This window comes from Talpa occidentalis, unplaced genomic scaffold (assembly GCF_014898055.3).
Source record: "Talpa occidentalis isolate TD23 unplaced genomic scaffold, MPIMG_talOcc4v2.1 talOcc4.10, whole genome shotgun sequence".
Lineage (NCBI taxonomy): Eukaryota > Metazoa > Chordata > Mammalia > Eulipotyphla > Talpidae > Talpa > Talpa occidentalis.
The window spans coordinates 105,333,415-105,614,186 of record NW_023600993.1 but is presented as its reverse complement, the minus strand read 5'-3'; the positions used below and the strand labels follow the sequence as shown (position 1 = coordinate 105,614,186).

Here is a 280,772-nt window from a genome sequence, read left to right as displayed (position 1 = left end):
TGAGACCACATGAACAGTGAGAACGCCAGTCGGGACCCTGCATCTTCTCCCCTCCAGCGGAGTGAGAACAAACGCAGCCGAGACAAATCAGTGTCCCGGAGGAGAGGGGCCTCTCCAGAGCCCAGGCCCGGCTCCAGCACAGAGGCCCCGAGCGGCCGCCGGCACCCGCAGCCCAACGCAGGGAGAGAAGCTTCCGCCACTTCCGACGCAAATATCCACTCAGTGCCACCCGCCTTCCACATACGTGGTCTGGAATATACTTTAAAATTCTCAGACAGAGGAGAGATACAAAGAAGGAAAAAAAGAAGAAAAAACAGTCATTAGAAGCAAGCCCACAGATGGCCAATTACTGAATTAGCAGACACGAGCTATAATACAACGCTGACAAATATATTTAAAGATCTAGCATAAAATGGACAACAGGAAGGAACGTTCTCCAAAAATTGAAAACCTAAACTAACAGTTGGAAATGCAGTGACTGGAAGGCACAACGTGAAGTATGAATATTTTATTCAACAGTGTTAGGAAAAAAAAGGCTGAACACAGCTCCAGAAGAAGCGGCAGGCTTGAGAGAGGACACTATAAACTATTCAAACTGAAGTGCAGAGAGGGAAACACGCAACTTGAAATCCGGGAGAGCAGGAGAACTGTGAGCAGACTACCAAGGAGTCTCGTACAAGAGTTATTTGAGCCCCGAAGAGAGAGGAGATAAAGAACCGCAAAGAAAAATATTTGAAATCACAGTTGGAGATGACTAAAACATGACGTAAGGCAGCGACCCAGAGAGCCAAGAATCTCAGCAAATCCCAAGCAGCAACGATACAAGGAAAATAACTCAGACTATCACAATCAAATTGCTGAAGTCAGAATGGAGACGCTCAGACGGGCCCATCGGGAGGGACCTTCATGCCGTGAGGCACGAAAACCACATGCGTTGACATCTCAGCGAGCCCGAGGCCCATTCCGCAAAGCCCCGAGGCCCATCCTGCAACATCAAGCAGCAGAAAGACGCCTCTGCACAGACAAGGGCAGAGAGCTCCCGTCCGACAGACGTCCACTACCCAGACGTGCCGAGGGACACTGCAGGGTGACAGAGGCCATAGCAGACTCTTGATGGTCTGAAGCACAGATAACAAAGCATCGGAGGGCTTATTACACACAAAAGAAAAAATATATGGCAATAGAGCACAGAGGTTTGTAGGGAATCCATGGGATCATGTGGTTATAAGTTAGTCACATTATTCATGAAGCAGTAAAATGATTTTTGAAGATGCTGGTGATAATGTAAGCATGACTATAATAATATGTAGAGCAACCATTAAAATAAATACAAGAAGGAGACATAGCTTTACAAAGCTTTAAAGCAAAGAGTGGTGTGCTATAGAAGCGTTCCGTTCACCCAAAGGAAAACAGCAAAACAGCAAAGAAAACGAGAATGACAGAGAATACATGCAACAATTTTTTGAAATGATACAAAGGTAGGCTTCAATCCAATTCTATTGACAACTCCATCAAAGGCGAATAGATTAAACATTTCCTGTAAGAACAGGGAGTGTGAGGCCTCCCCTGGTGGCGCAGGTGGTTGAGCTGCACTGTGAAGCTGTCCGCAGCCTCTGCAGAGCCAGTTCGATCCCAGCCAGCCGATGAGGGTCCTACATGGCACGACAGACTCTCCTGCTGCGCCCACTGCTCCCCTCAGCAGTGTATTTCATCAGTCTGCCTGTTCTGCTCCCCACTCTGTCTTGGTGAATCCTTTCACCGTCCCGTGAATCTGGCCTGCACCCTGGTTCTTGTATGTATGGATAAATAAATAAATCTTTAAAAAAGAAAAAGAAAAAAGAAAGAGAGAGGGAGTCTCAAATTTCAGGGAGAAATAGATCAAGACCCAACGGTGTGCCATTTAGCAGGAACGCTCCCGCTCCGGGGTAAAACACAGGTAGGAAGTAAGTGTGTGGGGAAAGAGATATGAGGTGAAACGTGAGCATAAGAAATTTAATATATTCAAAAAATACATTAAGACAAGTAGGATTACTACAACAAGAGATTTTCCTAATTATTCAAGGGCCAATTCATGAAGAAGATACAACCTACAATGTTATGCAAATAAGAGGTTGTGAAAATTAAGTGAAAACTGGCAGAGAGATAAAAGAAGCAGGAAAATTCCATCTTAGTTGGAGACTTTACCACTTCATTCTCAGTAATTACGAGAAAACTAAAGAGCAAATCCTTAAGGACATAAAGCACTTGCTCGGCACCCCCAATCAACTTGACTCCTCAAGCACACACTGAGCGCTTGCGGGTAGCGAGCGCTGAAAGAAGTCTCCAGAAACCCCAAAGCACTGGGACACAGCGTGCGCTCTGACCGGGTAGCCTGGGAAACCGCACCTGGATAATCCTAGAGCGGTTGAAAATGGAGCAAAATACCTCTCAGTAATGCACGCGTCAATGAATAAATCGCAAGGGAAAACTGCATGGAGGCGTCCAAGTTCCAGGACTAGCGCCAGGCCGGAGGGGGCGGACCCGAGACGGAGCACCCGTGGGTTGTGAGAAAGGCGCCGAGTCAGCCCTGGCAGGAGAGTGTTGTCGGTGCCCAGGCAGGGGCGGGCCCACAGGGAGACAGCGGACACGGCCCGCCTCGCCCGGTCAAGGTGATACTCACAGACGGTGGCCCCAGTGAAGGTGCCAGAACAGCCTCCAGAAGAAAACTGAATATTTTCACAATCTTGAGGTAAACCAAGATTTTTTTAGACAAAACGAAGCGTGCAAAAAGTAAAAAAAGGAACAAAGTTTGAAAGAGATGCATCAAAGTGGGCGTGTGTGGATGGCCGCCGCACCGACCACCACCTGAGACCCCATCAAGGCAGAACCAGCCTTTTGGGGGGGTGGAGGTAGAGCAGTTGGCAAACCTGAAACCAGACGGGCTGCGCATGTGCAGGGGCCGGAGAGGCGGCCTGTGGGGGGTTCCGGGGTTGCTCAAGGCACAGTGCCCTCGTGGCTCTTCGGGGTGCCCGCCTGGGTCTCACTGGCCAACACAAGGAGGCTGGATGAATCCTCCCTGTGCGGCAGCCCAGGCCCTGCAGCGTCCCCAGCCCCAGGGCACCAGAACCCCTCTGTGTGCCCCAGCGGCACCAGAACCCCTCTGTGCACCCTAGCGGCACCAGAACCCTTCTGTGGGCCCCAGTGGCCCCGCGAGGCCACACCCGGAGGTGCCTCCCTGCTGCTGCAGCACCAGCTGCCCAGCCAGGGGCCCACACCGCCCCCGACCTCTCACAGCCCCCGCCCTCAGCACAGGTCCAGGGGAAAGGAGGGGCTCAGCAGGCCCCCCTCCCAGGCAGAAGGGCTCCCTTTTCTGCTGAGCCCTGAACTGTGCCTTTAGACCCTGAGGAAGGCCCTGAGAGGCTGCCTCAGATCCAGCCTAGGGGCAGAACACCCGACTTCGCTTGCTCTGTTCCTCTCCGCCAAGCAAAGCACGGCTCAGCCTTAGCTCTTGCCAGGGCCTGGGGCGCCACCCTAACGGCCCCAGTAATTTGCAGCACGAGCTCGGGCTGGGGTGCTGGGGTGCTGCTGTGGCCGAGGCGTCCTGGGAGGGGAGGGGGGCGTCTCTAGCACATTCCCCATCACACCCCTAAATCTGAGTGTCATGAAACGCCCTGCTGTGCAGCGTGGCGGCGGGTGTGTTCCGCGCCGGCCTCGCTGCGGCAAGGGCAGGTGACACCAGCGTTTACATGACAGAAAACTGGGGCAGGCGTCAGGACAGAGGCCCGGGGCGCCCCCTGCGCAGAGGAAGGCTGCAAACCCGCCCCGGGCGTCCATCGCCTCTGCAGGCAGCGCTGGGATGTATTTTGTGGAAAGGCTCCGTGCTGGCAACAGTGGGAGGGAACCGGCGATCTCCCGTCTCTGGAAGCGCCTGGCAACCCAACGAACGGGACCCCAGGCCTTTGAAAACCTCCGTCCCACCCACAACCACGCTGCGTCCCAGGCCAGGCCAGGCAGCGGGGCCTCCCACAGCCGGGGTGACACCCCAGCCCCCGGGCCCCCGGCAGAGGAGCCGCGTGGGTGCCGGGGTGCAGGCGCGTGAGCACCCACTGATCAGCAGCCGGGCCTTTCAGATACATTTCTGGAGAAATTCAGTCACCTGCAGGTAAAAATCCGAAGATATTTCCCCATCCGGAGAAAATCATGGCTCAACAATTTCAACGAGAGTGATTACAAATTGCTAATAAATAATAGCCACGGGGCGGGGGTGGGGAGAATCAGGAAGGATTATTAAAAAAACCACCAGCGGTGCCCTGCCAGGAGCGGGTGTGACTTCCCCCCTTTATTTGCGCTAAGACTTCACCCCAGACAACACAGAAGGAAGCAAGGGCGCAAGGTCGCCCCGTCTGGCGGAAGGGGGACAAACGCGCCTGCCTGGCCCGGCCCCTGCAGCCCCCCGCAGCCCCCCTGCCGCCCGGTTTCCCTTCCTCCTTCCTTTGCTGAAAGCGTCTCCTAGGGAACTGGTCAGGAGGGACAGCTTGACCAGGCGCTGCAGGGAAGCCCAGGGACAGCGTGAACTTCTCTTCTTTAAATTTAATTTAATTTTATATGTATTTATAAGGCGTCTTCCTTCCGCACAGCGCCCGCCACCTGCTCCGGGGGTCGTCCCGCAACATGCCCGCCCCGCGTTCACCCACCCGTCCTCAGGGTCCCCTCCCCTCTCCCGCCCCGGCAGTGTCTCCGGCTAACAGCCGCCTGTTCATTTTGTTTTTTAATTTATTACAATTATTTTCTTCCTGGTCCCTTATTTGGGCCTCCCACATCCCTCCTCTAAGTGGAACCATCTGATATTTTTCCTTTTCCTTCTGGCCGATTTCAAAAGCCGAGGCCACGACTTCTTCCTCAACCCGGGGGCAGTAGCGGCAGTTTAGGAAGTTAACTGGGTAAGTGGGTTGGGAGCCCCGAGTCTGGCGGGGCTGAGTCATGGAGGAGGAAGCCGCACCCCCGTCAGGCCAGCAGAGACGTCTGCAGGTGAGGCTAGATCTGAGCAGACCCTGGGCTGCCTGGCTGGCGGGAGACGCTCACCCTTGGTCAAGCTCTTCCAACGTGTCTACTGAAGCCCCGAAGTCTGGCCGGAAGGGTTCCCCTACGGTCCCCACTTCTATTCCAAAAAGAAAAGCCCCATTTTATCTCTGCATTCATGTTTTTGCTCCCTCTTGATTTTGCTTGCACAAGGCTAACCCTTTTAAAAAATATTTGAAAACCTCAACTGACTTTTCTAACTACATATATATTATTTTCACTTATTTAATAAATATTTTAACATTATTTTCCATTTATTTTAATAACTGGTATAATAAAAAATCATAGCTTTGAGTTATACACAACAGCTTTTCTCTCTGTCTGCCGTGCCTGTGCCATTCAGAGCCAGCTCTTCCTCATGAGAGGCTTCGAGGTCCTGGCACCTGCCACCCCCTGCACTTCTTGGCTCCACAGTGTGTGGGAGCACGCGCTGCTTGGTCCCTGAAAATCCCCAGAATACCTGGCACACGGTAGGTGTGGAACAAAGCGCAATTTTCAGAGTGCCTGCCGCCCCCTGGTGACAGCGTACTCGAGTTTCATGCTTCGCGTTTTGATTACTTAATGATATGCAGTGGACGTGGAATCTTGGCGCTGGTCACCTCATTTTCAACAGATTGGAGACACCTGCGTCTGCTTCGGCCCACGGCCATCTTGGCTCCAGCCCTGCAGCTCCCCCAGGGTAGAATCGCTCCTGTTGTCTTAGAACTTCTCCAGCAGCACCCCACATACAGTGGGTGCTGGTCTCACCCATCCCCAGGACCCTTGGAGGTTACACCGTGACCATCAACCCCTGGGCCAACACCCGGCCACCCTCCTGCCACCCACACCCTGCACCGGCAGGCATGTGGGGCACCGGCAGGCATGTGGGGCAGCCTCACTTGCTCGGCTTAATTGGGGACAGAAGCTGCTCTCTTAAGTACAAGAGACAGCTGTTTGCTCACGGAGAGGAGATTTTCAATTATTTAAGGCAAAGCAGGAAAGGATGTGGTGTCTCCCTCGGACACGCTGCCTAATTGGTAGATTCATACGCCACTGCCCAGGATTATGAAGCCAGATCACTGTGACTGGTGAGACTGCGCTCTCCCAAATAATTATTTAAGTTTAATTTTTCAGGACTGCTATTAAATATTAACAGCGTATTAGGGAGCGGACATAACTAATTGGCACACGTGTCCACACACACGAGGGCTCAGCGGCCAGTGCAGCGCCAGGCAGTCACCCAACGAACGAGGCCCGTGTCTGGCACACACCTGTGACCTGCCGGGGCGGGCTGCTCGGCCACAGCTGCTGCCAGCGCTCCTCGCAGGTGTGCCCGCTCCGCCAGGCTGGGAGGGAGCAAGGGCGAAGAAAGGTCGCTCCGTCCTGGAGAAGGCCCACGTCTAGCTGAAAGTGTTCCGGTCTCCTAGCCCTTTAACTCGCGGCTGCCCGACAGGAGGCAGGTGGGAGCCATTGACTGCGCCCACTCTGGCCAAGGCCAGGCACAGTGGGGAGGGGCCTGCCCACGTGAGCCCCAAAGCCCACTCCAGGCTACCTGCCATGGTTGCCAACATCGCCCCGCCAAACACTCAGCCCTCGGGCCAGCAGGCTGCGGCGGTTCCCCGGACACCTGCATCCTCCGTTCTACACCTGCAGATGGGACTGTCGCGTCTACACTGCTGTAGCAGCAAAACAGGTGACAGACACGTGCACTGGCACCTGGCCGGACGCCCTCTGCAGCCGGCCTGGCCGTTGCTGTGTTCCATTGCTAGGGAGAGCCAGGCCGGCTGCCGCTGCTGGACACAAACTCCACTCTCTGTGCTGAACTGGGGGTCGGTCGCAGAAAGCTCTCCACGGAGACCCGTGAGCCACCCGCCAGCGGGCACGGAGCAGCTGACTGGGGCCTGCACCAACCGTGTCTCCCCCCAGCTGGATAGTGACCACCGGCCCAGGCGCTGGTCCATCTGGCAAAAACAGAGCAGCGCCAGCCGCGACCAGCGCAGCCCAAGAGGAGGAGCCAGCGGCCACTCCAGGCCTCTTTTGGGGCGTCTCCCAGCGCGCTGAGGGTCAGCGACGGGGACAATGGCGCCGTGGGGCGCAGCCTCCAGGCCCTGCGCGAGGGGGACACTCCCATCCCGGACCGTCTGACTCAGGCCTGCAACCCAGACCTCCCCCGTGGGCACAGCAGCTCGGCCTTTCTGATCCTAGCGGCCCTGAGCGTTCCGGGGGGCCAGGGGCTGCAGGGGCCTGTCCCAGCGGGAGCCCCCGTGTGATGCGGGGCAGGAGGTACCCGTGGGGAGGCAGCGCTGGCGGCAGCCGCGCGAGAGCAGGTGGAGCGGGGAGGACGGGCCCTTCCTTTCGGAGACCTGAGGGCTGGACTCTTGGCGAGCGTGGGGGGGCCCCGGGTGTGACCGTGCCTGCAGGAGGCTCCGTCTGGGAGGCCAGCGACGTGATGATCTCCTTACTGAGCCGGGACTTCCGTCCAGCAACTCCGCCAGGCCCACGAGGGGCAGGAGGCCCCCCGGCCCCCCCACCGCGCTGTCACTGCGTACTGAGTGTAGACAGGACGTCCTCCGGCGGCCACGCCCGCTCCTTGGCTGCTGCCCCACCCCGACAAGGCCGCCAGCAACCGAGAAATGCAGGCCTGGGAGACAGCTGGCCTGTGGGTCCGAGGACCCCATGGCCACACCCCGGAGGGAGCTGGAGCCTCCCTGGTTTCCTGCAGCCTCGGGTCCTGCCTGAGGGACTCCAGAAGGCCAGGGCCAGAGGAGGGAAGGGCCGCGGAGCCCAGACACAGCTGACTTGCCCCCTTTGCCTCTGAATGGCCCCCACTCCCTCCCCAGGGGGCCGGGGGCTTCTCTTCCCCAGCGGCCCCTGCAGCACCCTCACCCCCACGTGCAGGCACCTGCGCCCTGCCCTCCCCCCCTTCCGTCCTGTCCTCTTGGCCCGAGGCCAGAGCGCCCCCCGTGCCCCCGCCGGCGAGGGCCCTGCTGCCCCACACTCGCTCACGGCGTCCACAGCTGTGCCTCGTGAGGCTCTGTCCTCAGCCGCCCGCCGCTCCTGGGCCCCGGCAACCCCGGCCCTTCCACCCAGCAAGCCCAGGTGTCGGCTTCGTGTTAGTTTTTGCTGGTTTTTGGTAAAGTCTGGTTGAAAACAGAACTCTGAGGCCAGCATTTCGAAATTCCAACTCCCCTGCCCCCACAAAACACCTGCCCGCTGTTCCTGGAAAGTGTCGGGCCCTAGAACAAAGCCCAAGACACCCCACAAAGTCTGGAGACAGGGCGCAGGAGCCCCCGGAGCCCGTGTGGGGGGATCCTCAACCCACCGGAACAGCAGCCTCGCGCGCAGGGGTGAGGCTGGCGAGGCCTGGGGTGGGGCTGGTCCAGGCTGCGGTGTCAGCTCCTGCCCCGTCCACGGAAGCTCACGGGCACGTCTGGGATGGGAGTGTGGAAAAACGCTCTTTCTATAAACCTAAAACTGCTCTAAAATGAAATTTGTCCTCCAATGCCCCCCTAGGCCTGGAACGAAGCCAGCGCCACACAGGGATCCGGACCCGCGGCCGGTCCTGCCCACGGCCTGCCCCACTGGGCCTCTGCTCCCACCGGGCCTCTGCTCCCACCGCCTGCGCCCTCCCTGCACCCGCAGCTCCCGCCACCCCCGCCTGCCCCCCACTCCTCCTGCCTGCCCCCATCTTCCCCGGGAGCCTGCAGACCTCGCCTCCCCCGCCCCCAAGAAGCCAGGGCTTGGCTCCAAGGCCCAGCTGCTCCCCAGTGCCGGAGCTGAATCCAGCCGAGGGCAGGTGGCCAAGGGCCCTCCTGCATCAGTTTGTTTTATTCGCTCAACAAACATGGTGGAGCCCAGGCCCGAGCAAGCCCAGGGCCCGCAGCGAGGGCGGCCGGGCGCTCCCAGCCAAGGCTTTGCCTGGGCCCCGCGCCCCCACCCTGCGCCCCAGCCCGCCCCTCACCCCCGGCCCCCCTTACCTCCGGCCCCCACCCCCGCCCCCGGCCCCCACCCCGAGGCAACGCAGTTTCCCTACATCCTTGCAAGTGCCCCCCAGCCCAAGGCTCCCGCGTGGACCCCTCAGCCGAGCCCAGCCCGGTGCCCCTAGTGAACCCCCGAGGCAGCGCCACCCCGTGAGGACCGGGCTGGGGAGCCGCGCGCCCAGAACGTTCCTCCCGCGCGCCAGGCGGGTGCTCCCGGCGGCCGTGCAGGCTGGCGGGCCCTGCCCCCGCGTCTCGCCCCAGCAGCACAGCGACAGCAAACCCCCGACACCCCCAGGAGCTGCGGCAGATGGTTTTCCAGCCGCTCTCGCCCTCGCCCTGGGCGCGCCTGTCCCGGCCCTTCCTCGTGCCCGCGGGGAGCCTGGCGCCTGAGGCCGGCGGGCCTGGGCTACCCTGGGCAGGACCGGCCTCCCCGGGGCCAGAGGCGCCCTCCCCCCGGCCAGGACCTCGCCTCCAGCCCCCACCGCGCTTTCTCCTTTTGCTGGAGGGGCGCGAAGAAGCAGGAACTCCTTAAGCTGCCGCTGCGCCGCTCATGCTTTTAATTTGACAAGAAAACTTGAGCAACTGCATGGAACATTTATCTTATTTCTGCAAAATTTTGCTTTCCTCTATGAATAACAAACAGGCTGGGAAGCAGAGCCGCTCCCACTCCCGGTCGGAGCTGCTTCCCTCCCTCGGGCTTCTTCGGCTCAAGGTCGCAGCGCCCTGCCCCAAGCCCCGCACCCCCATGGGCGCAGCCCAGGCCCAGGGCCAGCACCCCGGGGCAGCTCTCGTGTCCCTTCCGCAGGCTCCCCGCAGCAGGCCACCCATGAATGGGAACCTCCTCAGAACGCGGGGCGGTGGAGAGCGGGGTCAAGAACAGCATGAACTCAGGGAATCGGAGCCGCCTGCCCATCCCAGACACCCCGATGGAGCTCGCCGGCCGAGCCTGTCCCGGCCCGGGCCCTGTCCCCACCCCCGGCAGCCCGGCCCCGGCTCGGCTGCACGCCGTCCTTCCTCGGGGGCTCTGCAAACACAGAAGTCGCTATTCTGCCCCTGCGCGCGGATGGGAGTCCGCAGGCCGGCACCTGTCCCCTCCCCGACGCCAGTGGGCGCCCGGCGGGTGGTCATGGGCGGCAGGTCCATTCGGCCGCCAGGCACGCTGCAGGCCTCCCCGGAGGAGCGTGTCCGCCCGGGCAGCCAGGCGGTGGCGTGGCCCTGACCCCGGGCAGAGCGAGAGACGGAGGCAGGACGCTGAGGCTCCGAGTCAGCCAGCACCCAAGCAGGACTCCAGGGCCGCGCCCTCGCCCCGGCTGGAAAACGCACTGGAAGCCCCGCGGTGTGGACCACAGGTGAGTGGTCTGCGGCCCACGGTCAGGACATTGCGAGACACGGAATCGCTGCGGGGGCGGGGCAGCCCCACGGCCCGGCCACGCCTCCCGATGACACGTGCCACGAAAGCGAAGCTCCGGTTTGATTCACATCGGGGTGAGCAAGGCCCAGAGCCAGCTTCAGGGGTCCTGCACGCCCCCCCGAAAGTTCTATTCCATCCTTTCTGCCCCACGAATATCAACGCGGGGTCTAAAGTTCGTCCGAAGGCCTCCTCTCGCTCCCGGCATCACCCGAGCAGCCACCTCCGGGCTGCGCCGCGGGCGGGACGGTGGACTCGGGCTCGTGGAAAACTTGACCTCACCGTCCAGCTGGCCGCGGCTGCAGGATGAATGTCCCCCTGCTGCGCCCCCCACGAGTGCTTATCCGAGAGCGAGCAGGCGGGTAGACCCGGGGGTGGAACCGTGTGTGGACTATTATTACTCCACAAAACGTGCCTCCTGCTCTGTGTGGCTCGACGGCACTCGGAAACAGGAGAGGCGGCTGCTTGCAGCCCCTGAACGCCGGGGCCTAGGGCTTCCCCCGCGGCCAGGAGGCCGGCCCGGCTCTGGGAAGGGCCGACAGCACACGTCACATCGTGTGAGACGCTGCACACACATGCCATGTTCGTGCACACACTCCCCTTTCACACGCATGAGCACTTACGCGTGAACACCCGCACTCTGGCAGACACCGGCTCACACATGCGTGGACGCTTGATCTCACACACAGTGGTGGACACGCCTGCGTGCATGCTCACACCCGCAGCTTGTGCAAGCGTGCACACATACACACTCACGCACAAGGGCACACACGGGCACGCACTGGCGCCAAGCACTGTGTTGCGCGGATCAGAGTGTGAAGCCCTGGTGGCGCAGGGCCCCGTCTGAGCACCTGACACGGGGATGCAGACCCCGGGGGCTCGCCGGGGGCTCTCCGGGCCGCCTGATCTCCCCGGCCCTCCCCACGCCGGGACTGAGGGCGCAGCAGCTGCCAAGCGATGTCCTAGTTGTTGACCAATGAAGAACAGCCTGGCTCGTCCTTTAAGACTCCCCACACCGGCTATACTTGGAGCATTTGGGGGGAGCGGGAGACCCCGAACAACATAACCCTCCTGGGGTTCTGCTTGGGCCAGTCGTGGGGTGCCTCTGAGCCCCAAAGTGCATCTGGAGCGGGTCCCCAGCTGGTTGGCTCCAGGTGGAAAAGCCTCTCTCCGCGGGAGACCAGCCCTCTCCGAGCCGCGCCCCTCCTTCCGGAGGCTGAGCCCCGCTGGCTCCCGGCGTGACTATGACGCATCCACCGCTCCGGAGCCCTGTCTGACCGGGACGCGGGAGCCGCCGTGGACGGGCTGGGCAGTGGGACTCGGGTGCTAATTACTTCTCCCTGTCACTTAGCAGCACCATCACATCGCGGAGGGGGCGCCCCGCCTGTCTCCCTCCTGGAGGAGAAGGTCGTCGACCGACTCCACGACGCATGCAGACAGCAGCCGGGCAAGCCCCTCATCTCCGGAGGGAGCGGCCAGGCCCAGAGCCTTCGAAGACGCCTGTGTGGACAAGTGCGTGCCGGGCAGGCGGGGCCTGGGGCCTCTGGCCTGTGGTGACCTCAGTGGCTGGGGGTGGGGCCGCGAGGGCGCGATGGGGAGAGAGGGCGTCCCTGCGCAGGCCGGACTTCCCCCGAGGCTGGGGCAGCGCGGAAGCTGTCGTGGCTGCTCAGGTGTGGTCTGGGCATGGCCCTGCCCCTCCCAGCTGCCAGGTGCTGCCGTCTCTGGGGGCGGCGCTGAGGCTCCCGGAGCTGCTGGTCGGCCCTTGCTAAGAACAGATGTCTGAGCTCACGGCCCCGGGGCGGCCCTCAGCAGGCTGGCCTCTGGGGCAAGTGTGAGCCCCCTCAGACACCTGCCTTGCTCCCCGGGAGGGTCCTGCCGCATCCCCTTTGTGGGACCCTGGCCTGGCCTCTGTCCCCTCCCCTGCCCTGGGGCCTCCCCAGAGCTCTCTGACACCTCGCCTGGCACAGAGCTGGGGGCGGGGCAGCGAGGAGGAGCCCCACCGCCTTCAGCAAACCTCTGTTGCTCGTTTGACCCCCACTTCTGGGGGGTGGCGAGGGCCCCACCAATCACCCCAGAGATCACACCGCCAGCTGTGTTCCCCAGTCCCCCGAAGCACACCCTAACCCGCAGCGATGTCGAGGCTGAGGCCCTCTGGGGCCGGCTTGGCCTGTTACTGCTGAGTCTCGGCGCCTCTTGCTGCTCCCGCCCGGCCCTGCTCCCCGACCTGGGGGACTCGACCTGTGGCCACAGTCTAAGGAGGGAGGAGGCTGGGCCGCTCGCTCTCGTTTTTCAGTGGCCTTCTGAGATTTTCCCAGAGGGCGCAGCAGCCACGCTGGAGGGGGCGCCGCCCCTGGTGCTGACCCAGGGCGTGTGAAGCGGGCGGGTCACACTTGCCACCTTCTCCCTCGGGTGGGGCCGTGAGCTGTCTGGCCTCTTGGCTGCTCTCCAGGGCCAGGACAGGAACCTGCTTCCGAGCCCGATGGCCACGTCCTGGGGGGCAGGAGACACCGAGGAGTCCAGCCCCAGACAAGCCCTCCCGGCCTCTGGTGGGTGCGTGGACCCGAGACCGTCTGCGTGGACCAGGAGACCGGGTCAGGGGAGGCTGGAGCACACGGTGCCCGGGAACCCCTGGGCCCCCGCCAGGCGTGGCAGCGATGCAGCTCAGCACCCCTCGAGCTTGACAGGCTGGGGCGGGGCCGACCTGACAGTCTGAGGGCACAGGAGCCCCTGCAGCGAGTTCCCCCGTCCAGCCAGGCCCGGAGAGCCTGCGTGTCCCACGCAGAGCAAAGGTTCCCGAGAGCCCACTTCAGACGCCCCCCAAACTTCCTCCTCGCACTCGGGGAGCACTGGCGGGGAAGCCGTGGTCACAGATGCGCGGGGACAAAACAGAAACAAGGCCGCAGAACTGGGCATTTCCCGGGAGACGCCGGGTTTCCCTTTCAGTGTCATTTCCAGATCTTTCTCAGAATCAGCGGCGCGGGCTCTGTCTACACAGGCGCGTGACCAAAGGCTCCCCCGAGCCCGGCGCGGCTCCCCGGCCGGCCCGGCTCTGTCTGCCCCGCTGCCGCCTCGCACCCCTCGGCCCGCGCTGCTCCCCCGGCGGCCGCGGCGCGTCCTGGGCTCCTTCCTGGCCTCCTTCCTGGCCTCCTTCCTGGCTTCGCTGCGCGCGGCGTTGCTGTCCGGGCCGCCCGCTCCGCGATGTGTTTCCCCGAAGGCCTTTGGGTGGATTTTGCTGGGATCAGAAGTGATTACTTTGCAAAGTTCATGTCCAGCGTCAGTGTCTTCTTCGCCCCTGAATAAACGTTTCCTCGGCCGACGCGGAGGCCGCGGGTTTCTGGGCCGGGCGCCTCGCTCTCCGCCGGCCCCAGCCCCGCGGCCGCTGCACGTCCTCCCGCGGACAAGAGACTCCTGCACAGACCCGAGGCATTTTCCGCAGACGCGAGGTGCCGGCCGGGCGGGAGCCTCCCCAGCCTCTACCCACGCGGCCGCCCTGGGGCCTGCCTGAGTCCTCCCCGGGTCGCGGCTGGGGCCCCCATCAGAGAGCCTGGGGACCCCCGACACCTGAGGCCGAGGAGGACCCCCATCTCCCGTCGCGGGGCAGGTGCCCCTGCCGCCTGCCTGAGACCCCGGTGCCGGCGTCGCTGCCCCGCGGGGAGGCGCCCGACCTCAGCGATGAACAAGCCGGGTGCTGTCAGGTGCTGAGGGTCCTTCTCCAGCTGGCAGGGGCAGCTGGTGGTAGAAGCCTGGGGAACGTCCGGGGCAGCAGCTGGCACAGGCGGGTACCGGGACCTCACTGCTGCCCCTAGCTCAGGGCGACTGCCCCCGTGAGACGCCCCCTCCCTTAGGGCTGGACGCCCAGACGGAGCCGCAGGGACTCGGGTCGGGGAAGAACAGACAGCAAAGGCCATGGGCAGATGCCAGTGGCGGGGTCACAAGGCAGCCCATCTGCGCCCCCAAGGGCCCCGGCTGCCTTCCTGCTCTGGAGTCTGATCTGCCAGCCTCCCTGTCCACCCCACGCGGCCAGCCAGAGAGCCAGATGGTCTGGGTTTGGGGAGACCCACCCGGCAGGTGGGGGACCGGCCAACCACCCAGGTAGCTGCTGGTTCTCGGCCCCTCCTGTGGTCACTTAGCGCCCCAAGGTCCAGACCCCAGCAGGGGCCCACGTGAGGGACCCTGGATGCCAGGACCTGACTCCCACAGTGCCCCTGGGGCCTGTCCCTCTGCCTGGGTGGGGTTAAGTTTGGGGATGGACACTTGGATCGTGACCAAGGCCCGTGTGGACAGCCCCACAGCCTCCTGCTCCCCCAAGTCTCGCCAACATGAAGTTAGTGCACAGACTTCAGAAATAGGTCGAGTCGACCTTTTATTAGCAGCCCCCGCCCCCGACCTCAGCGCAGAGTGTTTTGTTTCTGCTCCAAAGTCTTACCTGGAGTTTCGAGTTATGAAACAGCAGAAGGGGGTGGGGGAGGGCGGGGCAGGTCCCGACGCCCCCTCCCTGCAGAGCACCCCCCCCCCAGGACCCAGCGCGGACACGGACTCGCCGCAGAAACGGGCAGTTTGGCTTTTTTATTAATTCAAATAGGACACCCCACCCCCCCACGCCCCCGCTGCCTGACCTCAATCTGTTTCTAATCATGGGGACTCACGACTCCCTGGGGCCGCTCTCGGGATTTCTCTCCTGTGTCAGCTCGAATACTCACTCCCGAGGCCTGACTGACCCGCGCTCCTTAGCCGGGGGCCGTTCACCCTCTCCCTGTTGCAAAGTGCAGACTCAGGACAGATGTGCTGCCGCGGGGGGCCACCCCCTCAGGCATCTGGGGCAGAGACCCGGCAGAGAGGAGCGCCAGTTGGGAGGAGAGCTGTAAATAGACGGGACTCCTCGGGCTTGGGGTTTTGGGGTGTACCCACAGGCTGCACGCCCAGGCCCCACGCCAGGGCGGGCGGGAACGTGGTCTGGGGGTGGGGAGCTTGCACAGGAGCTGACCTCGTTTCTGGAATCTGTGCTTTTTGGTGGGAGGCATGGAATCCTCCAGGTTTCAGCCAGAGCTTCCTCCAGAGCCGCGTTAGCAGACTTGCAAAAGCTGAAGGCTTCTGGAAGCCTCTCTCCAAAGCACAGGGCGTGTCCGTCCTCCGAGGATGCGCTTCCTGATTGGAAAGAAGGCCCCTCCTTCCCAGGGGTGTCTGGGGGGCGAAGCAGGCCTCAAGTGCCTCCCCGCCCCGGTCCCAGCCACCTGCTGCCTGCCCCACCTGCGCTCCTGCTTCCACGCTCCCCGGCCAGGCAGGATGGAGGCGGCCCCCTCTGGGCGTTCCTTTCGAGTAGGGCTGTCACATTCCAGGACTGAGCAAGGTCTCAACTCAAAGACGAAGCCCCCAGACAGCCACTCTGAACGTCCAGCTTTGTTACTGAGACGGTGTGGTCAGACCCCAGCTTCACATCCTCGGAAACAACCCTTCTGGGTCACTGGGGCGTGAGCTGGCTGCCCTGTGCTCTGGGGGTGTTCAGTACACTCCTGGCCCCACCCGCTGGATCTCCCCAGCACACCCCCACCTCGGGGGCTCTCAGACTTGCCAGGTGGCCAGGAGAGCAGGGGACACCCCCTTGTTGAAAACCTCTGAGTTAAAGGAGCTTTGGGGCTGTAGTGACATGGCCTTTCCTGAGCCAAGTTTGGGGCCTGGTTTCCTGAGGCCCAGAAACAATGCCCTCTGAGACCCGTTTGGCTGTCCCACCCGCTGCCCAAACCCAGAGCTCATGGCCAGTGACTGCTCACCCCACTTCCATCCAGCAAACCCGCTGCTGGGGTTGATACAGAAGACCTGGAGCGGGATCCCAAGGAGACATTGCCCCCTGTTCTCTGCTGCACCACTGACAGCATCGCAGAGGCAGGACAAGCCGAGTGCAGATGAGTGGCCTGGACACACAGCAGAACACCATTCAGCCTTTGAGGGAAATTCTGCCACATGGGGCCCTGTGCAAGACTCAAATACTGGCTGAGTCCACTCATCTGAAGAATCTACTGTACCCTCAGCAGACAGCGAAGATGGGTGTGGCTGGACCAGGGAGGAGGCCACGGCTCTGTGGGTCAGCGGGGGCGGGGGAGGTTCCATTAGGTTAACTTGGGGTCCGGATCTGCGGGGTGACGGAGCCTCTCACCCACGGTGGACAGTGTGCCCTGGATGGTGCATGCTGACGATTCCACACTGACTGTTCTTAGCGCTGAAAAATCAAATAAATAACTACAAGGGGGAGTGGGGAATGACTTGGTAGTGGAGGTGAAGCCCTTGGCTCAGGAAGGAGCAGGATCCTGGGGCCTGGAGCTCTCCCGCACACACGGTGTCTCCTCAGTGAGCTGCCCAGCCTGAGTAGCGGCGCATGCTGGGTGGCTGCACGGACCCTCAGGGCATTTGCAGCCTTTGCCTGAGACATGAACTACAAGCTAAAACCTCGCCATATTTTATTAGACAACCTACACTTAATTGGAAATAAGTTGATGGACTCAAGGCTGTCATCTGAGTAGGCGCTGGGGACTGGTCAGCAGCGGAGGCGGCGACCTGTCTGCCAGGAGGCTCGACCGGGTCTCTGAGTGCAATGAGGGGAGCGTGACGGGGCAGGAGCGACATGAGTACTTAACAGCAATAACACAGGGAGCCAGAGGTTAAAAGATGTTGGGGAGAAACATGTTCCAAGACCATTTTCTCCAGAATAAAATTTTCATAAAGAGCTCTAAGTCTTTTTTATGGCCAGTGAAAACATCGTTGCGAAATTAATGATGGGTCTGAATGATAAATCGGCTTCCACACAGAAGCCCTGGCTTTATCGAAACATGCTTCTGTGTCCACGGCTGCAAATGAGATAAGACGAGAAGGTGCCGGCAGGCTGCCGGCCCTGCCGCCTGATTTCATCCATGTCTTGGAAATAAAAATATAGTCTCACAAAGATCTATTTTTCCTGCAAAAGTCGGTAGTTTTCTCTCTTTTTAAGCTAAAATATGCTTACTGTGGCTGTGAAGCCTCCTGGTTTGGGTCAGAATCCTGTGTTTTGACCTCATGGCTTTTCCACCCCGCAAAAGCGAGAGCTCAGGGCGTGGGTCTGCTCGCCCAGGCCCTACTGGCCACTGGCTTGGCCCCATTATCCGTCCTTGCCGGCACCTCCACACCTGCCTCTGCTGCAGCGGCTTGGATCCGCCCTTCCACGCGCAGACAGGCCCCTTGGCCGCCTCTTCTCCCTCCACACGCGGGCCCTCCAGGTGATTTGCGGACTCCGTGATCCGCAGCCTCTGACCAGGGCCACTTTCCGCCAGGAAACCTCCTGAGCACCCCCTCAGCCCATCCAGGCACCAGCTTGGCCCAGACACAGGTTCTGGAGCAGAGAAGGGGAACTGGGAGGCGCTCCCCACCCCACCCGACCCCAGCCTCCCAGCAGCCAATCAAACCTGGGTGCTCAGTGGCCCCGGGCCCTGCGCTGCACTTACAGGAAAGCTCTAGGAGCAGAGTGAGCCAGCACAACAGCTGGCGCAGGGTGGCGAGGAGCCGCTCGCTTCCTGCCTCCAGCTGCATAAACTCCTCCTTTCAAAAGATCTGAGTTTTCAGGCAGGAGAGGGGCGAGCCTGTGGTCACCCCAGGGTGCACCTCATGCGTCTCTGGTCAAAGGCCACAGATAGCCCCCTCACCCCCAGCCCCCAAAGGGCCTTGCCATGCTTCCCAACCCCCTCGGTCTCCGTCCAGACGTGCAGATGGACTCAAAGCAGGACAAGGGGTCGGAGCAGCAACAACCACAGACCCATCCCAGGTGCCCCCTGCAGCTGTGGTGAAGGGGGTGGTGTCCACAGCACAGGCCCCTCCCCGTGGTCGGGGCGAGGGCGGCTTTGGGGATACAGGAAAACTCACCAAGCTCTTGGGGTTAGCAAGTTAACAGAGGCACGCGCCATGGTGCCTTTTATGTCGGAATAGACAAAGCTGTCTTGGATATTTTCCTTGGCTCCCTCTCTAGGATGGACGGATGGACCGATGGATGGACATTCAAATCCACAGAACATTCCAGAAGGAGTCACAGCACCGATTATGTGGTTTCCTCCCAGGAGGGCAAAGGGAACAGGCAGGCAGGTGGGGGGGCTGGTCAGAAAGGACTTTAAGCTCATCTGAACTGTTTCCATTTTATTTTTCTATAAGTGAATATATTCACATATTGATACTAAATTAAATATTAATCCCTTTTTGGGAAGATGAGCCATAAAATGTTCATGGAAATGTGTGGCAAGGACCGCTGATGAGGATGAAAAGGAGAAAGCACATCAGAAATACTCAGACGCCACTTAAGCATCTGCTTCGCTCCTCAATTAGAGGAAAATAATTGGGTTACTCGCGGAAAGAAGGCGGACGAAGAAAATATGTCTAGTCCATCACGCCAAGCTGTTACCAGTTTACAGGCATCTTCACAAAGCGTTGCCCCGAGCCCGAGGATGTTCCTATTGGACACTTTGGGTAACGCTGCTGGTTGCTAAGAGCTGCATAAGGCGGAGGCCCAGCAATTCAGTTCTCGCATCCTTGCAGCCGGGTTTGCCCTTATAAATCACAGCCATTAAAAAAAAAAATACAACGGAGGCCGTTGAGAGCTAAGAACACCGCCATGCCCATACCTACGGAGCAAGGTACAGATTGTCACGGCCTGGGGGGCATAGACGTCATTACTCCGCATCTGCAGAGCTGAACTGGCCCCCAGACCACCGGCCAGGCAGAGGGCTGGAGGCGGAGGGGACAGAGCTCAGGACACCCCACCAGGAGAGGCCACGACCTGGACATTTGTTTTGCTGTCTCAGCTACACGCCTTCTTTTTTCCCCTTGGAAATAACCCTGCTTTTCACTGATGACTGGCTACGTGATTTATGGGGCCCAGTGCCAGGTATAAATGTGGGTCCCTCTTTCAAGCACTGTTAAGAATTCCAAGACATGCCAGCCTAGCAGTCCCATAAGCACGGGCCCTCAGGAGCGCAGAGGGCAAGCAGAGGGCCTGTCCTTTCTCCCCCTGTCCTTCCACAGGGTGGAAGCAGAAGCCCTGAGCTACCCCGCATCCCTGAACCCCAGGATCAGCTCAGGCATCGGCGTGAGATGCAAGTCGGAGTGGGCGGTCAGTCCCGTGGGATCCTGGTCTGTGTCCCCAGTGTGGGCCCCAGGACCTGTGCCCAGCAGTCACTGGCAGCCTTTGTGTGACCAGGAGGAGAGAAACTCAAGCAGTACCAAGCCCCAGGCAGGGCCAGAGACGGCTCTCACCACCTCTGTGAAGCCCTTCGGGCTTCCTTCCCCATCACAGCAGCCAATCCGGCCCTACTTGTTGAAGCAATTTTGAGTTGGGTTTTCTGCCATTTCCACCAGAAGCAGCCTGCCTGATGTCAACGCTCACAGATGCTTCAGATGTGCATGTTTCACAACCTGCTTGTGGATGGCACATTAAAATGTGCATGCCATTTGCCCCATTTCTGTTCCAGGAATTTCTCCTACAGAAACCCGCACCCAATTACGCAAGAATGTGCTGTATCAGTGGTCTTCGTGGCCTGGTTTGTAACAGTGAAAAATTGAGACCAGTCACATCTCCATCAGCACAGAACTCACTGAGCAAACTACAGGCATCTCAGTGCTTGGAAGAAGGGAGGGAGCTGGAAGAATAGGGTGAGTCGCGCTTCCCCAGAAAAGGTGTTCAGGATTTGTGAAGTGGAAAGAAAAAAAAATAAAAGCAAGTTGTCCACGAATGTTTTCGTGCAACCTCACTTTTGTAAAATACGTCAACAATAAAATGCTGGCAAATATCTGTGGAGGAAGGAATTGCTGGAGAATCGGGGGATTAGGTGGAGGGGCTTTTCACTGCTACGGAAGACATCAAAATTCAAATGCTGCAGAAATCTAATGAGGACGGATCGCTCTGCTCAGAAAAAAGGAGAAGGCATTTGAAATTCCAAAGCGTGCACGCAGCGCTGGGGTTCCAGTGTTAGATAAGCCCCATCTGCGGCGCCTGCCAGCGATCCCTCGCTCCGTGTCCACAGCGAGGACCCCCCGCGTGTCCCCTGGCGGGTCACCTCCCTGCACACGGAGCCACACCCCTGCTGACGGTAACAGGCCCGAGAGGCTGCTTTGGGGCAGGAGCCTCTGGTGAGTTTCGCTTCTATCTGGGTGCCCGGCCTGAGCTCCGGGGCCTCCCTCCTCAGGGTAGGATGCCGTGACTGCACAGCTGCTCCTGGGCGGGGGACGGGTCTCTCCCCGGGGCCCAGCTGTGCCCATGTGTGCAGAGCTGCTGCAGTGTGGTTTTAGGGCGCGAGTGAGATGGTGGAAGAGTCAAGGGCACAGGTGCCTCCCGCACAGGGACTGAGCACAAGACCGCAGAGCAAAAAGATGGGGACTTGGAGAAACAGAGGGAACCCGCCGTCTGAGCGCTGAGCGCTGGGGGACAGGCCGGGCGGGGGATGGCGGCTGGTTGGGCCATCCCGGGGGTGTTCCAAGTCCTGTTGCTCATCTTAAGGAAACTGTACAGTGCTGGGCACTTCTGACCAAGAGCTGGTGCTGTGATCGCCCCATTGGGGCCCTCTGCTGCTCTGCAGAGGGGTGGGTGGGGCAGAGGGAGGGAGCGGTGGAGGCCCGGGGGCTGCCTGGGCAAAGGTCAGGTTGGTGAGCTTTGAGTTGATTGTCTGAGTTGAGTTGGGGCTCAGACCTGGAGCAAGGCCAGCAGCTCCACTCTCACAGGGTCAGGCAGCAGTACCCCCTCGGCTTAGGAGGCGCTGGTGGGGGCTGGTGGGGGCTGGTGGGGGCTGGTCGGGGCTGGTGCAGGCTGGCGGGGGGGGGGCACTGGCAGGGGCTGGCGCGGGCTGGCAGGGGCTGGCGGGGACTGGTGCAGGATGGTGGGGGGTCGCTGGTGGGAGCTGGTGGGGGCTGGCGGGGGCTGGTGCAGGCTGGTGGGGGGGTACTGGCAGGGGCTGGCGCAGGCTGGCGGGGGCTGGCGGGGGCTGGAGGGCTGGGTCTCAGCCCAGCTCTCTTTCACTGCCACCCTCAAGGACAGACTCTCTTGGTGATGTCCACCACTCCCACACAGTCAGCCCCTGCCCAGCCCTTCAGGTCACCCCACAGTCCAGATGACCCCCTGGATGTGCCTCTGAATGGGGAGCCCTGAGGCCTGCTTGGACTCCTGCCGAGACCCAGGACTGTCAAGGCGCCCCCCGGCTTTCGGAGTTGAAGGTAACAAAGCGGGTGAACAGCCGCCATGGTCTGAACCGTCCCCCACAGTGACCGTGTCATGGCCACGCTGGCCTTCCTGGCTCGGGCCCTCCTGTCCATGCCCTTTGCTGACCACGGCTCCGCTGGCCGCAACGGGCGAGAGATTAAATCGAACCTGGATCCTTCATCAGCTGCCACATCCAAGGAAATCGGCCCTATCAGGGCCCGGGCAGTGTCTGGAGCCTCCTGGGGGCTCGAGGGAGCCCCTGGGCCCTGGACATTATAATCCCAAAGCCACCGTCTGGCTGTGAGGCCAAGTGCGGCCCCAGGGCCCTGACGCGAGAGGCCTGGTCCCCGGAGTCCCGGCTCACATGTTAATGCCCTTTTGATTATTTGCCGTCGTTAATTCAAGAAGATGCACAGCAGGCAGGTAGGAATATCGCAAAGTCAACCAGCCTTAATCCCCAGCTAATCCCCGGTCAACTAACTACATCCTTCCTTTATTAAAAAAAAAAAAAAGCAGGAAAGGAGAAGGCGCTCAGAATCCTTTGTTGAGAGCAACGTGTGAGGCGAGGAGAGGCCCCTCCCGCGAGAGCAGGCGCTCCCTCCCACACGCGGGCAGTCACGGCTCACGCCGCTTCCCCACGCGCGTGTTTCCGGATCCAACCCAGTTCTCATGTTCTTTTTTTTTTTTTTTTTTTGATTTATTTATTTATACGTAGAACTGGGGTGCAGTCCAGAGATGTGGGGGGGTGAGAGGACTCCCCAGAGACAGAGTGGGGAGCAGAACAGGTGGATCCACTGCTGAGGGGAGCAGCAGGGAAACGGGGGGGTCTGCTGCGCCCTATGAGTCACTGCCTGGCCAGGGATGGACTCAGGCCGCAGCAATGATAGCTTGAGACTAACCCCCAGACCACCAGGGAGGTCCCCCAGTTCTCATTATTCTCAACATAAATGTGTTGTGATTTTTGAATGAAAAATCCCTTCCCAGTCCGCTGTCTACGGGGAGGGACTCTGGATGCTGGCGTCAGGAGCGCACCATGGAAGCAGACCAGAAGGTGGACACTTGGCCAACTTGGCTTTTTTCCGAAAAGGTCATAGAGACAAACTTCAGATTGGTCACGTTTACCAGGTCGCCAGAGGCCGGGACGCCGCAGGGATGTCTCACATCGCCCACTGGGGTGGCTGCCCCCGGGCAGAGGTGGCCAGCGCCTCGGGCTGGCTTGATTTCAAAGGAAAGGCGGCCCCTCGCCCTGCCCCGAACGGAGTCCCTCTGAGGGCTGCGTGGGAGCAGAAAACGGAAACGGCATGTCTCCAGCCGGGCCGGGGACAGCAGCCCCTGGAAACTTGGTCACCCCACTCAGGCGCCGGAGCCCCAAGCCAGCCCGGGGCCCCCTGAGCGGAGCAGGACCAGACAGTCCCTGGGCCCCCCGGGCCTGGGGAGAGGCGCGCGCAGCCCCGGACATGGCGCCGAGCTGGGTGAGGCCTGGGCCTGCCGGCAGCCCGTTGGGGGCGGCCACCTCCCCGTGTCCCCCCCAGGGGATGGCGCCCGCGCCGGCGACGATGTGTGACGTGTCCAGAGCAGAGTCGGGCAATCGCTTTTATTTCATTTCTTTTTTTTTTTTTTTTTTTTTAGTAGCCACATCTGGCTAATTGATTTTTTTTTTTAATTTATTTATTTATACAAGCACTGGGTACAGTCAAAAGCACAGGAGGGTGAGAGAATTCACCAGAGCCAGAGTGGGGAACAGAACAGGCAGAGTGACGAAATACACTGCTGAGGGGAGCAGTGGGCGCGGCAGGAGAGGTCTGTCGCGCCATGTGGGACCCTCGCCCGCGGCCAGGGATCGAACCGGCGCCGCAGAGGCTGCAGGCAGCTTCGCAGCCCAGTGCTCAACCGCTGCGCCACCAGGGGAGGCCCTTATTTCATTTCTTCGTGGAAGTTAACAGTTCATGGACTCAGAGGCGTCCGTCAGCTTTGCCCAGGGCAGCCTTGGCCTGAGGCCCGGTCCTGGGTGGAGAGCAGGCGCGAGACCGCGGAGGCCAGTGCCGGGCCTGCAGCCGGGCGGTGGTTTCATTCTGGGTCTCAGAGCAGGGCGCCCGGGCAGCTGGCACGGGGTGCAGGAGGGGACTCACCCCAGTGCTCTCTTGCTTGTGCTTGTTCACCCCAAGTTCCTCCCAACAGGCAGCGGCGCGTGTCCGGAGCTGCCCGTCCTGCAGTGGGAGGTTGCACAGATGTGCTACGGGAGGCTGCCCGGCCCGGACCTGGAGATAGTTGACAGGATCTCAGGAATTCTGACCCGCTGAGATGGGAGCAGCAGAGGGGAGGCCTGGGCGTGGTGGGGCGGGGCCCTGGCTCTCTCTGGCGGTCCTGGCCTCTGGCCTGAGTGCCCCCTTTCGCCAGCAGCTGGGCTAGCCGCCGGGAGGGACAAGTTGCAGGATGGGATGCAGGGGACACAGCAGCCGCGGGACAGAGCTTCTGCCTCCCAATCCTGCTGCTGCCCCTCGCAGTGCAAAGGGAGGAAGCAGGACCCCCGAGGGAGCCTCCAGAGCCGGAGGCCAGCCCAGGCGCCCCTGGGGGGCCAGTGAGCTCAGCATGTTTCTGAGTGTGGTAAACCCTCCCCCGGACCCCTCGCCCAGAACCTCGTCCAGGGGCTGGGTCACATCCCCGCCAGCTCCCCCGCCCCCTTCTCGCACTGCCATTGTGCTGGAACCCTCTGAAGCTTCAAGAAAGCCTTTTATTTCCCAATCAAAAGGGGAGAACCCTAACATCTCACGGCACGAGGAGGCCTGGGAGGTCGCCCGTGTCCACCCTCCACTCGCGGGGCTACTTTTAATGGAGCCAGACAAACGGGAGCTTTTCCACACATTTGCTTAACAAGGGCCGTCCTTTCTCTCTCCGTGGTGTAGGAAGAGGCTAATTTTAACACATCAGAGGAGATATTTAAAGGACCGAGCAATGTACAGTCAGGTGCGCCAGCCACGCCGCGAGCACCGCAGGTGACCGTGAGGGCCCCGGCCTTCCAGCGGCCTGCGGGACCCTCGCCCCTCCAAGGGCCGGCCGCGCCGGCCGCGATCCCGGAGATGGGACACGCGTGTGCCGGGCCCGCGGCAGGCGAGATCGGGGCACTTGGCTAAACTGCTCCATAAATGACGCCTCGAGGAAAACGCCTGATCGTGACCGCTGCCTCATCAAAGCCCACCCCAGGCCCCTGCTGCGTGCTGCGCTTGGCCACCGCAGGCGACACCCTCGCCTTTTGCATATTTTTTATCTCATTTTCTGAATACCCCCAAAATTACACCAACAAAAGGAGAGCGATGATCTGGCCCTTCCGGTCCCCAGAAGAAAGAAGCGTTTGTGGGCGCCTAACACCTGTTCAGGGGAGCCCTTCGGCCCTGAGCCTGGGGTTTTGGGAAAGCAGTAGCAAGTTGGGGGGCAAGGATGAAAGAGGGGGGCACTGCCTCACAGTCGGGGCCTCGCGGGAGCTTGGGGAGGAGCAGCTAAGGCCTCCTGAGGCCAGGGCTGCAGAGGCCTCAGCGGCTGGGGCCGCGCCTGCAAGCACATGCCTTTGCTGGGGAGCAAGGCCTGAGGCCCCTCCTTCACCTAAGCTCTCCAGGCCTCTCCGGGCTTGGCCCTCAGTGTGGACAGGCCTGCTCTGTCTCCCAGGGGTTCGCAGCCGGGGTCAGTTTTGACTTGCAGAGCATGGCTAGACTGGAGGCATCTGGGGTCTGTCACTTCTAGGGAAGGAGCATTCCTGCAGCCAGCAGGTGGAGTCCAGGGCTGCTGCTCAGCACCCCAATGCCATTGGGCAGGGGAGGTCCCCTGGAGCCTGTGGCTGATATTCTGAAACCACCCTAGAGGCTGGGTGGACTGGGGAGTCACCCTTCCCGCCCCTGCCGGCCACCCCGCGTCAGAGGTGGCTGGAGGTGAAGCCGGCTGTGGGTGGGCAGAGCAGTGAGGACAGAGAAGGGGAGGCACCGCCCGCCTGCCCACAGGGCTGCGTCCTCAGGTTCTGCTGGACGGAGCTGGCCAGGCCTCTCCAGAGGCGCTGCTCCCCCAGGCGGGAGGCGGCGCTCCCGGGCTGGTCTCGTGCCATCCCCCTGGAATGACATGATGTTGGGTGGCTGTCTCAGGAGCGTGCAAGGGGCGCAGGGGTGACGCATATGTAACTGCGCCGGCAGGGAGCCCCCCCCAGACTTGCCATTGCTTGGGGAGACCGAGTCAGCCCAGCAAGAGCCGACAGAACAGGCTGGTCCACTCCAGAGCAAAAGGCCAGGGGCGCGGAGGCCGGGGCGCTGGTCCCAAACAGACTGAGCTGCTGGCAATGGTGCCAGCCCTGCCCGGGGCCGCCGTCTGACGGTCGCACAGCCTCGGGCGCAGGAGTCGCAAGGGCCCCTGTGCAGGGGAGGAGGGGCCGAGGGCGCAGGTGCTCCGAGCCGCATGGTGCCGGCGCGTGGCACGGGAGGGCAGGGCGGGGGAGCCCTGCTGCGGGGACCCCTGCAAGTGCTCCCTCAAAGCCAACAGTGTCTTCCCTCTGCAATGTGGCTGCAGCCGTCTTCTTCTTCTCCCCGTCATCTTATTATGAAAAACTTCACACATGCAAGAACGTCACAACAATTATGCCGCCGCCTGGCTGCTGCCATTCACATCTGACTCGGCTTCCCTTTCCCGACGTCCACCTGCTCATCCCGCTGTCCCATGCATTACGGAGAAGCAGGCCGAAGTGCCCCCCAACACATGCGGCAAGCACAGAGTTAAGTGGAGCTTAATTTTCCTTAGGTTTCTCCCTTCTCTTTTGAGAGGAACTTCATATGCAATGAAATGCACAGCCCTGAAGTGTCTGATGCAATGAATTTTGACAAATCATACATCTGTGAAATCCAAGCCCTCATCAAGATTACATTTTCATCACCCCAGAAAATTCCCTCCTGCCCCCCTCTCCCCAGGCAATCCCGATAAACAAAAGCTAATAGAGTTTGCAGCCGCAGGCCCGCCCACCAGGCGTGGAGGCAGCTCGCCTGCAGCAGCCCAACAACAAAGCCGGGCAGGCCGGGCAGGTGCTACCAGGGTGGACCCAGACACCCCAGCCAGGACGGGGCGAGAGGCACAGTCACAGGAGGGGAGGGGCTGGGGTGCGGCTGCTCCCTCCCCAAGGTTTCAGAGCGGAAATTCCTCCTGCGGAGGGAACCGGAGCCCAGGTCTGCACCCGGGCTTCGCGGGACGGTGCCCACCTCCGACTCTCCCCTGCTGGCACCGCCCCTGCTGAGCATCAGCGGGTCAGGGGGGTCAGGGCCCTCGGCCCCTCTCACCGGCCATGCCCTCCAGGCCAAGAGTGTCCCGGCTGCTGGTGCTGCCCCCAAGCCCAGGCCCCCAGGGCTGATCACGCGGGCAAAGGACTCCCCAGATGCGGGAGAGGGCGGGCGGGAGTCGGGTGTTTATTAATCAGCAAGAAAGAAAAGACAGCTCTGGGGAGCCCTCTCTGGGCGTGAGAGACGCCCCGAGGTGCCAGAGCTGGGGTCGGCAGGCTTCAGAGCTGGGGTTTTGAGGACAAAGGCCTGGAGCGGTGTTGGTGAGTCAGCAAGCGGTGGGCTTGGCTGAAGCCGACCAGCCCGGCTGTGCCCACTTCTCGCTCTGATGGTGAGCTCGGGCAGGGGCTCGGGGCGTCAGGCCCATGACTGGGGCGGGGATGGGCGCTGCCCTTGGGGGCTGGGTGCCCGCAGCTCCAGTTTGAACTGGTCTGGCTTTCCAGGCGCCTGAAACAACACCCCCACAACAGGGAGGCGTGAGGCGCTGCCTGCAGGGTCCAGCTCCCTCAGATCTGCAAGGACCTGCTTGTTCCTCCGTGGCTCCGGCTGTGCTGGGCTGTCGAGGAGGGTGGGGCTGGGCGTGGCCCCGCAGCCAACCTGCCGAGGGGTCAGGGCCGGTGCAGGCCCCACGGAGGAGACAGGGAAAGAAGTCGCACGCCAGGGGTCGCATACGTGACAGCAGATGTCGGACGGTCACTGCGAGCAGCCGAGCCTCGCGACCAGGGGCCACAGGCCGAGGGAAGAAACCGATGGTCACGTGTTTACTCACAGGACAAAGACATTAATATTCGCTTTGACATTTGAAATGGAAATGGCGATACCTCCTTAAAAAGACTTTTTAAAATATGCATTACGTCCCCAAAGTCACCATCCTAGCAATTACAAACACACCAGAAACATTCCATTACCGTCAGGAAGAGCGTCGGGACCTGCCTTTTACCAATACTAATGTGTCGCCCTGTTCTGGGAGCTCTGAACGAAGCAATTAGACAAGAGCATCAGAGCAGGTGTGGCCGCTGGAAGGTGCTGAGCTGTCACCCTTTCCAGATAATAAGGTTGTGGGTGCTCCCGGATAAAACCCAAATAATAGAAAAACCACTAAAATGGCAACTTACAGTCATGTGATCAGTTCTAAATAATTTACAGGGATCCATATCATTTACAATCTCATCTGCCCAACAAGTTAGAAAATACAAAATTTAGAAAATCACGTGGGGTAGAACCCAAGCCCAAAAACACCTGGAAGGTAACAAATCAATAAATGTCCAGGATGTGAATGAGGAAATAATCAGCACCCACGATCCCTGAGAAGATTCCCAGTTGTTTCCCGGATTAGTGTTTAAATTCAGCATAATCCCGGCGCCGGATACGTCTCACCTGGGGTAAAACGTGATTCTAAAGCGTGTCTGGAAGTGGAAACATCTCCTAGTGATCAAGAGAATTCTTGAAAAGAGGAGCTCGAGGAACTAGTCTTGGCAGGTATCAACAATGCATCGCGCGGTGACAGGTGGGCCCGGCAGGGAGGCGTGGCAGGAACCAAGCGGCAGCGCCGGGAGACAGAGCTCTCGGGCCGGCCGGGACGGGCGCTCGGCGCAGCACAGCGGCCCTCGCCATGCGCGGGAAGGTGGAGACGCGGCAGCTGAACAGCCGCTCGGAACATGTTCAACTGGACCCCAAATGCACGCCTGCCTCCAGGGAAGCAAGGAGAGGTCTCGGTGAAAAGAAAAAGCTAGAAGAAAACGCAGAGCAGTGTGTCCTCGGTCATTACGGGGGTGACGTTCTACACACACTGTCAGCATCAGAAGTGCAAAATAACACATTTATAAAACTAGCGCGAGACGGTGAAGCCACCCGAATGGCGCAGCAGACCCTCAGCAAGGCCACAGGCAGCGACAACCCCACAACGCGCATCGCCAAGGGGTAACACCCCATGCGCAGCACTCCGACCAATCAAGAAGAAAACAAATGGAGAGGTGGGTTAAAACCCTGGCAAAGGATCCAAATGGGCCTTTTACAAATGGAGAAATTCAAAAGGTGAGTGGAGCTTTTGGAGCCCATTAGGAGCAAAGAAATAAAAACACAAAGTCATTTTTCATTCATTCAGGTCAGCCAGGAAAGAAGACATGGGCACGAACCACCCAAACCAGCCCGCGGGGCCCTTCTCTGCCCTGCCGAGGTGCCTGCAGCGTGGGCGCAGCTGTGCAAAAATAGGGGGTGCTCACACCCTGCACCCTAGTCACCCCATTTCCAGGAATTTCTTCCAAGGATCCTGTTTCAGAAGTGGAGGAAACACACACACCAGAAAGCACCCCAAGTGCCCTCAGACTGAGCACTGCTTTCCCCGTCCCCCAAATCCATGCGCTGAGACTCTCCCACTTGACGGTTCCGGAGGGGCGCCCTCCAGGGTGACAAGGCCACGAAGGTGGAAGCCGCCTTCACCCCGCACCCCCAGAGCCCGGGCTCGCCAGGCAGGCGTGGCCCGGGACCCCACAGAGTGGGTTGGCCCAAGGCACACAGGGTTGTCACACAGAGCCTCGGGGTGTCCCCAGCATCAGCCGGTAACCCCCTTGTTCTGGGAGCACGCAGGGCCTGGACCCTGGCCAGCGCGAGCAAGTCCAGAAGGGACGCGGCGGTGTATCAAAGTGGGGGCGGGACCAGGTGGCCCCTGCTCACGCCTGCCTCCTCTCACGGCCCGCGCGCTGGCAGGACGGGTGCGTCAGCGTGGAGGAGGCCGCGCAGCCCCGGGGTGCTCTGGGAGACGAATGGGCGCCTCGAGCCCGACAGAAAAAGCAAACGCACAGAGCCCGGGTTTTGGTCCTCGATGCCCCCTCTGTTGTCCTCTCACAGAGGGACTTTGGGGACCTCCCTTCACCCCTCGGAGCCCCCATGAAAGAGGGGCTTCCTCCTCGAGAGGTGGAATCCCGCTGCCGAGATGAGTCGCTCCTTCCACGACTGGCAGCACCGACGGGCCGCGAACACATCGGAGCGGCTCAGTGTGCCCGAGGGCCTGGCCTCAGTTTCCCCGGCCCCCGCGCCTGGCCTCAGTGTCCCCGGCCTCCGCGCCTGGCCTCAGTCTCCCCGGCCTCCACGTCTGGCCTCAGTGTCCCCGGCCTCCGCGCCTGGCCTCAGTGTCCCCGGCCTCCGCGCCTGGCCTCAGTGTCCCCGGCCTCCGCGCCTGGCCTCAGTGGCCCCGGCCTCCGCGCCTGGCCTCTGTCTCCCCGGCCTCTGGGCCGCAAACTGCCCCACCCGGTGCAAGAGGGCTGCTAAGCCATCAGGCTTCAGCTGGGTCCCGGGGGCAATCGCACCGTCCCTCAGCGAGGGCCATGCTTGCCCCCACCTTTGGGCAGCTGCGCTTGGGGGGCCCCGAGCTGCAACCCAGGCAGAGCCGGGGCCCAGGAGTGCTGAGGCCAGTCCCTGCCTGAACACGCTGTTTGCTCACGGGGAGGTCCTCACAGCAACATCGGAGTCCTCCGACGGGAAAGCAGTTTATGTTTCCCTGCCTGGGGTATTTTCGGGGTGTCGCTGCTGCTCTGCATGGCTGAAGACTGATGACGGCTCAGGCTTGGTGCCTCCGTGTGGGCTGGGGGAGGAGGGACCCTTTACTCAGGTCCTCACCGTCTCCCCAGGTCCTCAGGGTCAGCGCCAGCGGCCCTGCTGCCCTTCCAGAGAGTAATGATCACTTGAGCTGTTTTCGCATGGGGCTCCCCGAGTCTCAGGAGAGGGGACGGATCCCAACTGGGGCGTGCCCAGCGGCCTGTCTTTGTAAGTGATGCTCAGCCGGGCCCAGCCCCTGTCCGCCCACCAGGACGGGGCACAACTGGGTGTTTTTTAAACAGCGGAAGCAGGAAGAGGAGTTCAACAGGAGGCCCAGCCTGGGACCGGGGGTGTCGGCTGGAAATCGGGTGAGTTTGGCTCCACCCCGGGCCGGCTCCCGCCGTGCTGCCGCCATCGCCACCGGGCACAGAGCAGGCGCCGCCCTTACAGCTCCGGGTTCTCCACGAGGCAGCCACCGTGTCAGCCCCTCAGGATGGGAAGAGGCTCAGCGGGGAGCACCTCTGGTGGGGCGTGGCCGGGGTGCCTGCACCCCGTGGAGGCTCGCCCAGTGCTCTGGCGGCTTCTGCCCGTCCCTCGTCTCCACGAGAGTCCACACGTGCCTTTCTCTCCGGGCCAGAGGGCCCGAGTGTGTAGAGCTTAAAAACGTTTATAGAGCAGAGCTCGGCAGGAGTGACCCGCCCCGGGCCACGGGGGGCCGGCGGTCAGTGAGCTTGGGCCGTTTCCCCCGCATTCCTCTGCCAGCAGCCACCAGCCGAGGCTCCTCCTGGCTGGGATTCTCACCCCACACACTTCATTTTCTTTCCCACTGCACGTGCGTGCAGAGACGTGCATACACACTTGCACGCACGCCATGTGCACTTGTGGACACATAGGAAATGTGTACGCATGTGCACACGTGCACAAGTATCCGTGCACATGTGTGGGAGAAGTAGGAGTGTGTACAGGTGTGTGTGTGTGTGCATGCAGCCACAGACATGTCATTGTGTGCACGTGCGTGAATGCTTGTGCAGACCTATGTGTGTGTTTGGGCATACGGGAACATGTGCACGTGTCCACATGATGCACAGACACATGTGTGCATAGACAGGAACTTGTGGGTACACGTAGGAATGTACGCGTGTATATACCCAAACACATGTGCGCACAAATGTGTGCATGGCGGGGAGGTTTGGGTGGGTGTGCATGTAGGACACGTGTGCATGTGTGGACAATCATAAGAATGTAGACACTTGTGTGCATGCACACGCGCGCACACACACACACACACACACACACACATCCAAATGCTCAGCACCCACTCAGAAGGGACCAAGGGGCGTGGATCTCTGGCTGGCGCGACCACACCCCACGCGTGCAGGACTGTCCATGGGATGCAGACCAAGGGGCCGGCTCTGGCTCCATCCCCCAACTTAGCCAGCCTCGGCGGTGACACGGGGACTGGGAGACCCCAGGGTGGCTGTGAGCAGGGCAGGGCAGAGCGCCCCAGGGGCCCCAGCAGGGCCCACACAGGGGGCATGCGCAGCAACGGCTGACTTTGCTGCTGCTGCTGCTGCTGCTGCTCCTGTCGGCCTGGCTCACGCTCACTCACAAACCAAAAGGCGCCAGCTTTCCCCACCCCCCTTGGAGCGTGAGTGTTTGCTTTCAGCCAAACAAAAACCTTGCCAAGAAACACTGTGCTCTGTGCAGTCAGAAAACCCAGCCGTCACCGATTCTTAGCCCTGCACCAACTGCAAAGCTGGGCCTGCCCGAGGCGGCGACCCCCTGGCTCCGCCCCAGAGCCGCAGCACCCCCGACCCCGCAACGCTGCTGGGAAGCCCCAGGTCCAGAAAGGGCGCCTCCCAATCTTCTCCATGCAGAAAGGTTGTTAATGTTTTAACTGAAGCTCATTAGCTTGAACTCCTCCGTGTGATTCTGCCTGTTTCCCTGGCATTATTTTTGAGATCAGGAAAAACATCATCTTCCCTCTTGAAGCAAGTCAAGTTACGTGTGCACTGACTTTCTCTAGGCACCGCGGCCTCAGCCCTGTAATTAGTATCCCCGCCACCCGCAGCCTCATAATTAAACATGAGACGCGCAGGATTGGGGAGCAACAGGGAGGCAGGAGGTAAATCACGGGGCTGGTGCCTGCGAGAAGGGGGGAGGCTTCAGGGGTGGAGAGGGGTGGAGGACTCGGCCTCGGGCCCGGCCTGCTATCGGCCGGAGCTTCGGGCGCTGGAAGTGCGCAGGCTGCAGCGTCCGGCGGCCCCCAGGCCCTCTGCAGCGCGTGGGGCCTCAGACCCCCGCAGGTGACGCACGGGAGCCTCCAGACTTGTGAGGAGTCTGCGGCCCCGCCTCTCTCGTGACTCCCCCCCTTCGCAGAGCCTCGAGGGCCACCTGCGGCAGAGGGGGCGCACCGAGGAGCAGAGCCTCAGCTGGAGATCGGGAGTAGAGGTCCCGCCCTCCCAGCGGCTGAATCATGAGAGCAGGGCCCGTCCGGCCGAGCCCCTGAGGCTGCAGCTTCCCCAACAAAGCAAGCACCTGCTGTGTGGCTGGCATCGGTCCACGGAACACCCCACAGGAGTCCACGGAACACCCCACAGGAGCTGCGAAGAGGGGCAGGCAGCCAGTCAGCACCATCGATCTGCGGAGGGCACGCTGGCACGCCCGTGTGAACGGGTCAGTGAGTGGGTTTCCACGCGTCCTGCCTGAAGAGCAACGTGAGGGGAGAGGCTCAGCCACGCAGTGAGGGAGAAGGCTGCGGAGGTGCAGTTGTGCAAAGGCCCTGCGGCAGGAGGGAGCCTGGGTCCTGGGAGAACCAGAAAGTCAGCCCGGGCGTGGCTGCAACTGGGTGACCGAGTGGCCGCAGGGGACAGCCAGGCGTGGGCAGCTGGCCAGCACACTTGTGTGTTTCCCACAGCACACGGGCCGCCCTGGAGGGCGTTCTGCCGGGGTTGCCTCAGGAAGGGCTCCCCTGACGGCTGTGTGAGGAAAAGCTGCAGAGACGAGGGAAGCGGCAGAGGCCAGGGAGGAGTCACCTGGCGCGAGATGACCGCGGGGCAGGGAGAGGGGAGGCCCAGCTCGGGAAGCGGTGCCCACCCGAGCGAGGAGTCCTCTGACGATCGCTACCCCGGCACGTCCACGCCGTGGCAGCTCAAGCCCCCTCCACGCCGAGGCTCCAGGCCCGCCAGCAGCTCCTGGCTGCCAGCCTGGCTGCTGCAGCTCCCGCGGGCACCGCTGTGCTGACCCAGGCTGGGGCCGGGCCACGGGCGCAGAGGAGCAGCCCCCCGCAGCGCGAGCCGGGACCACGCGATGCCCGGCGACCCTTTGGAGGCCCAGCTTAGTGAGCCTGCCCCCAAACCACCTGCCTCCCCCCCCATTCTCTCTCTCTCTCTCTCTCTCTCTCTCTCTCTCTCGTAAATGTTGGCAAATGGCCATGGCCTCCTGCATTTTCTCCTCTTTTGAGCAGACTCCCCCTCCCAAAACATGTGCTTGGCAGCACGAGAAAGCGGCTCACTCCACAGCTGCCCAGGATGGAGCCCCGAGGCCGGTGGGTCAGCTGGCTCTCAGCCCCTTGGGCGACCCGGGGGGCGGCGGTCAGTTAGAGACGGGGGTGGGGTGGGGGGCGTGTGCACATGTGGAGAGGCAGCTGCTCCTGCCCCAGACTTGCTGGGAGGGTCCCCACGAGACGGGTGCACCCCCAGAGTAACTCAGACACCACAGTCAGGGGCAGCAGCCCTGCCCCCCATATCCCCCCCAGACCTCGGCCTTGCCTGAGCTCCAGGGCCCCTGGCTCCTGCACTTCTCACCAAGTTGCTACAGATGCTGGGGCCCCACAGCCCCCTTGGTTCAGTGATTCGCTGGGAGACTCAGCACCCAGACCCCTGCTGTGCGGGAGCTGCTGCCTCCAAGAGGCAGCGGGGACAGCCAGGCAGGAACGGGCCTGGGGTGGGGCCCTGACCACCCACAGGGATGGGCCTGGGCGCTCTGGCCTCCAGCTCCCCTCCCTTCCTGGTTCCTACACGTGGGCAGCCACCCAGCCCACCCCCAGCTTTCACCCTGGCTGCCCCCCCAGACCCTGCCCAGCTGGTGGGACAGCTCCCGCTGTCACCCATAAGGCCACCCCTCAAATCCAGCCATCACCCCGAACCCTCACTGGTCTCCCTCCAGAATCACCCCCTTTATGTTCAACTCCTTACCGGTGGTTTCCTCTCTCTCAGCTGGAACTAGAGTCCCCGGGGCGTGGACCTACTGTGTGCAGGCATGCTTGGCGCCGGAAACCCTGTCCCACGTGCGCAGGCCTGAATGCGTGAGCAGCCCCGGCCTGTGAGGTTGTTTAAGCACGGGGAGCTGCCACTGCCCACCCCAGGACCTCGGAGCTGGGGTCAGAGAGGTTCCCAGTCCACCAGGCTCTGGTCCACCCTGCCAGGGGCCCATGGCACTTGGGGGAGGGACACAGCCTGCTTGTCAGACTCCCACTCAGAGGGAGGCCGCCCGGCGCTGGACGTCCCTCAGAGCACCCACCAAGCAAGCCGGATCTGCTTGCAGAGGGCGCTGGGCCTCCGCCCCTCGGCCACAGGCGGCTCCGCCGTTCCCGGCCTGCTGCTGCCACCTGCCGGCCGCTCCCCGGAGTGCGGGCTCCTGGCCGGCTCCTTCCACCTGCACCGCACCTTCCTCTGGCTGACCCAGCCCGGGGTAGGGAGACCCTGGATCCGGGGCGGGTGGAGGGAAGACTCTGCCTCTTGGGACTTTTCTACACTCTCCGTGTTAACTAGCTCGCCCTGCAGCCGCAGCCCTGGTGGAGGGCGAGCGCCACCATCTGCGGGGAGGATGTCAGGGCACCGGGAGGCGAAGTTCGCTGCCGGCACAGGCGGTGGAGCCGAGACTTGAACCCAAGCAGTAAGGGCCCAGGGGGCCTCTCTGCCCAGGACCACGGCGTGGCCTGGGGCTGCCCTCTGCCCCCAGCAGCCCTGCAGGAACACAGGAGGGGGTGAGGGGCAAGAGGGAGGGGCCCTGCAGCTCACCCCTCGGAGGCCAAGAGCCACTCAGACTTCCGTGCCTGCTCCCCACCTCCCCGACCGAAGCTCCTCGGGGGCACGCGCCCTGCCCGGGCTGCACGCGCGAAACTCTTGAATGGATGAATGAATGAGCAACGGAAGGACCGACGGATGAATGAATGAGTTAATAGAACCAACGAGTCAATAAAAGAAGGAACAAGTGGAGAAACAAATGCATGAACAAATGAAGGACAATAAATGGAGGGGTGAGCCGAGGGGCCGCCTACCAGAGCAGGAGCGACGCCCCGGCCCCCGGACTGGGCCAGCCCCGCGCGGCCGCCTGCCCGCCCGTTACCCGGCCCTTCGCAGGCGGAGGCCGCAGGAGACCAGGCCGGCTGGCGCTGGGCCGTGTGTTGGCCTTCGGGATCACGGAGCTCCCGCAGGGAAGAAACAGCGTTGCCTGGCAGACCAAGCCGGGGGGCGGGAGGGGGCATCCAGGCCGCGGGTTCCCGCCCTCACTCGTAAGGAAATAACCCGCCACCCGGGCCAGAGTTTTCGTGTTCAGTCTCGCCCGGCTGTGGACACAGGCCTGCCGTCCCACCGGGCGGTCCTGGGCTCCCTGCCCCGTCCCCACTGCTGCGGGACGGCCCGGGAGCCCGGGGCGTGTGGCCCGCTGGCCGTGCCCAGCTCGACGTGAGGTTCCGGCAGCCTCCCCTCTGCCTGGGGGCCCGGTCAGGTCTGTGGGAAGCTGATGCCCAGGGCATGTCCCCGGCCAGTGCTGAGCCCGACGGCAGCGCCCACACCCTCGGCCCAGGGCAGGCGTCGACAGCCGTCCCTGCGCCTCCGCCTGCTCCTCCCAGGAAGCCGAGCGCCTTGGGCTGGCCTCACAAAAGCCGTCGTGGGAAGATTCTCCGAGGTGATCCCTCGCCCACGGGCAGAGGCTGCCAGGGCCCGGGAGGTCCCAGCCCCCTTCCTGCTCACAGCAGCCTGACCGCCACGCCACCCCCTGGAGCCTGCAGCAGAGAGGGGTCCAACATGTGCCAAGACCCCACGTGGAGGCCGGGACTCCACCGATCCGAGGGACGGCAGGCAGCCCACCCGGCCAGCGCGGCTCCTATAGGTAGGGCAGGGCCCGGCTCTCAGCCTGGGGGCTGGTTGCGGCCTCCCCGCCTTCGTCGGTGATGGCACCCTGACCCCGTCTGGGAAATCGCTTCTTCTCTGTCGTGTGAGGCCCGGTGGGGACCCCTGCAGCTCAGAGCTCTCTCCGCCCAGAGCGGGGCACCTGACCTGGGCAGGCCTGGTCTTGCTCAAGGTCCTGCCCTCAAGCAGACAGACCCGGGGGCCCGGTGCCCACTCCCCGTGCCTGGTGCTGAACTGCCTGCTTCCCCCAAAGGCCGCAGACAGCCCCCTGCCGATGGGCCGAAGCAAACCTCAGCTCCTGCCTCCCCTCCGGCCACAAACACACCCCCGGCTCTGTCAGACGATCCCTGGGTTTGAGACCAGGGGAAGATCAACGGGCTAATCCATCCTGCTCCCCGCAGGACAATATTTCAGTCCTGTCAGTCGTCACACACTCCCCCCGGCAGATGAGACCACCCACCACGCCAGAGCCACGGGAGGCAAGTGGCATCCTTCGCCTGTGATGGTTCACTGGAGCCCTGGGGTGCCAGAGCCAGAGGCCAGCCAGCAGGCCACCTTCTCTGTCCACCCATCTCCGGCTGGCGCGGCTCACCTGGCACACTCGGCCCGGCTGGTTCCAGGCCGCAGGCCTTGGCCACGACAGCCACAGCTTTCAAGACACACCTGGCCGGGGCAGACCCTGGTTCTCGGAGTCGTGATGCATGAAAACAAAATGGTTTCATTGACATGAAACCAAAAATGTGTGACGGCAGAAGCCAGCAGCGTGAAGCGCGGCCTGGGCAGGGGTGAAGGACACAGGCCGCCTGCGCCCGAGAGGCAGGGAGGGCCGCTCCGCCATGGCTGCTCCTGTCCAGGGTCCTTACCAGGGTCACACCAGGACAATGAACCGATACGGGCGCCATGAATGGACAAAAGATAGAGATGAAACCGGGCTGCAGGGTGGGGGCGGGGAAATGAGGCAGGCGGGCGGGAAGGAGCACGGCGGGGGGTGAGGGAGGGAGCACAGCCGGGGTGAGGGAGGGAGCACGGCCGGGGTGAGGGAGGGAGCACGGCCGGGGGTGAAGGAGGGAGCATGGCCGGGGTGAAGGCGGGAGCACAGCCGGGGTGAGGGAGGGAGCACGGCCGGGGTGAGGGAGGGAGCACAGCTGGGGTGAGGGAGGGAGCACGGCCGGGGTGAAGGCGGGAGCACGGCCGGGGTGAGGGAGGGAGCACGGCCGGGGTGAAGGAGGAACAGGAAAGAAGGTGACGTCCACAGTGGCAAAGCCTGAGCCTCGCGGGATTCCGGAGCCACGACGGACGCTGGCGCACGCCGACGAACGGAACCGGTGCTGGGCTGGGAAACCCCAGAACTGTGGCTGACCCAGGGAGGCCATCACTCCGGGTGTCGCTGCTTATCTGAGAGCAGGATGGGAGGAAAGGGTTGTTTTCTTGGCGGTAACTTGCGCCTCCGGGATGGAATTACTTCACCCGCGGCTCAGCGGAGCCTTCCTTGATGACTCGGGGCTGTCGCGGTCCAGGTGAGTGACCGCCCAGCAAGGGCCCTCGCGGTGGACCTGGCAACTTGGGAGCGAGCACTGGCGGTAGTGGAGGTTATCCCGGTATGGGGAGGTCATACAGGTGCCTCAGCCGGCACCGCTCCCCGGCCTGGCGTGCCGCCTGCGCTCCCGCCCACACCCACACGCGGTCCCCTGCTCCTGCACCCCGCGGCTGCCCGGGTGTCCCGGTCTGTGCTGCTCCCTGGGGCCTGCCCAAGACAATCGTGTCCGGAAGCCGCTGCTCAGAGATGGGCGGGGGCGCCTCGAGGGGTCGTGTCCATCCCGGGGCGGGGGCCGTGCGCACATGTTGGAGGAATTGGAGGGAACTGGGCGTCCAGTGACGCGCCTTTGCCCGCTCGTCAGCTCGTAACGAGTCCCAACCGGGCTCTCTTAGACAGCAGCGGGTCTGCCAGGCTGAGGCCATCTGTCCGCTCCCTCTGAGGGGCTCCCTCTGCGGCTCTCGGCGGGCCTCCCCGGCCGGTCACGCCGCCTTGCAGCAGATGCCACACTTCCCACCTCACGTCAGAGCTTCCGATGACCTCGGATCGGCCTTTCTCTGGGAAGCTGCTCCAGAAGCTGCTAATCCCCTTGCTCTTGGCCTCAAGTCCAATCTGTCATCCACGAGATTGTCTTCCTTGGGAGATGTTCAAGCGCCTCCCCCGGGTCCTCCAGCCATGTGTGGGCTCGGCGGTGCCTCTTCGGACACAGGCAGGGGGGCCTGTTTGCTTTTTCTTCTGTTACTCAAATACGACCTGGAAGACTGTCCCTACAGTGGGGATGAAACCCTGAGGGCAGCTCACGCTTCCAGCCCGGATGACAGGGTGGCTCCCGGCACAGCCCACGTCACAGCCTCCGACTGAGAAGATCAAAGACAGCAACTCCCCGGGTGAGCCCTGGACAGGAACCCCAGGGTGAAGGTCATGTCCTCCTCCCTGCAAGGTCAGTCCCGGACCCCCCAGGCCTGCGCCTTCAGGGCAGGAAGTCAGGCGTCTGCTACTCCCGCCTCTGCCCGTCTCCTCAGAGTCTTCACTCATCTGCTACGAAAACACAAAACTGAAAAGCTGGCGTGTGCTCCTGCTGGCTGGCTCCAGGTGCTCCCCTGGCTGGCTCCAGGTGCTCCCCTGGCTGTTAATAACCAGGCTGCCTAGGCTCCTGCTGTACCTGTGGTGGTTTTCTTGGCTTCCAGTTCCTTCCAGCAATTTCAGAACTTCCCTGTGTTTCTGAAGACCTGTCCTGTGTCTTCCAAGGTCTTGCTTTCCTAAAGAATCAAAGCCCACCCGGGCCTTCCTGGGGCTCTGTGCCAGGGCCTCTGGTCTCAGAGGTCATCTTCCCAGAATTGCTGCTCTTTCCCTACCCTCCCCCCCCTCCACCCCTGCCTGGGGCAAGGCTACCCCCAAGGCAGGGTCACAGCCCCCCATTGTGTGAACAGAGGTGCCCCTCAGAATGACCTGGAGGCCAGCCCACGCCCTGATCCTGGCCCAGTGGGTCTGGGGTGGCCTGAGAATTTGCGTTCCGAGCAGTTTCCCAGGGGGGGTAGATGCTGCTGGCCCAGGAACCAGCCAGCAGCTGTGCGGATTGTGCAGAGGTGCTCGGTGGATTTTAGGATTTTGAACACGGGAGAATCGCCAAGAAGGGCGTCTTGCTGGTGGGGATTCCAGAGCAGCGCGCTCCAGGAGCCCAGCAACCGCCTCACATGTCCCTCAGCTGTGCCGGCCCCTGCAATTTTTTAAAAATTATTAAAAAAAATAATTTTAATTATAATAGCCACATTAAAAAAGTAAGAGGAAAGCATGAAATTAATTTTTGGAATATACTTTTTTAAACCCAATACATCCAGGGGTATGTCCCAAATGTGTCATTTCCCCATGTGACCAGAAGCGGCTGCCCTGCTGGAGGGCGGGGAGCCGAGGAGAAGCCTCACCCGAGCGCCCCCAGAAGGGGTCTGACCACCTGGACACGTCCCGGCCACCCTGCGGGCGGGGAGGGCGGTGAACCTTGGCGAGGCTTCGGGTGGAATCCCCGCCGTGCGCAGGGGGCACCGGCTGGAAAGGCCCAGCCCTGCCCGGCCGCTGAGGGCCACGGGCAGGACTTCACGGCGCCGAGCCCGGGGTGGCGGGGCAGCCCTCGCGCCGTGGCCGGGCACCCGGGGCAGCAGGCCCCCTGCTCCCTCGGACCCGGCAGGCCTCCGCCCGCATGAGGACAGCTTCGGTCAGGCCGGCCCCGACCCGCCACCCGTCCGCAGTTCCCGGGAAGGGCGGCGGCGGGAGCGGGGGTGGGAGGCGCCGAGCCGCGGAATGCGTGGGGACACTGCCCCGCCGCCCCCCGGAGCTCTGTGACCACGGCTGGCCGGGCGGCAGCGGGCCAGGATGGGGCTTACAGGCGAAGCGACGCGGGTCGGGGACCGCAGGCTGCGCGGTGGGTGGAGCTGACGCGGGGATGCGCGTCTGCCCAGGGGGAGCAGCTTCCCAGCGAGACACTGGGAGGACAGAAGCCAAGGGGTCCCCACATCACTCCCAGCGGGATCAGGAGGGGTTGAGCGTACGTGTGTGCACATGTGTGCGCCTGCGTGTGGCTGACGGTTGGGTTCATCGCCCTCTCCCCGTCCACAAGGACCGAGAATGAGGTTTCCACCCCAGGTCGCCACCCGGGGCCGGGGCTGAGCAGGCCCCTGAGACCTGCTAGCCGAGCGAGGGGGAGCGGCCGCAGCGCTGTGACTGCAGGCGCCCCCAGCCTCCCCTCTGCCGGCCTCATACTCTTGCGTCTGGGCCCGGCAAGGTCCTGGGGACCCCCGAGCTCTGGTTGTGCCTGCGGACTCCCTGCAGGGGCGGCTGAGGCTCCGAGGCCCTCCCTGGCCTCTCTCACCGGCGCTGACCAGCCGCGGTCACTCAACACAGACGTGGTCACTCGACACAGACGCGCTGGCGGGAGGTGAAGCAGAGAGGGCGCAGCTGGGGCGGTGAAACCCTCCCAGGCCAAGAGTGAGCAGCGTGTCCTTTGCGCTCCAGCACTGGGAAGCCCCGGAGGAAGCTCGGCCTGGAGCAGCCCAGGGGCTGGCTGGCCTCTGCCTCGGCCGCCTGCCCAGTGCCCACCCATCCCTGGTCCCCCCAGCTGCCTCGGTTTGCTGAACATAAGCCCTCGGCCCACAACCAAGGTATTTTTAGCCTTCTCTGCTCAGAGGCTCTGACACAGGGGCTGGGGGCTGGACACAGGCTCAGGCTGTGGCGCCTGCCTGCTCTGGGCCAGCTCCAGCGGCTGACTTGGAGTTCTCAAGTCTTCCATCGTGACCTTTTGCCCCGTAACCTCTCCCCTAGAGCCACAGCTGTCCCTGGCCTGCCGGACGGCGCCCGGCCCTGACATGTGCAGGTTCCCTCTTGGGGTCTGCAGCAGCAGTGGCTGCTGTCCCCGCTGGGTGGCCGCACAGACTAAGGGCGCTGTGGGCGCTCGGACGGCTGGAGAGCAGAGCTCCTGAGCTGGGACGGGCAGACAGATGGCCAGGGGGCTCCTGAGCAGGGACCCCCACCCCTGCAGAAGCGCCCCCATGTGCCTCTTGGAGGCCGTCCTGTCAGTTACACCGACTCACCCTCTCAACTTCGCTGCAGCCCAAGAAATACCACTCATGTGTGTGTGGGTTTGCCGCCTGCCCTGCCTGCCTTCGCTGACGTACTTCAAAGGAAACGCAATTACAACCTGTCGAGAAAGAAAGAGCAAAGAGACTCTTCTGTAAACGAGCCTTTGAAAGCCAGAGTGAAGCCAGCGGAGTCACACTTGGGAATCGTCTGGAGCTGCAGAGCCCACACCTGCGCCACTGGTGCCTGGCGTTTGCAGGAATTGCTTCTTCTGCGTCCCCCCTCACACACCCACCAGCACACACGCCAGCACACACAACCAGCAGTCTGGTCCCCTGGATAACTGACACCCCCTGGAGGCGCCATCTCTGAGGCCGACCTCCGGGATCAGGTGTCCGCCCGCTGCATCTCCTCTGCCCTGGGATGACCTGCTACGTGGACTCACCCCTCTGGGCTCTCGGCAAGGCCAGGCCTTTTGAAGGGGGTTACTCTGGACCTGGTCCCACGCTGCCCGAATCCTAGCTCTGTGACCCTGCGCGAGTTACTCGTTTGTTTTCCCCACGATCTACTCTCCTCACTGACAAAATGGGGTGACAACAGGGTGAGATAATGTGGACACAGTGTCTGAGATAGGCGTGCACAGTAAGTGTGCAACAGATGTTTGTTGAATCCGCGAGTGATCGTCTGCAGGGGCTGTGGTTTACAGGGTCGTGATTACACGATGACCCGCAGCTGATGCGTAAGCTGCTAGAAATATTCTTTAAAAAAAAAAAAAAAAGCCAGGCCCCCCCAGGCTTCCAAAGTCAGGTCCCGAACCTTTGTTGGTTTCAGGATATCTGGGCAAAACCCATTTCTTTCACAAGGTCAGTGTTCAGCAGCTGAATGACCACTGAGAACTGATAGATGGGTCCACAGGCTCCTCCCGGCACAGGCCACACCTCAGGGACCACAGCTTACACAGCTGGAGGGGTCCTCGCTGAACCCCGTTGCCCTACCAGGGCAACGGAGGAGCATGCAGAGGCCCCCCATGGGGATGTGGTGTCCCAGTAATGATCAACCTGTTCGTGGTGACGAAAAGCCAAGTTTGTGGCTGATGATGGTGCTGGTGGAGGTGCTGGTGGAGGTGATGGATGATGATGGTGGTGGTGATGGATGATGGTGGTGGTGGTGATATCAATGATATCTTAAAAAACTATAAAGAGCGATTGCTGATTTCCACATTGCATAGTTTGTCCCAATTGTGCTGGACTTGACCCGCAGAATAAATAAGCTTTTATTGAGTCAGAGAATTGTGGCTGTGTCTGGTACAGCCACCCACATTAACTCCCCTGACTTATATACAGATTGATTTCAGGGTTCATTTCTCTCTTCAGCTTCTCCTATTCATTGCAACGCTCAGGCCTTATGTTGGCGATTTAATTATTATCGTTACTGAATTATAATACTGCCACATTATTATTTTTCTTATTATCCTCAGCCTGTTTGGCTTTTTTTTTTTTTTTTTTTTATAGAGGCATGTTTTTATTTATTTATTTATTATATTTGTTTGTTTTGTTTATACATGCACTGGGTACAGTCAGAAGCGCGGGAGGGTGAGAGAATTCACCAGAGCCAGAGTGGGGAGCAGAGCAGGCAGAAGGGCTGAAGTACACTGCTGAGGGGAGCAGCGGGTGGCAGGAGAGGTCTGCGCACCATGTGGGATCCTCCTCCAGTGGCCGGGGAGCAGCCGGGGATCGAACCGGCGCCGCAGAGGCCGCGGGCAGCTTCGCAACCCAGCGCTCAACCGCTGCGCCACCGGGGAGGCCCAGCCTGTTTGGCTTTTAAGGGACAACTGTATGTGTTTCCATTTTAAAAACTGACTTAGAGAAAAGGCAGGTCTGACCCCGGCGTCACCACCTGCTGCTCATGCTGACAAAGGCAGGGCTGCCTGACGGCCTCGAGCCGGGCCACACCTAGAGCACCCGGGGGCTTCCGGGACAGCGGGAGAAGAGCCTCAAGAAGCAGAGGCAGAAAGCGATGCACAGGGACACGTGGCTGCACGAGGGGCCCAGCGCAGGGCGGTGGGGGGGAGGTCTGGGGCCCAGCCCTCACTGGCCCTTCCTGCTCCCCGCTTCCAGCCTCTGACACCGACGACCTGTTACGTCACAAAGAGCTGCCCCGCAGGACCCAGCAGAGTAATGCCAACGGCTGGAAGTGCCAGAGAGCGTGCACGTGCACGCCTTCCTTCCGAGAGCCTGAGGAAGTTTCCACAGACCATTCACTCATTCAGTTAATTCCAAGTGTTAGATGCGCGATGCCTGAATCCATAATTGAATCTTTCTTAAGGGGGGGAGGTATCTAGTCCACGTACAAAAATAGAGACCCTACCAACATGGTCACAAAGGGCTTTCTCGAGAGGAGGCGCGGGGCCACGCCGGCGCTGCTCAGGCGGCCCGTCTCGCGCCCAGCACTGCCTCCTCCCCCCACCCCCATGGCCGCGTCTGGCCGTGGCCCACCCGGCCACCGCCCGCCCGCCCCAGGCCAGCGCCCCCGCTGGAAGCCACGAAGGCCGGGAGAGTCGCCCTCCACCCTCGCACCTTCTGCTTGTGGGGCCTGGAGAAGGAGCGAAGACCATTAGGACGGAGATGCTCGTCCCTGGTCAGAAGGACCGTGGCCCGGCCAGAACTCACACCTGGGCGCTTTCCAGCAGCCAGGCCGCCTCGGCCCCGCGCTCACCCGGCAGAGGTGCACGGGCAACCTGGGGGTGGCCTGGAGGGGAGACAGAGCCACCGGCTGCGGCACCCCCAGTCCCTGCTGGGCTTCGCCTCCAGAGTCAGCATCAGAATGTGTCCCTGGCCCCGGCCTGGCCTGGCCGGCCACCCTCCAGGCCACCCCACGGGCTCTAAGCTGGACAGTGTGCGGGCGCCCCTGGGCCCAGGCTGAGCACCCGCGTGGGGCAACACGTGCTCGGACCGCACCACCGGCCAGGTCCAGGCACAAGACCCCCGCCAGAGCTCGGGGGACGTGTGGGGCTGAGGAGCGCGGCGAGCGAACGAGACACCAGGACCTCCTTTGCCTCCTGGGCCCTGGGGTGCCCCTGCCTGGGGGACCCCGGGGAGTGTTCTCGGGGTTCCTGCCGTGGCGGTGCTGCTGGGGCTGGCCACCAGGGGGCAGGCTTGTCCTCAGTGTTCAATGGAGCAAGTGGAAGCACCAGGGCTCCCTCCCCAGACCTGGCCTCCAGGCCTGGCAACCCCAGTGTCAGGCTGTGCCTGAGCCCGGGGAAGACCACCTCAGGTCAGGCGGGCCAGGAACGGTTGGGCACACCCCCATGGCATCCCTGGGGTTAGAACCAGGGCACACGGGAGGCGGGAGCCTGGCGGCACTCAGCGGCTCTGGGTGCTTCTCCCTGGGAGGGAGGGGCTGGACCTGAGCCCAGCTCCTGGGGCTCAGCCGGGGCCCTGGCCGCACCCCAGCCTTCCTGGGGCTGGGTGGGGAGGTGGTTGTGTTGGCGTCCCGGGTGTGGACACCACCTGGGGGTGGAGGGAGCCTCAGCAGCCTGAGGGCCCGGGAGGGCCACGGAGACATCTGTCTCGGAGGGTGGGCGAGCAGCCAGCAAGGGCTGTGCTGGCCTTTGGCAGGAGGGACCCGAGGTGACACAGGACAGTTGTTCTGTCCAGAGAGTTTCCAGCCCTGAGCACCGGGGCCTCTCCTCGCGGCCTCCTACCTCTGGCATGAGGCGCCGCCCAGCTGGGCCAGGACCTGTGCCCTCGGCGGCCACACCGCGCAGACTGGCGGATGGACACTCGTTTTGTTTTCTGCTAAGTTTCTGCTTTGCAGAAAACCATTCCAGTGACTGATGTGGTTTTGAGAGTCACAGCAGTTGATTTTTCAACCCTGCAAGGCTCCAAATTACCCAGCCCTCCGTCAACTCAACTGCAGGCCGCAGGCTGAGCGGGCTCCATCGGCACCGCTGTGTATCCTTTCATGCTGGCCCGGCAGCCAGCAGGAGCCTCGGCCCGCGACTCGGCAGGGCTGTGGGACAGCGGCGAGAAGCAGCTAATGCGTTCCTCCCGCCGCTGCGTGCCTTGATCCTTGTTCAGAACACGGGCTGCTTTTCACAGAATAGCAGGAGACAGTCATTACCAGCAGCTCCCTCTCTGCCCGAATAGGGCTCCGGCCCCCGGCCCACAATATTTGAGTCCCTGCCCCCTGACCGCATCCATTTAGCCAGGTCACCTGTCTTAGTTCTGGGCTGCCGCTTGGGCTGCTCACTCCTCTTGGGCCTATATTTTGTATCAGTTGAGCTTAGATTTGGCCACAAGTGACAGAAAAGCCAAAGCTTAAACAAGACATATTTCATTCTCCCTCGTTTACAACCCAAAGGAAGATGCTCTGGACAAGGATCCAGGGGGACCCCTGGAGCCATCACCTGTGCTCGTGTCCTGGTGCTGTGACCATGCATCTGCTCTCCTGCCCGTGCCCAGGATGGCTGCCACAGTGCCAGCCATCACCTTGTCATTCCAGCCGGCAGAAGAGGAGGGGAGGAGACAGACACATGCCAGCCTCGGGGCACTTCCTGGGAGTTACCTCCCATTGGGCAGACCTTAGTCATCTTCCACCCCTGACTGTGAGGGAGGAGGGGCAATGTCTCCCTGCTTCGGGGGCTGCAAGTTCAGGTTCTTTTATAGGGAAGATATAACTGATCTCAGAGCAGTTTCTGCAACCCTGTGATCACGTCAGATTTCACGATGAGGGTCCTCTTGGCGGGGAAGCCGAAGGGCCAGTTCTTTCCTGCTCCATAGTCCAAACTCCATGCTCCGCCTCCCATGGAGGAGGGTTGTTTTGCCTTTCACACAACATTTCAGAGGAGGAGGCAACCAGACAGGGTCGCAATCTCTGAAGCACGCTCTCCCAGGGCTTCCCTGAGTGCTCGGCAGCTGCCACGCCCAGTCTTTGAGGGGACCAAGGCCATCCGGCCGTGCAGGCACATACAATGGGGTGTCCTGAGTTAATATTTCACTGGAAAAGTTTGAACAACTGAGCTCTCATCTGTTTGGTAAGTCATAAAAAGGAGCCAAACAAACAGCTCCTAGGTAAGCTTCAAAACAGCAACGAACTTAGTCATGCAAATGGAAATCAAGGTTGATGAAAGGAAAATAAACATTTAACTTAGGAGGCTGCAGCTATCCTTAGACCACCCAGAAATTTGAGGCTAATGTTCTTAATAACAACATCACATTTTCCCCCCCCCCCAATATTTACTATTTCTGTTTTACCCTTTAAAAAAAAAAAAGATTTATTTATTTATTTACACAAGCACTGGGTACAGTCAGAAGCGTGGGAGGGTGAGAGAATTCACCAGAGCCAGAGAGGGGAACAGAACAGGCAGACTGACGAAGTACACTGCTGAGGGGAGCAGCGGGTGGCAGGAGAGGTCTGCGCGCCATGTGGGACCCTCACCGGTGGCCGGGGATCGAACCAGCGCTGCAGAGGCTGCGGGCAACTTCACAGCCCAGCGCTCAACTGCTGCGCCACCAGGGGAGGCCTTGTTTTACTCCTTCTTCATTGCCATTAGTCAAACTTGGTCCATGGGGAACTGTGAATCCCACTGGAGACGAATGGTCTCACCAGACGCCGCCATTTCTAATGAAAATGTCTTGAAGCAAGTACATAGACTTGAGGGTGAACTTGGGAGCGCAAGTTCTGTGCAAGTGTTGACAATCTGGGGGAGAAATATTGGCTTCAAAATGCACAAAGGAACCAGCTCGACATTAATAAACGCCTCATTAAATATCTACCAGATATCACATTTTGTTCTCTTGTTCATTGTTAAGCTGGCATTCATGAAATTTTCATGAGTTTTTTATTACTTTTGCAAACAACTAGCTGGGGAGAGTGTCATTGTGTGAGAGTCACTCAGGCGCACAGACATGGCCCAGGTTTCATACCAGCAGTGAGGGGACCACAGCCCAGGCCCAGAACAAGAGCCTCTCAGACCTTCCAAAATGCAAAATGCGGATGGTGCAGTTTGCTTTGGAGCTCAGCTGCCTATGCAGCTTTGTATGTTTGATGCCACGCGGTGTCCGCCGAGGGTGCCTCAGACGAGGGGTGGGCACTCTGCCCCATGTGAGTGGCCAGGAAGTAGACAGATGTCGGTTTTGTGGGCCACTTGGAGTCTTACTTCTCACAATGTCCGGGCATAGCTGTGTGCCAATAAAACTTTATTTGCGAGAACAGGGACCAGGGGCCAGATCTGCCCTCAGCCACGGTTTTCTGAACATTGCTCTAGATTCAGGAAGGTCTCATAACCACCTGCTGACCCTTCAGACTCAAAAAGTATGATTTGTTAAAAAGTCGCTTTAATCTTGAATTGCCCAGAAAACACCCTAGTCTCCCCCCAACTCATTCCAGCACCAGCCCAGATGTTCCACACATACATCTGGTGCCTGATCCAGACATGCCAGCACTTCGGAGAAGCTTTTTCTTCTTCAGTCGCCCGAAGCGCTGGATGTTTGCAGAGCTGCTGTACAGCAGCCGTGGTCTCTAAATATTCGCACAGCTTCCCGGAGAGAAGGGCCGGGCTCTCCCCCTGAGTCAGCAGAGACTCACATTCAGAGGGACACCTCACTCACCTCCCAGCAAGTGCGTGTTTCCTCGGGTTCACCCCGGGGCACGAGAGCGCACCCTCGAAAGATGGCGCTCGCTGGTCACCTGCATCGTTGGGAGCCTGCTGTCGAGGCTGAGCCCCCGTGTTCCTCAGAGGGCCTGAGGGCGCGTGCCCGTGACTCAGCGGAGAACACCGACGCTTCACAGGGCTTCACAGGGCATGTTTCCTGCCAGCTAATTGTCTCCAAGATTTTCAGAAGAAACTGTCCCTGCCGCATAACTCACATTTGCAATAAGCAGACAAGTGAAATCTGTTCAAGTCTTCGAGGTCTACTGAAGGAACGTGAAGATAAATTCTAAGCAGAACTTATTCATGCAAAGGCTCCTGGTTGTCTGGTTTCCTTGCTGTGCAGTCCTTTACTAACATGCCATAGTGTCAGGTGCACTGACTTCAAACTCGGCCTTCGCTAAGCTCTGTCACGCCCCTCGCCGAGGCCGCCTCCGGGTCACACGGCTGCCCTGAGGTGCCTGCCGCCCCTTCCCTTCTGGCACCTGCCATTTTCCCACGGTCTGAAGGTGAGCTCAGTTTCGCTGTGCTCCCGCCTGTTTTGTTTCACCTTCCCCACGTGAGATCACCTGGCGTTTGTCTTCTTTGTCTTGTCCACTCAGCATGACACCCTCAACGGTTGCCTCTGCATCGCCCTCAAAGGCAGGATTTTGCCTTTCATTTGACACAGCTGAGCAGGACTGGCTGTATCTGTAACTTTTCCTCCCGGTGCACTCGTCTGCCCGGCGCACTCGGCGGTTTCCGTCGCCGGGGGTGGCCAACGCCGCGCGCGGCTCTCTCCGGTGAGTGTTTTCGTGTTCTTTGGGGAAGTCCTTAGAGGAGCACTGGCTGGGTCACGCGGTATGTCTGGTCTTCATGTTTTGAGGCGTCTCCGTCCTGTGTCCCTAGGGGCCCACAGTTTACATCCCCACCAGAAAAGCGAGGGTTTCTTTTCCCCGCAGCCCTGCCGGCACCTGTGTCTTTAGCACGCCCGCGGAATCACACCCGCGGAATCACGCCTGTCCGTGGCTTCGTGTGTACGGCTTGTGAAGACGTGAGCATAACCACCGCTCATGATAGCATGTTTCCGCTGTTCATCTACTCACAGGTAGAAAGGGCTCACTGTGTATTTTTTTAAGACTATTGAGAACAAGCGTAATGGAGAACTTTTCGTATTTACCTATTTTTTCACTTAAACTGAAGCAGAACCTTCAGAGTTCAGCTGCAAATGGAATGACACACATTCTCTCGAAAACGTGTCTGACAGATCAAATTTTAAAGAGCACAGCCTGCTCTCCTCCGCTCCGGATCAAGAGGCGGCCTCGGAGTCCAGCCTCGGTGCAGGGCTCGGAGGTAATTAATAGAGAAAAGAAAAAAAATCCTTGCTCCCCGACTCCTCTTCATGAATTATTCCATTCTCTGCAGCACACACTCTTCAGGAAGGAGCTGCTGATGCAGAACATATTTCGTTAAGACGAGCAGACCTGGAGCCTGAGCCGCACCTCAGGTCAGTAGGCAGCTCCGGGGGGGCGGGGGGGCACAGGGAGGGAGGACGGGGTGGGGGGGCTGTGCCCGGCTCCCCCTCCTGGGCATGGACGGGCAGGTGAGCAGAGATGTCCTCCAGCTCACCAGAGCACGGAGCTTCTGGAGAGGCGGGGAGGAGAGAATGTTGGCTCTCCCCCACGGTCAGTGGCCCAGCCCCGTCTGAGAGGTGCCTCCTGCAGCGTTCGCGGAGGGCTGGGGGAGAGATGGCTCCTCGCTTGACAGCTAACTCGGGGCCCAGCAGGGTGAGGGCGCCCTCAAGAGGACTGAGCATTCATTGTGGCCACCCTGCTCCCTGTCCCTGAAGCCTCTGGGGTCCCCTTCTTTGTGCAACTTCACTGCCTCGCCTGGGCGCCTCCCTGGCCTGCTGAGCCAGCGCCAGAGGGACCCACACGATGGACCCACTCAGCTACCTCCTCCCTCCTCGCCCATTCCCCCCGCCCCCACCCCCAGTTCCCGGGCCTCAGCCATCTAACAGGTACACCCAGTTGCCCTCTGCATCTGGGACGCCCCCTGCAGAGCCAGGAACCCGGACCAGTGGACTCACAGGACATCCCGCAGCCACCCCAGGCCCAACGCCGGGCAGCTCTCTGTGCCCCACCCAGCCTGCTCCTCCCACGGCGCCAGAGCCCGTGAACCATAGTGCCCAGCCTGGGGCTCGCAGGAAGGCCCGGGAACTGGCCAAACTCTTTCTTTTCTGCTCAGGCACCCCGGGAGGCCACGCTGCCTGCCCCCCTGGGAGATGTGCCCACGTGACCGAGCGCAGCTGGTGCAGCGCCGGCAGGATGATGGCCCCAGAAGTGTCCTCCTGTCCCCTGCTCGCTCCTGGCTGCTGGCCCGTGCACAGAGGCAGAGGCGCCGCAGCTCCTGCTGAACCCCACAGCTGAGCTGCTCCCCCAGCAGGTGTCTACTTTGTGCGCAGCCTCCCTGCCTCAACCCCTGGGCCCTACACAACCACGGAGGGCTGACGCCAGTCCTGCCTCTCACCTGCCTGGAACCCCAAGTTGTGGCCTGCCAAACCCCAAAGATGTTCAAGCCCCAAAGCACACCCGCCTCTCACCAAACCCCGAGCAGCCTCTCCACCCGGCTCCCCCGCTGCCCTCACCCACTGGACCCCAGGGCCTCTTGCCACCGGCTCTTCCCTGCACCCACCCCTGCAGCCAGCTGGCCCCTGCCTCAGCTCAGACCCTGCCTCTGACGTCAGGAGGCCTGGTCTCCCTCCCTATGCCTCCTGGCAAGTGCCCCCGCATCCTGCACCTGCGCAGGCAGGCCGGGGAAGGGGCTCACCGGCTCACATGGACACGCAAGGGCCGCCAGGGCAGCCATGTCCTTGCTGAGCTGCAGAGACCGTGCAAGGGCCTCTGCTCCCCTCAGCGCTTCCAGAGGCCCCGCGGCCAGTCGGTCGTCACAAGCCCCCGGCCAGGCAGCCCTCCCGGACGAGGGCCCTGCGCCCTGTCCTCTCCTCGCAGCGCCCGTGGAACGCACCCAGCCAGGCCGGGCTGCCCAGCCAGGCCCCGGGCCCCGCGGGGTGTAGGTGCGGGGGCTGCGAGCCCCCCTCGCCCTCTCTGCACTGTCCCCTGACGGGAGGGAAGTGGGGGCGCGGAGGAAGGACTTGCACCCCTGAGCCAGCTCCGGGCCCAGGAGCGCAGATCCGGAGCAGAAGCCCCGCTGACCCAGAGGTCAGCGTTGGGGCACAGCGCAGCCTCACGGGGCCTGGGAGCGACGACCACCACCCTCGCCCCCACGCAGCCCCCCGCCCTGGCTTTAGCCTCTGCCCGCCGGGCCTGAGCTCCTCCCAGCTACCTCGGCAGAGTATCTGGCTTTCATTTTAGCTAGCTCTAAATAATTTTAATGCATTATTTTTAAAATAACCTTTATAATTATTATTTTAATAAAAATTATGTTAATAATTCTAATGGTTTTAATAGCAGTTATTCTTATAATGGAAAATGGTTTACACTGGTTTAACTGAGTCCCCCAAAAGTGTTCATAAAAGCAAATATTTCATAATTTGCTTTTATGAAACTTGAATTAAGCTTCCCGGGCCATGTGTTCTCAAAGGGAGTCTTGATGTCCTAGGGGAGCCCCTAAACCCACCCCGGGAGCTGCCTGTCAGCAGAACCTGCCCAGGCCTGCAGCAGGGACAGGCCGCAGCCAGGCAGGGGTCCTGGCGACTCCACCCCGCCCCCCGCATGGACTTCTGTTTTTTTGAATTGCTGTTTTCACCAGCTGTTTTGGTCGTGGGCGTCTGTGGTAAATGTCGATGCACACAAAATTGGTTTAATAAAAAGCCACTCGTCTGTTTAATTTACAAGGGTGTCCTTTGTAGGGTCTCACTCGAGAGGAAAGAGACTCTGATGCTAAGGGTGTTTGCGGAGGAATGGCCTGGAGGGCCGGGCTCCGGGCTCCACCCGCCGGCCTCGCCCTGGGCTGTGCCCCTCCGTGGCGCTCACAAGCCCCGCTCCTTTGCCCTGGCACCGATGGTCGGCTTCTTTCTCACCATTCTTCCAAGGTCCCCTTTTCTGGGATTTCCACCATCGGTCCTGACACTTTTTCCCGGCACCGCAGGGTCTGCCCGCACGGGAGGCGCGTCTAGGGCCCCCCAGAGCCCTCGGGGCGAGCCTACCTGGCCTCAGGCTCTTGTACCCACAGGGTCGGTGGCGGATCAGCCGGAAACTGGGGAGACGCTGGCTTCTCCAGAGCCAGTGCACTGCTCCCGGCGTGGACCTCAGCGGCGGGGCCCAGCCTGCCCGCCCCTACACCACCCGCACGCGGACATTACCACGGAGTGGGGGGCGCTGTGGGCTGGGCCCGTGTGACTCAGGACTTCGGCTCTCACGTGCTGAGCCCGAGCTGTAAAGGTGACACAGACAAATGGACGTGTTTGCACGAGGGGTGGGAATGTGGGTGGTTTTTGCCTTGGGTTCCTATTATTTTAATATAGGCCCTTCAACGATGAAATAAAATTTCAAAGAAAATAAAGCAGGCAATGGACCTTAGCACTGGTTTTATTTAACATGGTTCACGCTTGGCGGCAGATTTAAAAATACCAGGTTGCCAATAAATCATAAGTGACAACTCGCTACACGGCAGGTGTGTGGAGGGCAGGAGACGCGCCCCTCGCCACAGGAGCAGTTACTATTTGCAGGACGGGGGAGGGGAGCCCAGAAACACCCCAGGAATAGAAGTCAGCAGGTTTGGTATTCTTCCTTGCAAAACGGGGCAACGTGACACCCTCCCCCACAGAGTTCTGGGAAAAATCCCCCGGGATCGTGCCGGCAAAGCTGTGCCCCAGGGCTCGGTCAGGGAGTCAGCAGCCACGGGACCCCGGACCCTCACAAGCAGTCCAGGAGGAAGAAGGGGGTCCCGCAGCCCCCAGCACCCGTGTGCCCCGGAGAAAGGGCCGCCCTCCCCAGGAGCAGGATGGGCAGAAGCCAGCGGGCGGCCCCGCTCACCCCAGCCAGGCGCCTGCTGGGGACTTTATGGCCGCTCTGGACTCACTCCCTGTTCCTGGAAGTGAGATCATCTGCCACTTCGAGAAGGTTAAGGAGAGGGTCATAGATGACATCGCATGCATGGTGAGAAAGTCTTCCCTCCCGGCCCCACCCCCCCACTCCTAAGGGCCTCAGAGAGAAAGGGGGCTCCCCTCTGCGCAGAGACCCCGCCCGGCAGCCGCGGCTTCCTGCCCGCAGGGTTGTGGTTACTCCCACTCGGCCTCCCTCCCGCCACCTGCTCTTTACACAAGTAAAGCCAGCTTTTTGCTCACAGTTGAAATTAAGAAATTCCTATTTAAATAAATGTACTTAATTTGGCTGCAAGTTCAATTACAGAAAATAATCTTTTAAAAGGCGCACTAGGACAAGCAGCCCGGGCGTGTGGAAAGGCCGTGAGGGCATCACCAGACAGACTGAATGCTCAGGCGTCAGGAGCAGGGCTCCTGGGCCCGGCCTGTGGTGGGGGCGGGGGTGGGGGGCGCCGGGGGGCAGCTGCGGAGGGTGGCGCTGGGTGGGGGCGGGAGGAGCAGCCTGGTGCTCCCTGCCATGAAGCCAACCGCAAAGCCATTCTTGCTAGAAGCCAGGCAGCGAATACCCAGAGAGTACCTGGGCGCCCAGCTTGGTGCCTGCTGCAACCGTGTTGATGGGCAGGCCTGCACCTGACCCACCACGCCTGGCCACGCCTGCAACAGACACCAAAACACGCCTGGCATGGCAGGCGGCAAGGGATGGCATCTTCCCTAAGCACGCCGCCGAGCATCTGGGTGCGGGAAGATGCCGGTGCTGAGCGTCTGGACAGGCTCTCTGGGCTGGATGCTTTTGTAACCACTGGTCACGCCACGCCAAGGAGGGGGGCTCCTGAGTGTCACACCCCACGGCTTGGGGGAAGCACAAGAGCCGTCTCAGGAGGTGGAAAGCACACTGGGCTTGGCTCTGGCCCTCACCCCGTCTCCTGAGTGAACACCACCCCCTTTCCACGCGGCAGCCCCGAGTGTGCCATCTCAGGAATTATACAAGTAACAGGATGAATGCACAGTGATAAAAAGATTATTTTATATTATTCCCAGGCGAACAGAAAAGCTCTCACAGGCACTATCTTCCTGCAAGAAGCAAGACAACACTCCTCCGTCCCCCCGTCTGACCGGCGCTCACACCCCACAGCTCTCACAGAGCTCCGGGCCGCAACAGCAGGCGGACCCCGCAGAGCAGCGCCACGGGTGGCTGGGCTGGTGCTCCCGCTCTGCCATCTCGGGGAGCACAGCCATGTTTATTTTTATTTCAACCAAAACACTAGGCACCCCACGTGTCCACTGACGGATGACCGGACCAACAGCAGGGCCGTACACCTGCAGTGGCGTGTTATTCGGCCTTACAAAGGGAGGGAGACCTGCGTGCGCTACAAGCCGGGCGAACCCTGAGGGCAGGATGACGTCACACGATAGGCGTGTCACAGGAGAAGGTGCCTCTGTGACTGCACTGCACGGGCACTTCCCGGCCACTGAGCCAGGGTGGGGCTGGGGGAGGAAGGAGGCAGTCAGAGTCAGCTCCACAGACCGGAGGGTTTCCAGCCACCGAACCGCACTTCGAAATGGTGAAAATGGTGAGCTTTGTTGTGTGTATTTGATCACAATGGAAAAAAACAAAGCTTCAGCTGCCCAGAACCCAAAGGTGGCCAGCGCGCAACCTCTGGTGCAGCGGGAGTGAGAAACAGACATGATCTTACTGGAGGCGACGCCCTGGGAGACCCACACTGAGTGCCACGAGCAGAGAGCGGTGACCCTCATGGGTGGGCGCTGCGGGGCAGAGGGCTGAGGGCCAGGGACGCACTCCTGGCGCTGGATCCCAGGGTCCTACAGCGCGGCCCCTCCTGCTTGGAGGTCCCCGTCCAGCTGCTCCGCCCTGCTCCCCTTCTCTGCCCGCAGCTCAGCCTGCATCAGCGGGTCCACCACCCCAGCTGAGGTCCTGCCTGGCACCGGGACCTCACTGAGGATGAGGCTCCGGGGGAAGGCGGGGGGGTCATTGGCATCGGCCACCGACATGTTCTTGGGGGGCTGGCCACTGCCCAGGGGGTCCTGCCCTCCTCCCCTCTGCAGGAGAAGAGCAGCTCCCCGTTCACCAGGCCTCATGCTGGGAGGTCTCAGTCCTGAGGCTGCAGCCGACAGAGGCCCCTTGCCCCAGCCTCACGTCTGGCCGCAGAGGGCTCGGCGGGAGGGAGACTCGCTTGCCCACAGAGCGCGGCTTCATTTATTATTTACCTTGTCTTTGATAATGATCAAAAGACCGTCCTCGGCCTCATTTTCAAGTCATTTACAGCGTCTTTCCCGTCCCCTCTCCTGGCTGAAAGGACCCCCCATCCATCAGCGGGTAATGAAAAATGCAACAAAAGCCCGGATGAAACATTCATGTGACAACTCTGTGGCAAAGACGTGGGCGGGGCTGGGGGGCCCCCCCCGCTGTTGGCCATCAGGTACTCTGGGCACAAAGTGGCTGATGACTTCAAAGGACCGACAGGTTGGAAATGTGGGGAAATTCAGCCGGGCACCGGCTCCAGCCAGAGCCCCAGCCCTACTGTCCCCACACGGCGGCCTCTGCATGGCCCGCGGCCTGACCTCCAGGCCCCCGGTCCCCTGCCTCCGGCCTCCAGCCCTCGTCAGGCCACGGCGAACCCCTGCCCCCGGGGGCTGTGTGACTCTGTGACAACGACCCACCCGCTCTGGCTCTGGTTCCCCATCAGCAAAGCTGCTTCCCGACCTGCTGCATCTGCTGCTCCTGAACTGGATCTCAGGGGAGCTGAGAAAGGTGCGCGGCAGCGGAGCAAGCACCGGGCCTGGGGCAGGTGGACCTGGCCATGCCATGTCTGCAGCATGGAAGCGCCCGTCCCTCGGGCGACTGAGGACTGGGCACGCGGCAGCGGCTCTCAGCAGCTTCCGCACAAGCAGTCAAAGAGCCATGGACACGCACTGGGCATGCGAGGGGCCCCTCTGCCCCACGGCGCCCGCCCTACGCATCCTGGCAGGCGTCCGTTCCAGAGAACCGAGTGGCTGGGGCACGTGGCAGGTGGGCCCAGAGGCAGGGGCGGCCGGCAGGTGCAGGGGGCAGCCAAGCGAGGGTCCCCGCGCCAGGAGCAGGTGAGCGTGGAGCAGTCTGCGAGGGAGGGAAAGAAAGTCACACCCTCCGGCTCCCAGAAAGGGGGAGATTAACAAAGAAATACTCCCTATTAGAGACTTCTGCAGCAAATCTAGTCAGAGACGCTGCCCCACAGCCACCTAACACCCGAGTCTGGGGCTCAGAAGTTGAGAACACGTTTCAGTTATTTTGAACTATTGAAATTCACATAACCTCATCATCGAAGCATCCCGGGTGTCATATTTCTCCACCACTGCGGTCAGTGCAGAAGCCGCTTTCAGGAATGGTGTCTGAGGAGCGAGGAAATCGGGGCCTTGAGAATTGGGGGTATTTTCTTGATCCAAGTCAACTGTTAACATGGGAAAAATAAATTGACCTGGAAAGAATGTGTTTTAATTGTTACTCTTGGCAATGAAAGCCGTAGGACGCGCGTCGTTCTAGGTGGCTCTGGGGCAAGCACAGGAATGAATTGAATATTTAAATATAAAATCAAAGGACTACTCGCACGAGATGAAAGAAAGAAGAATACTTAAATCATGGCTGCAAATACAGAAGAAGGCTTAAAGGCAAGACTGACAGATCAGATACATTTTTAAATGTGCGGCGAGAAACTGTAGACAGAAGGGAAAATGTGTTTGAGGTGTGTGTGGCGGATGTAGGCATCCTTCAGAGAGTGTCAGGAGGTTAAATCAACAAGAAAAATGACAATCACACCGACAGAAATGAACAAAAGAAAGACACGGCAGCTAAGACAAGGAGAGATGTCCAAGAATTCCATAGGAATGTTCAAGATTTAATCAAAGTAAAAGATGAACACTTGGGGCCTCCCGTGTTGCTTGTGAACGAACAAATTGGAATCATTAAATTCTCTGGATTTATGCAAAGTAACGGATGCTTGATTGGGACGCAGATTTAGCTCAAATATGTTCACTGAAGCATATTTTATGGAAATAACAGAAACAGCAATAAAACATAAACATCCAAGAAGAAACATCCGTAAAATAAAATATACAAAAGGGCTGCAGGAGAAGACTGATAAGTTACAAACTGTAAAATTACATTCCTAAAAAGAAAATTCGTAAATAGACACATATTAAAAGCATGCCTATATCCTTGTAAAATATTTAATGTGCATACAAGCATGTTATACTATGCTAAAGATGATTCCATTTGCGTGACATTCTAAACAAGGTAAAAACTGGACAGAGAACAGATTTGGTATCCAGGGGTTAAGGGTTAGGGAGGGTTTGAGTGTAAAGGGAAGCATCAAAAAATTTGGGGGGCAGGGGAAGGGGTGGTGGAAACCTCTGTATCTTGATTGTGCTTGTAACAGCTCTGTGCTTGTCAAAACTGGACACTCTAGATGTGAATTGTACTCTATGTAAATTATAAAATAATTTTAAAAATATACACAATATGTGAAAAGCAGCAAATGCTGTAAAGTGTTCCAAAATCACTGCCTTATCCAAGACGTTGTCACAGCACTTTAGATGAAATCAATTCAGTGAGGATGAATGCTGTATCTTCTGGAGTAATCATGAAATGAATAGTAAAAGAATTTATAAGTAGCTAATAGAGAGGGAATAACTGAAGAGTAAAGAATAACTAATCCCAAACGATATAAGAAGAGAGAATGGGAAAGGCTTAGGGGGCTGAAGGACGAGAGGACGAACAGTAAGAGGACAGGCCTGACACAGATGCATCAGCTTTACAGTAAATGGAAAATATAAGACATTCCCAATTAGAAAATGGAATTAGACAAAACACAGCCATGTGTGGCGTACAAGAGATACACCTTCAATAAGGATGTGGAAAAAAAGACAGTTAAAAAGAAATAGATATATAATTCTGCAATATATATGAGCTTCTTCTGGCTACCCCTTGAAGATCATAGCCAGGTGATAGGTACGTGGGGAGGGAGGGAGGCGGGTATGCAGTAGGTAGGAAGGTAGGTAGATTTCAAGGGCAAGCCAAGGAAGCCCATCTGATTATCCAGCTGCAGAATCTAAACCTCAAGCGACCTCATCAGTGATAAATGGAGACATTTCACAACCACAAAGGCTCTCTCTGTGAAGACAGCAGATGGCGCTTCTCGCCTGGCCTGCATCTGAACACATCGCCTCAAAATACATAAAACTAAGATCAGCGGAACTAAAACAGGGCGCAGAGGCTGTAACACATCCCTGTCAGAGACTCCTGGAACAAGCGGATCTCCGGGGAGGCCGTCACAGCCTGAAGCGGCACTGTCACCTGGGCCACCTGGCCGCCTGTGCCGCCCGTGCACCTGCGCCGCCTGTGTGCTGGGCCTGTCGCTGCGGCGCACACGGCTTCCCCGGGCAGCTGACCTCTGCCGGAGGGATGGTCCCCAGCACGTTAAGTGAGTCTGCACGTTTCACAAGCGCACAGCCCGCGGACGAGGCTGGGAGTGCAAGGAGAGAGGGACCTGGAAGCCCGAACACTGGGAAGTGGAGCAACGTGGAGCAACGCACTTCTCACCACTCAGGGGCCGGAGGGAGCACAGGGCAGCTGAGAGAGTCCTTGGAAACGGATGCTGGTGGGCAGGACGTCAAGCAGAATGTTTGGCTGCTTCATTCAGGCACCGAACCCCGACTTTACTAGCATGTTTTAGTGCACCCCCCTCGTTTGATTCTATAGAAACTGAAGAGTAAACAAAAGCTTGTGGAATGAGAGTGGACAATAAGGAATATGGGGATTGGCCCGAGTTAGGAGCCTTCCAAATACGTGGTGGAAGCGCGTCGCTAAGCCCTCGCCCTCGCCTTCCCTGCTGGACGAGGACGGTGTGAGGACACTGAACAGGGCGCCGCGGGCCGCGGACTCTTCAAGTGTGACATCGGCGGTGGGGAGGTTTCTGCTTTGTTCGCCATCTGCCAGGTTTCTGAGTCCCACAAGGCCCAATGGAGCGAATCTATTGAAAAAAATATCTATGGCATGAAAAATCAGACAGGAAAGGCCAAGGACGAGGATGCAAAGGTGGGGCCGCTCTGGCCAGGGAGAAACCCGGCCCCCGAGGCCTGGCTTCACCCCTCGGTGCCAGGGCTAGAGTCACGGGCGGCCACGGGACTCACCCAGAGCTGGGAGACGGAGGGCCGCGCCGGGGCCTGCTTGGCCCAACACGCTCAGAAATTCGGGAGCTGCGCCGCCACGTGCTCGGGAGGAGGAGCCCACAGCCAGGGTGCAGGTGCCCCCACCTGGGCGGCAGGAGCATGGGGCCCGGCCCCCAAGCCCACTCCGGCCCCCTCACCACGAGACAATGGATGTGGAGCTGCTGCAGCTCCTGACCAGGGTGCCCAGGGCCCTCTAACATACATTTTTAAAATTTTGTGCAAGCAAATTGGTTTTCTCACGCGCTGTGTCCACGCCTCCTCCATAATTCATGGCTGGCTGGCAGCTCCCCGCTCCTTCATCACGCAACCTTCTGTGCCAGTGGTAATCCTCACTCTCCAACCCGGGACCACATATTTGTTTTATGTTTCTTATTTCCTATTCCGTTTATTACCTAAAAGCTGCTCTGAGACCTTCCGCCGCGCCGGCTGCCTGAGCGCTGTGCATTCCTGGCCAGATGCTCAGAGTTTCCGGGGACTGGGGTCACGACGCAGAAGGGCATCTTCAGGGGTATTTTCTGCACTTAGAAGGAATTTCAGCCTTTTGTTGCCACCTCCTCCAGATCCATAGCCTTGGATAAACCATCCACAGTGCCTGAGGTGATGGATTATTGGGGAGCTGGCTGGAACTCCCCAGCCCGAGCAGCGCTCGCAGGCAGGGGTGTTGGCGCAGACCCCACCAGCCCCGGGTGCCTGGTTTCTGTGTCAACAAAGATACTGTGTTAGGATAAAGAGCAACAAATAATCACTTGGAGAGATATAAGGGGAAAGGTTTTCTTGGGTGTATTTGTACCTTAGGATCTGAGCATAATTTGATTTAAATAGATGATTCCTGCACAGGACAAGATGGGGCTTTTCCCGCTCCACTTCTGTCTTTGTCTTACCGCTCTGGTGCAGGCTTCTGGGCCGAACAAGGAGTTCCCTGCTCCATGGCCTCCCACACGCCATTTTTGAAGGTGGTGGCTATTTCTCCTGACCCCTTCCCTGTGCACAAGAGTGCGACTGGGCTATCAAAGATGCCTCTTTGTCTCTACCTGGGGTTTATTTAATTTTAACGGCGCCCTGTGTTAGGGCCAGCCGGGACCAGACACTCTTCTGCAAAGCAGCTGCTCAGGCTGACTGCTTCTGGGGGTGCTGGCAGGACACTGCTCACCCCCATCGCCCGTGGTCCCCCGTTCACCAGTGCTCCGGAGCTTCCTGGCGAGGGGGTTCACCCCTGTGTCCAGCTGACTGTGGCTGCTGCAACAGGCCCGTAAACTGGGTGGTTTACAACAGAAACGTGTCCTCGCCACCGCCCTGGAGGCCAGAGCTGGAGAAGAGCTTATGAGGTTTTTCTCTAGTGACTTCAAAACATTTATCTACGTAATGAAACATACACCCTTGCTCGTGATGGACTCGGAATGCTGAGTTTTTAAACAGACATAAGTCCTCCCCAGACCCCAAAACCCATGCCAAGGGGACCCTCAGGTCTTCTCTATCCGTGCAACCCCTCCTCCCTCCCCAGGCCGGCGGAGAAGAGGCCACAGAGGGGTCCTGAGTGACCCCGGGCAGCAGCAGTTTGTAATAGTGGAAAACTGGAAGCGGCATAAATGTCTGTCTCTGTGGAAGGAATAACCGGCAGCCCGCGGGCTCCTCTGCCCAGCGAGGGACCCAGTGCCGCCCCCGCCCCCACCATGTCCAGCCAGGGACCGGCAGCCCTGCGGGAGCTGCATTGCCCCAGGAAGAGGGCTGGACGCACCATCAAACAGGAGAGGCATCTTACAGATCAAGACACTGGTGTGGCCCCATTTTGTTAATACAGAGTCACATTAACAAATCTATAGAGAAACATCGGATAGAATATGTACCAATTTGCTAATATTGATTTTCCCTCAGGGGAAAAAGAAGTGATAATCACAGCAAGGACTTAAAATGAGCCAACTCTCTATCTGCCTTCCTTGCCCCGTTTCAGCTTTACAGCACCGGGGCATGTCGGTGCTTCTCTGCCCCCTGGACAGATGGGACCACAGGACACCTGATTGCCAAAGATGTGGCGCTTCGGGACAGGAGCCCATGGTCCCGCTCCAGAGTGTCCACATTAACCAGCGAGCCTTGAAAATGTGCTATAGTTCTTTATAGTAGGCATACTATTTTTATAAATATTGCAGAAACAAAAATTATTTTTTATTTTCCCCTATAAACTGTGAAATGTCAAAGCTGTGGGGACATAATCACTAGTGTATAATTGGAAGGTCCACCAGGGCCGGGAAGACAGCAAAAGACACACATGGGCCAGGTGTGAGGATTCTGGCTCTGCAATAAAGTGATGTGACTTCTTTCGTGCCTCAAAGGATGCTCACCCTCAGTGCCAGAGAGGCAAGAGGGAGTGGTGGGGACTGTGGCTTTGAGAGTTACACAAGCCCCATCTAAGTGTTTCCATGTGTGCAGGTGGCCGCCAAATTGCCTTATCTCCCACTTGAAAAAGACTCTGGAAGGGTAGAAGTGTTAATGCAGTCTCCCTGTAGACAGCTGTATAAAAAGTGTATATGTTCACGTGCCCCTTAGGGACAGCGCTATCTTCTGGGAATCCACAGCTGGGTGATTTCCTCACTGCAGGAAGGTCGTAGAGTGTAATCACACACCAAGCGTGGCCCCGCACATAGCACATAACTTCTACCACCATTTTGAAGACACTGCACCCCCATTGAGCCATAATTCCCCATGACCCCTGGCCCCGCCACTGGCGACAAAGTTCCACCTTTTGTTCATTAAATTTACGCTTTGAACACCCCACCCCCAGCCTCTGGTAACTAAGATCTCCTTATTTTTAAGTAATAAAAATTTTCAAAAGACTCTGCCTGGACCAAACAAACCCAGCCTTAGGCTGAGTGCGCGGCGGAGCCTCCGACTGCTCAGCACCACGCTTGGCATTGCAGCCATACGCCCCGGCAGAGACCTCAAGACCAGGCCTCCGAGTCGGAAGCCCCTACCACCTTGCTGCCCAGGGCGGCGCGCCCACCTCACCACAAGCTCAGAAGGGCCTTATTGCTTTTTCCTCCTGTTTCAGGCAGTGACGACCCCTTCTCTTGGAACACACCCCTCTCCCCACCATGGCGGCTCTGCCCCTGGAAAGCCTGAGGATGAGGAGGTGGGGCTTGGGCAGGAGCTCAGGCCCAGGCTGGCCTCCCCGGACCCCTCTACCTCCACGCACAGCCTCCGAGGCTTGGAGACCCAGTGCCTCTTCTTTCCTCAACTGCAGGCCTGTCTACGCTGCGGGGTGGGCCAGCCAGTGGCTGTCCCCACTCTGGGGTCTTTGGCTGTCCCCACCCTGGGGTCTTTGGCTGTCCCCTGACAGCGTCGCCTGGCACCGCCCGTGCTGTGCCCACAGCCAGACATGCAGGAAGGCGCTGGGACGCCCGCTAGCCAGCCCCGGCTTTCTGAAACAGCTTCCGATGCGCAGGGATTGCTCATTATTCTAATTAGACAGAAAGCACCATCGACCACTCCCTGGCAGCCCCTCAAGATTCTGAAAGGCCACATCTAGTCCCTCATTTATTTTCTGCACGCCGAACTCCAACAGGGCACTAAAGAACTCGAAATTGTCATCTAATCTCTAAGAGAAGTGCCGTCCCACTGGGATTATTAAGAAACTGCTCCACAGCCCCACCTTTGTTTGATTAGCAAGGTCGGCGTTTTCTGGGAAGCTGTTGACAACGTTGACCTTGAAAACAAAACTGACATTAATTAGCAGGGGATAGGCTTATCAGCGTCAGCCCGACAGGGCCGGCAGCCACGCGGTTCCTCCAGGGCTAGAAAGGGGAGGAAAGGACCGCTTTAGTTCTGACAAATACAATTCCTTACTTTCGACACCTCCCTGGAACTCTGGGGGGCCTCACCAAGTGAAATCTGATGTGTTATTCCCAGCGGTAAAGACATTCAAAGGCATAAAATGCTCCCGTTGTGTTGGTTAACAACGTGGTGGCCCAGACACCCCGTCCAGGCATCCACACGTCCAGGCGCGGGCAAGCGTCGAGCATGAGCTGGCGCAGGGCGGCAAGATGGCCTCTTCCTGCCTTTCCCTGCATCACTTTTCTTGTTTTTACACACTACCTACGCGAGCAATAAAATAACAGAACTGGGGGCTCGTCACTAGGGAGTGATTGTCACCGAGAGACATGCTGCCCCATGGCCTCCCCTTCCCCCAAAGAACTAGAGGCGCTGAGCTGGCTGCGGAGACACGAGCCCCGCCCAGAGTGTCAGGGCCAGCGCGGGGCGCGGGGGTGTGTACATGCGTGTGCACGTGCGAGAGTGTGTTGTCGGGTCTGCAGGCGCCGGCCTCCGTTTACCTCGAGGAAAGGGCTCCTGAAGCCTGAGTTCCGAAATCTCAGTCGCCAGTTTACCCAGACAAGTGTTGTCTGATTCATGTTGATCATTTTCGGCTAAGGCCCCACGCAGGCGCATGTGTTTAAAACAGAGAAAATGCTGCTCTGGCGACAGAGTGGGGACAGGTGCACTCGCAGGTGGCTCGGCCACTCACCCGGACTCCGCTGCAGCGTCATCTCCGCGCGGGCCTCGGTGTCCCCGTCTGTAAGTGGGGTGTCTCCAAGGTCCTTTCCGCGCAGAAGCTACGATGGCACTGAAATGGGGCAGGGCAGCCGCCTGAGGGGCAGCCGAGCACCCCAGAGAGGTCATGCATGGGGGCGCTCCCACCCAGCCAGGGGCACCCCGAGTCCCATCATCTCAGCAATCAATAGCAGCCTCTTTAAATGCTAACTCAGTTCGGAATTTCCCAGATGACAAACATACGCCACAACGAAACAGCCGACTTGCTCGTTGTCCTGCCTCGTTCTTTTACACACACACCCGCCCCCGCGCTCGGCCACACCCAGGACCGGGGGCCCCTGGACTCTCGGGACTGGAAGTGACAGCGGGGAGCAGGACACCTCTCCTGGGGCTCAGCAGGGCTGGTGTTGAGTCTGAAACGAGGAAGCCTGCAGGGTAGCGTGGGGCCCACCGGTCATGTCAGAACGACAGAGCAGCCTGCAGGGTTCAGAAGGACCCGTGGCCTAAAGCCCCCACCAGGAGGCAAGGAGCAGCATCAGGCCCGGAGACCCGAGGAGGGGAGCGTCAACTTGGGGGACAGGTAAAGAGGGGAACGGCCGCTTGTCATGTAACATGCCTGCTGGGCACACAGCCTCGCCAGGTGGGGGAGCAAATCGCCACGGTGCCAGAGTGCCCTTCGGTCACGTTCGGGACGTGTGTCTGCATCCCCTGGAGTTTTATAAGCTGCTTCCACCAAACACAGGTCACACGGGGTCCTGCTGCCCGCTCCCACCCGCCATGCCCTCAACCGGGAACGCGCCTGCTCCCTGGAGGAGCAAAGGGCCTCTGTGCTCGAAGAGCCCGGTTCGTGGGCCCCTTAGCCCGGGGTCGCACGACGCCCCTCCCCACAGCTCGTCACACGAAGCCGTTCCTTTGTGTCCAGTCTGGACCCCGTCTCTGCATCGGCGTCTCCAGCCTGCGCCCCTGCCCCCACACTCCAGGCTCAGCAGGATGGCGCTGACCCGAGCTGCCCCTGCTTCTCCTGCTGGGGCTGAGCCAGCCCGCCCAGCACAGAGCTGGGGTCCCCCGGGGCCCACCTGCAGCATGGGCAGCAGTGAGGCGAGGCCTCCGGGGCTCCCGTCCACGTGGGGGTGCCGCACGTGGCCAGCGGCCAAGCCGCCCTGGCTGGGGTTCTCGGTGGGGCCGGCACCGCTGAGTTTCCTCCTGTCCTTGCGGGCCGCTCGGCCGCCAGTGCTCCCGCCTCACGTTTCTCCCCCCTTGCTGGCCATCCTTGAGGTTGGCAGGGAAGGCGCCTCAACCTTTGACCTCACCATAAACAGCAAGCAGAGTTCCCAGGAGGGGGTGGAGACAAACAGACGCCAGGGCCGTGTGCCAGCCGACTCCTGGGGGCCCGGCCTGGGGCGCTGAGGCAGAGGCGGCCAGGGGCCCCTGGGAGGGCTGGCTTCCTCCTGCCCTTGCACTTTCTAAAATGAAGTCCTCTTCGTGCACCAGGGGATCTAGTGAGTGTCTTATAGCTACCAGGCTTTGAAGCCAGAGAGCTGGGACAGGACTCCTTAAAAAAAAAAAAAGCTTTATTGAGGGAGAAAAAAACCCTCTGACTTTCCAGAGCAGGAGAGAGCTTCGCACCGCCCCGCCTCCTCTCAGGGCTTGGGCTGTGCAGACCTTCTGCCAAGGTCTCCTTTCAGCAGAGAGGAAGCGGCCCCCTGGCTTGGGGCTGATGGGAGGAGGGAAGAGAGAGGGTGAGCTTCTGCCCGGCGGCATCTCTGCGCCAACCCGGCTCGTAGCTTTGGGATTCTGAGAGGGGGCACGGGGGACTCGGTGCACCCACACTGAAGGGATCGCCATCAGGCTTACAGCTAAATCTGGGCTCCGTAGGCCCTGATCACCCTCAACACGTGACCGTGCCACCTTAACACGTGACCATGCCACCGCCTTACTGCGTTTGACACCTTCCCGGCAGCTGTTCCTCAGCGGATGCAGCGCCAAGTTGACGTTCTTGCCTGCTGTACCTTCGTGACTCTATGAGATGCTACTTAGCATTTAAATTGCAATATTTTGGGGTGTTTAGTTCGAGTATAAGTGTATTATGTTCATCCAAACAACAGCTTCTTATTGAAGAGTAAGAAATGCTCTTTTAAGACCTCCTGGGTGTCAAGAGAAAGAATGATTAGCAAATGTGCAACTTTGTTCTTGTTTAAATTGGGGGCTTTTATTTCGAGGTGGCCTATTGAAAATTAATTCAGAATTGATAGGTCAGGTCACTAAACCACGGGGCAGGCTTGTGGGAAGAGATGTCACGCCTGGTTTCCTGGGGCCGGGGAGACGCTGCAGGTGGTAACACTGAGCAAGCAAATAGCACGCCAGTCGCCACAGATCTGGGGGCGCAATACTGCCGAGGGGCCGCTTGGATAGCTGCTTCAACTTGAAAGACATTGGCATTCTCATGATCACCAAGTTTTCAACATCCTCAGACATTTAAAAGTAGCTCAGCAAGAAGTCAGTTCCCCACCAGACACCCCACGCGGCCAGGCTGCGGGTCTGGCTCGGCAGGGACTCTGGTCTCAGCCACCGCAGGGCCCGGGGAGTCTGAACTGGGGTGGGGGGAGCTTCTGCCCTGGGGCCTGTGACTGCGGAACTGGCGTCCTGTCCGCGGAAGTGTAGCAAGGCTGGCCCGCCACAAGGCGGCAGCTTCCAGCACACCGTGAACTGACAGATGAAGACAGGAAGGAGCTGAGTTACTTTCTGATTCAGGAAAGGGGGGTGCTGACCTCACCACGGCTCACCCTGCTGCGGAGGTGACCCCGCTGGCCTCTCGGTGCTTATCTCGCGTCTGAGAAGGGACCCGCGGGGCTGAGTCATCCCTGCCGGCAGATGCCAAGGCGCCAGCCCGAGTCCTGCCTTCAGGCCCTGGAGGTCATGCTCGTCACCCACCGCTCTGGGGAAAGCCGCTCTCGGAACTGGCCAGCCAGCTGCCCCGGAGACGCAGGCGGCGTTCAGTTCCCCTCCTGAAAAGAACCCCCAGTGGGGGGCGGCTCCCCCAGAGTGTGGCAGCTGATCCTGTCACCCCGCCCTGCTCACCCACTGCCCCCCACCCCCTCGGCAGTGTGAAGAGTCCAGGGGAGGGGGTGTCTACGGCCTGGTGCCTCCCACACCAGCCTTCCTGGTGGGGGCGGGGTTTTGGGGGAGGGGTGTTCTCTCCACTTTGGGAATCCACGTGGATTTCTCCAGTGGGTGGTGGGGATGGGGGGCGCTGCCGGCAGACCATACCTGCCCACTGGCCGAGTGGAGGGGACCCGGCCGATCTGGCCGCTCTCCTGGCCAGGCCATGTGGGCAGCCCTGCCTCCGGGGCCTGAGCAGGGGCAGAATTCTCCTGTGGGTCAGTCCCTGTCTGGACACTGGGGCGCTGTCTCCACAGGCCATGTGAACTCAGTGGGCTCGGAGACAGGCCACCCCGGGGCTTTCCCCTGTGTCTCTCCTCTCAATCCCCAGCCCGCAGGAGCCGCCTAGAAGAGGGAGCAAACCGTGGTCAGGCCCTTCTCTCTTGGGGGTGCCTGGGAGCAGACACCAGCAAGCCCCCACTTGGGGCCAGGTGAGGGGCCAGACTGGCTGCACCCCTCTGTTCCACAGCTGGAGAAGCGAGGTGTCCACAGAGCTAGTCGCGTGTCCCCTGAGCCTCAATGGGAGAGACAAGACCCCCAAAGAGAACAGCAACAAGACCAAACCGGGGCGTGTTTTTCTGCTCTTTAATTGATCTCCAGAGTCACAAAAACTGACACATATTCTTTTATTATATACAAAACCAAGCATACGACAATCACAACAGCAAGTAACAAATGTGTTTTCAGACCATTCTGACCACCCTGGGCCTGCAGGAACAATGAAGCCGCTGCTGCCCGCAGCGCCCGGGCCGGGGCTCCTGCAGACAAGCCTCAGAGGGAGGCAGCAGCCTGCCCGGGGCAGACATTCTCCTGCTCCTGGGAAGGAGCCTCACCAGCCTGAGGACCCCGTGTCCTTTGTGCTTTTGCTATAAGACCATGGTGTCACCCGCCTGCTCCCGCTCCGGGGCCACCGACCCCGGCCCACCAGATCAGGCAGAGCCCCCCGGCTCGCGGGCCAAAGGTCTGAGCAGCGGCCCACACCGCGCAGCTGTGGCTACTACTGACCAGCTTTTGTAGCTCACTCGGGCGCTCGTCCCACTGACACGTCTACGCCTGAAGTGGCTCTTACATTCTCGATGCTTTTTGGTTAAGTCTTCTGACCTCGGACTGCTTTCCTTGGTTTCAGTGCTACGTGCATGTAAACAACACCCCAGAAACGAGAGGCACTTCTTAAAAAACACGTCCCTGTGGCTGGCGCGGGACTGCAGAGGCCGCTGGGGCCAGCCCCCGCCCCTGCCCCTGGCCGGCAGCAGCGCCCCACGCGGGCGCTCAGAGCTCCAGACCCTGGCACGCGCATGTCGGGATCACGACTTACAGCTGTCCCTGTTCTGAGCCCCGATCCTGCCGGTGAACCCACCAGGGCCTGTGCAGGGAACGGGCACCGTCGCTCCTTCAGGCTTCCAAGCCGTCTTAGGCAGGACGTCGTGGCCTGGGCCACCCACTTCGATGGAAGACCAAGACAGACGCGACAGGGAGGCGCTTCCTCTGCAGTTGTCCTCACGAAGGCCCTCAGCTCAGACGCACACCAGGCCCAGGGGCAAGCCCCTTCCCTGTGACCCTGGAGGTCTCCGGGTGCGCTCCTGGGAAGGCTCTGCGCAGCCTGCACCCCTCTGCTGCTGCGGGGTAGCTGTGAGCACACGTCACGCTGAGGAGACGGAGTAGCCTGAAGGTCACAGTGGCTGCACATGGCTCCCCACGGGGCACCGGTGGGTGAAGTCTGGTAGGTGCCAACACGTGGGGTGCCTTGCAGGACCCCAGAAGGGAAAAGTATGAGTCACACTGTTTCAAAACACAACATGGAGACAGCAGAAAGTTACAGGGTCGCGAGGGCCTCAGAAGCCGCCCTCAAGGTCACAGCGGGCACGCTTTCTCCAGCAGGGTCGGGGAGAGGCATCGGGGATCCGTAAACTTCTGGAAATAAAGCCTTGGAAGAAAAAATCACCATCAAATAACTCAACGTCAGTTAATAGGATGACGATCAGTCTTTAAGGCGGGACACAGGATGTGACCTTTGCCTGTCACCCGGGCTCCAGCGCTGGTCCTGACACTCACGAGCGGAGAAGCGCCTTTGGGGCGGGCTGCTGGGGGCGCAGTTTGCGAGCTACTCCGTGTTTTCAGTTGAAGAGTGCCAAATTTTTCATTTGCCCACGAGATGAAAAAATAGAAACATGTGAAAATCAAACAGAATAATCGTTTACGGGGATAAAGCGAGCCACAGTCCTGCACCCGGGGAAGCCAGCCCCCAAGCTCGGGACATCAGCGGTGGCCACGGGAGCCCCGTGGCACAGCTACCCTGGCCAGACGCCTCCCACCGAGTCTCAAGAGAAGCGTCAGGGGAGGGGCGCGGGCCGGCGAGGACCTGTGCTCGCCCCTCCCACCTCAGCGCAGGACACCCCCTGCTCTTGCTGCTGAAGCCCGGCCGCTGCTGCGGGGTACCCCTCCCCTGGCGGTGCTCCTCTCCTGGCACAGGCGCTCACTTAGCCTTCGGAGAGCTGTTTTCCTGACACCTCTTCAGACAGGCCAGACGCGTGGGAACTCCGGGGGGCGGCCCACAGCAACAGCCAGGATCCAACCCACCGGCGCCCCTGTTGGGGCCGCCGTGCAGAGAGCACTCAGGGGGACCCCATGACCACCTGGCGATGAAGCGCCTTCTCTTCTCAACCCACCTCAGGGGCACGCGGAAAGTGCCGTGGTCTCCACAGAGCAAGCAGCCTGGTGGTCAACACTTGGCTCCAGGCTCTCCCACCTGGAGGGAAGAGCTGGCCTCCGGGGGACGTGGACAGAACTGGGCAGTGGCGCCAGGGCGAGGCCGTCTGGTTTCCCAGTGAGCCCAAAGCCAAAGCTTCTCCACATCCCCGCTGGGGCGGGCTGGACGGCGGCCACGCGGCGCCCACCTCGCCGGGCTGGCAGCTGTTGCCGAGGTCCGGCCACTCCCCGGAGGCGCCGTCTCCCGCTCCTTGCCGGGCACTGACCTCAGCCCCTCTTTACCAAAAGGCTCTTGCTGCTTGAGACTTCGGTGCCGAGGCAGACTCGTCGAAGGTGCTTTGAAATGACTGGTAGGGACGGACCGGCAGGCGAACAAGCTACTTCAATGTCAGGCTCACAGCACAGGACTCCGGGGAGCCCGGCTGCTCCGCTCCCGCGGTCGGTGCCCCCCTCCCCGTCAGCTGGACTTGGGGAGGGTCTGCTTCGCTCCATTCATCTTGAGTTTTTTTTCGCTGGATAGGGCGGCGTGGCCACCGTTGCTGGAGTGGCCCTTTTTCTTCAGGTTGGCGTGTGCCTGTGTCCCGGGACCCTCGCCGGTGTCGGGGGAGTCCAGGGTCCTCGAGGGCAGCCTGGGGCTGCGAATGTTGCCATCGCTCTCCATCCTCAGGCCGCCGCCCTCCCCGCAGGACAGGGCCCACCGCTGCAGCTTGGTGCTCCTGCTTGATTTCTTCCTCTTCTCCTCCGTCCTCACCTCCAGGGTGCTCCTGGGAGCAGAAACCCTGCCATTGCTCGGCACACCCACCAGTCTGGGGGACACCTCTGAAGCATAGTAGGGTGCATGGCTTTCCCGGTGCCAGTCCTTCTTCCGTGCGGGGCCCACCTTAAGAGGCCCGTCCTGGGGCGGCCTGGACAGAGCGCCGGCCAGGAGCTGGCTTCTCCTGGGGCTTTTCAGCGCCACCGAGGCCCCGGCAGCTGTGGGGGGCCTGGCTTTGGACGCCCTCCCCTTCTCCCACTGCACCGTCTGCACCTGCAGCCGCTCGAGCTGCAGAAGTCGGTCGATGAACCGCCCCAGGGGGCCCCCGACGCGGGGTGGGCCGGCCACCTGGCCCCCGGTGTTCAGGAGTGAGGCCATGTCCTGCAGGTCCCAGGAGTTGAAAGGCGGTGGCAGGAAATCGGGGTACCGCTCCTCAGGCTTGGCCTGGCCCGGGCCGGCATGCAGGTCGAAGCAGATGGGGTCGATTTCTTCAGCTCGAAGGTTCAGCTCGGGCGGCGTGAGCGGCGACGGGGGGATGGGGACCCGCTCGGAGTCAGAGAGGTCACTGCCGCTGTCCTCCTCCGGCTCCCGCATGATTTTCATCGACTCGAAGTCCAGAAACAGCTTGTTCCCTGCGGCCCCCTGGCACCGGGGGCTGAGCCGACCCCTCTGGGGGGCGCCCCCCGGGGAGAGGCTCTCTTTCAGTCCAGTCGTCCAGGGGCGGGCACCCACCGGGCCGCTTTTCTGCTGGGGAGGAGCGTGGGGGCCCGGGGGCTGACTCTGCCCCTTCCCTGAAGGATCCCTCGAGCGCTGGGCTTTGCCCCGGGGTGGGCCGGCATTCCCAGGGCTGCGGAGAGAGACCAGCTCTTAGAGCAGAGCGGAGCCATGCGGACCCGCCACCCGCGTGCGGAGACTCTAGCCCGAGGCCCAGACTCCCCCCGAGCAAGGGGCAGGAGGCTCTCCCGCCGGCGCTGTCCGGGAGGCCTGGGCACTGACTGGGTGTGCGGGCTCGACCTCACGTCAGATCTGTGCGCGAAGGAAGGCGCCAGTGCTTCTTAAAGTGCTTCTATCGTGATTTTAGGCCCATTGTGTGTAGTTTAGAAAGTATCAGCGCATACCCGCGCGGACGCCTGCACAGCAAACAGTTCCACGGTGCTGGCGAGCGCCGCGATGCGCCGCTTTTACATTAGACATAAAGAGGCGGCCACGCACAAGTTCGCGGAATCTAACCCTGGGGCCTCTGAGCTGAGGGCGGCACATGCACCCTACACCTCAAACCAACATCTTGGTAGTGTTTTCACAGAGGAAACGCGCTCAGGAAGACTGCTGCAAAGGGAGGAAACAGCCCCGGCGCCCTCGGCATGGCGGGGCCCCAGCAAGGCAAGGCTGGTGGACACCGGGTGGCGGGGTCAGGGCCAGGCGGGTGCAGCACTGTCTGGGTCACTTGGAGGCAGCTGGTTCTTTCTGGGGTCTTTCACTCTGAGAAAGGATCTCACATCAGATCTAGATCCTTTTTCTTTTCCACTTATTTACGGAGAACAGAGGCTTTGACTAGAGCTAACAACACTTCTTGCGAAGTGGATCAGAGCAAAAGGAGCTGCTGGGAAAAGCTCGCTGGGAACCTCAGGCCTCCGTCCGCCCAGGGATCCCGAGCGCCCTAAGTAATGACGTGCAAGCGGGTCCCCTCTCCGGTGGCCAGGAGCGAGGAGACAGGGACGCTGAGTGAGCGAGCGAGGGGAGTGAGGGCAGCGGCCAGTGGGCGCAGAGGTCATCAGCCGCACAGCCAAGACCTCTGCTCGCCCAGCTGCAGCGTGCACATGGCGTCCAGGTGATTCCTGCGCCCCTTTTTACAGAAAGGGAAACTAACAGATAAACGGGTTCACCCAAAATTGTCGGTTCTGCCGATGGTATCAGAACTACGACCCTGGAGGTTACCAGCCAGTGATGTCTGAAATCGCTGCCCGCCCATCGCTGCCAGACAAAAACAGCCGACGTATCTTTCTTAAACACCAGGAGATTTTTTTTCCAACCACACATATTCAATGTGTAGAATCGAGGCGACATGAGGTTCACGAGAGCAAACCATTCGCCAAAGCTGTTTACCTGCTTTCCTGACGGAAATCCTTCACCCTATTCCCTTTCTTGACAAAAGCACCCGGCTGGTCATCATCGGGGGCCTGACCGGCCGTCTGGAAAACAGACACGAGGAGTGAGTGCCGGGAGCAAGCCAAGAAGAGCAACAGCAAAAAAACAACCAAAAAAATTCTAAGTCAAGGTTTGCATCACCTTCCCCGCGGTGCCTGGAATAGTCTTGCTCAACCTGTCAGGAGGTGGCGACAGCTGGGGAAGTGGCTTCTTTCTTCCTCTTATATTTGGAAAGGGCTTCCCGCCGCCGGGCCTGGGCGGGCCGGGCGCAGCGCGCGGTGATGGCAAAGCCCGTCACCAGCCCTGGGCGCGGGCGCACCTGCTTCTAAACACCTGCAAGTAATGAAACACGGGGTGGGGGCCCCTCGCGTGCACGGCTTATTGTTTCCCTTGCGGGCCTGCCAGGGTGCGGGCCAGGGAGGGCGCGCTGTTCAAAGTCTCCCTCTGCACCTGCTCACACCCCGTCCTGACCCGCGAGGGGCGAGGAGGGCGCTGGCGGGGCGGTCGCCGGGCCTGGTCCCGCAGCGCCCCACGGCCGCCCCGCCTGCGTCCGCCCCGACGCCCCGCAAATCTCCTGCCCTGGCACACGGCTGCTCCCACAGGGCGCCCGGGAACCTGGGGGCGCCGGCCCCCCCAGCACTGCCTGCTCCGGCCCCAGGGGCGGCTGCCCAGGCCCTCCGGGGAGTCCACCCCGTGGCGGCGCGCGCTGACCAGGCGAGGAGAGCCGGCGCGGGGAGGCGCGCGTCTGAAGCGCCGCTGCGCTTTCCCAGGACAAGCGGGGCCTCGCTGTGGCCGCAGGGCGGGCTGGCTCTGGGCTGCGGCGGGGCGCGGCCTCCCCCCCCCCCCGCGGCGCCCTCCCCTCCCCTCGGCAGCAGGACGCGCCCCGCAGCTCCCTCGCAGCGTCCACCTTCCCCGCCCCGGCCGCCCGGGGCCTCGTGCAGACCAGCCCGGCGCCCCCGGGCCCCGCCGGCCGCCGAGCGAGGCTCGAGCTGTGGCTGCAGAGACGACCCGCGCCGCAGCGGCCGACCCGGCACCAGCCCTGGGGGCTCCCCGCGGCCCCGCACCCCCCCCCCCCGCGCGGCTCCGCGCCCCCCACCCCGCGCGACCGGCTGCCCCCACCCCCCCCCCCCGCATGAGGGGGCGGCGGGCGGGACGCGTCCCCCGCGGGAGGCTCCCCGGGTCGGGGAGGGGTGCGGGGCCGCGGGCGAGCGCCCCGCTCCTGGAAAGGCCGGGCTGCCCCCCCATTGGCCCAGCGGTGGGGGCGCCCCGCGCTGTGCGGACGCGGTCCGGCCGGCGGCGCGCGGGCGGGAGTGGGCCAGACCTGGTTCCCATCCGAGCACACGTGACGCAGCCGGGCGGGTCGGGTCGGGCCGGGCCGGGCGGGCCGGGCCGGGGCTGGGCTGCGGGCCGGGGGCGGCGTCACGCGCGCGGGCGGAGTCGCGCCGCCCGAGCCGCGGAGCCAGCGGAGCGGGGCGCGCGCGTGGGAGGGGCCCCCGCGCCGCCTCCCGCAGCCGAGAGGAGGCGCCGGCCCGCGCGCGGAGCGGCCGGCGGAGGAGCGTCCCCAGAAGGGCCGCCCCGACACCCCCGCGCGCCCCAGGAAGCGGAAGGCCCGGGCGGGGCCGCGAGAGGCGGCGGCGGCCGGGCGGGCCGGGGCTCCTGGAGGCCGCTCGGGCTCGCGGCGTCCGGGCAGCGCGCGCCCCTTCGTCGCCCCGCGCCCCGCCCGCCCGAGGCCATGTCCGCAGCCCCGCGCCCCGCGGCCCCGCGCCCCGCCCCGGGGCCCCGCAAGCCCGCCCCGCGGAGCCTCAGCTGCCTCTCGGACCTGGACGGCGGCGCGCGGGGGGAGCCGCGGCCCTGCCGGCGCCCCGAGAGCCCGGGCGGCGAGCCCGGCCTGCGGCCCAGCCTCCAGCGGCGGGCGCGCTCGCTGCCCAGCTCGCCCGAGCGCCGCCAGCAGGGCCCCCGCGCGCCGGGCAGTGCGTGCCGGCCGGGGTGCAGCCGGCAGCTCCGCGTGCGCTTCGCCGACGCGCTGGGCCTGGAGCTGGCGCAGGTGCGGGTGTTCCACGCGGGCGACGACCCGGCCGTGCCGCTGCACGTGCTGTCGCGCCTCGCCGTCGGCGCGGACCTGTGCTGCGGCCGCCAGGACGCGGAGTTCACCCTGCGCTGCCTCGTGCCCGACTTCCCGCCGCCCGTCGAGGCCCCGGACTTCGCCGAGCGCCTGCGGCGGCAGCTCGTGTGCCTGGAGCGCGTCACCTGCTCGGACCTGGGCGTGCGCGGCTCGGTGCGCGTGTGCAACGTGGCCTTCGAGAAGCAGGTGGCCGTGCGCTACACCTTCTCCGGCTGGCGCAGCGAGCACGAGGCGGCGGCGCGCTGGCGCGGGCCGGCGGGCGCGGGCGGCGCGGAGGACGTGTTCGCCTTCGGCTTCCCGGTGCCGCCCTTCCTGCGCGCGCTCGGCTCCCGCGTGCACTTCGCGCTGCGCTACCGCGTGGCGGGCGCCGAGTACTGGGACAACAACCTGGGCCGCGACTACAGCCTCACCTGCCGCGACCACGCGCTGCGCATGCCGCGCGGCGAGTGCGAGGAGAGCTGGATCCACTTCATCTGAGCCCGGCCCGGCCCCCCGCGCCTTGCGCCCTGACCTCGCCTCCCGCCTCCCCCCCGTCCCATCTTCTACTTGAAATGCCCGCGTCGCTCGGTCTCCGTGGACCTCAGGCGGCCGGGAGGCCGAGTGTGCAGTGGGGGGCGCGTCTGGGCGCGTGGGTCGGGCGAGGGTGCCCGGGCAGGCCGGGGGGAGGCCTGCGCCTGCCTGGTGGGAGAGGGCGCGGGCGTTGCATGTGCCCTGCATGCGCCTCTGTGAAGATGGCTGTTCCTTGTTGTAAGCGTCGTGATGTCGGGCCCGCTGCCCAGGTGGGGCCTCCTCAGGAACATTCTGTGTTTAATGAGCTGAGAAAACCCGTCTTGTGTGTTTGTCCCGATTGTAAACCACGTGCGGCGCGGCCCCGTCGTGGTCGCTGGAGGCCGTCCTGCCCCGGCCGGGAGAGCTGAGCCCGTGCGCGTGTGCCTGAGTCTGGGGACTGCCACTGGGAGACGACTCGTGGGCAGGAGGCCGGCCCCAGCGGCTGCGGAGTCCAGCGGCCCTGGGGCGCGGGGGGCGACTCCCACAGCAACAGCCAGAAAGGAGATGCCTCCTACTTTCAAACCAGCAAGAGCAACTCCCTCTGCGACCTCTCTTCACCATGTACCTCTTGTACCTGTTTGACAGTCACGCATCTGCAGCGCAGGCCTTGGTTTAGGTTGAACCTACCTAAACATGTCAAGAAATTCTGCCTTAATTGCATTGTGTTCAGGCAACTTCAGGCCACAAGGGCCTTTTGCAATTACCTTTTGGGTGATCAAGTTGACTCTTTTATGTCAGAAGGGTCCAGCTGTCATCTCTGAGGCGTTACTAGCAAGCGGAAGAAGCAGGTGTCCTCAGCAATAGCCAGAGTGCTGCAGGAAAAATAATTCACAGAGACTTTTTGTTTTAATTGTGTTGATGGTTGATTGCCCTGTTTTATCAGTCTCCTGCCAACTTTCATTCCCTGTGCCTTCAGATAGGAGAGTTTTTAACATTCTCTGGACTGGTTTTCCAGTCTTAAAGTGTTAAATGCTTTTCTTCCTTTCTAGAGCCAAGCACTCAAGGCCATTGTCCCTGCAGGGCACAGCAGTGACTAAAAACTCCAGCAAGGGACTGGCGATTTCGTCTGGTGCTGTGCGGTGATCTCTCTGAGGAAGGTGCTAGCACTGAGGTATGAAAACCCAGCCGAGAAGGACACGGTCCCCAACCTGTGAAGTTGATTTGTAGCTGAAACCGTGGGGTCCATTTTGTGATAACGGTTCCCAGTGAGCAATTTTGAAATGCGTATTGACATTTGTCAATTCAAGATTTTAAGGATGTGTTTTGCCTTTTAACCAGTTTGGCTTTCTTTTTCTTAATTGCAACGCCTGTGTTTTTAAAACTATGAATAGGATGGTTTTCTTGGGTATCTGCTGATCTAAGACAATGCATTTTGATTGGAAATACTGTGATCAAAGGGAACAATTTGGCCACTAGCAGCGGGTACTACATTGACATGCAAGAGCCCGAGAAGCCTGGTTGCACTTCCTGCTGTTCAGCAAATGGTCCAATTAGGTCAGCGAGCTGGAGGGCCTGGGCGGTTGGGCCCTCGACCCAGCCCAGAATGTCCTGAGTGTTCAGGTACGAGAGTTTGAGCTGCCAGATGTTCTGCAGTGGAAAGGCATGTCGAGACTCCAGGTGAAGTCATGTGCTAACAAGGTTCTGGTCATGGACTCTGAAGTAAGTGTTCTAGCTTCAATACTAAGAGAACCTCAACGTGCCTTTTGCAAAAGACCAACATTTGAAACCGAAAAGCTGAATTTTACAGAAGCTGTGGAATCGCTTAAAAACTGTCACACCCTAAAACAGTTATATTGCCTAGGTGTTAAAATTCTGTAGCTATTGTACAATTACTGGGTGGTCTCTCCAAACATATTTATGCCTGTCATTTAAGATGGTTTCACTCAAGCCTGAATATTAAAGTGTATGTGCACAAGCTGCTAGCTGAAGTGTTTTTCTTGTGATCTAATTACAGACACCAGGATTTTTAGAAACTTCTTGATTGTTTAAGTCATTTCACACATAACTTTGATCCTTTTGCAAACACTTAAATTTAATGCCTTGCCCTCCCCCCAAGAGTGTGGGATTATATGTCATTTCAGTAGCAGGGTTGTGGATGACTTTGAGAAACAGAAATACAGTCTCTTCTCTCAGATCTGTATAGCATGTGAATAAATTCTAAGGAAATATAGGGAATGGGATAGCGTGTAAGTTACAATGCTTATTAAGCCCTACTGTAAGGGCAGGACAAGACACAGTGCAGGTTTTCTGATCCCATGCAGACTGGGTAAAGGAGGAGTCAGAGTCCTCAGTGGTTTTGCAGGTTTTTTATTGGGGTTCACCAGGCATATGGCAGGCAGGGGTGCTGGCTGGGGGGCTGGGAGGCTGGCAGGCCTCCCAGCCCCCAGCAAGTCTTCACTCTATCTGGGCTCTCTGGCGTTCGTTCTGCTGCTTCTCGGCTTCTGCTTCGGCTTCTACTGCTGCTGCTGGCGTCCCCGTGATGCCGCCCTTAAAAAGCACAGTCTTAGCTCAGCTGAATCCCATCTACCTATGCCCACACCCTATTCCAGGTGCCCGCCATCAGGCATGCACTCAGGACAAGGATCCATCATCTATCCTGATGGCGGAAGGGCAGAAAAGCCTGACATTTTCTTTACCCTACACCTACCTATGGACTAATTGGGATCAGTTTTGCACATGGGAGATAACGTATTTATCGCACCCTCTCTTGCTTGCTCACAGTGCTAGATGCCATATTTCATTCATGTAATTTTGCAAATTACACTAGCCGTTAAATAATAAATCCCCTTTCCTTAGCTGAAGAGAATGAAATTAAGAGGTTTAGGTAATAATCTGTCTCAAGTCCCACAGCTGGTAAGCAGCAGGGTCACATTCAAGCCCACGCGTACCATGCTTCCTCCCCACGTGATGAGGGTCCCGGTAAGCACTTGTTCAATTTAACTGAGTGCGCCGTTTTGATTAAGTTTTTCAACTAACATCAAAATCCAACATCCTACTTAGAAGCAATTCCAATAACGTGAAAAGGAACGGTGGGCTTTCCCGCCACCCATGTGGTAGTTTACTGAGCGTGACTAATCCCTATGCTTTCTGGAGAAAAAAAAAAGTAAACGTAAAAAAGGCTCTGCCATTTTCCTTGCTAAGAGTGTTGGGGCGAGAAACAACTGGCTGAGGCCGGCGGAGGTCGTGTCTGCGACACCCTTTTCTGCACTGGGTCTTCCACCGGACGTGGCCCCGCCGTCACCATTTAAACTGATCTTTTAAGTGGGGACGTCCTAGAAACCCTAAGCCAGCACTGCTGGCTGTTGAGCAGCAAGCCTAGGATGGGCGCTGCCTGTTGCCCGCAGCTGTCTGGGGTCTGGCTGATGGGGGCGGCGGCCCCATCCCCGCTCTGCGCGGGGCGGCCCAGCCACGGCCTTGCGGAGGGGGCGGGGCGGGGCGCGGTCGCCCGGGGCGGGGCATATCCGGTAGGGGGCGGGGCATATCCGGCAGGGGGCGGGGCTGCTGCTGCCGCAAGGCCCTGGGCGTGGCCGGCGGCGGGGCGGGGCGGGGAGCAGCCGGCAGGGGGCGGGGCGTCCAGGCGACGGGGGCGGGCCGTCCCCGCGCCGCTCTGCGGTCTCCTGCCGCCCCCTGGCGGCGCGCGGCGCGGCGTCTCCCGGAGTCGGGCCTGGCAGGTTAGGCGGCCGCCCCGCGTCTCCGCGCTCCGCCCGGCCTTCCCGGGCGAAGAGTGGGGCTCCCGGGCTCCGTGGGCCGCCGGCGGCCTCTCTCTGCCCCTTCCAGCGCCCGGCCCGCGCGGCGAGCGCACCCCCCGGCGGCCTGGCCCCGCGGCGGCGCTGGGCAGGGCGGGGGGCTCCGGCCTCCGGCCGTCGCGCTGACGGCCGCTCTGGGGGCGGGGCCTGGCCGGCGGGCGGCGCTGATTGGCCGCGGCGCTCCGGCCGCGGCGCCGATTGGCCAACCGCTTCCCGCCCTCCGGCCGGCGCCTCCTGGCGCCCGCGCGGTCGCTGAGGCGCGGAGACGAGCCTGGGCAGCGGCCGCGGGCGGCGTCGACGCGGAGGCTCCTCGGAGGCGCCTCCGGCCGCCAGGTGGATCCCGGGGCTGGGCGGGCTCCGGGCGCCGGCGCGGGGGGCGGCCTCGGGCCCGGCTGGGGCGGGCGGCGGGCCCCCAACGGCTGACGCGGAGCCGTTGTGAAAACGGCGGGCGGCCTCGCGCCGTCGGGCGGCCGGGCCTGGGCGCGGGGCCGGCGGGCGGCTGAGGGGACGCGGAGCCCGCGAAGGGCGGACCCCGGCGCGGGGAGGCGGCCCCGGGGCCCAGGACGGGCTGGTCGCCCCCTCCCGGCCAGCGGACCCCGGTGCTGGCCGCTGCCGTTGGGGCGCCCGGGGAGGGCGGGCGGGTCCTGCGGGCCGGGGCTGGGGGGGGCGGCGTTCTCGCGGGCACCGGCCGGGGCTGCGCTGACGGAAACGCGCCTGGGGCGGGGCCTCGCGCCGCCCGCTGCTGGCCGGGCCGGGCCGGCGGGGCCGTCGCGCCTCGCGCCGTCGCGGTGCGGGTGCCCGGAGCCATGGCGGGGGCCTCGGGCTCCGGCTCCCTCGGGCGCGCCCGCCTGGCGAGGCCGTTGCGGGCGGGCGGGCGGGCGGGCGGGGCGCTGCGGGCTGCTCGGCTGCCGTCCTTTGCTGCGGCGGGGCGGGTGCGGCGCCCAGGCCCGGGGCCTTCCCGCCGCAGGGCGCACTGGGCGCCGGGCATCGCGGTCGCTCTGGGCCGGCGGCGCAGGCCGGGATGGCCCTCGGGCCGCGGGGCGTGCGCGGTGAGGGGCCGCGCGGCTCCGGCGCTTGGGGCCCGTGGGGCCCGCGGAGAGCGCGGCGTGGGCGCGAGAGCAGCCGGCGCCGCCGACCCGTCCGCCTGGGCCCGGGCCGGGCGTGGAGGGCTGAGCTTTCAGCGACGTAACCCGAGTAATTTGGTCTGTCTCGGTACAGCGCCGTCGCGGGACCCCGCCGTGCCCCCCTAGAAAGCCTCCTTTTGCGGGGGTTGCCTTTCCCCTCCTTGTCCCTTTTATCCCCCGCCCCAGGCTGCGCGGCCCGCCCCCCCCCCCCCCCGCGGCATTGGCTTCAACCCCAGGGTTCCCCCCCCCCCCCCCCCCCACCCGGCAGCTTCTCTGTGCCCGGGTGTTCCGAGCTGGAGCGCCCCGGTGGGTGGGGGGGACCCGCCGCTCCCCCGCTGCCTCCTGCCCCTGCCCGCGCCTCCCCCCTGCCCGCGCCAGCTAGATGCGCTTTTGACGCTCCCAGGGCGTGAGGTGAGGGCGGGGCCCGCGAGCCGAGCACGTTTGCCCTTTCAGCCCGCGGGCCCTGCGGGGAGCGGCGCCCCCGCCCCGTCCAGCCCGGCGGCAGGGTGTGCTGGCGCTTCGTCAGCGTTTCCCATGACCGCGGGCGGCCTCTCTCCTGAGCGCGTGTTCGTTCGGAAAGGGACGTCCTGGTCCACTTTCCTGCAGGGCGGCTGCCTTTTCTGTTGGTGTGCTAGTCTTCCTAATAATTAGGGGGATCCTGGGGCCTCCCCGCTGGCGCCGCGGGTTGAGGGCAGCTCTGTGAAGCTGTCGGCAGCCTCTGCAGCGCGAGGTCGACCCCCGGCCAGGGAGCTGCCCACAGGGCGCGGCAGACCCCTCCCGTCTCCCCGCTGCTCCCCGCAGCAGTGCACTTCAGTAGATCGGCCTGCTCTGCTCCCCCCTCTGTCTCTGGGGCGCCCTCTCACCCCCACCTCCCCACCTCTGGCCCGTACCCCAGCTATTGCATAAAAAAAATTATGCTAATCCTTTGTCTCTTGCTCCATTGTGATTTTTTTCTAGTGTGATGACTTATTCATAGGCCAGCCTGTGCAGAACGTTCGCATCTATTTTCATGCTTTGTGTTTTCCGATGCCTTAAATCTTTCCCTATGGCAGAATTGTAGCCTATTGCCCTGCATTTCCTTCCAGTAGTTTTTAAACATTGACATTTTATGTTTAGGCAGTTTGATTACCTAGAGCCTGTTTTTGTGACTGGCAGGAGATAGAGCTCTACTTTTGTTTTTTCATAAGTCAATTTTCCCACTACTAATTAATCAACTATTTTACCATATCCTTTCTGATTTGTAAAATGTTTTTACTCATATATGAACTTCCAGTGTGCGCTTGGATGTGCATTTGGATTTTGTTTTGTTTTATTGATTCGTCTATTTCCTATTTTTAACACTGCTTTGTAGTAATTGTCACTTTGCAATATGTTTTAATATCAAATAGTATTCTCTGATTTTTCTAACTTTTAGTTATCAGGGTAGCAATGTTTTTCCATATAAATTGAAAGAATTATCCAAGTTGCTCAAAATATGTTTTTGTGGTTTTTATTGGAATTGTTTTGAAATTTGGAAATTATTGTAGAGGAGACTTGCTGGTGGTGTCATGTTCAGTCTTCTCACTAATGATCAGGAATAACTGTGTGCGTGTCTTTTTTATTAAGGTGCTTAGTATATTATTGTCTTGGAGATCTTATTTTTGTTGTCACTAGATTTGTTCTTTTTAGTTTTGTTTAAGAAAATTCCATTGCCTGATTATTTCCGATATAAAGGGACATGTAGGTTTTTATATTGAACCTCACCGGAGTCTCAGAGGGCCTCCAGTAAACACCCCCCTCTTTGTTCTTGGGGTCTGACCAAACAGGGGGGAAAGAGGTACAGAAACCTAGCCTTTATGAAGCTGAGGTTGGCGAGGTTGGCACGTGCTCATGTAGATCAGTAAAGAAAATCAGCATTGCTTGCTTTCATACCACCCTGGTTTATTAAAACCTCACAGAGAACTTTGGGGAAAAAAACTTTGAATCTTTGATTTGTCCTGTCTTACCCGTCCCACTTCCCAGCAGATGCCCGGTCCTGTATAACTCTTGGGTTAATTCATTTTCTCTGTGTATTAGATTTCCTGAAGATTCTGTTACAACACTCTACATAGTTTAAGCTATTTTTCAGTTGTCCTGGTTATGATGTCTAGAAAGGATGGCATTCTTTCTTTTCCTTTATAGAGATACCTTCGGATGGCATTTGGAGGTGTTCGATGCTTTTGTTAAAATGGACTATGTGGGTCTTTCGTTTGTTTTTTATTACACCATTGTTAATTTTGGGACAAATTTAATTTCTCCTCTAGGGGCAAATGGTTCCTAATGCAATCCTGTTGTTTCCTGTTTTTATTCCCCTAGGAAGCGAAAATGTGCTTAGGTTGTCTTTTCTCCTTTCATTGTGTATTTCTATAATCTCATATAGCTTGTTCTTTGGTAATAATACTTACATATTCTTCCCTCCTTAAATATTTTTATTACTGGCTCCAATTTCATTTACAATTTAATTCAAAATATTACTTTTCTTGTTTCCAAAGTTGGAGCAAATGTAGCAGCAATCTCTGGTAAGGAAGATCCAGCCAGGTTTGTATTCTTTTACTAACTAGCTTTGTGACCTTTTGGCAGGACTTTTGACATTTAAGTAACCTATAAAAAGAGAAGGCTTAAGTAAAGGATCTTCAGTAAAGTAAATGATCTTAAGTAAAGTTTCCTCCAGAAACTTCTTTGGCCAGATTCAAACGATTAATTTCATAGACAGGTATGAAAAATGTCCAGTGAGGAACTTGAAGAAACAGTATTTGCTGATTTATGTGTATTAATATTTTAAAACAGTAAATGTATAGAGTAGATTGTAAGATACATAAAGTATGTTTTCTTTTATAGGTGTTTGTTTTGTCCTGCTGTTTTAAATTAAGTCAAAATGCCAATAAGACCAGATCTCCAGGTATGTAGTCCTAAATCAAAAGAAAATATTTTGTCTTAATTCCTAAAATCATTTTTTATAGGTATTAAGTGCCTTGTTTTAGAAAAGACAAAACTTACTTGTTTATGAAATGTCAGAATAGAATAATTTCAATGAAAATGTTGTTCTTCCATTTTTCAAACGATTTATTTTCCTAAGTTGTATTAATATTTACAATTAAGGATGCTGGTTATTTATATATACTTTTTAATGAAATGAATTGTACATTGATAAACATAACTTATGCCTACATATTTTTATATTACATTTTAAAATTATACTTCCATTTAAGTAAAGAGTAAGTTTTAATATACCTGTGTAACATGTATACAATTTACCACCAAGTTTGGACATTGGATTGTGGTATGAAAATTCTTTATGTTGCAGGAAGGCAGATTTTGTAAAGGCTATAAATATATAATATCATAAATAAATGCATAGGTAAATAAATACACACACCACAGCAAGTCCTCCATAACATTTCATTCAATGTCATGTTGTTATAACCTTCATGAGGGAAAAAAAAAACCCTAGCCTATGTTGAAAGAAATTACCTTAGTGAGTACCTGCTTTCCTTTGGTGTCATTGGTTTGCTTAAAGTGAGTTTCTCAGAACCTTATCTGTTACCTTAAATGAAGAATCACCCTGTGTGTGTATGTGGATATTTTTGAATGTGTTTGTATGTATCTGTGTTATGATTAATTAGTTGATTTTAGCCATCTTTAAAATTTTTGAAAACTAAACCTCATTAAGAAGTTGATAGATATGTAGACTTTTGTCCATGGTATTATTAGTTACTATATAAATTTGATTTTCTTCTATTAACAGGTTTTGTTGAGTTCAACGTAATGACTTTCCAATAAAAGATAATGAAATGGAAAGTTATTAAGCTTTTTTAAAATATAAAGTCTTGTTATTATTGAAACTTTATCTCTGTTGCTCCAAATTTAATAATAGATAGGTTTTCTTAATAACTGAATTAATACTCTGTAAACTCCTTTGAGAATTTTTATGTGAATTCTCTAATTATTAGATTGCGTAAGTTAACTAATTGACTTTGATTCAGTGTTTATGTCATTAACTTATTTCTTTAGCAGTTCGAAAAATGCATTGATGATGCTTTAAGAAAAAATGATTTCAAACCTTTGAAGGCTCTTCTACAAATTGATACTTGTGAAGATGTGAAAGTTAAGTGCAGCAAACAATTTTTCCACAAGTTGGATGACCTAGTATGCAGGGTAATTATTCATTTTTGCTGAATGATTATTAAAATTATTAGATAGCACTCTCTGTCCAGAAAGAAATATGCTGTTAGAGGAAACAAACGAATGAATGCTGGCCGTTGCTTGTTCAGCATGCTCACTTTCAGAAACAAGTGCTTATTTCACCACGGCATTTTTTTTTTTTTTGAACAGTCCCAAATAACATACTGTACTTTGGTTTTCTGAATAAAATACACAGAAAGCTGTGTTTCTTCATGTTTCTGTAACATGGTGTTAACATTGTTAACTATTACTTAAATTGAGGAAAATTAAGTTTACCTCCTTGATTTTCAAACAACATGATCTGTTTCAAAACTTTTTAGCATATTCTTCATGTTATAGAGACAATGCTTAATGCTGGCAAAAAAGAAACAAAAGAACAAGCAAAAAATCACCCCAAAACCTTGGACTTGATTTCTTGTATATGAAGCATTGTTATACATGAGAGCTGATTTTTGATACTCTACTCCGAGATTTACTGTAAATCAAAAAGGGTTAGATTTCTTACATCCATTAGTTAAATACATGGAACCTTCTAGAATGGAGGGTAACTGATTCATTCTATCGTAGCCTAAATTTTCTTGAATTTTTACAGATGTATATTTTGTCCTGCATGTTTATCCTTCCTCGGTAGTTGGCTTTAGCAATTGCTTCTTAAAACCACACTTTCATCCGTTACAATATGGAGAATATGAGGATGGATGACTTTTGGAATTTGTGAGGATTATAAAATTCCTATCACAGCGCATACTTTTTTTGGGCTTACAGATATTTAAGTGTATGCTTTTTGTTTCAGGAGCTTAGTAAAAAGGATGTCCGAACTGTTGCCACCATTTTGATTTCTGTTGGGAGATATGGCAAAAATATCAGCATTTTGGGGCAAGCTGGTCTTCTAGCCATGATAAAACAAGGACTAGTCCAGAAGATAAGTATAGCATATGTAACATATTTGAGTAGTGAAAATATGGTAAAAAGTATGGTTTAAAATAAAATTAGAAATATCCAAACTGTTAAAAAAAAGTGGACATTTTATATAATACTTTAAAACAAAGTATTTTTATAACGTGCGATACGCTACAAAGATCACAGGGAAACTGTATATAGGCTCCTTTATGTGAATTTCTTTCATTTATGTGAATTTGGTTCATCTTAGCCGCTGTCTTTATCTTTCTGTGTTGTTTACTGTCTGTCTCCCATGCTAGAAGCTGGGCTATTGACTTTGTTTGTTACATTCATTGCTGTATACCCAGTGCATAGAACAGTTCCTGAAACCTGATAATGCATGTAAATAATCTGAATAAAGTATAATAATACCAAACTTTCAGATACTAACACTGCAAAAATGAGATGCTATGGCAGTTTATTTTCATCTGTTATATAAATATACCTGAAATAGGAATTTAAAGGAGGAAATAAAGATCCACCTGCAATTAGGATTAACTTCAGTCCTATATAAAATACAGGAAATTATAGTGAGTTACCAAACAATAAAAACAACAAAGATGTTTAAAAGCATAAACTAAGTTTGATATGTTGCAATTTTTGATTTTTTTTGTTCCCAAGTTTACTTCTATACAAAGATAAGTACATTCTTAAAATTATAAAAGTTAAATCCAAGTTAACTCATTTGTACATTTCTTTTTTCACATGGTTACCTGGTTTGAAAAATCCAAGGAGATTATTCTGAGTCAAGGAAATTCAAAAGATGAAACTGTTATAAACATGGTAGAAGACTTATTTGATCTTTTGATGGTAAAAATCACATTGATTAACTGATGTTATAAAATATGGGTTTATTTTTAAAAAGGACGTTGTGTTCTACATGTCCCAAGCCTAGATGTCATTAGAAAATTGGTTAGTGACTTGGTTGGATTAGTCTGTTCAAATTGTATAAAGTATTTATCCAAATTAATATGATTAAATTGTTAAATCATAAATAAAAGTTAGATAATTATGTGGTGAGTTCAAATGTTGGCTGTTATTTTTAAATAATATTTGTACTAGTATATAGTATAAAAGATAGCAAATTATAGGTATTCACTTTCTTTTCAGGTCGTACACGACGTCAGTGATGAAGGTATAATAAACATTTAACTTCTTTTTTTTTCCCCAAAGATTTATTTATTTATACAAGCACTGGGTACAGTCAGAAGCGCGGGAGGGTGAGAGGATTCACCAGAGCCAGAGCAGGGAGCAGAACAAGCAGATGGACGAAATACACTGCTGAGGGGAGCAGCGGGTGGCAGGAGAGGTTTGCGCCCCATGTGGGACCCTCGCCAGTGGCCGGGGATGGAACCGGCGCTGCAGAGGCTGCAGGCAGCTTTGCAGCCCAGCGCTCAACTGCTGCGCCACCAGGGGAGGCCCTAAACATTTAACTTCTAATGGAGCAATAATTTGCTATTAGAGTTTTAGTATAATTTTATAATTTTTGTAGCATCGTCCTAATAGTATCCAGGGATTGACATTTTCTGTAAAAGACTAGGTAGGAAATATTTTATTAATATTTTAGGTTTCATGGACCAAGGAAAGAAATCAAGGATATTATGTAGGCACTTCCATAATAGGAAAGGAGAGAAATTTCCACAAATGTTTTATTGATGCAGTTCAAAATATATATATTTTTGTAATTCCGATCTGCTAAGGAGGAATGGAGAATAGCCTTTGGGGGATGGCATTTCACTTAAGGTTCAAAGTTAGTGTTCATTGTTACCAGAACTGATGGCAGTTGTTTGTTCATGCTTCTCTGTAATGAGCTTTTGTGTATATTGCATTAGAAAATGTCCTTTCACTCAGATAATGTCAAATACCAAAATCAATCCCTGAGCATGATTTTTAATTTAGCATAGTCATCACAGGGAAAGCATTTGTAGAATATTAACTTCTTAATATTTGCCTTTTAGAATATAATTGCATGCATATTAATTGCTTTTCATTGAAGGGTAGAGGAAGTGGAGAAAGTTCTTCAACTGCATATTAAATGGATTTTGAAATATGTAAATTTCTTTTGTGCTTACATCAAAGTTCAAAATTCTGCAGGAACTATAGCTGGAGCTTGGAAACTTATATCTTCTGCAAATTTGTGTGGGAATAAAGATGTCACATTTTATTTTAACTTTTGACAGCCTGAGAAATGTATGAAGCAACACGTTACACATAACGAGTCACATTACACATGACTCGGATAGCATTAGTTCCATAGAAATGACTTTACACAGTACAAGTTTCTCATAAGCACTATTTTGCCTTCTACGTTTTGGTTGAATTCATTAAGGAATATGCTCAGTTCACAACCCACATTAATTACCCAAATCATTCAGTGTTTGATAATAATGGTGGAGGGCAGTTCTTGTTCAGAAAAATTTTGGTCTTAGCCCTGAGTTTGAAAGGTAACAAAACATTACTACTGCTAAGTAAGTAATAGAACTGCTTTATGAGAGGTAAGTCAGGAGATCATATTTAGCCTCTGCTTCCCTCAAAAATTCATGTAACTGATGTTGGCTCAGTTTATGGAAGTGGAGGACACTCACCTAGACACTATTCAAAAGAGGTGGTGGATTCGGATACTTCTACAAAGCATTTGCTATATAAAACTTGACAGTGGCTCACGTTTTGTTTCTGGGCCAGAATTTCCCGACTTCTGATGGAACAGAATTTGCAGTAGTAAATGGAGAACATGCTATCGACCATCCTTGCACTTATCCTGAGCCAGGTTTTTGTGCCAGGCAATCAGATTCAAGTTATTTTATCTCTGTTGCCTAGGATTGGGGATTGAGGCTGGTAAATTGTTTATTAGGAAAGGAAAAGCTGTTTCCCGTATCTGTAGCCAAAATGTTTTAAAATATCAATTGCTATTTTTTAATAGTTAATGATGCAGTTTTTTCATTGATTTCTTTGCAATTAACATAGTAATCTGGTCTAAATACTTGGTTTGGATACTTAAGGAGGGCCAAAATGGTCACATACCGATGATTATAAAGTGATCCAGCTCAGGTTTTAACAGTACATCACATCTTTTCACCTAATTGAGTGGTTTTTTTTTCCAGTATCTATTGCAATATAGCTGTTTAAAATTATCTTTAAAATTTGCATTATAATATAATGTGATTCTGCTAAACATTAATACTGATAAAAACTCATTTTTTGAGAACAGGGTTAACTTTCAAAAGTAGCTCAAGTTATTTAGATCATGCGACTGAGAGGTGTTGGTGGCCCTTATGGAAATTTTGCTGTATGACTTTAATGAAGCCAATTTTTATAGAACTCAAAATACAAGTTTCACTTTTTGAACTGTATGTATTTCATTCAAAAGTAGTACTGTGTCATGTATTTGAAAGAAAATGCTGGATCTGCCTTTATTCCTTGCCAGAGTCACAATCAGTGACATGCGGACTTTTTTTAGAGTCACATAGCTAGTTAGAAATTCAGAACCAGGACAGAACTTCATGTCTCCTGATATCCAGGCCACTGGGCTTTCTTCTGAACTGAACTAGTACATCCTTCCCATTAACTCATATTAGAAAATGTTACCATTTAAAGTAATTTAAAATACACACTAATAATTTGACATTTTTATTCAGGTAAAAGACAAGTAGCAGAAAGTTTTATACCTCGAATTTGTGCCCTGGTTATTGACTCAAGAGTGAATATTTGTATTCAGCAGGAGGTAAAGTAATTGGATTTTCTTTTAAAACTAAAAATGAGAAAGGCAAGAAAATTTTGTAGCTGTTCTTCTAATTGAATGATTATCTGAATTATTAGTGCATTTCTGTGGCCTTAATTCATGCCTTACTAACATAATGAATACATTCCTTAAATTTTTTTTGAAAATTCTTAATTATATGGGTTTATGTATTATTTATAACTCAATGAAAATGAATTACATTAAGATATTAGGAATTTGTAAGTAAATGCTAAGAAGAACCTGTATTTGTGTATATAAGTGTGTGTGTATGTATTAAAACAAAAATATATTAAGGTATATATTTTTGTTTCCTTAATTTTTGTAATAGAGCACTAATAAACATACCGCAAAGAATATAAATGATTTAAATACTGGAGTCATGGTATGATCTACTTTTGCTATCCTGTAGCTTTTTTGTTTTCATTATTTTCTACTTTATATTCTTTCATCCACCCTTCTCCATTCTTGTATATATGCTTTTTAAGGAAAAATAGGCTTCTAAGGTTATGTACCTAGAATATTTTTCTAAATAGTTATTATTCCATTGAAGATACAAAGTTAATGGATTCTTTTTTTCTTTCTAGACACTGAAGAAAATGAATGCTATGCTTGACAAAATGCCTCAAGAGGCCAGGAAAATACTCTCCAACCAAGAAATGTTAATACTCATGTAATAATTTTTACCATGTTGTTTTTTTGTGACTCAAGCCAAGAAAATTTGAAGAATATTACATAAGGCAACTACTAGTTGCATTAATAATTTAAACTAATACAGGTTTATAACTTAAGAATATATTTTTCTGCAAAAGTCTGTGATACTAGCCAAAAGTAAATTTTAGGTTTTCCCCACAAACATGGGGGATTTCTATTTAATCAATACTAGTCTGGTATATGAGCTGTTATTTTGATTCACAGGAGTAATATGGGAGAAAGGATTTTAGAAGCTGGAGGTAAGTATGTCTTTTCAAAATGTTTATATTTAAAAGTATTCTAGATTTATTAATGAAATATCATATCTCTAATCAAAGCAATAACATTGTAATATAGGGAGGGTATATGAAGGAATTATAAACTATTTATGTATAATTGAGCAATTTTATGTTAATGATGAACTTCTTTGGGACCAAAATAATAATTTAGTATGAATTAGCTGTTGTCTAATGTAATTTGTGCCTAATTGATAGACTTATTAATATAACTTAATTTTCCAATAACCACATTGTCCAGATGTAAATTACTCTTGCTAAGAAATTCCTCAAATAGTACATTATGAAATTAAGAAGATTAAATGTTCTTGGGATTGATAATATTTGTTTTTAGAGAATGGCATTTATTAAAAGATCTTAAAATTCTTATGTTTCATATGAGAAGTTCATATGATAAGTAATTTAGTAGTTACTTACAGATAGAATGAACCACTGTCTTAAAGTACTTTGAGTTAACCACAAGTATCCTATTATACAAAAAGAAGACAAAGACTGCGATTTATAGACTTTTGTATGTTATTTTACTATTTCCAACTCTAATAATAATGGAATGGCAGTCTTTGAGTATTTTAAGGGTTTCCTTTAAAATATCCTTTTCCTGGGGGAGGGGAATATCCTTTTCCCTCCTATTAATAAACTTGTTCTTTGGGCTATATTTACGATGAGCCTTTCTAATTCATACAAAGGAAAAGGCAAAAGATGGTAAATTACACTAATATTTTCCTTATTTCTCTTGCTTGTCTAATATTGAGTTTTATAAACTCTCAGTTTACATAATTTTAAATAATACATTGACTTTTTTTTTTTTAAAGATTATGACTTACAAGTAGGTATAGTAGAAGCTTTATGTAGAATGACCACAGAAAAACAAAGACAAGAACTGGCATGTCAGTGGTTTTCAATGGATTTTATTGCTGATGCATTTAAAGGAATTAAAGACTTTGAATTTGAAACAGTAAGTAATATAAAAAATAACATTATAACAGTTTTCAAAAATTACTATGCTTTTTAAAAGTTTTTCTTTTTAAAATTAGGATTGCAGGATATTTCTCAACCTTGTAAATGGCATGCTTGGAGACAAGAGAAGGTAAACTTAATGCAAGAAGGGGGACACAGTGTTGAAGCGTAAAGATTTAACTTTGTCCTGTTCAGTTGGAGTATAAAATGTGGGTGGATATTTAAAGATACCTTACAGTACCACACTGTAACCTCATTTAGTAAACTGCTGTACTGACAGACTGAAATAATCCTGTTCGTCTTTGTTTTAGTTTTTAGAGGAAAATGCATTTTTATTTTAATGTTAATAACTTTGCATGTCTAAAATTGGTTTGCTATATTTCAGAATTGTATATACATTATCATATAAGCTTTGTATTTGAGGAATCATAAACATCTAGGTATATTGCTTTTTTTTTTAAGATTTTTTTTTTAAAGATTTATTTATACAAGCACTGGGTATAGTCAGAAGCGCGGGAGGGTGAGAGGATTCACCAGAGCCAGAGCGGGGAACAGAACAGGCAGACTGACGAAACACACTGCTGAGGGGAACAGTGGGCGTGGCAGGAGAGGTCTGCGCACCATATAGGATCCTCACCGGTGGCCGGGGATCGAACCGGTGCTGCAGAGGCCACGGGCAGCCTCGCAGCCCAGCGCTCAACCGCTGCGCCACCAGAGGAGGCCCAAAAATCTAGGTATATTACTTGAGCTACCTCCCTGACCCAAATATAAGAAGCATAAGTCATCTTCTATTATCAAGAATGTTTACTGCAAGAATGTTCTTTCTGAGATTATTTAACTTCAGGAATGGCATGAAAGGATTGGTAAATTTGTATCACTCTTGATAACACAGAAGAATAGAGAATTTGCAGAACATTCCCTGGCATCTTACAGATGTTCATGAGTTCACTTTTACTTGCTAAGGATGAAAGATAGGATGAGTTATGTAAAGGAGTCATTCCACTTGGATTTAAATCAGCGTCCCCTCTGCCTGTTCTAACTTGGGCAAGTTATTTAACCTCGGTTGCCTCCATTTCCTCTGCTGTAAAATAAGAATGCTAATACCTGTCTCATGTTTGTTGTGAAGATTGAATGAGATGATTGTATGCTAAGTGCTTATTAATAGTATTAGGCCACGAAAGCATTTAGTGAATTCAGCCACTTTTATTAGCAGTATTAGTCACTTTTCTTTTCCCATCTAAATCCTATGGAAACATCTATTCATTAATAATATAAACTAAACTAGGAATCGCTGCTCATAGATGACAGCACAAAAATTTGGTAATTTGTGTTGAGAATATCATCATAGTAATGTGTTTTACAGAAACAAATTTCCATTACGCTCTACTTTAAAAAGTAATAAAGAAGGAAATATTTAAATTATTTCCACCACCTGATTTCCTTTGACTACCAGCATGGCTCTATGGCTAGTCAAGATTATGCTGCAAGGCTTATAATTTTTTCTCTAACTGAAACTACTTTTTATTTCAGGGTCTTTACATTTCCTTGTTTATCAGCATTTCTTGATAAATATGAGGTAAAGTTTAAATTTAGCAGACATTGTCTTCATTGAATGAAGTTTGATGCTCAATATTCAAGCGAATTACAGGTTATTAGTTAACAAAAAGCTATAAAGATCTTCATAATTAGATCACATCTGGCTGGTTAGTATTTATATCTAAGAGACATCTTATGAAATGGAACATTCCATTTCCCAAGTAACCAGTGGTAACTGAAATATAAAGTCCACACTTCTTCACATTTTCCTTATCAACTTTATATTGATTTGTCATTCATTTATGAAGTCAAACTAATATTTAACTGCTATTTGCACTTGGAATGTTTGTGATTTCTTAGAGCTAGCTCATTTCTATGAAAAATATTAAAGCAACAGTTCTTTTGTTTCTCAGTAAGTTTAAATGTTGTATTCATCTCTTTATCTTCCCTCACCTTCTAGCTATACTTCTGTTCTTTATAAAGAAATTGAGCCAGGTATATAACATCATACTTTTCTATTGTCATTTTTAAAAACATAGTTTTATGTGTGTATTTTACTAGCTGCAAATACCATCAGATGAGAAACTGGAGGATTTTTGGATAGATTTTAATCTTGGGAGCCAGACTCTTTCATTCTACATTGCTGGAGATAATGATGTAAGCTTTATTCACTCTATTATACTATATGTATGTATATGCATATATAAGAATGTTTTAGTTCATTTTAAGAATATGGATTTCTTTATTTTCTGGCTATTTTCACATTTCTCAGTGTTAGCTCTCGTAGTTTTGATTAGCATGGTAACCAATCACGTTTCTTAAAAATTATGTCTGATGTTTATTACAACAGAAAAATTACATGCAGAATTTTTAATACTAGTTTTTTAACAAGTTTTCCAGAAATAAACTACATTTCAGTGACATAAAATTTAACATACAAACAAAGTAAACCTCTATCTCTGAGTCATATAGAGTGTTATAAACCAGTGTTAGGTTCAATGAATAATAAATTTTAAGAAAAGGAAGGTGAATTGAAAAAAAGGAACATGAATTAAATCCAGAAGGGACAACAGTTACTCAAATACAGAGATACTCAGTTAAAAATTACATTAACATGTAATGACAAGTGGTCTTATTTTCAAAATCTGTTGAAAATAGGATTGATTCTCCTGCTAGTAGTAGAGAGTGAATTTTCGTTTTTTCTTTGCTATATTGTATGTTTAAGTGTTCCAAACAGGTGGCATATTTTCTACTGACCTCTTTTAACCTGAGGAAAACTCTTGAACCATTGTTTCCAAATAGCTCCACTTCCTACTTGTTGCCTGGTATACTTCTAGTTCAAACTGTATGTGGTCATGTCACCAAAATCTAAGTAAGAATTGATCTGCATTCACTAGCTGATGTGACTAGTGATGACGCTTTTATTTTTTCTATTTTTTTTTTCTTTTTGTTCCAGGTAATTGCTTTAGAAAGGAATGTTAACTAAATGTCTCTTAGGATTTTCCCATGCTTTTATTTCTTTTTATTTTAGAATACCTAAAATTGTTTCATTAAAATTGACTGTTTCATTAAAATTGAATTCCAAATATCAGCAGTTATTTCTCAGGGACCCTGACTGCTTTTGTTACTTTATATATTCATGCAAAGTTTGTAGCAGAGTTTTTGATTGAATTTTCTTCAGGAACTAGACTTTAATTTGGGGAGAAGAGTATAGAGTAGGATTGATGTAGTTCCTGCCTGTATTCAGCTAAGTCTAATGAATATGTTAGAGAAGAAAAGAAAGAATTATAGTACATGTATATTAGGGACAGTGTTTATAAATACTAAATGTATGTTATGTTCCAAACACTGATCTAGAGCTGGGAGATTCTTCTTCCCAAAAATATATTTAGAATTCTTTCTCCTCTGGGTTTTTATAGACGTATAGTACACTCTCCCTGTATTTTCTTTTACTCTAGAAGCCATTCTCCATAAAATAACTGCTAAAACCCTTCTCTTAATTCTTTAACATGACACAGAAGTATCTTTATGATCCCTCCCCTACCTGTTTCTCTGACACCTCAGACCATCAACTACGCTTATTATGTTCCACATTCTTTTTTTCTGTTCCTCTAACACAGGTCTTACTCATCTCAGATCTTTCAAATTGCTGGCTCTTCTGCTTAGAAACTTCCTCCAGATCTTTGTATCTTATTTCTTGCCCATTTAGATTTCAGTACAGATCATACCTCCTTATATAAGGAGCTACTTTGGTCACTCAGCCTACAGTAGCTTCCCAACTACATTATTCACTATGTTCTCTTTCATTTCCTTTGTAGTAGTTATTGCTATTTAAAATTATTTTGTTGTCTGCTGCTCCCTCCATCATATGTAAGATTCATAAAATCAGGGGCCTGTCTTTTCTCATTTATAGTTATTTATAGGTGCATGTTTATTGGAAGAATGAATAAATAGTCAAAAAATTGAGAGATACGTAGTATGGTTAGTACGAGGAGTGCAAAAGATATTAGAAAGAAATAAGGCAGTGGGGAGCCAAAAAAGGTTTATAAGTAGCAGGTGACATCAATTCAATGAATAATTATTTGAGAACTCAGTCTGTGCTGGATATAGGCTAGGCACTGAGGAGCATGTTCATGGCAGAACTTCTCTTAGTGGGGAAAATGGGTTAAAGTGGGACAAGACCAGAGACAGTTAGACTTTGCAGCAATCCAGGTGAGAAGTCATGGTGGTGTGACTTGGGAAGTGACAAGGAGGATGGATGGAAATGGATGGATTTTAGAAAAACTTGAGAGGAGGGAGATTCAAGCAGACTAAGGATCGGCAGAAGAGGTTCTGCCCTGAAGGATACCTGAAGAATTAGCTAAAAGAGGACAAATGGAACGGGTATCATGTTACGGAAGGTGAGGAAAGGGTGTTTTTATGAAAGGAAATCACTGACATTGTCAACACAGATGCTAAATAAAATAAAAACTGGCCATCCATGAAAAGTAGTTTCACTGGCATGACGAGGGTTTCAGCACAAAGTACAGACGTCACATTCCAAGAAAGCACAGTAGTAGCTAAAGTGAGACATAGATTCCAGGGAGAGCTTTAATTAGGTATTTTGTTTTAAGGATAAGAGCTTTTAAAATGGATGGGGTGATGGAGACATTGGGAAAACACTAAGGGGGTCACTAGGAAGAGTGTGTACAGAAGGGAGAGTCAGGGTGAAGGTGCGCAGAGATGTGAACACTCCATATGTTGGTAAATATTGAAGCTGGGTCAGGGCTTCCTTTGAGCTCCTCATGCTGTGATTTCTAGTTTTAAAAAAGCCTTTTGAAAGTTTCCACAACGTTGTTTTGTATAAAGGAAGGTGGCTTCCTCCGAACGTGAGGAAGAATCACTTGAAAGTGAATAGATGACGGCAGTTAGTAGGGAGAGTGTATGTGCTGGCGGGCGTGTGACTCGGAGGAGCTGGTTTTTATATGTGGAGAAATAGGCAGCTGCTTAAATCTTCAGGAGAGGAAAGGACACCAGCTTTTTGCTCCCGACCCCAAGGTGTAAGGTGTGGGAGAATTAGTGCTGTAAGGACGGGGGCCGTGGTGGGGGGGGGGAATGATTGATTGCCTGCTTTCACTTAAGGCGAAGCAGAGGAGGGAGTTGCTAGAAATTGAGGATTTAGTGGAATTTCTGTGGAATGAATGAGATCTTAAAAGAATTTGATTTATTTTGCTGACAAGATTACTGGTTCCATCTCATAGAAATGGGTATCTAATTTTTGCTGTTATTTTTTGTGAATTCAGTACTGTTCAGTTATGCAGACTTTCATGAAATGCTTGGAAGGAAAAACATTTTAGGTTGTTATCCATGACCATTCAGTGTATCACTCTAAAGTCCATCAGCGAGTGGGGATTAAGAAATGAATGATTTCACAGAACGACTTGAAGAAAGAAATGACAGGATTTGGTAAAATTTTAAAAAAGGGTATCTTCTAATAAATATTAGTGGATAGTTATTCTTTTGGCCAAGAATAGGAGACCATAAAATGAATCAATACCATCATGCTTTTTTAAGTGTGAGCAGACAGAGTGAATGTGACATGCATGATGTTGGTCAGCTGATGGAGTCAAGAAACTCACTGATTTTTGGTGAATTATAGCCTAATTATTCGTATAACTTAGGACATAGTGTTTAATAAAGCTTCAAATCAGAAATACATTATTATTTATGGTCAAAACCTGTTTTTAAATTTAAGGATCATCAGTGGGAAGCAGTCACTGTGCCTGAGGACAAAGTACAAGTATACAGCATTGAAGGTATAAGACCTGTTTTCTGTTATTCTCTTCTCATTCCTGGCATATGAAGTAGGAGTTGCCTTCTCTCTGGGATAACAAAATGGATTCCTGAAAGCCAAAAGCATTTTCATATGTTCACACTCATTTGATGGCTCAGTACAATCAAATTCCCTGGCCCCTCCTCTCTTCCCTAAAGCCCCACCTTTCTCCTGTACTTGCTTCCTTCCCTAGCTAGTCCGGCCCGTGGGCAGTCACGAGCCTGCCAAGACTCTTGCCGTTTCAAGCTAGTTGTTTGATTAAATTCAAACCTCGTTTATCCACTTCTGGAGTTGGAACTTGCATAACGCTGCTGGACAGAAGCACCAGGCAGAATGCTGCCACCCAGATTCACGGAGCGAGACACTTTAGCCACTTTAGTGGGCATGCGGAGGTGTCTTTTAATAGTTCATTTGCATTTTCCTAGTGACCAGTAATGTTCAGCACTTTTTCGTGTGCTTAGTAGCCACTTATATTCCTTTCTGAAGTATCTGTTTAAGTATTTTATCTTACTTTCCTGGTGAACACAGATGCAAAAATCCTCAACAAAATCTTAGCAAACCATATTTGACAATGCATCAAGGCAATCCTACACCATGACCAAATGGGGCTTATTCCAGGGACACAGGGATGGTTCAGTATCCAAAATCAGCCAACACAATTCACCATCTCACAAAACAAAAACTAAAAACCATATAACAGTAGATGCTAAGAAAGCATTCGATAAGATTCAACATCCATTTATGAGAAAGACCTTTAAAAAATGGGGGTAGCTGGAACATACTGGACTGTGTTTATTACTGAGTTTTTATAAAATATTCTGGATACCAGTCCTGTATCTGTTTTCTCCCAGTCTGTTTCTTGCTTATTCTTTTTCTTGTTGGTGTCTTGAAAGAAGAGACATTTAGATTTGAAGTCCACGATCATTTTTTTTTCCTTTTATGGTTATTGCTTTGTCTTACCTATTGTTTGTCAATGACCAGGTATTCCCCTGTTTCTCTAGAAAAACTTCATATTTAGGATTATGATGCATCTTAAATTAAAACTTGGTTATGATGTGACATAGGAATTGAGTTTTTTTAATGATATGCAGTTATTCCTGAATTTTTGCTGAATAGGTTTTTCTTTCCCCAAATGAATTTAATTGGTCCTCTTGTTGAAAATCAAATGACTACTGACATAAGTGCATTTATTGTAAGTTCATAGCCAGCTGCAGGAAAAGAGCAAATGCACTTCAGAGGACTATAACCATTGGCAGAAGTATCCAAAAGCATTATAAGTGCTCTAATCTTCATCACCAAAATTGGGAGCGTTATCCTCCTCAGTGCCACCTAACTTTCATTTCAGAAGCCTGAAAACTTACTACTATTAAAATGCATTACTATCTTTTCTATCCCCAAAAAGCCACTGGCATTTAGATATTATGTCACCACAACCTTCAGGCAATTAATAATTGCCAGTATCATCAAAGAATATTACTGTGGAAGTTTCACATAATTGTAAAAGTAAACAATATATTTAGGGTAGGTCATGGTGTGACCAGCAGAGGTTTTCCTGATACAGATTCAAATTTGTCTACTTGGTATGGGACTTCTTCCTCAGGATATTTTCCTCCTGCCCAAAAGTACACCCTGGAGGCGGGTGTGGAGAGCTCTCGGGCACCATCAGGACTGAGATGGTGCAGGAACCCCAGAGAGATGGTGCAGGAGCATAGTGGCCTTTAGTTCACAATACAGGCACATCAGTGGGGTGCCAGGTAATTTGGGGGTAATTTTTTGGGGGGAAAGCTGGTGAACACTGCTTATAAACTGGCACTTAGAGTATATTTTTCTCTACTAGATTGGTAAGTTCATTGTGGTAAGGACAGTATCCATCTTACCTCACAATTTCCAGGTACTCAAATATTTATCAGATGTTGTTTATTGATATATTTATAACAATTGAGATTTAATAGGAATTTTTGAATAGATGCCTATACCTAGAAATATGCTTATTTATGGAATTAAAGTTATTTCTTTGGTTGCCTCTTTTAAAATAAGAAAATAGTTTTCTCATATGTGTTCTAAGAATACTAGGAACCTGTCAATGTGCAGAATGTATTTGAGACTTTAACTCATTGGTTAATGGATTACCCTGTATTTTATAGATCAAGAAATGAAAATTCTAATTGACTTAATTTGTTTATATAGGTAGTGAGAACCAGAATTGATTAAATAGTTAAAGTTAATTTTTTTCAATTCATTTAAAGTAATATGCTACAGCTTTTTAAATTTATAGTGTAACTATAGAGTGGCATCAGAAATAAATACAAACTAATCTGATTTGTTTGTGTACAGTGAGAGAATCAAAGAAGCTACTGACGGTCATTCTGAAAAACATAGTAAAAATTAGTAAAAGAGAAGGGAAAGAATTGCTTTTGTATTTTGATGCATCATTAGAAATCACTAATGTGGCTCAAAAAGTTTTTGGTGCAAATAAATACAGGGTAAGTGTTTAAATTCTTTTTAATTACATGTTTACTTTCATAATTCTGAGAACTCTCAGTTATTTGGGGCTATAAGTTTCATTGATTTTTTTTTTCCCCAAGAACTCTTAAAATCACATGTAGATCTTTGGTTTTTTAAATGTGTATTGTGGAATAGCTCATTTGAAATGATACCTCGTTGAAAGAATCTCAGATGACCAAATTAGCAGCAGCTACTCGAAATGTATCATGAATTCCTGCCAACTGTTTAAAAAGTGAGATGAGATAACCCCCTCTTTTCAAGATATTAAACACTGAGGATTATAGAATGATCCCTCAGGAGAACTCATGAGTGGCACTGGGAAAAGGAAGACATTGAGGGAAAGAATGCTCATTCAGTCAGACTTGAAGGAAAGATTGTAGAACTGGGACTTGAAATGGCCTTTGCAGTTAATGGCTGACATTTAGATGAGTGGCTTCCCAGGACGGTGGAAGATGCTCGTTCCCTCTTGTTGAACTGGGAATACAAGTGACAGTTCACATTTTGTTCGGAGGAGATACTCAATTGACAAGTTGGATGACTCAGTCTGTTTGGGCTGCAATGATAAAAATTCCCTATTCTGGGTAGCTTCAACAACAAACACTTGTTTCTCATAGTTCTGGAGTCTAGAAAGCCTAAGATCCAGGTGCTAGAAGAATTGGTGACTGGTGAGGGTCTGCTGCCTGGTGCAGTGTTGACCTTTTTATCTGTCCTCAGATGGTGGAAGGGTTAGCCTCTGGGCTTCACAGGGCACCGGTCTTCCTTCACAGGGCCTGCCTTCATGACTTACACCTCTCACAGGCCCCCACCTACAGTACCAGTTCACCATGAATTTTGGGGGTACAGAAAGGATGGCTAGTGGGAAGTCACAGAAATACTCTATGTGTGTTTGTATCCAAAATAATGATTTGAGATAATTTGGTAATGTGGGGAGAAAATAGAAAATAATTACATTAAAATGGAAAGACTAAGAAAATAATATCACTTTGAATTAATTTCATTTTAGGAATTTACCCCAAAACAAGGTATTTCAGTAGCCAAGACATCTGTGCATATACTTTTTGATGCAAGTGGGTCACAGGTATGTGTCTAACTTAGATGATTTATCATTGGGTTAAATTTACCCTAATAAAAGCAGAGTGATAAAATTGATGTTGGAGAGTAAACGTCTAAAAAATAAATTATCTCAGAGTGCTATATAACACAATGTATGATTTTAAAACATTGGTGACTTATTTTAGTGCAGAAGGTTGTTATTAATAACCAATTTTGGTTACTTTACTAATTAGAAGTATATGTCCTTCCAGTAATGCCAAAGCTTTGTTTTATGATGATTGATTTTTGAGAAAAGTGGATGCTTTTTGTTAGGTCACTTTATGGGACTGAAAATTATAATAGAAGGGTTGTAAGTGTAAGGTGAACAGGAACTTTATATTAAAGACATCGGTGATTTTTGAGAGCCTCCTATGGTTTGAAGTTTTAAATACTTTTCTGTATTCTCCAACAGATTTTAGTGCCAGAAAGTCAAATCTCACCAGACGAAGAACTCTTTAGTGTAAAAGAAAAACCTAACACCCAAAAGGAAATAGCTGCACCCCCAAAATACAGCAAAAGGAGTAATCAAGGGGACAGAAAAAATAATTCACTCGAGGTAACTGTGGTGCCAAAAACAGTCATTTGTAAAACAATATGGCTTAAATCATTGATGTGTGTAGTTACAGAAAAAAGCATCTAGAATTTACAGATTAATGACTTTCATCAGTGACATTTCAGAGTACTTTTAGGTGCCTTTTTCAAATGCAAAAGATAGTGTTTTACATGCCAAATTAGAGATACATAGCAAAGTAACTACCACTTTTCACTCTTTGCTTTTTGATCTTTGCATGTGACTATCATGTAGAATACAAATTTATAATCTTTTTATTCGCATGAGGAAACAAAATGTTAGATTCTTTTTCCTCTTCCTCCTGCACCATTGAGGGTCTCCAGCAGGACCACTTCTCAGCCTTCTGTCTCTTGCTCTGACACTTGACATCAATAATAGCCCTCTCTGAATGTTCTCTCCTCCTTTGACCTCTGTGTTAGCATTTTAATTCTCTTTCTGCTTCTATTTCTCCATCAGAGATAACATTCTCTCCCTACCTCCTGAATGTACATATGCTCTGAAACCTTGACGCTCAGCCTTCTGGGTCCCTCCAGGCCTCTCCCTTAGAGCCTTCCTTCACGTGCAGGGTCTTCACAGCTCTGAAGTCACGTCTCTTATCTTTTGCCATTATCTTTTGCCTCAAACTTGCATCTGCTGCCATACTTCAGTAATTCTACCTTTCATTTTTCTGACGATATCCTTAATTTCAGCCTCTTCTTCCCTGTATTTGGAACCAGTGTGCCCGTGATCACCGTTCATAGTGTATCTGCATCCTTTCTTACCCCTCTACCGTGACTCATCTTAGCACACTTAGGTCAGTGCAGACACCTCCTAATTGACCTTTGAGCTACCCTGTATGAAATACCACTGATTTTTCTGAATGCCAGTATTCTCATAGCATTCTTCAGCCCAGAAAGCTTTGTAAACTCTGTGCTTATTCCACGGAATCTAAATTTTTACTCAGTTCTGAGACCTTCTATAATTTAATTTTAGTCTGTCCAAATATTTTCCACTTTAGTAAGTTTGTCTTACCATCTACTTTTGTCATGTCCATTCTTGCCAGTGTGCCTTTTCATTCATGTCGATTATTCCGTATGCCCTTTATTCATCTAAAGTGTGCTCATAACTGCCAGCCTTGATGCATATTTACTACTTTGTGGAGTTTTTTCTGATCACAGGTGAAAGGTTTGGTGCGGCTGGCCCCTGCATCGACCTTTCAATAGGTGACTGTAATCACACTCTCCCATGCATTTTGGCAAGTTTGTTTCTTATTATTTTTTCTCTTTAGACTTATGTCATAAGACTAGTGTCATATTTCTCTTAAATGAATAGATCTTTTATGTATTCATGTCAAAATCATAACTTGAGTACTTATTTATAACACAAAATCTTACTTTAAAACCTATTGAATCTTAAGCTCAGGGAAATATCTTAAGCACATTGAAGTTTGGGAAAAAATTGTATTATTAAATACACAGTATGATTTCTGTAAGGATGAACTGTTTGAAGCATTTATATGAATAAGTAACTTAATAGCTTTCTCTCACTATATTGCTAGGAACTGTAATTTCATTAAAAATAATCTGCTTAGTGCCTTGTTTTCTGGTTAATCTTAATATTCCCTTTTCTCCTGTCCTCCCCACCTTTCTTCCATGCCCCATGTGTGCATCTACTTACAGCTCCATCGGAGTTTTATTTTTTCTCTCTCTCTTTTAAAAATCACTCTCCAATGCCTCTCTGTAGTTTGTTGTCATCTACTCATTTAATTACATGGTACCTCTGAAACTCCTGGTCCCTTAGTCCCTGCCTCTGCTTATCTATTACCATTACTCTTTTCAGTCATTCTAGTTAGACTTCCTCTTACTTACATGAAGCTCTAAAATGGAAACCTCTGTTGGAACCAATAGTTTGTGTGCCACTGAGTCTCTGAATTCCTGTAGCAACTTATTACTCCAGAATCATCCACATGAAATGGATTGGAAATTGTGAGCCACTAGTCAACTAGTTAAATCAATATTAGTAAACTGTTCTCAACTATTTATAAAGGTACTGCATTTCATAAGTCTGGAGATTCTGTATTCTTTAAAACTACATCTGTATTTAAAACTACATTCTGTATTCTTTAAAACTACATTGTTTTGGCTACCCACTTAAAATCAAACATTAAGATAAAACAAATTTCTGAACACCATGTATTTTATAAAACACCCTGTCTTTTGGGTAGAGTCAAGGTAAAATGTTATGAATAAAATGCTGGATATTTAATTTCAAAAGTGAATGTATATTTTATTGTGGTTGTTTCACGTGATTTAGGTTACTCCTAACAAAAGAAAAATGTCTGAAGCATCCATGATTGTTCCTGGTTCAGACAGATACACTGTGAGAAGTCCAGTACTTTTAATCAACACATGTAAGTTTTATAGTCCTCAAACATTCTTACAAGTATTATATTTAAAGCAGGCATTTTAAAATTCAGGTATATTCTGGATATAATTTACCTGGAGGAAAAATTGGGGATATAAAAATGGGCAGAATATAAACTACAAATGTCTTAACAGTTGGAAGAAAGGTATATTTGGTATTGACATATAAACATTATTCAAAATATTGACATCAGGACTTCATCATTTATTATAACTTAAAGCCGGAGACAGGGGACATGATGGAAATGTTGACTTAATCAGGCTGCATGGGCATGTTTTCCACTCCCAGGTGTGTTCTTTGTAAAGAACATCATCCCCTGGCTGAGTTTAGAACCAGTTTCCTTTCTCTAAAATGGGACAGACATGTGTATATCATCCAGTTGCTTATAAGATTGAAATCATTCAACAGGGAACATTGGGAAGTATTTAGACAGTGCCTCCTCTATTTTAAGAACTAAGTTACAATGAAATTGATGCTGAACACTAGTTGCCATAAATACAGTCTAGTTGATCTTCATGACAGTTGAACAATAGCCTGATGTTCCAGATACCCACATGCCTCCTTGGCAGCGTCTAATGTCGAACAGGTACGTGGGACTTAGTCGGTCCAAATGAACTCATCTCCTGTACTTTCCCTACCGTTTTTTTCTCCATTTCTTACCTGGGTAAATAGCGTCCATATTTACTTATTCATTTGAACCAAAAGCCCAGGAAACATTCTAGAAGCTCCCTTGTTGCCCTCCTCATCTGAAAAGTACTGCAATCACAGTATGTAATTAAAAAAAGAAAACTGCAAATTTAGCAGTCCTTTGTCCTCCTAATTTTTAGCAACACCACGAAGAGGAAGAATTAAACCATCACTGCCAATGAGGAGTTCAACAGAACAACCTGGTGCTCCTAAGACAGTGAAAAATAAAGTGGATAATGTTGTGTCCCTTAAATCTCGGCCTTCTGAAGGAAGAAATAAAGGAGATAATACAGACAAAGTAACTGCTTTGAAAGCATTTTATAAAATAAATTTTTATCAAGTTATTATAGAAATTATTAACTTGCTTGGCAGTGAGAGTGTCTTGTTTTGTTTGAAGCGTTCCTTTTTTCCATAGCTACAATTTATTGTCCTTAAAGGGAAGGTCCTTCTGGCATCTCACTCATTTACTGTGCTAACAATAAAATTTAGAACTATCTGTTCAGTTTAGCTCTGATCTACACATTTGGTAGGAGAAATGGCTTTGTCATCATTCTTCATTATACAAATTAGCATCTTTTACAAGGAAGATTCTAATAAAGAAATGTAAGATCCAAATGGACTCGATATCTTAAAGTCTACCATGGAGTTTAGAGAGATTAGTGAGGTACTTACAGTTTCATACATAGGACACAGTAGCAACCTAATGGAGGGGGCGAGTGCTTGACCCTAGAAATGGTTGGGAGGGTAGAGATCGGGACATGCTTTTCAGGAGATGGAGAGAGTTGATTTTTGGAGGGGCTGCAAAGTTTAGTCAGATGAACACTGACAGGTAAAGGGACAGAGCAGGCAGTGCCTAAGAGAAAGGTGCTTTTTGGAGAAATGGGCAGCGATCAGAGCTGCAGGTAAGGCTGTAGATGAGGAACACTTAAAAGCTTCTATTGTCTCTGAAGGGCAAGGACATCGAGTGTCTCATGGGGATTTGTTGCAGCAGAGGACTCAGGGACATGTAAAGATTTGGAGAGGACTAAGTGCAAGTGTTAGGTAATATTAAGGGCCCAGTTTCAATTTAAGACTGAATTTTATCATGGCATTTGTTTAGAATGTGTGATTTTCTGATGAGACTTAGCAGCTCTGGTGTTACAGTGAAAGAATAGGTGGTGGATTTTTAAAACTTTTCAATGGATATGTAGCAGAAAGATAGTGGAAGAGCTGAAGATGTGAGGAAATAGCGAGAGTCATGGCTGAAATCATCACATTAGTGTTTCTTAGTAGGAGCACTGTGGTTCCGTGCTGTGGCGTGGCCCCAGAGGCCCTCTGTCTTTGCGGCAGCAACACCTGCGGGGTTTTGTACAAGCCCTCCTCCAGTATGGGGCAGTACTGGCGGGTTCGCTAGGGAATATAGCTGGCAGAGGCAAAATAAGACGGGAGAGGGTATTTTTCTGGTGTTGAGGGCAGGTTATTATTTGATTTGGGTTATGTGTATCTGTGGCTGTGGTAAAGGGGGGACTTACTACAGGAAAGAAGTTATCTGTACACTGGCCAAAAATTTACAAAATCAGTTAATATTTCATAATTTCTGACTTTTTAACATGTTAGTGAAAAGATCAATGCAGGCGATGAGATCAATAGCAGTAGTAGATGTGCGATTGAAGTTCTAGAAATGTTCACTTACAGATGAATGTTGAATTAAACTAGCAGTGGATGAGATCAGAAATATTATAGGATCTTCTGCCTCTTTACCTGCAATGAAAGTTACTTTCTTGTGTTTTAGGATGGACAATATTCTAGAATGGGCATAACCTGTATGAAATGGATAGTCTATCTGACTTTTAATAGCTTAATTTTAAAAGTTTTAAACTTTAATACTCTGACTTTTAAAAATATTTCCCTATATTGCTTAATTCAAGTTTACATTAACTATTTCCTGTATTTATAGCATGTCAAAACTGCCCAAATTGTAGAAAAGACAGAAAATAAGGACAAAGAATGCCCAAGTCAAAATTTCAGTAAGTACTATTGGGTTTAATTTTAGTAGCTCCTATAAAAATGCGTATCTTTTCCTCTATCCTTTAACCCCACTAGCTTTCACTGATTTGCAAAGGAGTAATTTATAATGACTATATTGGATTTTGTGCAAGGAACTTAGAGTTACAAGGAAGTGCAAGTCAGTCTCTGTTTCCAAGAATTTTAGGTCTGATAGGATAAGATGAGGTGGGCCTATCCCTCCATCCCAGTGTGAGAACCTTGACTGAATCTTTTCCTAACTGCCACCTGCACAGAAGTAATGACTGTATCATGCCTTTTGTTTTTTCTAGATGAACTCCGAGGGAGTGTTCCTGATTCACAGGCAATGGGAAAAACAGATAAACGTGTGTAAGTATGAGAAAATTCATCTGATTATTTAGTGTATGTTAATTTTACTTTTATATGAATGACTAGATTTAAAGGAAAAGGTCTTTATACTCTTAGAATTACAATTTTTTTTTTAAAGATTTATTTATTTATTTATTTATATAAGCCCTGGGTACAGTCAGAAGCGTGGGAGGGTGAGAGAATTCACCAGAGCGGGGAGCAGAGCAGGCAGAAGGACCGAAGTACACTGCTGAGGGGAGCAGCGGGCGGCAGGAGAGGTCTGCGCGCCATGTGGGACCCTCCTCCGGTGGCCGGGGAGCAGCCGGGGATTGAACCGGCGCTGCAGAGGCTGCGGGCAGCTTCGCAGCCCAGTGCTCAACCGCTGCGCCACCGGGGAGGCCCAGAATTACAGTATTAATTCTCAAGTATTACTATGATACCATAAAGAGGAATGATTATACACGTTTTCGAGATCAGCCAGTAACTCTTTAAATTGAGTCATAAAATGAAGTTCTTTTGTACTTTTTTTTGAGGTAACACTAGTTTACAACACTATGTGTTCCAGGGGTGTAAGATCACACCTCCTCAGATGCATGTCCCAACACCACTCCCACCACCAAGGTGCCCAGTGTCCTCCGCCATAGTCCATGGGCCCCTCCACACTTTGCTCTCTGCTGTTGGTAACCTTAGTTCTACAGAGTAATTTCTAATGTGTGTGATTAGATTGAAATTTTTCCTGACCCTTTGTTTTGTTTCTGTATATTCAATGTATCCTTGAAGCCACGGGTTGCTTTTCTGCTGACTTCTTTCACTCAGCATTACTTTTCCTCCATAGCCGCACCAGAACCTGTTGTTTCTGGCCTTTTTGATCTGGGCCATTCTCCAGGGGTGAGATGGCATCACATTGTAGTTTTGATTTGTATTTGTGATAAATGATAAAAATTTCTTCTTGTGCCTGTTGGCCATCTGTATGCCTTCTTCAGAGAAGTTTCTGTTTAGCTTGTTTGCCCATTTTTTGATTGGCTTAATTTCTTCTTCTTGAGTTGTATGAGTTTTTTATGGCTATTCCATAGCTACCTCTTGTCAGCTATCTGATGAATAAATATTTTCCCGTCTTCAACAGGGTGTCTTTGTTTTAGTGATAGCTTCTTTTGCTGTGCAGAACCTTTTTGGTTTGATGTTGTCCCATTTGTTTATATTCCCTTTTCTTTCTCTTGCCATTGGAGACAAATTCACAAAGACATCACTGAAGTCAGTGTTGTGAAGTATCTTGTCTATATCTTCTTCATTGTATTTTGTGGTTTGGGGTCTTATATCCACATCTTTAATCTATCTTGAGTTAATTTTTGTGTAGGATGTAAATGAGTTTTTTTTAAACAATAAAGTATAAGTGTAAAGAAATTTAGCCTAATTTAAATGCACAGTAGAACAGGTAAGATATGTGTAAGTAGATAACAAAATAGTAGCAATAATGGAACTTCTTTTGTAATATCTGTATTTTTATCAGTTACATAGTAAATTTTAACTGTTTTCCTGACTTACAAAAATATTTGCTATCAATAAGCTTTGATTAAAAAAGATAAAAAGCTAAGGTCTTATGTCAGTATGATGGAATCATATTTTATAATATACTAGGCAATCAAATTTATTTTCCAGGTTACCTGGTGTTTTAGACAACCTCTCTGGAAATAAAATGAACACAAAATTGGCATGTTGGACACCCGTAACAAATATTAAACTATGTAATCAGCAAGCAAGTACTTCATCAGGAATCACATTTAATCAAGGTGAAACATAGTTCTGTCTGCATGTAATACTAGCTCAGGGAAATAATTCATTTTCTAAAATATCTAAGAAATAGCTTTAGTTTTAACAAATTTTATATATTAACAGCTTCTTTGTTTAATAAGGATTAATTTATCTTTTTCTGCTAGATATCAACAAAAAAACAACTAAACAAATATCATCTTCTTCAATATCTGACAATTCTGAAGAAATTGAGAAGGTGCCATGTAAGAAAGAAATAATGCAGCATAAGGAAATAGATAAAGTAGAAGTTTGCAAAAGAAACCACCAACAGCAGAAAAATGCTGAAAGTACCAAACAGAATGATTGGCATATGGAATCTGAAACTACCTTTAAGTCAGTTCTCCTCAATAAGACAGTAGAAGAATCTCTGATCTATAGGAAAAAATACATATTGTCAAAAGATATAAATACTGCTACTTGTGATAAAAGTTCTTCTAAAAAAAATGCAAAAGATAATCGAAAATCAAGGAAAACCTCAATATCCGAAACTAATTCCTGGGATTTGAGACAAAAGAAGAAGGTGAGCTTTCAGTGTGTTTTATTTATGCATATTTACTAACATAAGAAAGCAAAAGAAGCTTGATTTATTGCTGCAGATTTAACACTTCTGACACTTGGTTCTCTGATTCTCTCTCAGACTCTGAGTGAGTCTCTCCTGAACCCCTCGCCCTCCTCCCACTTTCCCAGGTCCTAGGAGAAGGCGCGTGCCCGCCTGTCTGCACGGGCTGTGACAGTGACATAGCAGAAACGAGCCTTCAAGTTCCTGGCCTCCTCTTTTGAGTCCCACCCACTGTCCCTCAGATTCTTTTGAATGTGCATGTAAAACTACCTCTCTTACGCTTACCTTTCTTTTAAATGAATGGTTATTGTGTGTGTGTGTGTTTCGGTTTTAACCTATTACAGTGTAAGAATGTGTGTTTTCCTGCATGGTCTAGCACAGGTTTATGTATCTGAAACATTTCTGGGGTTACAGTGTTAAACTTTGACAAGAAAGGACCTAAGTGGAGTGGAGAAGATGGTCTTCTACTGTAACTCTTGCTGGTCCCTCTTTTTCATCTTTTACTAGAAATCCCAGGATGGTTTTAGGGTTATACCATACTTTGAGACTAAAAGTTTAGCTCTGTAGCAGTTATCTTATATCTTCTTTTTTTGGGGGGGTGGGGGAGATGGGGCGGTAGAATGGGGCCGTTGCTACTAAGATGTAGCTTGAGAAAACCTTTTAATGAGAATATATTTCCATGCTAAGAGGATCCAGATCATGTAGGTTCTTATTTTCATTTATCATCCAGAGTATTGTTAATATCTGGCAGCAGATTTTCTAGAGTCAGTGCAAAATGTTCATTTATTAGAGTATCTTTGTGGGCACATAAAACATTTGATAGATGATTTGCAGTTGTTTTATATAATTGAACATTCTGTCTTGACCAGTCTTCTCTTTGTTTTGTTTTTAACCTACAACTTTTTGTGCCTAATTTGACTACTTTTTTCTTTAGCCATATATTTTTGGGTCACTTTCCTTAATTCTTAGTATGCTGCTATTCTTTCTAGTTTTCATTGCTATTTAATTCCTTCAGAACTAGGCTTAACAGGATTCTTGTTGACGGAACACTGACTGATCTCTCAGTTTTAATTTTAAACTGTTTTCTTTGGAGAGTGGAAATCTTTCCACAGCATTTCACTGAGGTGGTCATCCCTTTTTTCCTGGGAACATGAAAACTTGATCAGCTCTTCTAAGTTGTGCTCAAATTTTTAAAAGCTCAACTCCCTATATTCAGAAATTCTCTTCAGTCTTTCCTATGGTCCCTCCTCTGTGATTACACAGAATTTCCCACCGTTCACATGCCAGGCAGCTCTTCTCAAATCCCACTTGTTTGTTATTAACCTTATATCTTTCAACTGTGATTGCTTTTTAGTTCAGTTTTTGGTATTTTCTGCAAAGACAATGAAGTCATTGAGCAAACAGTTCTTAGTTCTTCCTTCCCAACCTACATATCACTTATTCACTCGTCTCGTCCTTGTTGCATTAGTAGAACTTCCAGTATGTTGAATAGGAACAGGGAGAGCAGACCTTACTTCCTTGTTTCTGATCTGAGTGGAAAGCATGTTCTTTCTCTCCAGGAAGTGTGTTAGCTATAATTGTCTTTTTTATCAAGTTGAGGATGTTGCCCTTTATTCCTTGTTTGCAAAAGTTGTTATGAATGGGTTTTGGATTTTGTCAAATGCATTTGTGTGTCTGTTGATAGGATGTAGTACATGAACTGATTTTAAAATGTTGAATCAGCCTTGCATAGGACTAGAATAAATTTCACTTGGATGTGGTACGTAATTTTTTTTTATACATTACTGAGTTCAATTTGTCAGTATTTACCTGAGGACTTTTGCATATATGCACATGATATGGTATATAGTTTTTACTTTTTTGTAATGTCTTTGATAGTAATGTGAGAGTGATTTTGGCCTCATAGAATGACTCTAAAAGTATTTCTCTGATTCTGTTTTCTGAAAGAGTGTAGAAAATTGGCATAATTCTCTAAATATTTTATAGAATTCATCAGTTAGTATATCTGAGCCTAACGTGTTCTGTTTTGACAGGTTATTTATTGATTGATTCAGTTTCTTTACTTGATACTGGCCTGTCCAGGTGATCTAATTCTATGTGTGAGTTTTGGCAAAATGTCTTTCAAGGAATTGGTCCATTTAATATCATGTTTGTAGGCATAGATTTGTTCATAATTTTCCTGTTGTCCATGTGATAGCCTCTCTTTCATTTTTGATTTTAGTAATTTCTGTATATTTTTAGCTAACCTGACTAGAAGTTTATCAATTTTATTGATCTTTCCAATGAACCAGCTTTTAGTTTCCTTCAGTTTTTAGTTTTTATGATTTGTTTATCCAGGAATGGGAAATTTTAATCTCTGTAGAACATGCTGCATAGTTTTGTATATTGAAGGATTTGTCCTGAGTTGTTTTAATGCCGAACAATGCCCTAGCTTAAATAATTTCTGAGTCCCTTTTTGTCTTTCAGTTAAGCATAGAACCAGATTTCTGAAAGTTTTCTTTTCAGTCTATATTTCTTTTGAAGATTAACTGGTGGAATTTTTAAATAACTTATCAATTGTTTCAGAGAGAAAAGTCAAAAGGGAAAGGATTTACTGGCGCAGCAGATTCCCTGATAAAACAGATTAATAACAGATACAAACCAAAGGATGACATCAAGTCTACAAAAAAGTTAAAGGAGACTTTGATTGATGGGTATGTTCTTCAGTTTTAGACCGTAAGAATTTCTCTGAAAGCACATCTAGATTATTTTATACCGTTTTAAACATGTTAAATAACCTAACCTTCTAGTAGAAAACAGTTCTTTTTAACAGCAGTAGCTATTCAGATTATGCAAGACAGTAACTAAATTTTAAATTAGCCATTCTAATGCCTCATTACATTTTATAAAGTATCTGGAATACCCTATCAGTGCAGCATACCTAAGTAGATGTTTAGAATATAAACAATTAGGGTTTTGTTATTGAGCTTAGTGATGAGTAACACTAAGTGCATGATGTAAATATATTGTTTTACGAAATATGAATTTTATGAGCTCATACGCGTTGCTTTTATATAAAGTGTGCATTCCCTTTGTGCAGTCTTTATGAAGGTTAATTCTTATTACAGAATATCTCCTTATAGGTTGCTAGGTTAATTCAAGTTTAAATTAATCCTGACTTTATATACAGCATGAAGAAAGTTTTTAGAAACCATTCATTTTTAATTGTGTGATACTGCCTACTGCATGAATGAGCCGCCTTAGAACTCATTGTTATAGTCACTGTTTACTATGGATGCAGTTGCAAACATTTCTGAGTAGTGCCAACCAGCACAAAAGTAGCTGTGGTGTCATGTTTCAGTTATTTATAGGATATTGAACATACATTTTATATGAGATGGCTCTTATGAAAAACACTCTACGGATTTTTAATTGCTTTTTTAATTCTGACAATCTTTTACAGTGGTTTTTCAAACAAGTCTGATCTACACCTTAGTAAGGTGGGTTTGATTTAATTACACCAAATATATAGCCAAACTCCACATGATATTTAACTGTAAGCACTGAAATAGAATAGTAGTAGGGTAGCAAATTAATAATTGGTGAAGACAAATGACAAGATTAGTGGCAAATACTCAAAGTAGACCCTACCCTTCTGTTCACATCTTTTAGATGAACTTTGCTATATAATCCAATATATCTTGGTCTCCATTTTGTCTTAGCTAATCCTCTTTCTCCTGACAATAAGATCCTTGTCTCTGTATTTGTTAAAACATTTACTGTTCGTTAAGGTTTACTATGTCACTTATCTTTGATTTATTCCTTATAATTATTTTCTCTTTCCACTTCATTTCAGGTTTTGAGATTTACCTCCTATAAATTCCTCTTGAATTCTTCCTTTATTCCCTATGTCAAATCCTGTTTTCCTAGTTTGAATTGTAATTTCTAATCCCTTTACAATCCCTAATTGCAATCGCCTTTATGTTATTCCTTTCACCTTATTTTCCTATATATAATGTCAGTAAATTATTTTGTATTTGTTATAAAACTTTATATTTCACAATTGTATTTATATCATAGTAAGCAAAATGTTGCAAATATAAGATTTTTATATTAGAAGCACTAAAAAATTAATTGCCTACTTATATGTAAACTTTTGTATTTAGGAAAAGGTTCAGAAAAAAAGTTATAGACAACTGAAGACTACTTTTGTTAACGTTACTTCTGAATGCCCATTGTAAGTAGTAGTCTATAAATTGCAGTTTTAGTGATAAAATGTATATATATTGCATAACGGAGTTAATATTACTCTTGACTTTTACAGGGATGATGTGTACAATTTTAATGTGAATGGAGCTGATGAGCCTACTATAAAACTTGGAGTAAGCTAGAAATTTGTTATTTTGCATGTTATTAGGATATATTTTTATTTCTATCCTCTCATAAATATGCTTTAAAATATTTGAATACCTAAAAAATTTCTTTGGTAACCACTCTAGCTATATTTAGTTTCCTTTCAAATCTTTTTAACTTAAGTAGAGAAAAATAAGTAAGTGGGATATATAAGGGCTCAGACTGCTCCATCAAGAAATCAGATCACTTACTGATACTGTTTTTACTATAGATCAAAATGTTTTATAATACTAGATTTCTTCCTAAAATGTTTTTAGTATTTCCAAATATTATGTGAAGTGATAGAAACTAGATTTTATTTCTTTTCCTTTTTTTCCACCTTATTTTGACACTAAGTCTTTTTTAATGCTTATTTATGATATAGATTCAGGAATTTCAAGCTACAGCTACAGAAGCCTGCACGGATAATTCAGTAAAATTGTAGGTATCTTTTGTTACCAGATGGGTCAGATGAGAACACAACCTCAGTTGTCTTTGACTGCTTTATAACATGAGGAAATAATGTTGCTGCCATTATTACTCCCTATTTTGAGCACTTCTAAAATTTATAATCAGATACTGTGCACATCTTAAATGGAAGGACTCAAAAGGCCCTTAACTCATTACCTTGTAATTAACTGAGGTTAGAGGGGAAATGTAGTGAATTAATACACTGGGGGCCCATGTGTGCTTCTCCAGTGCATGCTGCCTTAAGAAAACAAGTAATTAAAGTCAATGCATTTTTTGTTTAAGGGTAGGTTTAAGAAATTATGAAGCTGAACCTTATCCCAAGACAAAAGATAAAAAAGTAAGTTATAATAATATCCTAATGTGTTTAAAACTCACTATTTTCCTAATGCCAAAGATTATCACAGAACTGCAAAACAAAAATGTTATTTTTTTCTCTATGGGATTGTCCATGTTTCTGTTATGCTTTTTCATATGGTCTCGGAGCTGTTGTGATCACCTAGTAGCAGATAATGACAGCTTCACTTTCTTGGATGATATTAGATTATGTCTCTAGGGAAGTAAGTGGTTTTTAGGGAAGACTTCGTTAACACCACCACCACTGACAAGGTACAAATTTGAATGACTTTCTTTGGATAGGTCCTTAATGCAGGAGATATGAGTGTACTTAAAAAATGGGAAGTGTTTGTTTTCTTTGGATCTGACTTTGGTTTTTGTCTTGTTTAACTTATCTTGCATGACATATAAGATATATTTCTTCATGTATTACAAGGATTCTTTTTCTTATAGATTATAACAAATCAACAGAAGAAAAATCTCTTTAGTGATACTGATACAGAATACATTGGTGATGACAGCAAGACTGATATTAGCTGGCTCAGAGAATCAAAATCAAAACCACAGCTAGTAGACTATAGCAGAAATAAAAAGGTGACGAAACATAAAACTAGGAAATCAAGTAAGAAATCACTTTTCAAAGAAATGTTGCAAATGATTTTACCATTTTTAATGACAAAATGCTTTGGTGGTTGGGAAATATGCCTTTGAATGGAAAAAAGTACCCTTATAAATATGAAAAAGGAGTGCAAGCAGATACATCAAAATACTAGAATGGTGGTTTATTGTTTTGGTAATATGAATTTAAATTTTTTCAATAGTATCTTGAACTTATGTTATACTCTCATTATTTGTCTGTTCATAGCCTGCAATCAAGGAAAACAACCCAAGTTTGAAAGTCTCATTCCCTGCCACACCCAGCACACATACATTTTAGGAATTCATGTATATGCAATAAAAATACAGTGAAAGAAAAGTTTTCATATAACTCTTGCCTTTTCTTCAGGTAGTTTGAGGTATTGGTTCTTAGCTAATATAATGACAATTTTCTATAGCTAAACATCAGTATCAGTGCTACGAAAAAATTATATAGTCCATGTTTAAACATAACTCAGCTGTTTTTTTTTTTTTGTTTTTGTTTTGGTTTTTTTTTTTAAGGGAATCCACTTTCATTTTATTACAGGGTAGAAATAACAGGTAGTGTTTGGTAGTAGAAATAACCTATGTATACAGAGGGGACGGGACGATAGCTTAAAAAGTAAAAGGAGATGAAAATGAATTTTGGTATGGGTTTAGAAATGACAATGAATTTTAAAAACCAATCATACACCCGAAGAAGGGAAGCACAAGACAGAGAAGCAAGAGGTATCATACACTCAGGGAAGGCAGCATGGAGTGGTGGGGCTATAGATCTGACTTGGGAAAGAATGAAAGATGCTCCCAATCTAGTTGGAGGCCTGGGCTCGGAGGCCGTGTGTTGTAACCACCGAGAGGTGCATGCTCACGGAGCCTACTGGCTAGTGCCAAGTCGTGTGCCTGGAGACATCTATAGCGAGATAGGTGATTGGCAACCTTGGAGCAGCATTAAAGGCTAGAATACTGTAAATACTTTCAAAGTGTATTTCTGGAAAACAGTCTGCAGGTCAGTGTGTGCAGGGGGCTCACTGTCAGGGCCGGAGGACCTGCCTTCCGAAAGGACCTTGCTGCTTCGGTGTGGGTGAGCCCACTGCTTGTGCTTAGAAAGGTGATCCCTTCTATGCTTAGAAAGGCAAGTATGAGACTTCACTATGAAATGATGCCATTACAAAATGCATTAACTTGTTTAGGGATACATATTTGTGAAGTCAAGGGGTCTTTTTAGGAGCAAGAAAATGAGAAACGGATTTCAGGGTGGTGATTGCCTTTTGACAGTGGGGAAGGGTGATCATATAAGAGTAAGAATCTACATAAGTAGATACGTTCTAGTTCTTATTTGAATGGTAGACCCATGGGTGTTAACTTTACAACTTACATTATGTTTTCTTGTACATTTAAAAAGTTTAATATAAAATAAAGGGAAAAAATGATAATTTACATTATACAAACACTGCAGTAAGTTGCTGGCTTAGTCTTAAGTAGTTTTGAAATTTAAATTTTGAATGAATTTAAAGAAATAATCTAGTTTTAATGCCAGTTCTTATCTATATGGAAATTACCACCCTTTTTTTTTCTTGAATTGCAGGCTCATCCTTGGAAAGACAACCAAAATTAAAAATGGTAAAACCAAAGATTTGTGTTGAACATCCCTTTAAAGTGATTATTTCTTGTTGTGCAGCAAAAATTCAGTTGCCATCTCACCTTTACCCATGTTATCAGTTATTTGTTTTCCATAATTGTTTCAGCTTTTGTACAATTCCCCCTCCTTTCCGAATCATGTTGAACATGGCTTTATGAATGCAGATATTTTTGATCTCTTGCTCTCTAGAAGAAAGTTGGAATGAAAAAAAAAAAATCCAGTCATTTAAAAAAATCAGTCAGGGATCCATTCATGTAAATACTTTGTGTATGTCTTAGCACAGAGTCAATTTTATAACAAATAACTGTATTTCTAGTATTGAGCTAATTATTTCTAGTATTGATCTAATACTACTGCTCAGGATTTTTTTCTCTTAAAGACATGCAGGGAAAATGTCATCAAAAAGATAGATGAGACAGTTCCAGATGGGAGAACCAGACTTCCACGAAGAGCTACCAAAACCAGAAAAAATTATAAAGATCTCTCCAATTCGGAATCAGAGAGTGAGCCAGAATTTTCACATTCATTTAAGAAGAAATTGCTAGTGAAGGTAAAACACTACAAATCAGATTATAATCATTTCTAGAAGTCTCACTTTTAGCTATAGAATTATTTTTGTAAATGTATCATATTTATCTTGTTACTTTTTTGGATTTAACTTTGCATATGAGAATACTTAAAATAGTTCTAAAAATATATCCTTAGGCAAAATAGTGTCAACATTTGTAATAAGTTGGCATTAATGTTACAAAACAGCTGTTTGATGCGAGTAGAATTCTAACCTTAAGAAAATGCTTTGATTGAGAAGTATAGCCTTTTTCTTGAATGAATTCTAAAGCATTTGGTATAAGGCCTGTCATACACTGCCTCACTGCCCGTCTCTGAGCTTAGTATTTTGAAGTACAGGATCCAGATGACAATAATTTTTATCCTTTAATAAGAAGCCCTTTTCCTTTTCAATATATTTTGATTAAGGCAACAACAAAGAAGTACAATGGCCCAGGTGCTATTCTAAGTACTCTACAGATTTGTTAGAATCTCTCAAGCACCACTGGGACTAGCACTGTTCCTGAGATCCCCTTTTACAAATGGGAATAGTAAGGCTCAGAGACAAAACTCACTGAGGGGCCCACAGCTAGGGAGAGCAGAGACTTGGCCTGACCTTTACACTGTGCTTATTTTAAATTATTGAACCTCCATCTCCCCTTACTGCCTCTTACCTGGAAGATTTTTAAGGACATTATAACTGACCTCCACATCTCATCAGCCCCTCATGCCACCTCTCATCTTACCTCTTGTCAAAGAAAAACCCTGGAAATCTTCCTGGAGTCAGACTTTCAAAGCATCAGAATATCTTCTGAGCTCGTTTCCCCGCTTCCCCATTACATACGCAGAGCTGTCAGGGCTACATAGAATAACCTGTGACTCCCCAACAAGACCTGAGCGGCCTCCTCCCTTGGTGAGCCGGCCTCCTCCCCGTCCTCGGTGCCTTCCTTGCCTCTGCGCATGTCAGGTCCTGTGAGATCTAGAAAGTGTTCCTGGTTGCCCTGAACAACTTCTTTGACTCCTTATTGCATTTTATTTGTATCTCTACATTATATTTATTATAGTCTGTGTTTATTTTCCTGTGAATTTATCTTGCGTCTTATTGTATATTAGGTCTTCCAAAGGTCATGTGGAGGCCCCTGTTACCCCTGTATGTGCTAATGACATTAACTTATTTATATGTGCAAGCACAAATCCACTTAAAGTTATCCATACATTCAGGAGAACAACCACTCCAGAAGCAGCACCAGGAAACTGCCAGAGAAACAACAGAATGCCTTTTCTGTGGAAACACAAAAGGAAGCAGCAGAATGGAACAGCTCCTCTGTTTGTGATCAGTGCCTGGACTTGTCTCCTGTGTCTTTATCTGGGAGTCCATCGTCCGTAGAAGTGATGAGATGTCAGTATCATTTTTTCTTCTTTAGTTGAATGTTCAATAATAATTTTCTATTGCACCTAAGTGAAAACATCATCTGAAAGCTGATTTTGAGGTGTTTTTAAGATTATAAGTCTCAAAATGTCATCTTTAGTTAACACCAGTAGCTTCATCTTTGTTAAGTAGACTGCGGAACAGTGTTACTGTACCTGAAGATTTTTATGTCAGGAAGTTAAATACTAAATACTTGAATGTGGAAAATACTTGTTTTTAGAAATTTTAATGTGAAAGCTTGATAATTATGGGGATTTCTATTTTTTTCTTTTTTACATTTCATTGACAAGTCCGCAAGGAATAGCATGGTTAGTCTGTGGACACTCTTCTTAAGAAATTGAGATTTTGTTTTTATTTTAAAATAATTGGCCAAGAAAACCTATATCCTTTGGTGCTCTGGCATATGCCTACTTTTCTGGTATAGTTACTGTAAGAATAAGCTTATACCTTTGATGTTGTTTCAGTTCCTTTTAAGGACATTTAAAAACATTTCTAAGTGTCTGTCATTTCAGTTAAAATATGCCTCTTCTAAGATAGCTGTTTATATTTTTTCTAGAGTATTATCCTAATGCTCAGGACCACTGTCATCTTAGCTAAGCACATACTCAGAGGACAGATGCGCATGCCCTGATCTGAAAATTGTCTGAGAAGCACTTAGACTAGTTCAGTCTTGAATTTTCTCATCTGTATATGAAGGATTTAGACCAGATGGTTTCCCAAGCCATTTCCATCCATAAAGCTCTGTGACTTTATAATACTAATTGCTGTGATGTCAGAATACTCAAGATAATCCTTAGTGGATCATTGTAGTCAACTCATACTGCAGAGATTTTTGCTTGAAAATGTTTTGTAAGTTCTTTATGGTTACAACTACATTTTAAATCCAGCCATAAGAATTTGAGGATTTGGCAAATTATTCTTAGAATTTAATCATGCTATTTTAAAAACAGACATCAATGATAATACCTGTCATCTTTGTGTTTCATGGAGCAATATAGGTATACAGAAAACAACAGAAAAAGATCTAAGTCAGGATTCTGACTGTATAGCAAGATCCTTATCACCTTGTTCAAAAACTTCACCTGAATCCTTGAACAGTAAATATGGAGTAGGAGAGCCAGTAAACTCATCCAACAGCAGTGAGAGAAATGTATGTACCCGGGAAAGCACCTTGCCAACTCCACAGTCATACTTTCTGGTAAGCGTACACATTGTTTTTCTTCTATTTGAAGGAGGTAAATCCAATCGTTTGCCTTCAGTCTTAATCAAATATACACTGCTTATCTACTTAGGTTTTGGGTTTGGTCTGGAAGCGAGACGGAAACTTACTGGTAAGTTAAATGACCTCAGTGATATTTACAGCCCGATAAGGGCAGAATGTGGTGGAGTGGGAAGCTGCTAAGAATTGCACATTCAAAAAGACCACCGAGGTGCTGCTTGCTTGTCTTACACAGAGAGGTGCTGCCTGCTTGTCTTTCCATCAGAACTACAGTTTGTTCCCTAGATTTGATAGGCTTGTTTCTGCAACACACGAACATTTTTCAGATTTCACCATAATTCAAAGCATGAACCTTTAGTTACTAAATCGCAAGATGGCAAGAATCTAGTTGGAAATGGTATGACTCTAACATTTGCTTTAAAACTAGTAGGTAAATGATGTACATTTTAATGTGTATTAAGATTAACAAATTTAATATGATGTATTGTTAGATACACTATTTGTTTCTTAATAAAACAGGAGGTAGTTAAAAATTTAATGTCTGCCAGGAGTAGTTTTATATTTAAGTCATGGATACTTTGGTACCAGTTTACAAACCCTCCCTCACCTCCACCCCTCTTTGTGGTCTCCGTGACGGATGGCTTCAGTGGAGGATTGGGAAGTAGTGACAAACTGCAGTGTTGTCAGTGTGCTCACAGTGCTCGCTGTGGCTGAGTAGAGCTCAAAGAGTGTTTTGAGTCAGACAGAATTCAGTTTAAATCCCGGCCCTGCTATCTGCTAGGGGGTGACATCTCGTAGGTCAGCGCCTACTGCTGCGCCTCCCTTTTCACAAGCATAATACTGTTAGCAGAGACTCAAGCATCATATTCTCTTGATCTGTGCTCACCTCTGTATACAGAATTGAAGAGTGACCATTTAACATATCTGTAGCCAAACTTAAAACTTCCCTTAAAACCAGCCATCTTCACTACTTTTTTGAACAGAATGTTTTTATTTCTAAAAGGTTCTAAGATTATTTTAGGCCAATGATCTTCGAAAAGCACATTTTTCAAACAAAACCTCCAATGTATCAATCAAGTAAAAATAGCACTGTCCTGTTAAAGCAGTCTCAACCCTAGACTATTCAGCCTCCCTCTGCAAAAATCCCCAAGGCAAACAAAACCACAGAATGCAAAAGACAGGTAAATGTGGCAGTAGAGCCACTGAACGTCTGGTTCTTTTAAGAAGCATCTTAATTTAACAAATTGTTATCGGTAAAGAATTACTGTTTTAAAGTATGTAGGATGGGGCCTCCCCGGTGGCGCAGCGGTTGAGCGCTGGGTTGCGAAGCTGGCGAAGCTGCCCAAGCTGCCCGCAGCGTCTGCGGCGCCGGTTCGATCCCCCGGCTGCTCCCCGGCCACCGGAGGAGGGTCCCACATGGCGCGCAGACCTCTCCTGCCGCCCGCCGCTCCCCTCAGCAGTGTCCTTCGGTCCTTCTGCCTGCTCTGCTCCCCGCTCTGGCTCTGGTGAATTCTCTCACCCTCCCGCGATTCTGACTGTACCCAGTGCATGTATAAACAAAAAAACAAAACAAACAAAACAAATAAATAAATAAGCATGCCTCTATTTAAAAAAAAAAATAAAGTATGTAGGATGGTATGATCACAAAAGAAGTTGAAACTTTTACAAAGGGAAACGTAAGATCTTAACTAGGGAAGATACATCTGCTGATGTACATACTTGTAATTAGCTCTTTCTGCTTTCATGATTAAACAGGCATTTGGTTGTACTTTGATCATTGACAAAATTATACCCTGTAAAATATAAAAAGATGGAATTTTGGACAAGGATGGGATTTGACCCAGACCTAAACGGATAGATCTTTACAGACTATCTGATGTAGAACAGTGGCTGAAAGGAAGGGGCTGGAGAGGGACATGCATTTTCATGAAATAGAAAACTAATTTGGCTGGAATGGAGACACATTTATACTGAAACGGTAAAGCATAAGATGATAAAGACCTGGCTTAAATATATAGCGTGGGGCCTCCCCGGTGGCGCAGCGGTTGAGCGCTGGGTTGCGAAGCTGCCCGCGGCCTCTGCGGGCCGGTTCAATCCCCGGCTGCTCCCCGGCCACCGGAGGAGGGTCCCACATGGCGCGCAGACCTCTCCTGCCGCCCGCTGCTCCCCTCAGCAGTGTACTTCGGTCCTTCTGCCTGCTCTGCACCCCGCTCTGGCTCTGGTGAATTCTCTCACCCTCCGACGCTTCTGACTGTACCCAGTGCATGTATAAACAAAACAAACAAACAAATAAATAAATAAAACATGCCTCTATAAAAAAAAAAAAAAAAAATTAAAAAAAAAAAAAAAAAAAAAAAAAAAAAAAAATATATAGCGTGAAAGGGGTCCTCATTTTTATTTTCTATGGCTCCCCATTTCCTGACTTAAATCCAAATCTTGATAAGAATTTAAAAGTCAACAATAAAAAACAGCAATCTGAAAAAAAGAATTTGCAACATGCTGGCTTTGGGTTTCAGAAAGATGATCAACAGTATATACAGTAATTTTTTCTAATTTCTGATATATATTTTAGGAAAGTCATTCACCATCTGCATTATCCGTGTCTAGTGATGGAACAGAGAGAACACGGTGTGGCATGCTCTGTGACACTGCTCATGTGTTAGGTAAATACTGTGACATTTGTTGTGCCATTATTCAATTTAGCTAATGTGGAAATGAAAAGTAAACCAGGAAAAACTTAATACCTGCTTGTTTAAAACATGCAATAATTAACTGAAACAGACTTTTTATATAAAAGCAAGAAGATATTAGGTGTTTTCCATCAATATTATAATACTGTTATTCATCTCTTAACTGCTTCTAAGGTCCCGCACAGCATCTTAGTCGCAAACGAATGTACACAGAAGACAATCTAAGTAATTCTGATGAAGTAGATTTGGAAGAGGTAAAGAGAATAAATTTGCTTCCCAAAAAACTGTCTAAAACCAAAGATGCAGACCTTCACACTGACAAAAGTACGTGAATTGTTTGTGTCAAATGTAATAATTATTTTGGAAAGTATTTTCTTAGATGTGAATAATTCCATCCACAAAACAAATCCCTTTCCCTTCCCTTGAGCACTCTGGATAAGTCTGGAAGGGTGATGCTCTATCACGAGCTTCCCTTTACATGAAGAATGATGCAGTGAGGATCTCATGTGCTCATAGGTCTCCTTCTGATCCTATTATTGATGACCACACTGTAACTTTTACAGGAATATGAATTTACTCATAGATTAGTGTGTCACTGAATACTATTTTAAAGTTGTTATTTTTGCCTTAATGCCCACATGCCAAAAGGGTTTTTACATAAAATTAGGTCTGCATTTGATCATAATCCTTACATTACAAATAGAACTTAAATTATATTTTGCTCTGAACTTCAAGACGATTTGTAATGTTGCATACCTTAACTTTAGCTGATTTTCTTCCTTTTCTAGTGTCTGAAAGTATATCTCCATTATCAGTAAATGATTTTTCTACTCCTGTGGAGAAGTGGGGAAGTCAAATTTCAGATGTAGGAACGATATGTGAGAAGATCAATACTGAATTTCAGAGAAAATGTAGTGTGAGTTACCACTCTTTAAAACATGACGTGCCGCACTTAGTGCTGGACAACAAAACCCCCGCTCACGAACGCGGCTTTCCTCACGTGCTGGTGAAAGACAGAATGGTTCGTGGGTGAAAAGTATTCTCTTGGGGGCCATGTTTCTCTTCTAAAATCTATGCATTGACCATATTCTGCTGTTGCTGAGTCTTACCTATTTAACATTTTTGATGATTGTTATTTTCTTTTCATGCCTCATTGTTTTTCTCTCCCAATGGTGACCATTAGTGAGGAGAGTGTAGTTCGGTATGAGCGCCAGATAAGGAGATAGTATATGAACAGCTGCAGTCAGAAATCCCGTGTGCACTTAGGTGCCTTGGTAATTGAAACTCAGTGATTTTTTTCTACCCATCTCCCATGTCTGCACTTAGGGTTCTCTCTGTTATCCAGTTGATATTTTTCTGCACTTGCCTTTTTCTTCTATTCAGGGATGAAGTTTGAAATTAAGATTATACATGTTTTTGTGAAAAATAATGTGACTTTTAGCTGTGTTCCTTAAGAGTTATCACCACTAGCCTGTTTGTCAGCAATGTAGAGTGAACACCATCACAGGGTAACCTCAGTCACGCCTTCTGAAATTATGTGTTAACCAGGAATTTAGAACTGAAGATGTGTTATTTGCATTCCATGGAAAAGTTTTTGCTCTGACTATAGTGTTTGTTAGATCATTTTGTAAAAATTTTTTGAGTTTAAAATGAGTGTTTTTCTAGAACCGCCAGACGATAATGGAGTATTTCTCTAAGCACTCTTGGAAAACGCTTTACCATCATGTGAAAACAGTGAACCATCAAATTCAGGAGCATAGGTCTGTAATGGAAATCTGAATTGTATATCTGAATTGTATATACTCTAAGTGCTATAATTTTTTTATCTCATTTCATTTCTTTAATAGGATTAAAAAACTTGATAAATTCCAATTCACTATTATAGAGGAGCTGGAGAATTTTGAACGAGATTCACAGTCCTTGAGAGATCTGGAAAAGGAGTTTGTGGTTGGTGCTCTCACAGCCTTGCTTTTAAAGACACTTAGAAAAAACTTTGGTTAACCTTCTGCTTTTAGAACACACCATATGGGAGAAAGACTGAAGTTTAAATAAATCTTTAAAAAAAATTGCATGTTATTTATGCACACAAGAACTAGGGTGCAAGCCAGAGGTGCGGGGGGGTGAGAGGACTCCCCAGGGTCAGAGTGGTAAGCAGAACAGGCGGTTCCACTGCTGGGGGGAGCAGTGGGTGAGACAGGAGAGGTCATGTGGGTTCAGCTCCCTGGCTGGGGATTGAATGTGTGTTGCAGTAGCTGCCGATAGCTTGATAATGTGTCTTTAACCCCTGCCCCACCAGGAAGGCCCAACATTCAGTTTAACAGAAAAGAATATATAATACCTATTCTTAGCAGATAGCCAGCTGGTTTATGTAATACTGGAATTGCATAAATACAGTAACCCCATGTTTAACTAGTTTGTATTTTAAAATTTAGGACCTCTGGGAAAAGATATTTCAGAAGTTCAAAATTTATCAAAAAGGTGACCAGCAGAGGTGAGTATGAATAGAATTTCTAGAATAAGTTTAAAATGAGTTTGTTAATTAACAGTTACTTTATATTTTAAATTATATATAGTAGCAATTTAATTCCTGGTAAACACAAATGTAACTTTCATTATTTGACTTGTTAGGCTGCACCTTTTGAAAGCTTCATTGGAGAAAAATGTCTTCTATAACACTGATTATGAAGAAACTATTTTTACATCTGAGGTATAAATGTTATGTTTATATAATCTCAATATTGGTTATTCTAACTTGTTTTTTTGCTGTGAATTTTTCCAGTAACTTTCATGAGGGAAATATGTTTATTTACAGATGTGTTTGATGAAAAAAGATATGAAAATGCTGCAAGACAAATTTCTCAAGGAAATGGTAGGTCAGCTGCTGGGTTTGTGCTTCTCAAGTCGATTAATCAATCCTGCTTTTGTATCGTCTAATGGGAAGTTCTTTTACAGATTTTTCTTTGTGGAAATTAGAGTGGTAGTTTTAGCCTGGAAACTTATAGTTCTTTAACTTTAGTTCTTATAGTTCTTTAAAGTAGCGGATTCACACTAAATAATAGGGGTGATTTCAACAGTCACACCTGTTAGAATGATGCAAGCACTGTAGCCGACTCTGTCCTGGCACGTTTTCTGAAGCAGCAGTGTCAGGACAGGGCTGCCCAGGAGGAACTGTTGTCTCCTCAAGACTTCGTCAGCAGCAGGGGTCAGAATAGCTGCCTTTCCAAAGGGCTAGTAGCCAGAGCCGCATTCTGGGGGGTGGTCTCGGGGTGAGCGTGTCTCTCACGTTTCCTCCAAGATGGTGCTTAAACATCTCCTTCAGTACTAGTCTTTTATAAAGGTAATTTATATACTTAATGCAAACTTTTCTTCGAGTTTCATTAATTTGGGATTTAAGGATGGGTGCTCCTTTCTCACTTCCTTAGCATAGTCTCAGCGGCTGTCAGAGTTCCGTAGACACCCACCGCAGGCGACTGGGTGGCATGAGCATTGGTGTGCAGTATCTCTATGGGTGGCGTTGCTAAGATTGGGTACCTAGTAGCTTGATGTTTCCACTGACCATTCAACTTTTAAGGTTTTTTTTTTTCCCCCTTGATCCTAGCAAGAAGAGGAGCTTCTTAATGTACGCAGAGGACTGATGTCATTATTCTTGACTCATGAAAGAAATCTCAGTGTGTGATACAAAGATAAACACATAACTATACTGTGCCCAAAACTAAACTATGCTATTTTGTTAGAGAAAAATGTATTACAAATGAATACAGTTTAGACTAAATAAAATTTAGCCACACACTGAAATATGATTTAAAATGTTTTCCTGAGTGTAACTTGGTTCTTGAAGCTATTGGAGATTATATTTTTCAGTTACGCCTCTAATGTATCAGATGGCATGGAATACTCTATTGCACTATACTATCTAAATATCTGTGTTCTAAGAAGTTTTGACAAGTATATTTTTTAAGAAGTTATTTTCCTTATTTTGTCAACATTGGGCCAAACATCTGATGTGTAATTCAAGCAGCCTCGTGGGCTCACAGTGGTCTAGGTAAGCAAAAGAAGACCCTTTGTATCTAAGCTGGTGCTATAATAGAAGTTGAACAAGATTTATTGATTGGAAATAGAATCCCCACTAGCCTAAGAAAGTGGCATCTCTGCTGTTACTACTCACGTAGAGTCCGTGTCGCCCTGTGAGACGGTAGAACTAACCCTGTAATGGCAGACCTCCCCATTTGACCTCTTCCAAGACGCCTAAATCGTTGTACTTCTTACCACATACCGTCTCGCCCAAGTGCCCGTCTCCTCGCTGCTCTTCCAGACCCATCTGCTGTGCCCCTGAGTTTCACTTTCCAATCATCGCCCAAACCTTTTTCTTCCCAACTTCAACTTTTTTTTGCTCATGCTTAATTACCCCTCTTGTTCTTCCTTACTCATTCTCTTACTAATTCCTACCCCTCATTCCTCAGCCTGAACATCCCCAGAGGAAAATCTCGATCTTGACTCTGCCCTGTTGGACATTCACACATTTCTAGAGTATCACTGCATCTCAATTCCTGTCTGCTTAGTTCTTTCCGTTTCAGCTGATGACCTCACCTCCTACTTTTCTAAGATCTGACATGTTAACTGCATTAGTATCAGCATCTTCTCCATGTTCCAATGGCAGAGTCACTCCTTTGTCTAAGGGTAGCCCCCCAATAGTGCTCAGAATCCTCCTGTCCTGGACTTTTCTCTCTACAGGTTTACGTTGCCCACATTTTCTTATTTTAAAAAGAAGCCTCCTTTGATAACAAGTTCCCACCTAACTGCTGTCTCTCCTATGTAATTTTCTACTCACCTGGACAGAGAAAATAACAAAAGAATTTTCTGTAGTTACTATTTGCTCAGTCCAGCTTCTGTCTTTACTCTTTCACTGAACTGCTTATATCAATCACTAGTGATTTATTTTGCCAACCCTAATCAGTATCTTCTTACTCAGCTTCTCAGTGTCATTTCATTAGCAAAACCTTTGGCTGGCATGTATTTTCCACTTCCTCTCTTTCAGTATGGGGCGCTTTGATTTATAATTTCCTCGTAGGTGACTTCAGCTATTCCATGTAATAACCATCTTTATGTTAATGACTTCCAAATGTCCCAAAGCTATAAACTTTACACATTCAGGCATCATGTCAAATACATACAGCTTTGTTGACAACTCTCAAAACAACTCCATTTCTCTCCCTCAGCATTCTTCTCACTACCAAAGAGAAAGAATAAACCTTGTCCACCTCATGAATGTGATTTTTATCCACTCAGCTATCCAAGCAAAAACCTAAAATTACCCATTTATCTTTCTGGTTAATTGATCAGTAAGTCCTACAGATTTTACTGCCAGGATAATGTTCCACAAGTCACTTCCACTGTCTCTATCAACATAATTTCTCACAGAGACCATTGCAACAGCCTCCTAAATAGCTTTCCAGCATTCATAGTTGCCTTTCCACAATCTTTTATTCATTTAGCAGCCAGCCTGTTCTTGCTAAGCCATCAATCATACCATATCACTACCATACCCAAAACTCCAGTGACAACACTCTAAACAACCAGTTGGTCAAGGAGTAAATCACAAGGGAAATTTGTTTTTGGTTTTTGTTTTTTTGTTTTTTTTTAAGATTTATTTTTATACAAGAACTGGGGTACGGGCTAGAGGTGCAGGAGGGTGAGAAGATTCATCAGAGACAGAGCAGAACAGGCAGATGGAACAAAGTACACTGCTGAGGGGAGCAGCAGGAAAGACAGGAGAGGGCTGCCCCGCCATGTGGGTATCTCCCTGGCTGGCTGGGAATTGAACCGGTGCTGCAGAGGCTGCAGTCAGCTTCACAGCGCTGTGCTCAACCTGCTGCACCACCAGGGAGGCCCACAAGGGAAATTTGAAAGCACTTTGGTGAAAGCAGGGCACAGGAAAAGTCACTGATGTGAGTTTATATACATTACAGATGAAGAACTTAACTAGGGAATAGAAAGAGGTGCAAACTATACCTAAAGTTATCAGAAGGAAAGAAATAATAAAGACCAGAATGAAGATTAAAAAAATAGAGAAAGTCAATGAAAGTAAAAGTTGGTTCTTTGAAAAGATTTAATGAAATCGATAAGCCATTAGTTTGAGTGACAGGCAGGAAGCTAACGCTACCAAAATCATAAGTGAAAATTGGGGACATCACTACCCACCTTACAAAAATGAAAAGGATTATAAGAGACATCTATGAACAACAGCATTGCCAACAATTGAGATAATGCAATGAATTCCTAGAAACACAAGCTACCAAAACTGACTTGAGAAGAAACAGAAAACATGAACAGATCTATAATAGATTGACTCATAAATTAAAAGCCACCCAGTGAAGAATTCTATCAAACACCGAAAGAATTAACACCAGTCCTTCTCACACTCTTCCAGAAAAGAGGGAATGCTCCTAATTCACTCTGAGACCAGCCTCATCTTACTGAAGCCAGACGAAGACATCACAAGAAAGTTACAGACCAGTGTCGCGTAGGAATATACATGTAAAAATCTTCAACGAAATACTAGCAAACTAAGTCCAGCAGCATAGTAAAAGGAATAAATTTTTGAAGGAGGTGCCTTCTAAACTCAGCTTCTCAAACCCTGTACAGCGTGGATTCTCATTGCTGTTGCTAGCAAAGTACTAGCAGTCAGCTGAGTGTTGCATGGCATGTGCTGTGCTCAGCTCTAGACAGGGAGAGTAAGGAACCCCCTTGTGGCTAAAAGCAGACGTGTGTTTTTGAAGTTGTCATGCACAGCCATGGGTCTCTTTCTCTGGCCCTCTGGAGGAACACAGCAACTGCGTCATCTAAGAGAACGGCATTTGTAGTAGTTGGCCTTGTGTGTGCGTGTGTATTGTCCCATGAGGTCCAAAGGTGGTGCAAGGGGTTAAGCACAGCGCTGTGACGCTGTCTGCCGCCTCTGCAGCACGAGTTTGATCCCCAGCCTGCCAGGGAGCCCGCCACATGGCGCGGCAGACCCCTCCTGTCTCCCCGCTGCTCCCCTCAGCAGTGGATTCCAGTCAATCTGCCTGTTCTCCTCCCCTGTCTGGGGAATCCTCTCCCTCCTCACACACACACCTCTGGCCTGTACCCCAGTTCTTGTGTGCATAAATAAATCTTTAAAAAAAAAAGGTCCATGGAAATACTCTGAAATATTTTCCTCTAAAATCTAGAGGAAAAGTTATTTTTCCTACAATACAGGTGTGTTAAATGAGATCTCTGTGTTGTACTATCTTGAACTTTGTATAACTGGTTTGTGCAGTGAGTTGCCATACTAATGAAACGGCTTTAATATCCATATCACCTTTATTATTTACCTAATTAGATGTGCATTTTCTACAAGTCAAATAACTTACTAGTATGAGTTTACAATGAGAGTTGGAATTTGAAATAGGTCTGATGCTAAAAACTTTTAAGCTTAGAAACAATTTAGCTGAGTTCTGTGTAGTTTTTAACCTTTCTACAATATAATTTTTTTTAAATTTTAAGGGAGTTGGCAAACTACCTTAAAGCAGTAAATGTTTCAGGCTTTGTGGGCTGCAAGATAATTTTGAGACTATAATGTTGGTCCTTCCATAATCATGTCAGACGTAACCATTTACAAATGTAAAAGCCATCCTTACCTGACGGGCCATCAAGAGGCAGGTGGGACTGGCAGGCTAGGTTTGGTGTGTGCGCTACAGTCTGCAAGACCCCTAGTTTAGAAGAAAATTTTACAGATCAGATCTCCATTCTCTATTATAAAATAATTCCTGTTATCTTACTATTTAACCAGTGATTTAAATCAGTTTTGTACTAGCAGAAGCTAATGATTATGCTAATTAACTCATTTAGGTAAAGCTCCTTGATTTCTCTATTTTAGACACATTAAATAATCATTGCGGCTAATGACTTACACTTCTTACCTGGATTGAATTTACCACTATGTTCATGTAGGTGTACCAGACTTCCTTAATTAAATTGAGCTGTGAAGTGGTAACTTTTTCCAGAAGATCTCATGGGAAAGAACATGAAAGAGAAAAATTTGCAGCATTAGTGTAGCAGAGCAGAAGCTTATGTGCTCACCTGTATGGACCTCAGTGCCCCCAGTCCCGACAGCGTGCGGCCAGCAGGTGCTGTCAGCGGGGAGGAGACCTTGTGTCTCATCTAGCACTGACTGGATCCCACACTCAGATGGCAGCCAACAGCGGCAAGGCGTGCAGCTGCCCTCGGCTCCTGGTGTGAAGTGCCACAGTTGCTGAGTCCGCTGGCCTGCCAGTCACCAACCCCTATTAACAGTCTGCCCAGTCACAGTTGTACATAATACTCATGGCAAGGTCCCCTGACATAGCTAAGAGCTGAAATGGGTCGGCATGCAGGGAATCGTAAACGCTATGCGTAAGCAACTGAAGCAGAACTGAGTAAAGTAACTTACCAGGAAGTAACAGCAACAAGGAAGCCTGTTACACGTTGGAATGTAAAAGCTGGGACAGGATGCTGGTGGTTCCCAACCTGTGCCCCACGGGGAGTCAGCTCTAAAGCCCAGAGGCACTCTGGGGAGGGGCTGGGTGGGCCCCGCTCAGGGCATACTTGTGCAGGGGATGCACATCTCTGAAAAGGGGGCTCAGTTGCATTTAGAAAGTGAAGACACGCGTGAACAGCAGCCATGTTTCCAGCTCCAACCGTTCTGAGCACGTTTCCACATCCAGAGTCCCTACACTTCCCGCGCCAAGGTTCTTTATCCTGAACACAAAATATCTTTGTTCTCCTGGACCTGATCATTGGCAGCTTCCCATCACTCATTCTAACAAACACTTTTGTCTAGACTTGCACGCGCGACATGGTCCTAGTGCTGGCAATAAGTTCATAGAAAACCTTACTTGTTTCAAGACATTTTCGTATGTTCAGCTTGACTTTAAACATGTTCACTTGCTTTCGCACAGCTTCTGTTTCTTTCATATGAAAAACAAAACTGGGTAACTGGGCATAAGCAGCACTTGGAACAGCACCATTAGAACTTTGCATCTCTCTGCTTGAATTTGCTGTTGAGGAACTGGGGCCACGGGGCTTGAAACCCGGACCCGGAGGAGAGCAGTAAGCTCGGGCTTGTCATTACCACGCCTCCCCACAAGGTGGCCCTCTCGGCGCTAGGCATTCTGGTGTTTTCTTAAAATAGTCCAATGGTCAAAAATCACAGAATTTCAAAGTCCCTTTAAATACAAAAAAGGTACTTTAATCATACTAGTCCTCTTATCAGACTGGCTTAAAATTTAATAGGTTCTTCTAGAAGTGATTTGATATTCTCAAAATCGCCAAGATTTTTTAAAAAATGCTTTAAATTCCTTAAAGACAATTCTTTAATGTCTTAATAGTGTTATTTTAGTAATCATATTTTGTTTTGTGAAAATAAGAATAACTTGTAAAATCAAAGCACAAAAACCTCATACTAGTAGTGAAAAATTCTGAAAATTCAGATACTGTGATGACTATTGAATAAGAGGTTTTTCCCCCAAAGTCTTTATACTCTTAAGTATATAAAGCTCTTCCACATTTATGAAACATGTAAATTTATAAACATGTATATCTTCAGTATCATGTAATTTACGAATTTTCAATTTTTTTCCCTCCAACGAAGTATGATGGGGGTTTGAGGTGCCCAGTCGCACTCCAGGTAATGCAGAATACGTGCACCCCAAGTTTTAGTTTTTCTCTTAACTGCCACAAGACCCGAAAAGAACATGAAATATGGAAATGCAGTTTAGCGAGGCTTTTATGGTGAATGAAAATGCAGTGGTGTAAGTTAGATGTTATTGCTAAAGAGTTTGCTCACGGTGGAAGCATCCTCTGCTCGTACGAGATCTTAGAATCCTCTAGTCTGGGCCAACAACACCCTCCTTTGGGCTTCCTGCACTTTCTCTTCATTTCTAACTTTCTCACTAGTTGCAGGATGTTAGTTGGGAAAAGAACCTGAACGTGTCCCATCCACGAGGCCACCTGTCACCGGGGGCCTCGCCATCGCACCGCGGGTCCAAGCAATCCCCACCCTCTGCTGCGGGGCCGGGGCTCCCGGAAAGCCGGCACTTTCTCCACCTTAGTGCGTGGAGCAGCTCTGCGGGGGAGACTGGGAGCTCGGTTTTCCATATTTGCTCCAATTCATATTTAAAACTGAATAAAACATAAAAGAGGGAGCTGCTAATATATGGCTTCAAACAGGAAAAGAGCTGGAGATGGCCCCCGGAGCAGGACGAGCTGGCGCGCGCACCCGCAGGGACGCCTGGCTGAAGGAGCTGCCTTTCCGCCCACAGGCGTGCGGGCACCATCTCGGTTCAGGGACGAGGACACCCCGCGGCCCGGAGGAGTCAAGGGCCGACGAGGGCCACGCGGCAGTAAGGGATGCCAGGGTGTGTCCGCCGTGCGGCCACGGCCAGTCCAGCTAGCGGGGTCTGGCCGGCGGGAGCGGCCACGGTCCTTTAGGAGGCAGCACCACCCCACGGGTCCAGCCGCTTCCGTGGCGCCCGACCCCACCGTCCGAGAGCAGGCCGGGGAGGGTACGGCGAGCCGGGCGGCCAGGTGTGGCCGGGACGCCGGCGGCTCCCTGTGCTGGGACGGCCCGCGCCCGGCCCCGTCTCGCGTCTGCCGCCAGCGGCGTGGCGTGGGCATCGGGCTCGCGGGCCTTCCTACGGGGACCCGGCCCCTGGCTGCTCTGCCGGCCCTGAGGAGCCGCGTCCCGGGCACTGGGAGGGGCGGGCTCCCCGGGCAGGGCGAAAAGAACCTTCAGGGGCATTGAGGGAACGTGTCCCCTTTGTGCCAAGGTGAATTTTTACCTTCGTGCCAAGGCAAACGCCTTTTCCTTCTCCCTGCACAGCCTCTGAGCTGCCGTCTCGCGGGGAGCTGTCGATCGTGTCTGCGAACGTGAACTGAAACATGCCCTGGGAGAGGCCGCTGTTTCCATCTTGAGAGAATTTTTCAACAAGTTGCTTCTCAGTTGGTTACTCACGGGCACGGTGACTCGGAAGGGTAATGACTGTCCAGGGCGCGACCACATGCCCCCGTCCGCGAAACCCCCAAAGCCAGAACCCCCGCGTGTGCTGGGGCTGAGATCTTACACCCAGACTTGCCTCCTGGCCCTGCTCCGCCACGGCCTCGTCACAAGCCAAGAAAGTGCGAGGCCCGGGCGGATGTCCTGCAGTGAGTCGTCATTTAATCAAGGGACAAATTAACAGGAATCAAAATGCTGCAGCTGTATTTGTTAGACATTATATAAAAAAAGAGAAAGTATAATACAGGAAATCATTTCGTGTAACGTGAACTTAAAGGGTTTTCAAATGAACTGTGATCAGAATAAAAATGTCTTTTCAACGTGGCCCTGCGTCCCTGCCCTCGCGTGGAGGCCTGGAGGGCCGCGGGGCCCCTCGGCGGGGACGCCCCGACACCCACCAGGGCGGGCGCGTGGCCCCGCGGGAGTCCCCGGGCCGCCGCCGCCCCCGGCAGTCCCCGCGCCGCGCGCCCGGAGGGGGGGCGTCCTCTGGCTTCTCCGCGTGGGCCCCGAGATGTCACCTGGGGGTGGGACCTGCTCCTCTCGCACACGGCAGGTCGTCTTGAGCTGAACTTCAGGAAAGTTCCCTGATGAGTGTTCAGTGTTGGTATCAAAAATTAAACACAAATTCTTCTCAGAAGAAAATCGCTATGGCCTGTGGAACCTGGAAAGCACAAGAGACAGCGGCTGCGGGGACGGTGTCTGGGGCGGGGCCGAGCCCACACGCAAACTGCTCGCCGCTGAGAGGCTGCCGAGGGGCGCGACGTGGCAGGCGGAAGGTGGCCCTGCCGGGGTTAAAGCCTCGGGGGGCTCCCCCGTGGGGCCCCTCTCGACCCCAACCTGCCGACGACCCAAGCCCGCCTGGAGCCCGGTGCGGAGGCGGGAGCCCCGGACCGACCCGGGACCCGGGCGAGGAGCCAGGCCGCCCAGCCCCCGCGAGGCCCGGGGTGGGTTTGGGAGTCAGTGAGGGGACGACGGGAGGCCCCGGCGAGGGGACTGCGCTGGGTTACACGTTAGAGCCAAAGTGTTCCGAGCTGTGGAAGCTGACGCGACCTGGCCCACTGCGGGGCGAGAACCTATCGCTGCCCCGAGGGCCACGTTTCGGGATCACTCTTGGAATTGTGTCTCCTCAGGAGGCCGCCGGGCTCGGAGGCGGCGCAGGGAGGCCCTGGGCGAGCCGCGGGGTGGAGTCGGGCGCCCCGCGCGGAGTGGGGGGCTCCCGGCCGTTGCGGACAGCGCTGGCCTCACGAGGCATTTTGGACGTTGTACCCGAGCTCGCTCCCTTCCCGAGTGACGGGACACCCCTACAGCGCATGACCCCGTCCTGCCCGCACTTTGCCGTCGGGGGGGGGACCTTCCAAGCTCCCTCTCCCCGCTGATGCGCCCCCGAAGCTGCGCAGGGAGCTGCTCTCTGCTCACGGCTCTCTGGGCCCGCGGAGCCGGCCTTTTACGTGACAGCTGTGGAGGCCGCGGTGCAAACGGCCCTCCGTGCTAGGCCGGGCGCCGGCACTGACAGGGCGTCCCCTGCTTCCTGAGCTTGAGCACCTCGGGGCCTAGCGAGCCGTGAGGAAGGACGGCCGCTTTGGGCCGCCACCACCGTCCCTCCCGTGAGGCCGGGTGCGTGAGGATGTCAAGCGGCCACTCCTCGTGGGCCCTGCCAGGGCCCCGAGCAGAGACATGTGGCCCCACTCCACGCCAGCAAGCCCGCGTGGGCTCCGGGGCAGCTGAGACCCTGGCGCCGGGACAGGCTGTCTCTGGGGACAGAAGGGCTGCGGCATCCCCCAGAGGCAGCTCGCGAGGACGGGCCTCCTGCGCCTCATTCACCCCGCGTTCCTGGGGGCACAGGCATGCAGTGGGCACGCGGGCACAGTGGGGACCCAAACAGCTGCTGAGGAAACAAATGTGCTGAGCTATGGGGGAGCTTTGGGGGGAGCATTGGCTTGTGAGATGCGGAGGTTTACGTGACCTCCAGTCCACTTAACCCAGGTTTAAGGTTTAAGTGAGAGAGAATGTGAGGTCGAGAGGGACAGACTGCAGCGCGATCCTAGACGTGGACTCAGGAAGGTCTAGAAACGCGGCAAGCTCTGAGCATCACAGAAGCTAAATGCACGGCCCGGGGCGCGGAGGCGGGTTTCCGTAAATCAGCATCAGCCGCACACGCAGCCCAGCGGGGCCGCGCCAGGGCTCCCGGGAGGCGCCGCCAGCACAGTGCTCCGCAGAGGCGACGGCGCCGTCCTGGACACGGAGCTCTGCTGGCGCTTTTCTGGCCTGAAGACCCGGTTGGTGGCGGGAAACAGACTGAAATCTGACCTTGTCAAGTGCTTGCTGGACGCGTGCACCTCCATCTCGTTACTTTTGTATTCATTGAGCTCCTTGCGGATGGCCGCCTGGAATTTTAACAAACACGTTGTTTTCCACGACATCAGCAACAGCGCGCGGGTGGGACATGGGGGGAACCTCCGGGGAACCACCGTTCCCGACAACTGCCGACTCCCGGGTTTTGGCTGCACTAAGAGCCCCTCCCCGGCGCAGAGTAAACGGCATCCCAGGCTCCTGCAGAGTTCAGTCGAGACTTTCAGGGGAGTGGCACCCCCCACTCAAACAGGTCTGCCCGGAGACGCGCCCCCCGCCACCATCATCACCCCTGAGCACGCACATGCGGGTCACCGTCGAGCTGGTCCAGCCGCGCACCTGCACCCCCAGGTACACCACCTGCCCAGGGCCGCTCCTCTCCCTCACACTCGGCACACGAAGAGTGAGGACACGGCAACGCCAGCCCGCTCGTGGGCGACCGGATGTCCAGCTCCTCTTTCTGGAGAATTTGAGAGCCCAGAAAGTCACCAGAGGCAGGACCGTATGGCATGGAACTCCGCAGAGAGACCCCTGGGGTTACACCCTGCCGGGCGGTAACATCCAACCATGGATGAGATCCGACTGACCATGGACAAGACCCGACTGACTGTGGACGAGACCTGACCGGAGCAACCATGGACAGGACCTGACCTGACCCAACTGACCGAGAACAAGAACTGACCAACCGTGGACGAGACCTGACCGGAGCAACCATGGACAGGACCTGACCTGACCCAACTGACCGAGAACAAGAACTGACCAACCGTGGACGAGACTTGACCGGACCGACCATGGACGAGACTTGACCGGACCGACCGTGGACAGGACCTGACCTGACCCGAATGACTGAGAACGAGAACCGACCAACCGTGGACAAGACCCGACTGACTGTGGACGAGACCTGACAGAACGTGGATGAGATCTGACTGGACAGACCGTGGACGAGACCTGACCGACCATGGTCGAGACCTGACCCGACTGACCGAGAACGAGAACCAACCAACCATGGACAAGACCTGACCAAGCCAACCGTGGACAGGACCTGACCCAAACGACCAAAAACAAGAACTGACCGACTGTGGACAAGATCCGACTGACCGTGGACAGGACCTGCCCTGACCCAACTGACCGAGAACAAGAACCGACTGTGGACAAGACCCGAGTGACTGTGGACGAGACCTGACAGATCGTGGACGAGACCCGACCCGACTGAGAACGAGAACCAACCGACCATGGACAAGACCTGACCAAGCCAACCGTGGACAGGACCTGACCCAAATGACCAAGAACGAGAACTGACCAATCGTGGACAAGACCCGACTGTGGACGAGACCCGACCGACCATGGACGAGACCCGACCCGACTGACCAAGAACAAGAACCAACCGACCATGGACAAGACCCGACCAGGCCAACCGTGGACAGGACCTGACCCAAATGACCAAGAACAAGAACTGACCAATCGTGGACAAGACCCGACTGTGGACGAGACCCGACCGACCGTGGACGAGACCCGACCCGACTGACCAAGAACAAGAACCAACCGACCATGGACAAGACCTGACCAGGTCAACCGTGGACAGGACCTGACCCAAATGACCAAGAACAAGAACTGACCGACCGTGGACAAGACCCGACTGACCGTGGGCGAGACCTGACCCCACCAGAGCTCTCCAAGCCGAGCACTCAGAGGTGCGCGGATCCTCCCCCGGGACTGCCTGGTGGCCGCGTGGCCCTGCAGCTGGTCCAGTAGGACGCAGAGTAGCTGCACAGGGAAGCCTGGGCCCACCCCCCGCTCTCTCCCTGCCTCTCCAGGCCCCCAGGTCTGACCCTCTCCTCCCGGCAGCCCTGTGGCTCCTGCGCCTGAGCCCCGACATCGCGTCTCTGTGCTGCTGGCTTGAGCCCCGGGGCACTCGGCTCCCGCATCCCCACACCCGGGGCAGGATCCCCGCTGAGGGCGTCTGGCCTGCACACAGAGAGGCCCAGCAGGTCCCTGGTCTCCGCGACAGATGCCAGCGACACCCCAGTCGCCCCAACCACAAACGTCTCCAGACAGTGCCAAGGTCCTGCCACGAAGCAGCTGCCCACTGGCCAAACCTCAGCCTCACGCTGAGCCGATCACCCGACCAGGCCAGCCCCCGGCAGGCGCCCCCGCTCTGCCCGGCTGCCGTCCGCCCCGGCGCGCCAGTACCTTGTCTGCCGCCGACAGCCTGGTCCAGGGCTTGTCCGCCCGCCGGTCGTAGTCCTGCGCCTTGGCCACTTCCACGTAGTCGCTGAATCGGATCAGGATCTTCCTGTCTCTGAGCTCATCCACGGTGGGTCTCTGGTTGAGCTGAAACAGAAGGGCTTGGGGTGAGGACAAGGCGCGTCTCCACCAGCGCAGGTGGGCTCCGCGGCCCGAGACGGGGCCAGAGGCTGGCGTCTCCCGGCCCCCCGCGCTCGTGGCTTCGGGGCTCACACCCCCAGCCCGCACAGCCCAGCGCAGGCGCCAGGAAGGGGCGCAGAGCAGCGGCTGTGGCTTCTCCATCGTCACCACATGGGCTTCCCCGAAGGAGCAGCTGCCGGGGAGGCCGTGCGCCCCGGCGGGCTCAGGGAGGCTGGCGCATCCCCACAGCTCCAAGCGGGACAGGCTTTGCGGATGACCAGGAGGAGCCGGCGGAGAAGGGGCACCGCCACAGCCCCCGGGGTGCAGGCAGGGCAGCTTATGGACGCGCCCCTGAGCAGGCCAGAGGGAAGTTTAACGACTCGCGTCCCAACCCGCAAACCCTGGAGGCCGATACAGTCTCTGCGCTGGAAGCCGCGAGGCCAGCTGAAGGTGGCCCTGGGCCCCCAGATCCAGGGACTCTTCCCAGGCAGCCTGGGGGGATCCAAGTCAATGAGGAGACTGCCTGGTCCACCCCGGCTTCCGGGCAGCCCAGGGCTGGGCAGGGCCAGGCCCTCTTGCCAGCGCCCTTCCGAAGCCTGGCAGTGCCGCGCACCCTCCCTGAGCCTGGTGAGGGCCCAGCATGCCCTGTGGGTCGCGGCGATGGCAGCGCCGTCCGCACAGCTGCCCGAGGGCTGTGGGAGCCCCCCAACCCCCCCGCCGGAAGCCATGCCTAAGTGACAAGGGGCGGTACCTTCCGCGTCAACCTCTGCTTGATTTCTCGTCGTTCTTCCTGCTCGGTCTGGTCGTTCCTCTCTGTCAACGATCAGAACAGAAAACCAAGCAGGTGAGGCGTCCTGCCCGACCGCGGGCTGGGCCCGTCGCCGCACGCGTGGCCCGGGGGCTTGGCCGCCCCAGCCTGGGTCTCGGAGCCCGTGGCTCCAGTCGGGACGGGAGCACGGCAGGAGGACGAGGAGCAGGTCTCTCCCTGCGCCCCTCGTGCTCCCCGGGTCGGGCGACCTGCCTCGCTCACACCTCATGTTCACCCACACCTCACGCTTGCTCACACTTCACGCTCACTCACACTTCACGCTCGCGCACACCTCACGCCGGGACAGATGGGCCAAGTGGCTCCGGGTGCATGTGGGTCCGCCTAGTAACAGGTGGTCCCTGCACGCGCCCAGGCCACCCCACGCGCAAAGGGGCACCCCCTTCCCACCCCTGCATCACCTGCTCCCGGGGCCGACGCGCAGTGTGTCCGGGAGGGAAGCGCACCAGAGCCCTCACCCCAGCCCGCGGCGCCCTGACACCCCGCCGCTCCACCTGCCCGGGGCGGGGGACAGCAGCGGAGGCCCGGAGGCCCGGCAGGTGCAGCCCTGGGGTGCGGAGACGGCTGCGCTGTTTCTGGCAGGCTCTGTGGCTTCATAAAGCCCCTGACCTGACGGGGTCCCGCCCGCGCCCCGGCCCCGACAGGGAAACCGCTCGCCGGCACGAGGCCGCGTTCTCTGCTCTACTGCGGGCGTCACTGCAAGTGCCCGAGTGCGGGTCACACGCAGCCGCTGTGATTCCGCGTTTGTTTTAAGAAGGAAGATTCGCTTGGCACCGGGCCTCTGAGGAGAGAAGCCGCCGTTTCAGGCGCCGACGAGAAACCCGACGATACCATGAGAGAAACCGACGACGGCAGCCAAGGCCGGCCGCGGGGAATTTAAGGGATGACATGAAAGGCTCGGTCACGTTTCTAAAAACGGGCCACGGGCCGTCCCAAGAACAGCCTCCACGTGAGCGAAAAGCCGAAACAAAACCAGACCTTTCCTTTTTTAAACCGTCAACGATGTCGGCATCCTTCGCGACCGGCGCTGCAGGTTCGGGAAGCCGATCTTTGAAGGGGTCCGGGGCCTGGGACACCGCCTCCAAGAAGTCCTTCCTGATTGCCTAAGCCCAGGGTTCTCTCCAAGCCTGACTTAGCCATGGCCGCGGGGGGCCCTTCTCCCCAGGCCCAGAGCCCTGTGCCTTGTGCAAAACAAGGGGTCTCCGATCGCATCTTCCAGGAATAGCGCCAGGGGCTGGGCACTCGCGAGGGGTCTGGAGAGGAGAAGGGTCTTCTTGCTGCTGAAGCAGCGTGAGCACATGGACACGGGGGCCGGGCCAGCGGGGTGCCCCTCAGCGCCAGCCGCTCGCCACGTCTCCCTGGCCGGGCTGCCACCTCGCCCCGGGCCTTCCTTCCCCGACGGCGCCGCAGGGACAGCAGAGCAGCCTCAGGACCGTGTGGGGAGGGCGGAGGGGAGACGTCCCAAGCGTCCTGCACACCCGCACCCCAGCCACGGGCTCCCCGCCGAAGGGCGCCGTGCTGTTGAGAGCGCCGCCCGCCGGTCAGGCCCGCAGAGGGCTGGGCCGCAGGTGCCCCAGGACGCCCAGACGCCCAGGACGGAGGCGCCGCCACCCGCCACACACTTGGCGCTTGAGAAGCCTCCGCGCCACGGCCCACCTGACGGCCCGGCGGCCACGCGGCCGGCCCAGGCACTGCCGTCCCGTCCCCCCGGGAAGCGAGTGCGGTCACGGTCGCTTCCGGCCACCGCTCGCCAGCGCCGCTCCCCAGACCCCGTCCTACCCTCAGCCTGTAATTCCACCTGCTGAGACTGAGCCGCTAAAGCCGCAGTGGGGGCCCCTGGGGGCAGGGGGTCCCCACCCCGTGAGCCGTCCACGGCCTCCGGGCAGCGGCGACCTAGAGGAGGCAACTGAGGGGGTGGACGCTGAGCACGTGGGTCCCCGGGGATGGACACGATCGGCCCCCGGTTCAAGCACCCCCTGGGGCTTGTCCCCCCCACCGGGGCTTATTCCCCCCGGACCCCGCCTGCTCGGACACAGGCCCCGCTCACGCTCGCCTCGGCTGAAACGTGAGCCGAGTTCTCAGCCTCAGGCCCGGGCCGGGCGGCCGCCTCACAGGAGGGGACCGTCTCGGCAGCCCGTGAAGGCCAAGAGGGCGTGGACCCGACGGCTCCTGCTCCCAGCAGCCCGGCTGGGCCAGGCACCCTGCAGGCACGTCCTGAGGAAGGGGGCGCCCTCCTGTCCACTGCGCTCACCCAGAAAGCGGGGACTGAGAACCCGTGAAACCCTGGGCCGTGGAAGGCCGTGACTTCAGAGAGTGAAAAGCCAACAACTAAAACCAGCTGCCCAGACAGAGCTCGGGAAACACTCATGGAGGTTTTAGCCCCGGAATCATCAGTGAGACACAAGGGGTGCTCTGTGTTGGGGGTGCCCTCGTTCAACAGAGAGCCACACCCCCAACTCCCTGCACAGGGAGGTGTTGGGGGGTCCCCCGCCCTCGAGCAGCTGCCGCAGAGGTGCCACAGGCCCAGGCAGGGGCCCCCAGCTGGGATGGGGACAGCTACCTGGGGCCTGTGCCGTGACCCGCCCCCCCACACCTGCTGGAGGCCCAGGGACACCCGCTGCGCTGGACACGCAGATGCCCCAGGCCCTGGACCCACTTCCCTTAGTTCTCGGGGCTCAAGGATCAATTTCCCTGGCGGGCACACACGGCGGGCGGTGCCAGCGAGCCTGCTTTTTCATGTCAAAAGAGGCAATTTCTGGGGGCATCAACTTTCCTTTGGGGGGGTCACCCTCAGAACTCCTCAGCTGCCCTGACTCTCGGGGAGCAGGGAGGCTTGGGCAGAGGGAGCAAGGGGGACCTGCATTCCCGCCACAGTCCCATGCGCAGGAGGCGGGGGACGGAGGACGGGGGGCGTGGGGGGCACGGGGGACAGGGTACTCACGTTTCAAGATATTCCTCCTCTCCAGCTCCTCCACCGCAGGTCTCTGGCTGAGCCGTCTGCGGAAAAACACCAGGATCACATTCTGCACCATGGCCGCGGGGCTGCACACGCGGGTCCGGGTCACGCTGGGAGCCCAGAGATCGGGCCCCACCCCGACCCCAGCGAGGGGTCCTCGGGCGGATCCTTCCCCAGCACGACCGAGTCACGCCCGCAGGCTGGAGCAGAGCAGCCTCAGTCCTGGAGCTGCTCGGGGGTCCATCCTGGCCCCCGGGGGCTTGTGCCCGCCTCCATGGCTCAGCCCCGCCGCAGGGTCCACCCCTCAGTAGGCTGTGCCCCGGGGGGATGTCAGCACGCAGGGTCCCCGATGGCAGAATCCGTCTCCTGCCCCCAGCCCAGCGGGATGGGCAGCGCCTGGCCACAGCCTCCTGCCTGCTGGGCGGGCACCTGCTGGGCGCCAGCAGAGGGGAGTGGAGCGGAGCCCCGCCTCTCTCTCTCTGGGGCTCCGGAGGGAGCCGCTCAAGAGGAGGGATCTCCCCAGAGCCAGCGCCCCGCCTCCGCACCCAGCAGGAGCCCCGCGGTTCCTTCCTTTCAAAGGGCTTCTCCGAGACAGTGCAGGATGCGCGGGACGCAAATACACACACGGATAAAAGGCTTGTCAGAGGGGCGGGCACAGCCAGCCCCAATTATGTTCTCAGCAAATGATGCCCCTGGGCGCCCAGCTAGCACCTTCCCCCTCCCGGTCCCGCGGCTCCTGCGGGTCAACCGGGACCCTGGGCCCTGACACTGGCCCGGTGAAGGCGCTGCCCCCAGAAAGGCTCGTCTGCTACTTATACCCGTCCCAGCACAGAGCGGGTCTGGGCTCTGCGCTCCCTCCAGGCTGCCCCGGGGCTCCTGGCTGGCCCCCCACCCTCCCACATCTGGGAGACCTGAACCCGCCCCTGGCAGCTCCAGGCCTGGGCCCCTGGGGCACCGATCTGTCCCCAGCATGTCCCCAGGTGACGTTCCTGGTCAAAATGCCCACAGGCCACGCGGCCACTCACGCAGGCAAGGACTGTGGGAAGTGCTGGGACAGCGCCCAGCCCGGGAAGGGGTGGCAGCACCCGGGAGGCTCACAGCCCAGGGAGGAGGCAGACAAGCCTTGGGGATGACCCCAGAGCGAGGCTGACCGGCTCCTGCACCACCTGCGGAGCCAGCCGGGCATTTAGGCGCATTTCCTTCTGCTCTGTGTTTACAGATTCTCTCCCAGTGAACTTTTCAGCTTTTATTCATTTGTTAGTTGTTCATGTAGCTCTACATCTGGGGACCTCACGCCTCCACACGTGCACAAGGCTCCTTCCACCAGGGCAGGAGCCGCGCCCCATCCCCTCTCGGTGGCCTCTGGGAGCCGCCCTGGGCAGAGTCCCGCTGACTCCCGCTGGCTGGGCGTCCTCTTAGCTCTTCCCGCCCCGCAGGCAAACCCATGTGGCCTCCGACTCTGACTCATTTTGCTGAGCGTCACCTCCAGATGCACCCATTTTGTGCCAAAAGGTACAATGCCATCTTTTTAACCGCTGAGTAGTATTCCACCGTGCGTGTGGCACAGTCTCCTCCTACAGCATCTGCCCATGGGCACCAGGTCGCTGCCATGACCTACTGGGTCTGCTGAGACCTGAGGGGAGGAGGGGTCGGCCATGGGGAGGCGCCACCTCTGTCCCCGTGCTGGACAGGAGGCGAGGCCAGGCGGCTTCCCATTAGGGATGCAGTGGGCAGTGCCGGCAGGCAGCTCTCGGGGAAGTCCAAGTGGTCTTGGGGCGGGGCGAGTGGGGTGGGCGCTGCAGCGCCGGGGAGCAGGGCTAGGGAGCTTATGGGGCTGGTAGACACCTGAGGGACCTCCACTGCGGGCTGGGGCAGCGGCAGCCAGGCCTCAGCGCCGGGTCCACGTGCCTGCCCATCTGGGGAGGCCCCGCCCCCTGCCAACCCCACTCAGGCCCCAGGGGGTGGTGTCCATGCGCATCCTTGGTGGCAGGAGAGGCCCTGTGGGTGGTGCCGCCTGTAGGGGCCGAGGGCCGCGTCCCTGCTGCGGGTTGGCAGGAGGAGAGAGGCCGGCTTCCTTGGGCCGCCTCCAGCCCCAGGTCTTGCCCACACCCTGTCCACATAGATCTGAGGGCACAGCCTCTCCTCCGTGCCCCTCCTCCGAGCTTCCTTGGACCAGCCGGTCACTGAGTGTCTCAGACACGCTCACCTGGACACGAGGACACGGACACGAGCTCACGTGGGCGTGCTCCCTCCCACCCACGGGACACACCCGGCCCACACGGCTGCCCCCACACACCCTCCCTCGCACAGGCAGAGCTGAGCCTTGGCTGCCAGCAGGGGGCGCCCGCAGGGACGCAGGGCTGAGGCCAAAGGGACTGGAGGGCGGGCTGGGGGCAGAGCCCCGACGGTGCGGGATGCTGTGCTCCCCCCGACCTGTGGCCCCCAGAGTGAGCTGAGCCGGCCGGGGGCCAGCTCCACCCTCCCCGCGTGTCCTCACCCAGCAACCCGCGCAGGGCCGGGCACTAAGGCGATCGTGTCCAGGCCTCACCTGGGGCAGGGTCTGGCCGCCACGCACAGGCCTGCAGCTCGGCCCAGGCGGGAGACGCCCAGACACGCCGGCCGAGGGGCTCCTCTCAGCCAGGCAGCCCGGGGGCCGGGAGCGGTGACCCCCCCGCCTGTCGAAGCTGTTCCCGGAGGAGAAAGGCAGGCGGGAGAGAGGCTGCGCGCGAGCGAGGTCGACGGACGCAGTGTGTGGCAGGCGAGACGGAAACAGCCTGTGTGCATGTGTGCGCGTGTGTATGTGTGTGCACACGTGTGCCCATGTGTGCAGGGCCCTGGACCCCCGGCCTGGGGTGCGAGTGGGGCAGGGGAGCCAGAGGTGCGGACGGTGACGTCGCCAGGGAGCCCCCGGCGGGCAGGGCTGGACCCCCCACCCCTCCGGCACCCGCCGCTCCAGGCAGGGGCTCTCGGGGGTCCAGCGCTCCAGGCCCGGTCCACCGTCCCGCGAATGCCACCTGCTCCGCCCTGGGCAGGGAATCCTTGAGGGAGGCTCGTGGGCCACCGATGCACCGACAGGGAGCCCCACAGCCTGGCTCCTGACCTGGTCCCCGCCTCCCCTCGCCCCCCGCCTCCTCCCACCTTGCCTGCCTCTGCCCCTGACTGTGCATGCTGCCCCCTCTGTCTACAAGGCTGGGCCCGGAGCTCCCCGGGGGTCACCGTCAGTGTTTCCTCCTCCGGGAAGCCCACCCAGACTGCTGCAGCGAGCAGCCAGCATCTCCCAGCGGCAGCCGCTCTCACCGACACTTTCTGACCCGTCTCGTGCCCCACCCCCTTGGCCCGAATTTAATTTGCACTTGATTCTCTGCCCAGCGCCACCAGCTCTTCGTGAACATCCTGGTGGGAAGGACCTCAGAGGCGGAGCCCGGAGCCGCTAGGACGCGGCCTGGTCCACTGGGAGGGGGTGCAAAGGGAGGCCGGGGAGGGGTTAGAGAGCGGGAGGAAGGCGCAAAGGCAGGCAGAAGACAGCAGCACCCACACCCAGGGCCATGCCAGCGGGGTCCCGGCACCGGCCCCACAGCCCGCGCGAGCCTCCACCATCTGCCCCGGCCCCGTTCTCTGGCGCCTGGGGGCCACAGCGTCCTGCTCGCCTACCAGGATGGCACCACCAAGGGGCACTCTCGACGGTCTCCCCTTGCCCCCGCCTGCAGCTGAGCGCGCTGCCGTCCTCCTGCAAAGCCAGAGCCACTGACCGTCCGGGCGCCGCACCTGCAGGCCGGCACCCTGTTCCCTGGGCGGCGCCCGCCCCCGCGCGCTGTTCTGTATTGAGGTAATTTAATTACACTTTATGCATGTTGATTGAATGACTTACAGGGATATAAAAAGAAAATGCTATTTCCATGAAAGCCGAGAGGAATGCTTTGGAGTCAGCAAAGACAAATGCTACTACGCCGGGAGGCTCTGCCCTCGGCGCTTCCGCCTGCTGCAAACTCCCCCCTTCTGGGAGAAACCCACACGAGAACACGCAGCAGCACAGCTATGTCTGCGTCACACGAGAAAGGATCCTCAATGAACGGCCTTGATCCTGCCTCAAAAGGGAACCAAAGATAGACTCGAGCAGTTGGGGTGAAAGGTGCTCAGCGCACAAGGGAATGGGGCTCATGGTTCTCCAAGGGCCCCGGCGCCCACGCGGCCACTCCCGAGAGCCAGGGGCCCTGAGGAGCGGGCAGCAGGATCTGTCCACGTCGCCCTGGGCCCTGCTCAGTGTTCCTGTCTCCTTCACCTTCCCGGTGCCCTGCTGCAGCCCAGAGCTGGGTGGTCAGGAAGGTGGGTGACTGTCAATAGTCAGGTGCACTCTGCGCGCCCACAGGGGCACCGCACCCGCCTCCCAACCAGCTTTAGAAATCTCTGCTGCGTAAGAGGCAGGTGTTGCTCGTCCACCCCTTCCCTTCGGCCTTCGGACTGTCTATGCAACAAAATTTGAACACCCACAGTAGCAGAGACAGTGCGTGTCTCACCAATCAACATCAGCCCCCGAAAGCTGGGGCACTTGGGGTACTCTCCTGTCTAGCTAAGCACAGGAAGAGGCTCTGACCACCGCGGAGCAGCAGACAGACACGCTGGAAGCTTCAGGCAAGCGTTTTCTCCAAGGGCTGACTCAGGTCACCTTTGGGACTCAAGTGTTATGTCTGGTGCTCTTGCAGCCATCCTGGGCCATGGAGGATCAATTGCAGCACGAGGATAGGAACTTAACAAGTGTCCATGCGCCACCTTATTGTTACACACTTACTACCACTCGCACAGGCTGTGCTGGGAGGCGGGTGAGATGGGGCAAGGCATTCTGTCCCTTTGAACTCAGCAGGCAGGCGTCGCACACCCAATGCACAGATGCGAACAAATCCAGGGACTCGCCTAGACCCCCTCGGTCCTGAGCTCCCAGCCGGGAGACCTGGAGACCTCGAGACCACTGCCCGCCGGCCTCCTGGGGCTGGGGAGTTGTGTTTCATTGCTCGCATTTTCTCACAAACCAACCCACGCTCTCTGCGCATCCTTGGCAGAGCCCCGGATAACTGAGGAACGCAGAGCAGCTGACTCGCAGGCCCCAGCAAAAGCACGGCTTCTGCATTTCCAAGAACTCCAGCACAGACAGCTCGCGGGCGGCTCCAGAGAAAGCAGGCCGGCCCGTCCTGCAGCAAAGCTGTCAGCGCCATCATTACCCCTCACAGCATCAAGCATCAGCCTTAACATTCCGTGGATTTCAAGGCTACTGGGGGGGGCGGGGCGGGGGGGCAGTGGCACACACCACTTTGTTTTTTCCCGGAGTGTGTGTTACGGAGGCCTGAGTGGCAGCAGCCTGTTCTGAATGCAGCGGAACAAAATGTACAAACGCTCCAAGGACAGGCTCCCCCTCACGGCGTGCCGGTGGTGACGCGCTGAGTACCAGCTCCTGACAGTCTCTCCGAGCGTCCACACCGCCCGGGGAGCGCTGGCGGCGGGTTCCCCATCACTCAGGCTGCCCGCCCAGCGCCAGGACTCCAGGCAAGTGGCACAGCAGCCATGAGAGGCAGGACACCCCTCCGTCGGCAGCCACAGGCCGCCTGGGCCCGCGCAGCCCCGCAGGTGCTGGTGACAGGTGGGCTCACTGCTGCTGGGATGTCCCCGCACAGGTGACATCCTGGCCCGAGCACCCGCCACCTCCAGCACAGCATCTGCCTCTGGACCTTCCTGCAGGTGTTTTCACAGGGAGGAACCTGGGACCTTCCACGCCACCTCCCCGGCCGCCCCGGCCCCGGGAGGAGCCGCCATGGACGCACTGCCAGGGCCGTGGGGGTCAAAGTGCCCCCCGCTACAGCCTTCAAAGCCCGTGTTTGCCCAGACCTTTCTGGATATTTCCTAACGCCTCACTGTCCACCTTGAGGGCTTTTTGCATCCTCTCTGGTGCCCACAGCCCAGCACAGGGCGGGAGCGCGTTGTGCCCAGGGCACAGGCTGAGCCCCGACGCAGCCGGCGGGAGCCACACCTGTTTCCGCACACGCACAGCGGCCAGAGGGGAAGGGGCCCGGCCACCCCCGCCCCCACGCGCCCGGGCTGGGGTCTGACGGACCCCGAGCCCCTGCCCGGGAGGCCTCCTCTGGCGGTGGGGCCCTGGGCATGTCCCCCGCGCCAAGCCTCCCTTTCTCATCTCTGAAGTGGGGCTTCCTGGGCTCCGTGAGGACTCGGCGACTGCAGGGAAAGGAGGCGACAGGTCGGCTGAGGAGTGTGTGCTGAGGGGGGCCTCCCCGGGGCGCCCTGAACAGCAGGAGCTGGGCAGAGCCGGCCCCCTCGGAGAGCGCACGGGGAGCTGTGCCCAGGCTGCTGCCCCGGCTGGGGAGCGCCAAGGGGAGTGCGTGGGTCCCGGGGGCTCGTGTGTGATCGCGGCGAGAGCGGGGGCCCGGAGCACCCGGAAGATAAAATATTAAGGGTCTGGAAATAAAAAAATTGAAACAAACCCCAGCTGCACTTTGGGGCTGGCGGACGCGGGTCGCCATGGTAACCGGAGGCTGTTACTCAGCAAGTGCGAGCAGAGCGTCTCCTCGAGGAGGCCAAGCAAAGACAAAGGACCCAATTAAAGGGCTTCTGGGGGGGGGAGGCCAGCGGGGCCAGAGGGGTTGGGGGGTGGCTGCGGCCACCCCCAGTTCTGGGCCGCGACTCCGTTTTCACACACTGTGGCGGCGCCGGGGCTGCGAGACTCTAGTCCGAGGCTTTACATTAGCCCCGGCCCAGCGAGAATGGGGGTCCAGGGCTGCGCTGTGCTGCCTCCTAAGCAGGGGCTGCCAGGCCCTGGGGGTCCCACGCCTGCTCTCCCAGGCCTCCCTGACCCGTCCGCACACACAGTCACCCCAGCTCTTCCCAAAGCCTGAGGCGCTGGCAACAGGAGGCGCGTCCTCCTCCGGCCCCTGTGGGCTCCCCGGGCCTGGGCTTTCCCGCGGGGCCTGTGAGTATCTGGGCCGGTCACAGGGTGCCGGGGGGGGGGGGGTGACATGAGGGCGCCCCACCGGGGCCGTCTGGCCCAGGAATGGTGGCGGGAGGCCGGCGAGCCCTGGCCGTGCGTGTCCAGGCGCCGGGCGGCAGGGCGGGTGCGCAGGCCGCGCTGCTGTGCCCACGCGCTACTTACTTGGAGAGCTTCACTTCGATCTGCTGCCGGATCTCCTGCCGCTCCTCGTCTGTCCTCTGCGGGAAGATGTTCCTGTCCTCCAGCTCCTGCTTGCTCGGCCGGTTCCGCAGCTTCACTGCCAGCAGCTCCTTCTTGCACCTCCGGGGCAGGGTTCCTGGCCAGTCCCCGAGGCGGGCAACAAGGAAACCCGGTTAGCGGGGTGGGGGGGTGCGGCATCGCAGCTGCTGGACGAGGGGCTGGTGGGGGACGGGGTCAGCCCAAAGCGCCTCCACAGGGACGGTGGACAACAGGTGAGTGACCGCCCCCCCCCTCAGGCCGGCATGGGCCACGCGTCCCACCCCCCGGAGAGTCCACCTGCTGCCCAGGATGGTTGTGAACAGCCCCCCCTTTTTCCTTCAGGAGCGTCCAATCTTGGATCATGACTCATATAGTAGCTTCGCCCAGGGCAGATGCCCCTCACTACAGGGTCTGTGGGGCAGCCCCCTGGGGTCCGAGGCCTCTGGGGCTGCCGAGAAGTCAAGACAGAAGTTTCCAGACACGCAGGGAGGACTTTGCGGGACTTAATCACGTGCCCGAGCAGGCCCAGACCCAGAGGCCGGGAGGCTGAGCAGAGAGACAGAGGGGGACAAGTAGCCCCCACAAGCACCCCAGACTCGCCCCGTCCTGTCTTTTGATCCAGAAACCCCACTTCCAGGAGTCTGCCTCCCACACAACTGGGCGCGGCACACGGCACATCGGAGCCACCCAGCCAGGCTCACGGCGCACCAGACACCACGCACGACCTGGGGCCCGGGACCTGGCCCGCCAGAGGGCGGGCGGGCGAGGGTGTGCCTGTGCCCCAGAGCCCGGGCGGCGCCCAGCACACCGAGCAAACTACAGACAAGGGAGCCGCGCAGAGAAGCCTGGCGCGTGCGGATGTCGAATGTCGCTCACACGTGCTTCTCTCTCAGAAAGGCAGCCACGGATCGCCTTAGACCTTCATTTTGGTTTTCTGTACCTGCTCCCAGCTTTTGCCATGAGCCCAGCTTTGCCTTACAGGAAGCAGCAGCTGGCAGGGGCAATGCGTGAGGGCGCAGGAGAGGAAAGACTCCGGCAACGCCCCCGGCCGCTCACGGACACCGTCCCCCAGCAGCAGCAGGGCCCGGCAGGAGCCGCCAAGGCAGACCCCGCTCTTGACTGGAACCACGTCCAGTGAATTGAAATGGACTCAAGTCCTACACGGGAGCTCGCCGAGCCAAGATAAAAAAGAAAACCTGCGTGGTCACGTCCACGGGGCTCTGCTCGCGGGTGCCCGGGGGCCTGGGGGGGAGCAGAGAGCAAGCCGCCGTCCTGCTGCCCGGTGACCCGGCGCCCCGCCCTCGGGAGGAGCAGGCCCGCGGACGGCATGCCCAGGAGCAGAGCCCGGGCTGGAGCCCAGGCTGGAGCGCTCCCGGGAGAGGTTTTCCTCCATCCAGCCCGCGCCACGCTGGACACATCCTCAGGCCACAGAGACCAGAGTCGCGGCCACGAGCGCCGCCCGCGGTGCCAGGGCAGCCCTTCCTGGCCGTGGGCCGTCCTGGAGGCGGGGTTGGGGCGCCCACTTGCCGGGCAGGAGGCGGGGCACTGGTGTGGAGGAGGGGGGTGTACTGGGGGGGGTGGCAGGGCGCCCGCCTGGCCTGTGTCCTGGAGGCAGCTCGGGAGGCAGGACTCGGCCGTCTGGACGTGCTGGGCAGCCCCACCCCCATACTATACTTCCTAATTCTGCAATTTGCCTTTGGTTCTGTTACACCTTCTGCTTCTCGCTACACTCCCCGTCTGCTCGTTCGCTAAGACCATCTCGGCCTTTAAGGAAGGCCCCGAGCAGATTTCCCAGAACCACAGGCCTCTTCTGGGCCCCAACCGGGGCCCTCTCGCCACGACAGGCTCCTCGCCCGAGACTCAGCCCTCCTGGAGCTCGTCCGGTCCCCCACCCCGTCTGGACCAGCCCCCACACCTCCTCCAGCACCCAGCGTCAAGCCAGCCCCCCCTCTCGGGGAGAGTCTCCCCAAGTCTTGAGGAATATGCCCACGCGGTGTACCCTAGCCTGGCTGCCTGAATCTCCGCAGGGATTTCTGGGGGCCCCTGAACTGCCATCTCAGCTCATCCTGTGAGGTCACCGCTCTGCTGGGGGGCCCTAGCTCCACGCGGTGGGGAGGCCCCCAGGCCTGCGTGGCTCACCTGGGCACCACCCCCTCCGAGGACGACGGCCACATGGCCTCTGGTCAAGGCTGGGCGTCAGCAGGCCCTGCCGTGTCCAGGCCCCCAGAGTGCACGGGGCCCCAGCAGTGTCCTGGGGGAGGCACCACCTCGCTGGGACGCACCCCCAGGCCAGGACTTCCCCTGCCAGCTCCCCCCCCGGGCCTGACACACAGGGTGACTAATATTTTCTGAATTAATAACTGAGTGTGTGACAGGGGTGGGAGGAAGAAGCAGGAGGAGGGACTGTTGTCCCTGGAGTGTTTGGAAACAGCCGGGGCCTGACCAAGCGGGGCGGGCGTGGGGGAGCAGGGCCGGGGGAGCGGGGCGGGGGTTGGGGGCAGTGGGCTGTGCTGCTGCCGCTCTGCTGTTCGGGGCCAGCCGGGCCCCAACAGGGTCACAGCCTTGGGCAAGTAGACAAGGGGGTGCATGTTACTGGTACCCGGTCGTGTGGCCGGAGCCCCACTTCAGCCAAGGGATGGGCGTCCTGTGAGCGCACCTGTGAGGACAGGTGAGTGCTCACCTCAGCGGTGGCTCTTCACAGGAGGACTCACTGCCCGCGCCTTCCACCCTCCGCCCATGTGAAATGGGGTTGAAGTAACACAAGGCCTCGGAGCTCCCCACAGGCCGGGGCCCCGGAGCCGCCCGTCCGCCTGGGCCGCGCCCGTGGGCGAGCTCTGTGGGTTAGCTGGCTTCAGAGCCGCTTCACACCAGGGGCGGCTGGGCCTCCTGCGTCGCCGCCACGCAGGACCCCCACGGGACGGCCACATCTGGAAGAAAGACCCCGCAGCTGCTGGCGGGACCACAGAGGGGCCCTTGGCCCCGCAGGAGGCGGCGTGGACGCCCCTCAAAACGTTGATGAGTAGACGGTCCACGCAAGCGGGTGGCCCCGGCTCCAGGCCTCGGACGAAGCCCAGGAAACAGCAACAAACCCCACACGCTCCTCGCGGCGCTGTTTCTCCAGAAGCAGAGAGGGATCCAGACAAGAAGGAATGGACCCGACGGGCTTCACGGAAAGTTCTGCTCCGTGGGAGGCGCGTCCAGAGGGAGACCAGCCGGGGCCGGGAGCAGACACTAGCAAGACGCCGCTGCGAGGGGCCGGCGTGGACACGCACAGGAGCCCAGCGCGGCCTCGAGGAGCACCTCCCTTTGAACAACGGGCCCGAAGCCCGAGCTGCGGCCCTTCCGGGCACGGGGCGTGACTCGGCCGTAGGAGAAACGCGTCCCCGGCCAGGAGGGGACGTGGAGGGCGGGTCACTAGGTCCGAGCAGCCCAGCTGCGGGGTGGGGGTGGCGCGTCCCGACGGCGCGGCTTCCCGGCTGCGGACACCTGGCCCCGAGAGCCCCCGGGACCGACGACCGTGCACAGAGCGGCCTGCACGACCCGGGCTCCGTTCCTTTCCCTCTGAGCGTGATGTCTGTTTTAGGACTTGGGGGGATGGTGGACAGCAACCAAAGCGCTAAAAGCGGGGGCTCGGGGGCCGCGGTCACCCTGGATGGGCCCTGGAGGCAGGTGTGCTCCCCCCATCCCCACGGGCCCCGCAGGTGGTCTCCGAGCGCAGGCAAGACCCTGACCATGAGGTCCAAACCGTGGCCACGGAGGCCCAGAGGGGGTTGTCGTAGAGTCTCCCCTCCCCACACCCGTCCCCCCACGCAGCAGGGGCTGCCCTCGCAGCCCTCAGAGGCGTCCACACCTGCCCCTGGGCTCGCCCCACACCTCCTGCCCCTGGCGGAGCCTTCTCCCTTGGTCGTGGGGTGCTCCGGGGCCCCCGTGCTCCAGGCTGGGACGGAGCCTGGGTGGCTCTGAGGGACAGCGCGCCGTGGTGCGGTCCTGAGCTGGCCACTGTCACTGACCCTACTTTGGAGATGGCCACTGGGGCATCCGCCCTCCCAGCCGCGCTCTCTGCAGCACTGAGCGTGTGAGCCGAGACCCTGCTGAGCCCACGACATCAGCGCAAGGAGCAGAAGGAAGCGAGAGCCTGTGGCCTCGAGCCCGCCCTGGAGCCGCAGCCACCCGCTCGCCCAGCCCTGCTCTGCTCACCAGAGATGACGGAGTCGTTGAGCGCCTCCTCGTCCTGGTAGAGAAGCAGGTCGTCCTTGAGCTCGGAGTTCACAGCCACGTTCTCCTTGTTCTCCTCAGACTCTTTCCGCTTGTTCTCCGAGGCCCCGTCGGGGCTCCAGGCCTCCTCCCGCTCCTTGGCCTGCTCCATGCTGGGCGTCCGGGACAGACGGACGTCCACCCGCTTCTTCGGGGACCCTTTACTTTCCCTGCCTTGAAAACTGATCAGAAAGACAGTTCAGGCGGCACGTCAGCCCCTTCGCCTGGAAGCCCAGCAGGCTCGACGCAGGCTGGGGACAAACATTGAGGTCGGGCCCCGGCCCGAGCAGCTGCTCAGCCCGGGCCCAGCACGCAGGACGAGCAGCAGCGGGGACACACGTCCACGGCCGGGGGCCTTCGGGAGGCGCTGGCTGGAACAGCGGACACACGCGCGATAAAACTCGCCCGCAACGGGCAGGAGGAGACACTCGGCCCCGGGGCCCCCGACGACAGAGAAGGGCACTTTACGGCCAACATTCCTCCGCGCGCGCGCCAGCCCTCCTGGCCCGCCCTCCAGCCCCCTCTCTGCCGCACACGAGACCCAGGGGACAAAGGCCCAGGGCAGGCGTGGGCTTTGCTAACAGAAATGCAAAGACTTCAGGCCGCGGGACAGCGACACCCCCACAGTACAGGCTGCACCCCGTGAGGTCGCCCCTTGTGGAAACCAGGCACGCGGGCGCCTGCAGGGGGCCTCACCTGTCCTGGCGGTGCTTGGTGGCCAGCGCCCGGTGCAGCTCCTCAATGACGCGGCTGGGCGGCAGCGGCCGGTGGACAGTGGTGAGGTGCGGGGACCCGGTGGGCGTGGAAAGCTGGCCTCGGAGCAGAGGGTCGCTGTTCTTCCCGCCGGAGCCTTGGAAGAGCACAGGCTGGCCTGGGCGTGGGAGGAACCGGGAGCACGTGACGGGTGGGGAGGAGGCCTCGCCGGCAGGCAGGAGCCGGGATGCAGTGGATGCCGGGCCCGTGCTCTGCCCAGGACACTCCCTGAACCCCACCAAAGCTGAGGGGGCACCGCTGTCCTGTCCTCTGTCTGCAGGATGCCCTGTGGGGACTGGGTGCCCCACACTCCAGGGCCAACAGGCCCCTGGAAGTCTCAGGAGAAGCAAACACGCCTTCCTGTTTCTCCAGCGCACGCGTGACTGCCCACAGCACTCTTCCTTGTGGGGAGCCCGAAAGCTGGGGGCTCTGCAGCAATCACAGGCTGGAAGGCTGCCCAGGAGACCCCCCATCTGCCTCCCTGTATCATCTGCCTCAGCTACTCTCCAGGACCTGACACGCCCAGCCCACGTGACCTGGGCCCCATCACCACGCCCTGGGCCCCGCAGGCCACCCCACTCGGCCTCTGGCCCCATGTCCCCGACCACGCTCCCGTCCTCCCAGCGGGCGAGATCTTTTCCGCCCTTGAAGGCACCGCACTCTTCTCACTCTGAGCCTTTGCACAGGCTGCTCCCTCTCTCTGAAATGCTTGTCCTGTCCTCTGCCCCAGTGTCACCTCCTCAGGGAGACCTTCCTGCAAATCCCCACCCTTGTTGGGGGCTTCTGTTGAGCCCCAGACCGGGCCTGGACACGTGTAATAAACACCTGTTTGCACGTCCACACACCAGAGCAATTGCCCGAACCACTGAGGCAGCGAGGCTGCCCTCCCGCTCCACCGCCTCTGTCCATCTGGCTCAAGCCCCGCCCAGAGGCCTGTCCCTGCGCAGACCGGCTCCAGCCCCAGGGTCCCCGCAAGAGCCCAAAGTCCCCGAGCTCTCGGGAGCTCGGTCTTCCGGCCGCTCGGTCCTCAGGCTCTGCTCCCAACATGCTGCGGGAGAGACGGGCCCCGGCCGGACCCAGGCGATGAGCCAGCGTCCTCCACGTCCAGGAAAGAGACAGCGCAGCCTCCCCCGCTCCCTAAAGCCCAGGCCAGAGCTTCCAGCAGACAACGCTGGGCTGTGGGCGGCGACAAGAGCCGTTCAAGGGGCGGCTACGCTTCGCCGAGGACGCGCGGCTGGGCTCCCTTCACGCGTGGACCCGCGTGTACTGGACACAGCCGGCGACAGAAAAGGTGACAAAAAGCAAACAAAATGACCCCAGAGGCAGACAGATGTGCAGCAAGCGCGGGGGGCCGGGGGCAGGGGCCTCTCAGCAGAGGGACATTTAAACTGAGACAGGGACGATGCGGCACCAGGCTTGGTGGGGAGCCCCGAGCGTGGCCCCCAAGATCGTGCTGGCTTCTGTGTCCTCCGCCTGCGCCAGCCCCTGGGCGGCCCCTCGGGGTGGTCGGCTGTCCCTGCGTCCTCGCCCAGCGACGGGCAGGCCTGAGCAGCCCTGCTACACAGACGGGACACCGGGGGGGGTGCCTGCTGCGCTCACGCAGCCCCCCCGGGCCCCACAGCCCCCGGGGCCCACACCCCGCCCCCCATGTCCACAGCACAGGTGCCTGACTTGGCGTCTGCCAGGTGTCTGGCTGGCTTGCCTCGTGGGGGGCTCTCACACCCCCGTTCTCAGAGGAGGGACATTCAGTCCCCAGCCAGCTCGAGGCCCTCCTCTGGGAGGTGGGGGACGGGGCGGGGGCCGGCGAAGTGGCCACGGCAGAGGCCAAGGGAGCGCCACGCGGCGAGGCAGAGAAACCGCAGCAGCTCGAGGGGCCGCCCACCGTCGCGCCGAAGGGCGGGCACCACCTCCATGGAGGTACAACCTCCATCCTCCAGCCCCTCGAAGGCGCTGCCAGGTACGAAGTCTTTCAGAAGAGCCAGAAAGGTGGCCTGGAGACAAGCCTCCCCCGGGTCTCCCGCGCACTGGCGGTGAACGCTTGACCCTTCTCTCAGGCGTGGACACATCACACCGAGGTTCCGGCGGGGCGCAGGCCCGGCCACATTAGTGTGCGGGCGAGATTTGAGTGCAGGTGGCTCTGGCTTCTGCAGGGGCGGGGGGAGGGCCCCCCACCGGGGCCCGTCTCACACAGGAAGCGCCCAGTGGGTCTCAGCGGTGCCCGTGTCCAGGCAGGCGGGTGCGCCCTGCCGCCGCCCAGTGTTCGCAGGAGCACACGTGCCCTCCCCGCCCGCCCGGCGCCGGTAGGGAACCCGGCCCTGCAAGGTCAAAAGTCACAGAAAGCAGCCCAGGACTGGGGGTGCGAGGGCGAAGTGGCGAAGTCTCGGGGAGACCATGTCACGCCCCTGAGGGGGATTTCCCCAGAGCCCTCCGGGCGGGTCCCTGAGCGCCCAGTCTCGGGTCAGCCGGGACGAGCTCGAGGACGGGGCCTGGTCCCGCAATCCCCGATGGCTCTAAATGCCAGTGGCGAGCAAGGGGTTCTCTCGGAGACCCGAACCAGATTCAAAACACCGTGAGTTGCCTCGAAACTTTGCTCTGGTTGGCACGGCCACGGTGCCCCACGGTCGGCTACTTAATCAGAGACGCAGAAAGATGTAGAGAGCAGGCGAGCCTCCTCCCACCACGTCACCCCCCTTCAAAGGGCGCCCGCTGTGCACCAGGCACGAGACTGGGTGTGGCGGGCAGGACCAGCCCCCACGGGGCCGTGTGGGGTGGAGGAAGCACAACCCCTCACACCAGGAGCGCCGGCCCCGGGCCTGAGAGTGACACGCATTTCTCCTCTGGTGGTGCCAGAAGCCAACGCAAGGTGCCAGCAGACCCTTCCTCCACGGCTGCCCTCAGCCCTCGCTGTCCTTCCACACCGCCCCACGCCCACAGCGCGGCCGGTGTCCACCGCGCACCTCGCAAGCGGCTCCCGGGGCTGCGGCGCGAGTTCACGGCGAGCCTCACCCAGGCAGCCCTGCAAGCTCCTTCCTAGCAAGCTCGAGTCTGGCTGTGTGGACTGGGTTTTGAGAGGACGCCATGCGGCGCGCTAGGAAGGCGACGTGACATGGAAATGCCAGAAGGCAAGGCAGAGACGCGGGAGATGCGGGGGGTGAGGGGAGAGGAGGGAGTGGGGGGCACAGAGAACCAAGGAGACACAGACTCAACGAAGAAAAGAAACCGAGAGACCCCTGGACGGCGCGAGCGCCCTGGAGGCTGGCTGCGGCCCACGCCGGGTCCTGGGGAATCTCTCCCTCCTGCAAACCCAGCGCCCACTTGCCTGAGGGCACCTGAGTGGTCTGCGCCCCAGCCCGAGCTCATCCCTAAGAACCATTCTCCCGCCTCCAGCTCTGCCCCCCAGACCTGCCCAGCGCCCCACCGCAGAAGCCAGAAGCGAGGGCAGAGCCCAGGCCCCGGAGGGAGCCCAGCATGGCGGGGGAGGGGCGGCGGGACCCACCTGTGACATTTTTCGAGGTCTTGGAGCCTGCCTTGGGTGGCGGGGTGGGCAGCAGCGGGGGGCTGGGCAGCTGGCCCGCAGACCTCTCTGGGACTCTGGGAGGACTGTGCAGGGCGTCGGGCCCAGCCGAGGCTGCAGAGGGCTCGTCCGTGACAGGTGGGGGGCCGCCGGCGTCTGCTGCTTCCCCGCCGGGTGCTGGCGGCATCTTGGCTGGTTTAAAGGCAAAACAGAGTTCACACGCGTGGTTCCTCGGCCTGGGCGTGCATGAGGGAGGGGACGGGCGCTTCACCGGGGTGGGATTGCTGACCCAGAGACACAGGGGTCACCGCACAGTCAGCCTTGACTTCCCATGGGAGGGGCCGGAGCTGCAGCCTCACCGGGGGGCGGCACAACCCAGGGGCCTACCCAGCACCTGGCTCACGCCAGCCCCCACACCTGACCTGGGTTAGGTCACTAAACGTCTGTTCCTCCACGCACGACATCGGGCCAGAGCTGAACCTGAACAATGAGAGTTTGGGGCACCACCCCTCCCCACCCGTGCAGTTGAAAATCTAGGTACAACTCCCCCCAAAAACTGCACCGCTGACTGCTGCTGACCAGAACTCTGCTGACGGATAAGACAACTCACGTATTGTGTGCTATTTTGTGCTATGCACGTATCGTACACAGTATTTTCGTAAAGCAAACTAGAGAAAATGTCAAAATCACAGGAGAATACATTTGGGGGACTGTGCCATGTTTATTGACAGAAGTTCACACTGTTTGTTTACAAGAAAGGACAAGAAAACCTTACGCGTGGACCCACCCAGCTCAGACCATGGTCGTCAAGTCCTAGCAAGTCCCTCACGCGCTGGTGTCGAGCGCTAAACAAAAAGCGACACTGAAATTGTGGCTGCCACGCTGCAGGCTCTCAGCTTCAGCAGCTATCGGTTCTCTGTGTTCAGTTCTCAGCGACCCCGGCCCCCGAGGCCAGCTGAGGACGGCGGTGGGAGGAGCACGGAGGCTGGCTTTGAGGAAGGGCCGGGCTGCCCAGAGTCCGGGCCCCTCTCCTCCCACTGCGGCTCAGGTCCCCTTCAGAACTGCCCCTCCTCGGGCCCCTCCGCACTGTCCACCCTCTGCTTCTCCCGAGCCGTCAGCCCTCATTCCTCGCTCCTCTGAGCAGCTCAAGTCTCACCACCGGCACTGCAAGCTCCATCTCAGCCATGCCCCCGAGTCCTCGCCTCGTTCCCTTCCCATCACAATCCAGGGCAGTCCCGCCCCCAGACGACGGCTCTCTGCTGGCTCCCGGAGCTGCCAAGTGACACAGGACCCGCTGGTGGCACAAAGCACCTGTCAGAGTCTTCCCGGCACCGCCACCCTCCCTGGCCTCAGCCCCAACCTCCATCCTGCAGGCGCTTCACGGGCCTCCTGTCTTTCTCCTGCTCCCGGCTTCACGCCCCTCCACCTCTCCCGATTCCTGACTCACACACAGCCCTACAGCCCCACACTCCCTTTCTCTCCTCCCCCGATACAACTAGGGCGGTCTCCTAACAGTGTCCCACCCCCGTCCCCACCCCGGGGCCCCAGCCCTCCCTGCCTTGTCACAGCAGCGCCCCGGACCACCCCCGGGCACAGCCTTGCTGCAGGTCCTCTGGTTTTGCCCTCACAACCCCCCGAGAAGGACAGGGCTCACACTCCCCGGGGCAGTCCACGGCATGGGCCGGCGGCCACTGCCTGGGCGGGATTCGTCCTCCGCGAGCAGGTGTCTCCGTGCGCCCCCAGGTGGTGCTGTCTATGCTGCCGGAAACACCACTGTCCTTGGTGCTGAAAACCCCAGGCCACCAAAGTAGGCGGACTTTGTCCTTTGAGAACTTCCGAGCAGCCTTCAGGAGTGGTGCCCGCCGCTGGGCGCTACCACTTCTGTTCTTCTACCGTCCGTATCACTCTGCGGCCTCTCAAGCCAGGCCCTTTGTCCTGAGACGCTCATGGACACGCAGTCTCTGCCTCAGAAGGACGGGCGCCCCGGGCCCCTGAAGAGCAAAGTCTAAGGTATGAACCCCTCCCCCCCACCGCAGAAAGACTCAGCCCTGCATCAGGAATTAGTCTGAGCTGAGCCGACACGCCCGAGCGTCCCTTCCCCGCTGCCCAGCAAGGACACTACAGAACAGCGCCATTTCTGGGCTACTGTTTGTAACACGTCCTCCAGAGTGGCGCTGGTTCATCGTTTTCAGATTCCTAGACTCCAAGACAATTAGGCCCCACGATCTGTAACCTGTAACTTTCCAGAGCAAATCTTCTCATTTTACTTAATGAGATTTGCACTAATAAGAACATTAAATAAACATTTTGTTTTCTAAGTAGAAGTAGTTGTGTGGTTTCCCTGCGCGGTCACAGGTGAAAGCAGAAATGTCCTTTTCAGGACATTTGGAAGCACTGGACCTGTGACCGCTTGGGGTCAGCAGAGTTGCTGACATCTGCCGGGTAGAAGCCAGGGGCGCTGGGTCATCTCACGTCCGAGGCAGGGGCGGAGAGCCAGGCTGCACCTCTAGAAGTGGGCTGAGCACGACAGGAAGGGGGTGGGGTGCGAGACCAGTGTCCTCGAGGCCAGGTGGCCATTCCCGTGCCAGCTGTCTCTCCCAAAAACATCACTTTGGAAACGCGCTGGGTCCCCAGAGGATGGAGCAGAGCCCGCGGGGAGTTCTGCAAGCTCACACCGGCCCCCACCTGGCGCTCCCAGCGTCCAGCTCGGCCTCTGAGGTCCAGGCACCAGGTGGCTCTGGTTCTGCCCTGGCTCCCTCCAGCTGGGCTGACCCGGCTGCGTGGCCTTCACAGCTTCCACCTGGGCAGACCCAGGACCCGGCCCTCCAGCCGCCTCTCCTTCTGGGGCCTGCTCCTCAGCGGCTATCCTGTCTGCTGACCCTTGACCTATGCTCAGCTCCAGGCGCAGGTGTTATTGGTCACTTTGGCGCCATCTGGAGGCCGCACAGGCAAAACGAAACACGCAAACCCATCCCAGGTCTCCTGCGAGACTCCCCTTCTCCCCCACGCACCCCAGTGTCCCTGAACAACAAAAGGTCCAGAAGCTCCTAGGAGACGTGGCGCTGCATGATCCCGCCCTCAGCGGCTCGTTCACAGCCGTCAGCCCAAGCTGTCCAGCCGGATGGGTCACAACTGCTACCCCCTTCCCGGCCCCTCCAGCTGGCACCTCCGCCCCGTAGCCAATTCCCGGGCAAGCCCTGAGCACTACGCTTCCAAGACGGAAGCACCGCTTGTCCCCGACGGTCAGCTGCCAGGCCTCTGCCGCGTCTCAGCCCGGCCTCCTGGAGGCCTCCGAGCCCCTCCCCTGCCTCCCTGCCCTGCAGCCTCTCTGCAGACCAGGGTCAGCAAGTGTTCTCCACCCTGGGCATTGGCTTTGCAGGTCCCAGGATCCTGTGGGGGCAGGAAATGCGGGGAGGCTGACCTACCCCACAAAGCTCACCTGACTGCCCCAAGAGGACATGCGGGAACCTCTCGCTCTGAGAGGGCCGGACCCCTCCTCCGGTCACCATCATGGCCACTGCTCACCTGTGGCCAGTGGCTGAATCCTGGGGGGCTGAGCCTTAAATCTCAGGTCATTTTGATTTGAATAGCCACGTGGGGACAGGACAGCGCGGGGTTCTGGGCAGGGTTGCAGCCCACACCCCCTGCACCTGCGACCGCCAGCTCCTCAGAGCCCCATGGCAGCCCTTTGACCCCACTGGCCCAAGTTAGAATGTGGGAACCCCACCCTGTACTCTCAGGGCCTTCGGACCCAACGTACTGGCTGCTCTCACCCCAAACTGAACCCACAGAGCCCAGGCACGCTCAGCAGGGCCACGTCCCTGACCCGCCGGTGGCCCGTCCCCTCTAAGCCCCCGAGGGGGCAGCTCCCTCCACGTTTCAGAATCTCAGACCTGAGATCTGACCATCCATTAAAACCAAGCGCTGTCCCTTCCGTTTTTTAAAGCGGAGGACAAGGTCGGCTTCGCTGCCCTGCGGCCCTGCCACGGCCTGACCAGCAGAGGTCGCTGCTCCCCAGCCCAATCGGCGCAGCCTCCGGCCTCGGCCAGGGGCGGGACGTAACAGACTCTGGTACAGGCAGGACCGGCTGACACCCCGCCCAGGGCCCTCCCCGCTGTCCCCGGAGAGGCCAGGCACAGCTGACAGAGGGGCAGACCGGAGCTGCAGCCGGGGAGCTGCCTGCCTGCTCCCCGCACCCCCGGAGGTGGATGGGCCTTTCCAGCCCTGCGGAGACTGGCGCCGCCTCTGCTTTTTTTGCTACATTTTGTTTTAAGTAAAACCACTTCTTGTTTCTCTGTATTCAGAAAAGGAAGTCGCTGTCACTACTCAGTCTCTGTCCTGACGGAGGACAGAGAGGACCCCCCAGGTCACCTCGGCCCAGCCTCCTGTGCCAGGCGGGGAGGGGCCAGGAGGTGGGCAGGCGGGCAGGGGGGAGGGGGGAAGGGGGGGGTCGGGCCTACCTCCACATCCCTGCCCAGGGTGCTGGGCTCAGCCCCCCCAGGCCTGGCCCACTCTGCACACCTGCTGCTCCCACAGCAAACCTGTGCCTTGTCAGGGGTGGGGACCCAACTGACCACAGGGCTGGCGGGAGGGCCCCCCTCAGCCCCACGCTCTCTCCGGCCTCCCCAAGTCCTGCCAAAGTCCAAGTCCTTCCCTCCCCCAAAGTGACCACAACCAAGCCGAGCCGGCAACGGCACCTTCTGGAAGGCCTGCAGGCACGGCCCGTGTTGGCTTCTGGGCAGGCCATGCGGCAGAGGTGGGCGCTGCCCTGAGCGCTGACCATGAAGCCCACCCCCTCAGCCCTCAGGCCCAGCTCAGCGGGTGCCCCAGCCTCCAGGATGGGGAAGCCCTGCACAAGCACCTGCTGAGTGGACAAGCCCTCGAGGGCATCACCAGGATGGCCCCACGTTCAAACCCCAGACTGCTATGGGGTCCCCAAACCAGGTGAGTGGAGAGGCATGGCCACCCTGGGAGGGCCCCTCCCGGCAGGTGCCAGCTGTCACTGCAGGAAGGCGTGGAGGGTGGCGGCGAAACGTGCAGGGTCCCCCCGTTAGGCAGCAGCCACCCCAGAGACAGAAGCCACCCAGCTCTGAAGCAGAAGCCACAGACACCCCTGGACCTGTCCACATGGCCCCAAACCCTACTCTCCACAGGTGGGGACACAGGACGCGTTCCACACGCCCCTGCCCTGCTGCACCCGGCTATTCACAAGAGAACAGGCTCCGGCTGGACATCTCCAGCGGTTTCTACGGAAAACCCCAGAGGGCGGCGGGACTTCTCAAAGGGGGGTCCAGTTTTTCTTCCTCCCCAGCCTCCCCCCAGCGCCTCCCCAGTCCCCAAGCCTGCCAGCTCTCCTGGCCCCCTCAGCACAGAACAAGGACCCGACACGGCTGCCACCACGGCCCCCAGCACCACCGCCGGGAACCTCACGACACCCACGCGACGCCCCACGGGGCCTTCACCGTACCCACTTAGCAGCCGGGGACATGCGCTGAGAGCCCGGATGGAGACGCAGGAAGAGCCTCGAGGGGTCGGCGAGCACCTGTGCTCCCAGCCCCAGGGAGCCCCGCAGCCCGGTCCCGGAGGCGGCGGCACCTGCGGTGGCTCAGACCCTGCGCTGGCGGTGGGGTCAGCTAAGGCGCCCCCAGCAGGCGCCGGTTCCGCTGGGCTCCCAGTGAACCCCTGGGCTGTCCCAGGAAGGGTGTCTCGGGGCCCCAAGCCAGCTGGGTGAGTTTCCTTCCCCGGCAGCGGCGGGGAACAGCTTCCCGACCTCCGGCCTTGGCCACACGCCGCGTGTGCGGCCAGCCGAGCCTCCGAGGACCGGCCTCTGCCCGCTCGGACCTGCCCCCGGGACCCGGCTTCACCCCAGCTGGTGGCCCAGGCAGCAGCTCGCCCCGCAGGGTCCCCGGTCAATACCTGCATCGTCCGCTTGGGTGTCCGAGGACAGCGGCTTGTCCGGGGGTGCCCGGTCTGTCCCAGGGGCCAAGGGGCTTCCGGGTGGGCCTTCTTCCGACGCCGGCGGCTCCTGCTCACTCCGCGCCGCCCGGGGGCCGCCGTCAGGGGTGCCCGCTTTGCTCTCAGCGTCTGCGAGAGAGCGGCTGTCAGCTGCGCCCCGAGCCCTGCCGCACGCCTCAGAGTCCCGCTCCACGGGCCGCCCCCTAAGGGAGCTCAGAGCAGCCCAGCACCCCACGGCCGCTGGCCTGTGTGCTCTCGCTCCCGCACCCCAGGGGCACAGACCGGAGACTCCCCGTCCATGCGTCTGTGGCCCCCGCCCTGCCCCTGCCCGAGCCTGTCCACAGGTCTGGGGAGCACCAGCTTCAAGCCAGGGCTGGGTGCAGGAGCCCTGCGGCCAGGTCTTCGGCTGACCGACCCTGAGGAGGGCCCCCCGAGGAGGCTACTCGCCACCCCGGCCACGAGCCACGCAGGCGGGAGGACAGGGCAGGCTGGGAGGCTCAGCCGGCGCGCGGTCATCATCCCGAGACGCGGCCACAGCCGCAGGGAGCGCCGCACGGCCCCTCGCCCTGGGCGGTCACCACCCACGCCCGTCCACGCGGCCGGACACAGTCGGGTGGAGGAGAGACTCTTCAGAGTCGGGGACCCCAGGGCCCTGTCGGTCCTGATGCTGACCCGTTGCCCTGTGTCCCCCCAGTGTCCTTCCCACCCCAAAGACCCTGGATGGACAGAAGTTCCAGCCGGCCTCCCCGCTCCCGCCCGCTCCCTGCCCGCCTCTTGGGGCCTCGACCCTCATCTACAACGTGGGGTGGTGGAGCCTGGGTGCTGGCTTTGGGGCACCAGCCTGAGAGTTGCGTGAGGAAGTTTCGGGGTGTCCCTGGCAGAGAGGATTCAAGGGCGACCGCCACTATTACTGCTATCGGGACAAGAGTTTCTGACAAGGAGAGCGTGACGGGGGCGCTCGCTGGTCTGGCGGCCGGGCCGGCCCCTGTGTCCTGTGGGGACAGCAGCCGCAGGCCAGACTGCCCGAGGGCCCCGCCGGGTGGCGCAGGGCCTCCAGGGACTGTGCTGGTGAGCTCGTCCGACACTTCCTGCCCCTGCGCCGTGTCCTGGGGGCAGTCAGACCCCGGGCCTGGCCGAGGGCCCAGCCTGTACCCTGGGGTGGGGGGCGTCCTTCCTGGGCAGAGCAGGCGCCGGGGTTGGGCCCTGTGGGCCCTGTGGGCTGTGCTGTGCAGCTGGATTTTTAACTTTTACAAAAACCATTAAGTTCAAAAGCCACTGTTAGCTCGGGAGCCATATCACCATAGGGCAGGGCTGGGCGGGCGGCCCGGAGCCAGTGAGTGAGCAGGAGCGGGGCAGGCCAGGAGAGCCGGCCGGGGCCATGGCCACGCTGGGCCTCTGGGGCCTGCTCCCCGACAGCCGGCGCCTGACCAGAGCACCCACAGCACCTGCGCCAGCCCCGGCCCTGGGTGGCCTGAGGTGGGCCCCGCGGCTCACGCCCACAGCCGCCCGCCCTGCCCGGAGGCACCCTGGGCACGGGCACCACGCGGGGCTGCCTGTGTCCAGTGATGGCGCTGGAGACCCCCGACTCCCTCAAGGAGGGCAGGGAGGGGGGCCGCCTCACCCCGCAGAGGTGCCCGGCAGAGCTGGGGCGCGGCCCAACTTCCAGGAACAGGCGGGAGGAGGCGAAGCGTCTTGGCCGAGGGGAGAGGGGAGCAGGCCCAGGCCCTCGCACGACGCCCCCTCGGGCCCCCAGAGGCACAGCCTCGCCTGCCCCCCACGCAGGCTCCACAGCCCCTCGACACCCCATGTCCCCAGCACCCGGCGGGGCAGCTCCGGGCCGCTGGAGAGGAGGCCCAGCGCCCCCGTGCGCTCCCTGCAGGCACCCACCTGCACCGGGCCCTCGGGGGGCGCCCGTGGGAGATGTGGCCGTGCCCGCGGCTCTGCCGGGTCTGCCCCAGGCGGCGGGCCTGGGCGCCCGCGCAGCTGAGGGGGGTCCCCAGTCAGGGCGGGCCCAGAGCTCCCGCCCTCTCAGGAAGGCCCCCGGGGCCGGCCCGCCCAGTTCGCGTTCCCGGCCCAGTTCTCGGGCCCAGTTCTCGTTCGGGCCTGAGTAGGTGCACCTGCGACCTGGGCGGCGCCCGCGGGCCCCAGCGCTCTGCGGGGTGCGCTTCGGCTCCCAGGGAAGAGCTGAGCCCTGGCGCCCCTAGTTCCTGGGCCGTGAGCACTTCGCAAGAGGGAGGATGAGGGAGCTGCGACCCCCCAGACCCCCCCGAGATGCGCTAACACCCTGAAGAGGGTGAAAAGCTCCAAGGAAAAACCACAATGCACAGCAGGTGGAAGTCATGGAGTTCTGATTTCCAGACCCGCAGAGGTGCCGGCGCGGCCCAGCTCCACCCAGCAGAGGGGAGCCGCTTGGTCCCCCAAAACAGGCCACATACACCTGACTCATGCTGGAAAAGGCCCCTGGCCTGCTCAGGTGTGACCCCATGGTCTCCGCTAGTGTGCCCCAGGGGCTCCTGGACCCCTGGTGTGACCCCGGGGCTCCTGGCCCCAACCCCGCGTGACCCCAGGGCTCCTGGCTCCCATGGTATGACCCTGGGGTGCCTGGCCTCCCTGGCGTGACCCCAAGGCTCCTTCCCCGTCCACCGCGTGACCCCAGGACTCCTGCCCCCTCCACCGCATGACCCCAGGGCTCCTGCCCCCTCCACCGCGTGACCCCCGGGCTCCTGCCCCCCACACGTGACCCCGGGGCAAGCAGGCACCTCTGTCTCACGCTGGGTCAGCTGAGGCCGTCCCCTTGTTGGCTGCTGAACATTATGCCTGCGCCTCAGCTCTCAGCTCATCCCTCAGGATTGTTTTCCAGCAATTCAGGACCAGGAAAGGCCGGCTGTGCTTCCAGAAGCTTCTCTTTTCTAGTCAACCGTCGCTTTATGTTTGACAGGGACAAGCCCAGGTCTGAGTCCTCAGTCACCAAAGATGATGTCCAAGGCGGGCGGCCTACCTGCGGCCTCCTGCTCCCCGAGACCCAGCGGGGGTGTGGGGCGCTCCCATCGCCGGCCGGCTTGTCTGTGCATCCGTCACCTCCGGGCCCTCCCTTCCTCCCGCACCCTGGGGGTGACCGGAGGTGGCGCCCAAGGACACCGCGGAGGAAGGGCGAGCGGGCACAGCCGGCAGAGAGCAGCTGCCCGCGGCAGGGCCGGGAGGGAACGTCACTCCCGGACCAAGTGCCGCGATGCGATGCGCGAGCAGCCCGGACGCCTCTCGCGGGAAGCAGCGGGGGTTGCCCGGCCCGGGGCTCCTCCCTCAGGTGCGCCCTCCAGGGCTCCTGGGTGCAGCGAGCACACCTGGACGGGGGCCCCTCCGATCTCTGGGCTCAAGCGCGATGCCCACGCCGCCCCCCGGCCTGGCGGCACTTACCCTGCTCCATCATCTCCAGCAGCCCCTTCTTGATGAGCTCCTCTCGGCCTTGCCTGCCCGCCATCTTCTTCTCCAAGGCTGCAGGACACAACGTCTGGTCAGTGCCGGGTTTGGCCCACCCGCCCCGCCGCGGCGAGAGCCGGCCCCGCTGCCAGAGGAGGCAGCGGGCAGCGGGGGCTGTGGGTGGGGGCCCGGCCACGGCAGGGCAGGCTTTGTTCAGGAACACCCCGTTATCTCGCCAGGCGGTCGGCTGCGCCCCTACACCAAGCAGGACCCGAGAGAGGCGCGTGGAGCTCTACGCATGACTCGTCGGGCGGCGACCCCCTCTAGAGCCATGCTGCCCGTCCCCCCTGGTGCTCCTCAACCCTCTGGCCAAGGAACCAGCCTCCTCTGCCCTGCGCGGGGGACTCCGCTACCCCAGCAGCCTCTCCAGGGCCAGCCTGATGCCCCCACCTGTTGAGGAGCCGCTGTGCACCCGTCCCTGACGGGCCTCCAACAAGCCCAGGCCAGCGCTTCTGAAGCCCCCCGATGAACCGGCAGGGAGCCCCAAAGGGCCAACCTGGCCTCCTGGTCACTGGCTTCCTGGTCACCCGGCCCGTCGCACCAAGCTGCCGGGGGCTTGTGGGGCGTGTTCTGGCTCAGGCTGCCCCTTGTCCTGCTCCCCTGTTTCTTAGGCTGGAGGGAGCCTCTGTACCACGCCCCCCGCCGCCCCGCGGGGTTCCAGTCTAGTCTCATCCAGCTCTGGCGTCGAGGGTGACTGCCGGGCTCTCCAGGACGAAGCCCCGTCCCCTGGCCTGAGAACCTTCTCCCTGTACGCTTGGGTTTCCTCTTCCCCTGCCACTCAGGGACGCCCCCCGTGCCCTCGGGCTCCGGCTCGCTCCAGAACAAGCCTGTCACCCCTGTTCATCTTGTCCTCCCTGGGCCTGGGCCTGGGGGCGCCGACCATCCCAATCACGCTGGCAGCTCCGGGCCGGCACACAGTAGGTGCTCGGCAGTTTCACAGCTCTGAGCAGCTGGATCCCCCGTCACGTCAGCCCCCGTCCCCTCCCAGGTGGCTCCCGGGGCTGGCTCGGCGCTGGGCACACAGCGGGTGCTCAGTGGCCATCCTGAAACGAATTAAACACTCGCACGGCCGCTGCCTGCCGGTTTGCCGCTAGGCTGACATGACGTTCCCGCTGCAGCCCCGGCCGGAGGGCTCGAGGACGGGCCCCTGGGCCCACGCGGCTGGCCGCGTGCCACAGCTGTGTCTGGAAGCCCATCCTGCTGCGGGCAGATCGTGTGTGGACAGTGGGCGCAGAAGAGTGCCCAGCAGGCGAGCCCCCGCCCGGGGATGGGAGGAGAGGGCACAGGGAGGGCTGTGTTTATCGCTGCATCCTAGAAAACCTGCACTGTGGCCTGTCCTGCCCCTACAATTGGCGTAAGTGTGCAAGATGATCCATGCAGACGGGTGTGGAGCCCTCCGAAGACCTGGAGGGGCTGGTGGACAAGGTCCGGGAGCTACGGGATAAGAGCACGCCTGGAGGAGGAGACGCCCGAGAGGACCAGCCAACGACCCCTGAGGCAGCAGAATCGCCGGCGAAGAGAGGACCACGGTTCGGAGCTCGCCGGGGCTGATGCAGGGAGGGGCCAACGGACTTGGCCGAATGGACTTGGACTGATGGACTCGGACTGATGGACTGACAATCCCAGAAGGCGGAGGACCTTGGCAGGTTATGTTTTTTGGGAATCTGGGGGTGGCCAGTGGGCCTTGGCGGCCAAAAGCAGCCTGTGTGTGCCCAGCAGCCAGGCGGAGGAGAAAAGCCAACTGGGAAGGCAAAAGCTGGTGCTGATGCTAAGTTGGGAAGCCCTGAGCGGCTGTGAAGCAGCCTGGGTGTGCTGAAGCCCTGGGAGTCTCGCAAAATCACCTGCGGGGGACGCCCTGCTCGTTGTTGGGTGAGGGTGAGGAGCTGAGGATCCCGTCCTTGGGGGACGGGTGGGGAACGTGGCTTGGGGTGGAGCCCAAGCCGCATGTAGAGTTTGGATCCTGACCCATGTGCTTGTGCAGTGGGCTGGCCTGAGTGCAGGGGCCTGCGAGTCGCGTGGGTGGCTGTGAAGGCCGAGTGCTGGAGCGACTGCAGACAGAAACCCCGAGGGTGGGCGATGACCCCCAACAGAATAGAACCGCCAGTCCCAGAGCAAGTGCGTCCTGGGGGTGGATGCTGTGTGTGCCTTGTGGCCGAGACCACAGCCAGAGAAGGCCGGGAAGCCTGACGGCTCCTGGCGTGTCACAGTAGACGCCGTGAGTGGTTCCCCTCCCTCGTGTGAGCGGTGCCTTCGGCAGCGGATGTGGTGGCTCATCTGCTGGTGCCAATAACTGTCTTTTGCACTAGGATGGGGCCCTGCCTGGCCTTATTTGTGTTCTGTTGTATTCTGTTGTTATAGTGTGATGTATTTGCTTTCGTGGGCCATGGCTGCAGTGTTTATATTTGCTAAGAAAATTGTATATATGAGAACTACATGCAGAAAACCCTGAGGGGGTGGACTGTAGGGTAAAGAAAATGTCAGGCTTTTCTGCCCTCCCGCCATGAGGACAGATGATGTATCCCTGCGGTCCTGAATCATGCCTGATGGCGGCACCTGGAGGAGGGTGTGGGCACAGGTAGACGCGATTCACCTGGGCTGAGACTGGGCTTTTAAGGGCGGCGTCACGGGGACGCCAGGAGAAGCCGAGAACGAACAGAAGTTGAAAGAGAAGCAGAGAAGGCCGGAGAGCCCAGAGAGAGTGAAGACCTGCTGGGGGCCGGGAGGCCTGCCAGCCTCCTGGCCCCCCAGCACCCCTGCCTGCCGTGTGCCTGGGAATCCCAATAAAAGGCCTGCAAAAAACCACTGAGGACTCTGACTCCTCCTTTACCTGTTCTGCTGGATCCTAGTAAAACCTGCTCAGTGTCATTCCTGCCTTACAGTGGGGAACCGTCTGGATCCTCTGGCGGGGCACAGGCCGGGTCCCCTAGCGAGGAGGCCTTAGGTGCAAGGGCCAAGCTGGGGGACTGGAGCCTCCACAGCACCCGGGGGCTCCCGGGGACGGCCCCCAGGCCCCCACCCAGGCTGCCTAGTCCCAGATTTCTGGAGGGGTCCAGACCCTGGGTGGTCAAGGTGAGGTTGCAGGTGCCGGAGCGGGGGTTGGCCCGATCCGTGATGAGCCGGGATCTCCACCTGGCGGACGCAGATGTATCCTAACAAGGCCACGTGTGTGTGAGCGAAGGGCGCTGGGGGGTCACGGGTGTGTGGACAGCCCCCGAGGAGGGGCTGCAGAGAGGAAGGCGCTGGGGTCCGAGGCCCCAGAGCACAGTGGCCTGCGGGGCAGGGAACTGCTCGACTGCGGATGGGAAGGCCCCGGCCAGGCCCTGACCAGCCCAGGCCCCACCAGCCCAGGCCCCACCAGCCCAGGCCCCCCCAACCAGGCCCCACCCTGCTCACCGGACGTCGTCTGCTTCAGCTTCTCGTTTTTCTTTTTCCTCCATTTCCAGGGCTTGAAGATCCTGCCCAGCGTGGCCAGCTTGCTGTTCCTCCTCACAGGGGGGGTGCGGATCCCTGAGACCAGATATTCGGGGCGCCCTGGGGGGGTCTGGTCCATCTCATCTGCAAGTGGAAAACCAGGGACACTCAGAGCCCACCAGGCCCCCACTGCCTGGCCCAGCGCCCCCCTGAGCGGCACCAGCCACACTCGAGGCCGGGTCACAGGGTCCTCAGGGGCGGAGGCCCTGAGGGTCGCTCCAACTGGGGCGCTCAGGGGGACCCCTGCCAGCTCCTGGGTGTGTGGAGCCGGAACAGGCCCACGTGGCGGCAGCCCGGCGGGACCCAGCACCACAGGCTCTCGGCTGCCACCCGAGGGCGGCGGGTGCATGTGCTCGGACCTGGCCTGCCCCCGGCACAGCTGCTGCCCCTCAGCCGGGACACCCACCCACAGCAGCCCGCTGGGTGACCGGCCCCGCTGCTGCCTGTGGGGGGCGTGGGGGGGACTCAGTGAGTTTAGATGACCCCGGGAGCCCCTCGAGGGTACCGGAGGAGCAGCAGGTACCAGGAGGGCCCCAGGGGAAGGACGGGGCTGCCAGCGGCAGAGGACGCCGGGTCCCCTTGTCCCTGCTTCCCCAAGGAGGCCCGATGTAGCCGCATCTGGATCCCGGCCCCGCCGTGCTCAGGCCTCTCAAGAGCCGTGGGAGTGATGCCTCAGGAGCCCGGGACACCCCGGGATGGCAGCCTGGCTGCAGCCTCCAGGCAAGTCCGAGGTGCTGTCCACAGCCCGAGGCCTCCACTCCCACAGTTCGGGTCCGGACACCGGGAGCTGGGGCTGAGAGGAAGTCGGGCGCGGGGAGACGTGCGGCTCAGAGGCGCACGCACAGCCCAGGGGCGCACGGCCTCGGCCGGCTGGCCTCTCTGGCTCACTGGTCAGGGCGGGCGGCTCTGGCAGAAACTTCCCTGGTGGTTTCTCCTGCAGGGTGGGGGCCGGGGCAGTCGCCGCTGGCCCGGGCCAGGCACTGGCTGGGGGCGTCTGGTTTCATCCTCCATAGTTATGGGGCAGAAACTGTCTGTGTGCCCCGTTTACAGACAAGCGAGCTGAGGCTCAGCACCGTGAGCTGTTTCCTGGGCTCCCGGAGCAAGGAAGGGAGTGGGGCGGCCTCGCCAGCCAGCTCCGGAGCCCCCGCTCTGCTGAGCCGCCTTGGGGCGACCGTGCCCATTCACCACCCAGGCCAGGACACAGCCCGGGGAACACGAGAGGCAGCACCCGGGGCTACCCCCCTATTAACTGTCCAGGGGCTGTGTCCGGGGGGGTCCCACGGTCACCCACGGCCCAGCACCCGGGGGCGGGGGGGCGAGTGAGGAAGCGGGGGGCAGCGGCAGCCGCACGGGCCCCCCAGCGCTCACAGCCCCCTGCAGGCTGCAGGCACGGATGGCCTTTCCTCCAGACGCTTCGGGCCGTGTTCCTGTCCTCGCCCCCTCCCCCCGCCCACGGGGCCAGATGGCAGCGGGAAGCCAGAGCCGCGCGGCCCCAGGAAAGCCGGGGTCCGGGAGGCGACGCTGGCACAAAAGAGAAGGAACTGGCCGGGTCTCCCCACGCCTGCAGCTCGTCTGAAGATGAAGCCGAAGGTCCCGATGCTGAGCGGGCTGAGGGTCACTCACTGCTCTGAGCTGCCTCGGCCCGCCGGGAGCCGCGGTCCCCGGAAGCACGCCTGCAGGCGAAGGGAGCCGGAGGGAAGCCCAAGAGGCGAGTCTGGGTGGGATCACGGTCAACGGCTAAGCCCTGCCCAGAGGAGACGCCACTATGGGGTCCCCACCCATGCTGAGCCCACGGGTGTCCTCAGCACAGCCTGGCTCATGGGGGCGCTGGGCCACTGAGCAGCTGCGGCTCTCTCGCCTCGAGAATCCACTCAAGAATCTAGTCAGCCGTTCACTGGGCCACCGAGTCACCGAGTCACGCCTTTATGATGCCAAGCAGGTGCCAAGACGGCCCCAGTGCAGAGGGACAGAGCTGAGCAGCAGAGCCCACCTGGCGTGGGAGGCGCTGCAGCTGCAGGTGTGAATTAAGAAGCTGCGCTGCTCATCACCTGGCCCCAAACAGCCCCCACCCGGGGACTCCACTCCTCGCCCCCTTCCTCTTGCCCCGCTGTGCGCACACCAGCACGTGCAGACACCAGCCGCGCACACGTGGCTGCACGTCCAGCAGGGAGCCCAGTGGAACCCCAGCTCAGAGACCTGCTTTGTCTCTTACCAATTGTCCCTTGTGCTGGGCCAGGAGCGACGCCCCAGGAGACTGCTGTCACCAGGGGCCAAGAGCCCAGGCCCAGAGGCCACAGACCCCCAGGGTCTGACGTTTGCACCTCCAGTGCCCCGGGGGGAGCACCTGCCCCCCAACACCTGTGTCCAAGTGATGGGACACAGGGCTCGGCAGCCCATGGAGCTGACTTGCACCTCAGAAACCTCCAATCAAGGTCTCTTGGGTGACAGGGAGACACCCAAGGGAGGGGCAGGGGTGCCTCGCCGTGCACATGGGTGCAGTGAGCGAGAGCGGGTGTGAGGGGCAGGGGTGTATGAGGAGAGAGGGGGCCCTGTGCGTAGGCACCCACAGAGAAGAGGGTGGGCGCACCCAGATGCTTCCCTCCAACCCCAGCTGGGTGTCTCTGGGGTCTCTGGGGCTGCGAGGGCCCCCTCCCTGCCGCGGAGGGCGCCCGGGTGCAGCACGTGAGCGGGCCCTGGGCCTCCGGAGAGCAGGGCAGCGCCCGTGCCAGGGCGCCTCCGCCTGTGAGGAATTAGCAGCTAATTAGCGGAAACATTTCCCACATCGTGTGAGCAAGAGGCACCTGCAGCCACACAGCAGGGCCCTGCGGTTCCCAAGTGCCGGAGGGCGGGCAGGCAGCACAGACACGGGAGCCGGGGTGTCTGCACCCCCAGACAGCGCCAGCCCCCCCCTCCGTGGGCTCGGGGCAGGCAGACGCTGGTCTCGGGCCCCCGCCCCACCCACCTCCCGTGTCCCACCTGAAAACCCGCAAGGCGGGCCCCGGTCTCGGCGGGAAGGAGCCGCCCGCGTGGCCGAGCTCACGGGCAGACGTCCGCGTGGTGCGGCCCCACACCCCCACTCCTGCGCCCCCGTCCCTGCAGGAGGTCGCCCGGCACGCGTCCTTGTGGGGTCATCTGTCTTTCCCGCAGGGACCGAAGTTCCATGCGGGCAGGAGCGGCGCCCTCTGGTCGTCACCGGCGCGTATCCCGGGGCCCCTGCGCCTGCGGGAGCTCAGGGGGCTACGGTGGAGGCTTCCCTGGCACCCGAGCGATGTCGGCCCTTTCTGCCCCCTCGCCATCCCCCCTCTCTCCACCTCTCCGGGCCGTGGCGGGAAGCCCGCGAGGCCAGGCCCCAGGGGCCCCCGCTGAGGGAGACCCAGCGAGTGACGCCGCTGGCAGCGGCTCCGGCTTATGGGTTTTATTTGCGACCTCAGGGACTCACTCCCGTGTCCCCCGAGGCCCCCGGAGCACAGAGCGGTCTGCGCTGGAGCCAGAGGGGAGAAGCCCGTGAAGGGGAAGGGAACAAGGGGGCAAACGGGAAGATCCCGGGGTCAGGCCCCGTGAACGGGACACGAGCCGTGGAGGGCACAGGCCGGACCCCGGGCACAGCCTCGTCTGCAGCCCCACAGCAGCGGGGCCCCCTGGGTCCCAGGCTTGGCGGCGAGCGTGACGGGGACGGGTCCCCTCGCCCTCTTTCTAACTGGGGTGCTCAGAGGGCTTCCCCCTGGGGACCTTTCCAGAGGGACTGCTTGAAGCAGAGCTGGTGGCCATGGCCCAGGGGCCAAATCGCCCCCATTGGGCTTTATAAATAAAGCTTTATTAACCCGCAGCTCGGCCCTTTCATTCCCGCCCCAGCTGCGTGGCTCTGGCAGGACCCGACAGGACTGCGCCTCTGCGTGCGGAAGCCGCTGCCGCTGGTCTGGAGGGAACAAGGGCCTCAGCAGCAGAGCCGGGCCTTGTGGCACCAGCACGGAAGGTAGGTCAATGGTCATAACAGTGACGGGTCCCTCTGCCCTCCTCGCCAGGGCTCACCCAGGCCTGTGACCACCGGGCCTCCTGCTGGCTGGCCACTGCCTCAGCATCTCCCCCCCTTGCTCAGGGTCCAGGGGCCGAGAAGCAGAGAAGGTGACGCAGGGGCCTCGCTGAGCTGCAGCGTGAACATGGGCCCCTGCAGGCTGAGGCGCACGCGAGCTTCCATGGGGGACGGCGAGCCCTGGAACGCTCCAGGGAGCCCCGAACTCTGTGTGTTCATTCTGAGCCATCACCCCTAGAGGCAGGCGCGACCCTTCAGCTCCAGTTCACGCTGAGCAAGTGCAGACGGAGGCGGGAGCTGGTGAGCAGCAGATCAGCCTTGGAGCCGGGGTCTCTGGGATCAGCCTCACTAGCCTGGCACAGCCCCAGCGTCGCCCCGACCTGGTGCCTCGTGGGCGAAGACAGTGGGGAAAATGCTGCCCATAATGCAGCTTCCCCGCAGACCCCCACCATCTGTGATCCCAGCGGGGACTGGGCAGTCCCGCCATGGGTCCCCTCCAGCAGCTTGGCCAGCTTCTCCTCCCCCTGCATCGGGCAAGCTGACTCCACCCCCCTGTGCCCTGCACAGAAGCTGTGCAGTGGGGTCCCACATGAGGGCAGTGGCTGGACGTTCTCCTGCTAAGTGGTGTTAATTACAATTTATTTAGGAACAGAGACACCTTCCCCCCAGTGTCTGGGAGCCATTAGCAGTCTCTAAGCTCTTAGTGGAGGCTGGGCTGGAACATTCCAGGGGCCTCAGGTCCCCTCCCCACAAGGACAAGGGAACATGCCCCACCCCCACTCCCATGGCCACCCACGCCTCTGACAACGGCGGAAAAATCAAGACATTCTCCAAGTGGTGTCTTTTCCTCCATGTGTTATGGAGAAAACAGCACATTCAACAGCAAGGTCCATCTGTTTCTATCAAGCCCCAGGTTCTGCCAATGGCCGCGGGCCTGCCAGCCCAGCGCCCCACTCCCCGGTGGAGACCAGCCCCGGCCATAAGGCAGGTGGGTCTGAAATGCTGCCTGGAGTTTGGCACCAGGAACGAAACGTGAAGACTGCAGGGCGGCCCTCGTGCCCACCCCTGCTGCCCCTCAGCCACTGGACGGAGCCGGACGCGTCTGTGTGGGTCGAGGCCCACTCGGAGAGCAGCTCTGGCAAGAAGCCCAAAGACATTGCAGGAGCTGGAAGCGGCTGGTGGAGACAGCCTCCCCGAGCTCGCACACGACGGAGGAGGGCGAGGGTTCAGAGCGGCGGGGGACGGCCGCACCCAGGCCTGCTGTGCAGGAGCGGACGGACAGCACGGCCGCACGCGGAGCCATACCTAGCTGCGAGGTGAGGCTCGTGTGAGGTCAGCCGAAGCTTAAGGACCAGCAATGTCGCGTCGAAGTGTCCGCACACCGTAGCATCTTTCAGAGGAATTAAACGCACGTCAAAGGCTGGGAAATTCTGCTCCAACAATTTGCATTTTGAAAACGTGTCCCCTATTCATTTTGCTTGGACCAGCGCACTCTGCGATGAGGCACCGGCTAGTGAGGGCTGAGGCTTCACGGCCCGAGGCCCTGTGGCCACGGCTGGGCTCCCGGCGCCAAGCCTGCTGCCCACGCAGCTGGTGCGGGAATGAAAGGGCCGAGCTGCGGGTTAATAAAGCTTTATTTATAAAGTCCAATGGGGGCGATTTGGCCCCTGGGCCATGGTCCACCAGCTCTGCTTCAAGCAGTCCCTCTGGAAAGGTCCCCAGGGGGAAGCCCTCTGAGCACCCCAGTTAGAAAGAGGGCGAGGGGACCCTTCCCCGCCACGCTCGCTGCCAAGGCCCGGGACCCAGGAGGGCCCCACGGTGCTGTGGGGCTGCAGACGAGACCCCGCTGCAGAGAACAGCCCCGCAGCGCCTCACGCAGCTGACCCTGACGATTCCACTCTGGTCAACCCCACAGAACGGCAGCCGTGTCCGGGGGGCGTGCACTCGGGCAGCCTCCTTCTCCCTGCTGGCCCCGGAGTGGGAGGGGCGAGCGTCCCGGGCGACGGCCGGGGAGCAGACGCGGCGCCACGGAGCCCACGCAGCCGGAGGAAGCGGGTTCTGATCCGGGCCACGCGGCGGAAGCTTGAAACCCGCTCCGTGAAATCGCCCAGCGCCCCCGGCCCCCCACAGACACGCACGGTCAGATTCTGCTTCTAAGGATCCAGCACCTGACTCTAGCAGAGTAGCGTCGCCCCAGGGAGAGAAATAAAAGGCAGGAAATTCCCTTGAAAAAAATGCCACCAACAACCGGAGGAGATGGGGGGCCCGGCCTGCAGCCCCAGCCGCGGCCCGGGCCCTCAGCCGCTTCTTCGCCCGGTGTGAGCAGGGCCGCGAAGGGACTGATGTTTCAAAAACCTCCCGCAACTGGACCCTTGGGCACATTATCTTCGCGAGACCTGCGGGTCTTCTCTGGGCAGGGATGGCCCTCGCGGGCCCCAGCCTGGGAAGCGGGAAGGCCTCTGACCACCGAGCACCCGCAGGTGCCCCCACGGAGACCCCGCGACATGCTGGCATCCTCGACACTCGCGGCGCCTCTCGGCTTCTTCCCCCAGGACGAATTTGTTGGCTTGGATTGAACCCTCTGGGTATCGGGGGACGGGCACATGGCACGGGCGGCTCCGGGTTTCAGCCGCCCCCGCTGCGGGACACACCCTCGCTGACACTCCAGGACGCGCCCCTGACCTGGCGGCGGGGCATGCCGCGATGACCTCGTCACGCCGTCGCTCCAGGCTTCCAGGTTTCCAAAAACACACGGGTTAAGCAATCCTGGCTGAGAATCACTTCACGCTGGAGTCGAAAGTTACCCTGGACATTAACTAGAAAGCAACTGCGGCGAAGGAAGAAACTGTCCGGCCGGCCACGACTCCCCATGGAGGGGGCGACCTCCAGCAGCTCCGTCTAGGGAAGCTGACAACCCAGCCCCGCCCGAGCTGCGGGGGCAGAGGGGTGTGAGCAGGATCCGGGGGCAGGTGTCTGCTGGATCGTCCACAGGCCCGGCTGTGTGCGACCCTGAGGGTTCGTCTCAGATGTGGACCCCAAGTTTCTGCAGAGTTTTTCTTAGACTTCGGGTGGCCAGAAAATTAGCCCTCGGGAGGGATCCCAAAGCTCCATGTTAGCAACAGAATTCTTGCTACTCACATCATGTCTCCTTATTAAGGCCCCAAAGGAAGGGACGGGCCTACTCTTTCAGCTCAGGTCAAAGAGGCAAAGCGCAGAGCTGAGGCGCCTCCTGGATCTCAGAGCCCCTCGCGGTGCCTGCCGGGCCTCCTGCGAGGACGTCCAGGCCGCAGAACATGGGCCGTGACAGCGCCTCCTCTTTGGGGCTGTGGTGGCGCCCAGGGGACACTCTCAGCACCGAGCCTCGGGGGGAAAGAAAGGTGAGCCGGTGCGTGGGTCCCGTGGAAGGTGGAGCAACCTGGGCAGTGCCAGCCTTGCCCAGGGACACGGGGGAGACCCCACTGTGCTTACCCCTCCCCACGCACGCGCCTCCACGATGGCCTCCATCAAAGCTTCAATTAAAAAGTTAGCAGCTTTTTCATTATCCCGCCCAGAAGGATCCACTGAATAAATCCTCCCGGGCCTCTTTCAGTTTTTATGAGAACAAAAAACACTGCCTGGATGTGCATTTATGATGGAAACAAAATGAGCTTGGGATAAAGCAAGGCTCCGGATCAGCTGAGCTCTGCCTGCCTCGTGAGCACAATAAACTTCGATTGCATTGTGTCCATCCATTCTCCACCCACCCACCCACCCACCCATCCCGCCTCCTCCCCACCAGGCAGCACGGGGTGCAGGGCAGACACCCAGAGTCAGAACATTTGGGTAGGGGCATCTCAGAGGGAGGGGAGCTGGAGGACGGGTCACGGCCAGGCCCCAGGAGCTGGACACACTCTAGCCTGGACCCACTGCTTTGGCCCAAAGGCTACTTGTGGTCTTGGCTCTGCTGCCCAGCAGTGTCCAGCGTGTGGAGACATCGGGGCATTTGGGAAGTGAGTGAGTCCATCCCGCCAGGGGAAACGTGGACGACGCCGGGGGTCCCCAACTGTTTGTCTGTTTTCAGGTGGCAACATCTGCCCAGGACGTTTTTCCTCCAATAGTCAACACTCGGGGGCAGGCCGCGTGGACCCAGCCGTGAACCCCTCTATATCATTTATTAAAGAAGAAATAACGTGAGTCTTTCCCACCCGCGGACAGACTCGTGGAAGAGCGGCCTATCCTGAGAGTCCCGGGGCCTGGACGCAGCACCGGACAGGGCTCAGCACAGTGGCAGCGACGAAGGGTGGGGGGTTGAAACCCACGTGCAGAGACATCCCGAGGCGGGTGGGCTTGGTCCAGCAGACAGGGGGGCTCAGCGTCAAAAATCAGTCAGCAAAAACTTTGCCAGCTGAGTAAGAGGGAAAATCACCCATTTCAATAAACACAGAGCTGGCGCTCGGCGCAACACACCCCGCATTTATGATTAACAACCGTTAGCTCATTGGGAATAGAAGGAACTTTCTTAGGCTCAGAAAGGTATATAGAAAAAATCTATTAGAAACTCATAGTGATGAAATATCGAGAGTTTTCCCGCTGAGACTGGGGATGAGACAAGGTGTCTTTGTCTAAAATTATACTAAAGGTTTTCACCAGTACGGCAAGGATCAGCAAGTTGGAGAACTGGATAAGAAGAAATGAAGTTCTTTTTTCCCCCTAGAGAAATGTTTTTAGAAAATCCAAAAGAATTGCTAGAACTATCAATAGAACAAATTAATTTGGCAAGCTTCTTATATAGTTGTTCCATAGACAAAAATAAACTGCATTTCTATATGCCAGAATCAAAGATTCAGAAAAGGGTATTTAAACAATGAGACCATTTTAAAAGTCATCAAAAAACCCACAACACACCTCAAAATAACCCCAGGGAGAGATGGGCATGCAACCTCTAACCGGAAAGGATTGTTGAGAGCAAAGAAATCGAGCCACAGTGGCAGGTGCCCTGCTCGTAGATGAGGAAGCTGGAGGCTTTCATGATACCATTTCTTCCCAAAATGACCCTGGGACTCAAATTAAAACAGTAACATATCCCCGTGTGTGTGTGTGTGTGTGCGTGTGTGTGTGTGTGTGGAATTATTTATGACTTTCATATGGACATGAATAGGACTGAATGGCTGAGATAATCTCGAAGAACACGCGCCGTGAGGGAGTTACACGCGCCCGCCCTGACTGGTTATAAATCCACAATAGGGATGACAACGTGCTCTCCACGCAAGGACAGAGACCCCGAAACAGTATGTGCGGGGCAGGCAGAGACCACCCAGACCCAGTGCCTGATTAGGAGCAGGGACGCAGCCGTGCAGTGGGACAGGCCAGCCCTTGCCACGAATGGGGCTGAGCCTCCGGCTATCCGTCGGAAACACTGATCGTGAGTCCTCCCTCGCCCCAAGTCAAAATCGATCCTGACTTCTAAATGTCAGGATAAAACAATAAAACTAATAGAAAACATAGAAGAATATTTTCGTGGTTTCGAGATAAGCAAATATTCCTTAAACAAGACACACAAAGGGAAACATGAGAAATATCTCAATATTTAAATGGAGATTAAATATTTCTTTTCATCAAAAGATACCATCAAGTGAATGAAAAGTCAAGTCACAGTGGGAAATGTGTACGATACGGGTCTCCCCGCAAACACTCGTGCCAAAGACATGCTCATTCATTCGGTGCTTTGCACGCTTGGGAGTCTGGCATATTTTTTTTTTAAAGATTTATTTATTTATTCATACAAGCACTGGGGACAGTCAGATGCACAGGAGGGTGAGAGAATTCACCAGAGCCAGAGCGGGGAGCAGAGCAGGCAGACTGACGAAATACGCTGCTGAGGGGAGCAGTGGGCGGCAGGAGAGGTCTGTGGACCATGTGGGACCCTCACCCGTTGGCCGGGGATCGAACCGGCGCTGCAGAGGCTGCGGGCAGCTTCGCAGCCCAGCGCTCAACCGCTGCGCCACAGGGAAGGGCCGAGTCTGGCGTTTTTATGGGAGTGCTGCCTGTCAATAAAATGTTCCTGATTTTTTTATATTAAAAAAACTTGTCTTCTGACTGTCCATGCTGTGCAGGAAAGGAAGACGCGGCCAAGAAGCCATTTAAATGTTAAAATGTAAATAGGAAAACAAATGTGATGGAAATGTCTGTGGGTCTCTGCTTCCCCAGCTCCAAGGCAGTCAGGAGCCTCGAGGCCCCAGGGGGACTTACTCCCCTGCGCCCATCTGGCCTGCGAGCTGGAAGCCAAGCCCTAGACCCCACCCTGGGAAAGCGGCACTCCCCGCTGTGCTGCAGGGCAGCTTCCGCGCTGTTGCAGCGACCCGCCACGCTCAATGTAATGCTTTGCCATCAAAAGAGAACGTGTCTCCCAGCGTGACTGAGTGGCCAGGGCCACGTGGGCACCAGGTGCCTGTGGTCTGGGCTCACCAGCAGTGCTGACAGGGCCTCCGCTGGGGCTGGGCTGGGGAGCCAGGGCCTGGGGGCACAGCCGTCTGTGCTGCCACTCCTGGCCAAGGTGCTTCTGACCACAGGCCGTGGGATTTCTGTGGTGGCCAGAGGGGGCATCACTGTGGGGTGCAATTTGATGACCCATCCCACCGCCACCCTCAAGGAGCAGCATTCACCTGATGAAGCACAGGTGTGTCCGCGGAGCAGCAGCAATCCCCCAGGTTGGGAAGTTCTTGCTCAAGGGGACCAGGCAAAATGCCAGGGCACTGAGGGGGCTCCAGTGCCTGGGGAGCCTGTCTGCTTGTGGCCAGCCATGCCCACCTGGCCACCTTCCTCCCGCCACTGAGCGGGAGGACAGGAAGCTGCTGGCTGGTGAGGGGCAAGGCCCTGGCAGCCAACTGGGGCGGAACCCTAAGCAGAGGTCTGGGAAGAGCCCTTGGGGGCGCTCCTGGGCACGTGAAGACAGACTCAGTTGAGGTCCCAGTACGATGCAGGAAACAGAGGAAAAACTAAGACGGAGTGAAAATGAAACTCTTTAAGCTTAATAGAAATAGAAGCATTAGGGCCTCCCTAGTGGCGCAAGGGGTTAAGATGCAACCTATGAAGCTGTCTGCAGCCACTGCAGCACAAGTTCAATCCCCGGGCAGGGAGCTACCCACAGGGTGCAGCAGACCTCTCCTGCCTCCCTGCTGCTCCCCTCAGCAGTGTATTTCAGTCAGTCTGCCTGTTCTGCTCCCCACTCTGTCTCTGGTGGATCCTCTCACCACCCCCCCCCCACACACACACCTTTGGCCAGTACCCCAGTTCTTGTGTGCATAAATAAATAAATCTTTAAAAAAAAATAAATGGCAGCATTCAAGAACAAAGGAGTGGGTTAATCTAAAGAGTTTAATTCAAAATCCATGCAGAACACCTGACGGTGACCGCTGGGCCACAGTCACAATAAATCACAGAGGGCGAAATCTTTAATACACAGAGACCACATCAAAAGCGACAAGGAAAACAAAGGCTTACCCTTCCTCCACTCCCAGTTGACAAGTGTACAGGAGACTTGGTCTCTTGAAGAAAAAAAGTAAACAGCAAAAATACGAAAAGAAAATTCAGTTCCACAAGCTGTCCAAAAGAAGTAAATTAAATAATGAGCTTCCATTTTTGCCAAGCTGGTATTTGCTAGCTGCTCATCATATCGGAGGATTTGGAAAGACGAGAGGGTTGCAGATGGTGGTGTAAATTGATACTGTCTCCCTGAGAAGCAGCTTGGCAGTGTGTGAGAAGAGCTTTCAAAGTTTGTAGCCCTTGAACAGGCACAGATCTCTCAAGAAGGAGGTAAACACAAAGCTCTCTCTGCACGAGGGAAACCCCACCCGCCCCAGCAGCAGGGGATGTGAACGGTGGACGAGGAAGGACAGAACTTCACTCCTCCGTGGAAATCGTGTGCTTGAAAACATTGACTGACAGTGAAAAATTTCAAGACACAACGCTATATTTAAAAGCAGGATGTGTAATTATAGCTGCGATGACATCAGTATTATAACGTGTATATCTGTGTGTACATTAAAAAAGATGAACAGCATGCAAATATTTGCAGCCATGCACTGGGGGCGATGTGATTTCATGCGATTTTCATTTGATTTGTATGTTCCCGATGTCATCAGTGGGCTTGTGGAGACTGACTTTGAGCAAATGATTCAGGTGATGTTTTCCTAGTAAGTTAGCAGCCGTCACTCAGTTAACAAAATAGGAAAATGAAAATATCAATCGCAATAGCTTCCTTTCGAAAGCGGCTGGGTTATTTTTCTCATCAACACTATAACAAAACGTCGGGGGAAAAAGACGTGGTAGGGGCAGCTGTAGCCAGGAGCATCCATTCGGATGCAGAGGGGGAACTCCCATGTTCTCCTCCAGGCTTTTCTGAAGGTGGAGCGCTTGACGGGGCCTCGGCCTCGTAGGGAGTGCAGGGCCCTTGGGGCTGGAGGAGTCTCAGGGAAAGGGAAGGCTGCCCCGTGGCATGGGCGCGAGGGTTCGGGGAAGCGATGGCAAGAGAGGGAGCAGGGCAGATGGGAGCTGACCCTGGCGGGACTGCGTCTCCCAGACAAAGGCTAGCAAGGATGAGACGATGCAGCTGGGAATTAGGAGCTGCCCGCTGGCACATTTGTCCAACTGGCAGAGCCAAAGGTGCAAGAGAAAGGGCGAAGTATTTCAGCAGCCTCGCAGGAGCTGAAACAGAATCGAGCGGCTGTTGGAGACGGGGTAGGAGCGGGTCTGCACACGGGGCAGGCTGGCAAACTCGGCTGCTCCTGTGCCCACCGTGCTGGCTGGGCTGATGCCTTCGGCCCCATCCAGACCCTGAGGCCGTCTCCCGAAGGACAAACCAAGCCCCCCAAAATCAGGGCCAGCCACGACTCAGGGGGACCCCTCCCACCTCACATCGCACATCTGCCCCTCCTCCCCCCGAGCGCCACCGAGAGCTGAAGAGAACCAAGGGGAAAACTGTTTTAGAGATGAAGAGTCTCCGAGCTCACTTGTTGGAAAACGACGGACCCGAATCTGTGATGTTCCCTAAGAAGTGGGCAGCACCCCGTCAGGAAAATGAAAATACCAACTGCAACAGCAAACACGAACACACAGAAAAGAAACTCACGAGAAATTGTCGGACTCCTCAGGGGAAACTGTAAATTTAAACAGAAAGTAATACTCGCTTTTTAAAGCATCTCAAGTAACGGCGATAGAGACCAGAGTCTTGAATGAACAACTTAACTTGGTAAGGAGACTGATTCTCCAAATCACTTTATCAACCACATGTAATTCTAGCTGTGTGATGTAATCTAAGTTGATTATAACCTGATTATATTGCTATTCGTTTTTTTCTCTAAAGATGTATTTATTTATGCAAGAGCTGGGGGACAGGTCAGAGGTGCGGGGGATGAGAGGATTCACCAGAGACAGAGTGGGGAGCAGAACAGGCAGACAGATGGAAAGCACTGCTGAGGGGAGCAGCGGGGAGACAGGAGAGGTCTGCTGCGCCATGTGGGTAGCTCCCTGGCAGGCCGGGGATCAAACTCGTGCTGCAGAGGCTGCGATTGCGTCATAGTGTGATGCTTAACCCCTTGCGCCATCAGGGAGGCCCTATATTGCTCTTCTTCCTATAGAATACATGTGACAGAAAACTAGAATGCGAGGAGCCTCATATTAAAATAGATAACAAATAAATGTAATAATACATCATTACATCTTAATTTTAATTGCAATTAAAAATATATATAAGTATAAAGGAAGCTGGGTATTAAAATATATAATAAAACTAAAGTTATTAAGAGGACAGAGTAAGGTAAATAAAAGAAAAAGGGGAACTTAGTATAAATATAAAAAGGGGGTATATGATAAAATTAGCATCTCAAACCAATAGCAAAAATGGACAATTCCGAGGTTGGCACTCAGTGTCTGAACTTACTCAGGTCAGGACATTACACCTCACGTGCAAACAGTGAAGTTTAAATATAAAGAAAAGGGGGCCTCCTTGGCGGCGCAAGGGATTGAGAAGCAACCTATGAAGCTGTCCGCAGCCTATGGGCCGTCTGCAGCCTCTGCAGCCCACATTTGATCCCCCGGCCGGCCGGGGAGATACCCACATGGCACGGCAGACCCCTCCTATCTCGCCCGCTGCTCCCCTCAGCAGTGGATTTCAGTCAGTCCTCCTGTTCTGTTCCCCACTCTGTCTCTGGTGAATCCTCTCACCCCCTGCACCTCTGGCCTGTACCCCAGCTCTTGTATGCATGGATATATAAATCTTTAAAAAATAAAGAAAGAAAAGAAACCTAGAAAAGAACTAGAAGAAAATAACGAGTAGCTATTTATCTGAGATGGAGAGACTGTACCTATAAAAGCGGCTAACAAAGCCTTTAGGTCAACAGTACTAGTGCACTTGATCTAAGGATTTGTAAAATAATGTCGAAGAAACACAACACACACCATTAAAAAGACAACAGCCACCGCAAATGTCCCCAAACCACTGGACAGGAGACCTCCACCGGCAAGGAGACAAGAGTACAGCTGAGACCCCACAGCCACGTCCACGGGGGCATGGAAAGAGGAGCCGCGTGGTGCTTTGCTGTCCATCTTTGTCTTGCTTTGCTCAGCGCCGCGCCAGCTCCGGCGCCCAGACGCGCGAAAGCCTTGAAAGTGTTCAGGCCTTTTAAACTGACAAATCTTACTTCTAAAGAGGGAGCCTCGGGAAAGGAGTGAAGAGGAGCGAGCCTGAAGGGGTCTAACTTAACTGTTCAGACAATGGAATAACTCCTGCTATTAAATATCGGGTTTTCAAAGAAATCTTTTAAAAATGAGAAATTGCTGGTGTGGGTGTGAAATGGAAAAATTAGGTTCCAAAGCTAAATATAAAGTTTGCTTTAAAATAGGCGGCCTATGAATGTTAATCCTGTGTCTATATGCGCAGACACATGTAATCAACTCGCTCTCGTTCAGCCAGTTGGGCATCTTCTCCGGGGCAGACACTGGAGAGAATGAACAAGGCATAAAAGGGGGGTCCCTGGGTGGAGTTTACTGCCTAACGAGATCGCTCCTCCCTCTCTCTCTCTCTCTCTCTCTCTCTCACACACACACACACACACACCCCACACATGCACGCATGGCCAAAATGGATCAACATGGAATGATATCCAGAGGAACTTGGGTAATAATCATTTTCTTTCTTACACTAAGAAAATGTTTCCACCCGACCTACGTCTTATTTTCAATATTGGGAAGGAGACGGGGTAAGAACCTCAGCCCCCCTGCCTGGGACACAGCCCTTCTCCCACCCCGCGCCCAGGGCCCCGCCCGCGCGTGAGCCAAGCCATGTTCCCCCGGATTCACCGCGCGCCACTCCCTCCCCTGCCCCCGCAGAGCCCCCCTGCTGAAAGCCAGAGCGGGTGAGGAGAAAGATGAGACAATGATCCGCCCACTACATTTGAAAAATCGAAATGACCTTTCAAAAGCCTTAGACTTAAAATAAATGCATGACTCAGGAACAAGTGATCCCCGGTGAGTAACTGTCGCCACAAAAATACCTCCGCACCGTCCCCAGTGGTAGATAATTCACCGCACAAAGAGGCCGCTTGTGCACACACGTCCTGCCCAGAAGTGGAGGTGACTGTGGTGACCTGCGGGGCTGCTGACGGCTGCGGTGCTGGCGGGGTCTGTCCGGAGGGGACAGGGCGGTGGAGCCCACAGGTGCCTCCGGAGCTGCGCAGGCGGGAGAGGGCCGAGGGGCGGCACGAGAGAGCTCTGGGACGTGGGTTCTATTGATATGTGTGTCTAGAATGACCGACGGGCCTCGGGGGTTGGGGGGATCTGGACTGGTGTCCAGTGAAGATGCAGGAAAACACCAGCCCCACCCCCAGCTGCCCAAGACCACACACCACGCTGAGGTCGGACCTTCCCGGCGGGACTACGAGATGCCGGCGCAGATGCCCAGATTGCCCAGCGCGTCCCCTGCCCGCCTGCGGGCAGCGCCGTCCTGGCTGAGCAGGTGCCCCTCGCTCTGCAGGGGGAGCAAACTCAGTCCGGGGAGCAAGACCGGAGCTTGAGAAGGACAAGGACGGTTTTGAGTTGTGCAGACTCCTTTCCGCGAGGGGCCTCTCGGGAGGCCGAGGGGGAGGCAGAGCGGATGCAGGGGCGGGGGAGGGGGGGCGAGGGAGGAGATGAGGCCGGCGGGCTGCGGGCCGGCTGGAGTCCAGGCGTCTGGGTCTCGGGCCATGGGGTCCTCTGGCGATGTCCAGAGCAAGGAGGCGCCGTGTAAAATCTAACCATGTTGAAAACACATTCCAAAAAGAGTCTGCGTAGCAGAGGCTGGAAGCAGCCAAGACGCCCACTGACAGGTACGTGGAAACCGCTGCGTCCCTCCAGGGGAGATCACCTGGGATGACAGGGAGCCACATCCGAGCGCGTGAAAGGCGCTGCCGAGATGCGGCACACGCGGGGGCCGGCGCGGCCTGTGGCTGGACTCCGCTCAGCCAAGCTGCCTCCTCGGATCCCAGCTCTGACGTCCCGGGAAAGACAAACTTCAGCGACGGCGAGAGGGTAAGAGGTTGCTGGGGGCCAGAGAGAGGGCTGCAGGGGGAGGGCAAGATGAGGGGAGCCCGAGAACCCCTGGAACGGAGGACACGTGACACCAGGCACTCGTCCAAACCCACAGCGTGGACACGCCGCGTGTGCGCTGGGGCCCGCCCTCAGCGAGGACCCCCGCACCGAGGCGCGCGCTGTGACAGAGCACGGGCTCGCGCACCGCCAGAGAGAGCAGAGCCTGGGGGGAGCTGCTCGGGGACTCGGCTGCCCCAACAGTTTTCTGTCACCCTAAAACTGCTCTGAAAACACACAGTCTATTTGACAGTAAGAGTTGCTGCTGCCAGGGTCCTGCGGTCCTGTTGCCCTCTGGTCATTCCCAGCCTGCTGCGGCCTGCCCGCCGCCGGGGGGCCCTGTCGTGGAGAAGCAGACGGGGGTGCAGGGACACACACGGCAGGTACCAGACGTTTCCGCGCGGGCCCGGTGCCGCCGGCTGGATGTCTGAGCGCCCGGTTCTGCCGCCTCTTAGGTCTCAGAGCCCTGTTTTATGTTTCTCTGTAGAACAAAATCAAGTGGACCAGAGGAGGGCACGAGGCTCCCGGCCTGCTGCTCGGCACCCAAGGGCTCTGACTCAACTCCGGCAGGAAGACAAACGTTCACAACCATGTACCGTCCCAAATGTGATCACGGGGTTAGAGGGTGACACTGTTTCCCATCAGACTTGGAAACGTGTGTTACAGATGCACAGAAATACGCGTGTCGGGTGCACCCAAGCCTGGGGAAGGGCGGCCCTGCACCCAGCACCTGGACCCCCCCATCTCCTCACATGCATCCCCCACCATCTCCCTCCGGGATGCCAGGGCTTTAGTTTGCAGCAAACGGAGACATGATAGCATCTCAGCTATAAATATGACTTGAATTTCAGTCAAGATGACTTGTATTCCAGTACTCGTCGCGTTGACACATCTTTCAGAATTTTCAATAACCTGGCTTGGTCACAGCTTCCCTACTACTCTCTGCGTGACTATAAACTGGCAGGATCTTTGCAGACCAGACTTAAAACACACATAGCATTTGGTGCAGCAACTGCAATCATCAGAAAAGAGGTTACACAGGCACCGGAAGTGGACGCGCAGGTTCACAGTGGAGCTGATTTTATCGACAAATGGATCCCCCAACAAGGCACCAGGAAGGGCCGTGTTATGTTACATGTGCTCCTCAGACCAGAAGGAAGCCCTGGAACCACGGAGCACGCCTGATATTCTGATATGAAATGATCTGCATGAAACAGTGCAAAGCAGAGGCACCAGCAGCGTGCACAGACAGCCAGTCAGTGTGAAGACACGCAGGCACGGCCTGACCTCTTGCAGCCGGGAGCCACAGAGAAACTCATAACAGAGGCGGCCTCGGGAGGAGGACTGGACCAGCAGAAGACAGGAGTAGGAGGGAGACTCTTCAATGTCCAATGAAAGTGATGGTGATGATAACAGCATCGATGGCGTCCCTTTTCATGGGGCTGAACTGTTTTACCCTATGGATGTATCATCTGTTCAAATATTTTTTAAATAAATGTAAGAAGGAAGGAGGGAAAAAGAAAAACATTTGCCAGCCCAGACGCAATATCCAGCCCCTAAGGAGATTTGAAATGAATCATAACAGAGAGGAGACGGGACTCAACGAAACCAGCAGCCTTCTTTGTGTGGCATGAAGAGCAACGCCTGGGAGCAGGGATGGGCGCTTTGAACCACCTTTCCTGAAGCTCTTGGCCCTGAATCTGGGGAGTTCCATTGGGATCCCAGCCCAAGATTAAGGAAAAAACAACACACAGAAGCGTTGAGGTCTCCTGGCACCCCCCCTCGCCCAGCCCCGTGGCCTGGAAACAGACAGAGTCACCGCCAATGTGCTCCATGCTCCGGCCTCCCCTGGCCTGGCTGAGGCGGCCCCCTGTCCCTCGGGTGGTCTTGGTCAGTAACAACTCAGTGACATCCCTTTCCATTTAATACTCCAGCAATTGGCTGATGTTTGTACAGCTCAGAAATGACCTTTGGGCTTAATTTGGCGTTGGGAGTTGGGGGATGAGGAAGACCACGTGGGCAAAACCATGTTTCTGAACCAGTTGCTACATCTGGGGGCTCAGATGAGCCGGGGCGGGCGGGGTGACTTCTGGGCAGAGAGGACGTGACAGGAGGAGCCAGCACCACGGACAGCTCCAAGGACCGGCCTCGCGGGCTCCGGGGCTCATTGACACTTTCTCCAGGAGAAAAGAAAAAGTCAAACCCGACCTCGAACTCGAGCCTCCAGCCGTCCAGGCTTTCCCTGCCCCTCTAAGCTCCACCCCAAGCAAACACCTAATTAAATTTTTTTTCCTCTTATTTCTCTGAACAATACACACGCTTGACATCACAGCAGGACTATCAACCACACGCACACCGGGGCTGGGCCTGTCTCTCCAGTCCAGTCCTTGGAGTGTGAGCACACACTCACTTGCACGCATGCTTGCCCACACCCTCTCCCCTTTGACCTTGGCCCACCCGCCACCCCTCTCACGCTCACAGGGATGTGCCACGCTGCCCAGCTGGAGCCGAGGGACCAACCTGCGCTCTGTGTCTTGTGACTCGCTGTGTCATGGAAGTGCAGGCCGGGGCCTGGGCGTCCCACAGTAAGTCAGGCCCCTCTGATCTGCGTGGCCCCTCGCCGATGGCCAAGCCGGTCACTTCCAGTTGTCCTTTATCACACACAAACCCCACCCCCTGCACGTGCCTCCTGGTCCGCTTCTACTTGCCTGGAAATAGGCACAGGGTGTTCGCACATCGCCAGCTTACTTGATGCTGCCACACCGGCTCTCCAAGACGCCTGCACGCGTCCATGGCTGAAATGGATGCGAGCTGTTTCCACACCTTCGCCAGCTCTTGGTGTTGCTGCCCTTTAAAACATTTTTGTCTGGCTCCTGGACACAAAAGCCTTTTCTTTTTCTTCCTGTATTCCTTCTAACCTCCCCCCTCCTTCTTAGCCTGTGACCTCCTGGGGCACCAGGCGTGAGGCTCATGGGTCACCACCAGCAATAGCCTCTACGCGAGGCCGGGGGAGGCTGGGGGTCCTGCCACTGCAGCCCGCGGGTCCAGCCTTCCAGGAGCAGCCAGCGGCACGGGGGGCATGGAGGCTGCCCACCAGGCACGCCTGTGCCGACATTCTTCACAGACTCCAGGAAGGGGTACTGGCCTCTCGTGTGCACCTGGGGTGATAGACGCCACCTCCCGATGAGCCTCACGAGGCCCGGGTGGGACAAACGGGGACGGATTAGCATCACAGTGGCATGACCTCAGCGCCAGCCTCCTTGCAAATGGCACCTCTGCTCCACCCTGGGACTCCCTTCTGGATTACTGCGGGGGGCTGTCAGCCGGAGCCCTGCGCAGGAGCGTAACACGGTCAGTGTCCCAGAACGGAACCAGGAAAGTAAGAAGGAGGCAACGGGAAGAAGTCGATGATTGCCCTTTGAGGTGCCCCAGAGGTAGACACGGTGTCCCGAGGGGCTGTTCTGAGGCCCATCAACCCCAAGTGGCCAAAGGTTGGCCAGGCCCCCCTTCCGCGGGCCCTGTGGGCATCCCCCATGGCAGCCGCCCAGGACACCAGCAGAGCGAGCCGGCCATGGGGACGGGGCAGGGGCCACCCCTTGGTGTTCACCGCGGTCCTGGGCCATCTCGGCAAGGCCCCAGCTCTGAAGGCCAAACTCCGCTGAGGTCTGCAGAGACTCCCAATGAGGAGAGGCGGCAAGAAATAAGCTTCCCAAGAAGGACCCCCAGCCCACCCACACTCGCCCGCTCAGGAGGGATCCACAGGCCCCAGCCCCTGGATGGGTCAGCCGTGTGAAAGAGTGCCAGGACCCCACGCCCGCCTCTGCCCGTCGTTGCTGCTCTTCAGAGACTCCAGCAAAGCCGTGAAAGAGACCAGCAGCCTACTGTTTGGTGCCAGTTGGGCAGAGTTTGAATCTTTGAGGCAGCGTTGCTGGCCATTTGTGGCATCTCTCGTCAGCCACTCTGCTCCCCAGCGCTGTGGAGACTGAAGTGCGCTCCGCCTGGCCCGCGCAGCCTACTCAGTGCTGGACCAAAGCATGAGCTTTCCACACGGGACCTGGCAGACGGCGGCACTCTGCTTCCTCTCGCCCCATAAACAGAGAACCGTCGATGGTTACAGAAAGGGCTCGTACACCCCCCATCAAAGCAAAACGAGCACCTCCGAGAGGCGGAAACTAGGACCATGCCCTTTTCCAGAGAGAAATTGAGCTCAAGAGGCAACATGAAAAATGCCTGACCCCAAAGTGCCGGGGGCGAGGGGTCCGTGTGGGCAGGCCCGGGGGCGAGGGGTCCGTATGGGCACGCCCCGGGGGCGAGGGGTCCGCGTGGGCACGTGCAGGATGGGCGCGAACAGTGCGCTCCAGCCTCGTTCCAGATGCTGAGTTTACAAATGTCTGAACAGGGACAGGACAGCGAGGGCTTCAGCCAGATGGCGACTGTGCTCACCTCTGGGCGTGGGTTATGGGTGATGCTGTTTTACTGGCACGTGTCTCCACCGTCCGAGGAGCTGTGGGCAATAGGTGAGCGGGTGCAGGGGGTTCTGGCTGGCGGGGGACTGTGCCTGTGCTGCCTGGACCCCGCTGGTAAGGACTCTGCAGAGCCCCCTGGAGGCAGCATCCAGCCCCGTCCCTTTGAGGGTGCCCTGAGCCCCGCCCCACGTCCCGGTCAGTGGCCTCTTCTCCCCTCAGGCTGTTCTGGCTTCCAAGGAGGAGCCAGTGTCTCCTTCATGAGCAGCGAGCGCCAACCTCCGCGCGAGCCCTGTTCTACCCCTGGCCGTGCTATTTCCCAGCAGGCTCTGCTGCGGCGCACGTCAGGCAAGACAGAGGCTCGGGAAGGCCAAAGGCCTCACCCCCAAGTCAAACCACTTGACTGTGGAAGGAGAACTCCAATTCCCTCTCTCGCCCTCCCTTCCTGCTAACGTTGCCCTCAGCCTCTCTTCCCTGCCCCTCGCTTCTTCACACCCGGGGCCTCTAGCACCTTCTCCCTCCTTCTCCCGCCGTGTCTGCAGTGCCTGCTGGTGCTGAGCACCCCAAGCGGGTGGGCGAGGCTCCTGTTTCGCGGCCCCCTCGGTCCAGGAGGGGCGTGCCACGTGCCGCGGGGCTGAGACAAGGCAGAGGGGAGCAGAGCGAGCACCCCCGTGGCTGTGGGCCGGAGGGGCCGCTGGTCCCCGGCGCTGCCTGCCTCCTCACGGCAGGGCAGAGGTCACCCGAGCACAGAGGCCCACGGGTCTGTGTCTCTGCACCCCTAGAGACAAGATACCGCCCCCAGAAGTGACAGCGCCATCAGGATAAACCACCGCAGCCAGCCCCGTGCGGCTGGTTGGCGGGGCAGAAAGGGGCGTGTTTCTCCACCTCTGCCAGCCAGGCCTCTCCGCCCCATTCTGCTCCGCCCCAAGTCCACGCTGGCCCCGACTCCAGCTCGTCGTCCTCGGAGAGCCATTTGGAGCCCAGGGCCTACGAGGCTGTGTGCACACCGTCGCCGCTGCCTCCGTGGGCGGCACGCTTGGCACGAGGAGCCCACGGCCGCGCAGTGACCCTGGCCGAGACCCCGGGCAGCGAGAAAGACGCCCGGGCAGCCAACTCCACACTCGACTGGACGCAGGAACAAGCCCAAGCTAGGTCAGAAGAGCCGCAGGCTGAGCCCGCCCAAGCTGCCAACACAGCTGGACGCACGGCCGGGTGCAGGCCCCGTGCTGGGTTGACAGGGTGACAGCTAACGGGTGACAGCTAATGGGTGACAGCTAACGGGTGACAGGCGCCACCTGAATCTCAGGAGTGCTGAGGTCACCGGTGGGAGCTGGCACGTCCCCTGAGCATCGACGCCAGTGCTGTTTGCCACCCTGACGGGAGAGGCACGAGGACCTCGGAATCCCGGCTCACGCCGATCACGAGCAAATCAAACAGGCCGTCCCGGGGCCTCAGGAACCCAAGCGTTTGCCCGAAATGAAGCAGCAGCCCTCGAAGGAGATCACGTTGGCTCAGATCCCCTCCAAGCCGAACAAGTGATTTTTAAGATTCCCGTAAAGCGGAGGAGGTCGGGGGATGGCCCTCGTGCTGGCTCTGCCGCCCCACAAAGGGGCACCTTCCTCCCCTATAATGCGGGGAAACAGTAGCACCTCCAGACAGCGGGTTGGAGACGACAGGGTCACTCGTGGGGACAGCGAGGGCGCGGCCCAAACCCACTGGCTGCTTCGCCAGCAGCATCCACCACTGTCTGGGGGTCACAGGACCACACTCGCCGCCCGGCCTTCAGCCTCTGGCAGGGGACAGTCCACCGTGACCCTGGGCAACTGCCCAGACGCTATTTATAAGTTGATGCGAACCCAGAGCCGGCGCACAAGGGCACCTCTGGAGCGGAGCCGCGCGTGACCCCCGGGCTCTCACCCAGCTCTGAGGATTGGGATTCCGGTCAGCGGCTCTGTGGGGAAACGTTCGCTGGCCTTTGTTCCTCAGACCGGACTTCACACCACGCTGCCTCGCTGGCCGGGCCTGGGCACTTGGGGGGTCCTGCCCACAAGTTCAAAGGAGCCGCCTCTGTAAAAGAAAGTCCTTCCTGCTGAACAAAGAAGTGGTGTTGGCTACATGGCATGTCGCGCAGGACAAGAGCGCAAAGCTCACATGGAGGTCAGCGCTCGCTGCGGCCCGTCCTCTAAACCCTCACTCCAGAAGGAGCCCTTCGCCTCGCAGGACCCAATGCAGGTCCCGGGGGGCGCCAGGCAACGGGTTGGAGTGGGGTCCCTCCGAGGGAAGGAGGGGGTGAGAGCTGGAGGCTCTAGCTCGGGGTGAGAGGCAGGAATGTGGGTTTTTCACCCCCCCAGACTGAGGGGAGCACTTTGATCAAGGCGCTGCCGGCTCCCGAAGGGACACTCTCCAAGCACCCGTCCAGGTTTAACCCCACGAGCCCCGTGTGGCCTCCATCCTACTCGGGTTACGGGAGATTTACCAGACACGGCGGATCAGCTGACGGTAAGCGATACACAAGAAGAACCAGGAAAAGACTAAACAGGATCGGGATGAGGAGAACAGTTGCTGTTATTGAAACACTGAGCATAGTTATAATAATGAGAACAATGTGGTTTTCTTGCAAAAATAGAAAGATTTCAGTGGGACAAAATGAAAAGGCCAAGCCCAGGCCCTGGGCATCTGGTGCATCCATGAAGAAGGCGGCGGCAGCCAGGGGAACTTGCAGGCACAGCCGCAGGGGCCGTGGCCAGGAGGAGCCTCCCTCCCGTTTCCCGTGAGCCTACGTCCAGGTTCATCAAAGCTTTGAATATAAAAAGTGAAAGCATAAAAAGAGTGAAAGTGGCCCTGGCCTTTCTGACCAAGCCGTGGGATCCAGAAGCCATAAGAGGAAGACGATCTTGATAGTCACCTGCGTAGAAGTGATTTTCTGTGTGACAAAAAGTGGAAAGACGGGCTTCGCGCCGGAGGAGCAGGCCGGGCCCCAGGGCAGCGCATGTGTGGGCTGCAGAAGCAGGACAGAAAAGCCAGCGCAAAACAAGCAGAGTGACCCCCACCCCTCCCCAGGGACCAGCAGGGGATTATTAAGCAAATTTGGGTGGGGGTGGAGGCTGGGGTACCGTCCTAATGAGACTGGAGGCCTAGAAAGATGAATCCTATTACCCAGGAGAAACTCTGCATGGGCCAGCAGAGGGGAGCACGTGGGGGGCTGGGGCTGCAACCTCCCAGAGGAGGCGTGGGAGGGGGTGAGAAGCAGCTGGCTGTTGGGGTGCTCAGGGGTTGGGGGATGCAGGACACAAGCACTGCAGTGACTCAAGGGGGCGGGAACGGTGGGGGGTGGCTGACGCCCGGATTTCTGACCTTAGCAGTCAAGTAGAAAGCAGTGTCGCCCACTGAGAACTCTACAAGAGGATGAGGGACTGCAGCTTTGGGGTCCCATTCTGAGCCTCCATTTCCCCTAGTGTCAAGGGAGGGGTTCAACATATTTTACCCACCAAGCCTGGTCCAGGCAACACACAGCCTCCTAGTATCCAAACAGCAGCTAAGAGGGCACAGAGCCGGGGGACTCAGCCAGACAGCAAGGTGTGCCCCCCAATTCTGAGCAGGTCACAGGGGCACCCCAGAGAAGTCTAAAACTGCTCAGAGAAGTGGGGAAACCACAGGACTCAACGAGCCTGGGCCCTGCTGTCTCTGCCCCAGTCTGCCGGGTGACAAACCACCTTTCCCTCACCAGAGGCGGCCCCTCCCCTGGCCACCCACCCCATGCAGGCCCTTGGGCCCCGCTACTGTGGCAGCCATAAGGCACTGCCAGGGCCCGAGCTCCAGCCTGCTCGGGGGGCCACCCTCAGGCGCCAAGGGCTGCAGGGGAGGGTCCCCCCATGGTCCATGCCCTGGCCCTCCACCCTTGCAATCCCATAAGGCATTTCTCCTGGCACTGACATGAGCTCGCATCCTGCAGAAAAGCTGGCTCTTAAGACGTACATTTAAAAATACCCACCGGGTGGGGTGGGTATATATGGAGAGGATGAAGCAGGCACCTCAGCCCACACAGGATGCAAATATGTGCCTTGAGCAGATCTGCGTTGTCTCCTTTTGGGGGCCTGAGGTATGAGCACCAGATAATAGAAATGAGCGCTCAGACCACGCACGGCGTCACCAGCAGAGCTTCGAGAACAGGACTCGGCCCCACGGGCTCTGCGGCCCCCCAGTTCGCCCCACTTCCCAGTCTTTCCACCACGGAGCTGCCCCCAACTTCACAGTTTGAGGAGAGAATTTCATCATTATTTATTCTCTCAGCGTTCATTCATCCCCGCCCCCACCGTGTTCCCGAACGGAGGGGAGAGGCTTAGGAAAAGGCCTGTGGAGGTTCCAAAAAGACAAAATTAAACAAAAGCCAGAGAGAAAACAAGTGGTGCAGAGGAAATGCGGAGTCTGCAGCTTAAATACACAAGACACAACCCCCGGGGGTGCTGGGCAGAGACTGGGGTCTGACTGCCATGGGGTGCCAGCTGCTGGGGCACCCCAGGGAAGGACAGACACTTTCTGACATTCCCAGAACCCCGAAGGGACACTGTCGGGGTCTCCTGGCCTTCTCTTGTCTGTGGGCTCCTTGGGATCCAAGGCTTGGGGTGAAGAGGAGCAGATCCCGGATGCTGTTCCTCCAGGGATGGGGGAGCCGGTGGCCTGAGTGACCCCAAATTTCCCTCCCATTTCCCCCCGCCCCGACTCTGCCTCCCACGAAGCCCGCGGCTCTTCCACGCGCACACACACCAGCGCAGGGCGGCGGCCGTTCTCGGCGGGCTCGCTTGGGGATCCATCAATCGATGAAAGAAACTTTACACCTCCGCGCTAGGAAGATACCGGAATCACTTTCCAGAAATGTTAAGTGGCCACAAAAGAAACGCAGTGGAAACAAGGCGTCGTGCGTCCACCCGGCAGCCCCCCGCAGACTGCCGGGGCTCCCTGCTGCTCAGGAGGCCTCCGTGGGCGGGGGCGGCACAGCCGGGCCCCCGAGAGCCGCACAGGAAGAGCGCAGGGCAGCGCAGTCAGCTGCCCCAGGACTTGGGGACAGTCAAGCCCTGGTGAGTGACGGGGAGACAGGGGTGCGCGAGGGGCGCCCGGGCACTGGGTGTGGCCCGGCCGGCCGGGAAGGGCAGGTCGCCGGCGCCGGTCACGCCCCACTCCTACCTTAAGGGTGACGGGCGACATGGCTCCTCGGCAGCCAGAGGAGGGGTCCGTTTGCACCAGGCTGGCAGCTCCGTGGCGGGTGCCAAGCCCACGGAGCGGGACGCGCTGGGATAGCACCTGACACCCGGGCCGGGCCGGCTCTGGGGAACGGGACCCGCCGCCTGCTCTGCGAAATGTCAGCTTCAGTGAAGTTCTCGGCGGATACCGAGCACGAGACTGGCCTTCTCCCCAGCGCCACCGCTGTCCTGGCTGTCCTCGCCCTGGCCCAGCGTCTTTATCTAAGTCTCCCCTCTTCCAAGTTTAAAAATCCTTTCCCATCACTGTCGCCACCGGGAGCGAGGCAGGAGCTGGGACAGTCCAGAGCCCGGGGTGGGGTGGCAGGGGTGGAGCTGGGTGCCACGCCGGCTCCGTGGCCTGGACTGCAGGGGCTTGCCCTCAGGGGGATTCTTCCACCTCCCACCCACTCATTCTCCGTGTTCAGGGTCCCCCAGAGCCCGAAAGGACTGTAGGCCGACACAGTGACAGGGGCCCTACTCTCGTGGCGCCAAGCACAGGGGGTGTCGGGGTGCTGCAGGAGGGGGGGCAGCTGCGCAGGAGTGTGGCAGGAAGGCCTCAGCCCCCACCCTTCCTGCACCAAGGGAGCCTGGTCCTCTGGCAAGTTCCCCCAGTAGCCGGCTCCTGCCGTCGGCCCGCAGCAAAAGCAGAGCACACGCAGCGCTCCCGTCCCACAGAGTCGGGGCCGCCGCGCCTGTCCCCAGGCCCTCCACGGGAGCACACCATGCGGGGCCCCGGACCTGCACACCCAAGCAAAGTCTGCAGGAAGCGCATGGCACCCAACTCCCAGCTGCTTCTCTCGGGAGCCAAAACGCTCGCCCGCGTCTCACCCCGCCTCTGAGGGACGCCTGGGACACCCCGGAGAAACCGCAACCAATGAGCAGCCTCAGTAACACCTAGAGGAGGGCGCGTCAGGAAGCAGCTCATTTAGTTTCAGCACGCAGAGCCCGGGGAGGCGCCTCAGGGAGGAGGGAGCTTCTTGGGGGCCCGAAGGCTGTGCCCGCAGGCACCCAGTGACCTCGTGGGACAAAGTCCACCCTCCTCCCCAAGGTCATCCCCCACGTCTGTTCTGGGATAAACAGCCACAGACCCCCTCAGTGTCCTTGCCAAGCCCAGTTTGCTGAAGTCCTTCAGAAAGCACCGCCTCGGGAAGTGAGCCCGGCTTCCAGCCAGCGCCAGGCTGGACCCCAGGCCCCTCCTCTGCACACTCAGCCCAACACCTCCCCAGGGCGCCCACAGGTGAGAGAGTGACCAGGTGACTGCAGGTGGGTCAGCCCCAGCACAGAGTGACAGGAGGTCGGCGCCCCGCCCCCCGACCTTCCAGGGAGCACTGAGGGGCAGCGTGGCCTGGCGCGGCGGCGAGGTCACCCCCTCCCCGCCTGTGGGTTCGGTGTTTCAACAAGGGGCCTGCTGGCTCAGGACCTTGGCGAGAGACCGTGATGCCTCTGAACGAAAGGTTTTCTCCTCATGGTTTGCCTTCTATGACCACCTGATTTCAAAGGCGAGTCGCACTGGTTTTCTACTCAAAGTCACAACAAAATATTTCTTTTTAAAATGAGTTTCGGCAAAACAACAAAACAAACACAACACGTGGATGAAAAGAAAACATGCAGCAAAACGCAGCAAAGGTGGCAGACGAGCAACTGGTCTGCAAGGGCCCAGAAGCAGTTCAGGCTCCGCCTTGGCCGCCTCCTCTCTCCCTCCAGGCTCCCCCAGCAGCTGCCAATCTCCCCCACACATGATGAACACCCCAAACTCAATGTGGCCAAACCCCACTTCTCCCTGCCCCCCACCTGCTCCGCCTGGGGCTCCTGACCACCAGTTCTCAGACAAAACCTGAGAGTCACTGAACCCCCACCCCTGCCCCTGTCCCCCCGCGCTCGCTGTCCACGGGGCCCAGAAGCATGGCCAGCCAGAGGCCGCTCATTGGGGCTGCCGCTTCCCGGGGTGCCTGCACCCCCACAGCCCTGGGCTTCCCCGGGTCCCACGTGGAAACCAGAGTCTCTGAATTTCAAAACTGACCGGCTCCCCACATGCGCAAAGCCCACGTCCTGGCGCCGCCGTCCAGCCTGCCTGGCTGGCTCCCGCTGCCCTGGCCCCTTGCTGCTCTTGGACCCTGGAGCTGGCACCCCCGCCTCGGCAGGGCAGCCCCTCCCTCCCGAAGCACTTCCCCGGCAGCCACAGGTTCCCGTGCTCACCACCCGCGAGTCCTCGCCCAAATGTCACCTTCGCAGCCGCCCACCACACCATTCAGTCCCGCGCCTGCCGCCCACCACACCGCGCCGCGCCCCTCACCTGCCTCCCTGCGCTCCCCAAGGCCAGGGCCCCCCCACACCCTCCCTGGCCATGGCCCAGGGCGGGGCCGTCTGTCCCCACCTCATTCCCACCCTGGCGCCTGGCAGGGCCTGGGCTGCGAGCTGGGAGCGGGACTCGGCACTTGGGGCTGATCAACACTAACCTCGGGCCGGCGTCTCCCCAGGACGCGGCTACACGGCCGCCACCGCCCGCGCCCCTGCCCCCACCCAGCCCACTCGCAACGGCCACCCCTCCGGGCCACCGCTGCCACACGTGCCCTGCACGACCAACCCGCCCCAGGGTCGCGGCTGCAGGCGCCTCGCTGCGCCCCTTCTGTGAGTGTCCCGTCTCCAACTGGAAACCACCGCTTGGAGAAGTCGGGGGTCAGCGGCTTTCCCGCGACAGGCGGACACTGGGGCTCCGCTGGACGCTGTCCTGAGAGGGGGGCCCGGGTGCAGGCGAGTGCCAGGGGGACTGGGTTCACCGTGACGGCCCCTTCTTGGGGCGGATTCAGGCCCGTGCTTGCACTCCGGCCGGAGGCCTGCGGGGTGGCGGGGGGGGGGGGAGCGCACCCCCCGGGCGAAAGGCAAATGGCACAGGGGGGAGGTTGGAGCTCACCGGAGCCCTGGGCTGAGGACAGAACCCTGGGCCCCCTGCTGCTGGGGGTTGGGGGGGGCGGCAGTGCAGGAAGGGTCCCGCCAGGACTTGGGGGGCTGGGGTGAAGGCAGGCTCCGGCCAGGGTCCGGGGCAAGCTACCTAAAGCCCGAGCCTCACTTCCTGCTCTGTGACGTAGGAGCCACCTCCCCACCGGGAGACACCTTCCCCTTTGGGCCCCCAGTCCTCATCCCCCGAAATTATCACCAGGCCCACACCCACCGGGGGAGCAGTACCCGCCTCCCCCACCTAACCCCCAGCGCTGTTGCTACAGAGCCGCCCAACTTTCGCTCCTTTCCAGACCAAGCGGGTCCCTGGCCGTGAGCACGGGCCGCACCAACAGAAATCCTGCCTCTTCCCTGAGCATCCCCGGCACCGGCTCTCTGCCTCGAGCACCTCCCACCCCCAAACCTTCACTGCGCTTCCACCTGCAGCTCCGAAGGGGCAGGCGCCCGGGCACGGGGAGCACCAAGTTCTCGCCCCGCGGAGTGGACCTGCAGGTGGGACCTGCGGTTTCTGGCTGACAAACCCTCTGGGGCCCCGAGGTGGCCCGTCGACCCTGCAAGCCAGCGGGCGGCCGGGCGGCAGCCTGAGGCCTGCGCCCTGCTCCTGGCCGGGGACGCGGGGGCGAGCGGGGGGACGGCTTCTGCACGCGCCTTTTGAAGTTAATTTTGTGACTCTCTTAACTTCCTGCCTGAGTAATGCCAAGGCCATCTGCTCAGGCGAGGACTATTTCTGCCCCACAACACAGATCGCAGAGCACAGTAACCTCTGCAAGGAGAGGGATTCAGCTGCGACATGTCAAGTTATGTCAAGACGCAAGGCAGAAAGGGACCTAAAAATAGCTCAGGAGGCTGCGCAGAGGGGCTCCGGGGCCAGAGAGCAACCGCCTCCTGCAGCCCCCGGGCGGTCCCGGGAGCCCAGACAGGGCCAGCTCTGCCCTTGCCTTGCGCCCGCACACAGACTCCATGGGTGCAAAGCCGGCTCCAGGGCAGGCGGGAGCCAGCAGGTGGCTCCTGAGGATGGCACTTGATAGTTTAAATATAGACTGCGCCGAGTGTACGCGTCACGGCAGCCACCCCAGAGCCCCAGCTACCACATTACATAACAACGTGTGTGTCAAAACCTGGTAAGTCACACGCTGCGGGTTGGTGCTCTCGACAAGGGATTCAGCTACTTGCGATCAAAGCATGAATACCCAGAAAATACCGAAAAAAGTCAGCTGTAGGACCCGCCTGGTGGCGCAGGGGTTAAAGTCTCAGCACTGTGAAGCATCCTCAGCCTCTGCAGCACAAGTTCTATCCCTGGCCGGGCAGGGAGCCACCCACAGGGCGCAGCAGACCTCTCCTGTCTCCCCGCTGCTCCCCTCAGCAGTGGATTTCAGTCAGTCTGCCTGTTCTGCTCCCCGCTCTGTCTCTGGGGAGTCCTCTCAATCCCTGCACCTCTGGCACGAACCCCAGCTCTTGTATGCATAAATAAATAAAAATATTTAAATAAAAAAAAAGGAAATCCACAGAAGGGCTGCTGAGTGCCACGTTTCCTCCCCCAGGAAGAAGGTGAGCACTTCGGGGAGGGCTTAGCACTTGGACAACGGCCCCTCCTGTTCCCTGGGATCCAGACTCGCCACGTCCCTCTGGGCCCCCGAGCTGGCCACTAAGGCCCCACTGGGGAACCAATTAGGCGTCTAAGGACGTCCCAGGATGAAAACCCAGATGAGCACTCGGAATCGGTTTCCCATCGTCCTCTGACTCACCGCAGAAGCCCACCCACGCTGGCAAACCTTTTTCTGGAGCCAAAGCTTCCACAAAGGACACTAAACACAAAATCACATAAAAGTAAACCGAGGCCGCCCTACCCCCACCCACTCGCAGGCCAGGATCCTGCAGGAGAGAGTTCTCGGGGGTAATGACTCCCAAGAGAGCCACATTTATTCCAGACACTAAATGAAGGCTTAAACCTCCACTGTCTGAAACCTTCCCGTCCTTTGAATTTTTACAAAAGCTGGCTCTCGGATAGGGTGCCAGGCCGCCAGCGTGCACATGGATGGCAGCGATCATTTCCTGGAAATTGTCTTGCAAGCTGGAGACGAGGCATCCAGGTGGGATTTGTATTTTTAGCCCAAAAGTAAAAGGTCCAAGTAAGGTCCATCTGGAAACAGAAGGCCTCAGTCTGGGCTGCAGCCAGGCTGCCGGCTAGCTGGGGCCTGCCCTACCAGGCTGGAAAAGGACCCTCGCGCGGGAGAGGGGCAGCACCCAGCCCTCACCCGACCCCAAATATGGACAATTGTTTCAGGTTTGTAGGAAGCGCCAAGCGCCACCTCCCTCCCCCTGGCCAGCCTGCTCCTGAGACCCCAGGGCTCAGTACCCCACCCCAGGAGCCTGGGGGCGTTCACTCACCTTGGGGTCCAAGAATGACTCAGAATCACGGTCTGTCTCCCCAGGAAACTCTGCCTTCCCTACAGGAGCCCCCACAGCCTGCCTGGGATGGGCTTAGCTCCCCGAGGAAGCCTCCACCGACCCAGCAGCACTGCAATTGCCAGCGCGCTCCTGTCTGCCGCCGCCGGGCCGAGCCCCGTCATTATCCACAGTCTTAAACACAGACGTCGCAGGAGTGCGGTGGGGGCAGGGGTGGGGGCAGGGGTGGGGGCACCGCCCAGGGCCCGAGGAAGCAGCTCGGCGGCCGAGCGCCCTATGGAAGCCCTGCCAAGCCCTGTTCTGCTCTGTGCCAGGTGCCGGCTTCTCTGTGCCACCATTTGTCTCTCCGCTCAGCCAGGACACGGCCCAGGCTGAGCCTGGCAGGTATCCAGACCCGCACCTATGCCTATGCAGCCACCCACCAGCAGCCTCGCCGCTGCCGGCCCCCAGACTGCCGGGCCCTCCCTCCTCTCCCTGCCCCTGCTGCCCGCTGGCGTTGGCAAGGGGAACTTGGACATGCACGGGGTCAGGCCACTGCTGTGGCCAGATGGGGGGGGCTGCCCAGAGCTAGGCCCCGTGGGAACGTAGCAGGAGAAGGGGTTCTGACCCCCATCTCAGGGTAAAAATACTGAAGACAGGGACTCTCCCCTCGCCCCTCGCTCCGGGGCACAGCTGCAGCAGACCACCCCCCAGGACAGGCAGCAGTGGCCAGGACTCCCGCTGAAATGCTGAAATGCAGCCTCAGGAAAGGGCAAGTGCTGGCATGAGAGTGGCAACCCGGCATCCAGCCCCTCGTCCCTCCCCGCCCATCAGGATTCTCAAAAACCAAGGCCATAGGAGCGAAGCGGAAGGCGCTTCCCGGAGCCAGAGCCCCACGGCCCTCCCGGACACACAGAGGCGACTCGCCGGGGATGCTCGCGACTCCCTCTGGCCCCTTTCCCGGGACTCGCTCAAGAGCTACCTGACACGTGCCCGTGGAAAGACACAGGTGGCCCCAGCCAGCGCCACGCACACCGGCCCCGCCGGGACCAGTGCGAACGTCCAGCCTCAGGAAAATGACGGACACGCGGGCGGCGAGCGCCACCCAACCAACAGCAGCCGCCGAACCATACGTGGACTCGCACACGCAGAGCAGGGACTTCAGGCGTGTTTGGGGAGCAGCCGCAGAGACGCCTCCTCTGGGCCCACCCGTGGGAGCCCCCAGGGCGAGGCCGAGGAGCAGACGCCCCCGCGTGTGACTTGGGGTGGCCTGGAGGAAGAACGCGGGAGTCCAGAGCCGCGGGACCCTCGCTCGCCGGGTTTAGGAAGCCGCCGGCCGGCCGGCCCGCAAACGGCGGAGAACTCGAGCAGCTTGGCGTGCTCTGGTGCAACGTTTTAGGCAAGAAAACGTCCCAGGATATGTGGATTCCGGGTTTAAGTCAAGAGACGCATCAGGTCCCCGTCCCCACGGGTGGATGAAAATCACCCCCTCGCTCGGTTGCCTGAAAGTCATCCTGGAATTCCCTCTTCCCTCATCAGAATTTTTCTATAAAGAGAAGCCTCCCATCATCAGTTCTTCATTACCTTGAATACAAGTTAAACAGGAAGGCAGAGATGCTTGACTTTTTCACCTTATTTAGGAACTTTCTGGATAATGAGCTGGTGCCTAGCAACAGAGCAGGGCGGCCGCTCCTGCTGCCGCGTCACTCTGAAAACAAGGCTCTCATAATGACATGCTCGCATCCATTCGAGTCCTAATTCTGTTTGCAAGTATCTGGCCTTAGCCAGCACGAACCAGCCGCGGAATCCCCATATTCTCTGGTCAGGATGCCGCTCACGCATGTCAGAGCGCGCCTCAGCCCCCCGCAAGCGAAGCACCCCCGGCCGCGCATCAGCCTCTCCCCAAGGAACGCCGCTCCCTTTTGATGGAAATGTATGAAGCAAATTCTACGAGCAGGAGCAGGAGGCCACAGCCACGGGCCAGCCTGGCTTCTAGGTCTTAGTGGACAGAACACAAATATTTTTAAAGCAAAAAAAAAAAAAAAAAAAAAAAAAGAATTTGTATTGATATTTTCAATTCAACTCTGTGATCTCAGGATTTTAGCTAACTTTGAAAAGTATTATCCTAGCAACGCGACGCTCTTACTAAACCGCGTTCTCCAAAAATATTCCTCTGAGATTTCAAAGTGACCACATCCGTGTTTCTGTGGATAACGAAACCAGCGAATGCCAGTTCCAGCTTCTCTGCAGTCACACATGCCCGTGGGGCCGTGGGGCACCCGCCGGAGCCCAGGGGAGGGAGGAAGCGGGTCTTTAAGCCTCTTGAAGGAATTACTTTCCCTGAGGATAAGCCACCAACTTGATGTACACTTAGACTTGATGATTACGTCTGTTTCCATTTTGATTGAATTATTGATTAGGTAAAATATTTACATGTTTCAAAACAGAATAGGTAACAAAATCGGCTCCTCCATTCGCTGCTGTGTCTGCGCCCCACCCCCTGCCCCTCGCCGACAGGCTGCCATTTAGATTTGCCGTCATGCCTCTGACATTTGTTTTGGACAAGCTAAACACACGCACACACACACACGCACACACACACACGCACACACGTGCCTCCTCCCCTAGTAGCACAAAAGCTAGTGTGCCATGAAATCTGCTTGCGTCTCATGTCTCCTGTGCCTTGGGGTGTCCTGGGGACCGGAGGGGCCTCGTCCCCTTTATGCCACTAGAGCGACTGTGCAGGCAGAGCCGGGCCACCGCGCCCACCGCCGTCCTGACTGCGCAGTCGCCCCGACCTCACCATCACGCGCGAGGGCCACGGGAAGAGCCCAGGACATGCGCGCTCCAGTGTTTGCCAAGACACCTTGGGATCAATTCCCAGGAGTGAGGTTATGGGCCCAGAGGGTAGCTGCGCAGTAATTTAGGACACACAGCCAGTCCCCGTGCTCGCGGCTAAATGGTCGCCTTGTGGAGACAACAAAGCTTGGTGTCTTCGCTTCTTACATGCCTATTTTCACGCTTTTCATCAATTAGGACACTGTAGTGGGCAGGAGGACATGGAGCAGGTTCTCTGTGACCTGAGCAGACGGGTAAAGGAGAGAGTCCTGGAGCCCTCAGTGGCTTTTGCAGGTTTTTGAGTTTACCAGGCACACGGCAGGCAGGGGTGCTGGGGGGCCGGGAGACTGGCAGGCCTCCCAGCCCCCAGCAAGTCTTCACTCTGTCTGGTCTCTTGGGGTTCTCTGGTGATCTCTGCCTCTCTCGCTCTCATTCTCTCTGCTTCTCTGCTCTTGTGGTTCTGCTGGCGTCCCCGTGAAGCCGCCCTCATAAGGCCAGTCTCTCAGCCCAGGTGCACCCACTTACGCAGCCCACGCCCCACTCCAGGTGCCGCCACCAGGCGTGATTCAGGACCGCAGGGATCCATCATCACTCCTAATGGCGGGAGGACAGAAAAGCCTGACACTTTTTCACTTACCCTACAGACATACTGGCAGGACATTTTGACAACCGGCCGTGGAGGGGATAGTTCACGATTTACTACACATCAGTGGCTTCGCGTATTCTGATTCCTGATCCAAAGCCCCCGCTACTGCAGAGGTGCAGCCTGACGGGGGTTCACGGGAACAACCCAGGGTACCCCACGCAGGGGTAGGAATCTTCACAAAGGCGCTTTTCTTTTTATTGGAAGAAAGACTCTTCCGGATGGAGTGAAGCACCTGCAGTCACCCAGGAGCCCAAGCGCACCCCTGACCCTGCCCCCAGCAGAGGTAGCCCCAGGTGGAGGTGCAGAGCTTCCTGCTGAGGATCTCTCTAGATCCGGGGGGCCGGGCCGGAGGGGCAGGGAGACCAGGCCGGGAGGCGGCAGCAGCTGAGCCCCCAGCCCCAGCGACCTTGGCGCTCACTCGGGCTCCCTCGCCTTGTCTCATGGCCTCGTCCTTCCTCAGCCGCCCTCTCTGACACTGCCCACCCGCGTGGCCCAGCCTCTGGGCTCAGGAGTGCACACTCATGCACGCCCACGCCATGCTCCAGCGTGCCCCGCGCCCAGCTCCCAGCGCCTTCAGCATGAACACCAGCAAGAGCGCAGGTGAGGACCACAGAGGCCCACGGCGGAAAGAGCCTGATGAATTCACTTACCCGCTGTCCCCCTCCTGTGTGACTGCCCGTTGCAGGCAGCACCGCCCCATCCTGCACAGCCCCGGGGGCCCAGGCATGGCTCCAGGACCAGCTGGGAGGGGCACTGCCGGCCCCGGTGCTCGAGAGAGACACCACGTCGCTCTCGGAACTGGCTGCACCTGCTCGTGCCCCCGCCGGCCTGCACGGGGCCCTGCGTCTCCAAACTCGGCCCACACGTGCCCTGGTCTGTTTTGACCCTTGCCAGCCAGCGGGTGAAACCAGCATCTGGTTCTGATGGGTAGCGAATGGGAGAACGTTCTCTTAATGGGAAAGTTAACTTTCAGTGGGCTTTTTAAGATGAATTTTTACTCCCCAGCAACAGCCAACACCACCCAACGTCAGCAGCGGCCTCCCGAGCGCCCCTCCCGGGAGCACTGCGTCTTTCTGGCCTCGATGCTTTATGTGTTTCTTGAATCGCTGGTTCTGCTGAAGCTCAACTATTTTTCTGTGTGCCACAGCAGAAAGCCAGATTTGGAAGAATTCTCTTAGAAAATATGATTTAAAAACACTCCACATTTCGTGTTATGAGTGTTATTCTGTGACCAGCGCCTACTATTTCACCCTTTATAGGCTGATTTTTCATGTTCATTTGCCAAAGGAAACCATTCCCAGGTCCTTCGTGTCTATTTTTATTCCCATAAAAATAAAATATGTGCACACGTATGACTGATCTACCATCATTGTGATAGAGGTGCCAAATTTACCTCTGACCTCTGGGCAGGGGCGGGGGAGGGGGCAGAGACCTTTGTGCGAAAACACTCCTTGCCTTTCCAGAAGGAGCTGAGACCTCTGGGTTAGCGGGAGTGTGAGGCGGCCGCTAAATTACCCCAAGTGTGCACAATTACAGCTAATTTGCAAAAACAAATTCTCACTGCAGACGGGGCTGGGACGCCACGCACCAGGCCGGGGTGGCTGTTCTCACCCGGGCAGGAACGTGCCGATAGGGCTGTGGGGCAGCGTGTCTTGGGGGCAGGCACTGCGGGGTGCTCGGCCAGAGGACGCTTCTCGACTCGGGGAAGGACCTCGCCGGAGGTGGCCAAGCGCTGAGCTGACAAAAAGACCTCAGATAAGTTCCTTGTGGAAATAACCATTTTTAAGTGTGACCTGACGGGGGGAGGCTTTTTAAAGGTTGAGCTACAGAGAAGTTCTTTAAACCCAATAAAAATAAATAAAAGCTCAATAAAACCCCAAACGCCCTCCCGGAGGACACAGCCCCAGGTTGCAGCGTGGCATGCTGCCCACCGTCCCCGCCAAGCCCTGCGTGCCCCGGGCGAGCGTGCCTGTGACAGAGGCCGTATTCACGTGCGGGCTTCGAGGACTCTTCAGACAGGACGTTTCTCTGTTCTGGCTGGAGGCTCCAGAACCATCAGGTGTTAAATGGATTTGTGTCGCTCTAACCATTACCATGATTTTTCTTACACTTTCATAGATGGATTATTTGCTTTTCGATATACTTATCACACAGTTTCACTCCTGGGAGTGTCTTCTTGTATAAATGTGAGGCCACGTCACAGAAAGAACCTCAGAAACTGAGCAATTACCCGGCCTGGGCTCCGGGGAGGGGGTTCCATCTGGTCCTTTGGCATATTCCTGTCGGCAGGGCCGAGCGGGAGGGCCAAGGGAAACAGGCTGAAGCCCCCACCTCACGGCTCATCACCCCCGGCAGGTGTTTCCAGAGGATGTGGCGGCCCCTCACTCCGCAAGTCTAATGGAGGGGGCGCCGGCCAGCACCCCCCATGCTCGCCCACACCCCTAGTGCATCATTTTTCTAATCCAGGTGCAGCCTTTTCAGCTACGGCCAAGAGGCCCTGACAGGGATGCAGGCTGGCGAGTGGGGCAAGGACAGGCCCACGTTGGACAAGGTCAGGCCCAGCCTGTGACCGGGAAGGAAAACAAAGGGGTCGGCATCCAGGTGGTCTTCCCAACCTCTCCCCGACCCCCTCCGGCCTGGAGCCAGCAGGCGGGGTGCTCTTGCTGGCGGAGGGTCAGCAGGAAATCTTGAAGACGCTGGGCTGGCCCCTCCTCTCCTGCCCATAGCCTTGACCCCCTTTCTGTGGCAGCCCCTGGGGGTCACCCCCCCTTGCACGCTCAGGGTATGATTTCAAAGGGGCTGGCTGACCCCCCAGGCCAACAAGACACAGGCTGTTTGCTGTTCTTAAAGGAGAAACTCCTCTGGCCCCCGAGGGCCCGCACCGGGCAGCGGCCTGAGGCCCTGCCCGAGCCCTGCCTCAGCGGACGCCACCGCACAAGGGGGGCACGCCTGCTTATTTCCGTCCGGGTCTTGGGGGCCCACGCCTGGTGACAGCTCAGGGCACAAGGCGGGGCCCGACCCTGGACGGGACGCTGCGACGGGGCCACTGGGACATGCCCAGCGGGAGGTGGGAGGAAAGCGGGGTCCCCAGAGAAAGGAGGCGCAGACGTGGAGCCGTGGCCCGGCCGGGGGTCATCGCGTCTCCCACCGGTGTCACAAATGCCGCCACGGCGCAACCAATCCAGGCGACGGGAGCACGGCCCAGCCAAACCCCACTTTCACAAACGACGTCTGCACTCCTGGCGCCAGGAGGGTGCTCCAAGTCCTTCCGGAAGCACAGCCCACCGACACCCCCTCACTCCCTCAGTGCGGCCCGGGGATGCGCCCCCTGCTCCCGCAGTGCCCCCCTCCCTGGGCACCCCACCAGGGTCTAGAGCAAGAAGGATGGAGCTGGATGGAGCTGATCTAGCTCCCAGGGCCCCCTGGAAGCCGGCCCGCCAGTCAGAGTCCTCCGTCCTCACTCCCCCTCGGGGGCTAGTCAGGCTGGACACATGGCAAGGGCAGGCTGGGTCAGTACCAGCCTCACTGGGGAGCCTCCCTGCTCCAAAAATTGCGATACTACGACTGGTTTTGAGTCTGGAAGTGCCAAGAGCTGTCATGTGGTGACAGCTGCCAGAGAAGGACTCCACACGGAAGGCAGAGGGCGGGTGCCCAGGCTCGAGTCCCCCTGGAACCCTACAGTCCCCTCCCAGGGCAGCCGGTGTGAGCTGGGGGGCTTGACGCGCTCAGCCACTCTGCTGATCTGGGGGGCCAAACTAGCTGGGACCAGACCCTGGGAAGCAGCCGGGTGTGACAGGGTAGGCAGGGTTTCACCCACCGGGGGGAGGGGGCTCCCCGAGCTTGTCTGCACCCAGGAAGGGGGCCTGGGGTGGCAGTGAGGGGCCCAGCATGGTTGGGGTGACGGCTGGCATTGAAGCCCAAGCCCTGGGACCTCAGAGAGTGGCCTGATTTGGAAGGAGTCCCAGAGGCGGCCAGGAGGAATGAGGTCCTTGGTGGCTGGGCGCGGAGCGGGAACTGAGGCCACCAGCTGGCGGGGGAGGCCGGGCATGTCCTCGTGGCCGGGAAGAGCCCAGCCCACGTACCCCGCCCTCTTGGCCCTCGAGCCTCCAGGGTGAGGCTCCACTTCTGCCCCTGGAGGAGGACAGAGGAAGGAAGAGCCCCTGGGGTGGCCGGTGCCCACCACAGAAGGGCAGGGGTGCCCCCGTGGGAACCAGGGTGGGTGGAGAGGCAGCTGCACAGGCCTGGGGGTGGGGGGCTTTAGGAACACCGGGGGGCTCTAGGAACGCGGGTGGGCCCTGCCTCTGGCTGCCGAGGGCCGAGCTGCACCTCAGGAGCCTAAAGCCAGGTCTCAGGACTGTGGTCACAACAGGTGTCTCAGCGAGTCCCGGGCCACGCGCCAACGCCGGGTGTGCGAAAGCTGGCGGGGCCGCCGCCCTCTGGAACCACAAGTGCCGGCCTATGGGGGTCCGCGAGAGGCCAGGCCACTGCTGGGGGGCGCAACTTCCATGGGAATTTCAAATTATTTCAGAATTCACAGTTCAAAAGGGGCAGAACAGTCTTACTAAGCAAAACCCCATGGCCACCTCCTCCCTGCCGGGCCCCCCGCCCTGCCGTGGACACCTAAGTCTTCCCCTGGAGCCACCGGGCCCTTCTGAATGTAAGTTGGGGGGAACCTTCCAGAACACCCACCTCAGCAGGTTTGGGGGCCCGCCAGGGGCCAGGAGAGAGTGGGCCCCTCTGCCCGCCCGCCTCTCCCGTGGGTTATTCATTCTGTGACGCGCCTGGGCGGGAGCAGGGAGCTCTCTGGGCGGAGGCCGGCGGGGGCCAGGGACACAGGCTCCATTCACCGCAGCGGCTGCGCCTCTGCCCGGCCGGGTGCAGGGCTTGCTTCTGTGAAATGCCTCATTTTCGTTCCCAGCCATCGTCCACTCTTCCCCAGCGTCCCCTGGCCGGCCTCAATGGTGGCCTTGTCCCCCCAAAGCACAAAGCCGCCTTTGCCGGGGAGCCAAGGGAGGGAGGTCACAGCTGAGCCGGGGCCTTTCTTCCCAGGCGCGGAGGGTGGCCCTGCCGGAGACCAGGCTCCCGCGCCAAGCGCCTGGCCTGCGAGCGCGCCTGTGAGTAAACGGGGCGGGTGGGGGCGGATGCGCAGTGCCCAGGCGACAGGCTGCCCGGGGTCGTGTGAGCTGGAAGCTTCTGAGCAGAGGCCGTGGGATGGGGGCCTCCCCGTCATTGGGGCGGCCAGCAGGGCCCAGCTGCCACTGGACAGGGGTGCGAGAGAAGGGACAGAGGGACGCGAGCGGGGCGGGGCGATGACACACGACGGGGACGTGGACGGGGCAGGTGACAGCGACTGCCCATCGGTGGGAACGCGCAGGTGGCAAATTAACAGAGACACAGACACAGATAGAAGCACCTGATGAAAGGGACAGACAGAGACGGATGATAAATGATAGATTGATTATAAATAAATGGGACAGATGATTGACGGGGCGAGGGGGCGGGAACGCGTGCCTTCTAAACAGGAAGGGGCCCCGGCCGCCTCCGCACGCCCGGATCCGCTCTCCTGACCCCGGCCCCATTTCCACTCAGGATCTGCTGGGCCGCGGGTCAGAACCCCCGCGAGAAGAGGGTTGATGTGCCGGCCGCCAGCCTGTCCTCTGCCGCCCAGGCGCCCTCCAGGACAAGCGCCTCTCCCAGGCTCGGGCCACCTCCGCGCTGCCCCCAGCCGGGCTCCCTCCGTGACCCCAGGGCCTCTCCCTCCCAGGAACACCCGGCAGCACCGAAGCCGCCGCTCACCACCTCTGGCCCTCCCAGGGTCTGGGTTTGATTCCCCTGAAAGCAGAGCTGGAGGTAGACTTGGGAGCCTTGAATTTATTTGGAAGAAGATCCCAGAAAGCAGGAGTGGGGAGCAGGGAGGGAAGAGAGGTGTGAGGTCTGAGGGATCCTGCCCCCCAGTTGGGAGGATCCTGCCTGGCATTCGCTCCCCACGTGTTCTGGCCCCACGTTCCCTGACCAGGTCGTCCACCGCCGACACTGTGGCCGCTCCTGCCTGACACATGAGGAAGCTGAGGCCACAGAGGAGAAGTGGGCAGCGGGGCGGGCAGCGGGCGGGCAGCGGGCGGGCAGCGGGCGGGCAGCGGGGCAGACACGGCCGGGCTGGCCAGCCCGAGCCCCCCCCCGCCCCCATCTCAGCCTGTGCTCCCACGACTTTCCCAGTTTTTAAAGCCCTGTTTATTTTTAAGCTGAACGCGGTCCCCTCCTACGGGAAGCGTTTATTCTCCCTTCCTGGGGGGGTGGGGGAGGGCAGCGCTTCTGCAGGCTTCACCTCGCGCCGAACCAAGTTTCTGAGCATTTGCTGGAAAGTTTTTTTGGTTGAAGCTGCTGTAAAATTAGACCCCAGGCAGAAGTCCCCCCTCCGGCGGAGAAATGGAGCAGGGGTTACGTGTCACGAAGCGTCCCCCTCCCGGAGCAGGAGTCCAGCCTCCTCCGCACGGACACTCAGGCTTTCAGGAGGCCGGCGTGAGCCAGGGCCAGGGAGACCCTGCCCGGCCGGAGACGCTCTGGCGGCCCGGCCACCCCTCCTGCGGGCCAGCACCTGGCCTGGCTCCTGTCACCTCTGCCCCTGCCCACGGCAGGCCCAAAGCACAGCTAGAGGCCAAGAAACACGGGGCCTCTCTGCGTAGCAAGATGGCATTGCGAGGTCCCCCACAAACACCCCGACCCCCAGCAGGCCCCAGGAAGGGGTTCCCACGGCACTCACTGCCCAGTGCCAGTCAGGGGCGGAGGTATTCTAGGGGGCCCTTCCTGTCCACTCCGTCGGCTGACACCCGGGGCACGGGCCAGGGCAGTGACCAGTGAAGTCATATTCGGCTCACCTGCTCCTCGTGACCAGAGGTGGGGACTGGCCCCTAATGAAAGAGGGACCGTAGGGTAAGGTAAAAAGTATCAGGCTTTTCTGTCCTTCCGCCATTAGGATGGATGACAGAACCCTGTGGTCCCGAGTGCATGCCTGATGGCGGCACCTGGAGTGGGGTGTGGGCATATGTAGACGGGATTCACCTGGGCTGAGACTGGGCTTTTAAGGGCGGCGTCACGGGGACGCCAGCAGAAGCCGAGAAGCGGAAGCAGAACTGAGAGAGCAGAGAAGCAGAGAGAAGGCCGGAGAGCCCAGAGAGAGTGAAGACTCGCTGGGGGCTGGGAGACCTGCCAGCCTCCTGGCCCCCCGGTACCCCTGCCTGCCGCGTGCCTGGTAAATCCCAATAAAAGCCTGAAAAGCCACCGAGGGCTCCAGGACTCCTCCTTGACCCCGTCTGCTGGATCAGAAAACCAGCTCAGTGGCATTCCTGCCCTTACAGGGAGAAACTGAGGTACACTGATGGGGGGACTTGCCGGGGTCAGCCAGGCCTGACCAGCAGGTCCAGGGCTGGAGCCCAGCACCAGGCTGGCTCCGGGTGCCCAGGAGTGCGGGCTCCAACTGGCCCCGGGGACATGCCCTGCCCTGGCCCGAGCCCCTTCCTGCCTGCGGTTTTCACAAAGGATGTGGAGCGCTTGCAGCATGCACACATGTGCACGTGCACACACATGCATGGACATGTGTGCACACTCATGTGCACTTAGTCCCCAGTGACTTTTGATAAAAATAAGCTCAAAAGCTAAGAGGAGGTGATAGCCTGAGAGGCAGATGGTCAAGCTGACCTTAAATGAGCCACTGTTGAGTCTCAGAGTCCTGCCTGCCCCCTGGGCGGGTCTCTCTCCTCTGGAGGGAGGGGAGGGAGAGGGAGGAAGGAAGAGCCACACTCCTTGGGCTGCAGGCATCTCACCCCTTTGCTCGACCCTCTTTTTTCTGCTCCTTTTTCGACTCCTTGCTGGCAAAAGCTGTTTCACGCCCATCCCCGACCAGCCCGGCTCCCGCGTGTCACCCCCACACACTGCCCACCTGGAGGAGGGACCTGGCCGCAGAGCCCCCGGGTGAGCTGGAGCCCAGCCCCACCCAGGTGGGGAGTGGGGCACAGAGAGCAGGCAAGTGCCTGGAGCGGGTCTCCGCGGAGGCCGTCTGCCACTGTCCCCCTGGAATAACTGTTATGAGCTCACTTAAAAACCACACCGAGACCAATTATTAACAAGTCTGAGCGCCGACCTTCAGCAAGCAGCGGCCTCTTGCCTGCCCTGGGCCATGGGGACCGCCTGAGGCCGCAGCCCTGGCTGGTAGCGGTGGCCGTTGTTAGAGGGACTGGCTCGCTGCCCTGCACCGCGGCCTCCCCGGCGGGACTGCTGTCTGGGGAGACTGGCTGCACCGCCCTCCCCTGGACCTCAGGCTGCCAGTGCCCGCTCCAACAGGACCTGGCGGGAGTGCAGGCCGGGCCCCACGAGGCTCCACCTGCTTGCCTGCAGCCGCGACTCAAAACCGCTCATCCAAGGAACATGAGAAGTAGGTGAAGAGCCTCCGGCTGAGCCCAGCCGAGACGTGGGTCCTGCGGCCCAGGACACTGCTCTGGGGCAGCCCCAGACGCCGGCGGAGCAGGACGGGGATGGCCAAGAGGGTCGAGGGAGGGTCCCGCATGTATCACACCTGCCTCCCGTCGTGTTCCCTGGTCCCTGGCCAGACCGCCAAGGGCAACGCCTCTCCCTGGCCCCCACACCACCTCCACACAGCAGCGTTCCCCATGCCCACGGGCAAACGGAGGGTGGCCGGGAGCCACACAGCCAAGAAGACGCCGACCCGTCTCTTCCCTCCCCCGGACCCGGACACCTCACGCAGCGGCCCCCCACCCCGGCCGTGCCTGGGTATCAGCACCGCCACTTCACCCACAACGTGAGCCTGCTGGCAGGAAAGAGGCCATGTACCGCCCTCCCTGGAGAGCCGGAGGCCCCCACGGCAGAGCTGCGCTGGGAGCGGCCAGCCCAGACCGGAGCGCGCCGTTGCTTGGACGGCAGTACCCAGGCGGCAGCCCGGAGACAATGTCCTCCCGCCACAGGGAAGCGGGAAGGTCATCTCTGGCACAGCTTCCTGACTTTCTTTAAATCCCCTGCGCTAGTGATCACAACCAGGCAGACAGCTCGTCTGCACGCGGACACGCCTCTGCGAGGTACTGGAGCCAAAAAAGTATGAAGCGTGCAACTCATTAGGAAGAGGCCTGGGATCAACAGTGACTCTAATAAAGTGCTGTATTTAGGGCTACCACATAATGGCTAATAAATATATTAAGTCCCGCGGCCACAGCTCCCACCCTCTTCTCGGGTCTTGGCAGATTTATTTCGTGGCCACCGACTAATCAATGTCAAACCCGCGCTGCCCTGTCCACTGAGATAAGGCTCACCGCCAGCCCCGCCCTCAGGACTGGCTTCCAAACCCCACCCCCGCCAGCAGAGAGGGGACTTGCAGCCACTCTGCAGGGGCTGATTCTTGCCATCACCTTGCCTGACTTTCAATAAATAAATCCTGTCCTGGTGGCCGTTCTGATTAAATGAGCTGGGGATGAAATCGTGAGCCTGTGTCTGTGTTTATGGGGCCACGGGTAGGTCTAAAGCTGGGGGGCAGCTGGATTGAACCAGAAGTAGGGGGAAGACTCTTGTGTCTGTTCCATCTGAAGGACAGATGCTTCCCCAGGGAGATGCAGGATGAAGATGAGGCAGAGGATGCCCAAGGGTGGGCGGGGCAGGCGGGGGAGGGCGGGGCAGGCAGCTGTGGGCGGGGCAGGCAGAGCAAGTGGGCGGGGCAGGCGGGGTGGGCGGGGCAGGCAGAGCAAGTGCTTGGGGCCGGCGGTGTGGGCGGGGCCGGCGGTGTGGGCGGGGCCGGCGGTGTGGGCGGGGCGGGCAAAGCCATCTACTTCTGCTGAACCGAACCCATCTCGTTTCAGGCGGTGCTAGTTAGGTTTTCTTGCTCAAGGAGGAAAACCAATCCCCAATTGCTAAACTTGCCAATATTTAAAATCACATTTCATTTAAAAATCTGGATTTGCAGTGTCTTAAAATAGGGTGACGGGCTGCCTTAAGCCATCTTCCTGCCAGAAGACAACGGGCTGTCTGCAGCGATGGCTTCCAGACTCATCCATCTGTGAGACCCCGGCCCTGTGGACACCGAAGTGCCCGCCCTGTGTTCCCCAACAGGACAGGCTCCAGCCCTCACGTCCAACAGATGAATCTCGGATTCTCTGACTCACACCGATTATATGCAGACCTTTCTCTGTTGCCTCGATCCCCCTGACACATCCCATCCACCCCAAAGATGAAGCTGTGGTCCAAGCACTGGTGAGGGGACACTGGGGACACCGCCCACACAGCTGCTGCACGCTGTCCAGACACCCACAGGACCCCCCCCCCCACCAAACAAACCCACAGAAGTGAAACAACAGCTCACACATTCAAATCTGACTCCAAGGCCGCCAATGTGCTATCCCATAATTACAGGATCAGTCTCGGGGTGTCCCGGCGACCTGGCGGTCTGTTGTCAATGTCTCTACCCATCGGGGTACGGAGGGGGTAAGAAACAGACATTTCCAAAGCAGCCTCTCACTTTCTATAACAAACTTGCAGCTCGCCAATAATCAGAAAATTCTCTTAAGTTTTTAAAAGCTGTGTTTTTTTTTTAATGCATCCAGCTTTATTTTTAATAACCCCAAAGCTGACAAGGTAATTACCGCATAGTTCTGTGGCTAATTAAGCCTGCCAGGGGCCGGAGGGAGATCCCTGGAACCCTGGATCCGAGTAAGAGAACATTCGAGGAATGAAACTAGGACGAACCACACATCCAAGAGGAGGCTCGCCCCTCTCCCCACACTCACCCGCAGGGTGTCATTGGACTGAGGAACCAGGGGGTACCAGACCCGCCCTACCTTCTGGAGCACTTGTGAGCTGCAGTGGGGAGTGGCCAGGGGAAGAGGAGAGAAGGGATGGGGGCGGGAAGCCACTGAGGGGCTCAGCTGTGGTTACCTGACCAGGCCATGGGCAGCCCCGTGAAGGGCGCAGCGCCGACCCACCCACCCACCTGCTGCAGCAGGGACCCCGGGGTCGGGGGGGGGGCTTCACACACCTTCCAGGTGATTCCGCATGCACTTGGCAGCCACGTCAAGCGAATACCAGGGAGAGGTCCACACTCCGCAGCTGCTGGGCACTGTCCCTGCTGGGGAGGGGTGCAGGCGTGCTCAGGGACAGTGGCGGGGGTGCTGCTGAACACCCCACAGGGCAGAGACGGACCCCCCACAACAGACAATGTGCCTTTTTTTGTGAGTTTCTTTATTTTCTACTCTCCTATCTTCTTTCGGATTATTGTTTCAATCCCACTTTTTTGCTACCATTTGGAAAATGACCTGATCCGTGTTAGCACGCGTTATTGAAAATAGAAAGACATTATCGTTATCGTCATCCTGGTCAACGCAGTTACCTCGGAACGTCCTGTCCGCCACTCCTCCCTGCTGCCAGATCGGCCTCGGGTGTCGACGGAGCCGTCAGAGAACCCTGCCTGGACAGGAGGGCCAGCCCCCACCCGGGTGTGACAGGCCCACCTAGCAGAACCTTTAAACAGCTGTGCCAGGGACACGAGGCCCAGCCCCAGCCTGGCGCCTGGGAACCAGGGAGAGGCCACAGCAGCCCTGAGGCCAGAAGGAGGAGGCAGTCACGATCATTGACGCTGCGGGAACCCCAAATGGGACGGGCCAGGCGGTGGAGGGGAAGCAAGGGAGCAGGGGTCCCGGCAGGAGCCGAGGCCGCAGCGCTGGTGTGGAGCGGCGGTGACAGGCACAGGCGGGCGGGAGAGGAGGCGATGGGCTGGGCAGCAAAGGGGTTGCGATGGGCTTGGGCGCACGGGGACCAGTGCCGGGGGTCCCCCATGTGTAGGCACAGAGCGCCCCCCCCCCCAGCCTGGGAGCGAATGGGGGAAAGCGACGCCCATGGGGAGTGGGGCCTCCTGGCGGAGGGCAGTCCAGGGGCTGCACCTTCACTCCGAAAGGTATTTTACTTCGGAGAAGACGGGCCTGCCTGGGCGCAGGGCGAGGGGGGAGGCTCAGGGATGAGGAGGGAAGGGCAGGCTTCGGGGAAGCACCGCAGCCAGCCGTGGAGCCCGCGGCCTGGACGCAGCCACCAGGAGACCTGCTGCCCCGGCAGCCACAGACAGACGCCCCGGCTGCGAGGGGGCGCCGAGCAACCCCATGGGACACGCTTCGTCCCCGCGCTGCTGGAGGGGACACACTGCAGGCCTCGGGGCCGGCGAGGCTGTGGGACAGGGCTCAGCGATTCCAGGGCACCCAGGGTGCATTGTCCAGGGGAGCCAATACCAGAAAGCTAAAAATCGCAGGGTCCCCAGGGCCCAAAGCTTGCCGTGGGGGACGCGCCCACAGGAGTTCTCACCAGCCCAGGAGGTTTTGCCCGGTCGCCGCCACACTGATGGGTAAACACTGGCGATCACACAAGCAGCTGAACTAAGAAGAACACACGTTCCTCGGAGTCCTCTGCCGAGAGGGGCAGGACCAGGCCTGGAGCCCCAGCCGCGCAGGCCAGCCTGAGGGCGCTGCCCAGGGCCGTGGGTCTTAGTGCCATTGCCAAGAACGCGGAGCTTTGAACATGGAGGAGAGGTCCAGGGGGCCCCCCTAGAAGACAACTTCTGGGGAGCAAGGAGACAACTGGGGAGCAAGACCAGGGGGTGTCAGCAGAGTCTGCCTTGCTGATGAGATTCTGGGTTTTTACCGAGACTGTGGGTGGATGCATGGAAATGCATTCAAGGGGAGCAGGAAGCATCACTCAGGCCATCTCTAAGAATGCAGAACTGGTGGGTCTGTGTGGACATGCCGTGGCCGGGGTGCTGGCCGTGACATGCAGGAGCAAGCGCTGGAGCAGAGCAGCGGGCCACACAAGGAAGAAGCCCCGAGGGATGCTGACTGCAGGGCTGGGCCCCCACTCCAGGAGGCGACCAGGCTGGTGCCTCAAATCCCAGGTTAACACACGGCGCGAGAAGAACCCGCCAGTCTGAGGGCTAGCTGGCCTTTTAGAGTCATTTGCCAAAGGATGTTTAAATAAATCTGCCCAACGACAGTGCTCATGTCATCAGGAAGAAGTGAGTCCCCCGTCCAAAGAGGCATGCAAGCATGGCTGCCGTGAGAATGAGCCCCCGCCCCCTGCTGCACACTCCCCAGGGCTTCCAACTTGAAGGCTGCAATTTTGCTTCTGCCAGACCCCGTCACTTAACCCGCAGCTACAGGTGACAGGGTGCAGTCCAGCCGCGCGGGGTCATACACACCACAGGCGTCCCACACCCTCCACTGCTCTGGGGTCCCACATTAACCCTCTGAACCCGAGAGGAAGAGGGGTGTGCATCCCCCAGTGGCTTCTCCTAACGGAGGAGTCAGCGCCTTCAGCCCTCCCTGCGGCCAGCATCTGTGCCTGCCGAGCCCGAGCTCACACCCAGTAGGGCAGCAACTCCCAGGAGCCCCACAGCCCAGTTGCCATATTTCCATTTCCAGTTTGCTTCCCTTTCCTGCCAGGGAGACAAAAGGCGCTGGGAAGATTCTCTCGTGACAGTCACTCAACTTCCCTAATTGGAGCAATCACGGGGGGCATCTCAGCACAGAGAAGGCAACGCACCGTGCAGGTCTGAAGGCTGAAGCCTCAGTTTCCAATAAAAGGATTAACGAGAACAGAAGGGTCTGCCGGTGGCAGCCTCTGCTGGGAACTGCCAAGAAACCAGCTCCAGCTCCAGGTATGGAAAAGCCAGGGGTTTCCTCGGCTGGTACCTGCGTTTGAGCAAATGACACGGTGTCAACAGCCCTAACAAAGCCTGGCAAGGGCTTATTGTTTAACATCTCCAACTGGGCCGTGGTGCCCCCAGAGCAGAGCCGCCTTTTGTAGGTCTTTGGAGAGGAAAGCGCCAAGCATTCCAACGAAGGGGAGGATCCCTCTCCACACGGCGCGTTTGCCCCAGCCCCCGGGATTATCTCCACTTGATGCCCACCCATCACCGTCACCGTGACCACAGCCCCGTTGGGCTCCGTGCATTTAGAGACCAGGTCTCCAGGGCAAGGAAGGGCAACTTATATTGTCAGAGCAGGAGCCCGAGGGGCAGCGCCCGTCTCCGACGTGAAATTGACTCCGTGGCTTGATACCAAAGCACGAGCTTTGATTCTTTTTTGGAGCCTGCATTTCAGAAGCTCAGACTTCTCCCTGTGAAGTGAAAATTGCCTTCTGGTGGAGAAAGGTTTTAATGATCACTTTGCTTCCTGCGTCTCCATGGTGACAAGGCGCACACAGCCCACCCCCTCCTGCTTTATTAGGCCTTTCTTCCTCTGGAAAGTAATCAATCAAGCCATATAGACGCCTTTGTGACTGGATTTATCACCTAAACAATTGACGCGGGGGTGGGGGGAAGGGGCCGTGCACATAATTTGATGAAATCTGGCTTTCCTGGCCAGCCCTGGCGGCCCCGCCGGCAGCTCCGCCGAGCACACCTGTCAGGGGAGGCCGGCGGGCCCAGGTGCGCCAGGCCCGCCCCAGCCGGCGCCCGCGGAGGCCCCTCTGCGCAGCGCCTGGCCCCAGGCGCGCTGCCCCGCCGGCCGGTCGGGGCGGGGTGCACGGGCCTCGCCGCCAGGGGTCCCCGGAGCTGGGCCGGGGGAGGAAGGGCAGAGCTCAGAGCCAGCGCTGGGCGGAGGCGGCCATGGTCCACACTTCCCCCGCTGGACAGCACCCTAGAAAGGGCAGCCCCTCGGCAGGCGCCGCGCCGCCCACCAGCCCGCCGAGAGGGCGGATGCTGGGCGCGAGCTCCGCCGGGGAGATCGGCTCCTCTCGGGACAAAGGGCCCCGTGCGCCCCAGCCCTGACATTGGGGCTGCGAACCGCGGCGCCTGATCGCCCGGGTCCTGCCCAGGCGCCCAGAGGCCGGCAGGGGCCGCGGAGGCGCGCGGATCCCTGCGCCAGGCGCCCGGCACGGCGCGCCGGCCCCGGCCTCCCCCGCCCGCCCGCCCGCCCGCGCCCCACCCGCCCGTTACCTGGGCTCTCCCCGGCGTCCGCGGAGGAGGCGGCCGAGGAGTCGGTGAGGACGCTGGGGTCACTCTGCGAGCGGCCCCGCGACACGAGGCAGCCGCTCCCGTCCTCGGACGCGGCCATGGGCCCGGCGGCGCGGGGGCCAGTTGGACGGAGCCCCGCGGGATCAGAGCATCGGAGGCGGCCAAGGTCACTGGCGAGAGGGCCGGAGGGGGCGTCTTTTTAAAAAAGCAAATCCGAAAGGACAGGGCAGGCCGGGCGCGAGGACGCCGGGCGGGCTTCAGGGCGCGGAGACAATAGCCTCGCGGGCTGCAGCCGGGCGCATCCCGGCGCGCGGCCTCGCTCTGCTATTTATTCGTGTTTACCCCCATTCTTCAGTCTATATTCCGGGAAAAAAAAAGTTGAACCAGGAAATAAAAACTTTTTCTTGTCACTGTTTATTGCGTGCTTGGGGCAGGGGGTGATGTCCAGGAATTTCTGGGGCGCTCCCTCCCCCCACCCCACCCCCCACCCCCCCGGGGAAAAAAGGAAAAAAGAAGAATCTTTGCTCTCGCAATTGCTTTAATCTGAAGCTGTTCTTGGAGCATCTGTTGGAAAACATTAGGATTCTCCCATCATGCCCCGCGAGCCATGACGTCACGCGGGGCCGCGCCGCGGGCGGGCGGGGCGCGGGGCGCGCGGCGCGGCGGGGCGGGTCCCCACGCCGGCACCCCCAGCCCGGGCGCCCCGGGACGAGCCCGGCCCCCAGCCCGGCCGCTGCCCGCGGGGGGCCCGAACCCGCGGCCCAGGAAGCCCCTCCCGGCCCTGCCCCGGGGGTGTGGCCGCCGGGGTTCCGAGCCGCCTCCGCCCGGCAGCGGGAGGCTCGTCCCGCCCCCCACACTCCCCGGCGCCCCGACCTCCTCCCCGGCCTCGCGGGCCCCCTCCCCTTCGCCGGCGCCTTCCAGGGAGGCTTCCCCGACACCCCGAAGTCCGGGCCGCTCGGGAGGTGACACCCCCGGGGCTGCCACTTCCAGAGGTGTCCTCCCTGGTGCTAATGAGCAATTCTCACCATGCCAAAAGGGGGGGCTCTGCATGGGGGGTGCGGACGGCTCCAGTCTCCAGCTACAGCGCAGGCCGGGAGGGGGGGTGAGAGCCAAGGGGGGTGGGGGGGGCTGTGCCAGAGCCCGGTCTGGTCCGGGAAGCTGCCCAGCAGAGGGGGCCTTTCACCAGGGCCCTGGTCCCCTCTGCAGGGGGAACCGAGGCTCTGAGGAGCACCCCAGGGGCGCTCAGCCTAGCTGGCAGCAGCAGGGCAGGCTGGGGCCCCTTGGGGCTGCTCCTTCGTGTCCAGCCAGCACCTACGCAGGCCTGGGGCGCCCGCAGTGGGCAGGACAGCGGATGCAGGAGGAGACAGCCAGGAGACGGGAGGGGGCGGGCTCCAGAGAGGGCAGCACTCCTTGCCTCGCCCACTCACTCACTCATTCAACTAACCCCGGAGCTAGGGGTCCCCCAGGGAGCAAAGGCAGAGCCAGGCGAGCAGCCGTGGTCACTGGTGGCCCCGAGGCCGCCCCTCCCAAGTCCAGCTGGCAGTTACTACCACAGACCGGGAAGTCACTGGCCGCAGGTCACTAATTCTTTTTGATCCACATAACAATGTGCAGCCTGGAGTCTGCTTGCTGCGCTGGGCTGGGTGCCTGGTCACCTTAGAGGTGAGGGCAGCTCTGGTGAGCGTGCTGGCCCAGGGCAGGCCAGGAGGTGGCAGGTGGTACAGCCAGCACTCCTGGCCTAGACTCTCTCTGAGCAGGTCCCCAGCCCCCCAAGTCCTGGCCCCACAGACAAATTTCTGTGTCACCCCCTTCCAGCCACGGCCTTGGCCCGCCCCCATCCAGAGGAGACGCTCCACCGGCTTCAGACACCGGCCTTCAGGGCACAGGGTGGGGCAGCCCCGGGCATGTCTGCGTTACCCCTGGGAGGCCCACAGCCTGGAGGGCCCAACGTTGAGCAACTCTGGGCCCAATTTGTCCAAAAGGGAGATGGCCCAGGTGGGGGGTTCCAGACGTCCAGGCTCCAGGCAGAGTGCTCCCCTAGTGATTCCAGGACACAGCCGGACCGGATTTCTGCGCAAGCCAGAGTCCCCCGCTGCCCTACCACCACCCCGTGGTCCCTTCTGGGCCTACACCACAGTGCCCACCCACTGCAATGGCAGGACCCCGTCCAGCAGTGGGGGCATCACGCAGAGTGGCCCTGAGCCGGCGGCCCCAGCCCCACGGGACGTGTCTGCTCTCACGGGGAGCAGGGGGAGGCCTTCCCACCCACCTGCATCTCTGGGGCACCTCCATCTCCAGGGTACCTCCATCTCTGGGGCAGTCCCATCTCAGGGGCACCCACATCTCCAGGGCACCCCCATATCCGGGCACCCACATCATCTCACACCGAGTGCAGGTGTCTCCCTGTCTTTCCCCAGCACCTGCCTCGGGCCGGAACGCGAGGCTGCTGGGGTCCCGCGGAAGAGGCGTGGCTGGGCCGGGGTCACTGGCTTGGGAGAGCTAGAGGAGGACACCAGCATGGCCGGAGCCGGGTGGGCGCTCGCGTGGGGCGGAGACTCAGTGAGAATTAGGCAGACAGGTGCGGGGGTGGGGGTGCCTGGGCAGAGGGAACCCTCTGAGCAAAGGCCGAGCAGCAAGCAACCCCGAAGCCCCCCAGAAAGAGACAGAGGGGCCAGGAGGCGAGCGGGCGGGGGAGGGTCTCACCATGCAGCCCGCCTGGGTTTGATGCCCGAGGGCCATGAGCCAGGAGGGCGGTTGGGCGGGACGGCGGGCAGGGAAGGGGCTGGCTGGGCCGGGAGGCTGGGGGCGCCCAGGCGCGGTGGGCCCCTGAGCAGGTGGGAGGGAGGGGCCTGGGGGAGGCGAGGGGGCAGGAGCCCAGAATCTGCTTTGTCGAGATGAGCTGGATCTGGGGGTTCACTGGCCAAGTCTGGCCTTAGTGAGGGCGGGCGGGCGCGACGCCATTTCTGTGCAGGGAGGAGCAGAGAAGGAGGGAGCAGCGCCCTTGGGCTCTGCCTGAGGTGAGAAGAGCCTGGACCCCAGGCCCCTGCTGGACAGGCGTCACCCTGAGGCTGCCCAGGCGCCCTCAACGCCGTCTGCCCCGCCGGGGAGGGGAGGGCGCACCCTGGGGCCCTCTTCGGGCTCCGGTTCCCCCTCAGCACAGCAAGCAGGGCCGCCGCGGGGGTCCGGTGGCCATCAGAGCCCACCCTGGGCTCGTGAGACCCCGCTGGGCCCCAGCCTGCTGCTGCGAGGGCTGAAGCCCCGTCCCCTTGACCGACAGGCTCTAGTGCGGGCGGGGGGCTCGGGGTCCCTCCGGCAGCAGCCGCGCCCCCTTCCCCACGCGCGGCCGGTCCCTGAGATGGGGCAGCCTCCCTCCCGGCTGCGCTTGAGCCGCGGCTCCCCTCCCGGACCGCGCCGCCGCACCCAGGACGGCGGCTGCACAGAGGACCGTCCCACGACGCCAGCTCCACGCGCCCTCTGCTGGCTGCCGGCGGAACTGCGCCCACGCGGCCCGCGCTTGGCCTTGAACGGGCACTTGGCCTTTCACCCTTGGGCCCGCCTGGCGGCGTCTGCAGCAGCTGGGCCCTAAGGCTGCCCCGGGGGCCGCCCAGCGCAGTGCCCACCGCGGCTCTCCCCTGGACACACCCGGCTCCTCCAAGGCCAGATCCTGCGGCCCAGTCCACCCCCACGCGTGCAGGCGCCTCCTGCAGCCCCTTCCAAGCCGGACACCAGGCGGCCCTGAGTGGCCTTGGGCTCCCTCCCCCGGGGAGAGAGGGGGCAGCCCTCACCGAGAGGCAGCCCTCGGAGCCCCTGGTCTCTGCAGGAAGCCGGCACCTCGGCTGGCCTTCCTCCCAAGCCCGCGCTCCTGCTTCCCCTGGGGAGGGCCCCACCTCGGGGAGGGCCCCAGGGCAGCCGCCGCCTGCTCCCTCCCTTCACTGTCCACTGTGGTCGGAGTGGCCGCCGCCGCCCTGGGACCCGGGCGACAGTGCTGAGGACAGAAGGCCAGCGACGGTGGCTGGAGACCCAGACCCACCCATCCAGGCCTCCCCTGAGGAGCCAGGGAGCCCAGGCCGCTCCCCCGCCGTCAGGAGCCGTCCCACCGCGCCGTGTGCCATCGTCGGAAGCGCTCACAGGGGCTGTCCAGCGCGCCTGCCCTCCCCGTGGGCAGCTGGTTTTGTGCTGCCTGCCTGCTGTCTCCTCACCTGCCGGGGGCTGGGTCGGGGCCCTCGGGCACAGCTACCGGAGGGACAGAGGGGGCGCTCGGTCAGCTTCGTCCTCAGCTGACCAAGTGTCACCCCTGGGAGTGGGGAGAGGCCTGAGATGGGAAGCGGTGGCCGTCCCAGCTCCCCCCCAGGAATGCTCTGTCTTTGCCAGACGATGGGGAGGCGCCGATCGCGAAGCATGAGCCAGGGCCGGCGAGGGGCCCTGCTGCCCGGGCCAGCGGCCCATCCACGCTTTTATTTGTGACAGAAGAGCCACGTTGGAGTCCCGTCTTTGTCACCCAAACTCTCTCCCTTTTCCAACCGCTTGCTGGGTTCATCTTTTAAAGCGACATCTCTAGCCCCGGGAAGTGCAGAGCCGAGTTCTGGCCACGCCCATCACAGACATGCCGGGCCTCAGCGCAGCCCTTACCATGGCCAGGGACCTGCCGGGCACACTGCAGGAGGCCCCGGCGCTGGGCTTACAGGTGGCTTTAAACACATCGTGGGTGCCGGTGCTGCAGCCGCATCCCAGACGTTGTGCAAACCCACAGCCGGCGGCGCTGTGCTTTCCTGCCCGCCGAGGGCGCATGCCGGGGGCCCAGAGCCGGGGCCAGCCAAGTCCCCCCGTCTCCGGCCCACCCACCAGCGTGTGAGAACAGCAGGCGCTGCTCCAAGCGGAAAACAGACCCCCAGAGCCTCCCAAGCAGCAAGGACACTGTTCCGTGTCATCCACCCGGCAGGGCGGGGAGAGGAGGCTGCGTGGGGGTCACAGTGCCGTGCAGAGGTCACGCGGCGAGCTGGCGACGGGGCGGGGAGCGCACACCCCCTCCGGGCTGCTTCTCCCACCAGCGCACCCCTTCGCCCTCACAGACCGTCCTCGAAAGCCAGGTGTGCTCCTGTCCAAGGTCAAACCAAGACTCGAAGAAGGAATACCCCAGAGGGGGTGACAGGCAGGGGAAACCCCGCACTCCCCCAGGGCACATGGCACGATGCCACCTGCCACCACCTCCGGCTTCGAAAGCAGGCACCTCCGGGGCAGCGAGAGCTGGGGCATCCATTAAAGACCCTGAATTAGGCACTAAGAACGAGACTTGCCTGCTGTCGGCACTTTCCAGAATGAAAGGCAGAGAACATGACGTTTATGAGAGCGAAGCAGAAGAACAGACTGGCGGAGCCTGCAGTGCCAGCAGGTGCCAAGTTCAAACTCAGCCTGGCCTGCTGCGTGACCCTGGCCAGGTCGCTCCATCTCTCTGAGCCCCCGTCCTCCTCACCTGCGCAGGGGCCTCAGCTTTACACAGACGTGCGGATGGCGGGGGCTGCCCCCACAGCGGGGGGCACAGGCTGCTGCTCTCTGGCTCCACCCTGGGGCTCCACGGCAAACCCTTGGCAGGTGACCTTGTGAGAGGTCAACCTCTCCAGGTTGTCCACCTTCAGTGTACAGGCCAGAGGGAGGGATCTTGCCTCGCATCTTTTTATTATTCCAACTTTTAACCAAGAAGTAAAAAACTGGAGCTCGTTAGCCACAATTTTTTGTGGATTCTAGGGAACAGCACAGAGAGCAAAGCCATTAAAATAAAAATAGACACAGAAATGTGCAGCAAGCCTCGTGGCCTGCATCCGCACCGCCAGCGGCAGCTCGCACTGGGCTTGCTGGCGAGCGCTGGGCAGAGGCCGCAGACCTGTACAGAAACCGCCTCCGGCGAGCGCCCCTCCGTGGCAGTGGCTGTGGACCTTCCATCCCCAGGCGGGGTCCGAGGCAAAGGCCCGGGACTCCTGCCCCAGACCTGCCCGCCCCGGCCCAGCCTCCAGCACTAGCCCCAGCCCCAGCCCCGTCCCGGCTGGTAGTGGCAGGGGCTCCGTCCGAGGGCGGGCTGGACACGGGGCAGGGGGCACGCTGTGAAGGTGGGGGTCACGGCCGGGAACCCTGGGGAGGCCTGAGAAGAGCCTTGGGCGCAGGTAGGCTGGGGTCTCTTCAAGTTCCTGCACACGGCTGGTGCGGAAGGAGCTACAGACATTTTGAAAAGCGCCCTGGACCTTTCTTTAAAAACTAACACTAGGGCCTCCCTGGTGACGCAAGGGGTTAAGCACCGCACTATGAAGCTACCCGCAGCCTCTGCAGCACAAGGTCCATCCCCAGCCGGCCAGGGAGCTACCCACAGGGCGCAGCAGACCTCTCCTGACTCCACGCCGCTCCCCTCAGCAGTGTATGTCAGTCAGTCTGCCTGTTCTGCTCCCCGCTCTGTCTCTGGTGCATCCTCTCACCCCCTGCGCCTCTGGCCTGTACCCCAGCTCTTGGATGCATAAATAAATAAATCTTAAAAAAACAAACAAAAACCTAAAACTAGAAACCCGCCCAACCCCACCCCCTGGACGTCTGTGCCGAGAACACGCAGGGTGGGGTCGAAGGTCAGTTCCAGATGCTCCCTGGGGGGACCTCAGTCCCGGGACAGGACCCCCTGGGGCCAGGTGGGGGTTGGGGGGACACCGGGGCCATCACCCAGTTCCGGGAAGAGGAAATCCCGCCACTTACGGCAGAGTGGAAGGAACGTGGGGGGCGCGGGAGGCGAGCGCGGTAGATGGTCTCCGTCCACCCGGCTCCCGGCGCGGCAGGGCGGGCGAGGCGACAAAGCGGACTCAAAAACGGGGCGGGTGCGGGCGGAGGAGGTGGGGCTGGTTTTTGCTTCGTTCCCATTTTTGCTTTGTTTCTTCGAAAGTTAAAAAATAAATCGTGAGTTTCAAGGGGGGTCGTTTTCAAAAATGAAAACGCGACAGACGCTCGAGACACGGCAGTACTAAGCCGACAAAAATTTATTCCGAGAAACAAGCCTCCCAGGCCAAAGCACCGTCTCACGTCTGGCAGCGGCCGGCGGGGCTGGAGGTGCCGGCAGAGGGGCGCCCCGGGCGGAGGCGCAGTGACCCTCAGGAGAGGAAACAGCGAGGGAACAGCCCAGGCCTGGAGGGAGCCTGTTCCTGCTCCAGGGAGGCCGGGCGCGGGCAGAGGCCAGCGGCTTTTCCAGCAAGAGCCAGAGGCGGAGGGCGGCGCGGCCCGCGGCGTCGGGTTCTCTCTCTTCAAGCGAGCGTGAAGCAGGCGCAGGCTGTACCAGGCTGCGAGCAGCCGTGCCAGGTCCTCCACACCCCCTGCCCCGGCTCTGCCACGTTCCTCCCCTCCCCACAGGTTTGTTCTCTCTGCTCGAGAACCAGAACCGAGGCTGGCTCTGCGGGCTCGGGGGCCAGGGAAGCCCGCCCTGCCTGTGTTCTCTCGGCCGGCCCGGCAGGAGACACCGCGGCGACGCCTGCTGGGGAGCGAGAGAACACCCCTTGGCCTGCACCCCAGCTCTTGCCTGCACAAATAAATAGATCTTTAAAAAAAAATAGAAGTGGTGGATGAGTGACTTGTAGACGGAAACCAGTCAGGGCTCACAGGAGGGGCGGGGGGCTGGGGTGGGGCTGCCGACGGGGCGCGCGTCGGGGGTCTCACCCACACCAGCACACGCCCGCTCAGGCGCACCTCCGCACTCCCACTCGGACCCCCACACTGACACCCACTTGGCGGCGGTGAACACGCAAGGCCGGACTCCAGCGTCCTCTGCGGCGGCCTCCCCCGCCCTCCAGCGCTCCCCAGGCCCAAGCGGGCGCCTCCACCTCGATGCACAGACCAGAGAGGGAGGTGCCCCCCACGGCTGGGTCGGCCAGCACCCCGGGAGCACGGTCCCTGTCGGGGTGTGAGGACCAGCTGGTGGGCCCCTGTCCAGGAAACGCGCCTTCACTGCACCTAGAGGGTCGCGGGTCGCCACCGCCCTACAAACGCCGCAGGTGCGTGAACTCAGCTCCCGGGTCATGTGGCTCCTGCCCCAACCGCAGGCACCTGGCAGGGCCAGCCGCTCCGCCACACCCCGGGCACCGCACCCCAGCCTGCCGGCCGCGGGAGAAGCGAGGCCCGGAGCCGAGCGCCTGTTTCCCAGAGCAAACTGCAGCGGGTTTCAGCGGCGACAGACGCAGGGGTGTCCTCAGGGGGCTCACACAGGGTGGGGGCTTTACACAGCCAAGTTTGAGGATGCTGGGCTGGGTGAGGGGGCCCAGCAGGAGGGTCCTTGCGGGGGGCCCCCTTCCAGGGCAGCAGAGGGGGAGTGTGCCGGGGTCTTGCCGCGGGGGCCTGCAGGTCTCTGCTCCTCAGGAAATCGGCTCTGCGGGCTGCAGGACCAAGAGTGCCCCAAGCGACCCCGTTCCCACCGAGACAGAAACGTGCTCTCCCAGAGCCCCCCGGTCCCCAGACCCGGTTGTGTGCAGAGGAAGTTGCCAGAGCCTGGCGGGCCGGCGGCCCAGCCCACACGCCCTCTGCTCGGGACCCAGCCGCACGATCCCGCAGAACCCGCAGCTCCCGGGCTGGACATTTGGACATTTGGACTCCTGGAGTCGCTACTGAAAATCTGTGGCGCCGCACGCTGCTCATGGCAGAGCCTCAGACCCATGAGAAAAACAGCGCGGGGCAGACACTCATCTGAGGAAACCAGGAGCGCCTGGGCCTGGGGCTGCACCTGGGCTTCCAGCTAGACCAGGAACAGCCCGGAAAAGCTGAGGCAAGACGGGCCGGGGAACCTGCAGCAGAAAAGGGTTTCTTCAGGGAGACACAGAAAGTGGAGACCGGAAGAAGCAGCTTGATACATCTGAGGACGCCAGACCGAAAACGTGGGGACGTGAGGTCCAGCCAGAGCCGCTGAGCTTCCCGACAGGTGGAGCCCAAAGCTTCTCCCGCAGGGAACCGTCCATCTGGGGTGGCAGCACTTCCCTGGGTGTGTCACACGCTCATCTGAAGCAAATGCAATGCCCTCTGTCAATTATACCTTTAAAAATACTCCACGAGGGCCTCTCTGGTGGCGCAGGGGTTCAAGTCTCAGCTATCAAGCCATCGGCCGCCCTGCGGTGCGTGTTCGGTGCCCCACCAGGGAGCTCCCCACAGGGCGCAGCAGACCTCTCCCGCCTCCCCGCTGCTCCCCTCAGCAGTGGATTTCAGTGGATCCACCTGTTCTGCTCCCCACTCTGTCTCTGGGGAGTCCTCTCACCTCCCCCACCCCCCCAACACCTCTGGCCTGCACCCCAGCTCTTGTGTGCATAAATAAATGAAAATAAATCTTTAAAAAAAAATACTCAACCAAAGAAACGGTACATGAAGTTAAAAGACAAGCAACAGAGAGAGCCAACTGCACGGAAACCCAGCTCGGAGAAGCGGCTCCCCCAAACCAACTAGGGAGAGATTGACCCAGACAGAGGCCGGAGCCACGAGGCGCAGAGCGTGAGGTGCGAACACCCTCGCCAGCCGTCAACGCAAACCAAGGCAACAAACGCCCTCTCGCCTAGGGTGGGATTAACAGCATTTAAACATCTGCACATTTCAAGGTCCGGAGAAGCCGGCACCTCAGACACGGCTGCTGAGTGGCCGGCGCCTCGGGGATGCCAGTCCCGGGTCCCCACCCCGCAGGGCCCCTGGCCTGCCCTGCCCCACCCCGTGTCCCTGCAAGCCCCTCCTGAAGCACCAGGAGAGCAGCCAGGGGAGGCCGAGACAATGGGGAGCCTGAGAGCCTGCCATGGCCTCCTCCCAGCAGCCCAGAGCAGTCTGCAGCAGGGAGGCCTCCGAGACGCGCTGCTGGGCACACGGGGCAGTTTCAGGACAGAGGCTGGTGTCGGCCCCGCCGTGCGTTCTGTCTCCACCCGGGAAGGAACACGGGAACCAGGGGAGGCGATCGGGAGACCTCTGGTGACGGGGAGACCTCTGGTGACGGGGAGACCTCTGGTGAAGGGGAGACCTCTGGTGACAGGGAGACCTCTGGTGACGGGGAGACCTCTGGTGAAGGGGAGACCTCTGGTGACGGGGAGACCTCTGGTGACGGGGAGACCTCTGGTGACGGGGAGGCCTCTGGTGACGGGGAGACCTCTGAGGAGTGTCCTGGGCTCAGAGGCCGTGCGTGGAGTCCCACTGTCCTCCCTCTTTCCCCAGGACGCGGCTGCCCGGGCCCACAGCTGGCAACCCCCACCCCACACCCACACAGTCACGGGGCACAGAGCAAGATCGCCCCTTTCCCTCGAGACCAAACCGCAGCCATCAGCCGCCTGCCTCCCCGGGCAGGGCCCCAGTGCCGCGGCCCCTGGGAGTGCGCCTCACGCCGGAGCAGGGAAGAGGGGGGCCTTGGGGAACTGCGAACCCTCCCGGGCTTTCGGCCTGGCGGGGAGTGGCCCCAGGGCCCGGGGGCGCACAGGTCTGAGGCACCCGCACTGCAGGGGCAGGTGGTGTCTGCCACGCCCAGCGCCCATCCTCCCTTCTCCGCTGGCGCCCCCCATGTGCTTCTGGGGATCTCAGGCCCAGTTGCTGAGGGGGTCTGGCTCCTGGCCTGGGGGGCCTGTGAGTGGGGCCTCCGCCTGCCCATTTCCTGCCAGGTTGGTGGGTCAGAGGCGAGCAGCCGGCCCCCGCCCAGGAAGGGCGAGGAAAGGGGCTGAGCGCCGGCGGCCCTGGCCCGCGCCCGTGCCTGGAGCTCCCAGGCCTGCCTTCGGCCTCCACCGGCGCCCTCACCCGCTGCCAGGAAAGCCTGCTAGCCCAGCGGGTCGTCCTGTGGGCCCGCCGGGGGGCACGTGAGAAGGCCCGGGCACGGTGGCACGCCCGCCGCCATCAAAGGCGGACTCTGGCCTTTTTTGCCCACCTGGAAGGCCCCTGGGGGATGACGCCGCGTGAAAGGAGTCGGGAGGGACAGACGGGAAGGACAGACGCCGTGAGGTTTCCCTCAGCCGCGGCCCAGAAGGAAGCCAGGCACGAAGAGAACCAGAACAGAACAGCGCCGACCCGTGGGGCAGGGCCGGCGGGCGACTGGACTCTGGACGGCCGCGCGGTGAGCCGGGAGGGGCCGCTGGACGCTGGAACCACGCGCCCTGTGACGAGCGCCACGTCCGCACGCGGGGAAGGAGACTCACGGGCTCACGGGCGCCTCGGCCCGCTCGGGCTGCTGCGCTCTGGCCTCGGGGCGCCCGGCGCAGCCCAGAAGCTGAGCCCACGGGGCCAGGGCCAGGGCTCCCGCCACCGCCTGCCACCCCAAACCACACCTTCACCTTCTCGCGCTGCTGGCGGGACAGGTGGCGCTGACCATCCCGCCTCCCGGCCTCAAGCGCAACCTCACCCGGCGCAGAAAGACCCCACAGACCCCGCCCGAGTCAGCGCTTCCAGGGGAGACTCACGGTCCGCGAGGAGAGTAGCTCGTTCCTCTGCAACGAGGGCCGCTCTGGCCACAGCGCGGTCTCCCTGCCGGGGGGGCTCAGACCCCCCCTCACCTCAGGGGAGGTGCCCAGTCCTCTGGGCCGAGCTTCAGGTGGCCTCGGGACAAACCCTCCTGGTCCCAAACCAGCTGCGCCCCCCACTTCCCCGGCCCTCGGCGGCCGGCCCCCCTCCTGGGGTTCAGCCAAGAAGCCTGGACTCAGGCCCCGGGCGTGGGCTCCCACGTGCCCACTGTCTTTGCTCTCTGTCCCCCGAGGTGCCCGCTGGCCCAGGGCAGCCAGAGAGAGCCTCCTCCGGGCCAGCAGGGCAGACAGCAGCCCCGAGGCCCGAGTGCCCGGGGGGCAGCTCCCCAAGGGCGGCTGACTCCTCGGCTCTGGGGCCCTCAGCCCTACAGCCCCAGGCCCTGTCCTGACCCCCACCAGCTAATTCCCACCCACAGGTGCCCTCCCAGCTGCATGGGGCGCTCTCCTCTCCCCACTCAGTCTGCAGCCAAACGCCCCCCGCCAGGCCCCCCTGGCGCCCTCCCAAGCCCCCGCCGCCCGTCTCTGCCTCTCCCTCCTCGTCTTCCCGGCGTCTTCTAAAAACATCCCCAATGACAGGGTCTTCCGCCCCCACATAGAACCCCCAGCATCCCCAGCAGCTGGGGGTGCCCGACCCGCCTCGGGGTGAACCACGCGCGCCGGCCCGTGGCGAGAGGCCGTGTCCTGCTCTGCGAAAGTGGGTCAGCGGGGCTGAGCCCGGCGCCCTCCGGGTCCAGGCAGGAGCCGCAGAACTATTTTAAAATCGCCGTGAACCAGCCGAGCGGGGCCGGAGGAGCGTGACGCCGGCAGGTCCCGTCCTGGCGGCTCAGAATAGCGGGCGGCAGGCTCTGAGGTGCCCTTGTCAGAGCCCAGCCCCAGGTGCGCCTGCCAGGAACCCACACTGGGGGGGGGGGGTGCCCCTGCCCTGTGCAGCGAGGGGGCTTGTCCCCATCGGAGGTGCGGGGCATCTCCCTCCTGCTCTCCCGGGGCTCAGTGTCTCCCTCCTGGCAGACCTCGCTGCCCACTGGGCCCAGCAACAGGAGGGGCGGCACCTGCGGGGCTGCAGCCGGCGGCTCCGCTCACAGGGGGGGCTCCTCTCCAGCAGGGCAGAGCCGGGCGCCCCCCAGACCCTCTGGGCCCGAGGAGCCGGTGCCCCCCTCCCAAGAAGCCCTCCCCACCTCAGAGGTCCCACTTCGCTCCGGTGTGTGAGTGTGAGTGTGTGAGTGTGTGAGTGTGAGTGTGTGTGAGTGTGTGTGTGTGAGAGTGTGTGTGTCTGGGCACTGTAGGCTGCTCAGCAGCACCCCTGGCTTCTGCCCCTTAGATGACCTCCCAACCCTCCTGTTTTGTAACAAATGAAAATGGAGGTCAGCACCCCCCTTTCAGATCCCCGGTAATGGCTTGCGACGCCCCTAAACCAGAGTCCAGGCAGCTGGGACCCCAGAATCACGGGTCGAAAGTGCAGACAGGGGCTCCCCTGAGCGTGGGGCCCGGAGGGTTCTCCCTGAGCGGCCACCAGCCAAGCGTCCTGGGCACCGCCGTCCTGGGCACCGGCACCCTGGGCACCACCGGCACCGAGGCCACGAGTCCAGGGGCGCCCTCAGGCCCCCGCCCCTCGGGGAGACCCCGGCCCCCCCTCCCCAGCTCTCCTGGCCAGGTGGGGCGGCACCTCCCCGCCTCCTCGTCCCGCGCGTCCCAGGGCTGGCCGGGCGGGTGTGCGCGCAGGCGGGGGCGCGGGTCCTCCCGGCGGGCGGGCTGCGGGGGCCGGAGGCGCCAGGACGCTCGCCCGCCGCGCGATGCCGAAACCCGGGCACGGGAAGTCGAGGGTCCCGCCGCTCCGGGGCCCGCACGCGCGCAGAGGGGCCCCCAGGGGCCGGCCCGGCTGGGGGGAGCCCGGGCGCCCATCTCCGCGGCGGGGGCGCAGCGGGCAGCCCCCCTCGGGGCGCGAGCTCCCGGGGCCGCCCCCGCGCCGCGCCCGCGCGCCCTCCCGCGGGGTCCCCGGCCGCGCGCTTACCTTGCGCCGGGCCTCGGGCGGCGTGGGCGGCGTCCCGGGCCCCGAGGGCGCGCAGCAGCGAGCGCACCGGCGCCGGCCAGCGGGCGCGCCCCCCGCCCCGGCCGCGCATGCCGCGGGCGCCGGCTCGGGCTGCGCCGGGGCGGCCGGGGGCGCGCGGGGCCCGGGGCTGCGGAGGCGCCGGCCGGGCGCGCGGGGCGGGCGGGGCGCGGGGCGGGGGCGGGGCTGCCGCGCGGGGCCGGCCCCTCGGGCGGGCGGGGCGCCGGGGGCCGCGGTGACCTTGGTCTCCCGCCCCCGCGCGAGCGGCCGCGGGGACCCGGGCGCAGGGCGATCGCGGCGCGCGGAGGCTGCGGAGTTGGAGCCGCGCGGGACCCGGGCGGTCGCCGGACCCTCCCGAGTCCGGGGTTCCCCGCGCCAGAGCGGCCGGGAGAGCGCGGGCCAGCGCCGCGGGGCCGACCCTCCAGGTGTGGGGGCGCCGCGGCCGCCCGCGGGTGAGGTCGCTGCGTGGCTTCGACCCTCTTTTTAGTAAACACAGCAGGGGGGTTCAGCTTGATGAGGGTGGGACACCCTCGGAGCCGCCAAGCAGAGCAGGAACTGGAACGGGGCCAGCCCCCCAAGTCCTTGGCAGCCCCAGCCCCTCCTCCACCCGCGCGTCCTGGGGTGGGTCAGTCTTGAGAGGGCGGCGGCCTCTGCTGATTTTGGGGGGTTGCCTTTGACGCAGGGTGTCTGGTCTGACATGCACCCAGGACCCCTCAGCACTAAGGGCTTCCAAGGGGTCCAGGTAAGCACCAGACCAAGGGGTTCAGGTGCAAGGGGCACAGGTCCTCAGAACCCCAAAGGGGCAGCGCCCTGGCCCTGAGCGCTTCCCAGGAGCAGCGTGCGCGATCCCATCAAGGCCCCAGCAGGCGCCCCCATAGTGCCCATGGCCCAGATGGAGAGGCGCAGGTGGTGGCGGGGCGGGACAGGTGCTGTGCTGGCCACCCGGCTGCGGAGGGCTGTGTGGGGTGCAGGTGAGGGGCTCCCTCCAGCAGCCTGACCCTGCCGCCTGCTTCTCTCCCTCTCCCAAACCACCCTCCACCCCCAGAACCCTGGGGCTGCCGTGCCCACGCCTGACAGCCCGTCAGGTGGCGCCGCGCTGAGCGTCCACCCATGCAGTCTCCTGGGGGGGCTCCAGTGACCCCCTCACTTCACAGACGTGCCCACCGCTTGGTCCCCAGCATCCCCCTGCCTCCTCCTCCGTGGACTCGTGGGGAGGCTCTGCAACTGGCCTCCACCTTCCAGAGGAGGACGCAGGCTGGGGAGAGGCAGCACCTGCTCTGCGAGGAAGTCAGGAGGGAGGAGGGCCAGGACCCACTATCTCAGTGCCCGCCCCCCGCCTACCCCCCCCCCAGAACGCCCGCTCACCCTTCCAGACCCTGCGCAGCACAGCGCTGCCTCCGCTGGAAGCTTTTTCCTCAGCCTCGCTGCCCCCTGCCCCCTCCTGCATCCCGTGCACCCTCTGAGGGGCGCCCTCCACATGCCACTGCCCCGTCTCCACCGGGCTGGGATTTTAGGGGGCGGGCATTGGCCCTGGCTGCTGCCCTCCAGGCCTGCTCACGTCCAGAGAACATCCGTGGGCAGCCCGTGGCCCCTGCTCACAGCACCATGTCCATTTTCCCCTCCTGCCCCTCCCAGCCCTAGCGGAGCCAAGGCCCCGCCTGACCATCCGCCGTCCTGGCCGTGGCCTGGAGGCTGCTGAGGGAGAGCTGGTCTGCCCCGCCACACCCAGCTCCTGGGACTCCTGCTGCGCCGCTTGAGAAAAGCCTTTTTACCCCCTGGCCCCGAGGGGGTGGTGGGATCCCGGAGCCATCGGCTGCCTCCATGTGAAGCAACACAGAAGAGGGAGGACCTGGACACAGGTGTGCTGGGGCCTCGGCACTGTCGGGGCACCTGGGTCCGGCCGCGCCTGCAGGCAGCTCCACGGAGGGTGGAATTTTCGGTCTCACCCTCGCGGCTGCTTCCTGTGCCCTCGGCTGGATGGTGACAAGGTCCCGGGAACAGAGGAGAAGAGCCGGGCCTGCTGCAGCACCGGGCAGGGCCGGGCCGCGGCGGCCGGAGGGAAGGTTTGCAGTCGCAGGTGCCGGAGTCGGTGGAGACCCAGGGGCCAGTGACTTTCCCGTTCCTGACGCCTGTGCTGTCCCGAGGTCCACCAGCCCCTCCACCTTGGCCGAGCCGGTCAGTCCTCCAGGTCCTGCCCTGCAGGCTGGGGAGCTGCTCTGCGGAGTCTGGGGGCCCGCGCCAGGTTGGGGAGGTCACGGGGTTTTGCTTGGTCTCCAGGATGCGCCCGGCCTCGGCCTCGCCCAGGTGCTGTCGCTGCCCCGGCCAGGGCTGCTGCCCGGCGTCGTGGGCGCCGCCCGCCTGGCGTGGGGGGGGGTCGGGGGCGGGGACCCCGAGGCCGGGCGGCGAGGGGAGCCCCAGCGCCGGGCCGCGCTGGCCACAGCCTGAAGTCCAGCCGGTTCCCGGCGGCGCGGCGCGCGGGCTGCCCCGACTTTGGGGCGCGCGTGTCCGGGCGGGGCGGGCCTGGGCCGGGCCGCTGCGGGGACGCGAACAAAACTGGGCTCGTGGGCGGGAAGCTCGGGACAAAACCGGGCCAGTGACGGGCGGCGCCGCGCTCGGGCAGGGTCGGTGGGGGCCCGTCGTCCTGTTCCGTCTGCGCGGGGCTGACCCCTGCGCTCACCCCTCCGGAACCGAACCCGCGGCTTCGCGGCCCGAGGCCGGTCCCGGCGCGCGCGCGTCTCCCTCTAGCGGCCGCCGCGGGGACTGCAGCCGAGAGGCCGCGCCGGAGCCGCCACGCGCCCGGCGGCCGGCAGGGGGCGAGCGCGGCCGGCCTCGCTGCTCGCGGACCCAGACGGGCTCGCGACCCGGTCACGCCCCGGAGGCGCGTGTGAGCCTGAGAGTCGCGTCTAGAAGCTTTCTGAGTGTGCAAAATAAATGACACACAAGCTTGCACCCGATCTCACATAACCCCGCCAGGCGGACCAGCACTGTTGGGGTGCCCCCACCCCCCGCGTGGCGGGCCAGCACTGTTGGGGTGCCCCCACCCCTCCCCCGCGTGGCGGGCCAGGACTGACGAGGTGCCCCCACCCTCTCCAGGTCCATCTCATGACCCCGGCCCCGCGGAAAAGAAAGGCCTCGACAACCCCAGCAAGCTGGCGGGGTTGGCCGCGCCCCCCGCTCCCCGCGGCGCGTGAGCCCAGGCTCCAGGCTCCCCACCTGCCAGAGGCGCGGGGCCACCGGGAGCCTCCCGCCCGCAGCTGGGGAGCCGCCCCCGCGGGTGCCGCGCCCCGGGCCACCCCTGTGCGCGCCGGGACCGGCCTCTGCTCACGGGGCCCCTCCCGTGCGCCCGCCCGCGGCCGCAGGACCCCATGGGGTGACGCTGCGATCCCCTCGTTTTGCAAGGACCAAGGAGTTAGAGGCGAGGGCACCCCACACCACCGTCCCGGAACGGGGAGCAATCAGGCAGCTCGTCCTCTGAGTGGCCCCGAGCAGGCTCTGTACCCAACTCTCGTGTACAGAACCTTGGGGGGCTGTGGGGGTGTTTGGGACCCGAAGGGCTGGGGAACCCCCTGAAAGACCTTTCATCTTTGCAGGAATTGGTGCGTGAAGAAGGTCAAGCAGGCGAAAGCGCAACCACCAACAAAAACAGCCCAAGGACAGAGCCAGGCCCCGCACCGAGGCCCGAGACAGACATTTCATGACCCAGAACTTGGTGTTCTGAAACCCGCCCGGCCTCGTCCTCAGAGGCTTGCAGAAAATTTATTTCCCTTTTAATGACCCTGGCGCAGGTCGGGAGCCGCGCGTGGTTGGGGCGCCACCCCCCCCCACCGTGGCCCCCGTGGCCGTCCAGGCTCCTGCTGACTTTGCTGCACAGGCGGCTCCCAGGCCAGAGCCGGGCTGACGCGGCGTGGACAGAGGGACTCCCTGCATTTCATACAAACTCACAACTGAAACGTGCTTGTGTGCTCATTAGGAAAATAACAGCCCGGTCACGGGGCTGCCAAGGATGCAAATATTGCAGCCACTTTGAAAAGCAGGCGGCGGCGGCACTTCCAGAGGGAGCAAACCCCGGGCCTGCACCCCCACTCCTGCGTGTCTACCCCAGGGAAGCGAGGACAGCCGTACACGCCAGATCAGACGGTGTTTCGTTCACATTCAGCATTATCCAAAATAGCCCGATTGGAAAGAAACCCAAATTTCCAGCGATCGGTGACGGACAAACACATGGGGGGCACGTCCAAGCCTACTGAGCCACAGCAGACCCCAAACACTCACACCCCGGCGTGATGAACCCCAAAGACAGGTCTCGCCAGCCAGTCCTGAGATCAGTGTTCAAGCAAAACCAGGAGTGGAGGAAGAAGCTAAAGCTATAAACAGAATTCCCCGGGGAAGAATTGCTGGTGGGCCTGAGCTGCTTGACCAGACATTCGGCTTCTTCTAGAATCTGAAAAATGCAAAAGAAATTACATGAAGACGCTGTCGCTTGGGTGGGAGACGCTGGTGGGTCGTCCTGGGCCAATGCCGTGGGCGCGCAGACGCTCTCCCCACGCGGGGCGGTGCGGGGACAGACGCCCATGCCAGGGGCCTTCGCCCGGGCCCCGGGATCTCACCTCCAGGAGCTCCCCTCCCTCCCCGCATCGAAGACACGCAAAGGTATCAAAGAGGCAACATGCAAAAGGGGACATCACGGCGATGTCAGGAGCCCGGAGTTCCAGCCTAAGAGGAAAACCTCAGTTCACAGACGCGACTCCCCAGGTCCTTAACGCTGAGTGAAAATATCAGTATAAACTTGTGTTTTCTTTAAAAAAACAGTATGTTCTCTGATGGCCTACTCAGATTTGGGAGAAAACAAGCCAGGGGAGCCCCTCTAGCGTGCAGGTGGTGTTCCTCAACCCTCGCTGCCTTCTCTTCCTTGACGTCGACAGGCAGCAGGAGAAGTGACGCCTTTTCCTCCACGGCCTGTGGGTTCCGACTCCAGAGGAGCCTCCCTGGGCATGAGGGCGTCGTCTGCACAAAATGCCGGCTCGCAGGTTCAAGGGGTGGGGAACGGCAGAACATTTTCAATGGTCCTTGGAGTCCCTCGGAGCGGTGGGTCTGGCAGGATATTGGGGTGACTGGCCCAGCAGGGTCGGGCTGGCGGTGCGGGCCATGCGCTCAGGCCCCCAGGGAGAGAGGGGAGCCCCTGCTGCAGGTGTCAGCTCCCGGGAAAGATCCTGGGCGGAGTGGACGGAGGGCCCCGCAGCGGGAGCCTGTTAGAGAGGCGCTGCAGAGCGAGAGGTGCAGGGGGAGGTAGACTTGCTCCCCTGAGCTGGGACCCTGGAACCCTGGAACCACACGGCATTACCCAGTGCCCATGAAATGACATTAAAATCGCATGGTTATGTATCCATTATTACATTAAAAACTCACGCCCTCAGCCTCCCTGGCGGGCAGTTGGTGGAATTTCTCCACAGAGGAGCTCTCGGCGGTGATCGGGAAGAGCTAGTTGTGTATCTCTGGGAAGTTACACCAAAAAGAAGGGGAAAATGAGGGCCTACCCCTGACGTGGGTGGCGGAAGGTGAGCGCGGAGGGCGTCTGCTGCCCGCCGCAGGGGAAGGACGAGCCGCCGCGGCACCAGGAGCCGGGATTCCCGGCCCAGGAGAAGGGGCCACCGTGACGCCGATGGTGCAGGACGGATCCTAGGGGCCCAAACTTGATTTAAAAGCGTCAGTGCGGCTCGAGTGCTTCTCCCCCTCAGCCGGGTGAGCCTGGTGCGCCGCCACGGCCGGAGCGGCTGGCACGGGGCCGGGGGTGGGCCTCACGGCCCTCACAATGAAGCAGGGCCCCTCGGAGGAATGACCGAGCCCGGGTCTGCAGCAAGCAACGGCCCGTGTCCCGCCCGCCCCGGGGAGATGAGCAGGACTCGGGTGCCAGCCTCGGGACACCCCGCCCCGACGGGCTAGTGCAGGCGGCTGCTGGAACGATGGCTGCAGGAGCGGGAGCACCCGCTGAAACACCCGGTGTCCCCCAGCGAGACCAGCCTGCGGGTCTTCAGGGCCCCGGGGGCAGCTCAAGAGCTTGTTTGATTGGAGAATTTAATGTTTTTCATTCATCGTAAAACTGAGGATGATTTTATACCTTATTTTGGAGGCAGGGCGGTCTGTCTCTGAGTAGGGGTAAGTTGCTCCGAAAGAAATGACTCCGCAGCACCTTCCCCTTCACGTCAACTGTCTTGTTTACATAAACTTCTTGTTACACGAATAAAGAAACTCACTTGGCCGGGGGGCCCGAGGCATGGAGCGGGGTGAAAAAGACAGACCACGGAAACACGCATCGGACGCGGCGTGAGAGGCCTCCTCGGGCAGCGACCTCGGGCAGGACTGTCACTGGCCAGGGACGACCGTCGCGTGGCCAGTGTGGGGGACACTCGCTGCGGCTCTGCCCGGTCCCAGCAGGAGCCTCGGCGCCGGCGGGTCAGGCTGTCCCGCCACCTGCGCTGGCCGGCCAGGGCAGGGGGTGCTGCGTCCCCCGCGGGTGAGTGGACAGAGAGGATGTCCGCTCCCAGGACAGGGCCGGCAGGAGAGGGAGGGGCGTTTGGGCTTGAGGCAGCCGGAGCGCCCCCTGGCGGACTCCTCGGAGACTGCGGCCCGCGAGGCCCTGACAGCAGGAGTCACTGAGGAGACAGACGTGGTGTCACCCCAGCACTAACCACAGGCCCGGACGGCGTGAGCTAGAGTGGAGGGGAGCGGGGTCTGCGTGTCTGTGGGGAGAGCCGGGGCAGCGGAGACGGTGGGATGGGCGGGCAGGGGGTGGTCACAGGTCTCCAGTCTTCCTGCTGGGCTCCAGGAGGGGGTGCGGCTTGCCCGGCCTGGGTGGGTGACAGCAGGGTGCGGAGACCTCTCCAGGGAGCACCCAGCCCCCCATCATTGTCAGGATAATGCCCCATTGAGGGAATATGGGGCCTTTGGGGTTCAAGGTCTCGATGGAGGCTGGGGAGGACGGACAGGGCGCCAGACGGAGGACAGGGGCCTGCACACGTAGCACAGGCTGCATGTGCACACGTGACTCAGCATCTGTTTTCTTGAAACTGAAACTCTGGCTTTGAACTGAGATCCTTGCCCCCATGGTGCCCACAGGAGTGCTGGGCAGTGACGCCATCAGACATGAGCCAAGTGGGCCAGGAAGCACCCAGGTCAGGGCACCCGGGAGGCTGATAACAAGCCAGGGTTCGAAGGTGACAAGGCCCTGCGGGGCACCAACTATGACGGGCTGTTCTGGGGGCTGCCTGCTTATGTGACTGTGCCAACCTCGCTGGAAGTCAGCCCGCTCGAGATGAGATGGCAGGACGCCCGCCCCACTTGAGGACCAGCTACTGATATAAATGCCTGCTCCTTGCACCCTCTGTGGCTACCCACTCGGGACCCCTCTCCGCCCAGAGAGCTTTCCTATCCTTTCTGTCTATCAGTCAATCGCTTCTTTTCTGTAACTTTCTGAACATTGGATTCTTTCCTCGCGGAAGGTAAGAACCGAGAAAGAGCCCTCCTGGGGTCCTCAGATTCCAAGGCTGCTCCCCTAAACCCCGATCCTCATCAGTATGCCCTAAGTGTTGGTTTGACTCCCCCTCAACTGTACAACTATTGAGGAAAGGAGAAAGCTGAGCATAAAATCTGCGTGTACACACACACACACACACACACACACACACACACACACACACACGCGTGACACAGACTGGAGGGGAGACAAAGACAGCACAAAACATCCAACACCAGGAACAGAAACGGGGCATTTCCATCATCTACACATTTGGAAGAACAGAGGAGATCATGAAAACTCTGCCAAGAGGCTTGGAAATTTTGATAATGAGCTAAATTTTAAAAATAGCTGTGCATTATTAAAACTGAATTTCCTCTCTAGAAAGGAAATTCCAGACCCAGATGACTTTACCCATGAGACTTATCAAATAGTGCAAAGTGTGCCAACATTGCATTTTGGAGAGAATTAATGAAGAAGAAATACTTTGCCCCTCGCTTTATGTAGGCTGGCAGGACATTTAAAGACCCTGGCATGGGCTTGAGGATGGGACAAAGTAGCCAAGAACCAGAAGTAAAACCACAACTAAAATACCAGCGACCCGGCAGCTCATGCAACTCCAACCACAGCAACGTGTCATCTTACGCCCTTGAGAATTGTCCATATCGAAAAGACTAGAAGCAGCAAGTGCTGGTGAGGGTGTGGAGAAGGAGCTCTCCCAGGTGTCGGGTGGGTCGGTGAGTCAGTGCAGCCGTTTTGGAAAACAATATGGAGGCTCCTCAACATTTAACATAGAACTAACGCATGATTCAGCAATTCCATTTCTAGGTATCGATTCAAAGGACATGAAAACAGCAATTCGAAAGGATATACGCACCCCTATGTTTACTGCAGCACTACTCATATTTCCAGGTTGTGGAAACAGCCTGGGGATGGGTGCCCTAGAGAGATGATTGTGTGGTACACACACAATGGAATACTACTCAGCCACGAAAAAGATGAAATCTTGCTATTTGCAGCAACAGAGAAGGCACCTGAGGGAATTATGCTCCGTGAAATATGTAGAAGAGAGAGACAAACAGCACACGGTTGCGTCCATTTTTGGAATATAAGGAAACAAAACATAGACAAAATGAAACAAAACATTTAAACTCTGAGTACAGCTTTCTAGGGCGGGCAGGAGTGGGGGGCGCGGAGGGGTGAGTGCTCAGTAGATTGTAGTGAGGGGTTGTTGCTTGTAAAACATACACAGTGATGTAAACCAATGTTCCCTCAAAAATATATGAATAATGACTGACTCCATCGGTCAGTCAATAATTGACAGCTGTCAATAAAACTATGGGCTAAGTCCTGGCACCCCTCCTAGGGAATCACCAGCACTCGGTCCCCCAGAATCACACCTAAGTAGGTTTTTTTCTAGAAAAGTGAGGCTGGTTGACCACTGAAGAATCAAATCAATGTTTACCTCCTCATTTTAGGGAAAAAAATCATGATTCTTTCAGTGAAGCAGAAAAGTTTTGATGAAAGTCAAAATCAAGTCATCATTAAAAAACCTTAGAAAATCAAGGCTAGGAGTTATTTGTGTAATAAAAGCACGACTTAAAATAAAAGCAATAGCACAAAGCAGCAGGCAATTACGCTGTTTTAAATAAACTTAGATCTCCAAATTCAAAGCAAAACAGGAGCCCCCCCCCTGTATTTCAGAGCATACACGAAGATCAATGGCAACAAAACTACAAAAACAAATGTACCAAAACGTGCTACGATCAAAGTTTCTAAAAGACAAAATCAGAGACTTTCTCCTGAAGTCAGAAAACTTTCTTTGGGGTCAGGACACAAAAAGGACTCACCAAAGTAGAAAAGATTGATCTACTTTTCTACGCAAGTCAGAAATATTTGGTCATTAGAAGGCACCATTATAAAATTAAGATGTCAGGCCTCCCTGGTAACACAGCGGTTGAGCGCTGGGTTGCGAAGCTGCCCGCGGCCTCTGCAGCGCCGGTTCGATCCCCGGCTGCTCCCCGGCCACCGGAGGAGGGTCCCACATGGCGCGCAGACCTCTCCTGCCGCCCGCTGCTCCCCTCAGCAGTGTCCTTCGGTCCTTCTGCCTGCTCTGCTCCCCGCTCTGGCTCTGGTGAATTCTCTCACCCTCCCGCGCTTCTGACTGTACCCAGTGCTTGTATAAATAAATAAATAAATAAATCTAAAAAAAAAAATAAATAAAATAAATAAATAAAATTCCAAGTGAGCTTTAAAAAAAAAATTAAGATGTCAAGTCTTAGAGGGAGGAGATATTTGTAACATAGGCAAGTGATAAAAGGCTTGCATGTAAAATATACAGCCACTATAAAATGCAGGCTTTGCAGGAGGCTTGAACAGGAAATTTAAAAAAAAGATACCCAACAAAATATGTCAATGTGCTTCACCAGGATTTCTTTTTTTCCCCAAAGATTTATTTTATTTATTTACACATACGAGAACTGGGGTGCAGGCCAGAGGTACAGGGGTGAGAGGATTCACCAGACAGAGTGGGGAGCAGAACAGGTGGAGCCACTGAAATCCACTGCTAAGGGGAGCAGCGGGGAGACAGGAGGGGTCTGCTGTGCCCTGTCCATGGCTTCTTGGCCGGGGATGAATCTCGTGCTGCACTGCCTTGATGGTGCTGAAACTTAAACCCCCGCACCACCAGGGAGGCTCTTCATCAGAATTTCAATCAGGGAAATACAAATGAATCCAGAGGGAGATAAACCTCACGAGGAAGGCTGCAAGTGGAAACACCGACAAGGCCCCGAGCTGGCCAGGCTGTGGGGCAACTGGAAAGTCCGCAGCCGGATTCTGGGAGTACGAGCTGGTGGTTGCAACTTGACCGTCCTGACTAAAGACAAGGAAGGCACCGTAGGGCGTTGTTTTCGTCCGTCCTGATGAGACACAGGGCAGGCTAGGGTTATTAGGCAGTTTCAGGGACAGTGCAGGAGGGGACCTCTGAAGAATTTAGGGAGGCTTCGGAGATAAGGACAACCAAGGGAAAGTAACCAATTCCACCGGGAAAAACAAACATCCCAGGACCATGGACAATATTGTTACCGATGGTCCTGGTTTTCTTCAGGTGATAAAGTGTAGAGATGCTCACCTGGAAGACTGGGCCATAAAGATAAAGATGTAACAAATGGGGAAAGACAGACCTGCTAGATAAGGAATGTGAAGATCCCCCGCTCAGGAGCAAGTTAAGTGAGACAGCCGAGAACCGACCCATCACAGAGAGACGGGTGGAGCTGTAGAATAATGAGGGAAGAAGGTCTATGTTCCCTGAGACACGACTCCACTTTGGCTTCCTTGCCCCTCCCTGGCCTGGTTCCCTGGCCTGGGAGTCCCACTTTATTTCTGTTCTTTTTCTCCTCAATAAACTTTTTCTTTCTCTAAACAAACCTGCCTCTTCTCGCTTGCTGGCCTGAGCTTCTGCGAAGTTCCTGCTGCGGCTTCGTGAGACACCAGCCCGTGGGGGTCTAGCGGCTGGGGCTCAGCGCTGCCCTGCAGCCTGGGGTCCGTTCCTGGCTGGGAGACGAGGCCTGACAATTCCGGTATCACTGAGGAGCGGCCTGCAGAGGGGCAGAGGGTGGGTGTCCACTGCTAACGTGACTTTGTTTGCTGCTTGGTCATCTTGGGGAGGGGTGGGGAGGGGGCCACCCATAGCCCACAGCGTGGAGCCTGTGCAGACTTTCCGTCTAAGAAGATGGCTTCCTCTCGGCCTGCGGGACGTCACAGTGTATGCCCAGAGGACTGGTCATGGCAGGATCCGTGCGGGAGCCAGGCCGCCCTCCCAGAGGAGGAGGAGCTCTGTCCTTACGCCGGTGGCCCGGAGGGGGTCTCCCTCCACAGCCTGAGCCCCGAGCACTCGGGTAACAGTGTTGATTGCCTTGGCAAAGCACCCTTGCTCTTTAAACAAGCAGCGGGGACAGGAGCAGGAGACTCCTCGGCGGTTATGTGGGGTGCACTGGCCAGGTGTGTGGCCTCCAGAACGTTTCCCAGTCAATGCTGAGGCTGCGTCTGAACATCACCACAGTTAACTAACAGGCCAGCCTGACGATCCCACTCGAGGTCACAGGATGGGCTGATCTCCTCTCGCACCCTGGGGCCGGGAGGGACCATGTGGCCTCTGGGTGGGGCCTGCCGGCCCTGCTCTGTGTCTGAGTCCCAGGAAGGGAAGGAGGGCATCAAGCCCAGCCCCCGGGGCCCAGCCGACACTCAGCTGTGTCTAGGGTTCCCGGCTCTTCAGCCCATAGTATGAGGGTCATTCTCTGTCCGGAGGCCGGATCCCGACTCCAGCTGCCGGCTGGGCTGTGCTGCCTCCGGGCTGCAGCTCGTCCTCCGCTGGAGGCTCCCGTTGCTGCCTGTTGTCTTGTGGCTCCCCCCCCACCACCGAGTTCTGGGGCCACCTCCCGCGGCGTGACTTTATCTTAACTGGATCCCCACGGCAAAGGCCTGCTCCAGAGTGGCGCAGCACAGGCCACCTCGTCTCTGGAGGGCACAGTGCAGCCCAAAGGTGCTCCAAGAGCCTCCGGAGTCCCAGGGCCCCCAGGTGAGGTCAGGCCGCGTGCCCTGCCGGTCCCCACAGAGCTCCCGACAGTGGGCAGGGCCAGAGGCGCGGGGTCCCCGGCTGCAGGGTCAGAGGCGCCGTCTCTCCTTTGGATGCCTTTGTTTCCCTTAAAACACTCGTGGCCCTGCGCGCTGTGGATGAGGCACATTCTAAGGCGCAGCAGGCGCAGCCCGCACAGCTGACCATCTTGACCGCCTGGAGCGAGCCTCGGAGGGGAGCCTGCGTAGGGCCCTAGGGGTGTCCTTTTGTGACTTGTTCAAGGTCGCAGCTGTGAGGAATCGTTTTCTCATCCAAATGAATGAAAAGACCCCTGGCGTGCCCTTGCGGCTTTACACCTCCAGCCCAGGGAGGTGCACCCGGGCCAGGGCCAGTGAGGCCCGCGCTTCAGTGGCTCCCGGGCAGGACTGAGTGTCCCCCACACCTGCTGCTCCTGCCTGGGCTCAGCCGCCGCTCCAAGCCGTGGGGCCCTGTGGGGTTTATGAGCCCCAGAGCCCGGAAGACCCTGCAGGGAGCAGCGAATGTGAACAGACCTTAGCGGTGGGGACTTGATTAAATTTGAGCTCCCTCCCTCTGGAGGGCCCTCCACGTAGCTCAGGCGGGAGTCCTGCTCCCCACTAATCCACACCCCCGCCCGAGGGTGAAGGTTTATTACTCCCATTTGATAGGGGCCATTATGGCCCCCAAAGGTTAATTAATTTTCCCGAGGTCACCCGCGGGTTGAGCTGAATTATTGGGGTGGAAAGTCTTGGCGCCCTCGGTGTGAATGGTAAATCACCCCTGTCACTGCTCCTGGCTCCCGGGGCGAGTGGGTGCCCCACATCCACACCAGGGGGCGGGGCTGGGCTGGCTCATGCTGGGCAGGGGTGGGGGGTCCCTGAAACACAAGCAGCCAGGCTGACTCGCCCAAGACAGGAATGGGGTGTGTCCTGGTGCGGTTGGTTGCGTAAGGACCCCCCCAAGATGTTCCCACCCCTGTCAGCGGATCTGTGGCCGTTGTCACATGGTGAGAGGGGCCGCCGTGGCTGAGTCTGTCACAGAAACCACCAAGCCCATCACCTTCAGCTACAACTTCAGTCAAATTTACTATTTCTGGCCAGATCCATGGTTAGCTTTTAAAAAAAAAAAAAGAAGAAGATTTATTTATTTATTTATACAAGAACTGGGGTACAGGGCAGATGCGCAGGAGGGTGAGAGGATCCACCAGAGACAGAGCGGGGACAGAACAGGCAGACTGACGAAGCACCCTGCTGAGGGGAGCAGCGGGCGGGACAGGAGAGGTCTGCGCGCCATGTGGGACGCTTGCCAGCCGGCCAGGATCAAACCGGCGCTGCAGAGGCTGCACACAGCTCCACAGCGCGGCGCTCAACCGCCTGCGCCCCCAGGGGAGGCCCTCCACGGTCAGCTCGAGTCCAGCCGCCAGCGACGGCCACACAGCAGGCTGCAGCGAGCACCAGGGTGACGTCTGGCTCGGCACACGGCGCTCGGCGCTGACAGCCGGCCCAGCACGAGTGTCGGTTGCCGTTTTCATTTAACCGTAGCGGGGAAGATGGGAAGCGGCAAGACGCAGCGACACTTCGCTCTCTCCCCGAGGATGGCAGCAGCGTCCCCGCCGGGCTAGACAGCAGCTTTCAAACACGGAGAGAACATGTCCTCGGTGCTGGGCTCCTCGCGCCGAAGCACGTCGCGTACTGTGACCCACTCGCGTGGTTCCATCTCCCGGCACCGTCAGGACCCCAGTCCACAAACACCCCCGCGGGGCAGATCTCCAGGGCGGAGCGGCTTCCACCAGAGCAGCCCCAGCGGCTCATGCGACGTCGCTGAGAACTGAGTTGGAAGAGAGAGAAACCGTCACACTGTGCTTCGGCCACACGGGAGACAGAGAGAGAGAGAGATACAGAGAGAGAGATACAGAGACAAAGAGATACAGAGAGAGATACAGAGAGAGATACAGAGAGAGAGATACAGAGAGAGAGATACAGAGAGAGAGATACAGAGAGAGAGAGTGCCAGACAGAGACTGACAGAAAAGACAGAAGTTACCCCAAGAACATATATAACAGTGAAAAATACAATAAATGCTCAGGACGTGATGCTCCCAAGGGCTCACTCATCTTGTCTTTTACATCATTTATCATAAGACTGAACATGTCATTGTTAACACTACCGCCAAGCCGGGCACGGGGTTCCAGGCGCCAGACCGTTGGCCCCTGAGCCCGTCCTGGCGGCTCCTCTCCAGCCCCCGAGGAAGCCGTGGACGGCGTTGGTGTCCGACCGGCTCTTTGGGAGAGGCCTCGTATTCCACAAAAACACATTATTTAAGGGCTGCGAGATGTTGATCACAGCGTCACTTGAACATAAAGGTTGTTCTCCCCAAGCCGTCCGTGAGAAGCGCCGCCGTCAGTGGAAGGCCCCCGGGCTCGGGCTGCACCCAGGCCTCCAGCTGAGCCAACTACCCGACACCTTTAAACTCAATCACCCCAACGCTGAGCTCTCCTCGCCCCTTCAGACGCAGAGACCAGAGCCCCTGCAGCGGCATGGAGAGGGGTGTGGGGGCGCCTCAGCATAGTGTGAACTGGGGTCTCAGCAAGTCACCCCCAGAAGGGGGCCAGGCCAGGGTGGGGCCCCGAAGCCTCCCCAGCCGGGACCCTGGGGCTGTCCAGTGAACACGTTTGCGTATAGTTAATAAACGAGGGGCAGCGAGTCGGTGTCATTAAGAGTGAGATTGGTCTGGACTGGACGGGAGGGGCTTCCGGGCTGGGTGGTCCTGCCCCGAGCTGTGCTGAGGCTGGGGCGGGGCTCCTCTCCCTGGGGGGTGTCCTGAGAGCTGCCCGACTGGGCACCCACGGTTAACTCTCCTCCATCTGGCCCCTGGTCGCCAGTGGGTGTGAAAAGATGGACTGGGCCATTCAGCAGCAGCTCCAGGAGGCCCGGAAAAGGCTCTCCTGCCTCCCAGGCCAGGGGCGGGGGCCAGGAACTCCCCCAAATTTTACTGTATGTTCACAATATTGAACAAAGAATTAGGACATGTTCCAACAATTCTGCCCCGGGGGAAAGATTCCAAGGAAGTGACAGCAGGGCCGCGGGGCGGGTGAGCGTGGCACACACCGGGCAGAGCAGCCGTGGCCGCGTGGCTGAGGAAGGCGGGTCTGTGTTCTGTGTGCTCACGGCAGGTGGCCTGGGTCCGTCCCAGGCTCCGTGTGGGGATCCTGCAGATGTCCTGTGGGGGACGGGAGCCGGGACTCGCAAACAAATAACAAGGACAGTCAGATTCAGCGAGAGCGGGTGGTCCCCAGGGCTGCGGGGGAGGGCGGGGGCTGCGTCCAGGGGGTAAGTCTCACCTGGCATGGTGAGAAAGTTCTGGGTAAATGGCCGGATGGCAGCACAGCAACACGGGCATACTTGCTGCCACGGAACTCACGCTTCACCGGGTTAAAATGGCCTGTTTTATATTGTCTATATTTTATAATGAAGGAGAAAATTAAACCCAAAGCAAGTAGAGAGAAGGAAATAGCAGCAATCGGAATGGGAATTAGGAGAAGTAAAGAAAAGCTAAAACGAATACAGAAAAATCAGTTAAATCCAAGCCTAGTTCTTTGAAAAAATCAAGAAAGTCAGCAGACCTTGAGCTGGCCTGACTGGGCAAGAGAGCAGACTCGAGCGGTCGCCAGGACGGAAGAGACATAACACAGCACCGTGCACATCGCATCTGCATGAGGGCTGACCTCACGCTCACGCTCACGCTCACGCTCACGCTCACTGTTCTTATACAATAACCAAAACCAAAGGGCCCTCCCTGGTGGCGCAAAGGGTTAAGTCTCAGTGCTACCAAGTTATCACCAGCCACTGTGGCCTGAGTTCAATCCCCGGCCAGGGAGCTGACCCATACAGCACGGCAGACCTCTCCTGCCTCCCCACTGCTCCCCTCAGCAGTGTATTTCAGTGGATCTGCCTGTTCTGCTCCCCACTCTGTCTCTGGGGAGTCCTCTCCCCCCTGCACCTCAGTTCTTGGATGCATAAATAAATAAATCTTTAAACAAACAAAAACCAAAGCCCAAGGACACAGGAGCCTTTGGGAGACGGTGGAAACCCAGACCCAAACTCATCACAGGCGTCTGCGAGTCTGTGCAGGCCGCTGGGTGTCAGCCGCAGCTCAAGAAGACGGTTGAAAGGAAGCTAATGCTGTGGAGGCTGCAGTCAAAGCATGTGAATCCCACATGCCTCCCCCGCTGGAAGACAAAGACCTCCCCCTTCTTCAAGACTTTCTGCAACGTGGCAGCCACGTGTGCTGCACTCCGCGGGACAAACGGACACGGAAACACACACGCAGAGTCAGATGCTGGAGCCTCAGCGTGTCGGCGATTTTAATACGACGCAGAGGGACGCCACGGCCAAGGGTCGAATAGGACAAGTTCAGGCCAGTGTTTGAAAAATTAGATGAAACGAATGAATTCCTGGGACGACTATTAGTGTCAAAGCGGACTTAAAAGGAAGAGAAATAAAATAGCTCTGTCTCAATCCAGAGGTCAGGTTCATCATCGAACAGCGTTTCACAGAATAACACGGGGCGTATGTCAGAACATTCCAAGGAATAAAAAAAACCCTCATTTTTAAAAGCTCTCTCTTAGCTGTAGCAACTAATCGGTAACTTCATGACAGTTGTTAATTTTTGCAAAAAAAGCTTGCTGCACTTTTGATTGGGATGTCTTTGGATTAATATACCAAGTCGGTTGTTTTCTATATACTAATAATTAATGGATAAAGAAATTTTAGAACATTTGTAATAGCATCAAAAGCTGTGGAGCTTAGTGGTAGATTTAACAGCAGGGATTCAGGATCAGTATCCAGAGAACCGCGGAACCTTGCTGGGTGTGTGTCAAGGAATCTCAGCAAACAGGGGTGCCGCGCTCACGAGTCGGGGGACTGGCTATTTAACTATAGCTTCCAGGCGGCCCCCATCAAAATCTCAGCAGGCTGTTCTCCATAAATGTATAAGCTGATTCCAAAATTTAGAGGAAATTCAAAGGACCTCGAATGTCAAAATGATGCTGAAACAGAAAACCAATTTGGTGGGCGGCCGGCACGGCCCGGAGTCGGTGGCGGACAGACAGCTGGTCAGCGGGACAGACAGACACTGCAGTCGGAGTCAGATACATGCACGTCGGGTCCTCACACACGTGTCCGTGGTCTCACTACGGTGCAGAGGACATTCCAAGGCAAAGGGCGGGCTTTGCAAAAATTGGAGCTGGAACAACAGAACATCCATGTGGGGGGAAAGCCCTCGGCGCTTACCCGGAGACGTACACAAAATGCGCTCGAACTGGCTCAGAGACCGAGATACGAAAGCCATCACCAGGGAGCGTTTAAAGGAAGCAAAGAGCTGGCTACGCCGGGCAGGCCCGGCACCCGGGGCTCCTCAGCTGTGTCCCTCACGAAGGGGCACTGAAGTTCACGAGAATTTCACCTTTTACTTTCTGGGGCCGCGCAATTAAAAAATATCTGTACGTAAAATCCTCGTTCTAGTTTTGATCTTCAAGGTCTCATGTTGAAAGAAGCCTGTCTTTCCTCACGGGCCCATGCACAGGGCCACGGCACCCCAAGGCTGACAGGGGGAGCCCAGTGAGGGCCCGGACCCAGCCCGGGGGGACACCGGAACCCCCACCGCGTTCACCTTGACCCTCTGCCAGTGGCTCTGACTCGGGCGCCCTAGCCGGCCGTGGGGGTGGGTTCGCGTCTCCCCTTGACAGGGCCCATCTGGTTAAAACCATCTAGGGCACCCCCCAACACACACTCCCTGAGGGGGTGCCTGCGGCTCTGCCCTGACGGGGCACGGTGGCCCTCACAGACTGAGGGGTACACAGGGCCAGCTACCCTTGCCCTGAACCAGCCCAGCCCCTACAGAATTCCAGCCTCCCACCCAGATGTGGCTGCCTGCACAGCGGGGAGCCCCCAAGTAACCCCCTGAGCCCCCAGCCAACCTCCCCCAACACAGCTGCAGTTCCGGCAGCTCCTCTCTCCGGGACACCCCTGGGCCCCCTTGAGCCTCAGGTCTAGTTACTCCGCAGACGCCACCCCTCTCGCTGCCTCCCCTGCACCGCCCTGAGCCAAACCATGGCCACCCTCCTGGCCTGGCTCCTGCCCGGCTCCAGCTTGCCTAGTCACCCTCCCAGGCGGCCACCTTCTCCTGCAGCCCGTCCCCTCCGCGGCCAGAGGACGGAGACGCGCTAGTTTTGCCTGGGCAGGGGGATAATTTAACACCCATCACTTAAAGGCTCTGAACATTGCCCTGAAGACAGAGCAGATGGGGAGATTCCTTCGGGCACCTGCCCCGCCAGCAGGGGGTGCTGAGGCTCCACTATCCCCAGCCCAGCAGCACAGCCCCCGCCTGGCCCTCTTCTCTGGCAGGCGAGACCAGGGGACAGGCTGTCCCTGGCAGCTCCCAGCCTGGGTCCACGGCTTCACCCCAGAGGAGCAGCGTGCATAGCTCCCCACCCTGCCCCCATGTTGCTGAAGTTCAAGTCCAGGCGGATCCACAGAGGACTCTGCCCCACTCTCTGTGGGAGGGTCTAGTCCTGGCACAGTGGGCCCAGGGGCCATGCCCCACCCAGAGCCAGGCAGAGGGGCTCCCTAGCGCCCAGCCCCCAGTCACCTGCGCTTGCTCCTGCCAGGGAGTGGGGGGGTCAGTGGGAACAGGAGACTGGGGACACAGTGACCCAGAGGGGGACCGGGTGGAGGGGACGGCCAGGGAAGTGCAGGGGCGTGGGCACACTCACACCGCAGCAGGTGGGGAGCCTGAAGCTGGCCTGAGGCAGCCAGTGTGGCAGCTCTGCCCAGGACCCGGGATCCAGGCCTCTGCTGACGCCCTGGGGCGGTCCCTGAGCGGGCACAGTGGCTTCTCCCAAAAGTGCCCAGGGGCAGCTCTTTGCGTGGGGCCCGTGGAGTTGCCACATTTAGCAAAGAAAAATACAGACCACCCAGCTCAAATTGCATTTCAGAGAAGCAACCCCAGACCGCTTCCTTGTGTCGGTAAACCCCACGGAACATCCGGGACACGGTGGAGACATCGGTGTCGCTCACTTGATTTCAAACCCACCAGCACACCCTGTATTTTATCTGCCGACCCCTGTTTGGGGCTTTGCCATGGGGGCCTGTTCCCCCCAGGAGCCCCTCCAGAGCACAGCTGACCAGAAAGGAGCCCGCCTGCAGGGGTGGCCAGCTGCCTGTACCCGCTCCTGCCTGAGTTTGCGCCTAAGTGACTCCGGGCCCCCTAAAGCCCACTGTGGTTGCACATTGAGGGCACCTGGGAACTTAAGCACTTGCTGGGCCCTGGCGGCTTCCCAGGAATCTCGATTTAATTGGTCTGAGGCCGCCCTGGCATCTGAAACATTCAGAACTTCCCAGGGGTTCACAGCCTGCCTGTGCTCCTGCCCCCCAGGGGCTGCCCTGCTGGGAACGTGAGGACGCGCCTGGAGGCGGAAGTGGGTACCTGGTGTGGTCACTGAGTCCAGCTGAGCGGGTGGGTCCTCCTGCCTCCAGGTTTCTAGCTGTGCAGCCTCGGGCCGGAGTCTCTGCTCTTCTGCTCCCTGTATAACAGCGATTAAAGCAGCTTTTCTCCAAGTGTGCGTGCTGGGCCCGCAGCACCCGCCTCACCTGCGAGGAGTTAGAGGTGCAAGCCCTGCCCCTCCCATCTCATCAGGCCGCGCGTGGGGCACATGTGTGCCTTCTGAGGTGACTGAGGTCAAGGGCGACTTAGATCACAAAGTGGCCACAGAAAGTTGGTTCGAGCTCCAGGACTGACTCCGGGGTTCCCCTCTCGTCTCCAGGAGCCCCAAACTGTCCCTCCCTTCCTGCCCGCAGAAGATCCAGCAGACAGGGTAAAGGAAGAGAGAGTTCTTGGAGACCTCAGTGGCTTTTTCAGGCTTTTATTGGGATTTACCCAGTACACAGCAGGCAGGGGTGCTGGGGGGCCGGGAGGCGGGCAGCCCTCCCAGCCCCCAGCAAGTCTTCACTCTTTCTGGGCTCTCCGGCCTTCTCTCTGCTTCTCTACTATCATGGTTCTTCTCGTGGTTCTTCTCTCTGCTGGCGTCCCCATGACGCTGCCCTTATAAGCCCAGTCTCTCAGCCCAGGTGCACCCACTTCCACATGCCCACACCCTACTCCAGGTGCCCGCCCCCAGGCGTGCATTCAGGACCACAGGGACCCATCAGCCATCCTAACAGCAGGGGGCGCAGAAAAGCCTGATACTTTTTTACCTTACCCTACAATCCACCCCTGCAGGTTTTCTGCCAGACAGTCTATATCAGTCTATATTCAAGACATATACGTTTCTCTTGGCAATACGAACACTGCAGCCATGGCCCACACAAGTGAACAATATACATCACAATATACCTGAATACATGAAATACAGCAGAACACAGTTAGTCCAGGCAGGGCCCCAACCTAGTGGCAAAGGACGAGATTATTGGCACCAGCAGATGAGCCACCACTTCTGCTGCCGAAGGCGCTGCTCATGGGAGGGGGGAACCATGCAGGCACCGGCCGTCACACGCCAGGAGCCGTCAGGCTTCCCGGCCTTCTCTGGCTGTGGTCTCGGCCACAAGCCACACACCGCATCCACCCCCAGTATGCTCTCACTCTTGGATTGGCAATTCTGGACTCTGGGGGGGTAATCGCCCAGCCCTCAGGGTTTTCTGTCTGTGGTTGCTCCAACCCCTGCTTTCATAGGCACCAATGCCACACGCAGACCCCTGTGCTCAGGCCAACCCAGTGCACAGGCACATGGGTCAGGGATCCGTGGATACAAGCTCCACATGCGGCCTCTCTTGGGTCCCCTGTTTGGCTGTGGGCTCCACCACAAGCCATGTTCCCTACCCACCCTCCAAGGACGGGCTCCTCAGCTGCTCACTGTCACTCAACAGTGAGCAGGGCATCCACCACAGGTGATTTTAAGAAACTCACTGGCCTCCAGCAAACTCAGGCTGCTTCACAGCCACTCAGGGCTTCCCAGTCTCAGCACCAGCTTTTGCTTTCTCAGTTGGCTTTTCTCCTCTGCCTGGCTGCTGGGCAGTATACAGGCTGCTTTTGGCCACTGAGGCCCAGTGGCCACACCCAGATTCCCATCTCTTGGGGTGTACAGACAATACCATCCTTCCCCAGGGTCCCCAAAATGTAGCAACCTGCCAAGGTTCCTCCACCTTCTGGCGGGATTGTCAGTCCAAGTCCATTAGTCCCAAGTCCATAGGCTTCTCCCTTTGTCCACACTGGGGAGCTCCGAATCATGGTCCTTTCTTTCCTGACGATTCTGCTGCCTCAGGGGTCGTGGGCTGATCCTCTCGGGCGTCTCCTCCAGGCGAGGTCTCGCAGCTCCTGGACCTTGTGCACCTCCTGTGCCGCCATGACGCCTCCAGCGCTGTCACAGACTCTCGGTCTGCTACTCCTCAGTCCTCCAGAGGTCTTCGGAGGGCTCCATACACGTCTGCATGGATCATCTTGCTGACTTATGCCAATTGTAGGGGCAGGAGGACATGGAGCAGGATCTCTATGACCTGAGCAGACGGGGTAAAGAAGGAGGAGTCCTGGAGCCCTCGGTGGCTTTTTCAGGCTTTTATTGGGATTTACCAGGCATACGGCAGTCAGGGGGGCCGGGGGGCTGGCAGGCTTCCCAGGCCCCAGCAAGTCTTCACTCTTTCTGGGTTCTCTGGCCTTCTCTGGTTGTCTCTAATTCTCTTTCGCTCTCTGCTCTTCTCGTGGTTCTCCTGCTGGCATCCCCATGACACCGCCCTTATAAGCCCAGCCTTAGCCCAGGTGCACCCACTTATGCATGCCCACACCCTAGTCCAGGTGCCGCCATCAGGCATGCGTGCAGGACCGCAGGGATCCATCATCCATCCTAATAGCAGCAGGGCAGAAAAGCCTGATACTTTTTTACCTTACCCTACAGACCAGCAGGACAGCCGAAGGCAACCCCGTGTGTCTGTGCTCCCCCAAACCGCCTAGCGACTCCACAGTGCCAAGTCGGAGAGTCCTGGCCGGGTGGAGAGTGGAGGAGGCCCTGTTCTCGGGGACGGCACCTCCATCTTCCTTTGGGGGCGCTCCTCCTGCACACAGACACCCCAGGGGCGGACCCAGGCACACGGGGTCTCGGCCCTCACACTCGGGTTACGTGAACACTGCAGAGGCCCTGCCCCGGGCGACATGTGTTGTCTTAAAAGCTATTAACTTCTTGTAAGGAAAAAGGCGACTTTTGTTGAGATTTAAAAGCCAGAACAATGGAGCTCGGCTGTGCCGTTAATGGGAAGCAGATGGGCGGCCTCTCTGGGCCCGCGCCCGCCTGCCTGTCTTCCTCTCCCTCCGCCCGCACCGGACCTCGGGCGCAGCCTGGTCGCCTGGATTTCTTCCTAGTCACGGAGCATCTGGCCCGCGTCCCCAGGGCCCGGCCAGGCCATCAGTCACCCTCTCATCTGGCGATGTCACCAAACCCTCCTTGCTCTCCCACTGCAGCTGGTCCTGGGGCCCGGGGGCTGAAGGTGGGGCCAACTCCAAGACCCTCCCGCCTGGTCCCGGCACCCTGGTCCCTGTGCCCTGAGTTCCGTGAGGCCCCACGGGCTGCGGCTCTGGGGCTGACCCAGGTGTCCTTGCCCTGGCAGACCCGGGGGAGCCCACAATGCTTGGGCCCCAAGCTCTCTTTCCCTGTGGTGTCACCACCCCCTTGCCGCACCCCCAACAGGGGATTGGGCCTCCAGACCTCCCGGGGGCTGCCGAGGGGTCCCAGCTTTGCTTAATGCTCTGCGGCTCCTGTCTTCAATATCTTAATCCTTCTCAACCAAGAAGGCCCAAATTTTCATGTCGCACTGCCCCCCAAAATTCTGTGGCTGCCTGATGTCAAGGGGGAGGCACACACACAAGGCCTGATGAGCTGTGTCCAGATAACCCAGACCGCAGGGAGGTGGCTCCAGCCTCTGGCCATGGGCCTGCCCAAGCACAGGCCGGGCCCCCCAACATCATCCACCCAACCATCTGAGAACTGACCAGGCAGGTTCTCGGGGGCTCTCACTGCTGAGGCCGCCCCCTTGGTCACCACTTTTCAAACCGAGTTTCCTTGAGTCCTGTGGTGGCGACGGCCTGGTCTTCGTGAGCTCAGACTTCGTTGCTTAAACGCCATGAGATGTGGCTTTGCCAGAGCAGAGCGTGAGGTGGGCGTGAGTCTGCGTCCGCCGAGTCCCGCCGGGTCTGAAGGACGCACATGTGCCTCTGCACCAACGGCCTCCTTGTCTGTGTGGCGTCTCTAACTACACCCCTATTGACACGTTACATGAAAACCTGGGCCCCGCCTGGATATTTGTGACCTCAGAGGACGGCTAATGTCTTAACTGAGCTGACAGTAGCCCTGGGAGTACCTGCATTTGTAAGAATTCTCCTGATTTTTATTGCCCACTGATGCGCTATTTGTGGGTTAAATGAAAACAAGAAACAAAAACACAGCCGCCCTCCTCCAACCTGGACTGACCCTCCGGTGTGGGTTCTGGCCCGAGGCTGCCGCCTCTGAGAGACTCCCAGGCCCCTCCTGTGACTGTGCGGACTTGAAGGCACGTGGCTTCTGAGCAGGGACCCCCCCCCCACAGGACCAGGCGATGCTGACGTTCATGGAAGGGGGGACAGGGCGATGCCGGAACAGAGCAGGAGGGTCGTGGGCCGCGGGTGTGGGTTCAGCGCTGAAGCCGAGCTGGGGCTCCAGAGAGGCTGAGCAGCCAGCCCAAGGGGCTGTGCCTCCTCTGTTCCTCTGCCGGCGCAGTAGTCGGGGGACACCAAGAAGGGCCTGGGCCGGGAGGGGCAGGATGCTCACCCTGGGAAGACCCTCTGCTCTCTCAGCGAGCCGGTGTCCTGCGCCAGCCGGCCCCGCGAGGGGTCCCTGGGGCTGGAGGGGTCTTCCTCATAGCCAGGCCCCTGGCAGTCCTGCGGCCTCAGACAAGTCACCGCCTCCATAGACAGGGGTCTTATTTTAGTCCCTGGTGTAGCCCCAATGACAGGTGCCTAATAATACATAATAAAAATTTGTTGAGCCAGTGACAGTCTCCAAACCGTGTGGCTTCTCAGGGGTGAAGTATCCGCAGGTTCTGCCCCTGCAGCGGCCGGCGGGGGCCGCAGGAGAGCAGGTCATCGCCAGCCCTGGCCCCCAGGGGGCGCAGTCACCACGCGGCGGTTCCGGGCCGCATCCTGCTCCACCTGAAGTCTCAGGGTGAGGCTCCTGCGGCATCAGTTTCTACAAGAACCTGGAGCAGGTGAAGACGACTCCCTGGGCATCGCTCTCGTTATCAGTAATGATATGTCTGGCTGTTATAAATTAGAACAATGTGACAATGTAAATACATAATTAACCTACGAGTCTATTACAGATGACAGATGTATCCGTATGCAGGTCTCTCTGCACCCACATCGGCAATACCTGGGCTGTGGCTGTGAGCTTGGGCATGCCTGGAGGAGGTGAGCGCCATCTTAGCGGTGACAGGCCCTGACCTCTGGGATGACCTCGGAAGAAGCCCGCGATTCCTGGGGGAAGCTGGAGCCACTTGTCTGAGCACGCAGGGGGCGACAAGGCATCTAGGGCGCGGCCCCGGGAGGATGAACGGAGCCACCCAGGTTCCTCTGACCCCCACCCAGCAACAGAAGCAAGGGTGGGGGCCAGCTGCAGCCGGAGCACAGGCCAGGCGAGGACTAGAAGACCAGGGTCCGGGCGGCCAAGGGCAGAGCGGCCCTGGGGAGGGTAGGAAGAAAGGAGCCCCGTGCCCTCTGGGCGGCGCCGGGGCCTGGAGGTAGCGTATCGTCCTCTGACCCCTAGGAGAAGCCGGGGTGTTGAGGAGGAAAGCACAAGGTCACTTGGGGTGCTGGGGGTCACATGGGGGAGAACTCACTTTGGAGCCCGACGGCGTGACCGTGCGCCAGTTCTGCTAATCCCAAACCACCCCGGATGCAGTGGCTGAGGCCACAGTATGAGGAGGAGGGGCTCTGGGGTCTGGAGAGGGGACTCGGCCTGTGGGGTCCCCGTGCTGGACTCTGACCCTCCCCTGAGACCATCTCAGAGATGCCCGTGGCTGGAGGGGGCGGGGGGTGAGGTGGGTGCTTCAGGAGGGAAGAGCCCAACTCACTGATGGTGACATTGCCCAGGGCGCCCCCAGCAAATAAACAGACCCCAGAGAGCTGCCGGGGTGTCCAAGCCTAGCAGGACCCAGAAGGCCGTGAGTGTGCGCGTGAGGTGGGGGGTTGGGGGCAGAGGGCGCGGGGGCGCCTCAGGGCCAGCAGGGTCCTCACAGCCCCCGGGGCCACCGAGGCCAGAGTCAACAGAGCCCGCTCTGTGTGAGGACGGGCCCCAGGCCGGGCGGAGGGGCTGGGGCTGACAGAGGCGAGGTGGACTCCCTCCCACAGATGCTGGCCCTTCTGCGCCCCGACACCCCATCGGGGTTCAGGAGGGGAACCAGCGTGAAAGGAATGGATGTGAGCAGGGAAACAGGCTGGCGTCTCGGCCCTGTCTGGGCGGCACAGGAACTTGGCTGTCCCAGACTCCCCAGGTGCCGGCTCTGAAACCCAGAGAAAGTTCTAGAGGAAACGCCACTCTCTGACCACAGGGGGCGCTGTTGCCTCACAAATGAGATGCCTGAAACCCAGAAACTTCTCTGCAGTCCCCAGAGAAGTTTGCATCTGCCCACAGCTCCAGGATGGACTCCCAGCCCATCTGGCCCTTCTCCGGGGAGCCCCGCTTTCCCAGGGAAGGTGCCCCACCGTCCCACAGTGAAGGAGAGGGGAGGGGTGGCCGTGATGGTGAGGATGGCACAAAGGGAGAGGACGCGCCAAGGGGCTGTGCTCCCCGGCCCTCCCGAGGCCTCAGTGGGTGGGTGGCTGCGATCACCCCCGCATCTCAGAGGCCTCCTCCTCCCCAGGGTCACAGGCAGAGGCCGGCGCTGGGGCCTGGGTCTGCGGGCCTCGGACCAGGCTTCCCGGCCCCTCTGCTTGGGGGCTTGCGACGGTGGGGCTGTGGGCTTCCGCCTGGTGTTTCCACTCAGCCCTGTGGACCCGGTTCTGTTAGGGGGTGTCTGGCTGCCGGAGGGGGCCTGGTGACCAGGCACGGGCTGGCTCTGGCTTGTCCGTCTGTCCCACCGGGCTGTGTGTCTCCGTTGCCTGGAGGGGGCCGCCAGGCAGGGGCCCCTTGGAGAGGCTCCCATCAGACCCTCAGTTCTGACCAGATGTTCTTAGTTTTTGAGGCACATTTTTCATGAACTAAGAGAGACCCTTTCCCCATTTTTTTTGGGACAGGAAGCTCCCGGGTGAGGAATTCGGCTCTGCTGCCTGTTTCCCTCGCCATGTTCCAAGGAGGCCAAGGGCCCCCGCTGCTGAGCCAGCAGTCAGCCGGGCTCAAGCCCCCGAGCCAGGGGGAGGGGGCAGGCCGCTGCGGTCCACGTTTGCACATTGAGAGAGATGGAAATGGACGAGGGGGCCCTTAGCACGCTCCTCCCACGCTTGGCCATGGAAAAGCCCACATCAGCGCGGCCCCGGAGGCGCCTGTTTGCCGTGAGGGCCCTGCCAGCTGACCGGGCCGCCGGGCTGAGGGCCGCGAGTCAGGCCGATGAGGACCACCGGCAAAAATGAGCCCCCGAGACAGGACCAGCCAGTTTGACGCCAACTGGAATTAGCTGGGAGGCTCGAGAGGACTCTCACGATGGGGTTTTTCTAAGTGACTTGACATCTGTCCAGGGTGCTCTCTCGACCCCAAAGGGCGGGTCGTCAGGGAGGTCTGGCCCAGCTCCGGGTCACGAGAGGGGATGGGGAGGCGGGAAGTGCTCACACCTCGGCCCCCGGGCTCCCGCGGGGCCTCCCGGGCTGGCTCAGCACACGTGACCTGTGTGCAGAGAGCACATCTGCTCTGGATCCCTTTCCTGCCCCTCATCAGCTTTTCTTGACGCTTCTTCTTGCAGCTGCAGAGCCAACAGGCGGGGGGACCTGGCTCGGGGGCCTCCCTCTGCTCTCTGCGGCCCCACCCTCCACTGCCCCCCGCCCAACTGCAGGCCTGCAGGGCAGGCTGCTTCTCTGGACCGGCTTGGACTCCACTTCTGTAGGGGTTTCTCCCCTCTTTGGGGGGCTGCACAGGGTGCCATGGGAGCCTCAACCAGGGCCATCCCCGGGAGTTCTGCTCTCCGGGGGTCATTTGGCGACATCTGGAGACAATTCTGGTTGTCACCACCAGGGGATGGGGCTCTGCCGTCATGTGGGTAGAGACCGGGACCTGCTTCAGGCACGGGGTCCCACTCAGAAAGGGGCCCGTCCCCAGAGCCAGGGGCGCTAGGGCTGGCCCCGTCAGCCTGTTCCTGTGACGGACAGGCAAATATTCTGCTGCTATAAAGGATGCTGCAGAATCAAACTGCATCCCGAGTCACCCTGGCGTGGCCTATAACTGAGCGAGCACAGCTTTGGACCACCTGGGCCAAGAGTTGGAGACGCAGCACACTCTGCGGCCAGGCGATGCCGCTGGAAGGGGCACAGGGAGCCACCTGCGGGCAGCCCCCTCCACCCTGGGCTCCCAACCAAGGAGACCCCAGTCCCGAGCGGGTGAGATGGGCAAGGGGAGCGCGAGGGAGGCAGAGAGCCAGGCCACCGGCCTCCGCCCTGGAGGACTCCCTGGCCCAGACCGGCTGCCCAGCTCTGCTCTGCTCCTCCTGCCTGGAGCCTGGCCTGTCCCTGATGCCCACCACGACCGGCCTGCTCCACAGGTGGATTACCCCACACTGAGGCCTGCCCTGTGCCCTCCCCCCTTCTTCCTTTGGGACCCGATTGGCCATCTGTGCCCAGCCACGCCAGGGCTGACCTGGGCCTTCTGTTCACCCACTTGGCCTCCAGGACAACATTGTCAGACAGCATCAGGGCCACCTGCGTGGGCCCCACACTGTCCACCCCACACCCTCTCCAGCCTTGCCACTTGATACTGGTATGAGTCTTGGGCTGATGGACACCCCCGCCCCCCACCATTACCTGCCCCATGGCGTTAGCCCAGGTGCTGCCCCAGAGCGTCTGGCCTCGTGCCCCCTCCTGCACCCCCCACCCCACCGGGCATCCGTCTACCCTTTCTCTTCCTAGCCCCGAAGACGTGTGAAGACGTGTGAGCGCTTTTCCGCTTCTCTGAAGCCTCGAGCTGCCCACGGGTGGGACTGTGCCCTCTCTGGCTGGCTCTGCGCCCCGTGCCACCTGGCGCCTGGCGTGACGGGCTTATTGGGAGGAGTGGATGAGGGCGTGAGCAGTGAGTGCATGAATAGAGAAGGAAGAACTGGGGAGAAAGAGGCTGGACACCCTGCAGGGACCCTGCCCCCTCCCCCAGTTCCACGTATCCCCCACTTTAAAAGGGGGCAGCTGAGGCAGAGGGCTGGCTTCGCTCGCCTCCGAACAGCGCCAGGGACAGGCGCATGGTCCCCGTGTTGGCTCCATGCTCAGCTGCCTCTGGGCCTCCTGGCAGCCCGAGGGTGGGCCCCAACGCCCACCTCTGGCCTCTGTGCACATGCGTCCCATCGAGTATGAGGTAAAGTCGTAAATTCATCCCTTCCCTTCCCGCCGAGTGTTCGTTCCAGCTCGGCCTCAGCAGAACTGTGTCCTCGGGAGACCGAGGAAATCAAAGCATCTCCGGCCAAGAGAATCATCATCTCCGATGCGATGAGAGAGGCTGCACTCGGAGCCGGGCCTGGAGCTCAGGCCCAGGGCTGCCCGCCTGCTTCCCAGCCGCCCGGGCTGCCACCAGGGGGACGCCGGGGTCCAGCAGGGGCCGGTGGGCCACCCGGTGACCCGGCAGTGGTGGTAGTTATGGTAGACGCAGTCGAATCGTTTTATGTTCGGCTGCTGTTGGCATTTTATGTCTTAGCTCTTTCAGACAAGCGAGAGGTCTGTGCTTGGCTCCACTCGTTCCAAAGAGGACGAGAGGGAAGCTGGATCAGCTGCTAAGCGGGGCAGGCGTCGGAGGCGATGTTTGAGGAGTGTAAAACCCCGAGCGCACGCGTGCCCCCCGCTTCCTGGCGGGAGGAACCTTTACTTAGCGCTTAGTTTAAAGAACCTCCATAATAAAACACTTGTGCCTGACAACTGTGTTATCTACAGCCAGCTTTTTAATTTCACTTTGCCAGGTTACTCATTCTTGAAATGTGTGTTCTTTACACCCAGGGGAATATTTTCTATTTTCCAAACTTCAAGAAAGCTGTTTGAATAGAAAAACAGGGATCTCTGAGCCAGGCCATCAATAGCTTTTTAAATTAAAGCAGCAGAAGCAGCAAGAGGAGCGGGGATCAGGGACATTCCCCAAGGCGACCTGTGGCCTGGCGTGCGGGACTCTCTTCCCTACAGCTCCTTATTTTCAATAACGCGTATCATCGAGGGGTTTATGCAGCCCTCCATATGCTCCTCTGCCAATTAATTTCTTCGGCGTGACGTGAATAGCAGAGCGTTCATTACGCAGCCTTGCGACGGGGCTCGGGATGACTCCCGAGACGCCTCTGCGCCATCGGGCGGGCCCTGCCAGGGATGCTGCTTTGTCCCACGTCTCATCCCGGGGAGTCAGGCCCGGCTTCCGCGCCCCGCTCTTCATTTCCAGATAATCAAGCCCGGAGGAGGGGCGGAAAGGGCCTCGGGCCTTCTCCCGCTCGTCTCCCCCCACGCTGGGGAGTTTGCCTCCCTCGCCGCCACGTCTGGCCCTGCGCGGGCTCCTCTGGCTGGCACCGACTCCGGCCTGCGGATGCCGGGAGAAGCCTGTTCCGTAGGCGGACACAGGAGCTGGCAGGCACGGCGGTCAGAGCTCGGGAGCCCCGTCCGGGTCCAGGGCAGCTAGTCCTTGGTCTCTGGCCCAAACAGGGATGCCTGCTCTGCCCCCAGGTCCACCCTCACCCCATGTGGAACGAGGACCCAGCAGCGACGTCGCCTCCCAGACTGTGCAGCTCAGGCCTCCAGGGACAAAATCCAAAGGCTTCCGGGGTCCGCGTGAACGGCCCTGAGTCTTCTCTGGCCCGGCCACCGCGCCCTGCTCTCCTTCCCCACAGCGGACGGGCCTCCTCCGGCCGCTCAAATCCCTCTCCCAGCTCTGGTCTTTCCTGCACCCAGGCAGCCCAGCGTCCTCCCCTGGGCGTCCCCACACACGCGCCCCCAGACCCCACCCCGCTAAGCGGGGAGCTCTGGGAAGGTCAAGGGTCTCTTGCAGATGACCCCACAGATGCCGATGCCGTGCACCCCACACAGCAGCAGCTCGAGGAAGGAGCGAGAGTTTCCCGCTTATTTCTTTATTGCGTGAACCTGCTGAGACAAACGCGGACGCCACCCGTCCGTTTGCGGGGAACATTTTATTTGTTCCAATTTTTGTGGGAATTACATGTTGCTTTAAAAATGACATCACTGACATAATTGGGAAGGCAGCTGTGCTCCCCAGCTTCCCGCCACCGCCTCTGTCGGTCGGAATGGCCCAGTGCCGGACAGGATTTGTTTCAGCCCCCCACCCTCGCCTCCTCCCCCCGCCCCAGCTCTGTAAAGGTCCCGAGAGTTGGACCTAAGTTGGGTCCCGCTCAGAGAGAAAGGACACTCGTTTCGACTTTCCATTTCAACAAAGCCGTGACAGTAACAATGAGAAACGCCTCGTGCGAATTCACTGCACACTCTCTACAGTCCTAGGTGCTGAGCTCACGCTCATGTCCACCTTACAAATAAGAAACTCGGGGCACAAAGAGGTCCCCCAGCAGGTGCAGGAACTGCTGTCCATATTACCCACTATGCTTGGTCTTCAAGCTCCCGTGTCTGCTGAATTCCTCGGTGACCCGGAGGCAGGCAGAGCGGGACAATCACCCCTATGTTTTAGAACAAGCAGTGAGTGGGCCTTGGCCAAGATCACACCATTGGTGGAGGCAGAGTTGGCCCAACCTGGATGTGTCTGCGCATTTCCCCCTCGCTCTGCCGGGCTCGCCCTGTGGGACCCAGTGCTGCAGGGGCGCGGGGGGCGGGGTGCCGTCCACGCCAGCCTGGCCGAGAAACATCCCTCACCCAAAGGGAGCCCTCTGTCTGCTTGATGCTTCAGCAATTTCATCTGGGAAATGTTGCTGGCCTTGGATTATTTTAAGCCATTTTTAAGAGCCTCCAGTCCACCATTCAACATTCATCAGCCTCCCATTCAATAAAATGTCTTTGCCCAATTGGCTGGAAGACATTAGAGGGGAAAGCGCAGTAAATCACCAGCAGAAGAGCCTCCAGAGTGGGGAGACCTGCATGTGGGCCCTGCACCCCGGGCCCCGTGTGCCGGCAGCACCCACACCCTGCGTCTCTGCCCGTCCTCTCCAAGGCACCTCTTAACTGGACTTTTAAAATACGATGCGTGGACACTGCTTGGCGGCTGTTTACGTCTCTGAGGAGAGACTTTAATTGAGTCTATTCCTTTTGTTAAGAGTCTCGCTGTTTTCATTACTATAGCTTCTAAAAATAACAGCGTCTGCTGTGGAATGAGGGTTGGGCGGCTGTTTCCTCCAGGGTCGGGGGTCAGGGTTCAGACGATGGGCCTTCAGGGGTGTTTCCGTGCGGGCAGAACAGCGTTTTGATGACAAGCAGGCAAGAATGGAGCCGTCGCGTTTGGAGGGCCATTGCCCTTCCCAAGTCTCTGCTCTCAGCCCACGCCGGTGAGTCTGCACCCCATGAAAAGACTCAGGCAGGCCATGAACGCCCAGTAGGGCAGGTTTTGAATTTGTCCTCCTCCGAGGCATTTTCTCGTTAAATGTGGACATGGATGGTCTTTGAAGCAGAACGTGGAAATGCGGCGAGCGGCCGCATCTCCTCTCCCGCCGAGGAGACCCGCTACCTCTGGGGGCTGCTCTTCCTTGCAGGGCCATGTGCTGAGACCCGCCGGCGGACGCACTGCCCACAGCTCGCGTCTGCCTTGGAGCGAAGAGGGAAGGGACTTTGGAACAGGCCTGCGTCACGCCTCTGTTGCCGGGATCTCTGTGGCGAGCGCTGCTGGCCTCGGCCACGCGGGGTTCTGTCATTCTCGACATTTGGCAGAGACACAAAAAGCAAATAAATCAATATTGCCATGGAGACTATCATTTCTGAGCCAGACTTAATTATGAATTATTAAGAATGGTTCAGTTGAATTAAAAGAATTAGGAGGGCTTCTCTGTTTAATGCAGGCTTCAGTGGTGCGTGTTAAGTAGCAGCTAGGTTCATTACCAAAAGTTAGATTCATTAGGTTATATAATTTGCAAGTATCTATTCTTAATTTCTTCTCGCCAATTCCAATTATTTTCTTGAAATAGCATAATTAGTGGCAGGGAAAAAAGCACATTAACATGACATGAAAATAACACACTTTTCCTTCCATTTGGTTACAGAACTCTTTGGCATCGACTTCGGCATGTTTATGGGCCACACTTTGATGCCCCCCTCGGCAAGGTCATCGGCAGTAGGTGTTCTGGGCCAGCGATTTCATCTCCGCTTAAAAAAAAAAAATCGGAGGCTTGGATTTGCCTTCTGGTACCTAATTATGATTTCCATAGAAAGCCTCGGTGCCTTTTCCACGCTTCTTCCGACACGAGGAAGGAACTGAGGCCTCCAGCGAGCGTCGGGCCCCAGCCTTGGAAACATTCCTGGGAACCTGGAGATCCAGGGCGGGGCGGGGTGGGGGTGCGGGGGCTGGGGACAGCGGGGTGTGCAGAAAGAGACACTGAGCGTTTCAGAAAGGGTTTTAAATTAGAGTTCCTAATAGGCAATTTCATAACCTGTTTGTCTTCTAAATGCTTCTGTGGCTTTCTGTATTTCTTATTACCTCGCGTGAGTAAGCATCCAGCTCAGGTGAGACGCTGCTTATTACAAAGCAGGGAGAAAAACCGACAATTAGCCAGTTGATTTCCGCTATATAAACAGCTGAGCCGAAATGGCTGGGCCAGACGCAGGAAGGAGGAGCAGGGAGGCAGGGAGAGGTAGGCGGGGAGGAAGCGGGAGGAAGACAAGGAGGGTGGGAGAGAGGCGGGAAGAGGGGACGGGAGAGGCAGCAGAGCCCTGGGGACCGAGGCTGTCGCGAGTCAGGGGACAGTTGCAACCGCACCTCGAGCTCGGGTCAGCCCTTCTCCGCCCCGGGATCAGGTGCTCGAGGCGCCCACCCCCCGCGGCTCCAGGCGTGAGGGCCGTGGCGTCCGGGAGGCTGGACGCCGGCACGCCGCGGCTTCTCTGGGACCCTGTTTTATGGGGCGGCATCTCCCGGCTCAACAGCTCTGGTCCTGCTTCTCCTGAGCCATCTGCCCTGGGGGTGGGGGGTGCGGCGGTGAAACGCTCCTGGAATCCCAAGCCTGGACCCCCTGAGCTTCACCAGCGGGGTGGGGAGCACATTCACCCCAAGGAAGTGAGGAACGCGCGGTGAGCGGCTCCCAGCCGGCCCTTCCCCCAAACTCAGAGGGAAAACGAGGGCCTTTGCTGTACAGTGGACCGACTGTGCTGGCGTCCTGAAGCCAGGAGTGACTTCAGAATCCTCCAAAAACTTTCCAACTCCAAGGGAAGGGAAGGGCCTCCGTCCCCTGGGTTACCACGCTCCCCATCCGACCGCTAGCGTCGTGCACAGTGTCACGTCAGCACAGAAGCCTGCTTTCCGGGCCGGCCTTCTGCGCCCCGACAGGGCGAGCCTCTCCTCGGCCTCCACGCGGGCCCGGGACCCTCTCCCTGCCCGTAACCTGCTGAGCCTCTTCTGAGTGGGTCCCACGGCCACGCACACCCCCGCCTGGGGACTCGGAGAGCTCCCCAGCAGCAGCCGTGTTCCCCAAATGACGGCGGCCTTAACGAGACTCCGCGTATAACAAGATACACAGGCGCATCCGGCCACCTTTCGGCAAGAGACCCCGGGTGGGGTCTGGCTTCTTGCTCCAGGGTGACAGGGCAGCGAATGGGTGGGCGGGCAAGGTGAGGGGGCTTCTGTGGGGAGAGCTGGGGCTTTTTATTTTGTTCTCTTAGTTTACTGAGATGTGATGGAGACACGTGGTATACACCGAGGTGTCTGTGGGACGACGGCCCCAGCCAGCTCTCTGTGCGTTACCTCTCGTGTTTATCTTTAAATCACTTGTTATGGTGAGAGCAGCGGAGATCCGCTCTCAGCAAGTCCCAAGTAACCTCTGCGGGTCCCCAGGCAGGGCCCGCAGAGGTTACTCCCCAAAGGTCACCCCCTGGGCCTCCCCCCAGCTGCTCCCTCCACGGGTCTGAAGGCTGGGGGAGCCCCAGGTGATCAGGACCACATGCAAGTGTGGTTCCCCATTTCCTCGACTTCTCTCCTCATTTTCTCATCTGTCAAAGCGCGTGGTGAATCACGGACATTCCGCCCTAATTAAACCCATGCGAACATGTGTGAGCTGAGAAGCGAGAGAGAAACGGGTCCAAAGAGGGAAGGGTCGCACCCGAGGGGACGAAGGCGCGGCCTCTTTGGCTCCGAGCCTCACGGCTGCGCCATTTGGGAGCACGGGGTCGGCGTGGGAACCCTCCTGGGCCCCCGCCTCGAGGAAATTTTTTTATATCTTATCAGCAGGAGCATCAGAGTCCAAGAATTCTGAGCTCTGGGGTCACCGACTGCCTCTTGCATTCTTGGCCTCCCTGCCTTCCGGACCGGCCGTGAAGGCGCGCTTGGAGCCTGTGCTGCTCTCGGCTGCCCAGATCCAGCGAAGGGCCCTGTTTCCATGAGGAGAGCTGCATCGGCCCCCCGCTCACCACAGAACTCTCCCAAATAGGAGACACATTAAGTCCAATTCCCCGCGGGTCTTCCCACCCACCGCCTTGCGGAGGGTTCTGCCCTGAGGTTAAGAGCGCTAGCCGAGATGTCAACACCCTCTGATGAGAAAGTTCCAGAAAAAACAGGAGAACAAAACTGCTCTCCAGGAAGAAGGGCCCTCCTCAGGCTTTGCCTTCGCGCCCCACAGGAGCCCTCGCCGGCAGCACGGCCGCCACCAGCAGTGGCGTGTGGGGCTTGGTCACGCATCCACGGCTCCCGCTCCGCCGCCTTCACCGCAAGCTGGAGGCTGTTGTTCCCACATGCGGTGCGGCCCAGAGCCGTGCCCGCCGTCCTGCGGCCAGTGAGTGGCGGAGCTGGGAGTGAGAACTCAGGCCCAGCTGCACTCCCAGCTCCTGCTTGCTGCACCCCTGGGTGCTTCCCTGCCGCCAGGAGGGCGCCCAGGCCCAGGTGCAGCTTCACCCAGAAGAGCCGTCGCAGCGTCCTTTGTGCCGAACCGTCCTCACGGCGAATGTGGCTGCTGCGAGGACGCCGGCGACACTGGGGTCTCGAGGTGGAGGAGGCGAGGCCGAGGCTCCTCTCAGGTGTTGAAAAAGACACACGTCAACTTGCAGTGAAAAGCAAGAGCCGCTCGCTCAGTGTCTAGTCTGACACTAAGATTCTAGTCTGGCACGAAGATTCTTTCCAACCTCCCAGGCTGTCTTGCCTTGTGAGGGGACAGCTGACTAATAGAAAGGGCTCGAGTGCCGGGGGACCCACCCTGGAGCCTGGCAGAGCCGGCCCCAGCAGCACACTTCTGACCATCGCCGTCCTCGAGGGCCATGCTCGGACACCCGGCCTCCCAAAGCGCTGGCGCAGGAGCAGGTGCATCTCTCCGGCTCCACATGGCCCAGTGTCCGCCTCAGCCTCGGGCGGATGGAGACGTCCCAAGGACGCAGCCCCTGAGAGCAGGCGAGGGGCCTCGTTCACCCGGCACCTCCTGCCCCGTCGCGGGTTATCAAGGCGCAGCCAGCTGGGGAGCCGGGCCTCGCTGCTTCCCGGGAGACTCATTGGTGGCCATTTACAGGGCCTTGATGTACTAGAAAGGCCCCAGACGCACCCTCACTTGGAAGAAGTTCAATGACTGTAAACGGGAGGCGGGGGGTGCTAGGCCTGTGCAGGGCAGGCCCCGGCGCCCCTCCAGGCCTGTTCCCTGACCCATGCATCCCCCCAGGGCTGGGAGCACCCCGAATCCTCCCGTGGGAGATGGCTTTACCCGAAGGTGGCACCGAGAAGGCCGTGGGGGCTGAAGCGTCGCTCAGACAAGGGAATCACGAGCTGCTGGTGGGGGCCGAGAGCCTGGGGATTCTCCCCTACCCCCTCCTAACTCCCGGGGACTCCCAATCTGTGCCCAGACCACATCGCTCTTCCACCGGTGACTGAGCATTCCTGGGGCCCGGCTGCAGCGGTGGCACAGCTGAGCACGTGCCGGCCTTTCCCAGGCAGACGAGAGGGCGGCGGACAGAGCAGCAGCCCAGCCACGGCGAGGCACAGACCCCGAGTCCCGCGTGGTGGGGTGCCTGCACCGGGGACGCCGCCCAGCGCAAACCTCTCCCCGATCCGGCCCCAGGCCCAGGCTGCTAGGTCTCCCGGGTCTGGCTTCTTCCAAATTCCATCTAATTGTCTGCATCGTATATTTGAGTTTCCACTTTGGAAGGTCTGAAGAAAACATGTCTCTGCACACGGTCTCCAGGATGACATTTTTGTGGTTCACAAAATGTGGATTCAATTTATTGGGTAGACCGTGGCTCTGAGCTTCTCCGTCTCTTTTTTTTCTTATTTGCAGCTTGAAACTCATTCTGAAGGCCCTACGTCTGCAGGGTCGTCACCACACTGCCCTTCGCTCTGAACTTACTTTCCTAGCATTTACTTGTTTGCTGGTAGACCCTGAAAAGCACGGCTTGACGTGGAAAAGATTTGATGCAAATTTCTCTGAGATTGTCTTTAAAATGGTGTCTTGCAGCATGTAAAATCTCAAGTCAGCTGCTTGAAAAGGGTGGCGTGAGGGTTTTCCTTTTTCACCCCCACAGTCGTCTCCTGAAGTCTAGGTACCCCAAGTCAGGCCAGTTTATGAGGAGCTTGGCAACGAAACATTAGTTTTTGTTTGTTTGTTTGTTTATTTTATTTATTTATTTATTAAAAGATAGATTTTATTTATTTATTTATTTATACCAGCACTGGGTACAGTCAGAAGCGCGGGAGGGTGAGAGAATTCACCAGAGCCAGAGCAGGGAGCAGAGCAGGCAGAAGGACCGAAGGACACTGCTGAGGGGGGCAGCGGGCGGCAGGAGAGGTCTGCACGCCATGTGGGACCCTCCTCCGGTGGCCGGGGATTGAACCGGCCCTGCAGAGGCTGCGGGCAGCTTCGCAACCCAGAGCTCACCCGCTGCGCCACCGGGGAGGCCCTGTTTTTTTTTTTTTTAATTTCCCTGGGAAGTTTCCAGAGAAGGTTCTGATGGAGCTGGTGAAGTCCCAGCTGGACCAAACGAGAGGAAACAGAGAGACAAAATACACAGCCACTGTCACGGGGCGTGTGACTCTCACCTCCTCAGCACGAAGCCTAACAGCAAAAAGTCACATCTGCATCAAGTAGGCAACGCCAAGCCCGCCGCAGAACACAACGACAGGCCTTCCCCGCACCCCCTTGAAAATGACAAAGAAGCACATGTCTCTGGCACGGGGCTGGGGTGTGTCTCTGTGGGGAGAGGAGGTGCCGGGAGGGCGTCTCAGAAGAAATATGTCAATGAGCTGGTGCATCTGGCTTTGCAGGGCGCTGGCGCCACGCTGGAAGGAGAGTAATTGAGGAGCAGGTCTCCGGTAACCTTTCCTGCGCGGGAATAAGAATCTCGCGCTTTCCTTTAATGTGCTCTTGTGTCCTGCTTGTGTTTAGTGAGGTAATTAATTCGTTTCTAACACTCCTTGACTTGTAAATCTGGTTGAAGGTTAGGCAAGAGAAAGAGTCCCCGGGGCCTTCACAAAACTATTATTAAAGTTGGAGGAAAGATAGATCGGCTGAGCTTGCATTCAGGAAGCAGAAGGTCTCCTGAAAGGCAAGAGCATCGCCGCTTCAGTTCCCCAGTGATGAGCAGGGCTCCCGGGACCAAAGAGCCACACGCGCGCGCGCACACACACATACACACACGTACACACCAACAGACGCGTGTCGTTCCAGGTGTGCGCGCGTCCCTGGATAAACTAGAAACAAAAATCGTTAGAAATGCCTTGTTTAAAAATAAAATGCTAGTTTTAAAAACGGCGGACGGTTATCACTGTCTTCTCAGTTCTTCGAGATCTGCCTCTTCCCCCAGGCCGGCTCTTCCGTCATTTCACACCAAATGGGGGCATTTGAGAAAGTGGGACTGAGGGGCTTTCACTGCCCATTTCAGGGGGTTAGCACAGGACCTGGGTCACAGCGCATGAGAGACGGGGAGACGGGGAGCTGGGGGGAGGGGGAGGTTGAGGCAGGAAGGAGGGAGAGAGGGCGCGAGGGCAGGCTGGGGAAGGGGCGCACCCTCCTTTCGGAAACAGGCCTACGTTTCCTGGACGGCTTTGCAGAACCATGTTAAGAGCGTCAGCTGTCCCCCCACACCACGCGTGAGGCCGGCGTGTTTCCTCTCGACCCTCACCACCACTGCCATGGGCTGCTCACGCGGAGCGGCGGCGGCTCCCTCCTCGCAGAGGATGCTGGAGTGCGAGCAACGACACCCCTGGAATCAGCCCGCAGCCAACCGCGGGCAGAGATGCGGAGGGCAGACACCGGGCGCCCTCCCTCCCTGGAGTGACAACGGGCGGTGGCCCTGCTGGCCTCCCAGTCACTGAGGGATAAACTCGGCTTCACCAGGTGGGAACGTGCTACCGCGCCGGTCACTGGCCTCCTGTCCTCTCTGTCTCATTCCCCACGCTCTCCTCATGCTTCCTGGGGTCACCTTCCCAATAAACCACTCCCATTAAATACCCACATCCTGGCTGGCTTCCAGCAGAACCCAACATAGACCCACCGTTAGAAGCAACATGACACCCACATGGCTCAATGTGAGAGTCAACACAGACCCAACATAGAACCAACATGAGACCCAACATAGATCCAACATGAGACCCAACATAGATCCAACATGAGACCCGACATAGATGTAACATGAGACCCAACATAGAACCAACATGAGACCCAACATAGATCCAACATGAGACCCAACATGAGACCCAACACAAGACCCAAGATGGCACCCCCCCATGGCCGCCCACCATACCATGTAACAAGAGTCCCCTTAACATTGCAACATCGAGAAGCAGGTGTTTCCTCTTCATGTCTCTGCCTGTGCCCTGGGGAGCTGGGAGGGAGGTGAGCACACTGACCTTAGAGCCCAAGCGCTGTAGATGGCAGCGCCACCGCCATGCTGGGGATGAAGTAGTCCCGTCTGACAACCGCCCGCACAGACCTGTGATCTGAGAGTGCAGATTCTCATCTCTGATCTATCACAGGTTGACTTCTTTAGAAGCAGATGCTGAAATAGAATTTGAAGTGTGAGAATATTGTGAAAGGATGAGACAGCCTTGAGAAAAGGAAAAAGTTAAGGTGCAATCCAGATGTGGGCCCCCCAAGTTCGGGCTCGTCCAGGAGGGAGCATGAGAAGAATCGGCCCACCAGGCATCCCACAGTTGTCTGAAATGGCCAGACTTTTCTGGCCTTGCTTAGCCCTGGAAGCTGAAACAGGCCCATTAGTCTTTATCCCCCCTGCAAATGCATGTCCTCTCAGGCCTCCAGCACGCTACCTGCCTCTTGTTCTTTGGACCTGATGGCATAATGTCAGCCATGCAGTGGACCAATGTGATATTCTATAATGTCCAGCCTGTCCAGCTGGTGTTATGACACAGGGTGGGAGGGTTAACTCAGCCCAGGACAAAGCTACAGACTTAAATTGCTGACATTCCAGATCAATGCAAACATTTTGGAGGTTCTTTTCTGGCTGGAACTTAAAGGAACTCATTGGCCAACCAGTGGCTGCACACCTTGTGCCTGGGGTGGAGGTAGAAACTCTAAGGAAGACAACTCTGGGTACAGCAGGGCAAACGGGCTTAATTTTTCACTTCTCTTTCCATTTCCCTGTGGGTCTCACACCAAACTCACTGGGAGCTTCAGCGGAGACCCCTCCCTCCCCTTCGGAAGCTGATTTCTTTTGCCCGACCTCAGGAAGCACCCACTTGCATTATTAAAAGAAAGAGAAATACAGCCGTTTCATTTTTGTTTGTCTTACAGGATGGTTCAATAAAATTGCCGGCAGGAATTCTGAGCAGGCCCGCACCCACACTGCAGAGACCCGCCTCGGCGCCAGGGTGCAGCCCCGCTCCCGGCACCCCGGCCCTGCTCGTCTGTGTCAGCAGAGACTACAGCTCTCGACAGCCAACCAGTCCTTCAGTTTAATTACCGAGCTCAAGGACTGACCCCTTGTCTGTTCTAAGACGTTGTTGCAGATAATGAATAATTAGAGAAGGGAGAAATTCCAGTTTCCCTTTTAGCTGCCTTCTTCAGGATGCTGGGGGTCGTCTACCTGATCTGACAATGGACGACCCTGCCGCTGCGCCCCACCTCCTGCTTCAGGGACCAAGAGGAAGAACTGCCCAGAAGCACATCGATGATTTCTGTAAAAACATCAAGGAGACCCTGGAACCAAGATGCCCGCGGGGTCACACCCCATCCGGCTGGGGCCCTCCCGGCTGCGGGGCTCGGGGGGCAGAGTGGCTGGTTCTGTCGCACGGAGAGGAGAGGGTCCCTCTGCAGGCTCTTGGGGGCCTCTGCCTCAGGATGCCCGCTCAGGTGGGGCCTGCGCTTCCATTGCCGGCGTGATTTTATGACATCAACCTTCTTCCTGGCTCCGACATCAGAGGAAGGCATTTTGGGCACAGTAAATATTACTAACGTTATTATGCACCGCTCGCCAGGCACGTGGGCGCCATTTTCACACTAATAAAGTTAGTGCATGAAAATCTGATTACGAGAGGGAGCGAATGAGATGTGTTTCGTGCGGGAGGCCTGTGACGGCCCTTTCAGCTGGGGATAATTGCATCTTCCGGTGCGTCTTCAGATAAGTTTGCCAGAATGTATTCATTTACACGGAGGCGGGAGGCACGCAGCATTGCTTTTTTCCCTCCAATTAAGAAACTGGAAGACCTGATCGGGGCTCTGGGGAACACAAGCCTTGTCGGTTTTTGTTTTTCAGGGGAGCGGGGTCTGGGAAGCAGGTGGAAGGAAGGTGCAAATGATTAGGCCGACTCTGGGCCTGGAGTTCCCACCCACATGACCCAGAGAATTTCCTCTAGGGCTTCGGAGTAGCTGTGGTTGGGGAGCAAACGAGTGCCCTTGGCGGGGTTCTGGCCCCAACAGAGCCCCTGGAGCCACCTGTTTCCCACACCTCCCTCATCAGCTCGTCTCACTCGGCCCCCCACGACCCCCCCTGAGGCCGCGCCTCTCCCTCCCGGCCCCTCCACCAAGGCCGGCGGGCCCCGAGAAAGGGGGTTCTCAGGCCCGGGGCGCTGCGCGGGGCCCGCGGCCACTCACCACCCACCCGCGGTTCAGCAGACTGGCCCGAGGTCGGGGCTCAGGCTTCCCTTACGCAAATAAATCGCTCGTTTGCTCCCCTGGAGTAGCGGGAGGACACTGCAGGGGCTACCCCCCCCCCGGGGGCCACCCGCCCCAGCCGAGAGCGAACAGCGCGGGGGACCCCAGCTCACCTGTCAGCGGCTCCGCCCTCCGGGGCCTGGGACGCCCCTTCCCCCTCCACTCCTCAAGTGCGTTACGGGGCATCAGGGTTCACGAGGCGCGGCTGGGGACATGCGGGCTTAAAGTCGTAGGGCGGCGTTTCTCCACCAGGGGTGGGTCGCCCCAGCTGCAGGCCCCGCCCACCCAGCTGCAGGCCCCGTTACCCTACCTACAGGTCCCGCCCAGGCTGCAGGGCTGTAGACCCCTCCCACCCCAGCTGTAGGCCCCCCTCTAGCTGCAGGCCCCGCCCACCCAGCTGCAGGCCCCGCCCACCCAGCTGCAGGCCCCGCCCACCCTACCTACAGGTCCCGCCCACCCTAGCTGCAGGCTCTGCCCACCCTGGCTGTAGACCCCTCCCTCCCCAGCTGTAGGCCCCCCTCTAGCTGCAGGCCCCGCCCACCCAGCTGCAGGCCCCGCCCACCCAGCTGCAGGCCCCGCCCACCCAGCTACAGGCCCCGCCCACCCAGCTACAGGCCCCCCCGCCCAACCTAGCTTCAGGCCCCGCCCACCCCAGTTGCAGGCCCCGCCCACCACCGCTCTGGCTCCCAGGAGCCATCCGCGCCGGGTGGGGTGACAGCAAATGTCTCCAGACCTGTCAGACGTCCCTGGGGTTGACGCTGAGGGCCAAGTCACCCCGGTCGAGACGCGTAATAGAGACAGTTACACATGCCAAGGAATTAACCTTCAAATTAATGTGGGCTATTCCCTTCCAGCTGACAAATGTCCACAAACAGCAAAGCCCATTTATCTGCTTCCGTTTGCATTTCTATTTTCAGGACCAATTATCTATTTAATTAAATCCTTCTGTCTTCATCAGACTCGTCGGCGACACCGAAGTATTGATGAAGCCCTGACAACCGGGGGTGAGCCGCGAGGCCGACCCTCCGCGCAAGGCGGAGAGGTGGGCTGAGCCGAGATCCTGCATCGGAGCAAGCCCTCCAAGTTCTGGTTCTGGTCCAAGGGAGGGAGGGCGCCGGGGAGGGCAGGCTTGGATCCCAGAGTCGCCAGCGGCTCACACCAGCAAGCCCCTCTGTCACCTTCTCTTCCCGGCCCACCTCGGGTCCTCGCGGCCACTCTCCTTCGCTCCCACACCTGCCGGGCCTCCCAGGCTGGTTACGTGAAGGCACCTGAGGATGGAAGACTTTGAGCAAATGAAAGCCCTTTTATTCTTCTCTGCCTGGGCCCCATCCCTTGAAGACCCTGGATGGATACCAGACTCTGCAGATGGTATTTCCTGTGTGATCAAGGAGCGCTCTGTCTCGGACAGCTTAACGGTCTATTAGTGAGGGAGGTGGCACCTGGCAGAGGAGTCACCTGCCACGACTGACGTCTCCCACAGGGTGACGGGCGCAGCCCCGCGGAGCACTTGTCTCCCGGGGTGGGTGGGAGAGCGACCTGCGTGCGCTGGACTTGGTGGCAACAGTGGGGTAAAGAAATAGACAGTTGACGCTCTGTGTGTATTTAACTAATTCACTGCTTGGAAGCGAGTTCATTCCGAGCCCTTCGAAAGAATGAAGACCAAACCAAGTCAGCCTCCACTCGGCTGCACACGAAGACAAGATTTCTTCCTCGCTGTTTATTGGCTGGTTTGCCTTAAAATGAGAGAGGGCAGCAGGTTTCAAACCTGAGTGTGCTCAGAACCCTCTGGAAGGCTCGCCAGAATCCAGTGACTGATATCTGCCCCCGCCACCAAGGAGTTTTAGATTCAGTGAGTCTGGGTGGGGCCCGAGAATGTGCATTTCTAGCAAATTCCTGGGTGAGCTGGGAACACACGTGGGGAGCCACATACCTTCAGCTCTCACACCTGACACCGGCTATGGCTTCTGCCGGACATGCCCAGGGGACAGTTAACCTGGGAAGCCACCCTGGAGGCTAGTTCCCTTGCTAATTATCAACTTAGTTGCAGGTTATTTTCTCAAGTTAGATAAGTATTTCCCTTTATCCTCACCTCCATCAGAACCGGGAACAGATCAATCAAGACTGTGTTCCAAGGAAAAAGACTGGAGAAAGCACATTTCTCCCAGGACTGTTCCTGCGCAACTCACACGAGAACAGAGTCTTCCCACAGCCCTGGCCTCCCGTGGAGTTGAGTTTGCAAATGCGTGGCCGAGACCCAAGATTTAATTTTCTACCCCCAGGGGATAATCAGGTCAAATGAGCAGCAGGTATTTTGAGGGATGCCATTGGGATCGAGCACAATCAATTTGGGGTGACATCGGGAAGACTGTAGGGTGTGTGGGCAAGAGATCCTGTTGCCTAAAGGACAAAACAGACGGGGCCTTCTTGGGTCCTGTGTTCTCTGATGAGGTATCCAACTGGGAGACAGGATCCTGCCTCTCGCCCCTCTTGTTCCATGGCCTTTCAGGCCAGAGTCATCCCTGCCCTACAAAGCTGGGGCATCACCCCAGGGGCTTGTATTAAGCAAGGAGTTGTTTCACACAAATATTTTTCTGTGAAGCTTCCAAAGTGGGTTGTTATTGTCAGTAAGTAAAGCAAACATAAGCTTCCAACCCCCCACAGTCCCTTCAGCTCCCTTAGCTTCAAGGTATGGCCACCCTTGGAGATGCTACCATGGCCCGTTACAGCCGTGGCCGCACCCTCGGGTTTTTATCTGCTTCTTCATTCTCGGTATTGCTATTTGACATCAAAGGAGGCTTGAGCCCCAACAAGGGACTCGGAGTCCTGTTCGGAGGACCCCACAACCCAACACGACAGCTGTCTGCTTTCCCTGACTGTCCAGGGCAGCTCCCCCAGCCCACCCCCACTTTATCTTCAAGTGTTTGTGTCTCTCTGTGGGGTCTGGGCTCCGCCTGCCTGGGGGGCCAGGCCCCAGGAGCTCCTGCACCGGGTCAGAGCGTTCAGGCTGTTTCCAGCGTGATTGCTGTGTTGTTATCCAGCCACCGCCATCTGCGCAAGCATTTCCACCCCCAGGGTCTCTCCCTCTGAGATTTTCTATCCTGCGGATGAAGGACCAGGAGAAGGACCCTCAGGATCAAGGCCTTTGTGGCCACATGAAGAACTCAGCTGCTGGACTCTGGGATGCAAGCCACTGTCCACCACTGACCTTGGCTAATATCTGCTCCCTTATCACGACCTTGTCTCTGCTCCCATGCCTTGTTTCAAAAACTCCAGCCTCCTCAAAAAGATTCTTAGAACTGTGCCAAGGCTCTGCACTCAAAAGGAGAGGTGCTTTCTGGGGACGGGACGGAGGGGGCTCGGACCCTGAGACTTGGGTGGGGTGTCTCTTGGGAGTCCACCAGAGCTCCCCATGGCCACACCCACTGTCCTCCCAAGCCTGAACCCCAGCTGCCAGACTCAGCCACCATCCCCAAGGACGGTGGGCTCCGAGATCGAAATATGATAAGTGGAAACCTCTCCCCTCTCACTGTTCCCCATTTGTAGTGGCACCGGTGGACACCCCCTAACCAACATTAAAACGACAGAAGACTCCAGAAACCCAGCTCTTTCTGCAGTAAAAGCTTGGAAATTACATTTGATACAATTAAGAAGATAGCATTTTAAATATAATTCTATCAATTCAGCTAAATGCTCTCAAACTATAAGATCCTCTCCTGAAACAAAGGAAGACGTCGTTCTAATCAATATAATTACATTTTTAAATGAAATTTTTAGAGTACCCTTTCCATGAGGCATGTCAATTGTTTCTAAATGCTTGATTAGGTTGTTAATCTCCTGTCCCTCCTTGCAGTGCACTTGGAGAGGCTACTTCATATCAAGTTCACATTAATGAGACAATTAAGATAATTTAAGAGAATGTATCATTTCAAAAATATATGATTCCTGATCTCAGGAAGCATCTTATAAAAGACCCAAGGATCTCACTGAAGAAATGGACCATCAGAATAGAATTATGTCTTACATTATTTGAAGGACTCGTCTATTCTTTCAACTTTGGACACATTTTTCTTCTTTGTGGCCTTTGTGGGAGTTTTTTAAATGGTTCCAACTTTTCTTTCTCCCCAGAGATTTTCTGGATTCCCAGGAATCTAAAGAACCTGCAAGAGAAGTTGGGGGGCTAAATAAGAAAATCTCTCTGAGATCCAAGACTAACCCCAAACTACCTATGACACCAGAGACTCGGGACAGTGGGGGTTGCGGGGGGGTCTAGCTGGGCCATCCTGGAGAATCTTCTGGGGAATGACAACACCTTGATCTTCCTTAGAGTAAGTCATTGATCCTAATTGTTGAGCTTCGCTATTTGCATCTTATACCTGCATTGAAAAGGCCAGATAAAGAATAACTGAGGGAATAACAGGAAAGGCCACAAAATCATCTGCTTAAGAAACAGGGCGGCATCTGGTGTGTGTGGAGGGGCCGGATAGCTAACAAGTGTGCGGCGGGGTTGAGGGGGCAGGTGCACAGCTGGACTCTATAGCCAGGTGCAGTCACACAATTTGGGGGCCCAGTGTCAGGAGGAAGCAACGGACTGCACAGCTGGTGAGAGCTCCGAGGTGACAATGGCCCAGAATTGAAACCCGTGCTGCTGCTTCTGAGCTGCCCCCACCCCACCCCAAGAAGGGGCTGCTGGGCATCTTAGGTGTTCCTTTTGTGCCCCAATTTTTAATGCAGCCTGGCCAGGTGCTCATGGCCCCAGTGAGCTGTGGCCGCAGTCTGCACCCCCGTAACTTGCACGGGAACCTCTTTGGGCATCACCCTGGGCTCCAGGCCCTGCTGAGGCCGGGGAGGGCTGGGGCTGGGCGTCCCCGGCCTTGCTTCCCTCAAGGTCTCCAGAATCTTCCTGAGTGCTTTCACAAAGGGGCAGGTCCCCAGGGCAGTGTCTCTGGCAGGATACGATGGGAATGCTCCGGGGGCCTGAAATCCATGGGGAACCCA

General features: G+C 57.2%; 4 protein-coding genes across 14 annotated transcripts; 2 read left to right on the top strand and 2 right to left on the bottom strand.

Annotated features, from left to right (window-relative positions):
• Positions 1–67,886: 67,886 nt before the first annotated feature.
• Positions 67,887–73,200, bottom strand: FAM217B (family with sequence similarity 217 member B; the record flags this gene model as incomplete). The annotated part of the gene is made up of 3 exons (XM_037501022.2): positions 67,887–71,617; positions 72,874–72,959; positions 73,057–73,200. Coding segments are annotated over 3 exons (1,374 nt in total), but the record flags the coding sequence as incomplete, so codon positions are not given.
• A 1,447-nt stretch (positions 73,201–74,647) lies between these two features.
• PPP1R3D (protein phosphatase 1 regulatory subunit 3D) lies at positions 74,648–77,811 on the top strand. The gene has a single exon (XM_037501655.2). The coding sequence runs from the start codon at positions 74,648–74,650 to the stop codon at positions 75,512–75,514; it is 867 nt and encodes a 288-aa protein (XP_037357552.1). The 3' UTR covers positions 75,515–77,811.
• A 1,408-nt stretch (positions 77,812–79,219) lies between these two features.
• On the top strand, positions 79,220–128,971 carry SYCP2 (synaptonemal complex protein 2). 10 transcript variants are annotated; one of them, XM_054698546.1, is made up of 45 exons: positions 79,618–79,665; positions 82,967–83,012; positions 83,313–83,373; positions 84,486–84,629; positions 85,450–85,580; positions 86,303–86,405; positions 86,706–86,730; positions 89,231–89,316; positions 89,919–90,004; positions 90,250–90,284; positions 91,133–91,275; positions 91,355–91,407; positions 92,808–92,853; positions 93,375–93,470; positions 97,048–97,108; positions 99,460–99,608; positions 100,634–100,708; positions 101,135–101,278; positions 103,586–103,682; positions 104,524–104,681; positions 106,320–106,389; positions 106,699–106,756; positions 108,392–108,522; positions 108,670–109,064; positions 111,669–111,796; positions 112,546–112,582; positions 113,249–113,319; positions 113,407–113,464; positions 113,860–113,915; positions 114,228–114,282; positions 114,732–114,900; positions 116,500–116,534; positions 116,933–117,103; positions 118,321–118,498; positions 119,527–119,726; positions 122,320–122,410; positions 122,612–122,761; positions 123,226–123,458; positions 124,103–124,197; positions 124,285–124,384; positions 124,870–124,928; positions 125,066–125,144; positions 125,250–125,306; positions 126,036–126,479; positions 128,865–128,970. In XM_054698546.1, exons 3-44 carry the CDS (start codon positions 83,350–83,352, stop codon positions 126,111–126,113), a joined length of 4,410 nt encoding a protein of 1,469 aa, XP_054554521.1. In that variant the 5' UTR covers positions 79,618–79,665; positions 82,967–83,012; positions 83,313–83,349; the 3' UTR covers positions 126,114–126,479; positions 128,865–128,970. The 10 variants fall into 10 exon arrangements, with proteins under 10 accessions (XP_054554526.1, XP_054554531.1, XP_054554534.1 ...); XM_054698551.1 differs by lacking the exons at positions 79,618–79,665; positions 82,967–83,012 and adding an exon at positions 79,220–79,257; XM_054698556.1 differs by lacking the exon at positions 82,967–83,012 and having other exon boundaries at positions 79,611–79,665; positions 84,489–84,629; positions 128,865–128,971.
• A 4,968-nt stretch (positions 128,972–133,939) lies between these two features.
• Positions 133,940–234,288, bottom strand: PHACTR3 (phosphatase and actin regulator 3). Of its 2 annotated transcripts, none has more exons than XM_037500999.2 (13): positions 234,236–234,288; positions 170,536–170,697; positions 167,080–167,157; positions 163,627–163,794; positions 157,693–157,902; positions 154,140–154,314; positions 153,387–153,625; positions 149,133–149,286; positions 141,968–142,023; positions 138,952–139,013; positions 138,027–138,167; positions 135,795–135,871; positions 133,940–134,148 (listed from the first exon to the last, which is right to left on the bottom strand). In XM_037500999.2, the coding sequence occupies exons 2-13, from the start codon at positions 170,690–170,692 to the stop codon at positions 134,133–134,135; spliced, it is 1,533 nt and encodes a 510-aa protein (XP_037356896.1). In that variant the 5' UTR covers positions 170,693–170,697; positions 234,236–234,288; the 3' UTR covers positions 133,940–134,132. The 2 variants fall into 2 exon arrangements, with proteins under 2 accessions (XP_037356896.1, XP_054554509.1); XM_054698534.1 differs by lacking the exon at positions 234,236–234,288 and adding an exon at positions 193,621–193,660.
• Positions 234,289–280,772: the final 46,484 nt, after the last annotated feature.

Coding starts and splice junctions, on each gene's coding strand:
- PHACTR3 (XM_037500999.2), bottom strand. CDS start 170,692: ATGGACCAGACCCCCCCAGGGCGCCCCGAATATCTGGTCTCAGGGATC. Junction 149,287..153,386: donor CAACGACTCCGTCATCTCTG/GTGAGCAGAGCA, acceptor GGGACTGGCCAG/GAACCCTGCCCCGGAGGTGC. Junction 142,024..149,132: donor ATCGAAGTGAAGCTCTCCAA/GTAAGTAGCGCG, acceptor GTTTTTCCGCAG/ACGGCTCAGCCAGAGACCTG.
- SYCP2 (XM_054698551.1), top strand. CDS start 83,350: ATGCCAATAAGACCAGATCTCCAG. Junction 85,581..86,302: donor CAAGGACTAGTCCAGAAGAT/AAGTATAGCATA, acceptor CTTTTTTCACAT/GGTTACCTGGTTTGAAAAAT. Junction 123,459..124,102: donor TGCTGGTGAAAGACAGAATG/GTTCGTGGGTGA, acceptor GTGTTTTTCTAG/AACCGCCAGACGATAATGGA.
- PPP1R3D (XM_037501655.2), top strand. CDS start 74,648: ATGTCCGCAGCCCCGCGCCCCGCGGCCCCGCGCCCCGCCCCGGGGCCC.